Genomic DNA, 283,689 nt, shown 5'->3' with positions numbered 1-283,689 from the left:
GTTAAGTCTTTGTAGCCCTACAACAAGGTATGATGTGCATAGAAACACAGGAGTGGATGTGACTAAGAATGTCACATGTACAAAATTGGAATAACCCTAGGAATAGCTGTTACTCTGTTATGGTTGAAAATCAAATACAGATAAAGTAAGTCTTTAGCACCTCAACTATTATTGGCATTCATTGTTATGTTGGAGGTCATACAACAGGTCTGAAAAAGGACTAGACTGTTCAAGACTCCCTAAGCAAGAGACTAATAAGTATATTAGTATTTTTTAGAATGACCTTCTATGATTTGGGACACTTTACAAACCCTACCATTCTAAGCACTAAACTCATTGAATCAAAACTCTGACTGCTGTCTATGTCAGGTGGAGAGGGCAACTGTGGGGAAATTAAACTGAGTCATAAATAACTTGACCAAAGTGTGGCTTAGCTGAAAAAAATTGGAGTACCACTACATATGTGTTCTCAGTGGGCATCAAACGAAATGGATAATTCTTTTTTTTTCATATTTGGTCCCTGTAAGTCTCAAAAGATTTATACAGATGATGAAATTTACTGGGGGGAACACAAAGGGGGTAGAATGAATAAAATGTACAAGTAACTCAAAACGTAGTATTACTAGAACATCTTTGTTTTCCAAATATTTTGCCAGAGTTCCTGATACAATTTCTCAAAATTTGAGAGTTGGAGTGCCTCATCTGTTGCTCTGTTGTAACATTCCATAAGATTTTCCTTGCCTTGGTTTTGGCTCATTAAACTCTATAAAAACAAAATGTTTATAAACTTGCCTCTCTCTCTGGTCTTTCTCAAACCTTAGTGGGCTAGATTTTTATTTTTATTTCATAGTTAGAAAGTAGAGGGTAAAAAGAACCATTTGCCATCTTCATGTCAAGATTATGTGAGAATTGAACCACCATTTTAAAATGTTAGGACATGGAAATAGTTTAAGGGGCAGCTACAAATGGATCAAGAGATGTTGAAGGCAGAGGTTGAGGAAAGTACTAAGAAGTAAGAATATGAAAGAGGGAAGAACAGAAAAGGTGGTTTCTACCATTGCTAGCCACATGACCTTGGCCAACTGTAAAACCTTGTTTTTTGTTAGTAAAGTAGGGGCAAAATGCCTTTCCTGCTGATAGTTCAAGGAATTGGGGGGATCCCCTGATATAACAATACAACAGATGATGTACAGAGGTATTTCTATTTCTTTTAGCTTCAGGTTTTGACATTGTTGGCAAGGAGACAGCTTTGTACATATTTATTTAGCACATGTATACTTATATATGTATCTAGCTCATAATTCAAATTATTTGGGAAAGCTTTTTAAACGTTTAACCTATGGAAGGTCTGTTTTTTAGTCAATTACTTTGTAGAAGCTTTGAATCAAACTTTCAGTCAAACTGAGTAGTCACTCAGTTTCTTCAGAAGAGGGCACCATTCCCCAAGAAATGGAATAGCTACTGCTAACCCACTGCAATGCCAGAGGCCACGGTTCAATTCCTGGGTCGGGAAGATTGGCTGGCGAAGGGATAGACTACCCACTCCAGTATTCTTGGGCTTCCCTACTGGCTCAGCTGGTAAAGAATCCATCTGCAAAGCGGGGAGACCTGGGTTCAACCCCTGGGTTGGGAAGATCCCCTGGAGAAGGGAAAGGTTACCCACTCCAGTATCCTGGCCTGGAGAATCCCGTGGACTGGATAGGCCATGCGGTCACAAAGCACAGCTGTGACTTTCCCCTTCACCACTGAAAAGGGAACACATTTCTAAGATTTCAAGTGAGACAAGGATCTGTAGAGGTCAGCAAGATAGTCATGAGTTTCTTTTTGATGTATCCTTGGGCCATTCTTGTTTCATGACTCTCATGTCTCATCCACACTCCTTTTAGGCATTAGTCTGTCTTCCCCCTTCCTTAAAAGCTTTCTCAGGTTAACTGTAGGATGGATTCTCAAAATGCAGTTGATCCCGTTTTTTCCCCTGCTACTGCTCTTTCTACTCTTCCTCATGGAGCTGACACTGTGAAATATTCTGTCTGCTAAGCTGCATTTAGTAATAATTGATTCATGATTATTCTAATATAAGAATAAGATACAAATGAAGCTTAACAATGTCACACCAGCATGTGATAGGGTTGCATTACTGAGCAGGTATAATTTTAGCCACTGGCAAAGAAACTGATATTTCAGTTAGCAAGGAGTTAGGCAAAGGGTATGTATGGTTCCTGTTAGGATTATTTAAATATTGAAAATTGTTTACAGAAGCCAGCTACTCTGGGGATCCCAAGGGATCTGAGATCCCAGATGAAAGAGGAGGAAGAACATGATCTCACATTATATGACAAGCCACAATAAGCCCATGCTTTGCATGTTTTATTCCTATGTATAGCATAAGGAACTAACTGAAAACTTGCTAGCCAGAAGCATAATACCATATTCCCCCAGGAATATCTGGATTTTGCTTAATGATACTTTTCTATAATCTTAAAGGACTGAATCTCTAAATGGAGGATTTCCAGACAGCCTTACAAAAACAAGAGACCTCCACAGTAGGCCATGTATAGATGAGTTTTGTGAATAAATACACAAAAATGCACACATATATTTGTAACAATATTAGGTGCCTCCTGCTTTGGGCACTTTAAATAGATTCTTCTCAAAACTTACAATTCTTATAAGGTATATATCATTACTATCTTCCTTTACAGATGAGAAAAAATGAATTAGAGAAGCTTGGTAGCTTCCTCCATCAGACAGTTATGAAGGATTGGAATTACAATTTAAACTTACCTGACTCCTAAACTCAGGTCACCGACGTTGTTTCAAGAGAACAGTTTTCTCTCAGCAAACAGAAGTGGGAAAGAAAATCATTAAGCAAAATTTCCACACACAAAAATTAATAGTAGAAAAAGAATTCAAGTCACCCATTGTAGAGAATAATCTCCCAAACAAGAATTTAAGAACATATACACTCGTCTTTAGTATCTGTGGTCATATGTTGTGTTTTACAGAAGGGAGGTTTATTGGTTTCATAATAGGCTTCATTTAATACATTTAGAGAGTATCAAATGTATTTGACAAAACTAGATAGATTTCATTGGTCCCTAGATGTGGCCAGAGTCACAAAAGACTTTGGATCCCCGACTGTATTAAGAAAATTGTCCAGGTCCAAGATCACAGAAGATAGTTGGTACTCCTTTTACCAAGGATTGGTAGGGAAAGTGCAGACATGGAGACCTGGATGCAGTACTTGGGAATTTTGAGTGAGTTCAATATTTCACAAGATCTTCAGTGAATCTTTTTTCCCCTTTTTTAAAAAACTGGATATATTTTTATATAATCCGCACTACTGTTGGAAAGAATCTTCAAAATCGTCTAGTTCTATCATACTTTTAAGAAAAGTACTGGAAATACCTCTACAACATACCCATCAAGGGATCATGAAGCCTCTACTTGAATGTCCTAAAGGGTGGGAAGTCCATTTGTTTACAGAGTTGCCTACTTCATCTTCAGATAGTTTTATCTAATAAGTTCTTCATAATAAGCTGAGTTTTTTTTTCTCTTAACTTCCATTCACTGGTGCTGACTCCAAGCTGGAGTAAGACCCCCTAAAATCTTTGCCTCCCCCACAGGGCTTTTCTATCCAAATAACCTTTGGTACTTTGCCCAGGGTTTTTTAATATCCCAGTGACCACAGTTAATCTTGGAATGCCATGGTAGATTGGTCAGAGCCACGAAAACCAACTGTCAGGAGTGATGAGTGGTCCAACCACAGTGAAACAGGGGCGCATCTGATCTCAGGTCTTCTGCACTCTCACAGGGCCTTGGAGGCAGCTCGCCATAGTGCTGAGCTTCACCATTCTGGCCTTCACTGTTACCTGGATGGTGAGAGCTGGAAAGTATTCTCTATTCAATCATCCTTGAGCTCTAAGGCTTTTGATAATCTTTAGAAACCTCTTAGAAAAAACATCCCCTCACCTGTAAGTCAGTATTACTACCTACCAAACATGCTGAAACCAGTCTTGACTGCTCCATGTGTTTCCTAAACCCAAAAGAACTGACCATTCTACTACTTGGTCTGAAAAGACCTGACAGAAAAAATTCTGGCGAGGCTATGTAGTAGGTCTTATATGATGAACAAAAAGGATCAAATGTAGAAAATTATCTATCAGCCACCTTCCATCTTTTCTCTAAATCTCTTAAATCAGAACCTTCCTTTTACTCACAAGCCATCCTGCTTCCCTTCTATCTCCACCACTGAGAACATCCTGACTTCTCAAAGCCATTTTATGGAGAGCCTCAAACATGGGGAGAAGCCAGAGAAACAGTTGAGCCATATGCCTGCTGCCACAGGTATTTTGGATATTGTCATTCAATTACAGTGTAGAGCCATTTCCTCATGTTAAAGCTGGTCACAAAAAATATCCTTGGCAGCAATGATTGGATAGAAGGAATTCTTGTTGCAAAGTACCAGTATCCAGTACATCTATATAAATTCTTTCTGATGATAAAAGACTTTAATTGCAAACAAAGTATCTATGCACCGAAAACACTATTTTCTAGAGTTAAGTGTTGAAATCTGGTGAGATCTGCTTACTGTAAATACTCAGCATTGATATGAGTACAGAAATTCACTACTGGGTAGTAAATTATCATCTTATGTATTTGAAAAACTAATAAATGTCTGTCTGATAGTCAAGTTAATTACATTTAATTAGGAGAGCAATTATTCCATGTTTTTTATTATAAACTATGTCCCCAATAAATTTATAATAAGCTTCAAAAAAATCAATGTTAAAAAAGGAAAAAAGCCAGCTAACTACAACAAAATATGTAATGAGATTAATAACATATATGTTTGGCTTTAGAGAATTCTTATAAACTCAGTTGATTAAAACACTATATATTAATGCTGTACATTTTTATGAGTTTCAAAAACAATAAGAATTAAACATTTATCACTGGAGTTAGTTGTAGTAAGGAACTGGATGTAAGTGTTTGACTGCTCTTTGTGCCTTCAAAGTTCTGCAGTAAATTTTGTCTTCTTTTTAGTCCATCCAAAATGACTGAATTATTAGATGCCAGACTCTGTGTCCTAGAGATATTAAAAATAACAGAATTATTGCCTTTAAAAGGATTTCTAACCAAGGCATTATATCTTCATTTATTACTCTTTGAAGCAGTACATTTACTAACAGGAACTAACTTATCAAGTAAGTTAACCTTTAAAACTCTTCACATTTTAAAGGATTTCCAAAAGCAATTCAATTATTTGACAGCTGCTTTCTAAGAAGTTCACATTTTCTAAACATCTGTTCTTAAAAGATGCTCAACATCACTCATTATCAGAGAAATGCAAATCAAAACCACAACGAGGTACCATTACACGCCAGTCAGGATGGCTGCTATCTGAAAGTCTACAAGCAATAAATGCTGGAGAGGGTGTGGAGAAAAGGGAACCCTCTTACACTGTTGGTGGGAATGCAAACTAGTACAGCCACTATGGAAAACAGTGTGGAGATTTCTTAAAAAACTGGAAATAGAACTGCCATATGACCCAGCAATCCCACTCTTGGGCATACACACTGAGGAAACCAGATCTGAAAGAGACACGTGCACCCCAATGTTCATCACAGCACTGTTTATAATAGCCAGGACATGGAAGCAACCTAGATGCCCATCAACAGATGAATGGATAAGGAAGCTGTGGTACATATACACAATGGAATATTACTCAGCCATTAAAAAGAATTCATTTGAATCAGTTCTAATGAGATGGGTGAAACTGGAGCCCATTATACAGAGTGAAGTAAGCCAGAAAGATAAAGATCATTACAGTATACTAACACATATATATGGAATTTAGAAAGATGGTAATGATAGCCCTATATACAAAACAGAAAAAGAGACACAGATGTATAGAACAGACTTTTGGACTCTGTGGGAGAAGGTGAGGGTGGGATGTTTCGAGAGAACAGCATGTGTATTATCTATGGTGAAACAGACCACCGGCCCAGGTGGGATGCATGAGACAGGTGCTCGGGCCTGGTGCACTGGGAGGACCCAGGGGAATCGGATGGGGGGGGGGGAGGTGGGAGGGGGGATCGGGATGGGGAATACATGTAACTCCATGGCTGATTCATGTCAATGTATGAAAAAACCCACTGCAATGTTGCAAAGTAATTAGCCTCCAACTAATAAAAATAATTGGAAACAAAAAACAAAAAACCATCTGTTCTTAGACCTAGTATCAAGTATATTCTAGTCAGAAATAGTAAGTTCCCTGAAAAACTCTTCTATATAACTGCAGTGACCAATATCTTCTTTTGTAATTTGTTTCTTTTTTGAAAAGTCACATGGTAGAGAAAAACCAACTATAATATTTTTCATATTGACAATGATTGTCTCCTAAGAGCTGTATGCTATGCTAGTCCCTTATTCAACATACCTGCCTTGCTTTAGCCAACTCACATTATTGTTTTGGCATTTTGCGTTTTTTTTTTTTTTTTGGCATTTTGCTTTTGACAGTCCCTTCTCCCACCTTGCCTCTTCTCCCTCTCTTGTCTATTACATCGAGATGTCTCAAAAATGTGTCTTTCCCACACATCACTCTTAATTCCACATCTCTTTGGCAGTCATGAAGAGTTTGCACTTTGGTGTTTGTTCATTTGTTGGCCTTTTCGACTAAGTTGTAAGCTTCCTACAGGCAGCAACAACATCTTGTTCATTTTTGTCTCCCTAATCCTCATAACAATTATAGCACACAGTTGATGTCCAAATGTTATTTCCCCTCTCTTTTTCTATAAGTGTCTTTAATGATTATAGTTTTAATAAGTCTTTCCAGAAAACCACATTATAAGCAGATCAATACGTTCAGACAGAAGTGTTATAAATACACCAAATATAAAAAAGATCTTTAAAATATCTAGATGTTAGAGTGATTACGGGTGTCTTTTAAAAATAATTTCAGGGACTTCCCTGGAGGTCTATTCCTAGTTCAATGCTGGTTCAATTTCTGGTCAGAGAGCTTAGATCCCACATTCTCCATGACAAGGCCATAAAGAAAGAAAAAAAAAATAATTTTCAGTATTTCTCAAATATTCTATTATGACCGAATTATATTTATACTCTGAGCAATGTTATTTAAACAAATTAGTTTGGAAAAGATTAGTGGAAAATAGCTACATCTCTATCTCATATTGTATAGAACCAGGAATGTAAGTGAAAATTTCCAACCAAGTACTTCAGGAAGTGCTTGGTTTATGGTAGTTCCTTCCTATCTTTAGAAATAACTCAAGATTTTAGTAGTGGAACAGTGGACCAGTCAATTCTTGGTTCAGATTAAAAATGAACTCGATCCTATTGTGTAAGAGTTTCATTATAACTTCATATAACTGATTCAGTAAAGGCTGGCAGAACTGCATTATTATAAAAAGTTTATGCAGGAGTGTCCCACTAGATAACTCAATATGCCCTTGATTTTAATAATTCCTGTGGTTTAGTGGCTAGTCACTTATATGTGCACTTACCGTGGAGAATCTATTCCACTATCTCCTGTCAGGCTCTGATTTTCTGTTCCTTCCAAGTGACTGTGTTCAGGTTGGACATCCTGAGCCAACGCTGGCATATGTGAAGTGTTGAAGAGTTCCAACTTGTGTGTGAACTGTTTTCTCATTTCCTGACTCTGAGCACTTTGACTCCAGCTAACTGGTTTCTTTCCTGTGTCATCAACGAAGCCTTGTAGGGCTTTGGCCTCAGAAGTGGCTTTCCCTGTGCTGTAGTAATCAAATATACTTTCATCGTCAGGTGCTGAGGCCTCTACACATTCAGCTACACTGGGTTCCTCCTCATAGTTAAAACCAGACTGGATTCCTAAATTGAGGACACAGTTTTCAGCAGAAAGGTTGGGTTTTTGGCTTTCACCTGGGTTAGTGAGCGTGTAATGTTCATTTCCTTTAAGCACCTGAGGCTCAAACCTCTGTATGTTGCTGTCATACTCAGTCAGAGACCTTCCAGTCACCTTCTGTTTTCCTAAGTGGTTCCACTTGTTTCCCTCTGGAAAGGAAAACTGAATGTGGTCAGGCAGCATTTGAATTAAGTCATCATTCTCAGAAAAGTCATCCTCATCCAGGTAGAGTGAACTGCAGGCCCCATCTTCATCTTCCACTTCATTCTGATACAAGGCCTGGTCATCATCAGAAAGCCCTTCATTTTCTAGACACACAGTCTGTGCTTCTTGAACACATGCCTTTCCCATCAGCGTTTCTTTAGAGTCTCGGTCTTGTCTCTCAGTTTGTCTCAAATGTTTTGCACCAATTGGGTAATCCAAAAGACCAAGATTTTGGAACTGGTATATTGTATTGTCAACTAATCTACAAGCAGAGGACGCTTGGTCTAAAGAGGAGGATCTTCCAGATGGCAGGACATGCTGTGTTTCTTCTGTCTCTTCTAATGTGTCAAAATGAGAATAACTCTTCCTTGAGACTTCAGGGATTGCCTCATTTTCTCCGCCATACACATCGCATCTCAACATGCTTTCCCTGAGGAAACAGCATTTCCTACCATTTTGTAAAACATTACATTGAGAGTAATTTAAGAGGTGGTCTCTAAAATCATCGCTGATAGATTTGACAGTAGAGTGATTCACATAAGTGGATTCTTCTCTCAGTATATCATTACACTGTTCACCATATAGCTGTTTGGCTTCAGTCTCAAAGATTCTTGAGGAAACCAAAGACCTTGACCTTTCGAAAGGCTTTCCCTTTGGTCCAGTCTGAGTGGGTTCCAAGTCACTGGTCTTCTGGATGCTGTGCGCTTTGGTTATTGGGCTCCCTCGGGGAGCCAAACCCTGGAAAGGATTACTGATTCGCTTTTTGTAAATCAAATGGGGACCCAGTGCTGATGGATTCTCACCAAGTGGTTTCTGAAGTACTGCTTCACTTGGGCTTTTAATACTGGAGGGAGGCTGTGTAGCAGGGAGCTTGGGGTGTTTCTCCAGTCTAACATTTCCCGGCTGAGGCCCACTTCCCTGACCCCTGGCTTTGTGTCTGTCCCTATGCGAATGGCCCTGCCTTCGAGGTTTTACAGACCAGCCCTGTCTTTTCTTAACTCCCACTTTTGAAGAATACTTATGTTTCAGTGTCAGCATATCAGTGGATGTACCCTGACTATTATTTTTTTGTTGTTCTTCATACTTTTGCATTAGGACAGTATGTCTGATTAAGTTGTCGACAGTTAGAATGGGATTAATTCGTTTGATTATCTCATGTTCAATGTCCCGAGGGATATTGTCCATGTTATCTTCATCTCGGACGGGCCATTCTTCTGGTGGGAACTGGGCAGAGAAACTGCTGTGTTCTATTCTGGACTTCTCCTTTCTGGATGTACTGCGCCAGAAGAGGTTAAAGCCAAACTTCTTGGCTTTTTCTCTGTCTTTTGTGTGTGGTAAAGGTTTGATACTCTCACAGACGTGACTCTCCTCAGACACTGAAACTGCTTGATTGTGCGCCAAAGATTTGGATTCCACAAGACCTTTCTGCCCTTGGCTAGTTGCTTCTGCAGCAGCTGGTGACTCCTGTACATCCTGAGTGCATACATCATGGAAACACCGGCAAGAGTGACAGTGGGAAGTGAGGGCTGCATTTTCTTTGGCTAACTCTGCACAGCTCTCCACATTCACCAGATATGTAATGGAAGTTGGCACCTGGGAATTTTCATCTGACAGAACTCTCTTGTTTTCTTGGGGGGTTGTATTTGTGATGAAGTAAGTCTGAGGAGTAACTATGAAGTATCCTTCTCCAGTATGATAAATCTTCCTTTCTTTAATGAGAGCTCCCAGAGTGGTATAAAGAACATCTCGAGATGGAATGGCAATGCCTAAAACAAACAAGAATTTTTACCCTGGCAGATTCTGAATAAGAAATATTTTTAATGAGTGAACCAATTAATATATGTAATTAAAATGTCAAAAAAGCATTAAAAATAATGATAGTTCAACTGAATAATAGGAATATAATTTGGTCTACACTAAGATATATGGGTAGGTTACCAGTTAAGTAGAGGAAAAAAAGTGAGTTCACTCAAACACAAACCCCAAGTTAAACAATCTCATTACAAATTTAAATTTTGATTAAGGAAAGCCTTCTTGAGAGCAAACATAGAAGTTTTTTGAAAACTACAGTCTCTAGCTCAAATCTGAGTAAGACTCCAAAGAAAAAATGAAAATCGGTCTGTGCTTGGGTAAGGGCAAACCATCTAACACCTGGATTATGGTAGCTTTTCAAACAAGGAAGGTAACAATTTTAAAGAAATTCTCTTTCCAAATAGCAGGCTTCAAAATTACATTTAGATTGTGAAAACAATGTTTAAAAGTGTAACAGTGGAAGAAAATACATCAGTATGTTAATATTGGTTTCCTTCAAGTGTGTGCTCAGTCCCTTCAGTCGTGTCCGACTCCTTATGACACTATGGACTATGGCCTGGCAGACCGCTCTGTATATGGGACTATCCAGGCAAGAATACTGGAATGGACCCCCATGCCCTCTTTCTCCAGGTGGTCTTCCCAATCCAGGGGCCAAACCCACATCTCTTATGTCTCCTGTATTGGCAGGAGAATTCTTTACTACTAGCACCACCTGGGAAGCCCTTTGTTTGAGCAGTGATACTATAAGTGATTACCTTTCTATATTTTCTGGACTTTTCTACAATATGCATATTTTATAATGGAAAAATAAAAAATACTCTTGTGTAACCATGCATTTGGGATATCATGAAGCTGTGTAAAGAATGAGATTGATACATGCTTCAACAGAAAGACATCAAAAATCTGTCTTTAACTTTAAAAAGGAAAGATGTACAAAGAATGTGTATATGTGCATGCTCAGTGGCTCAGTGGTGTCCAATTCTTGGTGAACCCATGGACTGTAGCCCACCAGGTTCCTCTGTCCATGGGATTTTCCAGGCAAGAATACTGGAGTGGGTTGCCATTTCCTACTCCAGGGGATCTTCCCAGCCTCAGGGATTGAATCCCGAATCTTGCATCTCCTGGGTTGGCCGGCAGATTCTTTACCACTGTGCTACCTGGGAAGCCCAGAAAGAAAGTATACAATGATCCAATTTGTTGCTTTAAAAGGATACATATATTCAAATACAATGTATGAATAGCCCATGATAAACTATAAACAATAGAAGTTGTCACCAATGGGAAGTGGCAATTTAAGAATAGGCAGGGACCTCTGTGGTAGATATTAAGACTACAATTCCACTGCAAGGGGCATAGGTTCGATCCCTGGTTGAGGAACTAAAATCCCATATACTGCAGAGCACAGTAAAAAAAAAAAAAAAAAAAAAAGGCATGGGGAGAAGATGAATATTTCTTTTTTTTTGCTTTGCCCTCCTTTCTACAGAGTCTGACTTAATTAAATTACTACCATAAACATTATTTTTGAAAAAGTTCATCCAGAAGATAAAAAAATACTCATAGATTTGCTGATGCAGATCTTTTTCTGACAGGGCTCTAATATAAGTTTCTATAATAGAAAAGAAAATGGGAATTCCCTGCTGGTACAGTGGATGAGAATCCGTATTCTGATGAAGGGGACACAGGTTCAATCCCTGGCCCAGGAAGAGTCCACATGCCTTGGAGCAACTAAGCCTGTGAATGGCAACTACTTGAGCCCATGCGCTGCAACTACTGAAGCCGGAGCACCTGGAGTCTGTGCTGTGAAACAAGAAAGGCATCAAAATTAGAAGCCCACACACCATAACGAAGAGTAGAAGCCTCTGCTTTCTGCAACTAGAGAAAGCCCAAGCATAGCAACAAAGACTCAGCACAGCCAAAAATTAATTAAAAAAAAAATCCTTAAAAGAAAAAAATTGTATATTGCCCAGTTTATGTGTTTAAGATGATTTATAAACAGAAAACAAACACACGCAATGAACTAATAGAGAAAAACTTCTTACTCTACCTGGGTAATGTTTCATCAAATGTTCCAACAGTGATTCTTGTGTTACTACAATCTGATTAGCATTCATATCAGATATAGCACAGCAGAGAACTTCAGCCAAAGGTATAAACTGAGATTGAGCTATTGGATTCATTTGCACTGGAAAGACATCACCTAAATTGGAGATTGGGAAAAAAAATGATAAATTTGATACAGCATATAAAATATTTGAAATTAGTTAATCAAGAATAAAGACTGAATATCAGGTGGAACTGCTATTCTTTCATCAGTCTTTACTCAGTCTGTTAACATTATATACACAATGATAAAAAACACAGAAAAAAATGACTTACTTTAAGATCTCTACTTTTAAGAAGTCTGTGATATTTGTCACTACTTTATAAGCAAGAGATAAGTTTCCATAAGAAAGCTCAAAGTGCTACTGGAGTCCAGGTCAGACAATGCTTATATGGCAATTCACATCTTTCAAAGCATTTTTTCATATTAGCTACCAGAGATAAGCACAGATGGAAGTATTTTTTCATTTAATATATATATAGCCATAAAAAGCTCAGTAATTGTGCCAATCGTTGTTGTTGTTCAGTCACCAAGTTGTGTCTGACTCTTTGGGACCCCATGAACTGCAGCATACCAGGCTTCCCTGTCCTGCACTACCAGAGTTTGCTCAAACTCATGTCCATTGAGTAAGTGGACATGACATCCAACCATCTCATCCTCTGTTAACTCTTTCTCCTTCTGCACTCAATCTTTCCCAGCAATCAGGGTTTTTCCAGTGAGGCAACTCTTTGCATCAAGTGACCAAAGTATTGGAGCTTCAGCTTCAGCATCAGTCCTTCCAATGAATATTCAGGGTTGATTTCCTTTAAGGTTGACAGATTTGATCTCCTTGCTGTCCAAAGAACACTCAAGAGTCTTCTCTAGTATCACAGTTTGAAAGCATCAAATTATTCAGTGTTCACTCAGCCTTCTTTATGATCCAACTCTCATATCCGTAAATGTCTCCTGGAAAAATCATAGCTTTGACTAAATGGACCTTTGTCAGCAAAGTGATGTCTCTGTTTTCTAATACACTGTCTAGGTTTGTCATAGCTTTCCTTCCAAAGAGCAAGTATCTTTTAATTTCATGGCTGCAGTCACCATCTGCAGCCCAAGAAAATAGTCTTTCACTGTTTCCATTGTTTCCCCCATCTATTTGCCATGAAGTGATGGGACCGGATGCCATGATCTTAGTTTTTTGAATGTTGAGTTTTAAACCAGCTTTTTCACCCTCCTCTTTCACCTTCATCAAGAGGCTCTTTAGTTCCTCTTCACTTTCTGCAATTTAGGGTGGTCATCTGCATATCTGAGGTTGTTATTTCTCCTAGCAATCTTTATTCCAGCTGTGATTCATCCAGCCCAGTATTTTGCATGATGTATTCTGTATAAAGGTTAAATAAGCAGGGTGACAATATACAGCCTTGACATACTCAATTCCCAGTTTCGAACCAGTCTGTTGTTCCATGTCTGGTTCTAACTGTTGCTGCTTGACCTGCATATAGGTTTCTCAAGAGGCAGGTAAGATGGTCTGGTATTCCCATCTTTTAAGAATTTTTCACAGTTTTTTGTGATGCACCCAAAGGCTTTAGCATAGTCAATGAAGCAGTAGATGTTTTTCTGGCATTCCCTTGCTTTTTCTGTGATCCAACGAATGTTGGCAATTTGATCTCTGATTCCTCTGCCTTTTCTAAAAGCAAGTAAAGGGACAGAAATCAGTCTTCTGACTCTCAATCCAATATTTTGGTCATTCCACCATTTCCTAATTGAAATAATTAGTATGAGGAATTCTCTAGTGGTATCCAGTGGTTAAGACTTCCTTAACCTTGCACTGCAGGGGGCTCAGGTTCAATCCCTGGTCCCACATGGCATGTGGTGCAGGCAAATAAATGCAGCCATTGCCACATTAAAAAAAAAAAAAAGTCAGATTGGGGTATTTATTCCCTGGTGGTCCAGTAACTAGGATTCACTGCTGAGGGTGTGGATCAGCAAACTAAGAACCTGAAAGCACAAGCCACATAACACGCAGCCAAAACAAACAAACAATGTCAGATTGAAGGAAGGGAGTTGGTGAGGAAAAAATGAAGTGAGTGAGTCTTCCTTCTGAGGCAGGGTTTCTCATCTTTGGCACTTTTAACAAATGATGACAGATGTCAAATGGGGCCAGATGACAAGGGTGACAAGGACTGAGGGGTTTCCTGGGACTCAGGATTTTCAGTGCTATAACCAGAAAGTTGAAAGCAAACTGGGATGGCTGGTCACCATGGACAGAGAATTATTTGTTGTGGAGAGCTCTCTTGGTCATGGTAGGTTGTTTATTAGCATCCTTGGCCTCTCAGTGCCAGGAGCATCTCCCACAGTTGCAGCATCCAAAAATGTCTCCAGATTCTGCCAAGTGTCCCTGAGAGGAAGAGGCTGGGGGTCAAAAATATCTCAGCTGTAAACCACTGCTCTAGACCATTTGTTGGAAAAATCCGATTGTGAAAGAGTAGAAATAGAACACAAACCAGGAAAAATTAGGATCAAATGAATGTGACTGTGTAGGTTGCGATTTTCTTAAAAGAAAATCTTTGCACATTTGGATGCCAAAAAGGACTTAGTGGCAATGATGAAAATTATTCCATGAGAGAGAAGAGCAGTAAGACAACAAGATCCCAAAGGAGGGGAAAAGGAAAGCACCCAAAAGGCACAGGTAAAAGAAGAACTATCTTAGAAGTGAGAAAGATTGTATTTCATCTGAAACTTGAGAAAATATTAGATGGCACATGACCAGAAATACTCTGAGGCATGGAAGGAAAAAAAATATTAGTAGAGCAAAGTCATCTGATCTCTGTAAAGTGAGAAGGGGAGAAAGAAAACAGAGATGGGAGGAGAGAAAATGGGACTGAGGAGGTGAAGAGTAGAAAGGAGGGAGTTTGGGGAGTTATTCTCAGGGTACATTAGGAAATTTAAAAATGAACACAAAGATTATGAAGGAGCTCTGAGTCTCCTAAGTGTGGTTTCTGGCAGATGAAGCAATCTGAAATCAAAAAGGATGGGAGTCAGGGAGGCTATTAGTTTCTAAAACTTCAATGTGCATGTGAGAATCACCGGGCGATTGTGCTAGGGTACAGATTCTGTGTGATTCAGAAGATCTGAAACTGAGCCTATGATTCTGCATTTCTAACAACCTCCCAGGTGATGTTTCATGTTGCAGTTCTGAGGACCGCTCTTTAGAGTGGTAGAGGGATAGGGTGTTAAAGTAGTTAATCTGTCAACAAATAAACATGGCCCTAGGGCAGCATGGGAGTCCACTCTAGCCAAAGAGAAGCCAAAGAATTTAGAAAACCTGGCTATAACCCTGCATTTGACTCTCCTAGTATCAGTGAGGAAGACAATATATTGCATTGTTTGTTGAGGAAAGAAAGTGATGAGGACTGGCCAGGACAAAGGGTTGTAGCCAAAGCTGGTAAATGGTTCATAGTACTTACTGTATCTGCATGAAAGATAAAAGGACCTCTTCCATCAGGAAACTGATACGTCATTTGCTGTTAAAGATCACATTGGTCTGTTTTCTTGTTTATTTAAACTTTTCTATTTGGCAGGCTGGGGCATCTTTGACTTTGGAAGGTCACAACACAGGGCAGAACTGCCATCTGCTTTGGCAGCAGAGGGAAGGATCTCCTCTTGGCCTGCTAGGTGTTGTTGCATTGGATGATGCTAAGATACCTATAGCATTCTGAGAAGCTAGGGTGAATGGCTGGTCAGTTAGCATTTCAAAGGGTGGTGATAAGAGATGATGCTATGAAACTGACTGTCCAAGTGGAAGGTTAACTGACCTAAAACTCAAAATTCTCCTAGAAACTCTACCTCTGAGCTAAGGGTAATAAGCCTTTCTCCCTATCTTCATTCCCTCTTTGCTTTGTTTTTTTCTCTCCGCACGTGAGACTTACTTTCTTCTCTTTCATCTCCCTCCTCAACCAGACAAAATATTGAATTTATATTTTGATGCTTCTTAAACATAACTTTGTGTTTAATTTAAAACAAACTTACGTAACTCTCTTCCCCATCTTCCAAGTCACTCGTAGTGACTTTTTTTCTTGTATGTGATCTTACATTGATTACCTGCCCCACTTCATGAGGAACTTAGAAGCCCTAATCCAAAAAGGATGGACGAGTTTTTCTCTGCTAGAAAGACATGGGCTTAGAGTGTTGGAGAAGTAGAGGGCAAAACCTAAAAAGGCTTTGCTCAACCACACAACACACATTCAAACCTCACCTCACTCCTGGCCTAATAAACCCAGTCACTCTGCACCCTGAGACGGGGCGGGCAGGGAAGGGAAGGCTAGAGACGAGTGGCTAGAAAGTCATTTATGTTTGATGCCCCTGCTGTGCCCCCTGCCAGTGACTGCCCATTTCTGTCCACATGAAACAAGGAGGCTGTGCTAGGGTCCAGGAACAGGGTTAGACCTGAAGCAGCCCATTTTCTAGTTCAACCCTTCAGCTTGTCTCCTCTTTTCATAGGAAAATGAAGAGTCGAAATGGGTTTTTTTTACGGGCCTGGGGGCAGGTGTGCATGGGATGTTCCTGTACATTTCTCTGCAATCTCCTGTATATAACTACTTCCAAACAAAAGTTTAAAAAAAAGATTTTTCAGAAAGTACTATTTTTCGTTAACAAGAAGCGTATGAGAAATGTTTCTCATACATTTTAAAAATCCCAAGCAATTTTTTCTTAATCTCAACACTGCTTGCCAAATCCAAAGATACTTTTGGAAATTTATACGTAATTCCTACCATAGTGTGGGGATGTATATTTTAAAAGAGTAAAACAAATCCACTACCCACTAGAAAGACAAATGCCTTTTTTTTTTTTTAATTACTACAGTTATATGTCAACTGTCTTTTAGAAAACACGTTGAATCGCATGTATCCTCTGCCTTGGAACTCCCTCTAAGAGACAAACCCTAGAGAAAGTTTCTCAGTACATTCCTTTCACAGCTGTTGCTAAGATACGTCTTCAAGTGCATAAATCATCAAGAGTTTTTTGTGCAGGAAAGCAGGGTGAACCCTGACACAGGAACATTTGTGATAGACGTAGGAATCATTTTCCAGCTGTAGCCATAGTTTGTTTCAGTTACTTTTGCACTTGGATTTTTGGAATGCAATGACCCTTAAGAGTTTTGCGCCAAAACTTAATGCTCTGTGCAGAGATCCTGTTTTAGATGTAATTAGATTTCACAGTAAAAGAAGGCCAGCCCTTTGTCTTTATCCTCAACTGGGGTAACTGAAGAGCACCTTTAGTCCAGGCCTGCTATGGACCTCTGACCCTTGAGCTGAAGCAGGGATCAGAAAGCTAGGAGAGCTTGTGGACCAGAGTAAACAGTTCACAACAATGTTCTCTCTGTTTACATAGTCTTGTACTCTTGGGTGCCACGGAAATGGGAGAAGTATTTATGCCAAAAGGCTGATTTCACAAAAACTACCAAAAAAGTAGAACCATACAGATTAGCGCCTACTACATTTAATGCCACCTTTTCTGCACAGGACATTTTTCTTTTTACCTTGCTGTATTCGCAAAGGATTTAGTGTGTATATAAATTAACAGCAACAAAAAAAATTCCAAGTTATAACAATGAGGCAAATTATATGAGTTTTAAAAAGATTATTCTTTCAAAGTCTAACTTCTTAGGGAGCAAAGGAACAATGCAAGGCAAATTAAATGTATGTAGCATGTAGATAAAATGAAAATTGAAGCCCTAAACTATCAAAAGCAGATAGACATCCAGTAAAGTCCAGAGCCAGGCTCTTTGGGGCTTGCAGTCCTAAAACTGTGACTAGAAGCAGCTTCCTGTGTGATGGACATGAATTCATATAGATTCAGACAATTCCTGCTCCCTGGTGCCTAATGATAGTGGTCTAGGAAGCCCCTGGCCAATAGGAGCAGAGCCCTGGAAGTGTGGCTTGTTCCTGGAGTTGGTGATTATCACTCAACAATAATCTGCTGCAATCAAAGACCTCATCAAAATCCTGAGGAAAAAGGAGGTGGTATCTTTATGTTGGGACACAAAGGTCTCCTCCATATGCCTCAGTTGGAAGTCCTCTAGGAGAAGACCCTCTTCTGGCTGTTTTCTAACAGTAAAGAAAAGTGGCTGAGAGAACTACTTCCTGAACAATTCATAAGGCGTGAATATTCATGCCCCAGTGAAAAATAGCAAGAGGCACATTCATGACAAATATGTACACAGCAAGATTGCCTTTCACCAGACCCACAGAAGGCAGCTGGAGCAGACCAAGCTGACCTCCCCACCCTGCCATCTCCTCGGAGCTGGGGTACTGGAGAAAGGGTCAACCCAGGAACACAGGACTCCCAAATCTGCCAGTATAGACAATCAGTTGGAAGTTTTAGTAAAATTAAAACCAGCCTAAACTTTGTACTCTCCAAGTGAGAAGGGCAGAACCAAAATCAAGTTACAAACTGCCTATCCCAAACTTGAATTTGCTTTGTCCACTGGAAGTAAAAGCATCTTTATCAAAATTGAATGTGTTTATTTTGATATCTGAATGCTCTAGTTAGATTTCAGGCACAAAATTAGTTTTCCATAAAAACATTCCCTTTAGGGGAAGAAAATTACTATACAATATTTACATTTATCTTGTGCTTTTAATTAAGGCACCTAAACAAATTCCAAGAGGGCCTCCTTGTGGAATCTAAGCTCTGACATTGGGCATTAAAAAGATGTTGCTACAAAACATGCAAAAGAGAGGAAATATGTCTTTGGAAATTTGGAAAGCATTTCCCATTAGAAATTTTCTGGGTAACACTAAAACATGAATTGGCCACAAAATTAAATTCTAGGCAAAACTAATCCTAACATTATTTCATATTTAAAACACAAAGTTTTCTCTACTATAAACATGCTTAGTCCCTATACAAGTGTGTTTATGGACTCCATACTAGGCAGTCTGCCAGAAATTCATGCATTATTGACCTTCAAACGGTTTAACTGAGCCACTCAAACTCAGCTAATTACCTGGACACATGAAATCTGAGAGCATCTTTTTGGGAGCTTGTATTGAATGGCACTGTGGGAAAATTATATCTTCTATGTGCATTAGAGATAACAATAGAGCATGAAAAAAACAGCCTGCAGATACTCTCAGGTTTAACAAAAAAGGATGTTTTGTCCTAAGTAATCCAAGAAGCTTCTCTGATTTTAAACTCTGCTTTTATCCAGTACAGAATTTCCAAATTTCTTTAATAAAATTAATCCTGAACTTTAAAAAAATGAAAGTAATCTGTAACAAAGTGCCTCAGCCGAGATTAGATGCTGTGCAAAAATTTCCATGACTTTCAGTAATTAGATTACTGAGTTAAAACACTTAAATGGGTTCAGAAAATCAAACAAAATGGGAACAAAAAGAAGAAAGCTTTCAAGCCAGCAAAGCCAAGCCCCTCTCCATGTCTCCCTTTTATTTTACAAAAGTGAAAGAAAGCACACACTTTCCTCCACAGTTAGAAACAAAAGAGGACCATGACTCAGAAACTGGCTAAGAGTAGTCAAGTTATCTACCATGGAAGCTGAAATTCCTTCTCCAGCTCAGTGATGTTTGTTTTGGAGTCCCAGACAAATGGTTCCCCTTCTGGGAAATGCCCTCTGTTGAAAAGCTACAGGCTTCCCTGAGAAGAAGGCTGGGCTGTTCACCAGCAGGAATCCTTAGTGCTATCTTTACTAATGGCCCTTCAACCTGTCAGGATTAGTAAATGAGAAGGCACTTTCTTTTCAAGTGACATATCCACTGATACTAACCAGCAGTGGAGTTGCAAAGGTCTTGGGCCACTTATGATGGAGACCTCAGAATCTGGTTGTCACAGCACATGTATATGCTTGAAAAGACACATAGTTGGCCCTATCAGAGAGCCCTTTGAGCCTCCAGCAGCCTTCCTCTATAGAGATACAGGCATGCCTGGCTGGGAGGGAAGGATGTGAATTACTGAAATCAGCTGATGCTAAAAGTGATTCACACTCAGCCCCAAAGCCCTCAGGCATGGTGGTACCCTTCCCTAACCTCTATTCCCTTCCCAGGTTTCACCTGGGGTATGTTAATGACTTTACCCAGGTGAGTTAGTTTTCTAAATAAATGAGTGGCTTAAAACACGGCAAATTTATTATCTCACAGTCTATAGATCAGAAGTCTGGTGGATGCCACTGGTTCCTCTGCTCTAGGACTCATGGCCTGGGCTCTAACTGGAGGCTCTGGGGGAGAATCTGCTTCCACACTCACCCATGTTTTTGGCAGAGTTCAGTTCCTTGTGGTTGTAGGACTGAGGTCCCATTCCCTCAATGGCTGTCAGATGGGACAGTTGCCCCTTTAAGTTGCCCTTCTCAGCAACTTAAAGCCACTTGGACTTCTTGTTATGTTGCCCGCTTCAGCTTCAAAGACCACATGGGGTCTTCTCTACTCTTCCATTATCTCTCATGTGCCCTTCTGTTGCTTTGCTTCGGCTTCCAGCCAGAGAAATTTCCCTGCTTTTAAGGGCTCATGTGATTAGATTGGGCCTACCCATATAATCAAGGATAATCTCCCTAAAGTCCATAACCTAATTACATCTGCAAAGTCCCTTATGCCATGTTAGGCAACATATTCACAGGTTCCAGGGATTCAGATGTGGACATCTTTGGGGGGGCCCGTTCTGCCCACCACAGCAGGTATAAGGGTTGGGGGCAACAACAAGCTGAGTAGAGCACAGCTTGTAAACTTCCACAGTCCCTGTATCTTCTTAAAAATGGGTGTGCAGAAAAACATCCTTTCTTTGCCTTCCAGGTAAACCTGGGGCTGATTTAAGACGAACCTTCTTCCCAAGAGTCTAGAAGCTGCATAGGCAATGATAGCAATTCTCATCTTTGCTCAGCATCATGGTGACGGATATAAAATACCACTGTGCAAAACTGGGGGAAAGTTTAGCACCAAGGTTGCTGTTTGAATAACAGATAAATAAAAGTTACCTCTAATGAAGAAGCAGCCTTTTAATATTGCACATAGTCTTCATGTTACAAATGAGCATTACACTTGAGGCAAGCCATCCGATGTGGGTTCTAACCCAGGTTTGCTATGTGGCTCTGAATAAACCACCTCTCTTCTCTGTGCCTCAGTTTCTTTGTCTATAAGTGTGGAGCTGAACTAGATCAGCATTTCCCAAAATGTGTTCTATGGAAAATTCATTCCATGAAATTCTCTGCAGGTAAAGGGTCCTAAAGGCCAATGTTTGAGAAACCCCAGAGTCCCAGGGACATTGTTAACGGTTCTGAGAACAGTAACAAAAAAACCTAGCTTGTTTAACTCATTGTTTTCCAATCATATTTGGCAAGAGTTTTTACTCCAGTGCTTATTACCCTTCAGCTGTGACTTCTCTCCATTCCAATTGGCCTCTCTCTGAATAGTCTGTATTTTCTCATCTCCATGACTTTGTCCCCATTTCCTCCACCTAAAGCACTCTTTCCCCACACCTCAGTGCTTCAAAATCCTGCCACAAAGACTGGCTCAAACACTTGACTAACTCTCCGATGAACTAACTGTTCTCTAATTCCATCAGTTGGAGCTACAGTCTCCTTCCTACATGGACCACTTAAGAAATATCTAACCAGGAGCTACCATGGCATGGTATTCAGCACGCCGAACACACTGATGTTATGACAGCACAGTCCTTCAATCATTCCTTGCCCAGCAAATATTTATTGAGTATCTACCATATGCCAGTTAATGGGGATACGACAGTGAACATAACACAGTCCTCACCCTCAGAGGGCTCCCATTCTAGTGGAAGAGCAGTGGTTGGAGGCAATCATAACTCAACATGAGGGCTATAATTGGTAGGACTGGGACTCAGTATTCCTGGGTTCTACTCCTGAATGCCATTCTCAGAAGTCTGTGGAGCCTGGGCATGACCATCCTAAGGAAGATGAGTCAGACCTGTCCCTATGTCGCCTTGGGTTACCTAAGACACCTTGGGGTAAGAAAGAGAGTCCTAGAACTGGTCGAGCAGACCTGGGCTCAGATTCTCCACTTCCACTTACTGAGTGCCCTCTTCAAAAAATCATTACTGTTCAACAGTATTTGGTTCAGATGTTATTGTGGAAAAACACCCAAAAGTACCTGGAATAAGATTTGACACACATCAGTTCTACCAATATTAGCACTCTTTAACTTCTCTTTGCAAATTAGGGATATTAAATTGATCATCCCTTATTCCATGTTATTATTATTACTTTGAAAGCTTCTTGGAGGGCACTGGTTATACACATGGATAAATTACTTAGCCAATCCTGACTTTTCTTTTCCTAACTTCCAAAGCCAATTTGATCAGACACCAGTCTTGACTATGACCTTCTCCCTACTTGAAAGTGAAAAGTGAAAGCGAAGTCACTAAGTCGTGTCCAACTCTTTGGGACCCCATGGACTGTAGCCTACCAGGCTCCTCCATCCATGGAATTTTCCAGGCAAGAGTACTAGAGTGGGTTGCCATTTCCTTCTCCAGGGGATCTTCCTGACCCAGGGATCAAACCCAGGTCTCCCACATTGCAGGCAGATGCTTTACTGTCTGAACCACTAGGGAAGCCCCACCTAGGAGAAAACAGTTTATGTAGGTAAAGTCGACTGCTAGCCCTGCTCTCTTCTACTCACTAGCACTCTGTCTGTGACCCCCTGTGGCAGACATTGGAGGCTGGCTCATTCAACCCACATTCCGAACCACCTTTCTCTACTATGGAGGCAGGAAAAGCATATTACATACCCAGTTTCCCAGCCTCACTTAAAACTAGTGGACATGTGACATCACGGTGGACAACAAGATACAGGCAGCCAGCTACCAGTGCCAGGAGAAGAGCTCTCATAGAGAAAAGGTCTTTCTTTCATCTTATACCTTTGCATTCCTGACTCTTTCTTCCAGCCTGCATCCTGAAGAGATTGCAGCCACCTTGTGACCATGAGGTGACAAGCATGATGTCAAAAACCCTCACCCACTAAGGAAGACAAAGCAGAAAGAGTGAGCCCTGGTGTCTGGCAGCCTTGCTGAGCCACTGTGCTGGCCCAGGGGGCTACCTTCCTCCGAACTTCTTGTGATGAGACAAATCTACTCCTTATTTGTTCATGCCATTCTTAGAAGATTTTCTATAATCTACAACAAAACACATCTCTAACCAATACTTGGTCAAGGGCATCTGACATTTACCTCCTCATATTTTCTACAAAATGGGCAAAATGTTTGTCTTGTTGTGGGCTTGAGTAAGCTTCTGGGTTTTATACCAGTCAGATGTTTTTACCTCAACACCTTAACTGCTGTGAAGCTAGAAGGCCACACTGGTGGGTATTTACAGAAAAGATGTCAGGGCTCCTGCTGCTTTCCCCCTATCATGTCAAGTCAAACATGCCATGAGAAGAGACACAGAAGCTTTAGTGAGTTTCACTCATTTTTAACTGTATTTAAAAAGGTTACAATGGGCTCTCTACTCTAGATGAAAAAGGCTATCCTTATTACATGGAGAAATCACAGAGGGGAAGATAAGAAATGTCACAGTTGATACACCTTGATCTCAAAATATGGGTATCTACAGTTACAGCCCTAAGAATGGAGTGCCTTTTAATCTCTCCTGAAAGGAAGTCTTGTGAAATAACCAGTAAGTCAATATCACCATTAACATCAATGTAAGATTAACTCAGGACTTAAAGAGGCAAATAATGAATAACCTCACTTAGACTTGCAGGGTGAGTGATCTCTGTCTTCGCTGAAGAAATCTGTCTCTGATCGTAGATCCACACAGGCCCTGGGTCTGCGAGGTGGTGGACTAACCCCAGCAGAGGCCTCCTGCTCAAGAGATGGCGGGGTTCTGTGGTGTGAAGGGAGCTGGGAGGGGGTTCTACTCTGTAACACACACAGTGCTGCCTTTTACCACCACCCCCACTCCACGCACACACACTTTACCAAAAAACATCACAAACATTGCAACCTTGCCTGCTCTTCTACTGAAGTGGTGGGGGTTGGGTGACTCAGAATAATGAACAGGATCTGCCCAGAATCTAAGGGGGTTTATCAGTGTCCACAGGTGTTTCCCCAGGCCCCCCAGCAGGCTGCTCTCCCACCAAATCTGGAAAGCACCCTGAGTTTCTGCATCAACAGTCTCACTTCTCCGAGACTGTCTGCTCTGCTCCAGCTGCTTTCAAGTTGATTACAGACTCTCTTTTGGCCTCCTGAAATACTAGCTTTTTAAAAGATTAAATCCATTCCGGGGATGCAATTCGCATAAATGTATTTTTACTAAGAAGCACTTCTCAGCTGTTAGAAACTTTAAAAGGCATAAATGTTTTGATTTTAAGATTGTGATTTTCCTTTTCTTCAGCACAGAAGGCTTCATCTTACACCTGGGCAAATGTGACTGCACATCCAAAGGGACTTCAATGTATTTCTACAAGGTTATTGCCTTAGGAATGAAAATGTAAAGTTCACCACCCTGAGAAATCTTAAAAAGAGGCTGAAGGTCTTGCTCACTACCAGTGACTCTGATATTTACATGGGAGGGTCATCTGGTCACTGCTTCTAAGAGCCAACCACCTACTTCACACTAAACCAACAATTACTGCACCTTTGACCCAAGGAAGCCAGATGGTTTTTCTCAGGTTACATTCTGGGAGAAAGAACATGGGTTTGTGCACATTGTGTGGTGAGGCTGTCCAGGCAGAACTAGGGTCCATCTGCAGAGGTTATCTGACCCCACCTTTGCCTTCCACACAGACAGGGCCCCCCGCCCCACACAGAACAAATGCCCATGCTTTCTCTTCCTCTGTCTGTTGGGTTTCAACCAGAAAAGGGGTTCCAACACACCTCTTAAATACACTTGCTTCCTAGCTTGCCACGTCCCTAGGCCCCCTCCTCTTCCTTTCTAGGAGTCTAAGACTAACATTGTCCCTTTACTCATGAAATATTCCTCCCCCGAGCGCTGCACACAAAGCATTCCCACTACCCACACGCAAAAGGTTTTCTCAACTCCTACTCACTCACCGACCCTCTTGCCAAAGCCAACTCCGCCCTTTCTCGCTGCCACCTCCCGCCTTAGCCTGGCAGCCCAAAGAATGGTGCCAAAGCTTAGATGCAAGAGAGCCAAGCCAATCCTTGTGGGGTTGCCTGTGGCAGCAGCCCAGACTGCTGGGGCTCGGGAGTCATGCATCCATCCTGCCCAGCTTGGCCCAATGGAGCAAACTGTTAGCAAGAGAGGCTTGCTCTCTGACTCTCAAGAGCTGGGGCTTTCTGGATAAATGATGCTGAAAGCTTGGAATTCTCAGCGAGGTTAACTGACAACTTGCTAGCTAGTGAGAGGACGCTAGAGAGCTTTAACTAACTCTGAAGGTGTGTTTAGATTTCAAGGGGAAAATGAGGCCCAAGACTTAGAGCTCCAAGTCATAAAAACTTGAGTCACCAGGGTTGATCTGGGCTGCTTCAGAGATGTATTTATATTCCAAAAGTTTAGAGGGAGAACCCAGGATCCTTCCATCCTGTCTCCATGCAACAAAGGTGTTCTTTCCCCCTCTTTCTGGGAGAGAAGGAAGCTATTGTCTCTTTCTCCTGTACATAGGCAAAGAAAATTCACTTTTCTCCACCCCTCACCTATGGAGTGTCTGACCACCCCTGTTGGAGATTTTTCCATTTGGCTTTCATCGTATTGCCCCAGTGGTAAGCATTGAGGCAAGGGATCTTGATGCAGGTATAATTACTTACATAATAATATTACTTTTAAGTTGCTGCATAATAACTAACCTGTTTCTGATCAAAATACCTATGTGCATTAAAAATAAAATGAATAGAGATGAATATTAAAAGCCTGACCGCTCTGGTGGCAAGAATGATGGGATCCTGCGTGTCCCGTGGCATGCTGGGAGAGATGAGTGAGAGTCCTGAGGCTGGTTGGTGGGAGTTGGAGATCCTGATAGCCCAGCTATCAGCAGTCTGGCTTGGAAAATGGTGGCCTAATAGCACTTTTGGATTTAGCTCTCTCCTTCGGCTGGACCCTGAAATTCTTAAAGGTGGCCTTCAAGTGGGAAAGGGGAGTTAATTAGCTCTACAGCCAGAGCAAGTCTAGGAGAACTGCAGAGCTACTCTGCCCAGAACTGCAGGGATGGAGTCTGCATCACAGTCCTGAAGACACTTCCTCTGCTCCCCTCTGATCCTTTCCTACCCCAGAAATGATCGTCCAAGATTGGAATGCTGGGAGCGCTATTGGACGCCAGCAACATGTAGCCATGTGGAGAAGGGGACACAGGACAGAGGGTAAATGAAGATACTGAGGAAGACTGAGCAAAACGTCAGTGAGTGAGCAGAGTGAGCAGAACCAGAGTCTCCTCACGTAGGCCAGAGGGTGAAACCTGGGCTGTTCTACATGCCTGCAGTTTGCCTCCCTTCTGCGTTCCCCACTGGCAGTGAGGAAAACGGGTTCTCCTTGCAGCTGTGACTTTTATCCTTGTAAATGCTGACTTTAACTGCTAGGAGTTTGTGCAAAAGTTTGCAGTGTGAAAAAAGAGGAGTTTTAAAAAGGCTTTGCATGGTTTTCTGGGCTACTGCATCTGAATGTATGGCAGAAATTGATTTGGATGTTATATGCTTGTCATAAGTGCTTGAGAGGGATCATCTCTCGATCAGAGAAAGATGCAAAAAGAAGTGTTCGTGGGATTCCCTTGCTTTTTGTCACCTGTAGCTGAAATGGATGCCTTAACCCTGAGGTTCTGGCCGCGAGGAGAAAGCTGCTGGCTTCTTACTATCAAATTGGAGGCCTGCAGTCTTCATGGACTCTAGGTGTAGGAGACAGAACAAGTCCCCGTACTGGATTTTGGCTAGAGGGTTGCCTCAGGAAAGGTGTAGTAGTAAGCCAAGAGAGCGGGAGAAGGAAGGCTGTTTCCAGATTAAGGTACACTTTAGAAGTTTCTGACATGGTTACTAGACACATGCCCTTTTGAAAAGCAGCTTTTAAGCTTGCTGAGGAGCTCTTGCACAAATCAGATCGCCATTTGTATATCATGAAGTTGTGAGTCAATTCATATGACAGACAGGTGAAAGGAGCTTTAGGAAAAAATCCTTGCAAGAAAAGTCCTGCTAGCCAGGTGGTGTTTCAGCTTTGCCCAAGAAATGGCAGCTATCCCCTCTACTGCCCCAAGCAAGGAAAAGCTGTTGATTTGTTGACTGGCTAGTCAGAGGGAATCACAGATTCACAAGGTTTCCCTCAATTGCCTGGGTCAGGCTCACCTGATGCCTGTTGTGGCTTCAAGCTTTGCTAAACTAAAATAAGTGTGGTCTCCCAGCTCCCTGAGCAGAACTGGGACTCTGAAACTGTTGAAAGACACCCTTTTGTGGGGCCGTGAGCTGTGGAAGACAGATCATGAATGCTGGAGGGACTTGTCAGCATTAGCACAGAAGCCTGCGGAAAGGCCAGTTTTCTGAAGAGGTCACTGCCCATCAAGAAAGCCTGTCTTGCCCGGCAGTGTTCCTAGTGAAGCTGCGAGTTGAGGAAGGTCCAATCAAGAGAAGCACGGCCCACCCACCCACTAGGGAAGGTGCTACTGATGTTGGCTTCTTGGGTTCGGCCTTTCTGAAAATTGCTGTCAGCGCAACGTGTGCCTTTTCTGGTTCAGGCTGAGGTCACTCCCAACCAGCTGCTGGTCTGACTCCCCTTTCACCTTACACCTCCTAAGGCAGCTTGATCACTCAATGCAGCCTTCGCCAAGAGGGCTGATCTGTACTAGGAGGGAAGGGGGCAGGGCACGGCACAACTTTGGAAAGAATGACATAGCCCAAGGACACAACATAAACCGATTGGAATCAAATGGGACCAAGATGGCAGACAAGGCTAGACCTTAATCCTCAGTCCACAAGTGAAATGACACCCAGAGGTGCCATGACAGTTCCAGGGCACTGTTAAAAGACCAAGGAGTGGGTGGTGGCCCAAATCCTGGAAATCTCCACCCCTTCCCCAAAACAGTTGGCATAATCCTCCCACAGCATATGAAACTACCCAGCCTATAAAAACTAGCCACACCAAATTTCGTGGCCGTGTTCACCCTCTGCGATGGTCCACACACTGTCTGTGGAGGGTGCTTCTCTCTGTATCTAAATAAACCCACTTCTTAGCTATCACTTTGTCTCTCGCTGAATTCTTTCTGTGATGAGATATCAAGAACCTGAGCTTCATTAGGTCCTGAAACCAGGTACTGTGGGTTTTGGCTGGGTTCAAGTCCCAGACACATGGGTTCAAGTTTCAAGCAGGGTTTTGGCTAGGTTTGAGTCCCAGCCATATGGGTTTAAGTCTCAAACTGGGTTTTGGCTGGGTTCGAATCCCAATACGAGGTAAATGGTTTCAGATCCACTTTTTGCACTGGATCACATTAGGATGACAAGGGTAAGGGTCATACAGATCTATTTCCAAAAAAATTTTAATTCAAATTCTGCATTGACCATTGTCCTGGACATAAAGTTGCTTCATTCCTGTTCCCTAACAACAATCCCAGATTGGTGTGCCTGAAAAGGGTCCTAGGAGATTTAGATTTAATAGTTAAGTCTGTTTGAACTGTATGAAGATGTTCTGTGAGGAGGTTTTCTGCCTCTCTTGCACACAGCCTCCTGGAGGAAAGGTCTGGGTGAGACAGGAGCACGGGGGAAGAAACCTGTGAAGTTGCAGTGATGAGAAACACTGGTTTTATAACAACGGAGGGAAAGCAAAAAGCACGGCTCCAGGCAAGGGAAACCTTGAGGCTTGGGAAGCTAGGGGGGTGGGGGCAGAGATTAATGATCTGTTTTTCAGAATCTGCTCCTGAAGCCCCCCCTTCCATGGCAAAGTCACGCCTCTAGGTTCTCCTGACTAGCAGCCCCGTGACCCCTTTCCTCCCTGCCCTCTGTGCTAGTGTGAACATCCCCAAATTCAAACTGACCACTGCCTGACCCTGACCAGACAGGCGTTTCCATGCAGAATACCTCCAAATAGCCTCCACATTGCAGGGCCAGATGAACTGATGGGATGAGCAAGCAGGACTGCTTGAAACTACAATGAAAACAAGAACTGAACTGACCTGAATTATCTGGGTTGAAGTGCAGAGTCCCCAGATGTATCCACTGGTGGGAGGTCAGAGGGCCCAGTAGGGATCCTGCCCACTTGTGCTGCCTAAATGATGGACAGCTCAGTTGGGGAGCCCTCATAAATGGAAACTCCTTGTTCTCAGGAGTACCCTGTGTGCCCTCTGCAGCTGGATGTATGAAAGGCAGGCATTAATTTATCTCTGGTAAAAACACTTACACCTTCAGATGGTTATCAGAAATTTCAAGGGTTTTAAGGAAATACCCAGTTAGACAGGTACTCTGTGGGAAGCTTACCTACGATGGGAGCTCTTCCATTAGAAAAATGGTATAAAAAAATAGGAAAATGGTATGAAATTTATCCTGACTTTAACTGATATAATTCATAACCCTGCCTTATCCTCAAAGGCATTCATGGCAGCTTCCACTCACTGAGGCCAGTTGTATGTGTGATAGAATTTGCCATAGATTTCCTTCTTGAAGGTCATGGCAAAGTCTGGGCAAAGTAATAATATATCCAGCTTTACCTGGGTGCGTACCTTGGTCCCAGGTATGCAAGATTAGTGCAGAAACCTGAGGAAGCCACCAGGCAGTCTAAGTCGCTTCAGGTACGCCAGACTCTGTGCCCCCATGGACTGCAGCCCGCTAGGCTCTTCTGTCCATGGGATTCTCCAGGCAAGAATACTGGAGTGGGTTGCCATGCCCTCCTCCAGGGAATGTTCCCAACCCAGGGATCGAACCTGCGACTCTTACGTCTCCTGCATTGGCAGGAGGGTTCTTTACCACTAGCACCACCTGGGAGACTTTGTGTGTGTGTGTGTGTGTGTGTGTGTTAGCCGCTCAGTCGTGTCCAACTCTTTGTGACCCCATGGACTGTAGCTCGCCCGGCTCCTCTGTCCAAGGGATTCTCCAGGCAAGAATACTGGAGTGGGATCTTTTTCCAGAGGATCTTCCTGGTCCAGGGATTGAACCCGAGTCTCCTGTGAGGCAGGCAGATTCTTTACCGTCTGAGCTACCAGGGAAGCCCAATAGACATCATAGTAAATGAGATTAGTTCAACTGACTAAAACCCAGGAGGAGTCTTGGAGGCAGGGACTAAAACCAATACAGTGGGACTGATCTCACCCTGCCCTTGGGAGTCCTATTGGGTGAGTGCTGTTTAAGATAAACCCAGTGGGTTTGGTCCTAGCTCCCACTGGTCTGACTGAAACAAAATGACCAATAGAGAGGCAGATTATGGGAAAATTTACCAGGTGCCAATCATGGAAAAACATAAGAGGTGGAAATGTGGGATAGAGAGAAAATAGTTTTGTGTTTCTGCAGAGCTGGGGCTTTTGTTCATTTTAAAAAAAATCTCCTGAAAACTTGGGATCCTGGGCTAAAAGCAAGTCTTAGGAAATTAACTTGAAACTATATAGACAGTGAACTCCAGATTCACCCAACCCTGGAGGTATGTGTTTATATTTCAAGGGAAAATGAGATCCAGGACCTTGGAGACATTTCTAGGTCAAAAAGCTGGAGCTTACCTGACCCCTAGAGAGATGTGTTTGCACTGCAAAAAGTTAGAGAACCAGAGTGCTTCTCATCCTGTCTCCAAATAACAAAAGCAAATGAAGGAAATGAAGGAAGGGCAATTGGGTTTCTCCTGTGTAAAAGCAGAGAAAAATCAGTGTTTCTCTCCTACACCAGTGGAATGTCCACCCACTCGTGTGGGAGGTTTCTCTAACCAATTCTCATGGAGTCACTCCAGGACTGATGTTGTTTGGTAAGGAATTATCAATCTGGTTCCACTTGAGGATGTCAGTTTGAAGAACTCTGTGAACCACTTCCTAGCAAAACAAAGCTGGTTGAAACTATAAGAACAACTATTCCAAGTCTTTGAAAATTTTTCTAACAGTATACACCAAACAAGGAAACATTTATTCAAGAAAATCTTGTACAACTTGTTAACAGCCATGAGATTTTGTGGGAATGGAACCAACGCCTTCTCCCTCCCCAACGTGTCCCTCCACTTCAGCTCAGTTCGATGAAAGTCCCACTTCAGGCAAATATGGCCAAGAAGTCAGGGCTCCCTCTCCTCAGCTCAATCAGGTTTACTATATCTCTCTGGGAGGGGCAAGCTGCCAGAATTTTCCATCCCCTCCAACTCCAAGCCAAAGAGGCTAAATTTAAATTCTTGGTGAGTGTGGCTGGGAGATTTGATGTTTCCTTCCTCTCCACAGCCTCTACCCACCCACTCCTGGTTCTATCCCAGGAGCCACAGTCCAAGAATACTGAGACTCCAACCACCTTTACCTCATCTTACTCATAAGTTCCGACCTGGGAAAGCAAGCTGGTCGTCAACTTGGGTCTGGCAGCCAAAGCAGTGGCTCATTTTGCCCAGAGTGCAGAGGGGGTCCATAAGAAAAATTTCCACCTCCAACTAATAAAAAAAAATTAAAAAAAAAAAAAAAGAATAAGCCTAAAAAAAAAGAAAAGAAAAGAAAAAGAAAAATTTCCAAAGCACTCCCCAAAGGAATGGGCTTTATTTGAAAAGTGTTTAGGAAAGTTCAAGCCTAAAGGTGCTCATGAAGACAGCTCAGCTAAGAAGAGTCCCCCTGGGGTCAGAAAAAAACCTCAAAGATTGACCTCAAAAAACAATCCCTGCCAGAATTTAATTGGACCAGACTGGTGAGCATGTTTGCTCTCTAGTATTGTTGAAATCAAGACAACAATCAGCTGGTTGTTGTTGTTCAGTCCCTAAGTGGTGTCTGACTCTTTGCAACCCCATGAAGTGCAGCACGCCAGGCTTCCCTGTACTTCACTATCTCCCTGAGTTGGCTCAAACCCATGTCCATTGAGTTAGTGATGCCATCCAACCATCTCATCCTCTGTCACCTCCTTCTCCTCTTGGCCCTCAATCTTTCCCAGCATCAGGGTCTTTTCCAATGAGTCAGCTCTTCGAATCAGGTGGCCCAAGTATTGGAGTTTTAGCCTCAGCATCAATCCTTCCAATGAATATTCAGGGTTGATTTCCTTTAGGATTGACAGGTTTCCTTGCTGTCCAAGGGGGGACTCTCAGGAGTCTTCTCTGTGAGCATCATAGCTTGAAAGTATCAATTCTTCCATGCTCAGCCTTCTTAATGGTCCAAATCTCACATCCATAAATGACTACTAGAAAAGTCAGCTGGTAATTAGAGCCTAATAAGAATGGTGTAAGGGAATTCCCTGGTGGGATGTCCAGTGGTTCAGACTCCACACTTCCAACTGCAGGGGGCGCAGGTTCTCCTTATTGGGGAGCCAAAGAATGCTCAAACTACTGCACATTTGTATTCATCTCACACGCTAGCAAAGTAATGCTCAAAATTCTCCAAGCCAGGCTTCAACAGTACATGAACCATGAACTTCCAGATGTTCAAGCTGGATTTAGAAAAGGCAGAGGAACCAGAGATCAAATTGCCAACATCTGCTGGATCATCAAAAAAGCAAGAGAGTTCCAAAAAAAATCTACTTCTGCTTTATTGACTACGCCAAAGTCTTTGTGTGGATCACGACAAACTGTGAGAAATTCTTAGAGATGGAAATACCAGACGACCTTACCTGCCTCTTGAGAAATCTGTATACAGCTCAAGAAGCAACAGTTAGAACCGGACATGAAACCACAGACTGGTTCCAAACTGGGAAAGGAGTACATCAAGGCTGTGTATTGTCACCCTGCTTATTTAACTCATATGCAGAGTAGAAAAGTGAAAGTGAAGTCGCTCAGTCATGTCCGACTCTTTGTGACCCCAAGGACTGTAGCCTACCATGCTCCTCCATCTATGGGGTTTTCCAGGCAAGAGTACCGGAGTGGGTTGCCATTTCCTTCTGCAGAGGATCTTCCCAACCCAGGTATCGAACTTGGGTCCCCTGCATTGTAGACAGACACTTTATCATCTGAGCCACCAAGGAAGTCCATATGCAGAGTATATCATGCAAAATGCAGGGCTGGATGAAGCACAAGCTGGAATCAAGATTGCCTGGAGAAATATCAATAACCTCAGATACTCAGATGATATCACCCTTATGACAGAAAACGAAGAAGAACTAAAGAGCCTCTTGATGAAAGTGAAAGATGAGAGGTGAAAAGGTTGGCTTAAAACTCAACATTCAAAAACTAAGATCATGGCATCCCATCACTTCATGGCAAATAGATGGGGAAACAGTGGAAACAGTGAGAGACTATTTTCTTGGGCTCCAAAATCACTGCAGATGGTGACTGCAGTCATGAAATTAAAAGACACTTGCTCCTTGGAAGGAAAGCTATGACCAACCTAGACAGAATATTAAAAAGCAGAGACATTACTTTGCCAACAAAGGTCCATCTAGTCAAAGCTATGGTTTTTCCAGTAGTCATATATGGATGTGAGAGTTGGACCATAAAGAAGGCTGAGCAACAAAAAAACGGGTGCTTTCAAACTGTGGTGTTGGAGAAGACTCTTGAGAGTCCCTTGGACTACAAGGAGTTCCAACCAGTCAATCCTAAAGGACACCAACCCCCCTATCCATTAGAAGGACTGATGCTGAAGTTCCAATACTTGGGCCACCTGATGCGAAAAGCAACTCTTTGGAAAAGAGCCTGATTCTAGGAAAGATTGAGGGCAAGAGAAGGGGGTGACAGAGGATGAGATGGCTGGATGGCATCATCAACTCAATGGACATGAGTTTGAGCAAACACAGGGAGAGAGTGAAGGACAGGGAAGCCTGGAGTGCTGCAGTCCAGGGGATTGCAAAAAGTTGGACATGACTGAGGAACTGAACAACAACCAGTGATGAGCCTTGCACTGAATGTTTTGTGTGCATTGATTTTTAACTCAAAATCATTCCAAGACAATGCTACTTCTACAGTTTCTATCCTATAGATGAGGAACCTGAGCTCCACAGAGACTAAGTAACTGGCTCAAAACTAGTGGCAGACTTGGCATTCCAATCCTGGCCATCTGACTTCAGACCCAGGAACTTCTCTCTCCTTGATACTGATATCTGTGGTGGTGGTGGTTTAGTCGCTAAGTCATGTCCGACTGTTACAACCCCATGGACTGTAACCTGCCAGGATCCTGTGTCCATGGAATTCTCCAGGCAACAATACTAGAGTGGGTTGCCATTTCTTTCTCCAGGGGATCTTCCTGACCTAGGGATCAAATCTGGGTCTCCTGCATTGCAGCAGAATTCTTTATCCACTGAGCCACCAGGGAAGCCCCATCTGTTCTGTAATTTTTCACTATTACCTGTCAGAACCTAATAGAAGCAGAAGATATTAAGTAGAGGTGGCAAGACTACACAGAATAACTGTACAATAAAGATCTTCATAACCCAGTTAATCATGATGGTGTGATCACTCACCTAGAGCCACAGCATACTGGAATGTGAAGTCAGGTGGGTCTTAGGAAGCATCACTACCAACAAAGCTACTGGAGGTGATGGAATTCCAGTTGAGCTATTTCAAATCCTAAAAGATGATGCTGTGAAAGTGCTGCACTCAATATGTCAGCGAATTTGGAAAACTCATCAGTGGCCACAGGACTGGAAAAGGTCAGTTTTCAATCCAATCCCTAAGAAAGGCAATGCCAAAGAATGCTCAAACTACTGCATAATTGCACTCAACTCAGACAACAGTAAAGTAATGCTCAAAATTCTCCAAGCCAGGCTTCAACAGTATGTGAACCGTGAACTTCCAGATGTTCAAGCTGGTTTTAGAAAAGGCAGAGGAACCAGAGATCAAATTGCCAACATCCACTGGATCATCGAAAAAGCAAGAATGTTCCAGAAAAACATCTATATCTGCTTTATTGACAATGCCAAAGCCTTTGACTGTGTGAATCACAGTAAACTGTGGAAAATTCTGAAAGAGATGGGGATACCAGACCACCTGACCTGTCTCTTGAAAAAACCTGTATGCAGGTCAGGAAGCAACAGTCAGAACTGGACATGGAACAACAGAATGGTTCCAGGTAGGAAAAGGAGTACAAGAAAGCTGTATATTGTCACCCTGCTTATTTAACTTGTATGCAGAGTACATCAGGAGAAATATGAGCTGGAAGAAACACAAACTGGGGTCAAGATTGCTGGGAGAAATATCAATCACCTCAGATATGCAGATGACACCACCCTTATGGCAGAAAGTGAAGAGGAACTAAGAAGCCTCTTGATGAAAGTGAAAGAGGAGAGTGAAAAAGTTGGTTTAAAGCTCAACACTCAGAAAACTAAGATCATGGCATCTGGTCCCATCGCTTCATGGTAAATAGATGGGGAAACAGTGGAAACAGTGAGAGATTTTATTTTTGGGGGCTCCAAAATCACTGCAGATGGTGATTGCAGCCATGAAATGAAAAGACGCTTACTCCTTGGAAGAAAAGTTAGGCAGCATGTTAAAAAGCAGAGACATTACTTTGTCAATAAAGGTCCATCTAGTCAAGGCTATGGTTTTTCCAGTGGTCATGTATGGATGTGAGAGTTGGACTATAAAGAAAGCTGAGAGCCGAAGAATTGATGCTTTTGAACTAAGGTGTTGGAGAAAGACTCTTGAGAGTCCCTTGGACTGCAAGGAGATCCAACCAGTCCATCCTAAAGGAGATCAGTCCTGGGTGTTCATTGGACGGACTGATGTTGAAACTGAAACTCCAACACTTTGGCCACCTGATGTGAAGAGCTGACTCATTATAAAAGACCCTGATGCTGGGAAAGATTGAGGACAGGAGGAGAAGGAGATGACAAAGGATGAGATGGTTGGATGGCATCACTGACTCCATGGACATGAGTTTGCGTGGACTCCAGGAGTTGGTGTTGGACAGGAAGACCTGGCATGCTGCAGCTCATGGGGTCGCAAAGAGTCGGACACGACTGAGTGACTGAACTGAATTGAACACAGAATTGAACTCCAAGGGAGCTTTTGCAACACAAAAGCCACCCAGGGTTTCCTGGCAGTTTAGTGAAGTTGAAAAGTTAATGTCTTAGAAACCCTAGTCCACTGTTTCCTAAACATCAATCATTTGGGCCATATTTGAGATTTGGGACCTATCCATATATGTAATATTTATCTCCAAATCTACATTATTAAAAAATTACTAAAAAAAAATTACTGAGAAAACTTGATGTCCCTACTATTAGCAGAAAATCAGTGCCATTTGTTAAAAAGAATGTACCTTAGTTCAGTAAGAGAATGTTTAAATGTATGTCTAAATCAAGTTGTGTTACCACTACCAATGCTGTCCACGCCACACTTTGGGAAATAATGCCCTAAAATTATGCCATAATCCACTGTGCAGGATGAAGGAGTAAGACCAAAAACAGAAGGCACTGTCCTTGTGAAGTGCCCTGAGCTGGAGAACCAGGCTTCCTCTTGAGAAGACTGTTTTCAGCTCTATGAAGTGCACAAGTAGCCACTAACCTCTATAGCACCTTGATCCAGTTAGAATACTATACTAAAAAAATGCTTTTTATTACCAGGACTCTCAACCAGCAAATATAACTACGGGCCACTACAGGGCTAGACAATTAAGTTAGGTTTAAAGACAAAACATGGCCCCTGGGGTTTCTAAAGGCACCATCACCAAATGCTATACTGCTCTCCAGAAATGGACCACTTCATTCGATCCACAGTTACCACTGAAAGGGCCCACCATTTCTTTATTCTCTTCTCTTAGGATTGTGAAGAGTCAGCTGATAGAAAGTTTAAGAGAAACAGATTCAGGCTATAACAAAAAAACAAACATACAAAATAAAGCAAACACCGAAGCTGCTCCATGCAAGCTGTATTCCAACAGGAACCAAAATCTGGAGAACAAGGATGAAAGAACAATCATGAAGATTCTAGGCACAAACACACATACCTCATCCTGCGAAGCTTCCACCCTGACTAGCTTTCCCTTTCCGTTTTAGACCCACCTCACATGGGAGAGGACTCGCCCATCCAATGACAATGCAGGGACACACCTTGAATGCCCTGGTTCTCTACAGTCTGATCGTTTCACTTGGACTTAGGTGAAAGTCAGCAGTGAAGCTGGGTGGTACCTGACCTGGCTGAAGTCTGGCTGGAACTAGCACCTTTCAATTATGGATAATTAGCAGGGGCTAGGGGCAGGTTCCTTGCCTCTGCCCTAAAGAAGATATAAACATGACAGACATGTTCTCCAGTGCAGGAAATGCTGCTCAGCCTATGCACAGGGCAAGGAGACTCATCGCCCCTCACTCAGCCCTGCCTGGCACCAACGTTGAAGCTGGCCTAGCATGGCTCTTGATCAACAACTAAAGGAAAAGCCTCAATTGATTCCAGGGAGGATGTAGGCAGAAGAGAAGACTTGAAAATTTGTCTGCCCTCCAATGCCCAGACCCACCCCAGACCTGGACACAACGCACTCCCTAACAACCCAAGCCACCCCAACCAACATGTATCTGCTAATGCTCTTAAACCTTAAACAAGGGTCATCTTTTGTCACCTTTCAAAATATTTTTCCTCTCAGTTGGTATGAACTTGCTAATTCTTCCCAAGGTATTTGTCTCTCCTTGCTCCTCAGTGCCTTTGTGCCTCTTGAGAATTTAAATGGGTCTTCTGGGGTTCTCATTTTCTACCTACCTCAATATTCTTGTCTGGAGAATCCCAGGGACAGAGGAACCTGGCAGGCTACAGTTCATAGGGTTTCAAAGAGTCAGACACAGCTGAAGCAACTTAGCACACACACAAGCGTGCACCTGCATTGCTTACTCTTTGGCATCTGGAAGGTATTTGGTTTCACAGAAGGCTTTCAAAGACGCCAGAAGTAAAAGGTCAAAATTTATATTTGTAACACACAGTCAGAAACAGAGAAGATTGAACAGAGGACATACTGTGTCCATACATCAGAAGATTCAATTTGTTAAGATGTGAATTCTCCTCAAACTGATCCATAGAGCTAACACAATCCTAAAAAGTTCAAGTAGAATTTTTCTGTAAAAATTGACAAGTTGATTCTAAAGTTTATATAGAAAAGCAAAGGACCTAAAACAGCAAAAACAAAAAGAAACAAAGTTGGAAGTCTCAACAACTTTGATTTCAAGGTTTACTATATAACTACAGTAATCAAGACAGTATAGGACTGGTGACAGAATAGGCATCTAGATCAAAAGAACAGTATACAGTCCAGAAATAGACCAACACACGTGGCCAACTAATGTGTGACAAAGAGCCAAGATTTTTCAGTGGAGAAAGGATAGTCTTTTCAGTAAATGATTCTTGAAAAATGGGACATAGCAATGAAAAAAGAAAAAAAATGAGCTCTGACTAATAACTCACACCAATATACAAACATTTTATGAAACACGTCATAAATCTAAACATAAACCTAAAAGTATAAAATTTCTAAAAGGATAAAAATCTTCATGATTTCAGTTCAGCAGAAGGTTTCTTAGGTCACAATAAATACAATTTTTTAAAACTGATACATTGTATTTCATTTAAATTAAACACTTCTGCTCTTCCCAAGATTCTGGTAAAAAAAACAATAATAATAAAAAGACAAGCTACAGACTGGGAGAAAACACGTATCTCATAAAAGACATATCAAAATGTATTAAGAACTGCTATAATGGAAAAATAAAACAATTTAAATTGGCAAAAGACTTGAACAGTTACTTCCTCAAGGAAGATATAAATGGCAAATAAGCTATTAAAAAGATGCATTAGCAAAATACAAAGTAAAACCAGAAAGAAATACCACTACCTAATATCTAATTTTTAGAATAGCCAAAAATAATCAAATCAAATACAATATCAAATAGAATACACATACACTGCTGTTGTGAAAACAAAAATGGTACACTTTGGTTTCAAAATAGCTCTCTAATCCCATGCCAAGGTATTTACCTAAGAAAAATGAAAACATACATCCACACCAAGACCTGTTAGCAAATGTTTGTTGCAGTTTTATTCATAATCACTAAAATCTGAAAGTGAACCTAAATGTTCATCAGCTAGGTGAACGGATGAACATGTTGTGGAATATCTATGTGATGGAATACTACTTAGCAACAAAAAGGGATGAATTAATGCTATACACATTGATGAATCTCAAAAGCATTATCCAAAAGTGCAAGAAGCCAGACACAAAAAACTATACACTGTATGATGTCCTTATGACATTCCACAAAAGGAAAAAACTATAGAAACAGAAATCAGATCAGTAATTGCCAGGGGTCAGGGATAGAAGGATGAGAATGATTACAAAGGGTGCTAGGGAATTTTGGAGACGATGTAAATATTCTATATCTTAATTGTGGTGGTGGTTACAAACTTTTTTTGTTTGTTCAAACTCAGACCTGTTTATCTAAAAAGGATCAGTTTTCCTTTTTCTTTTTTTTTTAATTTATTTTTGGCTGTGCTAGGTCTTTATTGCTGCACACAGGCTTTCTCTAGCTGTGGCAAGGGGAGGCTACACTCCAATTGTGGTGCACAGGCTTCTCATCGCAGTGGCTTCTCTTGTGGAGCTTGGACTCCAGGGTGCTGGGGCCTCAGTAGTTGGTGGCACACATGCAATCTTCCAAGGGATTGGAACTTGTGTTCCCTGCAATGGCAGGCAGATTCCTAACCACTGAACCATTAGCAAAGTCCAAGGATCAGTTTTTCTGTACATAAATTATACTTCAGTAAACCCCCAGAAAAGAAGGCAAATATTTCACTAGTAAAACACAATTTATAAGTAATTGCACTTATGCAAGACTAATCAAATCCCTTACGTTTATACAGTGCAAGTGACAAATAGATTCAAGGGATTAGCTCTGATAGAGTGCCTGAAGAACTATGGACGGAGGTTCGTGACATTGTACAGGAGGCAGTGATCAAGACCATCCCCAAGAAAAAGAAATGCAAAAGGGCAAAATGGTTGTCTGAGAAGGCCTTACAAATAGCTATCAAAAGAAGAGAAGTGAAAGGTAAAGGAGAAAAGGAAAGATATACCCATCTGAATGCAGAGTTCCAAAGAATAGCAAGGAGAGATAAGAAAGCCTTCCTCAGTGATCAGTGCAAAGAAATAGAGGAAAACAATAGAATGGGAAAGACTAGAGAACTCTTCAAGAAAATTAGAGATACCAAGGGAACATTTCATGAAAAGATGGGCTCAATAAAGAACAGAAATGGTATGGACCTAACAGAAGCAGAAGATATTAAGAAGAGGTTGCAAGAATACACAGAACTGTACAAGTGGCAGAATACACAAAGAACTGTACAGAAAAGATCTTCACGACCCAGATAATCACGATGGTGTGATCACTCACCTAGAGCCAGACATCCTGGAATGTGAAGTCAAGGGGGCCTTAGGAATCATCACTACAAACAAAGCTAGTAGAGGCGATGGAATTCCAGTTGAGCTATTTCAAATCCTAAAAGATGATGCTGTGAAAGTGCTGCACTCAATATGCCAGCAAATTTGGAAAATTCTGCAGTGGCCACAGGACTGGTAAAGGTAAAGGTCAGTTTTCATTACAATCCCTAAGAAAGGCAACGCCAAAGAATGCTCAAACTACTGCACAATTGCACTCATCTCACACGTTAGCAAAATAATGCTCAAAATTCTCCAAGCCAGGCTTCAGCAACACGTGAACCATGAACTTCCAGATACTCAAGCTGGTTTTAGAAAAGGCAGAGGAACCAGAGATCAAATTGCCAACATCCACTGGATCATCGAAAAAGCAAGAGAGTTCCAGAAAAACATCTATTTCTGCTTTATTGACTATACCAAAGCCTTTGACTGTGTGAATCACAACAAAATGTGGAAAATTCTTAAAGAGATGGGAATACCAGACCACCTGACCTGCCTCTTGAGAAATCTGTATGCAGGTCAGGAAACAACAGTTATAACCAGACATGGAACAACAGACTGGTTCCAAATCGGGAAAGGAGTACATCAAGTATATTGTCACCCTGCTTATTTAACTTAAATGCACAGTACATCATGAGAAATGTTGGGCTGGACGAAGTATAAGCTGGAATCAAGATTACTGGGAGAAATATCAATAACCTCAGATATGCAGATGACATATCTGCATCACCCTTATGGCAGAAAATGAAGAATAACTAAAGAGCCTCTTGATGAAAGTGAAAGAGGGGAAAAAAAAAAAAAAGAAAGTGAAAGAGGAAAGTCAAAAAGCTGGCTTAAAGCTCAACATTCGGAAAACTAATATCATGGCATCCAGTCCCATCACTTCATGGCAAATAGATGGGGAAATAGTTGAAACAGTTGCTGACTTTATTTTTGGGGGGCTCCAAACACTGCAGATGATGACTGCAGCCATGAAATTAAAAGATGCTTACTCCATGGAAGCAAAGTTATGACCAACCTAGACGGCATGTTAAAAAGCAGAGACATTACTTTGCCAACAAAGGTCTGTCTAATCAAGGCTATGGTTTTTCCAGTAGTCATGTATGGATGGGAGAGTTGGACTGTAAAGAAAGACGAGCACCAAAGAATTGATGCTTCTGAAGTGAGGTGTTGGAGAAGACTCTTGAGAGTCCTTTGGACTGCAAGGAGATCCAACCAGTCCAAGTAAAGGAATCAGTCCTGAGTGTTCATTGGAAGGACTGATGCTGAAGCTGAAATTCTAATATTTTGGCCACCTGATGCGAAGAGCAGACTCATTTGAAAAGTCCCTGATGCTGGAAAAGATTGAGGGCAAGAGGATAAGGAGAAGACAGAGGATGGGATGGTTGGATGGCATCACCGACTCAATGCACATGAGTTTGGGTAAACTCCGGAAGTTGGTGATAGACGGGGAGGCCTGGCATGGTGCAGTCCATGGGGTCGCAAAGAGTCGGACACGACTGATCAACTGAACTGAACTGAACTGAATATTCCATTGTGTATAAGTGTGTGTGTACACTTATATTCCATATGTGTGTGTACACATACCACATCTTCTTTATTCATTCATTTATTCATTTATTGATGGACACTTAGTTTGCTTCCATATCTTGGCTATTGCAAATAATGCTACAATGAACATTAGGGTGTTTTTTTTTTTTTTTTTAATTAGTGCCTTTCTTTGGATGACTACCCAGAAGTGGAGTTTCTGGAGGGCACAGTAGTTCTATTTCTAATTATTTGAGGAACATCCTACTGTTATTCATAGTGGCTGTATCAACTTACATTCTCACCAACAATGCACAAGGGTTCCCTTTTCTCTATATCCTCACCAACACTTCTTGTTATTGCTGTTGTTTTAAAATCTGTCCATATCACGTGGCATTCAGGAACTGAGTTCTCCAACCAGGGACCGAACCCAGGCCTGAACAGTGAAAGTGCTGAGTCCTAACCAGTGGACTGCCAAGGAATTCCCATTGTTGACTTTTGGATAATAGCCATTCTGACAGCTGTAAGGTTATGTCCCACTATGGTTTTGGATTGTATTTCCCTGATGATTAGTAATATTGAGCATCTTTTCACAAGTCTATTGGGAATCTTTATGTCTTCTTTGGAAAAATGTCTATTCAGGTCCTCTGTCCATTTTTTAACCAAGTTGGATGAGTTCTTTGTATATTTTGGATATTAGCTCACATCAGATATATCATTGGCAAAAATCCCATTGAGTAGGTTGCTTTTCATTTTGTTGATAGTTTCCTTCACTGTGCAAAAGCTCTGTAGTTTGATGTAGTCCCATTTGTTTATTTTTGATTTTTATTTCCCTTGCCTGAAGAGACATATTCAAAAAAATATTGCTCTTTGATATCAGAGTGTACTGCTTATGTTTTCCTCTAGGAGTTTTACGGTTTCAGGTCTTACATTTTTGTCTTTAATCCATTTTGAGGTTTGGGGTTTTTTTTTTTTTTGGTCATATATACACAATTATATATACATATATACACATAAAGTTCCTTGACCAGGGACTGAACCCATATTGCCTGCAGCAGAAGCATGGACTCTTAACCACTGGACCTCCAGGGAAGTCCCTTTTGTTTATTTTTGTAAATGGTATGAGAAAGTAGCCTAGTTTGATTCTTGTTCATATAGCTGTCCAATTTTCTCAATATCATTTACTGAAGAGACTGTCTTTTCCCCATTGTATATTCTTGCCTCCTTTGCTATAGAATAATTGACCATATAAGCATAAGTTTATTTCTGGGCTTTCTTTTCTGCTCCATTAATCTATGTTGTTTTTGTGCCAGTACTATACCATTTGAATTATTATAGCTTTGTAATATAGTTTGAAATTGGAGTGTGTGATACCTTCAGCTTCGGTCTTCTTTCTCAAGACTTTTGGCTATTCAGAGTTGCCACTGAGATCTTAGGGAATTCACTGAACCCGTAGATCACTTCGGGTAGAATAGACAAGATGGACATGTACATACTGCTATATTTAAAATGGATAACCAACAAGGACCTACAGTATAGCACATGGAACTCTGTTATGTGACAGCCTGGATGGGAGGTGAGTTTGGGAGAGGATAAATACATGTGTGTATATATGACTGAATCCCTCTGCTGCTCACCTGAAACTATGATACACTGCTGATTTGCTATATCCCAATACAAAATAAAATGCTCAAAATATTAAGCCCTCCAATCCATGAACATTACCTTAAATTGCTACTAAATCACTTCAGTCGTGTCCGACTCTTAGTGACCCTATGGACTGTATCCCACCAGCTTCCTCTGTCCATGGGATTCTCCAGGCAAGAATACTGGAGTGGTTGCAAATTAACCTTAGTTAAATTAATATAATAAAGGCTATATGTGAAATGCCCACAGTTCATATCATAATCAATGGGGAAAAACTGAAAACTTTTCCTGTAAGATAGGAAACAAGATAAGGATGCCTACTCTCACCACTTCTATTCAACACAGTCCTGGTACTCCCAGCAAGAGCAATTAAGCAAGAGAAGCAAAAGTCACCCACAGATGACATGATAAAATATGCAGAAAACCCTAAAGACTCCATAAAAGCTGTTAAAATGAATCAACAAATTGAGTAAAGTTGCAGGATATAAAAATTGACATACAAAAATCAATTTTAAAAAATCAGTTGCATTTCTGTTTACCAACAAGGAACTATTTAAGAAGGAAACTAAGATGATAACTCCATTTTGCAATAGTATCAAAAGAATAAAATCCTCAGGAATAAATTTAACTAAGGATGTGAGAGCCTGAAAACATTGATGAAAGATAATAAATGAAAAGATATCTTGGTGCTTGTGCTTTGTATTTTACAAAATGTTTTCACAGATAGTATCTCATTTGAGCCTGATGCCAATGCTGTGAAGTATAAAGGGCAGGGAGAAGACTTGCCAACAGACAAGACAACCAAGGCTCCAAGAGGACCAGATGAAAAGCTGGTCACTCCTCTGGTTAGTGACAGAGAATTAGATCTTGGGTCTCCTGCATGACCTGTGGGCTCTTTTTATGACCTTACTCAGATGACAGAGTAACCACTTAACGAGCACCAATGGCATAAACTGCAGTAGACCCACAGAGGTCAAAGGCACCCCGAGTGCGGGCAACCATCTCTATGGAAGATAATACACACATGAGGCTGGGAAACATCTATGATGTATCGTGTTGAATAGGAGTATGAAAGTAATCACATACATGTACATGTACTCGACTCCTTGATACTCTTCAGTGGCCTCAGGCTCAAATCCATATTCCCCAGTATAGCAGTCAAGGCCTGTCACAGGCCAGCCCCTCTCCAGGCCCTTCATGCCCCTGCCCACCTCCTACTCCATGCTCTGGCTGTGGTTCTCCCATGTGGGCCATGCCCAGGGACACATGCCCTCCCCTGATCTCTGCTTAAAGTGTGCTTCTCATCAAGCTAACATATTATTCTTCCTATCTTGGTTCAGGTATCACTTTCTCCTGGAATCCTGTGTACATACTTATGGGGCTCTTGGTGAGCTCTTGCTCGATATGATTTTTTTTTTTTTAATTTGTTCGTATGATTCTGTATCCCTTACTTGTTCATCTGACCCTAGTCAACGAGCTCCCTAAGGTCAGGATATGAGCCTCTCTCATGTGTGCACAGGGCCAGACACATAATAAAGGCTCAGCGCATACCTAATAAATGATTGTGTGAGCAAGGGAGGCCCAGCACGGAGTGCTCCAACAGCCTCGAGACTTCAGACACGTTGCGAAGAAGGATACTCTTAGAGAATCAAGATATGTGGGAAGGAATAGGGGGGAAGGTTCAACATCCCTGATTGTGGAAAATAACTTAAGCAAGTTTAATGTGAGCTTTCATCTGTTCTTCCCTGCACCTCCTGACATAGATGACTGGCAGGCTGATTCAGACAGGCTAGTGCCAAGCCAGGATCTGGGAAGCCTGAGCCAGTCAACAAAGCCAAAGTGAGCAGTGAGCTATTCACAGCTGCACACCCAGAGGCCCAGAGAGTGAGGAGACTGACCTAAAGATTCCCTGCAACTTAGCAGGAGAGTTAGTTTCAAAGTCAGGTATTGAAATCCCAGTTCAGGGTTCTTTCTTTTTTTTTTTTTAAATTAAAATAGAGTTTATTAGCTTTTCTTTTAATATAAACATGAGGAAGAAAAACCACACAAGTTGTAGCATTCTTTTCAAGACAAAACTGCAATCAATACTTGAATCTTCAAGCTCCATGAACAATATTTTTTGAGGTGGTAGACTGTAATATTTTATATCCATTATTTATCATTTATGTCTCTGTCCTTTAAAAATGATGGAACTTGTGGCACTCAATATAATGTGAAGCCTTGCTATAAAGAAAGCATTTCTGGCCCAGAAATGCTTTGTTTACAGGCAAAATTCCTAGGACTATGTTTGAGAAGGCAGGAGAAAGATTTTACATAGTTGAGAACACTTTTTTTTTTTAATGTTTCAAGTTTAGGTGACATCATTACCAATTTCCTAAACGACCAATTACTGGACCTCCCTGTCTTTTAATGGGCTTCCTGGTGGCTAAGGGGTACCCTGTGTTTTAAAAAGCCTGAGGTAAGGGTTCCTAAGATTTATCTTTCCTCAAGTAACAACTTGAAGTGACACACTTACAGCCAGGTTAACACGCAGAACAGAAAAGCTGTTTCATGTCGCTTACTTTCCTGTCACTACTACTAGGGTCCAGTTCCTTTCAGTTTACTACTGAGAACTAATGCTATTGTTCCTAATTCCTTTAACAAACCTAGAAAAAAGAAACTTCCGTGCTCAAGCACATCAACAGCCCAGCCAGGCAAAGGACTATTTTAAAAAGAGGAGGCCAGGTCTATAAAGATCCAAGATATCCTCCTGAAGTCTTTGTGCAATTTGAAGTTTGATCCTTGCAGAAATATAAATGCTACAAACTTACAAAACATCACCCAAGAGTTCACTTGAATTTCTTCCAAACTCATTTAGCCTTGCAAATTTTAAACATTAAGCTCTTAATTTTAATCCCTTGCCTCAGCCTATTGTTTGCCATCTTCAAGAGGGACTGAAACAAAAAATTCAAATTAAAAGCTCAACATTCAAGACCTACAAAACTGAGTTTAGAAGAAATCCAAGCAAACTTTCAAGTGATATTCTGCGTCTGTAGCATTTATACTTCTGCGGCAGTGTCCTGGAGTGTCCAAGCACACTGTATTAAAACTTAAAAGTGCACCAAGACTTTTGGGACACCTTCTATTTCACTATCTGCTTATTCCTGGACTAACAGGTTGGCTGGAATTATGAAAATAGCCTTTAATACAAGTATTTAACAAAGAGGAAAAATCATCAGAAAATGAGAAACATCATTAGAGTTAACAAGAAACGCAGCACGGACCCAACAGAAGTAGATAACAACATACTTTCTCTGCTTATGATCCCAAACATGCTAACATGCTAATAGGTAGTGCTTGCAAAAAGACTGAATGACAGGTGTTATTCAGCAGCTTTTTGGTTTAAACTGATTGCCAAAAATGACTAGCAGCTTCAATGAAATAGGGAGGAAGAATCCTTCAAAACCTAACAATGCTACAACAGGCTGTTCCTAAGTGGCTTTATGAGTTGTTAGGAGTCCCATGTTTGAATGGTAATATTGCACTGATTCTAAAGGATTATGCAGCAATATGGGTGAGAAAAATAGGAAAAAGTAAAAGTTATATAGTGTCTTTAAATTTGAACTATTAAAAAAAACCTCACATAGTTCACAGTTATCGGCCTACACAGTAAGCAAATATCTGTGGGTGGGTTGGGAGCTTTTAGCTTTGGAGTGGTTTTTGTAACTCTGTTTACATTAAAAAGGACAGAAGAGTGCGTTGCCTTGACAAGGTCCAGTTTTTCCTATGACCATAACCTTTGCTGTCTGCAAGTCTCTTGAATTTAGTGTCTTTCTTCTAGTTGAAAATACTAACTTTGCTGGTTTCTGAGCAGGAGAGGTGGTATTTCTCCAGTCCTTGTTACGAGGGGTTCATGATGTTACAACCCCTCACCTCTCTCTGTTCATGAGAGGATGGCATTGGAGCGCTGAATACCAATGAAATTATCAGCGCTGAAAGACCTTCTCACAGCAACTCTGCCCAAGTCTTTGTATTCGTCTTCACACAGTCTGGAGATGGCCTCTAGGCTCTGTGCTCTTTCTTTGCTAAGAGGAGCAATTAGAAACCTCAGGTTGTTGTCATCTGCTAAGAAGCAAAGGTCAAAGTAGTATTTGGCATAAACACTGGCGGGAACATGAATATTAAACTGAAGGAGCTCCAGAAAGTGCCTTTGCATCTCATTCATGTCCTCAACTCTAATGTCCTTTAAGATCTGGCAGTAGTCCACATTCCAGACGAGATCGGGCGTGTTCAGGGTGGTATGGCCGTAGACAGTAGTCCACATTCCAAACAGCCTGATCGTCCCAAACCTTGGAGGCAAGAAGAATGGCTCCCAAAAAAATTCTTTTCCAGTTAGTGGGGCAAATGTCGATCTCAGCATAAGTTAAAAGCCTTTCTAAGTAAACCAAAGTCACTATTGCACATTCAGCAGTCAGCTGGGCGGCACTGAAAAGAGTATGAACAAATCTGTAAATGAATTTGTGTTCAGGATCATGCTTAAAGTACTCCTCCGGAACCCTTTCTCGTGTGAGTGGATGTGATCTCTCATCAAAAATGTCCAAGGACCTGTTGGTGTGAGGCTGCCAGGGTTAATACCATGACAGGCAGCCTGGATTAAGTTTTAGCTTCCCCCGAAATGGTAAGATTCCCTACCCCCATCAGGTAACCTGGAGCCAGCCAATCAATACGCGCCCAGTAAGAAACAAAGGGAGAGCTGAAAAGCCCGTGAACGCCCAGGTTTGAAAAAGCCCGCGAAAGTCTGTACCAATAGAATTGCTTTGCAAACATGTAACCAATCCGCTTAAGCCAGCTACTAATTGCTTATGCATATCTTATAAATTTGCTAACAGCTTGGGCTCGGGGCTTTTCTGACCCTGCACCACTGTGATGGGTGAGGCAGAAGGCCCTGGCTCGAGTCAGTAATAAACTTCCCTTTTTTTGCGAGTTGCATTGTCTTGGAAGCCTTCTCTCTTCCCGCTCGGGGATTCGGACATCGGGCATAATATTTGGGGGCTCGTCCGGGATCCCTAGACCGGGAGAAGAGAACGCTTGCAGGACAAAGGGGAAGGATAAATAATAACACCGGTGCTCAGGAAAGACCAGAGTAAATTCAAGGCCCTGCTGGGGAGCAGGAGGGTACGTATCTGGCGCAGAAGGAAGGCTTTCTATAAAGGGGGACTAGCCGGCGTAAGGCCGAGGCCAGCGGACGCGCTGGGAGGCAGCCGACTCTGCAGGAAGGCTTTCTATAAAGGGGGGGGGGGCCAGCCGGCATAAGGCCGAGGCCAGCGGACGCGCTGGGAGGCAGCCGACTCCGCGGGGAAGAAAGTTCCTCTCCCGACCCCGAGTCTGGTGAACAGCGGACGCCATTCAGTAAGGTGAATCTGCTACTGGGAGGCAAGACAATTCAGGGGGCCCGAAAATCCAGCGCTGTGTCGTCGGCCAACGTTTGTCTGTCTGTGTGTTTGTCTTCGGCTCTCCGTGTTTGTATGTGTGCCGGCATTGTCTCTGGTCTCCCTTTTCTGGAAGCCCAGGGAAAATTCCTGTAACGCCTGGGTGTCTTCAGGTGGCAGGAGACGTCTGTAAGTCCACCCCTTTTGCCCCCTCTCCCGCCTCCTCCTCCTTCTTCTTTCAACCTGGCTTCCTTTCCTCCTTTTGAAATCTTTGAAGACATCTGAAGTTTTGTGTCTCTATAGAAGGTTTTCTGAGAGACTGTATTCTTGTATTTAAGGGAGTGTCTGATGAGGACTGCCAGGTTTATATGTGTGTGTGTCTAAATATGTTTTGGTATGTCTTTGTCTCTGGAAAATATTTTTTAGGTTAATTTGTAAATGAGCTCGATTTAATTGGCTTAAAAAAAGGGGTAAGCGCTTACAAATCAAATAATTCTAAAATAAACAATAAATTCCAGGTTTAGGTGAACTGGGAAATATTCAGTACTAAATACCTGATATTAATGTTTGTTTGTTGACCTATCTAATATAGACATGTCTTAGAGTAATTAACATCAAATAGAATATTTTCATTGTACCTAGGTTTAATATAAGTTAAATATTATACCTATTACAAGTTTGTCAAAAAGGAAATTACCTCGAGTGAAAAAAACTTCTAAAAAATGTAAATGAGGTATGAGTTTGTATATAAACTCTATTAAGAATAATTATTCTTTAAGAATATCTGTCTACAATGGTCTCCCCAGATTGGCATAACTTGAATTTCTAAGGGTTGTGCTAAACTAAGTATTAGAAGTCTATTAAATAATTAGGTCATTTCCAAATGAAATAAGATTTTGAAACATTTACTACTAAACACTAATTTCCTTTTACAGAAAAACTAAAGAGATTTGGGACTATAAATGAATAATGTTCCATGCCATCCTAAAATGTTTTATGAAAGCAAGAGTTTTAGAAATTATCACTGGTATTTATGCTCACCAATCTAAAAATGCTAATATAAAAGTTAGCTCTTGATTGCTAAAGGAAAGCAGGAAGTGTGCTTTCAGTAAAGTATGAAAAAATAGTAAAAAGAGTTATGCATGATCAAGATTTTCTAAAATTGAATTACAATTAGTTAGATAAGTGGATTTTGTTAGGAATGACCTGGTTGTAAGAAAACTGCTTAGAACCAATTAGGTCCAAGTGGCTGAGCTGACTTTCACTAGACCTTGAGCCTTGGTATTTACACCCACTGTGACATATCAACAAGCTAAATGATACACCCATCAACATTGACTAAATCTGACCAAATGTTCTAAAGCTTTTAATTGATCTTTTCGATAAAACTTCCTAAATTGAATTCTTTTGAAGTTCCTTTGACATCTAGCTAACTTTGGGGTGCTTCAGAGGGCCCCTGAAACATCCCAAAGAGGGATATTAAACTGTTTATTTGGTTGGTTAAATTACATGAAAAAGATTATCAAGTGAGTAATAAATCTGCTCATGTTATAATGTATGAAAAATTACTAATACAGATATCCTAAAAGGTATATGGAGTTCTTAACATTCTGATACGTCTTGGTATTCTAATGAAAAACCTGATGACTTCACAAAAGTTAACAAAGGACTGAATGAACCAGCGAATATGCTTATAACTTTTATGGTTTCTATCTGAGAAATTACAGGTTTAAATCGTGTGTTTTCCGGGAATAGGAAAAACCTTCCTCTCAAACTAGTTATAAAAATAATTTGGTCTCTTAGGTTTCCAGTAAGTTTAACAAATGAGCTAAGGTTATCTCACTAACAGGTACAAAAATCTCAAGGAATTTTTGAGACCTTAAAGAAGAGTTCACCTAGATTTGTTAGGCAAAATCTGTGATAAGCCTTTGGTGTGAGTTTCCCAGCCCCGTTTTATATTAAAAGTTCAGTCTGAGATCCAATAAGTGTTTCAGCAAAATAAAAAGTCTATGATCAACTATAGTTATATAAATTATCAGACCAAAATTAGTAAAAACAGACCTACTTTGCAAGCAAACTAGCCTTTATTTGGTTGTACTTGATAAAAATGAGGGTAACTTTAGAGAAAAAAAAAAGATATTTCAAAAAAAATGTTAAATCCCAGTTTGTTAATGGAGGTCTGCATGTAATAAGACTCATTTCTCAGATAGTTCTTTGCTGTTATGTGATATTAATGTGAAAGTTTGTTTCTGAAGCTTATCTCAGTAATCTATCTTTGGATGAAGATCAGATGCCTCATGATCTGCAACCAGGACTGGAAAAAGACATAATTTAAGAGACTGTCTCCAACCTGGATGGAAGGACTTTTTATCAGGTACTCTTAACTAGCTCATGCACAATGAAACTGAAGAGAAATTAACTCTTAGATTAATTCCCACTTTCAAAGGCTCCTACACTGGATTAGTCTATAGAGAAGACAGCTGACCTGATCTCACCTTAAAATGATGCTCAAACAAAAGAAACTACACCAGGATGAGAAGACAGCAACATCAGAGGTAGACAGCTTGCCCAAGATGCTGGATCTGCTTTGTATGATCATTTATAATGTTTTCTTGACTTGTTAGACCTTTGCATATAAATCAAATGCTTTTCTAGCAGAGGCCTGATTCTATGCCAGTTTTAGAAACCAATCCAATTGTTGGGTTTGTGGCCAATTACCTGTATCTAGTTCTGGGTTACCTTGGTAAATTTCTCCACTACAAGACTCTAACTGGTTGGCCCTGAGAAAATTTAGATCCCCTCACTGGGCCAATTAATAATGCCTACTCTGACTCTGGCCATAAATTTGAGCCTTTTTCTATTCCTCAAGCTCAATCAGAACAACAAAAAGTTTCAACAAAGGAAAAAAAAAGTCTCCCACAATTATAAGAGGTTTAAAGTCTCCTCTGTGTTGAAAACAATTATATCATGCTAAAGATAATCAGTCTAGTAACAGTAGAAAACTGGGCTATGTGCCTTATAGATGGTGGTGCCAATGTATAATTTCCCTGAAAGATAAAGATTCGTACAGAATAGACTAAGTCAGACGACCTGGGATATATACCTGGCTACATCTAATGAAAGCTCTTAAGTCTTACTTGTGACTTTACTAGTACTGCTGGCTATGTTCTTTGTATTTCACCTGTTTTACAAAATTGCTATTTCTTACAGTGCCAAATGTGTGACTGAGGCCTCTGATAAAATAATATATAGTTCCCTATGAGATCAATGATGATGGCAGTGTAACTCTAGATATGAGAAAAAGCAACAAGAGGGAATGTTTTCCTGGACCAAGAGGCTAGTAAGACAGGTGGTCCAGAGAATTTTGGATACTGTTTTATGGCCTAGTCCAGTAACAGCACGTTGAGTGGCCTGTCAACAAAATCTTTGCCAAACCTGAGAATGGACATTCTCAGCACCGTGAGATAAAATGGTCTTGAAATGCCCCCCTCAAAATCATGGTCAAGTTTATGAACAAAAAGGGGCTCTGCCAACTGAAGATTGACACTTGCCATCTACATCTACAGAGATTAAATCATGGCCACTGCAACTGTTGACTTTTAACGGCCCTGAAAGGAGTTCAGGGTGAAGATCAGGAATGAGGCGCTCCGTGCTCTGGGAAAAACTGGCAGAACAGGCCTTCAGATAGTTAGATCTTTTCAGGAGATTTTATGAGTCCCAATTCTTGCATCTTATCATACCTAGAGGAACACTGACATCATTAATGGTGCCATCTGCTTTGGTTATTAAGGAAAAATTTTACAATTAAAAGTCAAAATAGAGTACTCAGCTATGGTTCAGACATCCTGAGAAATAACCAGGTGTTACTATGGGTATAATTTCAGATTAGACATTGTATTGCTAAACACTTGAGTTTTCTGAGTCGTGTCAGGCTTAGATGCCACCATTCTCAAAACAATGTCTGCTGGAAGCTAGTAACTTCTACCTTACTTCTCATAAAACTAGGCAACTGGCCACCTGGCTACAAGTCTCCCTGAAGTGCCAGGTCCAGACTGGGTTTCAGGCCTATTCTCCTAAAAGAAAGAGATTTATTTTGTCTATTAAAACTCCAGTTATCCCTCCTCTAGCTACTACTAACTGGGTATGTTACAACAAAATGGCAGACCAAGGGATTGAGATTTTAATCATACAAGGCTCAAATCTAAGACTTGGCACTCAGGAATACTTCCAATTCAGTGTCTCTTCTCCAGGCTGAGGCAGTCCTATGCCCCATTTTGACAAGAGATTATCACAGTCATAGTTGCCCTGTTCCCTAAATTAAAGCTGAGCAGGACTCTGTGGGGTGGTGACTCTGGAGTACAGACCTGCTGTACTGTAAAATATAGGCTTTATTCAGCCTCCTTGACCTTCCCTGAGTTCCAAAGCATAGATTCAAACAATTGCTGATCAGGAAAGAAAAAAAATACAGAAACAGAGGGAAAACAATCAAATGGTGGTACAGCCTTGAGACGGGTCCTGGTTCCGACTCAAAAAAAAAAAAAACATGCATAACAATGTCTTTTGAGTCCTTCTTCAGAACTGGAGCCCCTACCCAGGTAAAAGATGGTAACTTCAGACTAAACACAAGATTCCTAGAACAGAGCTCTGTTGCTTGACCACAAGCAAATCACCCCAAATGTTGCCTCCTGTTTCTGGAGACCAGTGATGACCATCCTGTTAGGTCTCCTGTTTGGTCCCTGTCTATTTTATCTCTGAGAGGCGCCAACAGTTTCAAACTAAGTTGCTGTTATTACAAGAATAAAAGTTGGTTTCAGATATAAGACACCCCAACTTAGGTCAGGTATAGAGAGACTTCTGCTCTGCTAGGCAGGCCTACGCCCAGGCACAGCAGGAAGAAGTTACAGAAGAAAGAGACCTCCGCCCCAATTCCCAAAAATCATCTCGAGTATGAAGTCTCTCTGAAGGGAGAGTTGTTAGGGAAAACACACTGCCTGTATGTCCACCTAATGTTACTCAGATCTCAACATTCAACTGCCCCCACAGAAAAATGACCCATGATTGGGCCTTCCACAGAAACAAGAAGACAGTGGGGAATGTGAGGCTGCCAGGGTTAATACCATGACAGGCAGCCTGGATTAAGTTTTAGCTTCCCCCGAAATGGTAAGATTCCCTACCCCTATCAGGTAACCTGGAGCCAGCCAATCAATACGCGCCCAGTAAGAAACAAAGGGAGAGCTGAAAAGCCCGCGAACGCCCAGGTTTGAAAAAGCCCGCGAAAGTCTGTACCAATAGAATTGCTTTGCAAACATGTAACCAATCCGCTTAAGCCAGCTACTAATTGCTTATGCATATCTTATAAATTTGCTAACAGCTTGGGCTCGGGGCTTTTCTGACCCTGCACCACTGTGATGGGTGAGGCAGAAGGCCCTGGCTCAAGTCAGTAATAAACTTCCCCTTTTTTGCGAGTTGCATTGTCTTGGAAGCCTTCTCTCTTCCCGCTCGGGGATTCGGACATCGGGCATAACAGTTGGCATCTCATTTTATTGTGGTTCTAAGATTAGGCTGGCTGACTGTGCTGTCATCTAGAAATATGTTTGGGCATGAGCTATACTTTTTAGTAAGCTGCCCTGGAGATACCGTCCGTTTGAGATTTGCTCAGGAAAATTGTGCTTGCCCTTGGGTGGTCAGAAGTGTTTGATTCCAAAGCTAAGTCTTCGGGCATCTCTCGGTCGCTGATGTGCTGCAGGTGGTGGCCTTCACCCGCTCGGAAATCCAGGTGGGTTCCACGGTAGCCGGCGCGTCTCCGGCCGCCGCCTCGTAGACCTCAAACGCCTAGTCTGGCTCCGCTGGCCCCGCGCGCCGGCCCAACTTGGGGCTGGCATTGGGGCACACGCAACAGGTCAGCGTGTTCCCCATGGGGCGCCTCCATTCCTCGGTGCAGTCGCCTCCGCTCGGCCCCGGACTCCGCCAAGCTCAGAGGCCGCCCCCTCTCCCAACAATGGCGCGGCGGGCACCGGCAGACCCGGGCTATGCCGGGGCTGCGCCGCACATGTAGACGCGGCCCCGCCCGGCCGCACCCCCGCTGTCTCGCCGCCGCCGCCGCCGCCTTCCCGGAGTCAACTAGTCTGTCCAGGGTTCTTTCTATAGCACCAGGCACCCTCTGGATCTGAGATGAGGTTCAAAGGGTTTTGGATACCAAGGGCCTGGTGTAAAACAGGAAGCAAGGACAAAAGGAGAGAGATCTTGAACATGGTCATGTGCCAGACCAGCAATATTTAGCACAGGCCCTAGTGGAGACAGACTAGCGAGAGGCTTCTCCCTCCATGCTAAAGATTCCATGTCTTTGTTTCCTGACTCTGACTCTGGACTAGCCATAGGCTGAGTATTCTCAGGTACCTCTTCAAAACAACCTGCAAAGAAGTTACTATAACCTCCTTTGTACCTATGAAGACAATAGAGCTGAGAGGGCTAAGTAATGAGCTCCAGGTCACAGAGCTAGTAAGCGGCAGGGCAGCAATTTGAAACTGATTTTTCTCCACTAACCAAAGTGGTTCTAAGTGGTCAGGAAACTTGCAGTTTTCAGTGACTCTTCAAGTTTCAGTTTTGCTGAGACTGAAGATAATTCAGCAACTGAAGATAATTTTATGCTAGTGTTCAGTAGTATCGTGTGCGAAATTCACAGAGGTACTTAAGAGGCTTAACACGTGGTACAATAAAAGAAGGAAAATGATCACGTTTTAAAACAAATAGTCTGGAGATGACCACAGAATTTTCTGGGACATTCATCCCTCAGCCAGCACCAGAGGTAAGAATGAAGTATCTGAAACTCAAAGATGACTCAAGACTGTTTTTCCCTTGGAGAACAGCAGACCTGTAAGTACATACAGTGATGGTGACTCCAGCCATGGCAGATATGGGGGAAACAAAAGAGCACCCACGGGCACTGGCAGCAACAGTTCTGGGAGTCGCATGTTGACCTAAGTCCTCTTGGGTGTCGCCAATAGCCATAGAGCCTGTAGATTTCTGGACTGGGTCACCTCAGGACAAACAACTAACAGGGAGGGACCAGAGCCCCACCCATCAGCAGACAATTCGATTAGCCTCCAACTAATAAAAATAAATGGAAAAAAAAAAAGATTTACTGAGCATGGTTCTTTTGTTGAGTATGAGGACTACTTCATTTCTTCTAAGGGATTCTTGCCCACAGTAGTAGATACAATGGTCATCTGAATTAAATTTGCCCGTTCCTGTCCATTTTACTTCACTGATTTCTAAAATGTCGATGTTCACTCTTGCCATCTCCTGTTTGACCACTTCCAATTCACCTTGATTCATGGACCTAACATTTCAGGTTCCTGTGCAATATTGCTCTTTACAGCATTGGACTTTACTTTCATCACCAGTCATATTCACAACTGGGTGTTGTTTTCGCTTTGGCTCTATCTCTTCATTCTTTCTGGAGAAATTTCTCCACTCTTCGCTAGTAGCATATTGGCCATCTACCAACCTGGGAAGTTCAACTTTCAGTGTCATATCTTTTTGCTTTTTCATACTGTTCATGGGGTTCTCAAGGCAATGAGAGAGCTAATTCTTAGGTAGGTTGATAAGTCTGGGGCCCTCAAGGAGGAAGGAGTCCAGGGCTCTGGAGGAGGAGAAAGGGGTCTAGGGCTCTCAAGGAGGAGAAAAGGACAAGGTTTTTTTCCTACACTGTTTTGTCTTAGTCACAAAAGATGTTATTTTCTTTAAGTCCAGATCTAATGCTTACACAACAAAACAACTCATCTTGCTCAAGGGTATGTATTCCCTTAAGCTCTCTACTAATGATTATGTAACAACAATGTTATCTTGCTCAAGGACATGTTTCTCCTTCTTAACAAGAACCTTCTGACTAATCTTATTATCTTCAGGCTTATGTTGTAGGAGTGGATCTGGTAAAAGTATATAAGGCCTGATAAGACCAGTGAGGGGGGCACTGTCTGTCCCACTTCTGATGTCTGTCAGAAGTTTTCTCTGTCCATTTTCACTTTAGTAAAACCTTGCTACACAAAAGCTCTTGAGTGATCAAGACTGGTCCCAGGTCCCGAAGCTAAACTTCAGAGATTACGAATCCAATGTTGTTCACCATAACCTATTGGCAAGAATACTGAAGTGGTTTGCCATTCGCTTCTCCAGCGGACCACGTAGTGTCAGAACTCTCCACCAGGACCCGTTCATCTCGGGTGGCCCTACATGGCATGGCTCAACTGATTGGTGCAAAGAAATACAGTGGGAAACACTAGAGAGCTCTTTAAGAAAATTAGATACCAAGGGAATATTTCAGGCAAAGATGGACACAATAAAGGAAAGAAAAAGTATGGATCCAAAAGAAGCAGATTTAAGAAAAGGTGGCAAGAATATACAGAGTTCAGTTCAGTCTCTCAGTCATGTCCGACTCTTTGCAACCCCATAGACTGCAGCACGCCAGGCCTCCCTGTCCATCGCCAACTCCCAGAATTTGCTCAAACTCATGTGCATTGACTTGGTGATGCCATCCAACCATCCCATCCTCTGTCGTCCCCTTCCCCTCCTGCCTTTAATCTTTCCTAGCATCAGGGTCTTTTCCAATGAGTCAGAACCTTGCATCAGGTGGCCAAAGTACTGGAATTTCAGCTTCAGCATCAGTCCTTCCAATGAACACGCAGGACTGACTCCTTTAGGATGAACTGGTTGGATCCCCTTGCAGTCCAAAGGACTCTCAAGAGTCTTCTCCAACACCATATTTTAGAAGCATCAATTCTTTGGTGCTCATCTTTCCTTATAGTCCAAATCTCACATTCATACATGACTACTGGAAAAACCATAGCCTTGACTAGATGGACCTTTGTTGGCAAAGTAATCTCTCTGCTTTTTAATATGCTGTCTAGATTGGTCATAACTTTTCTTCCAAGGAGTAAACAACATTTTATTTCATGGCTGCAGTCACCATCTGCAGTGATTTTGGAGCCCCCAAAAATAAAGTCTGCCACTGTTACCACTGTTTCTCCATCTATTTGCCATGAAGTGATGGGACCAGATGCCATGATCTTAGTTTTCTGAATGTTGAGCTTTAAGCCAACTTTTTCACTCTCCTCTTTTACTTTCATCAAGAGGCTCTTTAGTTCTTCTTCACTTTCTGCCATAAGGGTGGTGTCATCTGCATATCTGAGGTTATTGATATTTCTCCCAGCAATCTTGATTCCAGCTTGTACTTCATCCAGCCCAGCGTTTCTCATGATATACTCTGCATGTAAGTTAAATGAGCAGGGTGACAATATACAGCCTTGACGTACTCCTTTTCCTATTTGAACCAGTCTGTTGTTCCATGTGCAGTTCTAACTGTTGCTTCCTGACCTGCATACAGATTTCTCAGGACGCGGGTCATGTGACCCGGTATTCCCATCTCTTTCAGAATTTTCCACAGTTTATTGTGTGTGTGATCTGGTATTCCCATCTCTTTCAGAATTTTCCACAGTTTATTGTGATCCACACGGTCAAAGGCTTTGGTATAGTCAATAAAGCAGAAACAGATGTTTTCCTGGAATTCTCTCGCTTTTTTGATGATCTTGCAATTTAATCTCTGGTTCCTCTGCCTTTTCTAAACCCAACTTGAATATCTGGAAGTTCACAGTTCACGTATTGCTAAAGCCTGGCTTGGAGAATTTTGAGCATTACTAGTGTGTGAGATGAGTGCAATTGTGCAGTAGTTTGAGCATTCTTTGGCATTGCCTTCTTAGGGATTGGAATGAAAACTGACCTTTTCCAGTCCTGTGGCCACTGCTGAATTTTCCAAATTTGCTGGCATATTGAGTGCAGCACTTTCACAGCATCATCTTTTAGGATTTGAAATAGCTCAACTGGAATTCCATCACCTCCAGTAGCTTTGTTCGTAGTGATGCTTCCTAAGGCCCACTTGACTTCACATTCCAGGATGTCTGGCTCTAGGTGAGTGGTCACACCATCATGATTATCTGGGTCATGAAGATCTTTATTGTACAGTTCTTCTGTGTATTCTTGCCACCTCTTCTTAATATCTTCTGCTTCTGTTAGGTCCATAACATTTCTGTTCTTTATTATGCCCATTTTGCATGAAACGTTCCCTTGGTATCTCCAGTTTTCTTGAAGAGCTCTCTAGTCTTTCCCATCCTATTTTTCCCCTCTATTTCTTTGCACTGATCACTGAGGAAGGCTTTCTTATCTCTCCTTGCTCTTCTTTGGAACTCTGCATTCAAATGGGTATATTTTTCCTTTTCTCCTTTGCTTTTGGCTTCTCTTCTCACAGTTATTTGTAAGGCCTCCTCAGAGAGTCATTTTGCTTTTTTGCATTTCTTTTTCTTGGGTTGATCTTGCTCCCTGTCTCCTGGACAATGTCACAAATCTCCATTGATAGTTCTTCAGGCACTCTGTCTATCAGATCTAGGAATCAGCGAGTTAAGATGTACTGGAATGGGTGAATTTAACTCAGATGACCATTATATCTACTACTGTGGGCAAGAATCCCTTAGAAGAAATGGAGTAGCATCATAGTCAACAAACGAGTACGAAATGCAGTACTTGGATGCAGTCTCAAAAATGACAGAATGATCTCTGTTCATTTCCAAGGCAAACCATTCAATATCAAGTCTATGCCCCGACCAGTAATGGTGAAGAAGCTGAAGTTGAACGGTTCTATGAAGACATACAAGACCTTCTAGAATTAACACCAAAAAAAGATGTCCTTTTCCTTTATCAGTTCAGTTCAATTCAGTCGCGTCCAACTCTTTGTGACCCTATGAGTCACAGCACGCCAGGCCTCCCTGTCCATCACAAACTCCCGGAGTCTACTCAAACTCATGCCCATCAAGTCAGTGATGCCATCCAGCCATCTCATCCTCTGTCGGCCCCTTCTCCTCCTGCCCCCAATACCTCCCAACATCAGGGTCTTTTCCAATGAGTCAACTCTTCGCATGAGGTGGCCAAAGTATTGGAGTTTCAGTTTCAGCATCAGTCCGTCCAATGAACACCCAGGACTGATCTCCTTTAGGATGCACTGGTTGGATCTCCTTGCAGTCCAAGGGACTCTCAAGAGTCTTCTCCAACAACACAGTTCAAAAGCATCAATTAAAAAAAAAAAAAAAAAAACCATCAATTTTTTGGCACTCAGCTTTCTTCACAGTCCAACTCTCACATCCATACATGACCACTGGAAAAACCATAGCCTTGACCAGACGGACCTTTGTTGGCAAAGTAATGTCTCTGCTTTTTAATATGCTATCTAGGTTGGTCATAACTTTCCTTCCAAGGAGTAAGCGTCTTTTCATTTCATGGCTGCAATCACCATCCGCAGTGATTTTGGAGCCCAAAAAAATGAAGTCTGACACTGTTTCCACTGTCTCCCCATCTATTTCCCATGAGGTGATGGGACCAGATGCCATGATCTTAGTTTTCTGAATGTTGAGCTTTAAGCCAACTTTTTCACTCTCCTCTTTCACTTTCATCAAGAGGTTTTTCAGTTCCTCTTCACTCTCTGCCATAAGGGTGGTGTCATCTGCATATCTGAGGTTATTGATATTTCTCCCAGCAATCTTGATTCCAGCTTGTGCTTCTTCCAGTGTTTCTCATGATGTACTCTGCATATAAGTTAAATAAGCAGGGTGACAACATACAGCCTTGACGTACCCCTTTTCCTATTTGGAACCAGTCTGTTGTTCCATGTCCAGTTATATCTGTTGCTTCCTGACCTGCATACAGGTTTCTCAAGAGGTAGGTCAGTTGGTCTGGTATTCCCATCTCCTTCAGAATTTTCCACAGTTTATTGTATTTCCTTTATAGAGGACTGGAATTCAAAAGTAGGAAGTCAAGAAACACCTAGAGTAACAGGCAAATTTGACCTTGTAGTATAGAATGTAGCAGGGCAAAGGCTAGTAGGGTTTTGCCAAGAGAATGCACTAGTTAGAGCAAACACCCTCTTCCAACAACACAAGAGAAGACTCTACACATGGACATCACCAGATGGTCAACACCAAAATCAGACTGATTATATTCTTTGCAGCCAAAGATGGAGAAGCTCTATACATTCAGCAAAAACAAGACCAGGAGTTGACTGTGGCTCAGATCATGAAATCTTTATTGCCAAATTTAGACTTAAATTAAAGAAAGTAGGGAAAACCAATAGACCATTTAGGTATGACCTAAATCAAATCCCTAACTATTATACAGTGGAAGTGAGAAGTAGATTTAAGAATACACAGGAAAAAAAAAAAGAATATACAGAAGAACTATACAGAAAAGATCTTAATGACCCAGATAATCACGATGGTGTGATCACCCACCTAGAGCCAGACATCCTGGAATGTGAAGTCAAGTGGGCCTTAGGAAGCATCACTATGAACAAAGCTACTGGAGGTGATGGAATTCCAGTTGAGCTATTTCAAATCCTAAAAGATGATGATGTGAAAGTGCTACACTCAATATGCCAGCAAATTTGGAAAACTCAGCAGTGGCCACAGGACTGGAAAAGGTCAGTTTTCATTCCAATCCCTAAGAAAGGCAACACCAAAGAATGCTCAAACTACTGCACAATTGCAATGATGTCACACGCTAGCAAAGTAATGCTCAAAATTCTCCAAGCCAGGCTTCAACAGTACATGAACCGAGAACTCCAGAAGTTCAATCTAGATTTTAAAAAGGCAGAGCAACGAGAGATCACATTGCCAACATCCATTGGATCATCAAAAAAGCAAGAGAGTTCCAGAAAAATATTTATTTCTGCTTTATTGACTATGCCAAAGTCTTTGACTGTGCGGATTACAACAAACTGTGGAAAATTCTTAAAGAGATGGGAATACCAGATCATGTGACCTGCCTCCTGAGAAACCTGTATGCAGGTCAAGAAGCAACAGTTAGAACTGAACATAGACTAACAACAGACTAGTTCAAAATCAGGAAAGGAGTACGACAAGGCTGTATGCATTCACCCTGCTTATTTAACTTCTATGCAGAATACATCAAGAGACACACTGGGCTGGATGAATCATGAGCTGCAATCAAGACTGCTGGGAGAAATATCAATAATCTCAGACATGCAGATGATACCACCTGTATGGCAGAAAGCAAAGAGGAACTAAAGAGCCTCTTGAAAGTGAAAGAAGAGAGTGAAAAAGCTGGCTTAAAACTCAACATTCAATAAACAAAAATCAGAGCATCAGGCCCTATCACTTCATGGCAAATAAATGGGGAAACAATGGAAAGAGTGACAGACTTTATTTTCCTGGGCCCCAAAATCACTGCAAATGGTGACTGCAGCCATGAAATTAAAAGATGCTTGCTTCTTGGAAGAAAAGCTGTGACCAACTTAGCAGATTAAAAAGCAGGGACATTACTTTGCAGACAAAGGTCTATCTAGTCAAAGTTATGGTTTTCCCAGTAGTCATGTATGGTTGTGAGAGTTGGACCATAAAGAAAGCTGAGCACCGAAGAATTGATGGTTTTGAACTGTGGGGTTGGAGAAGACTCTTAAGAGTACCTTGGACGGTAAGGTGATCAAGACAGTCAATCCTAAAGGAAATTAGTCCTGAATATTCATTGGAAGGACTGATGCTGAAGCTCCAATACTTTGGCCACCTGATGCCAGGTGTTGAAGAGTTGATTCATTGGAAAAGACCCTGATGCTGGGAAAGATTGAAGGAAGGAGGAGAAGGGAACCACAAAGGATGAGATGGATATTGGCATCACCAAATCGATGGACATGAGTTTGAGCAGGGTCTGGGAGTTAGTGATGGACAGGGAAGTCTGGCATGCTGCAGTCCATGGGGTTGCAAAGAGTCAGACACGACTGAGCAACTGAACTGAGCTTGATTCTGCCTATCAGAACAAGACCTAGTTTTCCCCACAGCCAGTCCCTCCCATCAGGAGACCTGCATAAGCCCCTTATCCTCATCCATCATAGGGCAAACAGAAACAAGAACTACAGTCCCACAGACTCCAGAATGAAAACCACAATCACAGAAAGTTAACCAAAATGATCACTGGATCACAGCTTTGTCAGTGAAAGGGCTTGCATGACTCAGTGAAGCGATGACAAAACATGGTCCACTAGAGAAGGGAATGGGAAACCACTCTAGTATTCTTGCCTCAAGAAGCCCATGAGCAAAAAAAAAAAGAAAAAAGAAGCCCATGAGCAGTGTTAAAAGGCAAAAATATATGATACTGGAAGATGAGCCCCCTAGATCAGTGGGTGTTCAACATGCTTACTGGGGAAGCACGGAGAAATAGCTCCAGAAAGAGAGCTGCGCCAAAGTGCAAACGACGCCCAGTTTTGGATGTACCTGGTGGTGAAAATAAAGTTCAGTGCTGTAAAGAACAATACTACATAAAAACCTGGAATGTTAGGTCCATGAATCAAGGTAAATTGGAAGTGGTCAAGCAGGAGATGGCAAGAAGGAACATCGACATTTTAGGAATCAGTGAACTAAAATGGACCGGAACTGGCAAATTTAATTCAGATGGCCACTATGTCTAATTCTGTAGGCAAGAATCACTTAGAAGAAATGGAGTAGCCCTCATAGCCAACAAGAGAGTCTGAAATGCAGTATTTGTATATAATCCCCAAAACAACAAAATGATCTCAGTTCATTTCCAAGGCAAACTATTCAATATCATAGTAATCCAAGTCTATGACAAACCACTAATGCTGAAGAAGCTGAAGTTGAATGGTCCTATGAAGACCTACAAGACCTTCTAGAACTAACACACACAAAAGATGTTCTTTTCATCACAGGGGATTGGAATGCAAAAGTAGGAAGTCAAGAGATACCTTCATTAACAGGTAAGTTTGGCCTTTGAGTACAAAATGAAGCAGGGAAAAGGCTAACAGAGTTTTGCCAAGAGAACACACTGGTCATAGCAAACACCCTCTTCCAATAACACAGGAGACAACTCTACGCATGAACGTCACCAGATGGTCAAAACTGAAATCAGATTGATTATATTTCTTTGCAGCCAAAGATGGTGATGCTGTATACAGTCAACAAAAACAAGAATTGGAGCTGACTATGGCTCAGATCATCAGTTCCTTATTGCAAAATTCAGGCTTAAATTGAAGAAAGCAGGGAAAACCACTAGACCATGTAGGTATGACCTAAATCTAATCTCTTAGGATTATACAGGGTGGAGGTGGCAAATAGATTCAAGGGAGATTAGATCTGGTAGAGTGCCTGGAGAACTATAGAAGGAGGTTTGTAACATTGTATTGGAAGTGGTGACCAAAATCATCCCAAAGAAAAAGAAATGCAAGAAGGCAAAGTGGTTGTCTGAGGAGAACTTACAAATAACTGAGAAGAGAAAAGAAGCAAAAGTCAAAGGAGAAAGGAAAAGAAATACCCAACTGAATGCAGAGTTTCAGAGAATAGCAAGGAGTGATAAGAAAGCCTTCTTATGTGAATAATGCAAAGAAATAGAGGAAAACAATAGGATTGGAAAGACTAGAGAGCTCTTCAAGAAAACTGGAGATATCAAGGAAATATTTCATTCAAGGATGGGCACAATAAAAGAGGGAAATGGCAAGGACCTAATAGAACCAGAAGACATTAGAAGAGGTGGCAAAAATACACAGAAGAGCTATAGAAAACATGTCTTGTTGACCTGAATAATGACAACAGTGTGGTTACTCACCTAGAGCTAGATAATCTGGAGTCTGAAGTGAAGTGAGCCTTAGGAAGCATTTCTACAAACAAAACTAGTGAAGGTGATGGCATTCCAGCTGCGCTATTTAAAATCCTAAAAGATGATACTGTTAAGGTGCTGTACTCAATATGCCAGCAAATTTGGAAAACAGCAGTGGCCAGAGGCCTGGAAAAGGTCAGTTTTCACTCTAATCCCAAAGAAGAGCAATGTCAAAGAATGCTCAAACTATCATACAATTGAGCTCATTTCACATGCTAGCAAGGTAATGTTCAAAACCCTTCAAGCTAGGCTTCAGGAGTACATGAACTGAGAACTTCCAGATGTACATGCTGGCATTAGAAAGGGCAGAAGAACCAGAGATTATATTTCCAACATTCATTGGATCATACAGAAAGTAAGGGATTTCCAGAAAAACATCTACTTCTGTTTCATTGACTATGCTAAAGCCTTTGACTTTGTAGATCACAACAAACTATGGAAAATTCTTTTTTTTTTTTAAGTGTGTCAATTGGTCTTTATTAGACAGTGAACTTATTTTTGTGTACATTTTTTCAGTTGCTGAAAAAGCTCTGATTCTAAACTAGTTGGAAGATGATATCATTGTTATTAGCTAACTCCAAGCATTTCCTTTTTACTCCATCTTCAAACGATCTCTGTCTCTGTCTCTCTGTCTCTTGCTGACTTTGAGGACATATTTTTAATAACTATTTTCTCCATGGGTTGCAATCTTTTGACACCAAAGCTGAGTTCTAATTCTTTCAGAAGAGATACACACGTCTCTCTTGGCTTCTTTAGCTTCACGGGGAGCTTCCACGCAGAGTTTCTTCATTAGTTTCAGCGCCGGCATTTTCATATTCTATTTGTTCAGAAGTGCCTGGAACTCAGATATTATTCTTCCAGGAGAAGCTTCTCCTTTCAATTCTCATTAATTCTTCCTCTTAAGAATTCTGGAGACAGAGAAGAAGTTCATCTCCCAGGCTTTTCTTGGCTCAATTCCTGATTTACACGTTCCTCCTTTAGAGATGTTATTTCTTCCAATGAAGACTGTTTCTGGCCAGAGAGGCTTCTTTCCGGTTTGATCCATTCTGCATTGATCTATAATAGAAATCTCCGCTCGGGGCCTCCGCCCTCTCCAGAGCTCGGCTCCAAGCCTCGACCGCAGGTCAGCGCGTTGAGAAAGCGCCAACTGGGCGAAGATCCCGTCCCAGTTTTTATTTCAACACGGACAACGCCCACTCCCGTAAGCAATGAAACAGAAGAGACGAGCAAAAGAAAGGAAAAGGTGAGACAAGGCCGACTGAGGAAAACGGCATTTCCTCTGAAATCAGGAACAAGACAAGGATGCCCACTCTCACCACTACTATTCAACATAGTGTTGGAAGTTTTGGCCACAGCAATCAGAGCAGAAAAAGACATAAAAGGAATCCAGATAGGAAAAGAAGAAGTGAAACTCTCGCTGTTTGCAGATGACATGATCCTCTACATAGAAAACCCTAAAGACTCTACCAGAAAATTACTAGAGCTAATTAATGAATATAGTAAAGTTGCAGGATATAAAATTAACACACAGAAATCCCTTGCATTCCTATACACTAACAATGAAAAAACAGAAAGAGAAATTAAGGAAACAATACCATTCACCATTGCAACAAAAAGAATAAAATACTTAGGAGTATATCTACCTAAAGAAACAAAAGACCTATACATAGAAAACTATAAAACACTGATGAAAGAAATCAAAGAGGACACAAACAGATGGAGAAACATACCGTGTTCATGGATTGGAAGAATCAATATTGTCAAAATGGCTATTCTACCCAAAGCAATCTATAGATTCAATGCAATCCCTATCAAGCTACCAACGGTATTTTTCACAGAATTAGAACAAATAATTTCACAATTTGTATGGAAATACAAAAAACCTCGAATAGCCAAAGTAATCTTGAGAAAGAAGAATGGAACTGGAGGAATCAACCTGCCTGACTTCAGACTCTACTACAAAGCCACAGTCATCAAGACAGTATGGTACTGGCACAAAGACAGAAAAATAGATCAATGGAACAGAATAGAAAGCCCAGAGATAAATCCACGAACCTATGGACAGCTTATCTTTGACAAAGGAGGCAAGGATATACAATGGAAAAAAGACAATCTCTTTAACAAGTGGTGCTGGGAAAACTGGTTAACCACTTGTAAAAGAATGAAACTAGAACACTTCCTAACACCATACACAAAAATAAACTCAAAATGGATTAAAGATCTAAATGTAAGACCAGAAACTATAAAACTCCTAGAGGAGAACATAGGCAAAACACTCTCCGACATAAATCACAGCAAGATCTTCTATGACCCACCTCCCAGAATATTGGAAATAAAAGCAAAAATAAACAAATGGGACTTAATGAAAATTAAAAGCTTTTGCACAACAAAGGAAACTATAAGTAAGGTGAAAAGACAGCCCTCAGATTGGGAGAAAATAATAACAAATGAGGAAACAGACAAAGGATTAATCTCAAAAATATACAAGCAACTCCTGAAGCTCAATTCCAGAAAAATAAACGACCCAATCAAAAAATGGGCCAAAGAACTAAACAGACATTTCTCCAAAGAAGACATACAGATGGCTAACAAACACATGAAAAGATGCTCAACATCACTCATCATCAGAGAAATGCAAATCAAAACCACAATGAGGTACCATTACACGCCAGTCAGGATGGCTGCTATCCAAAAGTCTACAAGCAATAAATGCTGGAGAGGGTGTGGAGAAAAGGGAACCCTCTTACACTGTTGGTGGGAATGCAAACTAGTACAGCCACTATGGAAAACAGTGTGGAGATTTCTTAAAAAACTGGAAATAGAACTGCCATATGACCCAGCAATACCACTTCTGGGCATACACACTGAGGAATCCAGATCTGAAAGAGACACGTGCACCCCAATGTTCATCGCAGCACTGTTTATAATAGCCAGGACATGGAAGCAACCTAGATGCCCATCAGCAGATGAATGGATAAGGAAGCTGTGGTACATATACACCATGGAATATTACTCAGCCGTTAAAAAGAATTCATTTGAATCAGTTCTAATGAGATGGATGAAACTGGAGCCCATTATACAGAGTGAAGTAAGTCAGAAAGATAAAGAACATTACAGTATACTAACACATATATACGGAATTTAGATAGATGGTGGCGATAACCCTATATGCAAAACAGAAAAAGAGACACAGAAATACAGAACAGACTTTTGAACTCTGGGGGAGAACGTGAGGGTGGGATGTTTTGAAAGAACAGCATGTATATTATCTATGGTGAAACGGACCACCAGCCCAGGTGGGATACATGAGTCAGGTGCTCGGGCCTGGTGCACTGGGAGGACCCTGAGGAGTCGGGTGGGGAGGGAGGTGGGAGGGGGGATCGGGATGGGGAATACATGTAACTATATGGCTGATTCATGTCAATGTATGACAAAACCCACTGAAATGTTGTAAAGTGATTGGCCTCCAACTAATAAAATAATATTAAAAAAAAAAAAAAAAGAAAAAAAAAAAAAAAAAAAAAAACAGAACACTGGTGACATACAGTTGCATTGTTCGGTACTGGAAACTCATTTCGGCAGCCTCAGCCTCTCCAGGAAATCAGGCCCCAGTTCTGAGGTGTAGACCACAAAAACTGCCGAGATCAGAGGGTTAGGACCGGGCCCAATCCTTCAGCCGCCCGGGCCTCGGATCCACAAGGCCGCCCCGCTCCGCCGCCCGACTCCACCGCGAGCAAGCGCGCTTCTCCACCTCCAAGCAGGCGGTGAAGCCCTGAAACCCGGCCGACCCTCCGCGGCATCTCCAGAGAGCCTCGCTACCGCAACTCTCCCCTCAAAAAAAGATTCGGAAAATTCTTAAAGTGACAGGAATACTAGACCACCTTACCTACCTCCTTGGAAACTTCTATGTGGGTCAAGAAGCAACAGTTAGAACCAGACATGGAACAATGGACTGGTTCAAAATTGGGAAAGGAGTACGTCAAGGCTGTACATTGTCAGCCTTCTTATTTAACTTCTTTGTAGAGTACATCAAGAGAAATGCTGGGCTGGATGAAGCACAAGCTGGAATCAAGACTGCCTGGAGAAATACCAACCATCTCATATATGCAGATTATACCACTCTAATGGCACAAAGGGAAGAGGAACTAAAGAGTCTCTTAATGAGAGTGAAACAGAGTGAAAAAGCTGGCTTAAATCTAACATTCGAAAAACTAAGATCATGGCATCCATTCCCATCACTTCATGTCAAATAGATGGGGAAACAATGGAAACAGTGAGAGACTTTATTTTCTTGGGCTCCAAAATCACTGCAGATGGTGAGTGCAGCCATGAAATTAAGACATCTGCTCCTTGGAAGAAAAGTTATGACAAACTTAGACAGCATATTAAAAGAGCAGAGGCATCACTTTGCCCACAAAGGTCCATATAGTCAAAGCTATGGTTTTTCTAGTAGTCATGTATGAATGTGAGAGTTGAACCACAAAGAACGGTGAGCACCAAAGAACTGATGCTTTCAAATTGTGATGCCAAGAAGACTCTTGTGCATCCCTTGGACAGCTAGGATATCAAACCAGTCAATCCTAAAGGAAATCAACCCTGAGTTGGAAGTCCTTCCAACCCATTGGAAGGACTGATTTTGAAGCTGAAGCTCCAAAACTTTGGCCACCTGATGCAAAGAGCCGACTCATTGGAAAAGACCCTGATGCTGGGAAAGATTAAGGGCAAGAGGAGAAGGGGGCAACAGAGGATGAAATGGTTGGATGGCATCACTGACTCAATGGACATGAGTTTGAGCAAACTCTGGGAGATCATGAAGGACAGAGAAGCCTGGCGTGTTGCTGCCCATGGGGTTGCAAGGAGTCGGACACAACTTAGTGACTGAACAACAACAAAGAGCACTCACCTCAGGCACCCCAGGGGGAACAGCACGCAAACACAGCCTATGTGAGAGTCCAGTGTGTTCAGAACACAGTACCCAGGCCTGGCTGAAGGGAAGTGATGGTTAGCCTTATATGTCAGCTGGCTAGACTATAGACACTGTTATTCAATCAAATGCTAATCTAGGCTTCACTTTGAAACTATAGATGTGATTAAAGTCAATAAAACTTAAATAAGAGAGCTGATCCTTGACAATTTAGGCTTCTCTCAGTTGAAAAGGCTTACGTGCAGAACTGAGGCTCCTCAAAAGAAGAAACTCCACTTATGCAGAACAGTCTGGGCGTGTGCCTGAGGTCCAGCCTGCCTTTCATGATGGCCAGACCGACGGATTTTAGACTTGCCTTGCCAGCCCTCACAATCATGCAAAGCCAATTCCTTGTAATAGATCTCTTAATATATATTTCACAGTGGTTCTGTTTCTCTGACTGATCCCTGACTGATAAAGAAAGGCAGGCACCTCTCAGAAGATGGGGAGATGGGGTGGAGGGGGAGTTCAGGCTAGACTTGGATTAGAGAGCCTTGCAGCACATGCTAAAGGCTCTGGACTTTTCCTGAAAAGAAAAGGAGAAAAGCAGAAGGGACTCTAGCAGATAAAGAGCAGAATCATATCTGCAGTTTAGATGCTGAGAGTCTGCCCACCTGGAGGATGGGGAATGAACTGGAGTGTCCAGGGCCAGCCAGGAGACAGCACCACAAAAAGGGAGGAAGCCAGAGCCATAATGCAAGTAGGAGATGGTGGATCTTGGTTGGATAAAGTCATAGCAGTGGAAATGGTGAGAAAGGAGTGGGTTTGAGAGACACTAAGGAGTAAGCCTCATGGAACTTGGTGACATACTGGCTGGGGATGAGACAGAAGGAAGAGGAATCCAAGTTGATTTTCAGTTTGACGGCGCTTTTCATCCCACTGGACCTCAACATACACGGTGGCAACCAGAAGTGCCGCCTCTCATCCACCAGTTGCCAAATCAAAACATGAAGCCAAGGACACTCATTAACTACCCAGATGCAGCATTCAGATCATCCAGCTTGATAACAGCAATATGTCTACAAGACATCCTGTTGTGAGCCCTTTGGCTCTTTCAAACTAAACCCTTCAGCTGCCCCTGCCCAGAATAAGGAAAAAGGCAACATCTGGCAGAACAAAGCCAGAAAAACATGGCTGGAAAGATCCCGGGTAGTAAGGAGGGAGGTGAGAGCAGGGTCAGAGCAGCTGTTTCTGCCATTTCCCAAACCTTGGAATGAACCAAAGGCCTGGCAGATCTCACGGGGAGAGTGAGTGAAAGGGCACTGGCTGGTGAAAATTACCAGAGTCTTTACAGGAACCCTGGAAGAACTGGTGATGAATAGAGAGGAAGGTAAGAAACTCAAGGTAAGAAACCCAAACAATACCAGCCACATCAGAGGCTTGATTCATTCCATTTCCTGTCTGCAAAATGAGCAGAGTTATTTCAGGTTACTACTAAACAGAAAAAAAAGGATAATCAAGCTATAAAAGACTGGATACCAAGGTCTGTTTGGGAGAAAGAAGAGATGGAACAGAGCCATTTGTTTTGATGACTGGCTAAATAATCTGTCTGCAACACAGGAAACCATGTTTCGATTCCTGGGTTGGAAAGATCCCCTGAAGAAGGGAATACTCCAGTATTCTGATCTGGTGAGTTCCATGGATAGAGCCTGGCCACAGGTCCCAAAGAGCTGGACACAACTGAGCGACGAACACTTAATGATCTTGTCATAGCCATTAATTTCTCTGTGGTCATGATGTTCTAAAAGAGAAAAAGGCAGGACTTAAAAACACCCATTAATGAGGTTTCATTTCTAATAATGATGGACAAGATACTATTAGACCAACCCTCTTGCAAAAAACCACCATAAACTTTGGACAAAATATAAAAACTTTAACCTGAAAGTACTGAAAAGCAACCAAAATCAGTAGAAACTGGAAGGGCAGTCCTCTCAGAAGGAAATGGCAATACATAAGTTTCTCATTTTTTATGGCCCTTCACCTAAAGGCAAGCTACATTAGGAGCCAGGCCAGGAGACTGAAACTATGGTAGAAACCCAAAAGCCGATCTTACTGGATTAAAGAATCTAAGGGCACTTTGGAGCAGCTGCAACAGCAAGAAAGTGATGCCGAAAAGGATTGAGCCATGGAGGTGGAACCCCAAATTCTAAATATAAACTCATGACTGAACTATGAACTATGCATGCAGAGGGCACAAGCAGCCTATCTTAAGAGATTTCAACCTGCCACTTACTGCAGGGGAGACAGAGTTCAGAGATTTGAGCACAGCCAAATTAATTGCTTGATAAACAAACAAACTCTACTGAGGAAAATAATAATCCAGAGTCTCTACAACATATGACTCATAATGTCAGAGATATAATCCATAATGTCAGAGATACAATCTATGTCTAGACAATACAAACATAATGAGCCATTCCAAAGAAAAGGCAACCAATGAGACTGATCCTGAGACGACTGAGATGGCAGAATTACGAGGAATTTTTTTTTTTTTTTTTTGGTGGCCCATATGAAGATACAAGGATTTTTAAAGAAGCTTGTATATCTATTCTGAAAGATTTTTAAAAAAGAAAGAAAACATACTTGTAATGAATAGGTTAGAAATCTCATCAGAGAAACAAATTATTTAAAAAAAAAAAATAATCAAATGAGGAATTCCCTGGTGGTCCAGTGGTTAAAGACCTGGCTCTCTCACTGCCAAGGACATATGTTCACTCCCTGGACTGGTGATCTGAGATCCCACAAGTCTCACAATGCAACCAAAAAATAAATAATCAAATAATAAAACAATTTCCCATCCATTATTTAAAAAAAAATAACCAAATGGGATCTACCCAAAAATAAAAATACGTCTACACATAAACTTGCATAGAAATGTTGATAGCATTCTTCACAGTGGCCAAAAAAAAAAAAAAAAAAAAGTGGAACCAACTCAAATAACCATCCACTGATGAGTAGATAAGCAAAATGTGGTATATCCATACAGTGGAATATTATTCAGCCATAAAAATGAAGTGCATAAGATATAACACGAAGGAACCTTGAAAACATTATGCTAAGTAAAATGTACTAGACACAAAAGACCATATATTGTGTGGATTCCATTTATATGAAATGTCCAGAATAGGCAAATTCATAAAGGTAGAAGGTAGATTACTGGTTGGCAGAGGCTTGGGCAAGGGAAGAATGGGGAGAAATTGCTAGTGGGTACAGAGTTTCTTTGGAGGTGATGAAAATGTTCTAGAATTAGATAATGGAAATGATTGTACAATTGTAAATATACTAAAACCTACTGAATTGTACACCTTAAAATGGTTAATTTTATGTTAGGGGAATTATATCTCAACTTCTTTTAAAGTAAGGTAAAACATTATGTGAAATGGGTAATGAATATGAAACTCTGTAGTACCTCTGCAACTTTTCTGTAAATCAAAAATTTTTCCAAAATAAAAAGTTTATTTTAAAGTAATTCTATTTACAATAGAATCCAAAATTGTTTTCAGGGACATAAATTAACAAAAGATATTTAGAACTTAAACACTTAGAAGTACAAATCACTGCCAAGACAAATTAAGACCACTCAGAGATATACCATGTTCATAAATTGTTAAGATGTCAATTCTCCCCAAATAAGGGTGACCAAGCATCCCAGTCTGCCTGGGATAGAGGGGGTTCCCAAGATGCAGACTATCATTTCTAAAACCAGAGCAGTTTGAGGAAAGCCAGGATTAATTTCTCATCTAACTTCAAATTAATCTATTGTTTCAATACAATCCCAATTAAAATTCCAGGTGTATTTTTTTTTAAAGACATTGACAAACTGATTCTAAAATTTATGTGTAAGAACAAAGAACCTAGAGTAGTCAAAACAATTTTGAGGAAGAACAAAGTTGGAGGACTCACAACATCTGATTTCAAGTCTTACTATAAAGTACAATAAACATAGTATTGGTGAAAGGACAGACTCTAGATGAATGGAAATAGCCCCTTACATATATACTCAATTTTGATTTTCCAGAAAGTTGCAAATGGAATTCAATGAGAAAGGCTAGTCTTTTCAACAAATTGTCATGAACAACTGGACTCCCATATGCAAAAAGAAAAAAAAAAAAACCTTCAAACTACACCTCATACCGTTCGGGTGCTGTGCTGTGCTTAGTCGCTCAGTTGTGTCTGACTCTTTGTGACCCCAAGGACTGCAGCCCTCTAGGTTCCTCTGTCCACGGGGATTTTCCAGGCAAGGCTACTGGAAGGGGTTGCCATGGCCTCCTCCAGGGGATCTTCCCAACCCAGGGATCAAACCCAAGTCTCCTGCATCGCAGGTGGATTCTTTACCAACTGAGCCACTAAGGAACTCACATAAATAAAATGGCTCACAGACCTGAATGTAAAACCATAAAACTATAAAACTTCTAGTAGAAAACACTGGAGAAAATCTTTGGGGAATATAAAATGAGTGTAAAATGGTACAACCACTTTGGGAAAAGGTGCCATAAAACTAAACATAACCTACTTAAGGAGTCAGCAATTCCTCTCCTAAGTAAGGACCCAGAAGAAATAAAAGCATTAAAAAAGTGTACAGAAATATTCATAAAAGCTTTTCATATTAGCCATAAACTGGAAACATCCCATAAGTCCATCTAAGGATAAATGAATAAACCGTGATATATTGACATTAGTAAAATGGATTTCTACTGAGCAATAAAAAGGAACAAATTAATAATGCAACAGAGATAAATCTCAGAAACATTGGGCTGAATGAAGAATTCTCACACAAAAGAGTACATAGTCTATGATTTCACTTATGTGAAGTGCTTGAACCAGCAAACTTAATTTATGGTTTACACAGAAAAGTGTATTTCTGAGGGTGGGGGCAGAGCTGACTGGGAAGGGGCAGAGGGAACTTTCTAGGGTAATGGTAATTTTTCAAGCTCTGTTGGAAATTTGGGTCACACTCATGTATATTATATGAAAAGTGCAAATAAATAAATAAATAAAAATAATAAAAAATAAAAAGAAAGAAAAAAAAATAAAAAGAAAAAAAGTGCATGAAATGCTACGTTTATGATTTGGGGATTTCACTAAGTGTTAATTTCATCTAAAAATTCCATTAGCTACTGAACCACAAGAGGCCCTACTGCCAGTTCACGACAGGACTCCAGAAACAAGGAAGAAGAGGAGTTGGATCATCCCCTTTCCTCACCATCTCTCCCAACCTGCCCCCCCACCATCCCCAAAATCAGATAAAGTAAGTCAGAACATTTCTGATGTTTGCCCAACTCTTGTACCATCAGGGCCTACGTGTCCTTGAACTATCCCCCCAAATAAGATCCCAGAGCAGAGTTTGAAATTTACACCCAGCATAAATTACTGGCTGGACTCTACTCAGAAGGAGCACTTGTCATTTTACCTTGAGAACTCTGTGCTCAGAGATGTGTCAAGGAGCAGGTAAGAGAGACAGGAGGAGAGGTGGGAAAATCCTGCCATCACCTCCCCTTCACCACCCTGACAGCCTGGTCTTTAGTACCCTTCAAAGCACACACCAGGGTACTCTTGTCCAGCTGAATCAGAGACTTGCAAGAATCAGGTCTTGCAGTGCCCACATCTGTCACTGTGGGATGCAGAAGACTGTGTGTGAACCAGCCAGCTTCCAGAACACAGGCTCCCACTCAGCTCTCCCCTCTTGAACTAAATATGAAGTACACAGGCTGACTTCATTCTCTCCTTGAACAACAACAACAACAAAAAACTAGAACAGTACCTAGCATAAGAATACATTAATGAAGCAAGTATTTTGAAAAAGTCACAGCTTAAAGGATCTCAGTTTCTGGGATTGAACCCTGGCCACAGCAGTGAAAGCCCAGAATCCTAACCACTGTGGATCACCAAGGAGCTCCGCACAGGCATTCTTATTATCATTCTCATTCAATGAAAAAGATGAAAGGCCACACTGGGTGTGAAAGACTTGGGATACCTCAACTATAAATTTCGGAAAGCAAACTGGTTTGGCCAAGTGGCCTCCGCTCCCTTACCCCAGGAGGCCATCATTAACCTTTCAACTCCCCAGTGGGTGTGGTCCTCGAGTAAGAACTGATTCATCCAAACAAACACAGGTGTCCCCCAACCTCTACCACCTGCAGTTTTGGGAAGCTTCCAGAGCTCAACCCATCAGTTGTTAAGGTCATTTGCTAATTTTTTTAAAAAAGAACAAAAAACACTTGAGGACTAGAGCACAAAAGAAGAGTTAGAGCCTGGTTACCCTGCTAAAGACCCTTCAGCCTCTTAGGGAAATACTGTCAGCCTGGAAACTATTTTTCTCACCAGAGTAAAGCTGGGGTAGAGAAAGTGAATAGGGAAAGAAGATGCACAAAACAAGGAAGAAACAAACTCCTACAGGCCTTAAATTCAAATCTGTCCCTGGGGTTCAGGCCACTCCTGTCTGCTTGGCCACAGCAATCCTTCCTCAGATCTTACAAGGCCACCATGACCCCAGGTTTGGAAGCCTAGGAGAAGGACCCATGGAGCACAGTGGGTTTATAAAACTGAGGGCCATTCCTCCTTTCCTCCCTGCATTTTGTCTGAGCTGGTCAGCACCACTTCCTAAGCCCAAATGCTATTACATAGGAGTTGTTGTTTAGTTGCTAACTCATGTCCAATTCTTTGTGACCTCATGGACAGTAGCCCGCCAGGCTCCTGTGTCCATGGGACTCCTGCTCCCATGGACCCAGGGATTAAACCCATGTCGCCTGCATTGGTAGGCAGATTCTTTACCGCTAAGCCACCAGGGAACCCCTTATCTAGGAATACATGAGCCTCAAAAAACAAAACAACAATGAAAAATCTATACCAAAAAGACCAAACTGATCTGACCAAATTGATTCTTTGTGTCTTTTTCTAACATTTTGCTCTTTCCCACAAGGTACTGAGAGTGGAGTGAAAACCTGCATCAGTTCTCAGCTGCTCTTCCTTGCCTTCCTGGAAGCTCATTTTAGCTTCTGGAAGCCAGACCCACCAGACTTGTGAAAGCAAGTGGACTGAAATTTCCAGTGTCTTTGAGAGAAATCCACTCCCCCTCCTCTCACCACCTTCTGGGACTCTTGAGGTAGCCCAAGAGCTGCCCTGATGCCTCCTCTCCTGCAATCTGACCCAAGCACCTCCAAATTAGACTAGTAATTAGCGAATACATTTAAAACAAACCTCTCTCCCCATGTGTATCCACTGACCAGCATCAAATAAGATCTTCCCTATTTTGTTCCTCAAAATATCCCAGTAGGTGGTTTTGTACAAATTATGTTCAAATTCTTATCAATATTCTGTTAAAAAACCTCAAAACTATTCCTTCCGAGCCCCCCATTAGGGGAGATGACCCAGAGTAAAGACCACTGTGCTGCACACTCCATAGAATACAGTGTCCATCATATCCTGAACTGTGCAATGAGGCAGCACTGTCTAGTGGGTGGAGAATTAAGAGTACCTGGTGATATGTTCACTTTGTCCAATGCATCTTTCAGATGGCAGCAAACAGGTCAATCCAGGAACTGGCATTCACCGCAGCTGGCTACACCTCAGGTAGCAGCATCACAGCTGCCTCTGGCTTAGCACAAGCCCTCTCTATTTCACCCTCAGGTCCAGACCCCAACTCCATCCATTCCCTCTCTCAATATGCTGTGCGATCACCCTTTGAAAGGGGGAAGGGGGAACCAGAGAATGCAGCCACTAATTCAAACCAGAAAAACCGAGGTCACAGGACTGAAAAGAGCTTTTCATCCAGCCTGTCTGAAAGACCCCTTCCCTTCTGAGAATTTCAGGTTGGCTACTTGGTTCACCGCTATCAAAGTCAGAAACGTATTTTCTTCACTCATTCCTGCAAGTAAAAGGAGATGAAATGTGTGTATGTGGCTTTGCAAATAAGTTCTTTAGGGAAGAAAAGTGGGGGTGGGTAGAGGTACCACACAGAATTGGATGCATGGAGGTGAGAAGCCAAAGTTCAACCTCACTGGCCTAGGATGTAGAGACATCACCTCTGAGCAGATGATACACAACATCAAGTACCTCATGCTATCCTGCTCCCTTACACCTGGGGACTAAAACAAATATATTTTATTTGCTGCTCCTTGTTCTCCTCCTCCTCAGAGGATGATTTATGGGCTGAAACAGAGAGGGGTTCTTTGGTAGGAGTCAAAATTGAGGGCTGGAACAACTGGTGACTTGTCAGTAGCACACCATCAAATGGTACTCACAGCCCCATATAAATGCAGACAGAACCAGGCTGTTTACAGGGAGCTGACACCCACATGAGTTTAGTGGGTAACAGAGACCACTCAGTGATACGGTAGCTTATGTTCTTAATGAGAAGCTATTTTACACAAGCAAAAAGCTGCTGTCTCCTAACAAATGGACTCTGAAAAGACTGGAAAGGAGGAATTCTCCCTATCTAGCTAATGGGGTGGGATGTATCCAGAATGCCATTTGTCATTTCTTTTTCCCTAGTAGTTAACGACCCCAAACCCTCCACTAGGCTCTGTTCCAAGACCACCACACCACCCAGTAGAGCAGGGCATGAAAACCACAGCCTGTTGTCCGCTCCAAGCGTGTAATTTGAAACAAATCAAACAAAACATCAGCCAGTTGACAATCGGTAGATTCTGGCCAGCTCCTGGTGCACATTTCCTAAGCACTCCCACCCACGAAGCCGGGGCTGAGGCCGCGGTCTCCTGACCGCACAGCTCTGGCTCCCCCGGCCCTAAACCTCTCTCCCTAAAACATCACTTTTCCAGCCTGAAAGTTCCGTCGATCAGGAACCTGTGCACTTCACTGCCTCAAAGAGTTGAGGAATGGAGACACCCTAAAGGCGGCCCAGGGCAGCGTCCAGTCATGTCTTGTTGAAGGTGGAAGCTCTCGTGTCCCAGCAAGAAGGAACGTCTCAGGACAGTCCTTCCCCAGCCACTCTGTCTGCGCTCCCAAACCCGCACCCTCCACCGCCAGTTCCCGCCCCAAAGGCCCGGGCTCGGTCCCGCAGGTCGCGCCGGACGCTCTCCCCTCCGGGCCCCGCACTCACCCACCGCCAGGATGCGAAAGCCCCGCGGCGGGCGCAGGGCCCGGCGACACCAGGCGTCGCGCAGCACCTGCAGGCTGGCGGGCGGCGCGTGCACCAGCAGCACCCCGCGCCGCAGCCAGCCCTGGAAGGCCAGCCGCGAGGCGGCGCGCGCCAGCCGCGAGTTCCAGAAGCAGCGCGCGTTGGCTCTTCGGAAGGCGCGGAACACGGCGCGCCCGCCAGGCTCCTCCGCACCCTCCGCCTCCTCCTGCGCCTCCAGCCTGCACAGCACCAACGCCAAGGAACCTGGCGCCAGTTGCACGGGCCGGGCCATGCTGCCTCGGCGGCCGGGGCCCGCAGCTTCGGTGCGCTGGTGCCCGCGGTCTGCGGGAGGGATCAGCTTACTGAGCGCGGCGCCGGCTGCCTGGGGAACCGGCCTCCAGGGGGCGGGGTCGACTTGCGCGCCGGGCAGGGGGTGGGGCGGGACGTGCAGCCTGGGGACCGCCACTGCTCTCTCCCGAGAGGCGGCCAGTAGGGGCTTCCAAGTGCTGAATTCCCAGGTCGTTCTCCACACCCCAACCCAATCCCCCAACTCCCACCCCGGGGGACTCCCCACTTCCCTGCTTTCCGGCAACCCGGAGCTCCTCTTCCTCCACGGGCCGTCACTGGGACTTTACCCGACCGCTGGGCGGGGGGCGGCCGCAGCTCCCGAGGAACCGCGCTGCCTCCAACTGCGGCGCGAGCGGCAGGCCACTGTTCTGCAGAGCCCGGAGGACTAGGACGGCCGGCCGCCTTGGCCCTGGCTTTGGGATCGCCCCCAAGAAGACGCCACGAGGCGTGGACTCCCTCGGGTCAGGAGTTAGGTCTCCATCTGCTTCTAATCAGTTTGCGTAAGTTACTCTGCCTCTGCGACCTCCGTTTACTCTGTAGTAAAATGAGGAGTTGGGACTCGAGTCTACGAACCTTGTGCGTGACTTTCTGAGGTTCTAGTGTCTGGTCCCGCTCCTGGGTTATCCCATTCACGTGAAGTGTTAAGGGACATGCAATGATCCAGAGGCTGCATCTCGATCGGCTGGCGAGGCGCTGTGGTGAAATCCGTGGGATTCAGGCCTCGGTTGGGATGGGGATTCAGACAGGAATCCCCAAGAGTGTTCGGAAAGAAACTTGTGATCGATCTGTCACAGCAGACTCGCAGCATGGGGGACGGTTCAGATGCTGAGGGGAGAAAAGGCTGGAATCCTGACTGTTGCAGTAGGTGAGAGCTCCTGGGGGTAAGAAGAGAAAGGAATGGAAGGGCAGTATATGACCAGCACTTTAAGAGGGAGCAGAGGGGCTTGAGGAGACTTGGGAGTCAGCCCAGATTCCCACTCCCTCAGCTTATCAGTTATCAGTAACAACCACAATAATTTGGGATAATCTTCACCTTGCTCCTACTGAGTCGTTATCACAGTAAATGATAGGGGATGTTGTTAATAGCTAGAGCTAGCATATATTGAACACTGTATGCTGGAGGCCTTAATTTCACAACTCCATGTTAACTTCTCTTAGTATCTGTCCCTCTCTCTGTTTTTAACAGATAAGGTAACTGAAGCTAGGTTGGATTCAGAAGCACTTCCTGGTCATACAGACAGTAAGAAATGGAGTCAGACAACTTCCAAGTCAGGGCTCCCTATGACAAATTAAGTCTGACGCAATTTTCAGTTTAAATAAGCGGGCAAACCTGAGACAACCATCTCATATTTCATTTCTGACTGAGATGGATAGATGGATAAATACAGCAGAGAGCCCAAATGAACTAAATGTCTGTCTGTATAGCCAAGCTCCTCCTCTCTGTCGTGAGAGATGACATTACTGTGTTCCCCAACCTGGGGAACTATGACTTTGATCTTTATATCTAGCATCTATGACAGTGTCTATGATATCTCTCTATTTCTAGTATCTGTGACATGATAATGATAATTTCCGTTTACACTCAGCTCACTCTACCTAGAACTGTATTGAGAATGTGACATGTGTAATTTTATTCTCAGAATTAACCATCTGAAAGGGGGTAATATTATTGAGGCCCTTCTTCCCTCCAGAACAAATAACTGCCAACAATGTATTTCACTTTTCCCCTCTCCTGTTTCCAGATGATCTCTCTCTTGCCCACCTTATCAGGCCTGAAATTCCTGCTGGTACAATCCCACCTTAGAAAGACTATGTCTCCAGAGTCTCAAAGCACATTCATTGTGTCTCCCATTTTTACTTTTCGTGAAGATTTAGATCATCCAATTTGTTAATGTCTGCAAAAATACAGAGGCATTTCATGGGACAGGACCTTAGGATCAGTAAAGAGTTTTGGGGCTTCAGGACCATTTGAAAGCTTGAGATGGCTTATCCTAGAGAGAAGGGAACAGGAAGCTAGTGCCTTTGACTGAACTGAGGGAGTGGCGCTATGGGGGCACCCTACATGGAGGGACGCTTGCGGATACTTGTAGACACGACACTCTAAGGCATCAGCCTTGAGAACCACAGTGACAGGCTGTCTGAGGCAATGCGGTCAAGACCATTGCTGGGGCCTCTCTGAACAAACTTGGTGGTGAGTGCAAGTGGCACTGACATCAGTACTGTGTGTCACGGGTGCTGAGGTAACTGAATGAGCACCCCAGGAGAAATATCAAGCCCTGTTTTCCTCGTTTTCTGGGTATCACGTAAACCCCCAGGGTTTTTAGTGTGTGACAGTTTCAAGGAGTAGACTTCCCGAAACTTGGCCAAGACATGGCCAACTCTGGCAAATGGAACTTGTGAGCTTATTTGGTTTAGAAAACTGAAGGGTAACAGATTCATTCTTGCTACACTGTAATTGCTAGAAAAGATGAACTGGGTCATTTGATGCTCATACCTGCCTGGTGTCTGTCCTGTCTTAGGACAGATGATCCAGTTCAATAATCCTGATTCAGTGCTCTTCACACCCTGATTCCAGCCTGTCCTCCATTTCCATCCTTGCCTTCTTCCTCCAATTCACACCAAGGATCTTATGCTGCAGCTACTCAAAATAACACACCTTCCCAAATAAGCTTCCACATCTTTGCTCACCCTATTTCCTCTGCCTAGAAGGCCTCTCCCCTTTCCATCAGGTGGTATACTACAAAGGCCAGCTCATAAAACCTGTGACACATCCAGGAAAATTAAATCTGTACTTAGAGCTTTGTTAACCCTCTTATAATACCTATGTGTTAAAAGTTGTAATATTTACTTACCTGTCTCGTTAGGCAACTTGAGATTCTTGGAGGGCCAGACTTCTGCCTGATTCATCTCTGTGACCCATCATATAGCCCAGTACCTGGGCCATAGATTTGTTCCATCTGAATCAAATCTAATTTAACTAGTGCTTGATCCAGGATAACCCTGTTTTTCTTGCTTTCTTGCTAGCCTGGTGTCACCACCATACACAGAAGCATTCTGTTTTGAGGGTGAATCACAGGAAGACCTTGGTGTCCAACAATCAATGCCGAGGTCAAAGCCTCAAGGAACATGCACCCAGGTCCCACACATCCAGGCATCTGCAGTTCAGTTGTTTCTCTGGAGTCATTTTATGACACACGTTATACTCAGTATTAACTACCTCAAAATTTTTTGCACACTAAAATTCATCAAGTTGAAGTTCCTTCCCCTTAACTCAGAAAATCAAGCCTTGACACTTTAGGCTGATTTAGAGAGCATTTGATATCTGGGTTCAATTTATTATGACCATTTCTGCTTCTACAGCACATTTCTTTCCTTTATCAGAGGAAAAAATAAAAGCCATAGACACTTTTGTTTCTATTTCCCAAACGGAAATGTGAGGTTTTCCCAAGCAACTGTGATGACTCAAGGACAGAAGAAAGGAAGTGGGAGCAGGGGAAGGACATTTAATGCCATTTCTTTTTAAAGAAAAAACATTACCTTTATTCTAGCTGTTTTATTTAGGCAAGACTCTGGGCCACAGTAGCTTTTGTCTGTAAACTGAGAGTAAGAACACTTGACTGACCTGAGAGATTTCTTGGAGTCCCTTGCAGCTTCACAATTCTACAGCTCCACCTTCATTCCCAACAGTAGAAACCCTAATGCATTTTTCAGTAATCATTGAGCCTAATGAGGTTCCAAGAGATGAAAAAGAGCCTGAGGGTCAGATATCCCCAAGTTGATTCATATTTGCCTTTAAACATTTATTTTTAAAATTGTTTTTATTTATGTGCTTTTGGCTGCTTTGGGTCTTTGTTCCTGCGCAGGCTTTTCTGTGGTTGTGGAGAGCAGGATCTATTCTCTGGTTGTGGTGGCTTCTCTTGTGGAGCATGGGCTCCAGGGTGTGTAGGCTCAGCGGTTGTGGCTCCCAGACTCTAGAGCAGAGGATAAAGTGTTGTGGTGCTCAGGTGTGGGGTATTCCTGGATCAGGGATCAAACCCATGTCTCTTGCATTGGCAGGTGGATTCTTTATCACTTAGCCACCAGGGAAGCCTGCCTTTAAACATTTCACTTCTTTATCTTCTCAATGGCAAGAGGTCAAAAAAAGAAATAAACATGGGAGAAAAAAGATCCTTAGCTTGGAACACTAAGAGGCTAAGAATACCAGAAACTCCATAATTCTGATGTGAGAAATGATTTAAAAAAACAGCAACAACTACTATTAAAAACTATTTAACCTTATTAAAATGGTAAGGAAAATTTTGCCCAAGTCTATCGCCAAATCTAGACAGCAAAGATAGTTATGGAGCAAAGAAGCTTGGGATTTTTGCCGAGGAGCAGAGTAAGGAAGTCAGTGGATAGAAAAGCACTGATAGGAGACATCAAGGATGGGGAATCCTTGCTAAACCTCGCGGATTTATACACTGGGGTGGGGGATGCAGAACTTGATCAGTTAAAGGATTTGTGCTAACCTGATTTAGCAATATTCTTGGGCAGAGCAGGCAGAAGATTAAGATGAGGCCCAATTTGGGGCCTAGTCAAAAAGAGGACTCAGAAAAGAAACAACAAAAACCTACTGTATAGCACAGAGAACTTATTCAGTATCTTGTAGTACCTATAATGGGAAAGAATCTGGAGAAAAATATATTTATGGATGTACAACTGAATTACTCTGCTATATACCTGAAACTAACCCAACATTATCAGTCAACTATACTTCAATAAAAATTAAAAAAAATACTATAAATAAATAAAAATTTAACAACAGGGCTTATAAAGAACTGACTGTGTACTTTGGTCAAGAAACATCTTTGTCGGAAGCCAGTACAAAACTTTCCATCACTCTGCCCCTCCCTACTTCATTAAAGGAATTAATATCCATAAAGCATTTAAAACACCCCATAATCCTACTTTTGTTTGGGGAGGGGACAACTGAAATAATTATCATTATGTTAACAAAAATTGTTTGTAGACAGATCACAATTTTTCTTTCTATGAGCTTCTCTATACTTTCAAAAAATTCTACAATTAAAAAGAGGCCCCAGTAATTTTTGAGTTAAAGGAAGTAAAGGCAGCCGGCTCCCCTGCACTGGGTCCATTAAAACCAGTAAGTTTTCTAACCAAAACGAGCCGACTCCATCACTCCATGTCCCCATTAAACTTGGGGTCAGAGGACAGGTTTCAGACCTGGAAAATATTACTTCTGGAAAGAAAGCTGGAACAGCAATCTGTCAAAAAGGCATAGCAACTAAGTGCCCCGCAGCCAAAGCCAGTCAGCAAAATTCCTATTACTTGAAACACGGAAAATCAGATTAACTATTTCCCTGACACCAAAAAATAAAGTATGGAGGCCTAAGGCAAGATGCCAAATTCAGTTTCAGGCATTTAATTTATTTTTTAATTTTTTTTAGTTTCAGGCATTTTAAAGGAGCCTACCTGTGTGTGCACTCAGTCATATCTGACTCTCTGTGGCCCCATGGATTGTAGCCCGCCAGGCTCCTCTGTCCATGAAAATTTCCAGGTAAGAATACTGGAACAGGTTGCCATTTCCTTCTCCAGGGGAATCTTCCCAACCCTGGGATCAAACCAATGTCTCCTGCTTGGCAGGTAGATTCTTTACCACTGTGCCACCTGGGTATCCCACTATTTACAGGCAGATCTGATAAAAAATGAGTTGTCCTCACTCCAGGTGCCCAGATTTCAAACGAACTGTTTCCAGTGAGGCCCCTGCCTTCCAGCTACAAGTCTCTCTTCTCTGCTTTCTTATGGGGAAGAAGGATGCTAACTTCCCTCACACTGAAATCTCATGGATTGTGAAACAAAGTGTTGCTTTCCCTGTTCTGACAGTCTGTCTACCTGTTACCAGTTGTTTAGGCAGGAGTCCAGGATTATCTTTTATTCATCTATGTATCCTCTAGAATGCCCCCACATCCCTGCTCAAAAGCAAGGAAACAGATCCCTGAACAAGATGATAAAGAACAAAAGTGTGGTACCAGAGAACTAGTTCAAGTTGGTACCAAACAACCCTGCTTTAGGCCTAGATGTAACTCACTGACCACTCTATTCTACAGAGGAACTGAAACATGCAGCTTTATAGAAGAATCTATAATAAAAGAACAAATGCTTACTGAGCCTGCTGAATTCCAGGCACTGCCTTGGGTAATAAATAGGATACAATCATAAAGGATGCATTTCCCTTATTTCAAGTAGTTTACAATCTAATGTTTTCATTTTCATGACAAGAAAAACAAAGCAGGGGAGGACTTCCCTGGCAGTCCAATGGTTCAGACTCTATGCTCCCAGTGCAGAGGGCAGGGATTCGATCCCATCCCACACACCACGTGGCAAGCCCTCCCCCGCTAAAATAAAAAAAAAAGACTTAAGACACATGCCAACCAAAGCAAGAAAGTGTGGGCCTTATTTGGGTTACTGAACACTTTGAACAAATTGAATGTGAAACATGAGATACAAACACTGTCTGGATATTTGATATGAAGAACAAAGGGACAAATGAAGGGACACGTGGATTTATGAAGAAACAAATATGCTCTTAAAATATCTTCACCTTTAAATATGTATGTCAATTTGTTGAATAAGTTGGTGATTGTCTTTTCTGCTCTTCAGTAAAAATTACTACTAACCCTCAGTCATCACCTCTAACAACAAAGTACATATAGGTAGCTGAGTGCTTGTAAAATATAGTTGCCAGTAAGACCAAAAAAAATTAATATTTTAAAGTAGATTTGTTTCCCTTAAGTAAACTAATTTCCATTCCACATACATAAAATAACATTGCTTGACTTGACTTCTTCTCCTGTGATGGAATCAGGAAATCTAACAGTATAGCTAAAAGGAATTTTTTTCATCTGTTCTGTCAAAATACTTCATAATCTGAGGGAGGACCACAGAAGTTAAAGAGTTGCACAGGGTCCATAGCTAGTTAGTGTTTGAGCCAAGAGAGAAAGTGAGAGAGATATTCGACACTCAAGTCTGGAGCAGAGATGGGCAAACTATGGATGGTGGGTCATATTTAGCCTACTGCTTGTTTTAGTATGGCCTGCAAGCTAAGACTGATACTTACATTTTTAAATAGTTGAAGGAAAAAAAAAAAAGAATAATATTTCTTGATGGGAAAATTAAATGAAATTCAAATTTATGGCCATTACGTTTTTTTAAACTAAATTTTACTGGAGCATAGTTGACTTACAATGTTGGGTTGTCCATTATGTTTTACTGGAACACCAGCACACTCTTTCATTTATGCATTCTCTATGGCTGCTTTTGTCAGCAGAGTTAAGTGGTTGCAACAAACTATATGGTCTGCAAGACCTAAAATATTTCCTCTCCGGCCCTTTACAGAAGACTGCAGAATCCTGGTTTAGAGCTCTATTCATGTCAAGATTGCTTCACAGAACAGGGCCAGATATATGGAAAGTATTCTTACTGCACAAATGGTAGGCCTCCTGGTTCAACCCAGTTGCTCTGCATGTTGGATGCTGCTGGAAGAGGGGAGAATTGGTAGCTGCCCCTGCTTGTCCTCCGGCTGACATGCTGAGCTGAGGTGGGGGGTTTAGTTTCTGTTCTCACTGCCCATTTAATCAGGAGCCTCTCAGCTAACCCTGTCAACAGGGAGACCAATTAGTGCCAATTTCTATGTGAAAGGCATTTCCTTAAGGCAGAACTGAGATCTCCACCTCATTTCACACAAACAATTCAAGGTCACAGGGTTAACCTGGTTAGAGTCAAACCAAAGCTTAAAAAGTGAAAGGCAGCCTTTCTTACAAAGCCCTAGAGCTCTCTAGACTTCTTAGGGAAAAGTGTCCAAGAATTTACCTCATTTACCACAAGGGGACCTAACACTACAGGGGTAAACAGCCAAAAGGCCCTGCAAATTTAATATCCCTCCACAAGATTACTCTCAGATTTCCCACAGATGTTTATGGCAAAACTTTATTAGAGCCATGTGTAGTGATCAGCTTCCTTGGAATTCAAGAGCATTAGGTTTTCCACTTGACCAACCTCCAAGGGCCAGTGAGTTTTCAAAATGCATTTCTTACAAGTGAAAATATATTTATAGGCAACTTTGTTTTGTACTAGATTGCCTAAAACTCTACTGTAAATAAATTTTTATGTGCACATTGTAATATTTTAATAAGATGAGCAGAGCTTACTTCTTAAAACCTTTTGATGGATCACTTCAATAAAAAAAACCTTGTTTCTGGAGACTGCATAGTTATTCGAAAGAATTCCTAATTTTCAAAAAGTGATGTGCTATTCACATAATATAAATTGTTCTAAATAAATCAAGATTGTTTGTTTTAAAATGAACAATTCAGTGGCAATCACTGCATTTACAATGTCATGGTTTCTTATGTCAATGCTGCCTTTTATATTTATAGTATTTACAATACTATTATATTAATATTTTGACTGTTAAGAGGGCACAAACACCCATACTGTCCATGTTCCTCAAATGAATTTGACACCAAGAACTGCTTTTCAAACTGTCCCTCTTGGACATTCAAATTGCCAGATGGTGAAGAGAGGTAAATCACACTAGAGGATGAGAAAAAGAAAAGTTCTTTTAAACTGATTACAACCACTCAGAAAGATTTACTGTTTTCTAGGATTTGATCCCTGGGTCGGGAAGATCCCCTGGAGAAGGGAATGGCAACCGACCCCAGTATTCTCGCCTGGAGAATTCCATGGACAGAGGAGCCTGGTGAGCTACAGTCCATGGGGTCGCAAAGAGTAGGACACGACTGAGCGACTAACATACACACACACGCTAGGTTGCAGGTATTTCTTTGGGGACATTAATATCTCCCAATAGTCCTCCAAACCACATACTTTTTTTTTTTTTAAAGAATGCCTCTATTATTTCTGAAAAATGACATACCTCATAATTAAAATTTTAAAGTACAAAAAGAAAAACATTAACTTGAAATTTTAGCATCCAGAAATGATCATCTTTAACAACAGGGCGAACACTGTTTTAGGTAAATATAGACAGAAACAAGTTTAGAAAAATGGAATCATACTATATATCACATTTTAAATTAAAAATATTAGTATCAAGAAGATGGAATAGACAAACTTTTCTGTCTTCTTCTCATTTCATAATAACTATTAGACCTTGGGGGATATCTTCAACCCCCACGTTAATCACATTATCTATATTAGTTATAACAGTAGGAAAGTTGTTAAAAAGATTAAATCCTATGAGTTCTCATCACAAGGAAAAAATCTTTTTCTTTTTGTATCTATGAGATGAAGACTGTTAACTGAAATTATTGAGATGGGACTTCCCTGGCGAGCCAGTAGTTGAGACTGCTTCCACTGCAGAGGACATGGGTTCAGTCAGGAGACTAAGATCCTACAAGCCACACAGTACAGTCAACAATTTTAAATTAATAAAAATAATTTTGGTAATCATTGCACAATACATGTAAGTCATTATGCAGTACACCTTAAACACAGTGGTGTATGCCATGTTAATAGAACTGGGGGCAAATTTTTAAATATATATATTAACAGGAAAAAAACTCAATGGATGACCCAGCAATTCTACTCCCAGGTATATACCCAAGATAAATAAAAAACTTTTTACATCAATGTTCATGGTAGCATTATTCATAATAGCCAGACTAACTGGTTCTATTTTGAAAGCATTAGCTGAAAGGTTAAAAACTCACTTCCTAGAAACATTTCCAACAGCCAGGTGAATGCCTCCTGAACTTGCAAAGCTGGTAAAAACCATGTGATTAAATAACAGATGGATTTGGGAAACGGCAGAAGTGCAGCCCAAGGCTAGTGTACTTGATTTATACCTAAGGAAGAATGGTCCAAAATGGGTTTTAATTAAATATTTATGTTATAGCCAGAAACAGCAAGTGGTCTTTGTGTAGTTAGGGACTGGCTTTCAGAAGGTCTAAGAAAGAAAATGAATGAACATTAAATATTTATATGTTGGAAGTAGATTCTGTTCTTTCCCTGCCTGAAGATAAAAAGGCTAAAGATAACCAGTGAGCTGCATTTGGAAATACTAAGAGGCTAGGTTCAATTTAAGTGAATATGAGGGTTTTACTGAGGCCAGATAATGTGAAATACTAAACCTTTTATTTATCTGGGGACCACAAAGGAATAACTTTCCATTGTTTTTGGTTGAATTTTTTTAACTTTTAGAATGGGAAAAATAACAATTTCTTTGTAGAAGCATAGACTACTAACTGGGACTTCCCTGGTGGCTCAGACAGTGAAGAATCTGCATGCAATGCAGGAAACCGGAGTTTGATCCCTGGGTGAGGAAGATTCCCTGGAGAAGAGAATGGCTTACCCATTTCAGTATTCTTGCCTGGAGAATTCCATGGACAGAGGAACCTGGCGGGCTACAGTCCATAGGGTCACAAAGAGTTGTACACGACTGAACGACTAACACTTTCACAGGCTAATAACTGCTGTATCAATTTTTCAAACCCTTATATGACCCTTGCAAAGGAGAAATCTATCCTAGCAAACTAAACCCAAGCCAAGTTTGTTTTTGGTTTATCTTGAATCTGAAAGTTTAGAATGATCATGAACCACACAGCATGCAAATTCCTCATATTTTGTCTCTTTAGATGTGATGAAGTTTTGATCAATGTTGTAATAACCTCTATATAATGGCTTCCTAAAGTGTTATTTAAAATTGTGATCTGCTCTGTATGCTTCATTTGCCTGAATTGCTACAGCAACAGCCAAGTATCAACTGTTGTTGGATCAAAGGTAAAAACTTGCACCTGATAAATAGCCCCAGAGAATTTTTAGAGCAAAGGCTATGAACACAAATAAATGCTAATTTTAAAAGAAATGTTTGAAAAACTTCAATTCTGAAGTTAAATTAATCCAAATCTGAGAATCTAAAACAAACTTCATATAAAGATGTACCATCTTAATCACATGTTAACAATAATGAAACTGCAGTATTGCACTAAAGGAGAAAAATTAAAGTGATTACATGGCATTCTTTGATGTTAGGTCCAGGGCACATGGGTTCTAAAACTGGTGAACTGGAATGCCATCTACACTCAAGACACTGTAAAACAATGCCAAGATCCAAATATTTAAAAGGTGATTGAAATACCTAGACTACAAAATATTTTAAAGTTTAAATAACTTAGTAAAACATAGATGTTTTTAAATTACTTAAGTTCTCCTGATTTATACACTTTACATGCACAAAATCTCTTCATACATCATTTCACAACAACTTAGCATCTCTTTAAAATCATTGGTTTTGCTTCTGATCTTGAGTTTACTTTTAAAGCAAGAGTACTGCTGGAGCAATGCTGAAAGCCTGGCATAGCAAAAAATATGTGGATCACAGTTTTTACCTCCAGAGGCTTGTTTCCTAAGGTGACCTTTATCTGCAGACTACTAGGGGTCCCAGGCAACAAAGAGCTAAACATGATCAAGTTCTGAAACACAAAAATTAACTGTGGAGCTGAAGGCTGAGCTTTAGAAGGGTTTTTTTCATTTCAAATCCAGCTTTACCTTGGATTTAATTCCACTCAATTTGAAATTAGGATGGTTCACACTAACAAAATAAATACATGAAAATGCTTAAATATTTTTTATTAATAAAACCATTAGGTAGGTTGTCCGTAAATACAGAGTGAATGCAAATGCCACCACCCTCACAAAACTCATCTTCAATTGAAATCTGTGTAGATGTTTCCTGGCTTCCACTTCGTTTCCTGAACCTGGGGCCCCCGCTCTGAATCCTGCCCCTGTGGTTGGTTGGGATCCTGACAGTCTGTAAAATCTCTTCAGGGCTGGATGAACAAGCTCTGTCTTCATGAGCTTGACACTGGTTGAGGTCTAATTCTAACTCATCAGTTTCCCCTGGAACTAAGATTATAATCTGCCTGATTTTCAGTAACACTAACACAGCCTAAAAGATTATCATCTTTTCACCCTCTTTATTCTTTCTACCTACCAGACAGACCTTTGGACAATTAAGTCAGTCATTCCACATTAGTTAGATTACGTTCAGTATTTGATAGCTCTAAAAGGAATTACAGTCACGTCAGCTTGAGGATGAGAAGTGGAAAAGAAAAAAGTAAATTGATGAAGACTAATGTAAAGACTAATGTAATGATAAAGACTAAAAGTAAAATGATAAAGATTAAAAAAAAAAAAATTCAGTTGTGTAAGCAACTGTGACCATTCCCATAAACTGTTTTTCAAAGTAGCTTCTCAAAGTGATTACCCTGCAGGTTACCAGACCTGTATCCACTCATTCAACAAATATTTCATCAAGCTTCACTGCTAGGGGAGTTCAAAAGAACTGATAGGCAAGTTCAGAAACTGCTGAACTCTTCACTCACCCCAGCAAAATCCCAGTGCTTTCCCTGATCATCTCACCATCCGCCCAAAATGGTGTATTTCCCTGATCTCAAGTCAGATGACACATCAACTGTCAGCCCAGCTGGAATCCCATGCACACAGGCTGCTTGAAAAAAGCAGCCTCATATGGACAGAGTCTGGTGGGCTAAGGTCCATAGGGTCGAAGAGTCAGACACAACTGAGCGATTTAGCACCCATGCACATAGCTCATACACCCATGGCGGATTCATGTCAATGTATGGCAAAACCGATACAATATTGTAAAGTAAATAAATAAATCAATCTGAAAAAAAAACAAAAAAAACCAAACATTTCAGTATCTACTATATCCAATGTAGATAATTTACCTCTACAAAAAGACCAAAATGCTTGGAGATAACTCCACAACAACTGCTGCTTTTCTTGGAGTTTTAAAAATCATGTATCGGTAGAAAAAACTGCTGTGTATACTTTGGGTTAGAGGTTTTCCAAGCATGCTAACCTAGAAAAGCAGCAGCACTAACCCAGGGAACTTGTTAGAAATGCAAATTCTTGAGCCCTACCCAACTGTCTCCATCAGAAATTCTGGGGATGGGACCCAGCCATCTATTTTTAACAAGAATCCCAGGTGATTCTGATACCAGTTTTAGAACTACTGCCTTAGTTTAGGCTCAGTGATCACATTCAGATTCCATCCTTAATAGGACTAAACAAAGAGGTGACTCAATGACTTAAGTAGTACCTTATTCCTAGTACCCAACATAATATGTCCTCTCTACAACAGGAAAACCCAAGTGTATTAATTTATGGTCAAAAGTATTTTCAGACTTAACCTTCATTTATGTACAAGCCTGAGGCTTGTTGTAAAACTAGTGAGCACCGGGGAATTTCCTGGCAGGCTGGTGGTTAGGACTCGGTGTTCCCACTACAGGGGAAGCCCGGGCTCAATGTCCGGCTGGGGAAGTAAGATCCCACAAGCTGTGGCCAAAACAAAACAAAACCAAAAAACCCAGAACTAGTGAACACTGAAAGCAGGCCAATTTTACCCATAAGGTGAAATAAGTAAGTTAACAGTGTGTCTTAGACTGCTTTACACTTTGTCTTGATACATTAATAATTATTCTTGGCACTCTGCTGTTCTCTCAAAAGGTTCCCAGTTTAGGGTCTAAGTCTCACCTATTCTTAGTGATAGAAGGTTAATAAAACATAAAGGCAGTAAAATGTGTTAATGATACCTAAAAAGTTCTCATCATTCCAGTAAGCTTCAGTAGACAAAAACAATTTATAAAGATATTCTTAGATATTAGTTTTTATTAACTTCCAAAAGTCCAAATACAAAACTACAGTGGAACAAATTTCTTTCCTAGAACCCACAGACACAGCAACTGCAGTGCAAGTTACACTGGGAAGTTTGCTGCCCACTACATGTCCTAGGGAGGGGCCTTTTTGGTGCCTCTAGTTACTATGCTCACTTCAATCTTTTGCCTAAAATCAAGACTTACTTTTTGTACTTACTCTGACTTCACATCACTGGGAACAAACCTACATGGCTTCTACCAATGAAAACAACTTCAGGCTATCTCAGACCCACAAAAAGATTCATTCAATGCCATCCCAGCGTTAACTTGTGGATTTGCAAAGGTCTGATGTGGTAAGAGTATGCAGGGCTAGAAGGGCCATATAGGAGGAAGCAGGAACCAGTGCCCCTTCTACACTATTAATATGACTAGCAGAATGTTCTGAAAGCCCTTCAGTATTATGTCAAACCCTATAGTTTCCACAGTAATATTTCTGACGAATTCTAGTCACCACTTACAGATCTAAACAGCTAAGAAAATTCAGGCTCTTACCCTCTCAAGGGTCAATTATCGAGAGAGAACTCACTAAGATTAGCCTGGTCTCTTCCAACCACTGAAGATATAGCTTTTCTGTTGGAATTGTCAGCTATTCTATTTAGGTACCTAAACAAAATGTCTTTATTATTTGCTATGTACAATTAACATCATGTTTCCAAAATTCTTTAATGCCTTGTGAGAACAGATATCCACAGGTAAATTCCCTAATACAGTTAAAATAAATTTCACCCATATTTTAATAAGCAAACTCATCCGTGTTTTAATGTATTTCAAATGTCTTCCTTTAGCAGAAAATTAGAAATTTCCAAACTTTTTATTTTGTTCCCTAAACCAATGCTGCTTTTCTGACCAGAAAGAAGTGACTGCTTCTGCATTACAGCACACCACAACTGTCCTGTGGCAGAAATCCGCTTCTCCTCCTTTTCCCAGCTGAGACTGTGGCTCCTAACACAAAGGCACCTGATATTCTCCTCTCACCTGAGGCACAGGCAAGGTACCCAAGAGCTAAGCCTCTTCGGGTTGTCGTGTTCTTTGCTCCTGTGTAAAAGTTCATGTCTTCACTGGTGCTGAAAACAGATCCTAAGATTTACCAGAAATGTAAAAGCATCTTCGTGTGTCTTTCCTCCTGAGTCTACTTTTGACCAAAGTCCCCAAAGCTTGGTCCGTTAACAAAGGTACAACTCCATATCCTGGCCACTCTTGGGGTTTTACGAGAGGATGAATTGCCCAGGGGTACAAAATTGATGAACTGTTCTCTGCAAGTCACATACTTGTACAAGGGGTGAGGTGCAGATGTATGGTAACGGGTGAAATGCTACAGAGAAGCCCTCAGGGTGCACAGCATGGGCACATGAAAAGGGCATCAGTTACTCTGTCCCACCTACTCCAGCCTACCCAGGTCAGGGTCTTTACATGTTTCTTTTTTTTTTTTTTTTCATGTTTCTTTTTTTTGAGAGTGAGAAGTGTATACATATAAAGTCTAGCTATTGCTATAATTATCTTTAAAAAGGATTTTTTGTGCTGTTACATTTTGAGGGGTAATTTCTAGGACTTAGGGAAAATTTTCAGAAAAAATATTAACATCTTAAAATCTCAGTGTCTTAAAATGACTGAACCAAACATTACAAATGCAAAAACAGGTATCTAGAACATAAAAAAGATGGGAAAACAAAATTAAATGTCATTATAGACTTGTTACCTTATTAATTTAAGATTAGACTGCATGTTTCCTTCTGAATAAAAACCCAAAAGAGTTTAGACACAAACAAGTTTCCTTTACCTCATTTTCACTAAAGACAATTTCTCACTTTCCACTTCCAATTTACCTTTAAGCAATATAATGGAACCATTTATATTTTTTTCTCCATTCTCCCATTATTATTCTCATTTAACTATCTCTGAAAAAAAGAAGTCTGATAAGTAGACTTTATCATTTTTCTTTCAAAATCATACTGTATGAAAGAACTGTATTCTTCACTGTCTTTTAGTTAAAAATTATCTCAAAAAAAGTTATCTCCAAGATTTCCACCTGAGAAAAACTTTCTAACTATTCTATAATGATTTATCTTACCATAAAGAAACAGAAACACTTATAGAATAACTGTACAGTTACAGATCAATCAGTGGTTCAACTTCGTAAGTTCAACAAACCATTAAGAGCAAAAAGAATAATTTATGGTTAAAAAAAATTGGTTTGAAAGAATTTCAGGTATTTTAATCTATTTCTTAGTAAGAGCTATGTGGATTACATTTAGCTTAATATGTGTGTAACAAGGCACTTACATTCTCATATTAAACTGTAGGAACACCAAATCATTATTCTAGCAAAAAAAACATAAAAACTCTAGTATAGTATATATTTCTGTGCCAGTGAAACATTCCAGGAACAGTTATTCATATACAAATAAACTGATTAAATAATCAGTTACTATGATTATTTGAATTGCTAAAGCTGCAATTCAGCTTTTAGTGTTACTGCAAAGAGATGTCATTCTGGGGACTTTCCTGGCAGTTCAGTGGTTAAGACTCTGCACTCCCAATGCAGGGGCAAAGGGTTTGATCCCTGTTCAGGGAATTAAGATCCCACACGCTGTATGGCATGCCGTCTCTCCCAAGCAAAAGACCAGAATTTATCCCTACATTCCTTTAGACCAGAGTTTTTTCAACTATTGACATTTTGGGCTGGATAGTCTTTGCTGTGGGGTGGGGCTGGGGGCGAGCAGCAGCAGCAGGCAGGATATGCAAAGTAGGATATTCATCAAAGTTCTAGGCCTCTAACAAGTACATGCCAGTAGCACTCACCCAGCTGGGCCAGGTACAGATGTCTCCTGTTATAGCTAAATGTCTTTTGGGGGCGAATTAACCCCCTGTTGAATACCACTGCTTTAGAGTGTATCACCACATTTCCTACCTTTTCACTAAATTAATAAACTCTATGTATCTAAAACTCTGAAGAAGGTACACAGACTAATAAAAATAGTATTTTTAATTAAATAAGACTTAAGGTATCATACTGGCTTGGTACTAAACTGTACATGTGACACATACTGCATTTAAAAAAAGACCCTCAAAATTGAAAGTAATATACATGCTATTCTGGGAAACTAAAACAGTTAACATTAACATCAAAACTAAGTTTTATGTAAAGCCTAACATATATAACAACACTGATAATTACCTATTATTTTCTTAGTTTTCGATGTACTGTCTTTTGGATGAATTAAATTTTTAATAAATGTTTTTAGAGACTAGTTAGGATTTTAAAACAAGTAAAAAAAAAAAAGCGTGTTCCAAAAAACTTGCAGAATTTAAGCAGCATGCTATTTTATGATTTATACTGAGGTTTTAAAAGGCTAGTATCTTTCTTAAAAACTAGTGATGACAATCCTATAAATAAAATCACAACTTTCCAAGTTTTTAATAAATGACATCTGTAATTAAATACTATTTGTCAATTAAACTGATGAACTTTATTGGGGTTAAAACTATAACAAAGTTCATCCTAAAACATTTTGCAATGCAAAATTATCTCACTCAAGGAGTGTTCAATAATGTGGATGCCAGGAATTACAAGCAATTTTCAAAAGCAAAGACTCACATTCATAAAACTTTATACATCATTTGAACTAACAGATATTTATACTACTAGGATCAAACGTGCATCACTTTCATTCTTGTATCATGATTTTATATATTACATTATTTATCACCATTCTTTGTCACTACACATATTTTATCATACACTTGCACCATTCTCCTTAGATTTCTGATCTTTATCTTCATTCTTCCCATTATCCTATAAAATACACAAAGAAAAAGTATATTTTATTAGATTCCCTTAGATGTAACTTTAATACCATCAATAAACAGAGATATTCCAGATAGCCCATTTCACCATCTATGGATAAGTGAACCCTTGGGGAACTATTTGAAAGAAATCTCTCAGTTCTGTGCAGAATGACTTTTAGTATTTGAGAAAGCCATATAAGTCCTAAGAAATCAGAGGTTCTTAAGAATACATTACTAACAATAATATAGTCCTTGAAGTGGAGATTTTTTTTCCTTGTTCTCTGAATGAGACCCAGGCCAAAGAAGGTCTCTCAATTACTGAAGTTAGTTTACAATGGCACCAAGCTACTAGATGAGTAAATCTTGTTTATAAAGAAGTCTGTGAACATAAATCATGTTGACATCTGAGGTAAGCTCTAGAAAAATACTTGGAGAAAAGGACAGAATGCTACCACTAGTTTCTGTTAGAAAAGTCACTAAGAGCTTAATAATAGTAAATTTTCCAGAGATAGGCTTTTCTGAAAAAGAATAAACTATGAAAATGTTGCAGGTAAAAAACAGCAAACCTTCTTAAGAACAGTGTGGATTTCATCCATTACTGTGGATAAGTTTCTGATTGTCTTATTCAGTTGGTTTTCAAATTGCAAATTCATGTTTTCTGAAATCTTTAAGTTCTCTTGTAACTGACTAAGGTCCTTTTTAACTTCTCTAAGTTCACCAGAGAGGTTTTTGTTAGAAATCTCCAAATTTAATATGGTTTTTTCATCTTTATCTGTCAAAAGGAAAAAGAAAGAAATCAAATTAAAAATTCACCATTTACCACTTAATATTTCCAATTTAACCTTGAGGTTAAAATATTTAAGTTAGGAGACTTAAATAATAATAAGTGTATTATTAGACTTAGTAAGTGTATGTAGACTTATTATTAGACTTAATAAGTGTATATAATTCCTTAAACTGGCCACAGTGTCAATTTCAATAGTTAAAAAGCACAATGTAATGCTTCTTTGTAAAGAGTCCAGCTGCAATGTAGGAGACCTGGGTTTGATCCCTGGGTTGGGAAGATCCCCTGGTGAAAGGAATGGCTACCACTCCAGTACTCTTGCCTGGAGAATTCCATGGACTGTATAATCCATGGGGTCACAAAGAGTGAGACAGGACTGAGCGACTCTCACTTTCACTCACAACACTCAGTTAATTTAAGCTTTACCTAAGTTTTACTTCTAAAACCAAATTCCATTTTTTAGATGATTGCATAGACTAGAGAAAGTAGCAAGAACTGGTGAAAACAAAGCAGAACTATGGGAGAAATTAAAGGATACAACAGAACAATCAAACTTGAGAATACACATGAAGATCTAAGATTAATTCTCATTATTAAGCTAAGCAATTTTACAATCTTTAACACAAATAGTCAAATGTAAAGTTACACTATGTATCTACACTATAAAGTATGGACATGCATGTGTATAGGTATGTATATATGTGTGCACACATATACACACCAGTAGAATGTTAAAAGTACCAACATACCAATGCTTTTCCTTACCTGTCTTTTCTTCTAGTAACTGCAGCTTCTGTTCCACTTCGGCTCGTACTTTTTCACTCTTTTCCAATTTTTGCAAGAGGCTTCCTACATCAACCATTGCACCATTGTACACAATAAGGCCAACATTTTCTTCTACGTCCTTTGACTCCTGTTTCACTATTGGTGTTGGAAGTAACAATCTGTTTCCTGTAATATAAAAGATACTTTTATTTTACAGCATGTGGGGTCACAGTTCTCTGACCAAGGATTGAAACCATAACCCCTGCAGTGGAAGCATGAAGTGCCAACCACTGGACCTCTAAGAAATCCCTAAAAGATACCATACTTAAAAAAAAAAAAAAATACCATAGTTTATTATGTTCTTTTTAAATTAATAATGCAGTTATAAAATGGCATGACCTTAAAATAATATACTCAAACCTAGCATATCTTCCTGCAATGCTTCAGATTCTTCATGGTTTTCTTCATCTTTTGAGGTGTCTGTTAATTTCCGGTAAAAGCAAGATTCACGGAGTACTACTTTATTAAGAAGCTTCTTTACCTGTTATGTAATAAAGTAAACAAATTAAAAAGATGAAAATAAGTTTTTGATTCTCCTTAACATCTGTGTTCTAATTTTCACATATAATGAACATCAATAGCATCTGTCAGGTATCCAGTACCATTCAATTAGAGCACTAACGTTTTTAAATGTCTTCTCTAGAAACCTAAATTTCAAATTATCATTTGAAAAAAATTTCTAAGAATAAAAAAAGCAACACTGAAAGAAATGCTAACACACGCATTAAAGTTTATGTACAAACACACATATTACAGCATAGTTTGTGGTTCTAAAAAATGAGAACCATTCAGCAACTGGGGCCTAGTTAAGGCAATAAAGGCACACCTGTACCATGGAATACTATGCAGTAATAGAAAGAACAAAATGGGTCTCTGTTTTCATGGCAGAATGCTGATGATACATTATTAAATGAAAAAATATCTCAGATATCACCAGAATGATTTCATGTATTGTTTATAAAACTGGAACTATCATATATAAACACATATGAGTTGCTTACAAAAAGATCTAGAAGTTTATATACTAGGCCAAAGGAGTAGAATTAGATAGAGGAGAGGAGACTTAACTTCTTACACTTTACTTCAATATTGTTTAACTGTATTACTATGAGCCTGTATTTGCTTTTAATAATCAAAAAGTCAAAGATATAAAAAGAGTTATTTAAAAATGCTTTTCATTTCAAATATTTGTAAGATAGATTACTTGAGCCCGAGAAAGGTGTAGTCCAAGAGTATAAAATATTTCTTCCAAATCCTTTTCAAGAAGGTAACCACAGTGGCTTTGATCAAAGTAAACAAATGCCATTAATAGATCTCTGTTAATCGTGATCATCTGAGTCTTCTCTTTTTCCTAAAGAAAATGCAGAAGATATAGTACACAATTTTAACCCCTGAAAAGTGACAAAATTAGACCGTGTCCATAATATACCAAAAATATGAAAAGACCTTTGTCTCATCTTAGCTAAATTGAGCTGATCTAGTTACATGTATAAAGAAATAAATAAAACACACTGATTATGTGTTGTGTTGTTGCCATTTACTCGCTAAGTTGTGTCTGACTTTTCTGCAATCCCAAGGACTATAACCCACCAGTCTCCTCTGTCCATGGGATTTCCCAGGCAAGAATACTGGAATGAGCTGCCATTTCCTTCTCCAGGGAATCTTCCCAACCTAGGGATCAAACCCACATCTCCTGCATTGGCAGGAAGATTCTTTACCACTGAGCCACCTAGGAAGCCCACTGATTATCTGACATAACCACTAATATAAAAACACAACTGACTGAATTCTATTGAGTGGTACTATATAGATATACAAGGATCAGTAAAGTTCATCACCGTGTTACGTTTAACAATAAGTATGTTTTATGTAAGAAATGGAAATTATTGTGCTGTACATAAGAAACTAATAATGCATGTCAATAATGTATGTGTATTCAGTATTTAATACACACCTTATCTTTAGAGGGCCTCTCCTTGCAGTACCTATTAATATCTCTTTTGTCATCTCGTTTGTTTTCTTCCTCATCTCGATCTACATAGTAAATACAACAGGAGCAAAAGACTCATTTAATAGATAAATTTCCAACTATCACAGAGATTGAAAATACTTTTCTATTACTGATCACTTTTCATAAGATACAACAGCAAAGAAATATATAAATAAAAAGTTTGGATTTTATAAGAAACAATTATAAAATAGCCTTGAACAGGAAGAAACTTTTAAGGAGACCAGAGGGAAGAAGAAAGTGAACTTTAATGATTTGAATACAAGGACTTAATTCAATAAGTATTTGGGGGAATTCATTTCCAAAAATGAATGGATTTAATACAAAAAGATTGAAACTTAAAAATCTTTTAAAACAGAGCAAGTATATTTTCTTAAAGGCGAAACAGTCAATATAGCAACTCTAACTGCAGATGCATTATTGCAAAATAAAAGTGTATGTGAGAATTGAAATATTTTTTCATAACTAAGAAGACCTAACAATGTTAATATCCAGATTTGCATGATAAAAGATAGGAAATCAGATGAAAGTTAAAGCTCGGTTGTGCCCAACTCTTTGTGACCCCATGGATGTAGCCCACCAGGCTCCTCTGTCCATGGAATTCTCCAGGCAAAAACACTGGAGAGGGTTGCAATTCCCTTCCTTCTTCAGGGGATCTTCCTCACCCAGGGATCAAACCTGGTCTCCACATTGCAGGCAGATTCTTTACCATCTGAGCTATCACAGAAGCCCAGGAAATTGGATAAATTATTCTTAATAAATAAATAAACAGAAAACTGACAAAAAAGTAAACTCCTTTCTCTTACCTATCATAGGCTACCCAGTTTTTGAAGACCTTAGCCACCACCCTCAGGTAAATACCATTACCAGCTTGATATTCAGCTAATATTAAAGAATAAACTTCAACAATCGCATGTGATGCCTCTTCTTAAACTGATGACATCTAACAACCTTAAGATGGACTGATGTAACTATGGACATAATGTGACTTTTCATTTTGATTTTAACTTGGTTTAATGACTATTTTGCCTTACATCTGTAACTGTATAATGGGGTTTTCTAACCGTCTAAAAGCTTTTAATTTACAAATAGTTGTCCGAGCTCCTATGAGTGCCACAGCCTCCTCCAACTATTACTTGGAGCCCCTGGATCAGACATCCTCACTATGAAGATTAGGAGAATATGTTGCTTCACCAATTTAGGGACAACGCCCCTTGTCAGTTCGGAAGCAGTTATGGAATGAGAACGATGCCCCTTTTCCCTAGGCAACATAATTCTCCTAAAAGAAAAGGGGGGAATGAGAGAGTCATTTCCTAGGCAGGTTGATAAGAGGTCTAGGGGTCCCCAAGGAGAAAGAGGTCTGGGATATTCAAGGAGGAAGAAAGGACAAACTTTTTTACTTTTTTTCCTCTACATTCCTTAGGATTATATAACAATAATGTATCCTGCCTGAGGACAGTCTTTGGATTAAACCTTCTAGCCAACTCTGTTATCTTAAAATGTAAATTATGGCAGTGGGTCTGGTGAGGTCTTTGCAACCTCCAGACATTCTTTGGATTCATTGGAGAGTATATAACTCCATTGCTAACACTAGCAAAGGGGGTACTCTTTTGCCCCCTTCTGATGCCTATGTCAGAAGCTTTCTCTATCTCCTTTATACTTTAATAAAACTTTATTACACACACACACACAAAAAAGAATAAACTTCCTTATGGATTCAGTTCTTACAAGTCCTAAGCCCCTAATACTTCAGAATGTTGCCTTATTTGGAAAAATGGTCTATGCAGAGATAATCAAGTTAAAATGAGATTATCAGAGAGGGCTCTAATTCAATGACTGGTGTCCTTACAGAAAGGAGAAATTTGTATGCAGACACATGCAGACAGAAGACAATACTAGAATATGGGGGAAAGATAGCCATCTACAAGCTGATCAGATTTACCTGGAATAGAACCTTTCCTCACAGCCCTCCAAAGAAACCAACCCGGCCAAATCTTTCATCTTAGATTTAGCCTTCAAAATTAAAGGGTTTTTTTTGCAGACATTTAATGATCAACAATTTTAAAAGAGAAATTTTAGTTCTAGAGGTTTCTGGATCTTTCAAATGGATCTCCATCAGAAAGCCCAGAGTAACAAAGGGTTTGTTGGTACAATACAAGAGACAGTAAACACAAGGAGTTGATTAGTCTTTGAGATATTACAGAGCATATATCCCATAAATAATTCACACTATATTCCTTTCTTGAACATACACAATATAAATAAGCAGCTAAGAAATTCTGTAGTAAAACATGTAAACCTTTGCTTTTAGCCCAAGTTTCCCAAATTTATTCGACCCTAGAAAATTTTACTAACCTCAATACCAGTTAATATTTTGGAACACTCTGAGAAGGACTGTCTTAAGTGAGCAGTTGCATGCAAACAGTAACCAAGTAGAGAAAACTTTGTATTAAATAGAATATACACGCTAAAACACACATGAACTTTGATAACATTACGGTAAGTGAAAAGAAGCCAGTCACCAAAAAAAAAAAAAAAAAAAAAAATCACATATTGCATGATTCTATTTATACAAAACATTGTCTAAAATTGTGGATATATCAAAAACCAGTGAGTTGCATGTTTGTAAGTGGGTGAAACGACTGATACATGAATTACATCTCAAATTGTTATAAAAAAAAAAGAAAACACTGGGCTTCTCTGGTGGTCTAGCAGTTAAGAATTCGCCTTGCAATACAGGAACACCGGTTCAATCCCTGGTCCAGGGAAGATCTCATGTTCTGTGGAGCAATGAGGCCTGTGAGCCACAACTACTAACCCGACACACTGCAACTACCAAAGCCTGTGTGCAAAGGCCCTGTGCTCCACGACGAGAGGCCATGCGATAAGACCGCACCCTGCTCACCACGAGACAAAGCCCATGCGTAGCAATAAAAACCCACCACAGCCAACAAATAAAAAAAAATAAATGAATAAATCTTAAAAAAATAAATAAAGGGAAACAGACAAATGTTCTAAAACTACTGGATTGTGGTGATGGTTTCACAATTCTATAAAGTTACTAGGAATTATTATATTGTTAAATTATTAAACTAAATTACATACATTTAAAATGCATGAGTTTGTGATATACATTAGAACAGCAATAAGCAGTATTAGAAAAAGAGAAAGACTATGTGTTTTGAACCTAATTATTTCATATAAAGTAGAGTGGTTCAATTGCTTGTTTTATTACCATGGATAAATTAATTTACAGCTAAGAGCTGCAGTTTCCTCAATTATGAAATGGTTAAGTATTCTCTTTCATTTATTTACATTTTATAGACATGACGCATTTTGAGTGTTTAACTTGAAAGGTATCAGTTTCAAAACCATCTCTCTAGAAACATAATTTTAAAACACTTTTTAAAATTCCAAGTAATCACTGCTCAAATCTTAGAACATGCTGTGTATAAAAACTATTTTGTAATCTTTTCCACATCACTATCCCCTACCTACTTTTTCAATGACTGCACAGAATTTAACTACATGTCTATGTCAAAATGAATTTAAATAACTCCCTATTGTTTTACACAAAGGCTATTCTAGCAACTGTACTGAAAAGAGACTGTAGAGGAAGGGTATAGGGAGGGAAAGCAGGTAGGGGCTATTAAAATAATCCAGGTATGGGCTTCCTTAGGGCTACACCAGTGAAAGAAACACAAGTCAAAGTGACAATGTTAGTCGCTCAGTCATGTACGACTCTGTGACCCCAGTGACTGTAGCCCGCTAGGCTCCTCTGTCCATGGAATTCTCCAGGCAAGAATACTGGACCGGGTAGCCATTCCTTTCTCCAAGGGATCGTCCCAATTCAGGGATCAAACCCAGGCCTCCTGCACTGCAGATGGGATTCTTTACCACTAATTCAGATGGTAAAGCCTATAAAGTTGGTGACAAATGGTCTGATTCTGGGTATATTTTGAAGACAGAGGCAATATGACCTCCTGATAGAATGGAAATGGAATATGACAAAAACAAACAAGGATGACTCCTAGATTTTAGCTTAAGCATCTGTAAGGATGAGACAGCCATCAAGAGTCAGAGGTCAGAGGATTTGTATGTTTTCTTTATGGCGAAGAGGAAAAGCAGAAGTTCAGTATTAGACATGTTTATTTTGAAATGTCAGGTGAGTGGAGATGACATACAGGCAGTTGATATGGAAGAATAAGAGAAGCCTGATTTGAGATACAAATTTGAGAACTGTCAATACAGGTAAGATAGTATTTAAAGTCAGAAGAATGGACAAGAACATCACTACGGGAGTTACACAGTAGAAAAGGAATAAAGAAAACAAAAAAATGAGAGCCAGGACATTCTGACGTAAAAGAAAAGGAGAACAACGTTCAGTGATTTAAGTAAAGCAGTGATTAAAACATTACTGGGAGAATGGGGGAGAAAAAAATGGAATTGTAAAAAGGGTTCAACTTCATTGAGCAAAACAGGTAATGAAGATAAAAGAAACAGTGATACATGTTGTATTATATCACTGCTACTGAGCTGAATGTCTTTTCTTAGACAATGTGAAGAGTTTCTACCTTCAAATGGATCAGAAACACATACAAAGATAACATAAATAAGATAAAATATTAACTAATGAATCAACTGTTGGGTATAAAGTGTTCAACTTCTTTCGTGTTCCATTCTTTCAGCTTCTTGTATGTTTGAATATTTTCATCAATTAGAAGAAAATTAAAATGCTAGGATAAAAAGAAAAAAATGGAGAGGCAAAGCAAAAATACCTTAAGTAGTAATAATTCTCAAAGATAGGTATTACAAAGAAAACTTATGATTTTCTCATCTGAGAGAAAAAAAAAATTTTTTTTTTTTACAAGTCCCAAATCTACATGGAAACCAATATTCAGTGGTACTCCATATGTACTATAGAGCTGGCATATACGATTAGTCAAAACATCTACTATAAAGCTCAATTTTGAGTATCATTACTACTGGTAAAAGTTTTAAATAATAATTTAAAACTTGGGTAATAGATATGAAAGTGTTTATTATTAGTCTTTAATCTCAATCTGAATGTTAGATATACTCTTTTGCTTAGATGATAGCCTTCATAATTTAAAAAAATACTAGAGTTAGTTTTCTAAGGAAGATTATAATCTTTTCATGACACACTTTAACAACTGTTTTTAGGGAAAGTTTTACTCAAGTTGAATAAGCATTAATTATATGTGGAACATATGACAGTTAAAACTATTTATTTCTTAAAACAATGCTCTCACCTAAAAATTAGTAAAACAGTACTTAATATATCAACAGTACTTAATATAACATACTTTCACCAGAGAATATTTTACCTTTCCTATTATAAAAATTACTGTAATTATACATTTCAGTGACATGAAGTCACCAAAAAGAAATTGTAGTTTTCATCCTATGGGGAATAAATAAATCCTACCATCTTCTTCATCCTCAGCTTCTTCTGCTTCCATTGGATCATATTCATCTTGATTATTATCTTCTTCAGTTTCATCATCATCTTTAGAATCATCTTTTCTTTTATCTTCTTTCTGTAATTTAAAATGTCTTAAAATTAAGCAAGATTTCAAAAATATTAAATTCACCAAATTTACTTGAAATAGCATCCCATTATAAATATCTTATAATAATATACCTTTATCATTAATACATACATAAATAAGCCATCATGCTATATACCTCAAACTTAAAAGTAAACTAACAAAACTAGTTATACATGCTTATATAGGCTTAATTTAAAAGACTTAAATTTCTAATAATACACTAAAACTTTCTAGTTTGACTTTTGTATTTCACTATTCCGTTGAAATTTATTGTTCTATATTACACTACAGAAGACTAATTAGAAAAGTAACTCAAGTTGCTGGTCACAGAAATAATTACAGACCTTCCTTTCATCCCTATCTTCTTTTTTATCTTTATCATCGCCTGATTTTCTCCGTTTGGGTTTTGGCTCATCAGTTTCATCATCTCTTTCTTCCTTTTTATCTTTTCTCTCATCTTTTTTGCTTTTCTTTTCCTTTTCTTTTTTATCCTCTTTCTCAGGAAGAGACAATAATGATTTGTATATTCTGACACCAAAATCTCTTTGAAGCATTTCATTGAAAAGTTCTGCAAATAATGAAACCTATAAAAAGACAAACAGTAACCCAGCCAACTTAGATAGAAACACTGAACAAATCCAGCAATTCAGTAATTTATCACACGATGACTTGTCACATCCAACAATTAATGTGCACTAACAATAAATTATAATAATTGATGTCGATGATGCCAAAAAGCCTCAAAATCCTCAAAAACTCTTCTGAAGATATATTGTGTTTAGTATACTTTTGACCAAATAGTATAAAAAATAACTGCATGTGTATCAATAAGACGTACTCTACAAGTTTTTATGAAATGCCTACGTGTATCAGGACTGTTCTTAGCAATGTGGATACAGAAGTGAAGAAAGCAGATAAAAATCCCAACTCTCATACAATAACTAATCTAGGGGGACAAAGTATGGAATAACAAAATCAGTATCAAATTATAATAAAAACAAGCACGGTAAAAGCATAGGTAGTAATGAGTACAGCCAGAGATGGCTTTTCTGATCAAGTGACATTTGAAAAGTGATGTTAAATTCACATACAAAAATGACTTACATTCTAATGATAGATTAAAAGGAAATTAACTAGGGGGATATGTTAGATGGAGAAGAAAAAAATAAAGCATTTTGCTAGCAGATGTCTGTTTCTCAAATCACTGTTTTCCACTGTATGGCCTTAATTTGAGATCCTCTTACAGCATTCATTAGATATACAGTATATACATTATAAGTAGAGCTATCAAAGACTATTATTTTCATTAATTTATTTTTAAAATGACTACTGCATGAGAGGCACTATTAAGAGTTAAATTTATAGCAACTGGTAATAAAAATAAAATCATATAGCGTATGATGTTTAAGGACACTGAGTTACTGGAATTTTCAAAAACTGTAAACATTTTAATATTTGTAACATACTTTGCATCAAGATGAATAAGCTTGCACTTCATGTTTAATAAGCTCAGTAGCCCTCTATATTGTGTGCAAACATCATTTTTATCTTACCATCTGGTGGACAATGAATGACCTTCTGGGTCAAGTAGGTAAGACTGCTTTTTACAATTATCAAATGAAACAATGTGAAATATGTTGATAAGATACAATAATTGCACACAATTATAACTTCGCATAGGCTATTAACAAAACTCATATTTTACACCGGTTTGTTTAAAGAATGAACCAATCACTAACATAGAAAGAGAAGTACATTTCAACTATTTTGAAAAATGACAAATTATGTTGTAAAGCTGCTCCAGAGTAATGATACAGAGAAACAGATTCACAATGAAAAGATAAACATCAATTATTTTACCTTACACCTAAATCAGTCAGATGTAAAAGTTTCAATCCCACTAAATGGTATTTTAATTCTACAGTAAATAATAAAGTGCTGCTACATTCCCAAGAGCGGCAGTTAGACATTACTGTATTATGACTCCTGATATCCTGATAAAAAACAAAAAACACACCACTACTTGTGAAGTAGTCGAAGAAAAACAATGATTGAACCTGAACTGGACTGAGACTTTAGATCCAAGTATCAATTTATGGGAAATAGAGAAGCTAAACATTTAAACCATACCACAGGAATGCAATCAGCAAAAAAAGTTTGTAGGAAACGTCACCTGGTTGTTTTTCCCATAAAAAAATACACTATAAGGACAATTTTAAAAACAGAAACAATGAAGGAGGTACTCAAAAGAGATTTGAGATATACTGACCAATCAAAATATACGAGCCTTATCTGGACCCAAATTCAAACATAAAACATTACCTCAAATGAATGTTCTTTATTATCCTCTAATCTGTAGTCCAAGAGTACACTCAAAGACATGATGCTACAATCAAACTTGCCACTTTTTGCAGCCCAGTTTGGATGTACAACGATAGCCGGCTCATCAGGCAGAATGTATCTTCTTTCCCGACGCTGGCGTTCCAGTTCCTCTTGACGTTTTCTTTCTTCTTCCTACATATTTGAAATTTTAAATAATGGTTAAACTTCCACATACATTATGTATCATACCAAAAGAAAAAGGGTGAATTTCTAACAATGATAATACCAACTTTAAGGGCTAAGAAGACAGTGAAGTTCAAATTTACTAAAGAAGATAGCCACTTTTATGGCTCCTAATTCTTTCTTTTTAATTTTCCAGGGTATGCTGCTGCCTTCTAAAGAGGGAAAAGACCCCACAAACCTCTATTACCATCATGTAAATCAGGATATTCTGGGGAAATGGTGGCAATTCCCACATTTAAAAAAGAGACAGTATAATCTAGACAGTGAAACCAAAATCCATGTATATTCACAACAAAATGAAATGGCAAGGTATCTCCACAAACCCCAATATACAAGTAAGAGGGGAAAAGTCACAAGATCTAAAACATCTATGTGTTACTGACATCTGTGTACAGGGGAAGCAGAAGCAAGCAATGAGGTTACCTGCCGAATCTAAGAATAGGAAAACCTAAAACAGGCAATGGAAAGTACAGTAGCTAAATTTAAATATAGTAGCTGAAACTAGGAAAAAGTGAGTTGAGTACAAGGGGTCAGTGTTAAGATCTAAAATGGCTAAGGCGTTCTAGGCCTACCTATGAACTTGCAAAGCTGATTTATCAGGGCATCCTTTCAGCACAGGCCAAACTGAGGAGAAACTTCTGGGAGCAGAATTAATAGTGAACAGGGCAAGAATAACAGAGAGAACAGAAATGTGGGAGAAGGTCCAGATAAAAAGTGACAGGCAGCAGTAAAGACAGAAATCTCAGCAAGCCACCATATTTTTTGGCAGAACAAGAAAATAACAGAACATAGAGCTCTATAAAGTCAGCAAAGCAATCTGAAGCAACTTCCTTCTAACAAACTTTAGAAAAATTACATTCACATAAAAATGAGCAACAGAAAGGTACTTTGGTCAAATTCCATGCAAAGTTATTATTGGTGAAAAAAAGGGGGGGGGAGAATAAGGAGCAGAATCACGTCTCTGACAGACAATGAAAGTGGACCAGAAGACATGGCCAAAAGACAGATAAAAAAACCTTAACTTACTATTTTAAAGTGTGCTAAAAGACATAAAGAAAATGTTACAAGATATGAAAGAACAACATGAGTAAATATTTTAAAAAGTAGAAAACGAGGTGACAGAATTTAGGGAACAATCAAAAAACTTAGTCCTAGAAATTTAAGAAAAAGTAAAGGAATAAAAAAGCAAATGAACTCAACAGATGATGCTTTATTCCCTCTAAAATCAGGAACAAGACAAGGGTGCCCACTTTCACCAGTACTATTCAACATAGTTTTGTAAGTCCTAGCCACAGCAATCAGAGAAGAAATAATAGGAATCTATATTGAAAAAGACGTAAAACTCCCTTTGAAGATGACATGATCTTCTACATAGAAAACCCCATAGACAAAAAAAAAAAAAAAAAAAGAAAACCCCAAAGACACTGCCAGAAAATTACTAGAGCTAATCAATGAATATAGTAAAGTTGCAGGATATAAAATCAATACACAGAAATCCCTGGAGAAAGAAATGGTAACCCACTCCAGTAATCCTGCCTGGAAAATCCCATAGACAGAGGAGCCTGGCAGGCTACAGTCCGTGGGATCACAAGAGTCAGACACGACTTAGTGACTAAACCATCAACTACTACAAAGGGAATATATGCCTAAAGATAATGTGTGAAAAGGATATTTGCCATATACTAGTTTTTTGTTTTTTTTTTTTTTTTACTAGCTAGTTTTTTGGTGGGAGGGTGGGAGTTAAAGACGACTTGGAAAAAAAAAAAAAAAAGACGACTTGGGGTTATTTTTTCATCAACTTCCATTTTATACTTATTTACAATGGCCATTATTTTTACTAATACTGTAGAACTATGAAAATGAATAAAATACTAAAAGTTTCATATAAAAAAAACACACAGAAATCCCTTGCATTCCGATACACTAACAATGAGAAAACAAAAAGAAATTAAGGAAACTATCCCATTTCAACGGAAAGAACAAAATACTTAGGAATAAACTTACCTAAAGAAACAAAAGACCTATATGTAGAAAACTATAAAACACTGATGAAAGAAATCAAAATGACACAAACAGATGGAGAAATATACCATGTTCCGGGATTGGAAGAATCAATATAGTGAAAATGAGTATACTGCCCAAAGCAAACTTCAGATTCAACGCAATCCCTATCAAGCTACCAATGGTATTTTTCCACAGAACTACAACAAATAATTTCACAATTTGTATAGGGAAAAAAAAAAAAACCTTGAATATACAATGGAGAAAAGACAATCTCTTTAAGAAGTAGTGCTGGGAAAACTGGCCAACCACCTGTAAAAGGATGAAACTAGAACACTTTCTAACACCATACACAAAAATAAACTCAAAATGGATTAAAGATCTAAATTTAAGACAATAAACTATAAAACACTTAATGGGACCTAATTAAACTTAAAAGCTTTTGCACAACAAAGGAAACGATAAACAAGGTGAAAATATAGCCTTCAAAATGGGAGAAGATAATAGCAAACAAAGCAACTGACAAAGAATTAATCTCCAAAATATACAAGCAGCTCATGCAGCTCAATACCAGAAAAATAAATGACCCAATCAAAAAGTGGGCTGAAGATCTAAACAGACATTTCTCCAGAGAAGACATACAAATGGTTAACAAATACATGAAAAGATGCTCAGTATCACTCATTAGCAGAAAATGCACATCAAAACCACAATGAGGTACCATCTCACACTGGTCAGAATGGCGACCACCAAAAAGTCTATGAACAATAAATGCTGGAGAGGGTGTAGAGAAAAGGGAACCAACCCTCTTACACTGTTGGTGGGAATGCAAATTAGCACAGCCACTGTGGAGAACAGCGTGGAGATTCGGTAAAAAACAGGAAATAGAACTGCCATATGATCTAGCAATCCCACTGCAGGGCAAACATACAGAGGAAACCAGAACTGAAAGAAATACGTGTACCTCAATGTTCATTGCAGCACTGTTTACAATAGCTAGGACTTGGAAGCAACCTAGATGTCCATCAGCAAATGAATGGATAAGAAGTTGTGGTACACATACACAAAGGAATATTACTCAGCTATATATAAAAAAAAAAAACTCATTTGAGTCAGTTCTAATGAGGGGGATGAAACTGGAGCATATTATACAGAGTGAAGTAAGTCAGAAAGAGAAATATCAATACAGTATATTAATACATATATATGGAATTTAGAAAGACAGTAATGATGACCCTATATGCAAGACAGCAAAACAGACAGATGTAAAGAACAGACTTTTAGTCTGTTTGAGAGAAAGCACGGGTGGGATGATTTGAGGGAATAGCACTGAAACACATATATTACCACATGCAAAATAGATGACCAGTGCAAGTGTGACGCATGAAGCAGGGCACTTAAAGTCGGTGCTCTGCGACAACCCAGAGAGATGGGGTGGGGAGGGAGGTGTGAGGGGGGCTCAAGATGGGGGGACACATGTACACCGTGGCTGATTCATGTCAATATATAGCAAAAACCACCACAATATTATAAAGTAATTAGCCTCCAATTAAAATAAATTAGTTAAAAAAACAAAAAAAATAATGTCTTAAAGAGAAAGGGAGGTAATATGGAAATATTAAATATCAAAAGAAATGAAAAAGTGACCAACATTGAGGAAGCAAAAAAGGTAAACACAAGACATCAGTATTCCTTAAAGAAAACAAAAGTGGACAGCACAAATAAAAAATTATTACTTGACACAACTTGTTTGTTCATAGCACTATTATTCACAATAGTCAAGAGGCAAAAACAAGTATTTTTGCTACCATGAGCCCTGAGGTATCTACTAGAGATGAGCTACAGGTACAATGACAAAAGGATTAATTGTAAGCATTAGGTATATAGTAGTAAAACCAAAATTAAGTGAGCATTAAAAGAGTACAGTATGTACACTACATGCTAGGACAATGTATTTCTAGGACATTTTAAAAACGGGGAGAAAGCAGGTATAGGAACAGGAAATTAAAAAATATACTTAGAGTAAGCAAGACGTTAATACTGGTGGTAGGACTACTAGTATTATATTTGTATTGTGTATCTGTATATATACTCACAAGCACTGGCAAAAAAAAAAAGTTGATAATTTGAGCTTTAATAAGGAGAAGAATCACAAGGAATTGAAACCCATTAAAAATGTTCAAATCCATGTATTCATAATGTTTAGAAACAAACAGGTAACCATCTGAAGATGCAGGAAACCAATTCACTATTGTGAAAATTGGATAAACAACAACAAATAGTGCTTGATGGAGCACCATATATACTACATTAGTATGGCAGAGGAATGATGCAAACTCCTGAAGCCTTTTTTTATGCCTTAGTTCCCCAACTAGGGATTGAACCCGTGCCCTGTGCAGTGGAAGGGCAGGATCTTAAACCTTTGAACCACCAGAGAAATCCCAACAGTCTATATTTTCAAAAGAAAGAAAACAATCAAGTATTGATCCTGTTTTCCACATGAACTTACCAAAAGGCAAACCTGTACCACTGCGTAACCAAAACAGCAGATGAGAGGAATATGTGAAAACAAAATAAGAATTATAATACCACCATTTTTAACCTTAATAAATCAATGGATTTAGGATTTGAGCACCACTGCCCACTAACATCAAAAAGTGAAAATCTGCTTTCTTCCGTTGCTGTTCTGAATTCAATTCTAAAGCAATTCCTACAAGCAAAGTAGGTGTCTACACAGGATTGAGGTTGGTGAGAAAAGTTTAGAGCTACAATGGCCCAGAGTAGAAGAGCTGCCCAGTTATTAGGCACTGATATCCAAATGAAACAAGGAGGGCATCCATACAGAGAAAGTGTAGGACAGGAAATAAGACTAAAGTGGAATAAGGAGGATATACAGATTGGAGAGGGACTGTGATATATAACTGAGGAAGTAAGCAAATCCATTAAGTATAATAGAAGATATGTTTCTCATTATTGGGGAAAGGAGTTAAGATACATGGAAAGAGAAAACCAGAATGAAGTCTGTGATGTGGAGTAGAATTGGAGTTACTAGTGTAAGCTCTTCACTTTCCATGTACATACCACAGTAAATACAATGTACCGTTCTTCACTAAAAGGTATCAAGGCTTCCTGGAGAAATGGTTGACTTCAGAAACAGGGCAGGGATAGTAATCAATGAGACTAACACTTTATATCACAATGCAAAATAAGCAAAGTCTTCAAAAGATGACACAGGGCTATTCCAAAGAACAAAGAAGTCAACTTGAAATGCCTCCCGCTGGCCAACTCTGAGATAATTTCACTATCAAATATACTATTACATCCATAATCAAATTTCTCCAATTATCTCAAAACTACTGTTAATGGCTACCCCCCCCACCCTGATCCAGGGTTCAGTCAAGTTTTACTCAATGCATTCAGTTGCCATTATTAGCCTTCTTTAAACCATTTTTCTACTTTCATCACGTGAACATTTATGAAAAGTTCAGATAAGATGCTTTGTAAAATTTCATACATTCTAAATCTTACAATTAGATTAAGGTAAAACATTTTTGGTAGGAAGGCTTAATAAATAATGATGTGTACTTTCACAATACATTCCATTAGTACAGACATAATGCTGGTTTATCCAATTACTGTTGGTGTAACACACTTCTGATATCCCCATGTTTCAAATTCATAAAACACCCAGGTGTTATTCTTCTGGGCATATAAGACGGAGGCACAAACAAGAGTGAATAAACAGCCTCTGAGTCTTAAGAGCTGAGATGTAATCAAGTACACAGCTTTAAAGCAGCAAAATTCTCAGACAAGCACTTTACTAGAACTCAATCTCTGAACTTAATAGCTCTGTCAAGCAAACTTTCCTTGATTTTTTAATATCTAAAACATTATTATTCATTTTTAAGAGGAAGGATTGAAAACACCTGACTTATAGAAATCATTCAAATGTCTCTCAAGTGAAGAATGAATAAACACTGATACACTGATGCTGTGGAATATTATTTAGCAACTAAAAAGAACTACAGAAACACACGACAAAAATGGATGAATCTCTAATGCATTATGTTAAATTAAAGAGGTCAGACTCAAAAGGTTATATAATTCCATGACATACTTGAAAAGGCAAAACTTCAGGAAAACAAATCAGTGGCTTCCAGAGGCTGACCAGGTAGGAGAAGAAAATGCTTACAGAGATATTACTATAAGCTATTTTTTGGGCATGACAGACCTTTTTTATATATATGATGACTGTGGTGGTGGTGGTTAAATGGCCACATGTATGTGTCAAAACCAGCACAACTGTTCACTAAAAGGATGAATTTTAGTATTATATAAATTATATCTTTTTTTTCATTTATTTTTATTAGTTGGAGGCTAATTACTTTACAATATTGTAGTGGTTTTTGCCATACATTGACATGAATCAGCCATGGATTTACATGTGATCCCCATCCCGATCCCCCCTCCTGCCTCCCTCTCCATCCCATCCCTCTGGGTCTTCCCAGTTCACCAGCCCTGAGCACTTGTCTCATGTATCCAACCTGGACTGATGATCCAACAAGCTATACTTGTTTCAATGCTGTTCTCTCAGAACATCCCACCCTCGCCTTCTCCCACAGAGTCTAAAAGTCTGTTCTGTACATCTGTGTCCCTTTTTCTGTTCTGTATATAGGGTTATCGTTACCATCTTTTTAAATTTCATATATATGCGTTAGTATGCTGTATTGGTCTTTATCTTTCTGGTGTAAATTATACCTTAATAGACGTATATACACATACATATTCGAAGAACCCTATAAACCAATATTAAATTTAATAGTATTGAAATGATTTAGTATATACCTCTTTATCATCTTCAGATTTCCTATCATCCTCCTCTTCCTCTTCTTTCTCAGATTTCTCTAATTCCTTTTGCTCTTCTTTTTGCTCTTCTACTTTAAGCTGTTTTGTCAGTCGGGCTATTAACTGGGATTTTAAGCCTTTAGAACTAAGAGCTCGACTTTCTAATTCTTTGCGGAGATCATTTACCTAAATATACACAGCATAAAAACACAGAAAATGGAAACAGGATCATGAAATAAGGAATCATGCAATTATCTTCTGTATGATTTTTTGAATTTTTTCTTTACTATTTTTTTTAAGTTCTACCACTTTATTGCTACCAACCCATCTCCCTCCACCCTCGTGCACATATGCTCAGTCATGTAATCCCATGGACTGCAGCCCGCCAGGCTCCTCTATCCGTGGACTTTTCCAGGCAAGAATACTAGAGTGGTTGCCATTTCCTTCTCCATGTATGATTTTTTTTAAAGTTTTGGTGAAAGGTACCCTTGTACAGCTCATAAAATATTTGTAAAAATGCAAACTGACAGAATTTTTTTTTTAAGTAACTTGCAACACGTTTTAAGATGCTTTAAAAGAAGTTAATGCTCTTTGACCTAGAAATTCTAGTCTCTGGGAAATTACCCTAAGGAAATAACTTATACACAAGAAAAAAAACTTTTTATACATTCTTTGTCATAATCCCTCCATCCAAAAATGTGAAAAATCAAAATATCCAATAGAAGAGTAATATTAATACCTAAGGAAAAAACAGTAAACCATTTGAATGGAACAATATAAAACATTTAAAAATAAATTACATGGGAAACACTATATTAATTGAAAAGGATGAGATGGCAACTTTTTTTATACAACATGATTAGAACCAACCAAGCAAACACTTTATACCCAGAAAAAATAACAGAAGATAACACATCTAATTTTTAAGAAAGGTTGCTGTGTTTGAGTGACAGACGAGTCATTTTTTCTTCAATATTTTATGTATACACTAATTTTTAAAATAAGCATGCATAATATTTATAGTCAAAGAAATACAAGTTTGTTTTTTTTTTTTTTTTTTTTTTTAAGAAATACAAGTTTTAAACTAAGAAACAATAGAGAAGCCATCAGTTAGACAAAAATTTCTTGGGGCTCCAGGCTTAATCTAATCTTTTGAATCTATAGGATTCTATATTAAACCTGATGTTGAGGAAAACTGATGTTGAGGAGTAATACAAGAGTGTCAAAATTATGATATATATTCTCTACTTACTAAAAACCAATGTTGGCTTAAAAACTATAGTTTCATAAAAAAAACTCTGATTTTGCTGAGGACAGAAGTTAATCAAAAGGTCAACTTCTATGTGTTAATAAACAGAAAGCTGCAAAAGCAAGCAAGTTTCTGATCTACGTAGAATTTATGTATGTGACTCTCTAGATCTACATTCACAGTATAGACCCGGAGATGCAAAACTCAAAAGGTAACAGGTTCAAAGACCCTGGGAAGCAAAGAAAAACTAGTAAAATCAGCCAAAGATTTTCAAACAGAGTCTTATATTACGTTCCTCCTGGTTCAGATGTATTATGAATCCACATTTTAAATTCATTTAAAAACTGGATAATCTTTTTCTATGTTTCATTCCTTCTAGTGGAATTTACATTAATTTGCAGAAATTCCAACTCTTGGTCAGTTCCCAAATCAGAAAACAATATTGCTCAAACTATGCACATATGCATATTACATTCACCAGTTATTGGCTGAACTACTTAATTTTTGCACACACAAACACAACACAGAATTTTATATATAACCAGCAGACTTCATTTTTAATGATTTATATCTGAAAAACTATTGTCTACAATATCCTCTACTCCTGTTCATAGATTTCTAATTAAATATCATTACTTTCAAAGTTACCTTCATTGTCTTTGGGTCAAGTTTAGACCAATGGGTAGGAGTGGAAATTTCTTTAGCTTCACCATCATCCTTCTCTTCTTCATCCTGATATACAAAGTTAAGAACAGAATTACTATTCTGAAACCTTAAAATAAAGATTAATTTATTTTTAAAAGTCTGTTGCTGATCTGTGCAAGGTCACAAATGTTTCAGATTGTCTTCTCCTAAAGTTATTATTTAGGCAAGTCCACGTACATACATTCTACCACTTTTAACTGATCACAAAGACACTCATCAGCCAATCAAAGCCAGATCTGTGAAACACAAAAGGGTGATAAATTACAACACAAAGGATATCAGGGATGCACAAACACTGCCGGTTCTCCACTAACCACACAGTGTGTGATCTTGCCCCAATTTTCAAACCACCCAAAGTTAAGACTGATTTAGTCAGACCTTTCAAATGTACCAAAGATGCCGCCACATAGCCTGAAATTTCAAATCTCTCAGACTTGTGGTTGTCCAATTTCAAATATCCATGACTAGAAATGATGACCGTGAAAGAGAAAATTTTTTAAATTTTAGAAAATGGCAAAATGTTTAAAATGGCTTAATACTGAATCTTGCTCAACAACTGGTCCCAGATTCCAGCAACTAGACCTATGATAAAAACAAAATTCTGTGCAATTTAAGCACAACTTATTTTCCTTTGAGGTCTCAGCACTCTTAAAGTTAGCATAGTAGACAAATTTTTTTTTTTTTACAAGAAAAGAACATACAACTATACTGCTGAAAGCTGGATTACCAGTCGCTGTTACCAGTTATGTTCCTCCATGTGTGTTTGTTATGTAGTGTGTGGTGTGCATTTGTGCCTGTGTTCCTGTGCCTGTGAGAAGCGGAAATAGAAAAAGGGATTAGCGTTCAGTGCCTGTTCTCCATCAGCCTCCTTGCGTTCACCCTGAAGCTTCTCGACCAGCTGCTGCTTGTATCCTCGGGAGAGGGTTTCCCACTCTGAGCGGGTGGGAAGGCAATGCCAAACATCCGGGAAAAATAAAACCACTGTCTCCACATGAGCTGGAACTGTACGCCCCTTGTGGGTCTCCTCAGGGCGATGGTAGCGAATCTCTGCAAAACGGTACCTGTTGCAAGGGAAGAAGCATGTTGGAAAAAAAATTCTAAAATACATTTTAAAGACCCTAGTTCACTTGTAGCACATCAAGTAAAGAAATTTTGCTGCAAGAACTTGAGGTTGGTCTAAAGAAAAAAAAATTATAGAAGCCATAGTTCCTCTTTTGGTACATTTGTACAATATTTTATGGTTAAAGAAGAATATGTTCCCCAAGGCATTGTCAAGTTTGATTACAGAGCTACCCATACTTTAGAGAATACCTGAAGAAGCTGGATAGCTGTTCAGATTTCATGTGCTAAAAAAAGAATGTTCTTAATTAAATCACAAGAAATACACTAAAATACACAAGACAAATAAGCCTCAAGAGAAAATATGGCTGAACAAAAATAATCAGCAACTACATCATTTTATAACAAAAGAATTATAATGAAATGAAGTTCTCTCTTGACGATCTTCTCCAGCTATGCATGAAATGAAAAATATTTTCAACATACATCCAATTTCCAAAGTACAGCGTAACAAAACATTAATATTTTCAGTTTATTTTGATTAGTTCTTAATCCTTTTCCCCCAAACATTTTTGGCACCAAATAAACTTTTGCTACAAATGAGCATTTTCCTTTGAGATTATCTGCATGATCAAGATTGCTAAAATATGGGGGGTGGGGGTGGGAGAAGGCTGATGGACAAGAACATCTACATAAAACTATTAGAAAAACATTTCTAATCAAGAAATGAATTAGTACTTACCATTGTGTGCATACACTTAGATCAATGCCTGTCAGAGCCTTACAACAACGAATAGCAGTCTTAATCAACACAAAAGGGTCTTTTTCTGGGTCTGGTCCATCCAACGAAGGAGACCAATGGCCTCCAATGGCCATGGCTTCATCCTTGCCTTTCATGCCCACTAAAAACTAATTTAAAACAAAGAATCATTTACACGTATTATGTAACCTGTCAAATTACAAATTAAACACTTGAAAAGGAAAGGAACAAACCTTTCCAATACCATTTTTACTACCTCTGGTATCTGTCAGTCAAGGAAGAGTTCAGTTCATCGTGTTCCACACTGCATTTCAGCAATGGAATAGGATTTACACATCATAACTCATCCTTCTAAAATATTTCCTCAGATAAAAAGTTCTTTTAAAGAAACAAGCTATAATTCAAACTTTAAGAGCATTCAGATACACTAAATCCACTAAGATTTTATTATGCTTCAAATTTATAGTATCAAAACGACAGCTGAACTAGCCACATACAAGTAAGATACAGCCACAATCTGCAATGAGAAAAACACCTACATCATTGACTGCTGTAACAATATTAAAATAAGTTATAAAACAAATCAACAAAATTTAAAAGGCAGTATTTTTCAATTTTATATATAGACAGAACTAAGCAAAGTAAATATACAGCTAAAGTTAAAATAAATCTTTCAGTTTACCTTAACGAGTCTAGCAGGATGCTGAAATCCATCTCGAAGTTCTTGTGGGTCTTCAGCAAGAGCACATGACTTATGATACAAATCTTCCATACTAGGGCTAGCCATCAGCATTACCTATTATAGTCAAATAATTCAATCCTGTCAAAAGTCTAAAGTAATGTAAAAAAATGAGAACCACTACTAATTATCCTTCCATAACAGTTATCTGAAGTTTTTTTTTGTTGTTGTAAAAATGGAAAATGCTACAGCAGAAATGGTATTGGATACCTTATAATTATATAGTTTTAACTTTGGAAGAAAGAAATTTTGATCTATATTTATCAAATAGCAGAAAACTACTGACCATAAGCAATATACTCAATGTTATCCTGAAGACTAAAATATGGTGCATTTACCCAACAAAACATTTTATGTGGATCTACCAGAAGCCATAGAACATTTCAAAAAACTCAATAAAAAGAACTTCATCTTCACGTTTTATAAGGTTGAAAATGTTGGAGCAATATCACAGTTTTGCAGCTCAAGAGTTAAGGCAAAAAAGAGGTTAAATTACTTTAACAACCAAACAGAATCAGGCAGACAAGAAGAAAACACAGGCTTTCAGGTCTTGAACATAATAAATACTTCCTGAAGATTAACTTCACATACACTCTTAATACAAATAACTGCTCAGAAATTTTAGCTGTGTATCACAGAATACAAACCTTTGCACTGTATAAATGATCAGCATCTGGTGGATCAAGAATGGCCATATTTTTTTCTAAGGACTCTACTTCTCTGTGCATTACATAGAAATTGCAGTAATTTCCCAGCTGAAATGGTCTTGACAAAGGGAAAGCATCCACCCATGTAAACTGAGCATCAAAAAAGTCACTAGGTATATATAAATTCTGATAACGGCGCCTTAGTTCCATCATGTCACAACTAGGACTGAAAAACAGACATAAGTAGTGAATAAAGTGCCTTAACACCAAAGATTATGCAAAGATTCACTCAATTCTAAAGATATAAATATATAATTGGACACAGTTAAAAGCCAGTTGAAAATGAATAGTCAACTATTAACGAGCTTTACATTTACATAGAATCATATGAAAATGTTATTTTCAAATATGTTTATTTAGTTTTGAATAAATAGCACCTACATGTTACCTTATTATTTGTGTGTAGCTTAAAATTCACTTAGAGAAGACCCTCTGAAATAACTTCAAACCAAGTTCCAGAGAAGATCTGAACAAAATCAATTCTGCTTCAGTTAAAGCTGTATTTTTGAGAAAATTATGATTCATACAAAATGAATACAAAGAAGGGATAAGAATAGTACCAATGAGTATGACAGCTCCTCCATCAGGCTCAGATACAGTAGAGAAAAAAATAACACCTTTATTTCTTTGCATCTCTATACCTCTCTATTTAATGATTAAGATCCATAACTGATTTATTATGTAAAGAGAGGATAAGTTTTTTTTAAATGTGACATACTGAATTTATTTTTAAAGGATGATTTCCTTTTTCCTAAGAAACAGAACATTTAAAGGAGACAGACATTTAAAGGACACTCAAAAGTAAATCAATCCAGGAAAAATGCTGAGAGATATATTAAAAACATAATGAAAAGTGGAAAATACCAATAGTGTGTAAGATAAAAAGTTTAACTACACTGTCCTTTTAAAAAAACAAAAAGTACAAAATGTGAGCTCTATGTATCCACAGGGATGTCTTTTCATTTGAGACCTAAAATATAAGCTTGTCATTACAGTTGTTGACATATTTGGATAAAATTTTGCTGTCAAAATATCAAAAATGTGAAGTTATTTGTGTTGTTATTGTTTTTTAAAAGTGTTACAAACAAAAAATGTTTTAGTTTTCCATCACTAGAATTTTTGAAGTCATGTTTTATCCCATAGGAATAAAGGAACAAAATCTATAAATGAATGAAACATCACCATTTCTTGCCATATATTCCCTATTATAATCACACTACTACACGAAAATCTTGATTTCCACAACTACTGATGAGAAGAAATATGGAAACTTTAAAATAACTTTTATTTGTAATGTGTTCCTCTGATATCTGGGAATTTACTTCAAAGTGATGAAGTGATACTGTGAAGATTTAACTTGGAAGGATAAAGACAGTTGCTCAAATTACATCCTAAGTATCAATTCCTCCCAGAATAGCAATTGAGACTAGGAACAGATGAGTTTAAAAGCAGAGCTGCTCCAGTTAATATCTGGAGATGTGATTTTGTTTCAAATGAATTCCTCTGAAATATGCAGACATATTTTTTAAATATACAAGTAAACAGGAGTAACAAAAAAAAACTAATAAAAATTAAGAATCATTAGTGATTTTACCACATGCAAGAGTAAATGAACAACGACTACCTAACAACTAAGCAAAGTCATCAAGCAGGACTTTGGGGGCGTGGAGTAGCTTAGACACTACACTGGTTTACGCAATATAAAACTAAATAAAGAGAAATTTCAATTTTTGTAGGTCAGTATTATGAATACTTTTGTCAAATGGAGCAATACCCTCTCAAGACACTGAACTGCATAGTTATTTGTTCCTATATCAAACAGTTTTAAACACTTTCACTGATTCATTTTTCTTATTTTACTATAAATTTGCTTTTACCACATGTTAATTTATCTTTTACACAACTACCAGTTTCAAGGCTTTTAGAGGATTCTTCCTTTCCTTTAGAGTAAATCAGTCATTTATCAATTTGCCTCTCTATGAATTACAATTTTGCACCTATTACCTAGTTGGCCACCACATCCCAACCATCAGTATCTACAACGGCCATACACTGGATTAAGTGCTTTACTTACATGAAATCAACTCAACCTCACGATTAGTTCTGATAGTTAATATAATTTCCATTTCACAAGTGAAGCTCAAAAATTCTTGGTAACTTTCCAGTTACTTCTGATTTCAAAAGTTAAAATACATATATGTATACACACATTATGTTGTATGTCTATTAAGTACATACATAGAACTATGTTTCTATTATACTGCACAGCCACAGAGAACTTGAAGTAACTGGTCACTAATGTATCATTACGTCATCATACACAATGAACTATGCATGACCTTAATAAAGTCATTCATAAACTAGAATCTTAAATAATTTTACTTTTAAGGAAAAAGTTCATTACAGAGGGGCTGCCTTTTTCAATTGCTAGTACTTGTAATGAGTGTATAAAAATAATGCAATCTTGCAAAGAACATAAATGCTAATTCAAATTGCCTTTCTGCTCTTATATGACTAAGAACTAAATGTTATGAAATCAAAATTGTAAAAAAAAAAAAATTCTCTAAATGTAACACATTCCTCCAAATTACACAAAGTACAAAATTAGTAATTTAAGAAAACAATGGGGAAAAAAAGAACTTACCAATCTAAAGAAAACTTTGAAAATTGAACTGTGTAACGTGGGACAACACGTCGGACTCTCCGAGGTGACCGTTCTCTCTCTCTCCGAGGAGATCTCTCTCGGGAACGTTTTCTCTGAGGAGATCTTTCTCTGGATCTACGTCTTTCTCTCTCTCTTTCACGACTTAAAGCAAATTTTTCTAAAATTACTTTTTCTAGCATTATCAAAGAGTTCTTTAATGAAGTAAATTAATATGTATAAGCATATATATAAATATAAGCAACACTTCACGGTGCACATTTTTAAATAACTTCTTGAACACTGCGGTAAAATACACACAATATAATAATCTTACTGTTTTAACCATTTTGAGGTTTACAGTTCAGTGGCATTAAGTACATTCATTCACACTGTACAACCATCACCACCGTCAAAAGTACACTTCTAAAAACATACCTTCGGTCATCCTTTCTGTTGGGCACTTGATCCCCTCTGTCATTTCTTCCTGAAAATCTGGATGGTGGATCTAACCTTCGTGCTGGTTGTGGCTGTGAAACTATACGGACAGGAGGCTGCAATAAACCAGCTTTAAAAGATACAGAAAAATATATTTTAACTTATTTAAATGAAGTTTAAAAGCATCACTCAGTTAAATTTTATACAGAAAAATTTGGCTTTTAGGTTCTGTGACCCATAAATGGTAAATGTCAGGGATGATTTGCATATTTGTATATTTTTAAACCATTATTTAAAAGTGTAAAAACCATTTTTAGCTCAGGGACCACACAAAACCAGGCCACAGACCAAATCCTAGAGCTATGATCTGCCAATCTCTGACCTACAGATATTAAACCAAAAACATTAAAAAACAACAAACCGTTGTTGCTGGCTACACAACAAGATATTCTCACAGCACCAGAGTATCATCCAGACATTTTCTACACAGAGAAAAACCTTTATAAAAAGATATCTACGGCCATCACTTTGACCAAGTAATCTACCACCTGTAATACTGGAAGAATCTGACAACATGTGTCTCCTAGTATGATGCAGTACAAATTAGAAAACATCACCTAAAATGTACCAAAAGCCTTTAGACTTAACTTTTACTTTATAGTTTATATGGCAGAAAGAAAACAAGATAAAAATACCACAAGGAATCCACACAATCCAGAATATAACATTACAAAAGAATTTACAAGTCAACTAGACCAATATTTTAAAAAGTCAATGCTATAAAGGAAGAAAGAAAAAATGCAGAACTATTTTGGAATAAAAAGACTAAAGAAACACTGTTGTTGCTATTGTTTAGTTACTCTTTTGCAACCCCACGAATTATAGCCTGCCAGGCTCCTTTATCCATGGGATTTTCCAGGCAAGAATACTGGAGTGGGTTGCCATTTCCTTCTCTAGGGAATCTTTCCAATTCAGGGATCGAACCCGTTGTCTCCTGCATTGCAGGAGGATTCTTTTAATTACTGAGCCACCTGGGAAGCCCAAAGTAAAATAACCAGATACAACACATGAAATTTAACTATCTTTTCGTTCAGGAAACAAAAAACAACCATTTAAAAAGACATCTGGGAGACAACTGGTGGTGTCTAAATATAAATTAAGTATTTAAATGCTTTTTCTTAGAAGTGACAATAAATTGTGGTAATAATAGGAAAAGATTCTCTTTAAGGAAAGACACACTTACATTAATGGGTGAAATGTCAAAATGCCTACATCATGAACATTCACTGAAATGTTTTCAGAAAACAAAAACTAGAAACAGCACATTTACCAAAGAAAACTATAAACTGTACAATAGTTATACAAGGAAGACTATGCAAGAGTGAAAACAAAGAAATTAGAGTCACATGAAACAAGTATGAAAAACTTTGAAATATAATGAACAAAATTCTTATAAATAGTTCATTTATTTGATGCACTATGGTTCAATGAGTGAGATGCTGCCACCAGACTCTACATACATATACAATGTCATGTTCATAAGAAGTCTCAATACATGTTCCTCTATAAATAAAATGAAAACACTTCCTGATTGCTATACAAGTAGAAATTCTCTACAAAAGATATTTAACTTCCTTTTTAGGTATTCTGCAAGTCCCTGCCTTTTTTGTAACTAATAGCACACTCTCATTATTTTAACACCTGAACAGTTATGTTTTAGCCTGTAATACCTTTCTGCTGCGGCTGCTGTAGTAAGGGCTGCGGCTGAGTCTGCAGTAGTGGTGTAATAGAAGCCGCTGAAATCTGCGCCTGCAGCAGTGACTGGGGCTGGGGCTGAGCCTGAACACCAAACGTTGTCTGCGGTGCAATTGGCTGAAGTACGGCAGGAGGAGTCTTCAGTAAAGGTTGAGTTTGGGATTGATTCTTCACAAAAAGAAATAACATTTTAAAAAACAAAGAAAAATCTTTGTAAATTGGAAGACTCAATCACCAAGTTTTTATAATACCTAATACTATTTTATATACCTGATTTGGTAGTGTTTGAATTCTTTGTGCATTCCATTTAAAAGGCATATTGGGATTATATGTAGCTTCAACCAATACTCTGTCACCCACTTGGGGGGTTTTCCCTTTGACAGCACTGAAAAAAAAAATTAAGTTAAATACAGACACTATCAGAAGAAATTCTTCCAAAAAAGATTTATATGTTAATACTAAACACTGTAAAGTACACCAGAAATAGGAAGCCTGAAAATCTCTTTTAAAAAGTAGATACACCTCTGAGACTTAAGCAGAAAATATAGAAAACAGGAGACCCACTTAAACAGAAAAATCTTACATAGTAATTAAACTTAATATTTCAAAGTACTTCTTAGGAAGTTCATTAGAAATACATTTGAAATATCAAAAAAAAAAAAAAAAAAGAAATACATTTGAAATATCAAAGGAAATACATATTCCCTGCAACCACCACTACATGAACAAAAACACTACTTCAAATCCATTAGTATATCAATCATTTAATCCTATTATTTTTTTCAACTAAGTGAAGTGAAGTCACTCAGTCATGTCCGACTCTTTGCGACCCCATGGACTGTATGTAGTCCACCAGGCTCCTCCATACAATGGGATTTTCCAGGCAAGAATACTGGAGTGGGTTGCCATTTTCTTCTCCAGGAGATCTTCCCAACTCAGGGATCGAACCCAGGTCTCCTGCATTGCAGGCAGACACTTTACCGTCTGAACCACCAGGGAAGCTAAAACATTTTACATATATATTATCATGAGGTATGTCAAACAGAAGATTAGATTTTAAAAAGTATATGACTACTTTAATCTTAAATCTTACTGTAAGTCTGCTCATTAATAGCTAGAAATGTAAACTCTTCCCTATAAAACATTTATAAATAATTCACAATGACTAGAGTGTTCAATAATCTAAAGATATCTTCCATCACATTCTCCATCAAAAAATGTCACAGTACAGTTTGAATTATTAAAGCAGAAAATTATAGCTAAACCACAATTCCATGCCACAGTTAAGCAGGTGTCTTATCAAAATACTTAAGGCTAAATACAAGCAACCATCTGCCAACAACTAATTAAGTTTACCTAAGCTGAAAGAATACATCTTCATCCACAAATCCAAATGTATCGTGTAGTTTTGTGACCGCCCCTGTAAAAACACGCTGTTTCTGAGGTTGTGTTTGTTGCTGACTGGACCTTGGTGTTGGATATGATACAGTTATCTGAGCTGCAGGTTGAGGAGTTGACAAGCTAAGGCTTGTAGGCAGTCCAACAGCTGGCTATAAAACAAAATCAACATCAAATTAAGGTAAGGATTACAAGTAGGCTAGAAATAAAAACTGACTACTTAAAACTAACTCAAAATTCTAAAAACAATTTAATACATAGGTACACCTTGAAGACGCAACTCAAGTCTGAAAAAAAAATTTTTTTAAATCAATTTCATGATTAAGTTCCCTCAGAAGAATGCTTTTACATGGAAGTTTCAGGGGAAAAAAGCCACCATAGTGTAACGAGTTTTAAAAAGCACTGCATATTCTAGCCCCCTCTTAGAAATTCAAAATCCATAATAGCATAACAAAGACTCAGGAAAGTCCTAGATAACTGAAATGAGGCAGAGAGAGAAATACAATTATATATGATCTCACTTTTATGCATGGAATCTAGAAAAACCGAAGAACTCATAAGAACAGAAAACAGATTGGTAGCTGCCAGAGGTGAGTCTGCTGGGGGAAACGAGTGCTAGTGATCAATAAGTACAGCCTTCCAGTTAAACATAAGTTCTGGAGATGTATAGAATGGTAACTATGGTTAACAATACTGTATCATACATTTGAAACTTGTTAAGAGAGTAGATTTTGAAAGTTCTCATCACAAGAAAAAGAAAAATTCACTTATGTGAGGTGATACATGCTAACAGATTATGAAGATCATCTCACTATACGTACGTATGATATTAAATCATGCTGTACACCTTACACTAATACAATGTCATATGTCAATTATAACTCAATAAACTTGAGGGAAAAGGTAACAGATTCATTGGTCTTTTCTGGCATAATTAAGCATGAATAACAACACATTATTGACATTATATATGTCAATGTATATGACAACACATTATAAATATCATTCTGTATATAAACAGAAATAAAATCATTAAAAAGAAAGGAATAATCATGATTCAACTCAAATTCCATTAATTCGCTTTACACTTTCTCAATAAAGCAAGTCTCAACGTTCTACAACTAAAAAAATCAAAGGTGAGTCCAATCCTATAATTAGTAAAGAACTCAGCATCTCTTGAAACTACAGCCACAAAAACTTCTCATGATGTTTCTTTAACATCGTAAGACATTTTTTTCCCTTTCAAAACTGCGCTGTGCAGTTTGCGGTATTGTAGTTCCTCAAACAAGGATCGAAAGTTGAGCTCTCAACAGTGAAAGCACGGAGTCCTAACCACTGGACAAAGGGAATTCCTGGGTTTTACACTTTTAAAGAATTATATACAAGAAAAAAAAATATGGGTACACTTTGGGAAATGCTATTCTAAGAAAAGGCTTCCCTGGTGGCCCAGACGGTAAAGAATCCGCCTGCAATGCTGGAGACCTGGGTTCGATCCCTGGGTCGGGAAGATTCCCCGGAGAAGGGCATGGCAAGCTACCCCAGTATTCTGGCCTAGAGAATCCCCACGGACAGAGGAGACTGGTGGGCTACAGTCTCTGGGGTCGGACACAACTGAGCGAGTAAGCAGAGCATTCTAAGAAAAGGCTAACTTTTACACCTTTTCTATTTAGTCTGAAAATCCTACTATTGAAGACCGAAAATAGGACATACGTGTTAAACAATTTTAGGTGTTTTTTTCTTTTTTTGACTGCACCGCAGGGCATGTGGGATCTTAGTTCCCAGACCAGGGATCAAACTCGTGATCTCTGAAGTGGAAGCTCAGTTTAACCATTGGACCACCAGGGAAGTCCCAATTTTAGCTTCTTTATAAAAACAGAGTGAAGCTGATTTGTCAAAGGAAGTGTACTTTCTTAAAAGTAGCTAACAGATTCAACACATGAAAGGTACAAAGTTTACAGAGTAAAAAGTGTCTCTATTTCGGTTCCTTTGCCATCTAGTTCCCTATCCATGGGGCAATCACTGTCCTCAGTTATTACTACAGGTTCTGCTTTCTTAACAGCTGCATACACCAGGGGCCACTAAACTGCAATTCAAGGACCAAATCCAGCTCAAAGCTTATGATTCTTATACAACTTACTAGTCAAAGACGGTTTTTACATTTTTTATTTCTTTCAAAACTGCACTGTGCAGTTTGTGGGATTGTAGTTCCTCAAACAGGGATCAAAAGCTGAGCTCTCAAAAGTGAAAGCACGGAGTCCTAACCACTGGACAAAGTGAATTCCTGGTTTTTGTAGTTTTAAAGAATTTTATAAAAGGGAAAAAAATATGCAAAATAGACTGTAAGTGGTCCACAAAGCCTAAAGTAGCATTATGTATCAAAAGTTCACAAAATTTTTATTGTTGCTGAAAAATTAAGTTGATAATGCACTACAATAACTTTCCTATACTAAAGTCAAATGAAAAGATATAACATATACAAAAAAAAATCCCTAAAAATTTAAGCTACAAAGAAAATGTAAAAGTAAAAAAATCAGTATTAAATTTAAAATAAGGCCTCATATTTATTCAAACTAGATCACAGTAGGATCAGCAATCTAACAGCATAAAAGAAAAGGCAAAAACATGCTCTATTGAACATTATATTGCTAGACTGTTATGTGAATCCAACAAATGTTGATTTTTAAATGCTGAAAGAAAACCCAGAACAGGAATAAAACTTTAGTCTACTCTGCATTAAGATATTCAAAAGAAATAAAGTAATGGCCAAACTAACCTGTGTTAAAAGAGTCTGCTGAGGTTGCTGTAACTAAAAATAAAACAAAAAACCAAACAAAAACAGGAAAGAAAAAAAGATAAGGATCAATCGGAATTGCTGTTTCACAGATGCTTTACAAAAGGAAAAATTTCTATTAAATGATTACTTTATTTCTAACTAAGAAACAGATGAAAAGTAACAGAAGTCATTAGGGTAAGGTTTCCTACAAGTATTTGTAACAACTGCAGAAGACCTTAAATATAACTAAGTCATTCAATAAGGATTAAAGACATTATTTTTGCTATTTCATAGGAATAACACCCAGGAAAAAACCCACAAGTCCCTAGTGGGGAAAACTTCCGGTTCTGCCCCACATTAATTATCATGCTACAGAAATGATTCAATATCATCAGTATGCTATCTATATAAAAATATTACTGGCTAGATGTCTAATTTATTTATATATATATATATCCATAAAATGAGAAGCACCTCCTCACAGTCAGATTTGCCAAAGGCATGGGGACCATAAACAACCATACATTCTGACATAGTTTTGACGGCAATAACAAAGTATAACATTACCAGAAAGCAAAAGGAATTGGTGGGAAGGGAGAAATTCTAAATTTTTCTTCTGTGGAAGATAAGTAACTTTATGAAGTCTCAGCACTGTGGTTTTTTATTAACCATCAGGAGGCTCTCCAAAAACTACTTATCCTTGGTGCTCCTTCTCCCTGTCATTTGTCAACATTCTTAATCAGCTGCCCAGCCTGGAGCTGTCCTATCATGCACTAGTGCCCCAACAGTACTGAAGAGTATACAGCTAGAAGAGCAGGCATCTCCTGAAGATGCTCAACAGCTTGAGGGAAAGGTCTTTTTTCCTACTGGCTAGGTAAGCAGTTTGAGGAAGGCATGGGCATCATTTCTGAGTTGTGGATATCCTGGGCAGGGGGAAGATTTGGGTTTAAATAAGATTCAAATGTTTATTAGCTTCTAACTAGTGTTTTAAGCCCAATGGTAGAATCTGAAGATCTCAGTTCTTCTCTTCATGACTTTTTACTCACTGTGACTAATAAACTTCCCAATAAATTCTTATTAGACTTAAAAAGCTAGGATAAAACAATCTATATGAGATTTTAACTCAAAACAGTATAAATGTTAAATCTATCAAATTTCTTTATCTGAAAGTTAAGAATGGGTAAGTAAAGGCAGTTTTTAGGGCAAAAACTGAGTATTGCCATTTTGATGTGGTTCAAAACAACACATAAGCTTTGATAATGTATTTCTTAACAGTACTAAAATAAAATAAAAAGGCAGACTTTCTCCTTTGCTTGCTATGTTTCTCCTTGGGTTCTGTTTTTCTTACCATCACAGATATAATAACCCTTGAAGATGATGATTAGAGTAGGAGATTGGGGAAAGGAGCCAAAGAAACTTATTTTAGTCCAAGTAAGGAGCTTTCAAATTGTTCAACTCTGCCCGGGGAATAGGGGAACTACAAAGGGAGGCTTCCTCCCATTTTCAACACTATTTTTATATTTTATACACTGGATTTCAATATACCATTTGATTGAGGAGGGGGGGAAAGTAGGGCTCCGTTGCTTTAAATGAATAAAGGCTGAAAGTCAATGGTGTCTAGGGTTTAGGCTTCAAATGGGAAAAAGGAGCTTTTCATTTTGACATGTAGTCTAGTACAGGACAGAAGGCCTGAAGGTTTCAAACAGGAGTATTGGACCAAAGATTCATTTAGAGTGATTCTTTCCAGATTATCTTCTACATGCTTTCATAAACACATGTGACAAAGACTGGCTGCTGGTTGAGGATTTGAGTTTTCAGAACCTCTCTTCTATCTTCCTCTCCCTTGGAGACATTTCTTTATACCTACCACATTTCTTCCACTCCAGAAGAATTCAAATCACACATTAAGGTTACTGAGGGGAACTAAAATCTGTGTAAGTTTAGTTGGAACAAACGACTTTTTAAAAATCAGTTTTTAACATGGAAAATATAAACTAACCTGTTGCTGCACACTATACAAGGCCTGCTGAGGTTGTGAATATTGCTAGAAAAAAGATTTTTTAAAGAAAAAAATGGATATTAGTTTTAGTCATTCTCAAAAAGCAATATACACACATGTACATTCAAATACATAACCAGCATTACACTAAAAAGGAATTTTCTAAACAGCTACACTTCATCTAAAATAAACAAAATAGTGATTATTTATACTTTCAGATTCATCAAGAATGAAATTTTACTCAAATAACTAAGATATAAAGACTTTAGAATTTTGACCCTGCAGCTACACTTCTGTTACGTCCTGGGCATAAATAATTCATATCATCAGAAAAAAATAAGCATAATGCAACTCCACAATTACTCATTCCTTAAAATGTAGAGGTACCTACCCCTGGCTACTCAGATGTGGAAGTTTTCTATGTCACATGTTAAAACCTAAACATTCACCTGTTGCAACGCGGCTGCTGCAGCTGCGGCCTGTTGCTGTAACGCTGCAGTCTGAGTTAACTGATAGTTTGCTGGGGTTTGTGTAGTAAGGCCGGCTGCTGCCAAGGCAGTTTGCTGTGTATAAATGGTAGGAGATGCTCCAAGGAGAGATGGCTGCTGAACACCCAATGCAGCTAAAATGAGATTAAAAAGAGGGGGGAAGGGAAAAAAAAAAAAACACAAGATTATTTGAATCCTTTCCAGAAATTTTCAATGAGTGCTTAGTTATGCATTGCAGTCTGCCACTGCTTAGCGAAGGAAGAAAAAAAAAAAAAAAAAGAAAAATTTCAGTAATGCCTCACCTCAGATTCCAATGCCTTTAAATATTTGTTCAAGTCATGATAAATACAAGAAGACATTAATCTATAAAATTAAACTACAGAATGAACCCAACCAACCTCAGCCAGACCAAGAGGCTAAAGTACCCCCAAAAAATATTTTCAGGAAGAGCAGAAAATATATTATTTTATTTTACTCATCTAGAATGTACTGTTTTACCCTCAAGCAGATTAGAATCATACATTAAGGACAGTGTTGCTGGAAGTGATCCACCCTTCAAACAGCCTACTATCAAGGATGTTTTCATTTATTTCTTGTACTTCTACTCTGTATTAAAAAACTGTAAAACTAGCAAACAGACGACAGGAACAGTTAAATACAAAGCTAAACTGCAGTGTAGCACTGCACTTCCCAAAACTTTATCTCCTAGAATGACGACTAGCTCCCCAGGACATTCAAGTTGGAAATAAGCGGTCCACGGTTTTAAAAGTTAATGCAGCAGCAAATTAAGCATGTATTTTTACTGCAAGAATCCTCAGAACACTTAATTTGCCACTAAGCACTGTGAATCTCAAAAGAGGTCACCATAAAACAGTATTTGCTCATGTAACACTCCCTTTTCCAAATCCTCTTGCTTGTGTCTTAGAGTAACCTGAAAAAATCCTGCTCAACAGCTACTGGTTAATAACCATACAGAAAGAACAATACTGTGTCTTACAGGAACAGAACAGAGACCATTTATGAATTAATCAAATCACCTAGTCTAGAATCTACCAGAGAATCTGCAGAAGTGTGAAGTTCATCAACAATCTTGTTTAAGAGTCCAGATTAATTCTACTTAAAAATAAAGCAACCCAACAACAAAGTGAGGCAAAAACAAGCAAATCCCAGAAATCATGTCTGGAATTCATATAAATTACAAATTACTCCCTGATAAAACATGATTTTTAAAAATTAAAAATGAATGAAGGGGGTAAAAAAGAATCTAAGGTGGGGGGAAAAAACCTACTGGATGTCCTGAATACACAATCCTAAACCCTCACAACATTAATATTTTATTCTCTTTGTTTTTAAGGTAAGTCAGATGCCATAGATGGGTAAAAAGAAGAAACCAAGAATAACAAAATTAATTTAAATAGAAGTGGGGAATGTCTTAACACCAATGCAAATTCAAAATGAGGTTAATTGCACTGAGAATGGAAAAAAAAACGTACAAAACTACAGCACAGGTTCTAACCAGTAGATCCTGTTAACTTCTGAAACTGTACATAAAATTACAGATAAGAAAGTTTGAAGTTCTCATCAGATTTTCAAAAGGGTAAGAAACCCCAACAAGCTTAAGAACCACTTTTCTAGAATAACAGAAGCAAAATTCTCATGTAAACACAAGACAGGTAAAGAACCTAGGAAAAATTACTAGCAATTAAAATTCAATTGGATGTTCTGCATTTGACAAAAGTAACTTCTGGTGATTCAAATCATGCCTGCATCTCCTTCCCCTACAAGAGCTCTGACCTCTGATCTGCTGTTCCACTGTGCTGGTACCAATTTCCAGAACACTGCAAAGTACTGACAGCTGTCACAGTAGAAGGGCTCACAGCCAGGATCTCACAAACAGCTCTTTTCCCTACAACTTTTCTAAGTGTTCTAGACTCTGACAACATATAGCAGCCCAGTATTAAGTAGGTGGGATGATAGCTGATATCTGTAGTCTCTTTTTCATGTTGACAGTCAATGTGATGAATTAGAAACCGCATGCAGACTGACAGGTACTGGAAGGCTCAAATGCTAGGAGAAATGTATGGGAAGGAAATTTACATTCTAGTAGTTGCTGCACACTACTAGCTAGTTAATTCAAACTTTGTGAGATCATTGTGCGTAGGTTGTGGTTTTCATATGTCTATATAATATAGCTCTTTTTAAAATCGCTTGAGATTTTAAGCTCAATAAAGTACACTTCATTAAAATTTATTAATGCTCTTTTTTGTAGCTAGATCTAAGAAGCTATCCTTGAATATTTGTATATAGCATTCTCTACTCTTCTGAATTGAATAAAATTAATATTCTGCATGATAATTCTAGAACTTGCAAAGAACAAAGGTATGAATCTCTGACTTAATCTTTCTCCATAAGTGGCCTAACACTTATCAGTTGGAGATTTTTTCCAATTATCCACATTGCAACAGTCTGTTCATTTATCTGTACCTGATTCAACATGACTGTTGAAGGTCTCATGATACATCTGAAACAGATACACTTATAACCATGTATCAATACATCCACAGACCTATGAAATAAGCCCTAAATGACCAAAGGTTACCAGAGGTCAATAACAAGAACAAATGTAAAATATATTATTTTTTAAAATGTAGAATCAGTTTCATATGACTGAAGTATTCATTTTATGACATACCAGTAGTTATCATATATTGAATACCAGGGAACACACCATTACAACATGTAAGAGAAACCTGTCCTGTTTGCTGTTCCTTTATCTTATCAAAGTCACAAATTTAAAAATTCTTATTATCTTTATACCTATCTTTACTAAAATGAGTCACCCTTCCAAAATAATAAAGTTCAAAACTTCATATATAAGTATACACATAACGGAATCACTTTGCTATACATCTGAAACAAACATAACACTGTATATTACCTACACGTCAATTAAAAAAATAACTTAGAAGTAACCTTAGGGAGAAAAAAAACAAACACCCTTAACAAATTGCAATAAAGAAACAAACAAAAAACTTCAAACTGATCCAAGAAACTTCATTTTCTTTCACCTTCTACATTTAAGGCACTGGTGAAGCAATGCTTTATTCTTTGAAATTACCATTTATCAATATATGTTCAAAAGCAATCTTACATCTTATGGAGAGAAAAAGCAATGTGGGAAAAGACATGGAAGATTCTCCTTATAACTTGTGAATTTACTAAAACAATATAAACCCAAATTTTAAATCAAGTGAACAAGTCTGCTAAATGTCATCTTCAACTCAACATCCTTCCTAAGAAGTGATCCTCACAGAAATCAAAAACCTTTCTGATGCCTCCACGCATAGATATTTACTGGTCGATATACTGCTGTTGCTTTGGAGACTATATTCTGAGCCCATAACATATGCAAGTGATAGGAAATATTCATTACCTTTTTCTCCCTTCATTATCTTTTAAGAATTAGAAGGCATTAAGAATAAGAAATTAAAGACAGTGAAAGGTACAAACTTCCAGTTATAAATAAGCCATGAACATATTTTAAAAACTGAGGCATAAAATAGTATTTTAAATATAACATATTTTAAATGTTGTAATCTTCTATACTAATCACATTTTCAATACAGCAGCCACCAGCCATACATGTCTATTTCAATTTAAATTAATGAAAATTAAAACAAAATGAGAAATTCAGTTTTAGTCACTTTAACCACATTTCAAGCAGCAAGGGCTCAACAGCTACATGAGGCTAGTGGCCACCATATTAGATAACACAGACACAGAATATCTCCATCATCACAGAAAGTTATACTTAGTGAAAAAAGCTCTTCTACAAGGAGGGGGTAAAACCCTTAAATAAGTCAGAGTTACACAGGGTTCCTGGAGTCTGTATGAAGACTAATACTCTAGCAGACAACAGCTCTTCACTCTCTTGAAATCCCATGAAGTGATGCTTAATGATCCTGGCCACAGTCTCTTAGCTACTACTCAACTAATTGCTGGTCAACCCTCTCAGGAAGTTAAAGACACCACCTGTAATGTCACATTTCTTCCATCCTTGAATGACTCTGAAATTTAGTTTCCAACTCCATTTCTTACAATGACTTTTGTTATTACCCAAAGTTAGTACTCAAACTTTCAAAGTCACTTCCAAAACATTTTCAGCTATAACAGACCAAAATTATTTTCCAGATCATAAAACAAATAGTTCAAGGGAAGTCACGAATGCATAAACATGAGTTGCCCACTCAATCTAGGATAGAAGGATGGAGTACTCACTGGCGTGTAGCTTACAGGATGTTAATAACAACACTTACTGATGAGAGACCAAGTCATGCTCAGAGACGAAGGAAAACATACATACTGATGAGCGTACGATTTTATGTACACTTATTTTTACTTTTAGAACAACGTTTTGGAGACAATTTCCTATTACACAGCATTAGCAGTGTTTACAAAGGGCTAGCCCACACCAGCAGCAATCTTCGCTTTTTCCAGGGGCGGGGGGAAGGAATGCTGGCTTGTGGAATCTTAATTTCCCAGCCAGGGGTCAAACCAGGAAGCCGGGCAGAGAAATCACTGAGTTCTAACTACTGGACAGTCAGGGAATTCCTGCAATAGTCGATTTCTACCAAATGAGTTGGATATATCCAACTCTATCAAGAGATAACTAATCTAAGTATACATAGCACATCAGCCATTATTTGAAAAAGACCATGAATCTTGCAATTTAACAATGTGAGCTCCTGACTCAAGAGATGGGGATTTTAAGACAACCACTGGGCCAGATTAAAAAGGAAGAAAAAATGAGGTCATATTTATGAGAGCATCCTAAGTGTTTATTAACAGATGAATGGATAAAGATGTGTGGTACATATACACAATATATTACTTAGCCATTTAAAAAAAAAAAAAAAGAATCTTGCGATTTCAGCAATAGGGACAGCCTTGAAAGGTATTATGCTAAGTGGAAAAAAAAGCAGAAGAAAAAATACTGTATATCACATATATGTGGAATCTAAAAAATAAAACAAACCAGTGATTGTAACAAAAGAGCAGAGTCACAGAGAACTAGTACCTAGTTCTGAGGGGGCGGGGGGGGGGCAAGACAGGGTAGGGGAGTGGGAGACACAAACTGCTGGGTGTATGATAAGCTAACACACTATAGCACAAGAAATAAAGTCAGTGTTTTGAAGTAACTTTAAATGGAGTGCGATCTTAATAAAATTTGTATGGGGGGACTTCCTGGGGTCCAGTGGTTAAGACTCATGATTCCAATGCACGGGTTCAATCCCAGGTTGGGGAACTAAGATCCCACAAGCTGTGTGGCACAGCGTAAATAAATAGTTTGTATAGAAAAATGTGTTTAAATGAAGTCGCATTTAAAACAACTGTATTAGCTTCACTTGTTAGAGCATCACATAATCACTATGACTTTAACTACTGACCTAGTTCATTGTTTTGTCTATAGCCAAAATGTCATCACCTTATAAATGGTCAAAGAAATGGGTGAGAAAATATGTCCTAGAATTGGCTAAATCAACCCAAACATCTTAATACTGTTGCATTTATATACATATACACATGGAAATATCTTGAGTCAAATATACTGAAGATATTCCTATATCACTATAATTTATCTAAAGGATATTTAAAGATTCAATCAGTGATTTCCCAGCTATCCCCCTCAATGTCCCCTTATACGACAGAAATTGTTAAACTTTCAAAGCTAAAAGGTCTGGTCCCATTTATAACCGTCACTGAATATGTAACCCAGCACTTCAGCTAGGAAATGGAAAAATAGGGTAAATTTTAAAGACAAGGGTAAACATTAAAAGACAAGTATTCCAGTATAGGAAATGTAGAAACAAAGCTGGAAATACAGACCCTAAATACCATCTCACAAAGTTTGAACTGTATTCTGAAGTTCTTGAAGGCATTTTTGAGGATGAATCTGTCTAGTCAAGGCTATGGTTTTTCCAGTGGTCATGTAAGGATGTGAGAGTTGGACTGTGAAGAAAGCTGACCACCCAAGAATTGATGCTTTTGAACTGTGGTGTTGGAGAAGACTCTTGAGAGTCCCTTGGACTGCAAGGAGATCCAACCAGTCCATCCTAAAGGAGATCAGTCCTGGGTGTTCATTGGAAGGACTGATGTTGAAGCTAAAACTCCAATACTTTGGCCACCTGATGCAAACAGCTGACTCATTTGAAAAGACCCTGGTGCTGGGAAAGATTGAGGGCAGGAGGAGAAGGGGACGACAGAGGTTGAGATGGTTGAATGGCATCACCGACTCAATGGACATTCGTTTGGGTGGACTCCCGGAGTTGGTGATGGATAGGGAGGCCTGGTGTGCTGTAGTTCATGGGCTCGCAAAGAGTCGGACACAACTGAGCAACTGAACTGAACTGAAAAGAACAGAGTAATGGAAGAGGCAATGAACCATAATTCTGAGGCCCTAACAACAGATTCTTCTGTGACTTTCTCTTGATAAATTCCATCACTTTCCTGGGCCTCAAATTCTTCATCTGTTAGAGAAAGAAGCTGATCAGAATCTATCTATCTAGCTGATACAGAATCAGGGCCCATTCTGCTTTGGAAAATTCTGTAATTTAGATAGAAATCATGCTTTAGGAATAATTATCATACCTGACAGAGACACTGGAGGTAGGGGGGAAAGAGTAATTATCATATCTAGTAAAAGAGGAAAGCAAATTAAAGCAGTCAGAACTTAACGAAGAATAATAAATATAGAGTATGACCAAATGACGGATTGGGAAAAAGAGCACCCTGACTTAAGTGAATGTTATGGTAAATCATGTGCTTAATCACTCAGGCATATCTGACTCTTTGAGACCCTATGACAGGGGCCCTCCAGACTCTTCTGTCCATGAGATTCTCCAAGCAAGAATACTGGAGTGGATAGCCATTTCCTTCTTCAGGGGATCTTCCCAACCCGGGGATTGAACCTGCATCTCTTATGTCTCCTATATTGGCAGGCAGGTTCTTTGCCACTAGTGCCACCTGGGAAGTCCACATTACAATCAGGGTATGAAGTTTTGGGGAGGGTAGGGAAGAGCCTCAAAGTTAGGTGAGAGACTTTGGCATAGCTTATGTAAGCATGAGAAAGCTGCTATAGATGCAGTCATCCAAATGTGAAGCACAGAGGGCCTAAAAGTAAAACAAAGGAATACATTTGAGGCATTTTCAAAGAAGAAAGTCAAAGTTTGACGTATGTTTGAATATGGGGAATAAAGGTAAAGAAAATTAAAGATGACAAACTAGAAATTATTACCTTAACTGAACAGACTTAATTGAACTCCTTAACTGAACAGCTTCCCAGGTGGCTCAGATGGTAAAGAATCTGCCTGCAACGCAGGAGACCGGGGTTCAATCCCAGATTTAGGAAGATCCACGGGATAAGGGAATGGCAATCCACTCCAGTATTCTTGCCTAGGAAATCTCATGGACAGAGGAGTGGGCTACAGTCCATGGGGTTGCAAACAGTCATTCATGATTGAGCAAATAGCACAGACACAATTGGAAAACAGCATCAAAATTAATCAGAAATAATTCAAATACTGATCTTCAATTTTATGACAGATTTCAGCAATTAAGAGCTAGTGTATATACTTTTACTGAAGTTTTTAATCTTACACATGTCATTTGTGTGAATGCACTTAAATGTTCAAATCATTGTTAGCTGATTTCAGAGTTAAGTACACATGCAAGACAATCTTGCTAGAAAATGAAATAGCAAAGTCATTAACTGAACATAACCTTAAGTCATATACTAAAACGAAATAGCAGTAATTTTTTTTTATTGCTTTCAGGAGAAAATGAGTCAGATACACAGGCACAAAGATCAAAATATTTTCATTTGAACTGAATTTTCAGTTAAACTTTTTCTGCTGTGTGACCACCATTTGATTGACCTTGACCTCTGATACTAATATATCTGGCATATTTCAATGCATGCATTTTTATTTTTACTAGAATAAAATAGGCACTTACACTACTATCCTGATTAAGTTCTTTTGATGCCCTCTGCTTAAATATTTTTAAATCAAATTGCATTTGAAGCATACAGCAGAAAACGTAAAGCCTTACACACACACACACACAAGACTGAAATTCTCCATTGAAATGAGGTGTAAATAAACCATAACTGCCTTACAGTTGAAAAAAATTCAACTTTGACAGAAATTAGCTTGGCTCTGAGAATCAATTCTAATAAGATAATGATTAGCCACATACGGCTTGAAAATGAAGGCTAGAAAATATCAAGCTTTCAGGAACAGCTCAAAATATGAAAGTGAAAGTCACTCAGTCATGTCTGACTCTTTGCAACCTCATGGACTGTCCACGGAATTCTCCAGGCCAGAATACTGGAGTGGGTAGCTTTTCCCTTCTCCCGGGGATCTTCCCAACCCAGAGATCGAACCCAGGTCTCCCACATGGCAGGTGGATTCTTTACAACTGAGCCACAAGGGAAGGCCAACAACACTGGAGTGGGTAGCCTATCCCTTCTCCAGGGGATCTTTCCAACCCAGGAATCGAACCTAGGTCTCCCGCATTGCAGGGAGATTCTTTACCAACTATAGAACATAAAAATTTCAATAGTTTAATAAAAACACTCACTAGAGAACCTACTCCAGGATTTTTGTAGGAAAACTAAGCACAGATGCTAACAAAATACTTGCCTAGTTTCTAAAGTCATGATGAATCAATAACATATCAGACTTTGAAAAATTATGATTAATGACAGGTCCCAGAAAAATCCATAATTTCTTACAGCACAAACTGTTTACACAAATCCCATCATTTACATTTGGAATCTCCATTATCAAATATGGGAAAGGAGGTCTATATTTACTACTGACTCTGACAAGTTTTAAAACCTTTATAATGTCTCCTTTGCTCAGTCTCAAAATAAAAACTAAAGCACAGTACATATTTAAGTAATTACAATATAGATGTTAAGAACTATAGACAACAGAATTTCACCATAACAGTTATTCTATTGGAACAATACAGATAAGAAATTAAAGCAAACTGTACAAAGGAAATCAGGTAAACATGTTCTTTATCAAAATACCAGTACACATCACTTGTTTCTGGACACACAGTATTTGCTAATAACTCCTGTTTTATCAAAATTAAGTCATCATCAGGTTCCCCACTATTTAACACAGAGAAGAAATACCTGGATACGAATTATAACCATTATTTCATATTATATTCAGTTGTTCATTAATCCCTCAAATCAATCAACTATTGCTCATTTAATACCTCAAATCAAAAGTAACTAAAATAAAAACCCTAATATATTCATTTCCTTAAAGAGAAAGGTCACCTACATAACAAGATAATTGTGTCTATCAAATTCAGAACATCAGAGTTAGAAGATCACAGTGTCTCTGCAACTGACCTCAAATAACAAAAATTTAAGTAAAATGCAGCAAAAAACTAGTATCAAGTCTATCATAAATAAAATATATTCGAATTAACAGAATAAGCTGCAACTTTTCTGGGTACTCAGAGAAACTCAAAATTTCATTTTGTAAACTGAAGAGTCAAACCATAAGTCAAGAAATGGCAAAAAAATAAAAATCTTCCCAACAGCAATAGGATGAAACGCTGAAATAAACATTTTTAATGACATATTTTGTTACTTTATTTTGAAAATGACATTTTGTAGGTTTTAGTTTGAATATGTAAATATTTGCTCCTTTCCTTTACATCTATTTATTCTTTTCCTTTGCTTCATAAATTCTTTAGAGTTGGTTTTTCCACTTTAAATCCAAATACCTGAAAACCAGTCTTGTAATTTTTCATAAAGTATGAATACACTTAATTTTAAATATAACTTATGAATACTGACACCGTAACATGCCAAATGAGGTAAACTAGGATGAATGAGTGGCTGCTAACCTCTAACATAACTAAACCAATTTAACGTTTAAAAGACTACATATAATTGTCCAAACTGCTGGGTAAAGCAGGTATTTCGCTAGCTGGCCCATGAATTTTTAAAAGACGCTTCACAGATAATCTTAAAAGATACATCATTTTGCAAAGTTATATTCACAATATTATGCATAGATTAATGCACACAGTTAAAACATATGCCCAATCCGGCATCTATATAGCACATGTGTTCAGAGGAAGCCTGACCTGGCTGAGATACCGCAGTGGCTGTAAACTGAGTAGCCCAAGGCGGATTCTTCTGTCCTCCAAACTGAGCCATGACAAAAGGGGAGGGGGGGCCTTCGCCTGTTTGTCTTCTACAGCAGCGATCTATCAAGAAAGGATTCACAATTTAAAGTTCAACCAAACTACAACCATCACAAAAGTCTTATTTTAAAGAAATGTTTGATTTGTCAAGGACATCTTCGTAGACCAACTATAAATAACAAGGGGCACGTGAATGTCCAATATGCAGCAAAAACATTTTACGTCAAATAGTTCACAAAAGTAGCCAATTTCAATACATGACATTAGAGGTCGACTTACAAGAAACGCACTTCCTTCGACTACAAACTCACATTTAAACAGAAGACCGTCTGACGTTTTCTACCCAATTCTTTTTTTTTTTTTTTTACCCAATTCTTAACAATAAAAAATAGACAGCTTTACATTCAACAGAAAAACAGCCTGCTTGTTTCTTTTGGCAATGGGCTGGGGGCTAAAAGTGGAAAAATCAATAACGGAAATTGGGACGAGACACCGAAGAAAGGTATTCAAGAATATCATTTAAATAACGAACATCTCCTTACTTTCCAGACTAGGGAAGAAACTGGGGATTCCTTTTCTCTCCCCTTCCGCGAGGGAAAAGACAGTTGAAACAACGGATGCCCCTTAAGGAACCAACGCGAAGACCCCTCCCCCCAAAACCCAGCCAGAAGAGGCGAAGATCTCAGCCCGCGCACTCACTCCCTTCCCCCCACACCTCGGAGGAGCCAGGGCTGTGCCATCCATCTTCCTCCAGCCCCAGCTCCTCGCGGGCCGCAGACCAGGGGAGGGGGAATCCTCCGTCCCGGAGACTAGGCGAAATGCAAAGAATGGGATACCGAAAGCTCCGGTACCCTTAAGTCCCCAGCGGTGCGGAGAGGCCTCCATTCACCAAAACCCGTGCCACCATGCAAGGCTCCGACGTCCCGGACCGAAGCCAGGAGGCTAAAGCCTCACCGGCTGGAGAGCGAGGAACAGCAGCCCGCAGCCCCTTCGAGCCTGCCAGGCAGAGGCTGAAGCCAAGGGTTGCCGGGGACACCGGAGGGGCCGCCGAAAAAAAAAAACCCGAGGCGGTGGGGGAGGGGCCGGCCGCGCCGGGCCTGCTCCGACCCGCACAAAAGGGACTGTGTCCCTCCCGTCCCAGTCCCACGAGAGCCCCACCGTCGCCGGCCTACCGACGCCGTGCTACCAAAACGGCCGCTCCCGGCGCTTCGGCGGATCCGATAGGACGTCAGGAACCCCGGCTCGGCCGCTCGCCGCTCCAGCCGCGAGAACCAAACCTTCACCTGAATCCGGTCCCGGTTAACACCGAAGCCATTTCAAACCCATCAGGCGTAAGCGCATGCGTCAACCCCCCTCTTCCTCCGCGCCTCTGCCCCCTCCCCAATCTCTCCGAGGAACGGCGCATACGGCCTTACGTTCTACGTGCGCGCTCCCGAGGTAGCCGTCAATGCGCTCACCCCTTTCACTACGCAGCTGGAATGGGAGCTTGCCTCAGACGGGTTACCTTGCCCCTTGTATAACAATGAGCCAAGAGTCTGTATCTCTGCGCAAGCTCAAAGGAAAAGGCTTCGCTGAGTGTGGGAAGGAAAGTTTCGGGAGTCATGTGATCCGTGAGCCCGCCGCCATTTTGTGGGGGGGGTTCCTTTTTTTTTTTTGGTAGTTCAGGTACGTGGGAGAATGACTATATCCAGTGACATCTTCCTAACTTTTTGAAAAAATTGAGGTGAAATTCACTTAACACATAATTCCATCGTTTAAGTATTTTGTTGTACAATTCAGAGGCTTTTAGCAACTACATAAAGCTGTGCAACCACCATGCCTCCAACCCTTGAAAAGAACTCTTACCCGTTACGCAGCCCCTCCTTAATCCCCGCGCCCTCCATTCCAGGCAACTACTAATCAGCTTTCTTTCTATGGATTAGCATGTCCTAGACACTTTCTATTAATAGAATCATACTGGGACTTGACTGGTGGTTCTGTGGGTAACATTCTGAGCTACCCATGCTGGGGTCCCGGGGTTCGATCCCAGGTGAGAGAACTAAAGCGTACACGCCAGAAGTAAGACCCAGCACAATCAAATAAATATTAAAAAAAAAAAAAAAAGAATTATACAACATACAGGATTTTTGTGTGATTACTGTATGGTGTCCAAGGTTCCTCGTGTAGCGTGCCTTAGTACTTCATTTTATACCTAAAACGATTACTTTAAATGAATAATACCATATTTTGTTTATCCATTTGTCAGTTGATTTTTGGGGTTGCCTCCACTTTGGGGCTACTATGAATAATGCTGCTGTGAACATTCACATACGAGTGTTTGTTTAAACTCCTGTTTTCAATTCTCTTAGATTATACCTAATAGTGCGATTCTGGGTTATCTGGTAAATTCTATGCTTGTTGAGGAATTGCGAACTTGTTTTCACAGTGACTACACGAGTTTACAGTCCCACGATTAACAACATTAAGTATCCATTCTATGAACATGAAATATCTTTCCAATTATTTAGGTCTTCTTTCAGCATGTATTACAGATATCACAGTTCAATTTCTCACACTTTCCCCCCTCTTTTTTAACTGCACTCTACAGCTAGATGGAGCTTAGTCCCCCAACCAGAGATCAACCAGCGGTGGAGGCTTAAGAGTCCTAACCACTGGACCACCAAGAAATTCCCTTGCATCTCCTTGAGTAAATATAAAGATTCTTCACATTATTGTAAATGACCAAGTAAGGAGTGTGGTTTCATACTAAGTACAGGGGTAAGTCACTAGAATGTTTTAAGTTGGGGAAGGTCATGAACCAAGATCTGTGTTTTGTTGTTTGTTTTCTGTTTTCTGGCCGCGTTGTGCAGCTTATGGGATCTGTTCCCCCACCAGGGATCAAACCCATGAACCCTGATGTGGAAGTATGGAACCCTAAAACTGGACTGTCAAGGAATTACCCGCAAGATCTGTTATTATAAGACAACTGTTTTAAAGGATTATTCAGGTTGTTGTCTAAAAGAGCATCAATAAAGATGAAGGAGGGCATTCTCTGGCAGTCCAATGGTTAATAATTAGTGCTTCACTGCCCAGGTTTCAATCCCTGGTCACTGGTCAGGGAACTAAGATGAAAGATGTAGAAACCGTTTCACTAAAGGAACAGTGGAGGAAGTGTCTATTTGGCTTAGAGAAGACAAAAAACCTGGTAGTTGTCTTGTAGGGTACCTGTTAGGATATTAGCTGAGCTATTTATTCTCCCATCCCCTAGAGTGTTGCTCAGGTCTTTTTGTACCTTCAGCATCTCTAATATCTCCCTCTTAACCAGTCAGGAAGTAGGTAAAAAATGTAGTCTCTAGCTGCCCAGCTAAACCTGGAGAGGAGGTGGGGAAGAGGAGGTAGGGGCCAGTGGAGTAGTTTCTATCACTCGAAGGAAGACTACTGGGATGCTACAGAGATAGAGGTTTCAAACTAGATGAATTTAAAGTAACTTATTTTTCTATAATATTTGCTGGAATATCACTAAAAACCTATTTGTTTTTTGTTTTTGTTTTCATTTCCGATGGTAGAGAATCTGCCTGCAATGAGGGAGACCCGGGTTCCTTCCCTGGGTCAGTTAGATCGCCTGGAGAAGAGAATGGCTACCTACTCTAGTATTCTTGCTTGGAGAATTCCATGGATAGAGGAGCGGCAGGCTACAGTCCATGGGTTGCAGAGAGTCAGACATGACTGAGGCACTAACTTTTTACAATGTCAAATTTAAAATAATGTTAGCATTCTGTGTTCTGGATTAAGTTTTATTTAAATAATGATTAATCCAAAGGAGGGCATGAGTCAATATAGAACAAGGTTGATTAACAGCTTTGCTAATTACTAGGGGTGTGAGCTTAACCACTTTAAGTTCCTCAATTGATCTGTTAAGTGGGGTTGGTAAGAGCCCTTACTTAATAGCATCACTGTAGGGATTAAATAGTTTAAAACGCAAGGGTTCTGCTACAGCCATCTTGATTTGGTTTTGAACCCAATGCATATATTTGGTCATCTCCAAATAAATCGTGTAGTCATTTGTAGTTAAAAATGTGTGAATTTTATTGAATAGTAAATGTAAAAAATATGATTATGAAAAGGAAAGAAAAATTAGACCACCAGGTGCAAAATAGAAGTATAAAATTTATTTAAAACCACCCACAAAGTTCTGTGTAATCAGGAATGATACAATTTGCAATAGTTTTTTTTTTTTTAAAAACTCATGACAAAGATTTAAAATATAATTTCAATTACAGTATTCATTTAGCCTTATTCAGTTAGAACAACTAAAAAAACTTTATGCTCTAAATAAATGAGACACACAGGAAAATATAATAGACAATTTTCACAACTATCTTTACATGTATTTTTCAAAACTAATACATTTCAAAGCATTTTGCTACATAAACATGAAATCATGTACAACTGCTGTGCACCAAAATTTAGCTTAATTAGGTCTTTCAAGTAACATGCAATTCCAACTCACAAGTCTTCAAGTACTGCTAGTAAGTGTTCCCTTGTTTGCAGAGCCACTACCTATTGATCCTGAATTGAAATCATCGTAATTATCTTTCCCTTCTACATGTTGAAGTGCTTTTATAAAAACTGTTCCCCCCATGTGTTAAGAACCAAAAATGGATATTTGTGGGGTTTTAAAACCTTTACTAACCTATTTCATTGTATGGGATATTTAATACAGTAGGACGGCAATAGGTAAAATCTTCCAAAGAAAAAAATCAAAGATACAAATAAATAGTAAATACACCCCAAAGAGAGGAAGAAGTCAGCTGGAGACATAAATACTATTTTGTAAAATTGATAATTCTCTATTGGGAATTTAGTACTACTCTACTTCACCATGGTGAAGAATCTGAATATTTTGTTCCCACTAATGATAAGCATAATCGGTCTCCTTCAAACAGGTATTGATATGCCTGTGAATCTATTTGGTAGGTCACCACATAGAATAAGAGAAGATGAAGAAACCGGTATTCAGTACTTTTTTTTCTGCTGAGCAGATTTTTGAGCTTCTCTTTAGGGAACACTTCATGATTTCTTAGTAACCCAAAGATGACTATCCACTCAGACATCACAGTACAAAAGCTGCCCTTTATTTTTACTACAAAATCATTCTGGAAAAATATTTCTCTTAAAGCACCTATCACAATGTTAACTCATAAAAGGTAAAAAAAAAAAAGACCGTATATCTGTTTTTCTTAAAAAAGCTCTTTTTGTAAATAAAGTCTTACGTCATCAGGCATTTATTTTGCAATATCACAGAGAAGCATTAGGGTAGGCAGTTATTGAACTGAATCACCAAAAGTGTTACTTGATTATTTTTAGAGCAGTCTGGACTATGTTTTTTGTTAGTACCCATAATATACTGATGAAGTAGCCCAACTTTCCTCTTTATAAAGAGCTTACTAAAAACTAGTACACCTTTTTATTTTTCTTAACTCTCTGAACAAAGATATATTTAACCTTTGACACAGAGATTTTACATGGCTGGAAAAGTGAAACAAAAAACAAATTCAAATAAGTGGGAGACAGAGCTATCTCTTAGAGACGTCAACAATTTTACATGTTTACCATGAGTGCCTGGGAACTAAAATAATCAGTTTACCCAGCACATTCCCTTCAAGCATTTCAAATTACAAAACCATTAAATTTTGATTATGAGTTGTTGACCTTGTTTCCCTTTGTTTCAGTAGTATGGGGACATTCTTTAAACAAAAACAACAACAAAAAATTTTTTACAGGGGTAAATACAAAGCTTCGTTAATCTAAGCCCTAATACAGAAGTCCTATGAATCTGACCAGACGTTCCAATATATGCATAAGAAAATAACTGGCTAAAATAAATAGTGGAAACAAAATACTTCAGAAGCATATTTTCTGTACAATAAGTAGACTTTGTATTATTCTTAGGCTAGATCTGACAAAATATCCACTCAGTAACAGTCTCTAAGTCATAGTTTATGGCAAAGAAATCTGTTCAGCCGTCTGCAATTATTACCTTAGTCTCAAATGAGTTGACTTGCTTTGTGATTTGGAGAAAGTCATTTGCTTTTCTTGCCAATCTGCAGCTTTATCACCAGTAAGAAGGGAACATTGTTCTCTGTCCAACCATCAGCATTGTGGAGAAAGAAATGGCAGATAGGAAAGCGTTTGATAGCCTAAAACATTATAAAGTACAAGTATTACAATTCTTATTTCCATATTTTCTTTCAAAAGGGTTCCTCATTTTCAGTTGCTATTTTTTGGAAAGAAACTAGTATGGAGTGAGGAGTAGAAACATTATAACGTGGTTTTGAGCTGGTAGGTGAACCCACAGGCTGCTTATAGGAACACAGTTCTTCCTTTCTGCGCCTTTACTTCCTCCACCTGTGCTCAGAAGAAAGCACTTCTGATGATTGAATTAAGAACTCTTCGGATTACTTTCAGTCCATTTTTAAAAAAACTTTTCTCATCCAGGTTATAAAACAGTTCCTATTATTGCCAACAACCAAATTCCAAAGGAATAAATCTACCTTAGAAAACAGAAACCATCCACAAAATTGAGCTGGGAGGTAAGGAAGAAAACAGGCAAAAAAAGAGAGAAAATACTATCTAGTCTATAGATCACACCCACTAATTCAAAGTCACTGGTCAGAAAATTGATAATTAGTATGATGTGTTACACAGAAATAGCAAAGCCAGAGTGCTAGAACATATAACTTCTCATACAACTTTTTGTAAAACATTCAAACACTAACAAATGAATTGAGGGTCAAACATCACTGGGATAGGTAAAGAGCACTTGATCCTAACCGGGGGTTCCTAAAAACTGAATTTGCCTCTAACCAAAAGGGCTGACTAAAAGCTTTTAAATCTTTTTGGTATTATCCCAAAAAGGATTGATGAAGTGATTTTAAAAGACAGGAAAAGACAACTGATCAAGTTCACTGCTATTCTTAAAATGAACCATGTATATTTATGTAAGGGACATACATGGGGGATAGAACAGAGAGGGTGGGAGCAATAGAGTCTTAAAGAAAATCAGAGGAAAGGATTAAAAACTGTAAAAAGAATGAAAGTACACTGAGTGACAATGTAACTTCAGTAAAATGAGAAAAGAAAAATAATACCAGAGTTTCTGGTCAAAGATGTAAGTTTATACCTAGCCAGATGGAGAAGAAACCAAATTACTTTCCAATATTATTTCTCCAAAAATGAAAATGTTTCTGAGAGTTGAGGTTTTTTGTTTTCTTTTTTGGTGTTTTTTTTTTTTTTCCTGGTGATTGAGAGAATGCTTTTCGTGACAGCTACTAGGACTTTTTTTTTTTTTAGGAATACTAGGTTTATACTCTTAACCAAGGGTTTCCTAAGTTGCACTCGAACATAAAGGGGTTAAATCCGCTTATATATAACATTTACCTTAGACTAAGATTTATTTTGATTTATGGGACATCTATGGCTGAGGAAACTGGAAGAAAATTTATGACCCAAGGAAGATCATGAACATCACAGTAAGGATGGGAAAGGAGTACAACCAACAGAGAAAAGATTAATGTTAGACTTTTACAGCTAGAGATATTAAACAGTGCATACTAGCAAAAGAGAAACACAAAGTGAGACCCTCACCGAAGGGAAAATAAGCAGTGACAAATACACTTGGATTACCTGAAGGAACAGAACACATGCCCTTTGAAGCAAACAATGGTATTTAATTCAATACTTGAGAAGAAACAGGCATTGAAGGGAAGTCGTCCAGATACTGGAATGCAGATAATTAGTTTGTTGAGTTCATTGTGGACAAGAGTGATGTACTGCATTAAAACCAGCTCCACCATCTCCAAAATTAACATAAGAACTCACACTTTTATTTTATACACTAGAGAAAAGCGAAGATTCCAATGATTCTCAATATATTCCAAGAAAATACAGAAATTCCACTTCTGATAAAGAACATACTGATTCTTTCCAAACTGTATTTCAGAGCCATGGATGGCATCCTTTTTTCCGCTTGCCAAGTTGAGAATTCTGTTTTATTCAGCAAAATTTCTAAGAACTTCAAGCCCAGGAGGCAGTCTCTCAGATAGTTCTGAGGGACATCTCCTGGCATTATTTTGTAAACCATTAGAAGAAAGCTCAACATGGAGCCTAATTTGGTTTAAATAAATCCCGACTTCTTCAGAAAACAGGGCACTGAATTCTATTTTGGTTAAGTGTGCCATATCACTGACATCGAAGTTAACACAAGTTCAGTACATTTATGGGCAAGTTTAGGAGATATGCACAACAAAACAGTATTCTAACCCACATAGACAGTCCCATCAAAATAACTAGTCTAGGACTCAGTTGTGAGGCCAACTATATAGCAAGAATGTGAACAGACTGTACAACTATGGCCAGGGAATATATACAATGGAAATATACTTTCCCCAATTATTCCAACCATTCAGTCTTTTATAACTCCCTTTATATGCCAAACACTTGTTTCAGGGGAAATAAAAACCTGTACTCTATCAGTACTTGATTTTCATTTATTGAAATAGCAAATAGGACAATTGCCACATTTTGTGAGATGAATTAACAGGACAGCTTCATAGGTAAAAGTCAGCTAGATTTCCCACAAAAGGCCCAGAAAACTCTACAGGCAGGGAAATCTTGATTCAATTTCACTTCTTACCCTGAATTTCTCAGAAAAAGAACCCAAAAGCCATTTTATTTTGACTTATACCAAAAATAAGATTACTCTACAGTGATAAAGTCCCCTGTGGGTGAACGGATCAAGTTTTCCTACAGTCCTCCTAACCAAAAAGTGGCCTTCATTTGATTATTTAAATTTTATTTCCAAATGTAATTGAACACCGACCCTGACATTTGTCTGGGCCCCAGTGACTGGACTGTATGACTTCTAAGGTATCTTCCAGGACTGTGAGAGGCCACTATATTACCTTATTTCACAATTCTCATCATAAATTTCTACAAAAGATCAAAATTCCCAGTTGTACTAAATCTAGACAAAAAGGATTTCCATGCATCAGGAAGTTGTGAAATAGAAGGTAGCTATATATTAAAGGTGACATACAGCTACTGATTTACTGGGCACATTCAAAGGAAATGCTGTGCCCATTATTGGTGGAAGTTGTCATGCAATGTCAAAAGTTCGTCCGAGATAAAAGATATAATTTGTTTTAAGAATACTAAACTTAAATAGATTGGGGTTATTTTCATACATGCTTTCATGAAATAAATGATAATCAGTAGGAATCCACTGAAGTAGTAACATTAGAAAGTAGGTTACTTCATATGAATTCGGTACCTCATTTACACAGGGGTATGCATTCAATTAACTATGTACTGGGGTTATGTCTTAAGTAAATTGCTTATGAATCTCATCTAGTTGAAATTCTATATTTAACAAATGAAATTATTTCATCCACATGCAGATTGTATAAGAATGTGGAAGGATATTTAAGATGCAAACATTTTGCAAAACTTTACCTATAGCTATACATTTTCAGCTAGCCTCAATTTTCAATAAGAATATGTTTCAATCAGGTTTATGATATGATGTATTTGGTACTTTGTGGATGAATTGGAAAGATGAAGGTGAGGCTGACAGGCACAAGAGAAAACTTTTCATCAAAGGCCTGAGAGCCATTAAAGAGACACTGAAGGGCAGCATGACATTTCGTAGGATTCTACAACAAGTAGGAGTTATTCTCTCATTATAATTGGTAACTTTGCACCTATGATGAACAGGTTGGGCTAATTTAAGGGCCAAGTATAAATGAATTCAATTATCATACTACGAACAAAGGCAGAAGATTAAACATAAGGCTATAAAAGAGGTAAAACAAAAGGTTTTACAGTAAAACATAACAGAAGTGTAGAAATAATGTTAGATGACCAGTTTTCTGAGTGAAAATGTCATTTCAAACAAATTTATTTCCTTGCTTCATGATAAAGAGCATTCTAAAAACAGTAGAGCCAGCATACAATCACAATGCTGCAGGACATATAATAAGCATGAGCTTTGAAAAAAAAAAAAAATCACAGGGCACACAATGGGATGGTACACTGTGAAACTTGGGAAATAAAGAGTTCAACAAGGTAGGAATCATATGTGGTTCCCACCAAGGAGTTATCAGTTGAGGCGAGCCATTCATGGTGCTACTTACAATAAGAGAATGGAAATATTTTAGTTGAGATAGGGTATTTTCATGTATTCGTTTTGGTAAATTGCAAACTAACCTCACAGATCTGAATGTTCCCCTAAGTCAACAATGGTGTTTCAAGTTTAGATTTTAAGGAATTTATTCAAACTTAGTGACAAACTGATTTGAATAGCTGCAGATGTATTACAGTGGATTGTTTTGAAGGAAATTTGCTGTTTTTGAAAAAACAGTACCTTTTGGGATTTTAATTCTTCAAGTTTACTATGTCAGGGTGGTGACTTAAAGAAAAACAAAAGCTAATACTTAACTTTGGCAGACATTCAATGAGAACTGAATAGAGAATGGATAGATGGATGGATGGATAAAGGTTCTTACAACTTTATCCATTAAATCTGTTGAGGAAATAATTTCTAGTGGGAGCTAAGGCCTAAAGTCTAAAACAAAATATCACAATGGTGTATTCCTGATAGTCTAACACTAGTAATATCTTATTGAAGCAGCGGAAACAATAAACAATCACTTATTTATATACTTATATGTATAAGAAACCTTAGGCTCACAAAAATATACATGTTTTAAAACAAATCTAAGGCACACAAAATACTAAAACAAGTCAATGATTTACTCTATTTTACATATTCAAAAAGCAGAAATCTACTTGACAAGATGATGGTCAATCAATGGACTTTTGTTATTTACAATCCCTTCATATTCCTTTAGTCAAAATTAGTCAAAAGCTTGAAACTGATACTTTGCACCATATATTATTTTAAGTTACAATGAGTTTTCCTTTAGATAGCTTGTTGGAACTGTTTGCTTTTGCACCAGAAATGTGAGTGTTAGCGGTTGTGAGCTTCCTATGGCATTTCCAAGGGAGAAGCACCAGTAGGTTTTCCATACTCCCAAGGAATCTGACACTTTGAATGTTATAGCACCTCTGCATTTTAACAGAATCAAGTATTTCATTGAAATTTTTTCTTGTTCTAAACATTTTGATTGGGAAATCACTTTTGCTTTGCTATTAATTGAGTCAATAAAGCAATGGGAAAAATAACGGGAGGGCTAAAATAACTAGAATGCCTATTTTTCTGTTACCTAGAAAAAGATGAATTAACATTTCCCCAAAACAATATACTTAGATAACTACTTTGGATTAGCTGTTAACGGACAAACCATGTTTAGGATACCCATCCCTACTGTTTATTTAGAGTGTGTGTGTGTGTGGGGGGGGGGAGTGTGATGATGAGGATAGGAAATTTACTATCAAAAAAATTTCTACAGGAATTTTATTTGTCTTCTGATCCAGAATGACTTTCAGAATGAATAAGGGGTAGATAAGGTTCTTGCCACTTAATTTTTTAATTTTATCACCTTGAAACTTTAGAAGCATTTGACTCTTCAGAATCATCTTAAGTCTCATCTCCTTTTGGAAACATCTTTTATGGATTATATTGCAAAAGCTGGGGTGAAAACAAATCAGGGCCATTGTTGCTCAATCAGAAGAGACCACTCTTACTTAGTTCCCAAGAAAAGTTAATCAATATTGGTGATATGCTTCCTAATTTCAATTTTACAGAGAATTAACAATTTTTGCATGATCTAACTATTTTATATAAGTAGCTAACCTTTGAATGAGAAAGGACACATTTAAAAAAACACAAACCATATACATGATTAGGATACACATTGCAGTTAACAAGATGGAACTCTACACAGCAAGAATAAATGATTTCTCTTGTATGCAAGTATGCACAAACAATAGACAATAGGATTCTTATACTATACTATTTCAAGTTACTTTTAAAAATAGAAAGTGCTTTTAAAATATATATTTACAATTTATGAACAGCTTCCAACCATTACTAACAACGATGAATTATTTTATACAGGAGAAATATTTTATGAGAGAAAACACTGCATTGGTTTATTTCAAAGGAATATGCCGATTTCCTAGCAATGATTGGAAGATGTTGGAACAATGGCACCATGAAATAATAAATCAGCTTATTTTTGTGTCGATGTGGTTAAGCACCAGGAGCTGTGTAGAGTTAACACTGTGTGTCTTAATTTTACATCATAGCACATGAACCTGTTAAAATCCTCTAAAAATGACTCGTTTCATAGTAAACAATTTAAAGCACCAAACTGAGTGATTCTATCAAGGTTAACACCTAACCAAAACATTTCTTTATGTATTTAAAACTATAAAACTTTAATTTTTGCTTAAAATGTGCACCTTCTACCAATTGTCAAAATATAGTCACAGTTAAGAAATACCCACCCCCAATTTTTTTTTTTTAACCTCAGCCTTCAAATGGGTGAGATGAAGCTATAGTAAACGACAACATGACTTTCTTTTAAGAGCACCTTGAAAAAATACACTGCACTCGCAAAGGCATTAAGAAGGGGAGAAAAGCCTTCAGACCCAATGGTTATAGGGCCCCGCAACATGTGTGAGAGCGTAAGGGGACACAGTGACGACATTGTCATGGGTTAATGTTAGCGCTTTGTGAGAAGGAATCTGGCTAAATTCATTAACTTCTGTGGACAGTTCAATACCCTCGCTAGCTGCCTGGTCTTTCTGCTCGGAGGCTTTAGTTTTCTTATTCTTAGCTTCTTTTGCCTCAAACTTAATCTTGTTTAGTTCGAAACCGTGTTGGGGTTTATTCAGGTTTTTGTGCTGGTAGAAGACAAGAGAGAGGCGCGTAGGGTGATTTCGGTTGGGGTGTTCGACAGGAGTCGTGGCGTGAAGCTCTCGCCGGGCGCACTCGATCAGAACCGAGCCGTGGGAAGGCGCTATGGCCACGCCACCGACATTGGCATCCAGGAAGATGTGCTCACTGTCTGACCAATACTCAACAATGTGGGGCAGTTTCTCCTCAGCAGGTGACAAGGGGTCGTCCGAAAGGGGGTCGTCTGATGGAGGCTCATCTGCTTCAGAAGGCTGCTCATCTTCTTCCACCAGAGAGGAAGCAAGCTCATGAGGAGAAGTGATGAATGGAGGCTGCTGGTTTGGCTGATTGGAAGTTAGCTGCTCAGATGGGCCAATGGGAGGCTCAGAATAACCCAGGGAATTTGTCATAGGAGTAGACAAGGTGGGAAGAGGAACTATTTCACCAGGCTGTGCAATTTCAGCGCATTCCCCAGCAGCTACATTAGCACCACTGTGTCTTGCAGAAGGCATTGTGCAGTGGGGATTGCTACCTCTTTCTGGAAACCCGTACGAAAGTGATGCATCATTCTTAAAAGGAGCTGTTGTGACCAAAGCAGTCTTAGAGGACCAGGAGAAGGCTGGAGCTAAGTTTGCCTCTTTCACTGGGTGAGGAATGGACGGGGTTGGTGAGTAGCTTTTAGTGTTGTCTGAACCTTTGAAGATAAGATGGGGTTCAGTTTCACTTTTTATTTCAGGTTGCGCTGTCTCTGTCTTATTCCCTAAACAGAGAAAAGAACACCAAATGTAAAGATAAACATAATTTGGTAGTTGTTGTCTTTTAAAAAGAAGTACAAAGATGAATAGAATAAAACCAGATGATGGCAATGATGGCCAGTTTTGTTCTATTTACTTTAAGGCTGACATATGCACACATTAAAAATTGTAGGTGGTTTGGGTATGCTTTTTCATTCAATACAATTTTCCTTAGAATTGATTACTTTGGAAATAATAATTTAAAAAGTTCACAAATTTAGCAGGATGTTCATTGTCTAAAATGGTATGATACTAGAAATGACCCTAATTGGCTATGAAGTAAATATTAAAACCATACATCAGAATGCAGTGCAGATGACATATGGGGACAGCAGCATTTCACTACCCAAAGAACTGTTTAGATGCATTTTAGATATTGCATGGTCAAATTTTTTAAAAAGTTAAAGTAAGTAACAATTGATAAAGATTTCTAGATAGCAAAAGTATCATAACTGGCAAAGTTTATTATTAGGCAAAGGGAAGTAAATAAGCTATTTGTAACCTCAAAACAAGTGTATTTAAGCTGCATTTCTTTCACACAAAGTAGGTAGCAATATATTATTATGATGATATTGGCCAAAATGTGGGCCATCCACTCTGACATATCCATGCAAATCTCACATCAAATGGAAACATTTTTCTTGAGGACATTCTCCCTTTCAGAAGTTCTAGCAAAATGCTTGAAAGCTGGGGCTTTCCTGGTGGCTCAGTGGTAAAGAACCTGCCTGTTCCAATCAATGGGTCAGGAACATCCCCTGGAGAAAGAAATGGAAACCCACTCCAGTATTCTGGCCTGGGAAATCCCATTGACAGAGGAGCCTGGCTATAGTTCATGAGATCGCAAAAGGAAAAAAAATATGTTTGAAAGGCAAAAGCAGTAGATCTTAAGAATAAAAAAATAGCAAAAGTAAGATGGTGTTGTTTTAAAACAATAAAAAATAGAGAAGGAAATGGCAACTCACTCCAGTACTCCTGCCTAGAAAATTCCATGGATGGAGGAGCCTGGTGGGCTACAGTCCATGGGGTCGCAAGGAGTCAGACACGACTGAGCGACTTTTCACTTTCACTTCCTAAATACAATGGTGGTTCTGATTATTGCACTTAAAACTGGGATGTTGGACTATATTTTCAGTATTCTGTTACACAGTAAAATACTGTGTAGATAAAATGATATTTAAAAAATATTGTTACCAAGTGTCATCATGTAAAGAAATAAATAAATAAAATAAAACTATAAAAAAGGAAAAAACTCTCATGGGTAATATTACAAAAGAACAAGAAGTTATAGGGCAAATATTGTGCATTTGGCTACTAATAGAGTATATATTTTAAAAGAATAACATGTATAGATGCAATTGGGAAATGACACAAAGGTGAAAATGTTTTGATTGTCATAAACAAGCAACATAGAACCAGATATGTGAACCTTAAAAATAAACCTAGAAGTATCTGTAAAGTGGAGCTACAAGCATAAAGGAATGATAATTCTTCTTCACCTCTTCCCTAACTCTGTTGAATCTTTTCACTGAGAATGCAGTGTTGTATCAAGTCTGCACTATCAATTCTCTCATCTTAAGAAAAACAAACAACTTTTCTTAAAATTATAAAAATCAAAGAAGTTAAAGAATACCTTGTAGCTCCAACTGTATCAGTTTAAATTCATAGTATTTTTTTTTAGGCTCCCTAGAGGAATGGCTGATTTTAGATATGGGACAGGATTATATAAGAGGAGCCTGGAACATCTTGTCAGCACAGAAAATTAAGGAAGTTATCAAAGACAATCAGGGTCATGACAAAAGAATCATCTTCTCTGAATTACACTTTTATTCAACTGCTTTCCTAACACCTGAACTTGAATGTCCGCCAGGTATCTTGAACTTTTACCATGTCCAAAAGTGAGCTTCAGATTTCATCAGGGTAAACCTTTACACTTTTTTGGTCCATACTCATTTAAATCTATCAGAAATCCCATTGACTCTACCTCAAAACACCTAGAATCAGACATTTCTCATGTCCTCCTCATTAGGCCCTCTGATCCAAGCCTCATTGTCTCTTTCTTAAGTTGTTAGGATAACTTGTTTATCAACACCTTAATATTTCTCTGCCCCGTCTGACTCTAGCTACAATCCAGTAACTGGAATATTATTTTTTATTCAGATCATAGCCCCTCTCTATAATGAAATATCCAGAAGCCTTCCTCTTCTTCACAATACAGGCCAAAGTTTTACAGCAATCTACAGAGCCCAAGGTGAACTGCTCAGATGTCGCTCTTACCCCTCTGATCTCATATCCTACTCTTCTACCCATTTCACACCCTGCTCCAACCAGACATGTGCTCAGTCGTGTCTGACTCTTTGCAACCTCATGGACTGTATCCTGCCAGCCTCCTCTGCCCATGGAATTTTCCAAGAAAGAATACTGGAGCAGGTTGCCATTTCCTATTCCAGGGGATCTTCCTGCCCCAGGGACTGAACCACATCTGTTGAGTCTCCTGCATTGGCAGGGGGATTTCTTACCACTGCGCTACCTGGGAAGCCCTCTATGCTCCCATCATACTGGCTTTTTTAGCTTATATCAAGTAGTCAAGGTAAATTCCTCTCTCCTAAACTTTGCACTTGCCACTTCTGATACCTGGAATGCTATTTCTCCAAATAAAAACATTTGCTGATTCTCATAGACTTTAGGACTTAACACAAATTCCTCAGTCCATCCTTTTAATGCAACCCTATTCAAATGGCATTCTTTCAGAGCACTATCTCCCCTCTTATTCACTGCTACAGTACCTAGAACAGTCTGAAGTAGTGCTCAGTAATATTTATTGAATGAACGACTTAAACTGATGCTGAAGCTGACGAAGTAAGACTTCAAGGAAGTGATGTCATTTTATCTGTGTTGAGACAAGTGTATTGGTTCCCAATAGCTGGGGAACGAACAATAAGATCATGCTTTGGTTTTGTACTTTTTTTTTTTAAGTATGAATAGAGAGGAAAAAATACTAAGAAATACTGATAAGTCACTTTCTGGTTGACTTATAATTCTGGCAAGAATATGGAAATATACTGTGTCTTCTTTTGAATTCTAAATGAACTATATAAAAATAATTAGCTAATTGCATTGACTGGTATCTGATCTAAAGTTTTCTTTTCATAATGCCTCACTTTCAAAAGAGTAGCAAAGATGAAGATGCAAAGGCCAAGTGCACACCCAACTGCCAGTGAAAGCTGCGCACAGAAAATTATCAGAGTCCATAAATCTTACCTAAAAGGGGCAGTGATGAAGCCTTACTGTTGTTTGCCATTGAATTATTCTTCCGCTTGATTCGAGGAATAAATTTTTTTTCCACAGCCCTTATCTTATGCGCCAGAACCTCTGTCATCATCGCTGCTCTCTTCTTCCCAGAACGAGGAACGGGTTGAGTAAATCGCATTCTTTTTCTCTGGCGGGGTGCAAGGACCATGATGGCCCCAGATTTGATCTTGGCTTCCATTCCTTCCCTTGATCCAAATTCATCTGTGTCTGAAAGTTTATAAAGAGGAAGCACATGCAGCTGCTCATCTTGAGGAATAACACCAAATGAGCGGTTATCTTCTCGTGTTAAAGTGCAGACCTGATAGGAAGAAAACATGAAATGGGAACTAGAGATCCTGCACATTCATCACAGTTATTCCTACTTATTTATTGTTGCCATTGTGAAAGGGAACTATTTTAAATTGGTTACTGTGATATGTTAATTCATTTTGGAAAAATATTTTATATATCTAGTTACTCAACACTATTCAATATGAGTAACATCAATTGGTTTTAAGCAGACCAGTTTAATTTTGAGTTGATTTTCTAAGTACATATTATACATGTTTATGAATTTTATAATATTTTCAATATTAAGGCTTCTTTGTTATATTCCACCTTTTCCCACAGTTAACAGTTACTGAATTGTTCACTATCATCATATTAAATAGCAATGAATAAAAGATATTACTTCAGGCTACAAATCACACTATTTCTTACTATTTGAATAATGTCACATTCCTAGCTTAGAGTGGTTAGATCCTGAGGAATTTTCTAATTTGCTGTGATTTCCTCTATGATTTTTTCACTTCTGCTTGTAAGTGAAATTTATCTACACATATTTTTACCCTGCCCTGTTTGTCGAGGTGAGTTTTTTTTCTCTTCTTCATTAAAAAAAATGACAGATATTAATGAAGCAAAAGAAGCCCAGGAGATTTCATTTTCTAGCAGGACTTATATACCCCAATACTTTTAAAAATTAGCTGAAATATTTTATCTGGATAAAGAATTGTTCTGCCCCATTTTGCTTTTAGTTAGGAGTATAACAGTAAATCTGTCTTTTTCTTGGATGTAACATAGGACTTCTTAAGAACATTTTGTCTTGGACTTCCCCAGTGGTGCAGTGGATAAGAAGCCACCTGCCAATGCAGAGGACACCGCCTTCGATCCCAGGTCCAGGAAGAGTCCAGTTGTCAAGCAGAAACTAAGCCTGTGTGCTTAGAGCCTGTGATCCACAGCAAGAAAAGCCACTGCAATGGGAAGCCCACACTGCAGTCAAGAGTAGCCCCCAATCACCATAACTAGAGAAAGCCAGCGCAAAGCAATGAAGACCAGCACAGCCAAAAATCAGTAACTTTAAAAAATAAAAATTTTGTCTTGAATATAACCAATCTCAGCCTTCTCTTTACAAGTTATTTTTGAGGTGGGAAGGAGGTTCAACAGGAAAAAGACGTATGTTTTACTTATGGCTGATTCGTGTTGCTGTATGGCAGAAATCAACGCAATATTGTAAAGCAATTAATTATCCTCCAGTTGAAAATAAAGTTTTTTCTAAGTTATTTCTATTCATTGTAGAGAAATGAAAATACATGGAAATGTAGGAAATTCCTGACTTTGACACATAAAATTATATTTATCATAAATTAATATTTTAATGCTAATTAATTTTCAAATGTCTTTAAAGATCCATCAAAAAATATATCCAATGATCTCATTATTTTTCATTAAAACATTTCTTCCACAACTAAGATCTCTTTCTAAGACAGCAAGGTGTTGTAAGACTGCAAACTGCAAGATTTGATTTCTCCAAGTTGATAGAACTTAATGGATACAGGTGATAAAGTATGTTAAAGGTTTTTAAAGTCACATTCCTTTCTAAACATCTACAGTCACATTTACCATCAAGGCATGAAACACTGAACTCTTTTCGGTGTAATTTGTTAATAATTTTAAAATAATCATCTTTAAAATTAGAATATTTAACTTATAAATGTTTACTTCAATTTATTTGGTCACAGGGAGACTAAGAAGTGGACAAAGACAAGGCAGGAGCATAATTACAAAGACCAGGGAAACAAGGAGGAAGAAGAGTTGGCAGAAAACTTTCAGGAGTTCACATTTTCAGAGATGGGGAAATCTAGCATCATGCCAAGTTCTAGTTATGCGCCTCATTGCGTGAACAATAAGAGGAATGCAAAGAACAAGCATTGAACAGTACATAAGAAGAGAAGGAGAATCAAAACTTAGTTTGACTCTCAACCTAATCCAACCTGATCACTAATAATTATCTTTAATGAAGGAACTCATGGAAAATGTACTAGCCAAGCAAGATGTTGAATTACTCTTCAGCTAAGATTCATCTGGATGGATTCGTAAAATTTCAACATTTGAAAATAACATTAGTCTCAGAGACCAGAGTCAACATCAGTGAAAAGGCATGATAAGCAAAAAGTTATTTCTGCTCCTTAATCTGTTGCTGATAGACCGCGCAGACCAAATAAGGAAGGAAGACTGCATTTTGATGGATCAGACAGTACACATTCAAAGTGGAACAATCATAGCTCTGTCTTCAGAGGCCAAACTGGTATAGTTCAGAAATAGAGGTAATCACTCTCTGTTTTACTGGGTAAGAAGTTTATCTACTTGAAGCAAACTCATTTCCCTTATAAAAGGACTATATTGCATGATCTTTCCTGATGTCTTCTCCTTACTTTAAATATATTTTGATTGATTTCATGCTAGAAGCATGTGATTGTTTTCCATGGCTGTAAACATAGCAAGCACATATATGTGCAAATATTTCTTCTAAATATTCCTACAAACTAATATTAAGAACCAACATTAAAATTTTGGCACACAGTTCCCTCACAAAAACCCTGAAAATGGGAATTCCTTGGTGATCCAGTGGTTAAGACTCCACATTCCCAATACAAGGGAGATGGGGTCCTATCCCTGGTCAGTGAACTAAGATCCTGCAGCCCGTGATGTGGGGCCAAAACAAACAAAAAACCTATGAAGTACAGATGGCAAAAAAAGAAACATTAAATTGTTTAATTTCCTACCTACCAGTTTGATAGCAGAGAATGGTAGCTTTGAATAACCATATAGTCTTCCATCCCAAAAAACCTACCACAATATATAATTTGAGACATTCAACAAAATATTTCAGGCTGGTTCTATAACTTTTGGGTAGCACTGTTGATATCAGGACCTCAGCTTGAGAATATGTTGATGGAGTCTTTAGAATTAAAAGTGACCCAGGTACATACCACTGTGCTCCCATTATTCATGTTGTGAATGTCCCTGTGGGGATGGGCACAGAAGTCTAGGCAAGCAGTGACCCCAGAAAAAGGACGACCTTCTTTCTTCCCAAGCCGACATTCTCGGGCAATATGTTCAAGCGCCACCTGAAGAGTAATGAATTACCCACAGTTTTAAGAGACAAAAAGAATCACCTTCGATAAAGATAAAAATCACTTTATGTCAAGTTTATAACTTAATTATGCTTATTATTTCAGAGATTTAGATTATCATAGTGATTGTTAGTTTAGTAATTAATATTCAGGGTAAAGAATTTGAGACTACATGAATTAAAATGACAATCACTGAAGGCAACAGGAGGACATTAATACTTGGTAGAGGATAAATAAGAAGAGTAGCCTGAAATATTTCATTAGGAGAAAAGACTAACATAGTGCTTTGATCGTGCATCCAGTTTTCAAGGTCTATAAAACCAGTATAGAAAGTCAATTTGTAACTGTTTAAAATGAAAGGTTGGAGAAACACCCTGGTGGTCCAGTGGCTAAGACTCCAGGCTCCCAGTGCAGGGAGACCAGGTTTGACCCCTGGTCAAGGAACTATATCCTACATGCTGCAACTAAGATCAAAGATCCCATGTGCTGCAACCAGGACCCGGCCTAGCTAAATAAATAAAGAAGCAAATAAATAAATGAAAAATAAAATGGAATTTAACAGAGAACTTGTTATTCGTGATAATACAAATACATATTTTCATTTTTATCTCATATTTTAAAAATATGCACCCCTGGTTATATTTTTCATTTTCATTTGTTTTTTGTCCTAGTTGCTCTGGTTGCAGGATCTTATTTCCCTGACCAGACATAGAACCTTCGCCCTCAGCAGTGAAAGTGAGGAATCCTAACCACTGGACCACCAAGGAATTCCCTGGTTACATTTAAAAGGTATTTTACACTTATTTTCCAGTTTCTCTGCTATATGATTTATCATTATTTTCTCCCAATGTATGATTATCCTTTTCTTTTCTTTAAAAAAGTGTTTTCCCACCTCAGTTTTATGGAGATATTGTCGACATACATAATATATGTAAGATTAAGGTGTACAATGTGATCACTAGATACATGTATATGTTACAAAATGATTACCACAGTAAGGTTAGTTAAACATAATTACAATTTTTTGGTGTGTAGAGGTAACATTTAAGACATAATTAAAACTTTTAAGTATAACACAATATTATTAAATATAGCCAACAAGCTGTGTACCAGGTCTTATTTATCTCATTGCTGGGAGTTAGTACCCCTTGGCCGATATCTCCTGATCTCCCCCCACTTCCCAATTGAATAAAATCTCATTGTGGATATTTGATTAAATTGCCATGAAAAAAAAAAAAAAAAGTGAAGTCGCTCAGTACTTTCCTACTCTTTGCGACCCCAAGGACCGTAGCCTACCAGATTCTTTCGGCCATGGGATTTCCCAGGCAAGAGTACTGGAGTGGGTTGCCATTTCCTTCTCCAGGGGATCTTCTCAACCCATGGATCAAACCCGGATCTCTTTCTTTGCAGGTAGACACTTTACCATCTGAGACATCAGGAAAGTCCTCAATTGCCATAATGCTGTTTTTAAAAAAATACTAGATAATTTTTATAACTGTCAATAAAAGATCTACATTGGGGTAAAATTTGAAAAACAATTTCTGTTAACAAGGACATTATTTAGATGTAAATTTCAACCATGTTTAACAGTTCCATATAAGGTCCTAAAACATACCTGGTTTTGATAAGCAACTGGAGCATACTGCTTATAAATTGGAGCTAATTCTGTAGCCAAACTCTGTAAATTATCTTCAAGGTTTTTTTCCTATAGGAAAAGACAGTCCATAAAAGTTGTTTCATAATTACATATGAGTGATGAATTTATATAACATATGAAAACGAATTATACCTCATTGCTGATATGTTTGTTGTTGGTGCACAGTTCATACTTACCCTGATAAGCTACCATGGAAAATGACATGATTGCTACCATAAAATCTAAATTATTAGTCATTGTTATGCTTAGATTTAGTCTTTTAAAATTAGAAGTCTATGTTATGAGCTAATGAGAAATCTAACTGGTGTTACAGGTAAGTTACAAAGTTGCTCATGTCTAAACAAGAACCATATTTTATATTTATTCAATAGTAGAGGGCGCTTGAAGTAAATCAAGACAACTTTCCTGGTGGCAAGTGGAGATGTGGGAGAATTCTCACAGTGAAACAAGCCTCTATAACAGAGATGGGAGAGCAACACATATAAGGCACATACTGTGTATCAGATCCCCGTGCTAAGAGCTTCAAATATAATAAGTAGGCAATGGGCTGTCTAAATCCAGTGTTTTCTTTTCTACACAGTAATGTCTACAAACTGAGGAAGATTTGATAGAACTGTGGAGAAGCCTTAACACTTTATCAAGATTCTGGGGTCTAATGATAGTAGAAACATGTAAGACTTTTTCAAAGGAAAACTGTCATGACAAGAGTAAAAATGCCACTGATGCCAAGAGGTATGGAGGAGAGAAAGGAGCCTTTAGTAACAATAGTTTGGAAAAACATTGTGATACATTCAGAGATGACCGTATCCTAAATCAAATCAGAGAAGAGATGAAGAACTGAAGCAATGAAGGACTTCAGAGGTTTGAAGGTTTCTGTCTCATTTGTGATCCGGTAGATGAGGAAGGAAAACCTTCCTGTGGGTCAGTTCACCTCTGGTATGCAGCAAACTATTATAAAAACCAAAGCCACATAGCAATGTAGACATAGGAAGTTAATTCTTGAGTGCTTTATAAGAAGACTCAGTCTTGGCCACTGCAGAGCACCAGTGATAATCCTTTTACTTTCCTACTCATTTCAGTTGGTGTGTTCATTGAAAAGGAAATTCATATACATAGGGTCTACATCTAAACTGCTCTCTTCTATTCATCTGTCTACTTATATATCTGTTACTCAGTGTAGCTTAATAAATATAGTCAGGGAGGTCAGACCACTAACAGCAACAACAACAAAAACCATTCCTGGCTATACTGACACATAATTTGAAGAAAACTTCAGAATTACTATTTAAATGCCTAGTTAAAAGACTTTATTATATTTTATCACACTTGACATATTGGGTAGGGTAAATTGTGTTTTACTGCTAAAAGAATGTTATGAAACATTCAGTGTCACTAGTCAGACTAGGCAATTTTTAATTTTATTTATTTATTTATTTATTTTTTAATTTTTCAGTGGGTTTTGTCATACATTGATATGAATCAGCCAGAGTTACACAGACTTTTGAACTCTGCAATTTTTTATCTTGTGAAGTAACATGTCTTGCATACAAATGAAATAAAGCAGGTAAATAGAAAAAAAAAAAAACTTAAATAGATGATTATTATTGAATGCAGTTTCTTCATCCATATTATAAAAATCCTTACTTTCTAACTGTTTCATTAGAATGAGTGCGTGTATTGGAGATCTCTTATTAGATCTTTACATAATGGGGCTCACGCCCTATATCCCTCTGCCCTTCTCACCCTACACCTTATCTCTCAGGGCATCATCTCCACATCAATGCCTACAACTACCACCTGGATCACATATTAACCCTGAGGTTCTTATTAATGACCAGATAGCCTCATTTAGATTTCTCTTAAGAATCTCCAAGCCAATGCATCCAAACTGAATCGATACTCTGTCTTCATATAAACCTAGTCTTGTTTCACCACACCGTTTGTCAAGGAATAGCACCTAGTTTTAACAACCTGTCCAGAACTACTACTTATCATTTCTTCTCTCATAACCTTATTCTAAGTCACTACTATCCCTTCTTTGGACTATTCTCATAGCTAGCCTATCTTGCTAAATGAACTCTTGGCCAACTCCAGTCCACAGAGCAGCCAGAGACATCCCATTTAAAAAAAAAAAGGAAAAGAAAAAAGAAAAAAAAAAGGTGTCATTATTTTACTCTCTGCTTTAACATTCTTCAATGATCTTCCCATGTTCTTAAAGGGCACTATATGCACCTCACTTTCCCTAGCCTACTGAGCTTCACACTGGTCTTTTCTCAGTTCTTGAAAAGAGGAATGCTTCTTCCTGTATTACAAACACTACATAAACATTACTCATTGTTAATAATAACCATAAGCAAAAGTGGATCGTCCATTTATTATATGAGTGTTATAGAATATAGCAGCTTCATCAGATAATTATTTAGAAAAAAATTAACTTTTATTTTAAGGTTTATTTTAAGGAAGAATTCACATCTCATTATCCAATATTTTGACCTTTGAACATACTACCTTCTCATTATCAGGTATTTTATATGTCCTTTTAGTATAGTTTTCTGCCTTAAAGTTCTGATAAACTTCTTGTTAGATTTCTTCTAAGGTATTCTATCTGTAAAAGACAGTTGCTCTCTAGAGAGATTTCCCTCGTTTATTACAGTAGATGGGAACTCTAGAGAAAACAAATAATTTTGATTACTCTTTAAAGGGATTATTTACTTATTCTGAGCTTTCCTGAAAGATGTTACATTCCTTGTATTATAGATACAATTAGATTAACTCCTGCTGCTTTATTTTGTGTTTCCTATTTATCTTATATCCCAATTAGATATGATATCTCAGTTAGAGTTTTTAAACTAACCTTGCTGACTGATGGAGTTTTTTCCACAACTAGTTCAAAGGTTATAAATTATATTTGTATTCATCTAAAAATTTTTAAATATACACTTCTCAAATATGTTTTTCTGACAATATTTAGAGCAGTATTTTCCAAGCTGTGGGTCATGACTCTTTACTGGGTTAAGAATTCAGTTTGGTAGGTCAAAACTAGAACTTAAAGAAATGAAATTTTATTAAAAAATGTTTTGCTGCATCATAGTGATCCTCAGCAATAACTGTCAGATATTGATTTTAATATTTAAATATTATCTTTGTAATATGTAATAAGGCTGAATGTTATTTTGTGATAATTTTATCTATTCATTTGAAGATATATTTTTCCAAATACTTATAGTATAAAATGTCTTTATACTCTTGGTCACAGCACAAAGCTTGAAAAACACTGATCTTGGACTTAATCACTATCTAAATTCTCCCCATTCCAAACAATCATAAAACATTGCCACACTTAATTTATATAGGTGCCCCACCCCCTCCCATTGCCTACCCACCCCTGATTTGAGAAGAGTATTGAATTATAGGTTGTTATTTCAATTAAAAAATGTAAGTACTCAACTTATTTAATTTAAACTTAACAATAAGGTTGACTAATTTCTTTGCTCACCATGGCCTCGTGTTCCGGACAGATTGGTTCCGGTTTCATATATCTTCTTTCTGGATTACGTCCTTTAGTAATTCTTTCATAGTAGTGCTGTGGGTAGTAAACTTACTGAGTCTTTGAAATGTTGGCAAATAGCTTTATTCATTGTTCCTACTTTGGCTGGGTATAAAATTCTAGGTTTTTTTTAACAGTGATTCTCTTTAGGGTGAGGGAAGGAGGGAGTCGGGGACAATTGGAATTTGGGTTGATAATTAAAAATTTTACCTATATTATTTAGAATTTTAAACTATTTTCTTATATATATATATATACACACATATAGTTACTATTTTGTCACTATGTTCTAATATTAATTTTTTTATAATTTAAAAAAATTTTAAAGAAATGTACTTATATATTAATAAGTGTAATTCATAAGTAAAAAGAACACTTACGTGTAAGGGAGAACTTGGATCAATTCTAAATCTTCTAGGACTTGGGCTTCTACCAAATTTGCAGCCATTGAAATACATACTCCATGAACAGCCAAAAGAGAAGGAAGCTCCGCAAGTCTCTGGATCAATTCCTTGACATGTACAGGTACGACTGTAAGATGATAATTGCAAGGGAATGAACTGATAAAGTAGCATAATACCTCAAACAGAACATTTCAGGTTCATATATATATAGAAGCATGGATGGATAATGAAATTATTTTAACACACCTATATCATTACTTATTTTATCTAAGATAGTGTTAACAACACAAAGTTAATAATACTTGAATGTAACTAAAACTTTAATTAAAATGTTTGTTCAAGATTGTAAATCCAATAAAAGGCAAGAAACCATACAGATCTGAAATATATATAACCTTGTTTGACTTGGAGATATCCAAGGGAAGGAAATAAAGGGTCTAGATTTTAATCATAGATCAGTTTCCTATCAGAAGTTGACAATTATAGCACCTCATTGGATTTAAAAATACAAGCAATTAAAAAGTACATTTTTGAAAAAAAATAAATAAAAGAATATAGAAATTTGAAATCAGAACTATATTTAGTTGTGAAAGTCAGGAAAATGCCAAATATGAAGGAGGAATAGTTCAATTATTCTAACTTTCACTAAGATAAAACATATACTTGAAAGGGAGCAAAAGATTACAATTACTTAAAAAGAAAAAACATAAGATGCAAAGAGTATCAAAGAAGAGATACTTTAAATTGCAGAATTTCAAAGAAGTCAAAAAAGTGGAAAAATGTACTGTGTTTAGTCAGTCAGTTGTGCCCAACTCTTTGCGACCCCACGGACTGCAGGCCACCAGGCTCCCCTGCCCATGGGGATTCTCCAGGCAAGAACACTGGAGTGGGTTGCCATGCCCTCCTCCAGGGGATCTTCCCAACTCAGGTATCAAACGCAGGTCTCCTGCACTGCAGGTGAATTCTTTACGTCTGAACCACCAGGGAAGAACAAGAATACCGGCTTTCCTGGGGATCTTCTCCAGGGGATCTTCCTGAACTGAGAATGTAGTTTAGCTATTAACTATAAGACCTGAAATTTTCTCCTAAACGGTCAACGTCACCAATGATGAGACAAAAAGACTTTAAAATAGCTCCTAATATTATGAACTGAGTGTAGTATTCTTGCCAATAATTCCTGAATTGAATTGAATCAGGAAGACAATCAAAAATTGAGCAACAGTTTGCAAAATTAGCTGTCCCTTTCAAAAATACAGTGCTATGAAGCACAGAAAAAAGATAGATAAAAGTACTAAGGAACCCAAAAGACAAAATAACTTATTCCATCAAATCCTAGGTGGGAGAAAATTAGTATGCAGTACACTATAGGAAAGTAGATGACATTTAATTAGAGAATAGCATTTTATCCAAGTGAAATAGCCTGGTTTTGATAATTGTACTGGGAATGTTCTCATTCTCTGAAGTATTATTTAGAAGTAAAAGTTTGCAACTACTTCACAAATTATCCAGAAGAAAGTATAGAAAAAAGCAGTAATGATAATGACATGTAAGCTTAAGTGTATTGTGTGATTATTTGTGGAATCAGAAATAATGATTCCACAAATAGGTAAGGTAAGGGGTATATAAGAATTCATTGAAGTATTCTTGCATCATTTCTGTAAATATAAATTTTAAAAAATAGGTTGGATCTACATTGAGTGAAATAGCATAAGACTTATTTATGAGTTATTGGGAAAAATAAGCTTATATGTACACAATTTACAACAGTTTCTCTTTATTAGAGGTATTATTATTATGAAGCCACATAATAAAATAGATATTAAAATTATGTATACATATTTATTGGCATTAGAAAAATAATAAAAAGTATAATGAAATGATTTTAAGCATAAAAAAATACTCTGGAACATATACGAATGATCCTGTGAGGAGGTTAAAGTGAAGTCACTCAGTCATGTCTGACTCTTTGCGACCCCTACCTACCAGGCTCCTCTGTCCATGGTAAGGAGGTTAGAGAAGGGATATTTCATAATTTGTAAAATGACATTTTTTTTTTTTAAAAAGAGAACTTTTTGAGGAAAATCATACAAAACACTGTTGAAGAATACAAACACTTGAACAAATGAAAAGAAAAATCTTTTAATGGCATGTAAGATTCAATATCAGAATAATGTGTTTATTCAAAGCTAATGTAATCCCATTAAAAATACCACTGGATTTATCTTTAAACTAGACAAATTGATTATGAAGTTGATTTGAAAGAAACATTTTTTAAAAAGCCTTGAAAAAATAAAAATGGTGAGCTAGTCTTACTAAATATTAAAATGTATAATGCCTCTATAATTTACAGAATTCATAAGAGAGAGGACTTGATTTTTGTATAAAGTTAGTATTTCAAGTCAAGGGGGAAAGAAGAACTCTACCAAGTAGGGTTGTGGTAAATGGAAAAAAGAATAGAAATGGATCTCTTCTCGCTTCTGTCCAGCATAAATCTTAAATGATTTCTGTTTGAAAAATTTCTGATTTCAACAAGAAATAAAAGAAAACATGGGTAAATTATTCTAGAGCTCATGTGAAAGAAAAATGGTCTTAAATATCACTAAAAATTCAGACACAGTAAGGGAAAAGATATATAATAAGTGACATTAAAAAGAGACTGGGACTGGGACTGCAAAGAGATCCAACCTGTCAATCCTAAAGGAAATACGTCCTGAATATTCATTGGAAGGACAGATTCTGAAGCTGAAACTCCAATACTTTGGCCACCTGATGCAAAGAACTGACTCATTTGCAAAGACCCTGATGCTAGGAAAGATTAAAGGCGGGTGGAGAAGGGGACGACAGAGGATGAGATGGTTGGATGGCATCACTGACTCAATGGACATGAGTTTTGAGTCAACTCCAGGAGTTGGTGAAAGACAGGTGGGCCTGGCGTGCTGCAGTCCATGGTGTTACAGAGTCAGACATGACTGAGCGACTGAACTGAACTGAACATGTATAACTAAGTCAATTTGCTGTACAGTTGAAATTAACACATATTGTGAATCAACCATACTTCAATGAAATTAAAAAACTAAAAAACAAATGGCAGATGTTCTTAACTATATGAAAAAATATTCAGTCATAATATGAAAAATGCAAATCAAAAGAAATTGAAGACATTCATCCCCTATTAAATGGGCAAAATTCAAGTTTGACTACAATGAAAGCTACAGAAAAATGGATATTCTCTTACATTGCTAGAGAAAATGAAATATGGTACAATTCTATTGTAGGAGCTGATTCTTTATAGAAAAATTTCTCTCTTTCAGACTCCAGGGCTGAGAAAGTTCAGGTATCAAAAATGGAAACAAGCAAAGAATCAAAGAAAAGATCCTAAAATGGCCTTAACTCACTATGAAATAAAGTCTCTCTCTTAAGCAATGTTCATTCTTTTCAGTTGCATAATACCTAAAATTCTGTCCTCACCTATTATATATATATGTCTATTATTTGGTAGTCAATTTAACAAGATATAAAACTGATGTTAAAACAGGACAAAGCAGATTTGATTACTTTTCATTGAGCGTGCATCTTCGGTCTGTGGGATGACCATTGTATGACTTGAGACTCTCGGTGAGCTGCGAGTACAATTTGTCAGCCATCGGGAGAGGAATGCCGTCCCATACCATGATGAGCACCACCATCACAGCTGTTGGACAGTGGTGGCCTGTACGCTGTCGAACCAGACAAAGAACTTTCTCTTCGTCGCTGCTTCTTCTTAAAACCTGTCAAAACAGAATGTATACATTTATGGAAAACAAGAAACCTAATGTCAAATGCAGTGGATATGGCTTTTAAAAGTTCTTCATCACTACATTCTAGCTTTTTAAACTTACTATTTCTTAAAGATTTGATGCCTATAAGGCCTTTAGTTGTTAGATTAGCTGCCTCCACACAACTCATCACAGGGTATCCAAGGTTACTTGACTAACAAACAGGCTGAACAGAAATCTGTGGAAACAGTTTGTGTTTTATTTCACTGTTGACACAGTATTGCAAAACAGACAACAGAGAATCCCATGGAAAAGAGCCTAATTAACTCATCTGCTCTTCCATAATTGCCACAACAGGACAAATCTAGCTAAATGGAAATAACCTAGTACTCCCAACATTAAAAATAAGCTCTGAGCACTGATATCTAGCATCTGAGAAAAATTTTTGGATATTTTGGATATTTGCCTAGGGCAAATGGTTTTGCCATATAAAAAACAATTCATACATACATAAAGCAATATTCCTGCAATTTTTTTCCATGCTGCCACAGATAGTTATCATACCCATCTTAAGATTAAGATGTTCCAGCTGACAGAGAATGCAAATTATAAGCAATTTTGAATATTTAACCATTTATCTTACACTGCATCATACACATGGGTTGCTAAAAAAAGATTCCTAAGTATTTAAAATACTGTTCAGTGGTCCTACTGTTTATTTTTGTTAATTACATTTAATTACTATGCTTAAAACTCCTTCCACATATCGCAAGTTACAGAGACTAATTAGATCAATCAGTATGTAATCAGTAAATGATGAAACTGCCCAACCCTGTGAGGACAATGGAGCACCCAATAGCATAATTAATATTCCATTTTTGTTGCTACAATATTACAAAAACTTGAGATGAAACTTCTTAAGATGTTAGTTACCCAATATCACTTTCTTAAAAAACTTGAGATGAAACTTCTTAAGATGTTAGTTACCCAATATCACTTTCTTCTGTCACTCCAGATGGTTAACAATCATTGCTACCAAGGCATCCCTTGAGTAGAGTTGGCTTTAGGACCTTCCCCCTAAACACAATTATTTACATTAAAATTTTTTTCTATGTTTTTATGTCCTTTTACAGCCAAAAAATACATTTGCTTCCAAATAAGCTCAAATGCAAAATGATATTGTATCAAACAAAATCACACCAGATAATCTTCATGTTGTCAAACCAACAAAGTTATACTGATAGTCTTTGTGTAGAAAATGCTAAAATGCTATTTATTCATTGTATTTGTGCCTTTTCTAGATCTTCCATAGCTCTTTCAGTGAAATGAAAGAAAATTAAGCATACTGAGTCTCTAAAAGTTTCAGTAAGCTGCTTAAGTTATCACTGTTATGGATATTTATGTTCATCCAAAATTCATATAATGAATCCTAAATCCAAACAATGGTATTAATAGAGACTTTGGGAGATGGAGATGATTAGGTCATGAGGAGGAAGCCCTCACTAATAGCATCAGTGTTCTTATAAAAGAGACCCCTTTGTCTCTTTAGCTCCTTCTACCATGTGAAGACATGGAGAAAAAGGACCCACCAATCATGCTGGCACCCTGATCCTCAACTTAAAAACCAAAGAACTGTGAGAAATGAATTTGCTGTTTATAACCCATCCATTCTCGTATTTTCTCATAGTAGTCTAATCAGAGTAAGACAAATATTAAACTTGTATGAGACGTCTGAAAATTATAGAAATATTATTGAAAGAAATTAAAGATCTAAATAAATTGACATACTATTTTCATGGAATAGTAGTTATTATAATAATGTTAATTTCCCCAAAGTTTGTTGCTACATTTGATACAATTCCAATCAAAGCCCTATTAGAATTAGTTTTCTTTAGGCATGGAAATGGACAAAGGTTTTACAAAGTTTATATGGAAATGAAAAGGACAAAGTAGAAAAAAAGGAACAAAGACAGAAAAAATTATTAATCAGGTATCAAGACTGATTGCAAAGATATGATAATTAAGACAGTTTAGTATTGGTGCAGTGACAGATAAGGAGATCAATGGAATAAAACAGAACATATATATGTTTTATTTATATGTATGTAAAACAGTCATATATATGTGGTCACTTGACTATGACAAATGACACTGCGGTCCAATGCAAAGTAATCTTTCCCATAAATTGTAGTGGACAGACATCCATATGGGGGGAAAAAATGAATCTTGATGCCTAATTCACACTAGTAACAAATTATACTGTAGATCTAATTATAAAAGACAAAACATTAATTTTTAGAAGAAAATACCTTCATGACCTTGAAGTGGATATAATATTTTAAAACATCACCAAATTTAATAATTCTAAAGTAAAATGTCAAGAAATTGGAATATATTAAGAACTCCTGTTTATCATAAATATTAACTAATAAAAGATTAAGAAAGCATAAAAGCAAAACAGAAAATTGACCAGGAAAGTTAAACAAACACAAGACAGCATCCAAACAGATGATGAGCATATGAAAATATGCTCAACATTATTAGTCATCTAGCAAAATAAAAAAATTTGAAAGCACTACATATGTAAATGGGGTTTTATTATTTTTTTTCTATTTATTTTTATTAGTTGGAGGCTAATTACTTTACAATATTGTAGTGGTTTTTGCCATACATTAACATGAATCAGCCATGGATTTAAATGGGGTTTTAAAATGGTTTAACTGCCATGCAAAACAGTATGAAGTTCCTCAAAAAATTAAAAATAGAACCAGCAATCATATGACCCAGCAATCCCACTTCTGAATATATACCAGAAAGAAATGAAAATAAAGTCTGAAACAGATCTTTGCATTCCCATGTCCATTTCATCACTACTCACAAGAGCCCTGAGGTAAAATTGACCCAAATGGTCATCAATAGATGAAAGGATAAACAAAATATTGTATATGTATACAAAGGAATAGACACAAAAAGGAAGGAAATCCTGTCACACACTGCAAATGAATGAACTTTGAGGACATAATTCAAAATGAAATAAAACAGTCATGAAAAAACAAACATTTTATGAGTTACCTAAAGTAGTCAAATTCATAGAAACATAAACTAGAATGGTGTTAGGGGCAAGGGTGATAGAAAAATAGAGAATTGTTTAATGGGGATAGAATTTCTTATTCGCAAGAAAATATTTGGGAGAACTGTTTAAAACAATGTGAATATATAATCCTACTGAACTGTACACTCAAAAATGGTTAAGATAGTAAATTTTTTATTATTGCTATTTTACCACAATTTCTTTTTTTAAAGGAAGGAAAGAAATGAAAAAGAAAATGTGTTGAGAAAGATGTAGAGCAACTTGTAGATTATTCATGAGAATGCAAAAACAGACAACCATTTTGGAAAACCGTATTGACCCAAGCTGCACATATGCCCCACCCCCCACCATCTGCTAGCAATTCCACTTCTAGGTATAAAACAAATAGAAATATATTTTTCTATTTCCCAAAGACAGCACCACTATTCATCACTACCTGAAACTGCTAACAACCCAAACATTAATCACCAGAGAACAGCTCAATGAGATGAGAATGATCTACATTTACAAAAAACATTGCTTAGTCCCACAATTATAATGCTATGAGATAGCCGATGTATGCATGCATACATACAAGACTACATACTACAAGACTGCATTTACATAAGGTTCAAATTAGACAGGATTAATCAACAACAGTAGAGGGCAGGAGAGTGATTCAGAGGGCCAAGTAATAGTGACTGCTGGTTACACAAGTGTGTGCACTTTAGAAAACCCGTGATCGAAGAATTTGTGAAGTCTTCTGCATGTATGTTATACTAAAATAGTGTACCTTAATCTAAATTCATTATTATTTTTTTCTTAATCTAAATTTACAACAAAAACCAGGAACTGCTTAGTCACTTACTGGCTCATGACACTGTAGCAAGTTTTGTAACTTTTCTATAGTAGCACAAGACCTAGGATCTAATAAATATTAGCCACTAAGTTTCTTTGCTTTTTTAATGCATACTTGGCTCCTGAGAACAGAACTCAGCTCATGGAAGACTCTCATTAAATATTTGTTGAAGGAATGGTTAAAAACCACAAAAACCCAATGTGGTTGGATTTTATAAAAATTTCAAAAACAAGTTATGCTATTAATAAGACAGAAACTCTTATTTCAGAAACAGATTTTAAGTGATACAAACGGTCCAAATTTTAAAACATTTGGCAAAAATCACATTTTTTGGTAACTGGAACAAAATATTAATTGGTAAGTGGTTGAAGCCAGGGTCTCACAACAGATTCACTTTACTTTTTATTTTATTTATTTACTGTGGCCAAGCACCATGTGGGATCTTAGTTCCCCGTCTAGGGATGGAATCCTGTGCCACCTGCATTGGAAGCATGGAGTATTAATGACTGAACCTCCAGGGGAGTCCCCAGAATCACTTTAGATGGTAAATGATGTGTCCAAAATTTGAGTAATGTAATGTTCATGACTACTGCCCTATCATTTTTTAATATTCTTATATCATATGACATGCAATTGTTATATCTTATGAAACATCATACATTCTTTTAATACTTGTGCTAAAAATATATCCCATACTGAATACTGCAGTGGTAGCCATCTCCTACTCCAGGGGATCTTCCTGACCCAGGAATCGAACAAGCATCTCTTGAGTCTCCTGTATTGGCAGATGGATTCTTTACCACTGCGCCACCTGGAAAGTCCTCATGGATATTACTCTTCCTAAAAAACTGAAAAAATAGTTTGCCACCAGAAATAAGCTAGTATTGGATTGGCAAAAAAAAAAAAAAATCATTCAGCTTTATCTGTAAGATCACAAGGACAAACCTGAAAGAACTTTTTGGCCAAGCCAATACAATGGCAACTCTAAGATTTTTGGAAAACCAGTCTACAAAGTAAAGGTGTTATTTAAGGAAGAATTCTGCCACTTGTAGCCATATCAAATGGACCCTGTGATTATAAAACTCCCTTCATCAAGTTAATATGCATAATTGGTTCAATTTCTGAGAGAACTTCTTGTTCAGTTTTTAAGATGTAGCTCAAAGGTCAACAGCTCAATGAAGTCCTTCCTGTATCCACCAAAAGTTGCTCTTGGTTTCCTCCCTCTCTGCTCCCTCTAAAAGCCATTCTCAAGCAGGCGAGTGATAGGGATTAACTAGCACATAGATGATGCAATGTGTAGTCATGAACAAGATCACCTAAAAGGGTATATTATAGACATTCTGACTTGAGTTGGTGAAGACTGATGGGGGAAACCTGTTTTTCCCTAGAAACCAGGCAAAACTTCCCAGAAGAGGGAGTAGAACCAATAGTTTCAACTGCTTCACAAAGGTTTTGAGGATCTAGACTTTCTTTGGCAGTTAAAGTATCAGTGGTAATCACTGGGATAGTACTGAATATCTCCAGAAATGGCAATAAAAGATCAGTCTGATGATCATTATGAAAAAATTTCCTAGCATTTCTATGATGGAGTCCCCTTATTCTAGATGATCAATTTTTCTGCTTCAATAGCCTATGTATGTACAGCTCTGAAATGTACATTCTAAATTATTTCTGTTAACTTGGTCTGGATGGGATAACCTATTTAAATTCTAAACTGGGAGCTCTTGAGGCATGATAGACCATGATCAAGAATGATCATCTCAGATATTCTAAATAATCTCTGACCATCTAGTGGGTTTAAGGCCACTCTGGAAGAGAAGACTGTTCTGAGAAACAAAGTTGCTGTTGTAACTTATGAGGAAGCAGCTGTAGGTAACAATTTTTTTATATTCTTAAGACATAGAAGAAAAAAAATATATGGAAAGAATAATCTCAAAAAACGGAATACAGTTTCTATATAGCAGTCAAGCTTGACTTCAAGCCATAGCACATTTACATGGGTAATGCAATTACTTAAGTAGTTTTTTATTCGCCTGACTCCAAAATCCAGAGAATTCTAGATATACACACTCTTGCTTTGCACAAACAATAAAATAATCATAATGTTGATTAATAGTATGTTGGCATTTAATTATCTTCCATTATAATCATTAATTTACCTTACAGTATAGACTGTATAATTATATATAATTATATAACTGTTCTTTTGGAAACACAGCATTGTGTTTGTTGGGTCAGAATTACTACATTTACAGGTACCTGCAGATATCTGAACAAAGGCTAATCAAACTATTGTTTCTGAAAACTAGAATTAAAGATGATTTTTAAAACATACTTTAAAAACAAGTATTATTATAATTGGGAGACAATTATTTTTTATAGATTTGAGTCCTCGTAGGAAACTCAAGAGAAGCAAAACTTTACTGGATTTTTAAAGAGAATAACACAGGTGGCTACTTATAAATTTTGAAGGCTCAAAGATTTAATATATACCAGTAATAATCAAATAGAAATTTGGTTTACAGCTTAAACATTAAATTAAATATAGCTGTGAGGATTATCTTAAGGGAAATGTATGTAAGTAAATCTTTATTAAGTTGTTCCTAGATGGAAGGTCAGACATTGAAAGATTTTATTTTACTCATCAATTTATTCCCCATTCTACATATACTTAGTTTCTAAAAGTTCATATGAAAGAATAAATGAATATTAAGTCATGAAAAAGACTTTTTACACATGAAAGATAAATGTCCTTTTAAATTTAAAACTTTTCTGCAAAGCTATAGCAAAAAATGTACCAGCCTAGGAATGGTCTTCCCTAATGGGTCAATGACCAACAACAGAAAATTGGGGCAAATTCCCTGGTGGTCCAGTGGTTAGGACTTCAAGTTTCCACTGCAGAGGACACAAATTCAGTCCCTGGTCTGGGAACTAAGATTCTGCACACAATGAGGTACAACCAAATTAAAAAAAAAACAAAACTTTTTTAACCAAATACTAAATCAATACATAAAATTATAAGAATACGGGAGACATTATAAGAATATTATAAGAATAAAATTATAAGAATACTATTTTTATAGTATTAGGGTGGAAAAAGTTTCCACAGCAAGATGAAAAATCTCTAAGGCACGTATTAAGTGACGTAAGTTTGACCTGCTAAGCACTTCAAGCTCCTATAAAACAGGTCTTCCCTGGTGGGTCAGAGGGTAAAGAATCTGCCTGAAATGAAGGTGATCTGGGTTCGATCCCAGGGTTGGGAAAATTCCCCTGGAGAAGGGAATGGCTACCACTCCAGCATTCTTGCCTGAGAACTCCATGGCCAGAGTAGCTTGGGAGGCTACAGTCCAAAAGAATAGGACATAACTGAGCTGCTAACACTTTCACTTTCATACTAAGATAGCAGTCAGATCACTAAAGCTAAAAGAAAATCTAGTATGAGATAACAGCAAATATATGATAAAGTGATATTTACAAAAATACAAAAAATAACCTCAACAAAAAAAGGCTATGAATAGTGAATTCATCATTTGAATCAGTTCTAATGAGATGGATGAAACTGGAGTCCATTATACACAGTGAAGTAAGCCAGAAAGATAAAGACCAATACAGTATACTAACGCATGTATATGGAATTTAGAAAGGTGGTAACGATAACCCTATATGCAAAACAGAAAAAGAGACACAGAAGTACAGAACAGACTTTTGGACTCTGTGGGAGAAGGCGAGGGTGGGATGTTTCAAGAGAACAGCATCGAAACATATATATTATCAAGGGTGAAACAGATCACCAGCCCCGGTTGGATGCATGAGACAAGTGCTCAGGGCTGGTGCACTGGGATGACCCAAAGGGATGGGATGGGGAGGGAGGCAGGAGGGGGGATCGGGATGGGGAACACATGTAAATCCATGGCTGATTCATGTCAATGTATGGCAAAAAGCACTACAATATTGTAAAGTAATTAGCCTCCAACTAATAAAATGAATGAAAAAAAAATAGTGAATTCATAGAAGAAATAAAAATGGCTAATACATATATGAAGAAACCTAATTTTACTAGTTAAAATACAAATTTAATCAAGGTAGTTATTTTTAATTGCTAGTTAACAATGACAAAATAGATTTTCACCAGTAGATTAATATATTTTTTCTATTTAAATCTTTAAAAAATAAGAAAAAGATTTATTCTTTACCATGAATTAAGAATTTGGTGATGGTGGAAACCAACACAACCTTGTATAACAATTATCCTCCAATCAAAAAAAATTTAATGTAAATATAACACTTGAAATGTAAAGTATGGGAGTAGGTCTGGTGAGGTCTTTACGACCTCCAGACATTCTTTGGATTCATTGGAGAATATATAACTCCATTGCTAACACTAGCAAGGGGGTACTCTTTCTACCCCCTTCTGATGTCTATGTCAGAAGCTTTCTCTATCTCCTTTATACTTTAATAAAACTTTATTACACACACACAAAAAAAAAAAATTGGAAAAAATTTATCCATTTCCAGCAATTTTTTCTTACATTAAACTAGTTCTTTGATGCCTTTAAAAAAAAATAATTTCTAATAGTGCATTCAAACCACTCCTGAAGAATTGAGCTATATATTCAATTTCAGTATGCAGAGAAGCAAAATCTCATGAGCAGTTTCTGCTAAAGAAAAAAAAAAAAAACAACAACAACAAAAACACAACCCCATGTTCACTTAATCAAACATTCTTGAAATTTAGGAAGTTGTAGAATTATTAATATATTGGCTTCACTCTCTGCTTAACATGCTTCAGCAGGTACCCAATTTTTAACATGCTAACTCTTCATTTGGGTATACTCAAAACTGCTAAAAATCATTATCTGAGGGGGAAAAATAAGATGTGTTTTAAAATTTTAAATTGTTTTGAAATTTAATTTAATATGGAGTTTTAATTTTCTACATGGATACAAATTAACATTGAATTTAATTTTACTTTTATTTTATTGTTCTTTTTAAATTTTTTAAAAATTTTAATTGGAGGATAATTGCCTTACAATATTGTGTTGGCTTCCAGTGTACAATAATGTGAATCAGTGATAAGAATACATATGTCCCCTATTTTTATTTTAAAATTTAAAAAAAAGGAATTAAACAGTCCTTGTAATATTAACCTTAGCAATAAAGATGCAAAGGTAACTAGGTTCCTGCATTAGCTCCAGCAAAAATCCACGCTCTGCAGAAGAATAAACTATAGTTAAAGCTAGGAGCAACATTGATGTCAAGTGTGGCTTACATTACCCAAGAGAGATCAATCATTTTTTTAGTTTATCTGTAACCATGAGAGAAAATTAAATTTTTAATACAAAATGATGGAGGCCACCACTACCTCTCAAAACCCAAAATGTCCATGGATTAAGATCATTTAAATCTTTCTTCGCTTCCTTCCCTTTGCTGTTCACCTAAAACTACCACAACATTGTAAATTGGCTATGTGTTATGCTTAGTTGCTCAGCTGTGTTCTACTCTTTGCGACCCCATGGACTGCAGCCCACCAGGCTCCTCTGTCCATGGCATTCTCCAGACAAGAATACTGGAGTGGGTTGCCATTCCCTTCTCGCAGTAATCTTCCCAAACCAGGGATTGAAACCGGGTCTCTTGCACTGCAGGCAGATTCTTTTAGTTCTGAGCTACCAGGGAAGCCCCAACGCAAAATAAAAAAAAAATTAAAAAAAAAAAATTAAAGTGTGTCCTATATATTATAGCTAATGAACTTCAACCCCATTTTTGGAGGGGTGGTGGTGATTGGATGCATGAGGGGTGTTCTGGGGTTGGTGTGATGCTTTATTTCTTAATCTGGATGGTTTGACTTTGTAAAACTTCAATGGCCTGCACACTTATGATTTGTGTAGTTTTCTGTGTGTATTTTATAGTTCAATAAAAACTTTCCTTAAAAAATGAACACTATGAGAAGGTCAGTTCAGTTCAGTCACTCAGTTGTGTCCCACTCTTTGCGACCCCATGGACTGCAGCACGACAGCCTTCTCTGTCCATCACCAACTCCCAGAGCATGCTCAAACTCATGTCCATCAAGTCAGTGATGCCATCCAACCATCTGATCCTCTGTCGTCCCCTTCTCCTCCCTCCTTTAATCTTTCCCAGCATCAGGGTCTTTTTCCAATGAGTCAGTTCTTCGCATCAGGGGGCCAAAGTTTTGCAGTTTCAGCTTCAGCATCAGTCCTTCCAATGAATATTCAGGACTGATCTCCTTTAGGATTGACTGGTTTGGTCTCCTTGCAGTCCAAAGGACTCTCAAGAGCCTTCTCCAACACCACAGTTCAAAAGCATCAATTCTTCGGTGCTCAGCTTGCTTTACAGTCCAACTATCACATCCATACATGACTATTGGAAAAACCATAGCTTTGACTAGATGGACATTGTTGCCAAAGTAATGTCTCTGCTTTTTAATATGCTGTCTAGGTTGGTCATAGCTTTTCTTCCAAGGAGCAACCATCTTTTAATTTCATGGCTACATTCACCATCTGCAGTGATTTTGGAGCCCCCCAAAATAAAGTCAGTCACTGTTTCCATTGTTTCCCCATCTATTTGCCATGAAGTGACAGGACCAGATGACATGATTTTCGTTTTCTGAATGTTGAGTTTTAAGCCAACTTTTTCATTCTCCTCTTTCACTTTCATCAAGAGGCTCTTTACTTCTTTGCTTCTGCCATAAAGGAGGTGTCATCTGCATATCTGAGGTTATTGATATGTCTCCCAGCAATCTTGATTCTAGCTTGTGCTTCATTTAGCCAGGCATTTTGAATGATGTACTCTGCATATAAATTAAATAAGCAGGGTGACAATAAACAGCCTTGATGAACTCCTTCCCCAATTTTGAACCAGTCCGTTGCTTCAGGTCTGATTCTAACTGTTGCTTCTTGACCTGCATACAGATTTCTCAGCAGGCAGGTAAGGTGGTCTGATATTCCCATCTCTTTAAGAATTTTCCACAGTATGTTGTGATCCACATAGTCAAAGGCTTTGGCGTAGTCAATAAAGCAGAAGTAGATGTTTTTCTGGGACTCTCTTGCTTTTTCTTTGATCCAATGGACATTGGCAATTTGATCTTACTATAAGCAAGTAAGCAAACATAAAAGTAGTTCTAATGGTACACTGGTAAACATTAAGGAAGAAAAATGTTTTATAACAAAAAAAGAACAGTGAAAAGGTTAGTCAGTACCAACCTCTCTGGTTTTTGCCCAATTTTAATCACTGAAGTATTAAATGGTTTTTTCACATTAGCAAGATTTTGCAGACAATTAGCCAGCCCATTACTGCCCGTTTATTATTCTGACATGGTAATACACATAGAGTGCCCAATCTGGGCACTGTAGTACAGCTTGAAGACATTCAAGGCAGGTAAGAGTCAAAATCTTGGAAGAAAGGAATTCATAAAATGGCAAGTCTTTGAAGATATGTGTATAAATCAAGGCAAGATGGTTCTAAAACCTTTAGATACATCAGCTTTATTTACAAGACACCCTAAAAACTCTGGTCAGTTCACACTCAAGTAGGCAACAAAACATTCAGCTGTACACATTGTCACACCTGCTCTACTGACTAAGAACAATCCTAGGTAGGGTAACCCATGAACTTGGGCCTGGTGTGAATTTCTCAGCATTGGAGTCATCTATAGTAAAGGGAGTTAACAAATCTTAGTGTATTAAAGAAACTATATGGCCCTTTCCATCAAAATCTACTGAATAACAAGATATAACTACTCCCTGCCAAAACACAAAAGACAGGAAGAGTTAGAAATGTCTGTCAAAAATTAACAATTATGGGAAGTGTTAAAGACCACCTGGTAAAGAAGAAAGATTTTGAAGAAAAGATTAAAACTGTTTTAAGAACAAAGGCAGAACACAGTGAGACTGGCTTAGAAAGTTCTGCTGCCCAGTTAGAATATGTTGTTAGGCTTCCTGTGTATGACCTAACCCTAACAACTCCCTTCAAGAAAAGAAAGCAAGTGCAGCATGATAAAAGTCGGATAGAATTCAAGACCTCTAGGGTCTTCCCTGGTGGTTCAGTGGCTAAAACTCCATGCTCCCATTGCAGGGGGCCTGGGTTGGATACCTGGTCAGGGAACTAGATCCTACATGATGCAGCTAAGATCAGTGAAGCCAAATAAAAAATAAATAAATAAATATCTAAAAAAAAAAAATTAAACCACTATTACCACACATAAGTCTGAACACACACTTGAGAAAATATACATCAAATCACAAAATGCTTGATTTAGGTTAATGTTTTAATATCAAATACCAGACAAATGTAAACTATGCAAGATGAAAAGTAAGTTTAAAGCAATACTATATATATATATATAAATTCTGCAATGCAACTGAAAAATTCTATCAGTGTAATTACTGTTATGCTACAGAAAGGAGGAAAGAAAGGAAGAATCATCCAAAATCCTACCACTTAACCCAGCCACCTTGCTCTTGTGGATCATTTAGTCAAGGGGAAGTCAGCTGCCATGAGTATACATTCATGCCTTGCTGGTGGTGGTGGTTTAGTTGCTACGTCTTGTCTGACTCTTGAGATCCCATAGACTGTAGCCTACCAGGTTCCTCTGTCCATGGGATTTCCCAGGCAAAAATACTGGAGTTGGAGTGGATTACCATTTCCTTTTCCTCATGCTTTGTTACTCAAAGGCAAGTAGGAGTCGGAAATATCAAACAGATACAGATTAACAAACCTATGTAAATTATCAGTGTCAAATATTGGGAACCAATACCTACCACTTATTTCTACAAACGTGCAAGGTATTATGTAGGGGCAAAACACAAAAAAACAGTAACCATACCATAAGGAAATGCATAAGGTGGGGACGTGGTTCTTAGGGTCTCTGAGAACCGAGCAATGTTGTATTTTTCCCGTAGGTAGTCGCCTGTGGGCTCGGTTGCCCAGTTGTGTCCTCTTTGCGACCCTATGAACTCACCAGGCTCCCCTGCCATGGGATTTTTCAGACAAAATACTGGAAAATGGGCTGCCATTTCCTTCTCCAGGTAGTAGCTTGATGAGTATTCAATTTATAATTATAGGTAAACTCTAACTGTATGACCTTTTTTCTTGACATATTCCATAATGAAGAATGTTGATGTTTAACAGCATTATTTTGTGAATTAAGATCTACAAATTAATGTTTTTTTGCCTTTAGAGAAGCTGGAGCTAAGGAAGATAGTTACATTTTACAATGTCAATGTAGTATCTTTAACATACTGATACGGGTTTCCCTGATAGCTCAGAAGCTAAAGAATCTGCCTGCAATGAGGGAGACTTGGGTTCTATTCCTCGGTAGGGAAGATACCCTGGAGAAGGAAATGGTTACCCACTCCTTGCCTGAAGAATTCCATGAACAGAGGAGCCTGGCGGTCCATGGGGTTGCAAAGAGTCAGACACAGGTGAGTGACTAACACTTTCACTTGGCATATTGAAATTTTTAGTGAAGGAGAAATACTGAATTTTATGAATAGCCTGTCTCTAAGATGCCCCCAATCATCGCCACCACCTAATATTTTTGTCCCTGCATAGTCCCCTCCTATACTAAATAAGGGTCAGCTATGTAGCAACTTCCGAGGTTATTATCATAAATGACATTGTGGCTTCCTTGTTGTATTTTGATTGATTCACCCTGGGGAAAAATAAGCTGCTATGACTGAGAAAACAGTTAAGTCCTATGATAAGAAAGTGAGTCTTGAGACTTCCCTGGCTATCCTGTGGTTAAGAATCCTCCTAGCACCTATTGCATAACACATGGACCTCTGCTCAATGTCACGCGCCAGCCTGGAAGGGAGAGGGGCTTGGGGGAGAATGAATACACACATAGGTTGGCTGAGTCCCTTGGCTTTCACCTGAAACTAGCACAACATGGTGGATCAGCTATATGCCAATACAAAATAAAAAGTTCAAAGTTGGGGAAAAAAAAGAATCTGCCTTGCAGTATAGGAGTCCTGGGTTCTATCAAAGGTCAGGGAACTAAGATCCCACACGCTGTGGGACAACTAGGCCCTCGTGCCACAGCTAGAGAGTCTGAGTGCTGCAACGCAATGTTCCACATGAACGAGAATCCCACATGCCACAGCTAAGACCCGACATATCCAAATAGAAAAAGTAACTAAAGCCTCCTGCAAATGACATGGGAAGTAGACTCTCCAGCAACTCCCTCTCCAGTCAAGTTCTGAAAAGAAAGTTCTGAAAAGACCTCTTCCCAGAGCACCCTCCTAAGTTACCCACAGACAGATTTCTGACTCAAAATTGATGAGATGATAAATGTCTGTTGTTCAAAGCTACTAAATGTGAGTAATCTGTAAAGCACCAAAAATAGAGCTCATCAAGAATAATTCAATAAGCTTAAAAGTGAAAGTGAAGTCGTGTCTGGCTCTTTGCGACCTTGTGGACTATAGCCTACCAGGCTCCTCTGTACATGGGATTCTCCAGGCAAGAATACTGGAGTGGGTTGCCATTTCCTTCTCCTCAGATGGCTCTTTGTAAAACATAAACCAGGTAGATAACGTGTGTGTGTGTGTGTGTGTGTGTGTGTGTGTGTGTGTGTGCATGCTCAGTCCATTCAGTTGTGTCCCACTCTTTGAGACCCCATGGACTGTAGCCCACAGGCTCCTCTGGCCATGCGATTCTGCAGGCAAGAATACTGGAGTGGGAATTTCCCTGGTGGACCAGTGGCTAAGACTCTGTGCTCCCAAATCAGGGGGCCCGGGTTTGATATCTGATTAGAGAACTAAGACTTGGTACGGCCAAATAAATACATAAAGAGTCTTTAAAAAAAAAAAAAAAGAATACTGGATTGGGTTACCATGCTCTCCACCAGGGGATCTTCCTGACTCACGGATCAAACCCAGGTCTCCTGCAACTCCTGCATTGCAGGTAGATTCTTTACCACTGAAACACGAGGGAAGTCATAGGGATTTTAACATATCCCAAGTTAAAATACTTCAATGATTTCATATTCATGGACTAAAACTCATGATGGCCTAATAAAACCACTTAGGCTCTTGCTTCTGCCAACGTTTTACATTCACTTGTTTCCATTCTCTACCTCCTTTACTTCACTAGATTTCTGATTATTAAAGAATGTACTCTCTTCCTCGACCTTTGTACTTGCTTTTTTCTCTGCCTAGGAAGTTCTTCTTTGTGCTTTTAGGGGTATTCTTTGCATCCAAGGCACCTTCTTGTCACTCAGTTCTCAGCTTAAAAGTTCTCTCCCAAAGATGCCTTCCCTGATGGCCCTTAAGGAGAAAACTCTGGAAGGTCTTTACTAAAGATAGGAAAAAGATAAGTAGACCATGTTTAAAGAAATTTATAAATTTGGAATTACTTTATTAGAATAACTGTATTAAATGAAAAAAATAATTTACTAGTTTAAATTTTAAAGGGGAATATAAATCTGTCATGATATATAATTGTACACCTGAGATATACAAGAGAAATAAATTGAAAAACAGGAAGCATGTAAACTATGGGAAAAAAACAATACAGAAGGACAAAGAAAGGCATCAACAAACAGAAAAGGATAGCATGTAGGATAAGAAAACTAAACATCAAAAATGTAAATTCTCCAAATTCTCTAATGATTTCAATCAAAATATCAAAAGAAACGTATTCTTACAAAGACAGTGGTGATTATAAATTCATATGGAAAAATAATCAAATCAAGAAGAGTCAGGAAATTGCTGAAGGATTAGCTCTATCAGATATGAAATACATTTCTAAACCCAAATAATCAGAGTAAGTTGATTATGATGCAGGAGAAACATAACAATGTGGTAGAATACAAAATCTAAATATGAACAAATATATCAACAGGAAGAAGATGAATAATTATTTAGGTAAGTAGTGTTGTTTAACTGGGTAGTCAGTTGAAAAAATATAAGTTGTGACTAACATTTTATACAAGAGGAATAAAATAAGTAAGTGTAAGAAAATGAAATAAAAACAGAAAAGTGAAACCATTCAAATATTATAAAAAGAAAATTTGAAAAATATTTATAAGCTAGAAGTTGTCAAGATTTTTCTAATTAAGATACACTAAAGCCATAAAAGCAAAGTTTTTCATTAAAAATTTAACTTAAATTTTCATCTTATTTAAAAAATCAAATGCTAAAAACATGACAAAGAGGGACTTCCTTGGCTGTTCAGTAGTTAAGACTGTGCTTCCACTGAAAGGGGTGTGAGTTTCATCGCTCGTCAGAGAACTAAGATCTCCAAAATTAAAAAACAACAAAAAAAAGCAAACAAAAAACATATTTGCAACTTATTACTAATGGTTATTTTTCTAAAGGACCTTCTATAAAAATCAATAGAAGCCAAATAACCCAACAGAAAAAAATGGACAATGTGTATTATTTCTTACTTTAAAATGTTTTGAAACAACTCCTTCAAGAGTGAATAAAATATAAAATAAAGATCACTAAACAGTGTTTCGGTTTATCTTCACCAAAACTCTTACATGTGGTGATTGCCTTGTTTGGGTTTATGTTGTGGAAATTCAGAAACCAGGTGATGTTCACAGCTGAGTTGACAGGAGTGTACACAGCAGGACAAGAAGTTGATCCTGGGAAACAGTACTTCACAAGCATGGACACCACCGTGCTCCAAGTGTCACCTCAAACGCTAACATTAAGGAAACTTTAGGGAAAACTACACTTCTAGGGAAGCATACACTTCTAGGGAGCATTTCAGGAAATTTTCGTTCTTGAGAAGCAAGACAACTCTAGGAAACATTCACATTACTACAGAGTAAGCGAACTTTACTCCAAAATGTGTTTGTGATAGCTGATATGACTCAGGGCCAGTTTCTTCCCATTTACACAATGAAATGACTGATAAACTTTAATTCACACTCGTATCCCCAGTATCTAAGTCCAGAGCCTGCCAATGAAAAGTTCTCAATAAACACAAGTTCCTTCACTTAACTTTCTCATCCTAAAATTCTATTTATCTCCAAATTCACCCACACTGAACAAATTAAAGGCAGATATCTTATTTGGGACTCACTTTTATTGCATAAAACAGAAAACTTCCCAATAGGTTTTAAAGAAGTGGAAAAAAAAAATTCTCTTATATTAGAGAAATCCAAGTTTATGAAGCCTGAGAATGGGACTTCCCTGGTGGTCCAGAGGTTGAGTCCAAGCTCCCTAAACAGGGGGCCCAGGTTCAATCCCTGATAAAGAAACTAGATTATACAGCAGTTCTACTGGTACCAGAGATGCAGGCTCCCGTCTTCTCCCCATCCTAACACATATCTTCTACTATCAAGTCAATTCATAGTTTCACATGATTTCTGTATCTCCAACTATTGAACCCATGTTCTATAGATGCTGAGGGCAAGGAGACAGATACAAAACAGTACATTCTGTGTGGTTCTAATTATATAGAAATTATCTAAAAGATCTTTATAGACATGGAGGTTAAAATAGTGGTTATTATACATGGAGTTACCAATGGGAAGCAGGTAAAGGGAGACTTCAGGGGTGCTTCAAAGATTTACATCACTGTCTGGGGTAGTGTTATATGTATGGAGAATTACTTGATATTTTGACAAGACTATGCGCTCCAGATAGACTGAAGAAACTGAAAGCATTCTAACACATTTAGTATTCATGCCCATCACTGCTGTCACCTTCCAGAGGTCTGTTGAAAAATAACCAAGATAGGGATTTCCCTGGCAGTGCAGTGGTTAGGATTCCCTGTGCTCCCACTGTAGGGAGCATAAGTTCAATCCTTGGTCAGGGAACTAAGATCCCACATGCCAGATCAAAACCAAAACCAAAACAAACAAAGACATACAGTTTGCTAGAATAGATGAAGGTGTGCCAATCATCTTGCTTCAGGAACAGCCAGGTTCAAACTCTCTCTTTTTTTTAATGTTTTTTGTTCTTCTGAAATGGGCATAAAAATAATGACTTTTCCTTTAGAAAAATCTTAAGAGTCCCTCTGTGGGGATTAATGAGGCAATGTATGTCAAGTAGTTAACATGGTGCCTGATATTTAATGAAAGGTAGTGGTTACTGTTATTATTTATTATCATCGTGATAGTCATCATTATAAACAAATGATAGGACAGGATCTCAAATAATCCTTTAGTGCAAATTTCCAAAGAAACTGGTCAACATACTTGGGAATGTGAATATCCTCCTGAAAATATTGACACTGTTTCTCTGCTGAGAACTTCCAAAAGAAGCTAAATCCAGTTCTTACCTCTGATAGCACCACAATTTTAGAAAACTCAAGAGAAGTTATACAAATAATTTGGGGAATATGTTGTAAAATTTTTGATTTTGCCTTCAATATTGCATGACCTTCATTATGGTGGCTCCATGAAACAAATGGGCTTTCCCAGTAGCTCAGCTGGTAAAGAATCCGGCTGCAATGCAGGAGACCCTGGTTCGATTCCTGGGTTGGGAAGATGCCCTGGAGAAGGGATAGGCTACCCACTCCAGTGTTCTTGGGCTTCCCTGATGGCTCAGATAGTAAAGAATCCACCTGCAATGCAGGAGATCTGGGTTCAGTCCCTGGGTTGGGAAGATCCCCTGGCAAAGGGAATGGCAACCCATTCCAGAATTCTTGCCTGGAGATTTCCATGGACAGAGAAGCCTGGCAGGCTACAGTCCATGGGGTTGAAATGAGTCAGATAACTGAGCAAGTAAAACACACACATATATATTTATTTACTATTTATTTATGCTGTCTAATTATAAGCGCACTCTACATTCTCGAAAAAGTAACAACAATAACAAAAAAAACCTGATAAGAATGATGAGTCTAGATCACTATATACAGACTAGGAATGCCATACCCTTTTGTTCATTAACATAAAAAGCCCAGGCTAAGATAGCTTCCTTATTTCCCTGGGAATAAGGGAGGTGGGTATTTTCCTAGTCCATGTTTTCATGGAAAAAATTAACTGACTTAGTTTTTATGTAGAATAAACCCATTTTGGAAAGTGTATAAGTACAAAATACTTACCCACTTAGCAACTGGACACCCATTAGAGCTTTTTCCTTCTTTCCCTGTGTACACTACTATTTCTATCCTTATTGCATTTCCTTTTTGACCATACCTAAGTATGAAACACAGTGAAGGGAAAATCATTGAAATAAACTTTTAACATCTTTATGGGCATAAGATAAAGATTTACAGAAGCACAAAAATCAAACACTCCTCATAATAATAACTTTGTTAAAAATTTACTTGTGTGTGGCAGATATTTTTGTTGTCCAGTTCTATTTACTTGTCCTTAAGGATCACTCTTTTTTAAAAAATGGCCTGGCTCCAAGACAAGCAAAACCAATGTGAATGTAGTGTTGACAAAGATAATTTAACTATTTCTATGATTATACAATAATATAAAAATAAGTATGTCTGCATTTAACAAAGACAGCCTTGCTTTGCGAGGGTCTTTATTGAGTTTCCAATGGCTCGTGTGATGAATGGCTCAGCAGGGACACCAGGACACTGGGCTTTCCCTGGGCCCTAAGAAACATCCAACTCATATTCCTGAAGGTTTTCCATTCACCTCCTGTTTGTTCCCAGAGATCATATCTCTGCATTGAGCTAGGTCCCCAATAATGAATGGTTTTAACAGGGAAGCATATTTCCTCACCTATTCTCCATGATTTCCCTGACAGCAGCAACACTTGGTCCTGCCCCAAGGTGTGTATAATATGGGCCTTTGTCTTTTTGTATAACTCGATCTGTGGAAGGAACAAGATTATTAGACCCAAAGCTTTATAGAATTGCATAGGGGCGCGGAAGAGCTATTTTTACTTCTTCTTTTTTTTTTTAGAACAATGAATCTTGACAAGATTTTGGTAAGCTTTAGTAATTAAAAACTAGGACAATGGGCCCTGGAGTGTAACTTTATCCCTTTTTTCTGCTCCTAATTATTCCATTCTTTCTCTAAGAATCAGGAGGAAAAACATATTTTAAGTTGTGGTTAACCATTTATTCTCAGATCTTCTGCTTTTAGAAAAGATCTATAAAAATTGAGGTATGAAATTAAGTCATCCTAGAGCAATACATCTTAAAAGCTTTGCCTCAGAATCCTGTTAAAATTGAGCTCCCCCCCAAAATTGAGCCCAACAATTGCACTGCTAATTTATTTTAATACACACACACATAATTATTTATAATGCATGTGTACATAAGAATCTTCATTGTTACAATAATGTAATATCAAAAGAGAGAAACACTGAATCTTTCAATTAAGTAATAGTTTAAATTTGGGGTTATTTATACAGTGGAATATGATACAGATATTAAAACAAGAGCATTTACAGACATTGAAAAATCCAAGTGAAAAAGCAGGTTGCAAAAGTAGTATGTTTTAAAGCCTTAAATTTTGTAAAACTTGTAAAATTTTTTTACAAAAAAATTTTGTAAAAATTAAAATCACTAACTATTAATTCAATAGAAAAACTGTAACAGCCATTTTCCTCTAGAAAAAGATAATTGCACGATATTTCTGTACCATTTGAGTTTTTGTGAGTATGAATTAAGTACTTCTTAGAAAATGTCTTCAATTTGACCTCTGAGAATCATGTCTAACTAGAATCAATGGTGAATGCATGTCTATCTACACCAAAGGGTATTACTTACCATTTTAATTGGATATCCAATACAATATAGGATTATTTTTGTGGCCACTTAAGCAAGATAGCAGTGAATAATTTTTAATTTATTGGTGATCTAGAGCAGGACTTCCCAAGTGTCTCAGTGGTAAAGAATCTGCCTGCCTATACAGGAGACATGGGTTCGATGCCTGGGTCGGAAAGATCCCCTGGATAAGGAAGCAGCAACCCACTCGAGTATTCTTGCCTGGGAAATCCCATGGACAGAGGAGCCTGATAGGCTACAGTCCATGGGGTTGCAAAAGAATTGAACATGACTTAGCAACTAAACAACACAACAATCTAGAGCAATGGTTCTTAATCAGAGATGGTTTTGCCAAAGGGGATATTTAGCAATATTTGGGGTTATGACAACTGTATGCATGTGTGTGTGTGTGTGTTATTGCTAGCTAGTGAGAAGAGGCCAGGGATGCCACTAAACAGCCTACAACAGATAAAGCAACAGATAACAAACACACAGATAGCAAAGAATTACCCCAACTAAAATGCTAAAATGAGGAACACTAACTACTCTAGTTTTGCTAGGATGTAACACTTTCTTAGAAATTCTTTACCCTTGGAAATAGTTGGGATACTTTACCTGCACTTGGGATGATTTCTGAGTCTGCTCTTTTTTCTTTTTAAATTCCCATCTCTACACAATGAACACAATAATCTCAAATGGAACAATTATAAGAAAATATGTAACTGACAGTGTATCATTACACAGTTCCAGGTCCACGCAGATACTGAATAAACTTGAAAGCCTGGCTGTCTCAATTCTTACAATGTTACAAGATAATATGTAAAAGGAGTTTTCAAACTAGCTGATTGTCTTATCGAAAATACGTATAGGGTTAAATTAGACTATCTCAGGTCTACACAAATTTATGGCATTTTAAAGACTTCTTTTCCATGTTTAATGACTTATTTAAAAGAAAAAAAGGTCTCTTTTCCAGATTTTGATGCAACAGAGGATGGAAGTTACAAATAGAGACTCTGGAGTTAGGGCTGCCTGTTTTTGAATTCCAGTTTAATCACTTACTAGCTATGAACTTCTCTGATTCAATCTCTTCATTTGTAAAATGGGGATAATGAGCCTTCCCTTTGGTGGGTTTTTGTAATATAACAAGCCAAGGATGCAACAGTTATGAGACTTGCAGGAAAAGATCTGGAATTGGAGCCATTATCATTACTACACTCTTCTGTCCTTGGTCTGAGAATCTCTTTCCCAATTCAACCCCACTCAGACAGCACTGTCACCCCTCCAGACTGTCAGACCCTTCTAAAAGACTCTTCATTCTGAGAGGAGCCTATCTTTGGTGCCTAGCATGAGGTAGGCTGTCAAAACAGTGCTGAATGATGGGCAGAAAAATGGAAGGATTCATTTCAGAATATTAAATGCACTTTGAATAATCAGGGACTGAAAGTAATTGTTATACTTCACTATTTTTTCTATTGTGGTTAAAAAAGTATATCAGAATGATATACTTACTCCATCCTTCCAATCAATCCTTTAACTACCCATTCTGGAATGTACTAATGAATCATTTTCTTCTTGATTGGGTTAACAATTACGCAAATACTTTTCTTATGGTTATTTAAGTTATACATATATTTTATGTCCTCTGCATACATGTTTTAAAATGTACAATTTAAAAATACATGTTTTTAAACAAAAGGCCTAAGGGTTGAAATTTTTCTGAATATAGAAAGAATAAACTGTGATAAAATATTAAGGGAATTCATTCTTATGATGTGCACAATAAACAACTTGAGAGACATCTAGCTTGAGCAAAATAAAATTTTCCACTTAAGAAAGTTTCTGAATTACCAGTTGCATTTCCCATTCATCTGAGCCGCATCAATAAAGGTCCCACAGAAAAATGGGTATAGAATTACTTAGTCCATCCTAGCTAGAATATGAATGGGGCCAAAATGTCACATATAAAAATCTAAATCAAACTTTATTTGATCATGACTTGAGGCAATTAAGGCAAGAAAAAAATGAAACACACATGCCTGCACTTACCAAGACAGTTGCAAGTAGGCAATTCAGAATCTTTCGTTGTGGACACCAGGGTTTTCGTAGGATTGGTAAAGAAGTTCATCGCATAATCATTAAAACTTTTCTGTGCACTGTTTATTGGGGAACATTCTGATGCTCCAACACTAGATGAACAGACGTCCTCTTCACTTTTGGTAGAAACCACTGTAATTCCACCTGAACATACTACATTTAGGTTCCTGAGAATTTGTGCTGGGTCTGGCAAAGGGGTCTCATGAGAGATACCAGGAAATGTTGGCAGTCTCTGATGCATGAGTTGGTCTTTAACATCCTCTTGGAACTGTCTTTGGTCACTGCCATCCAGGACATTAGCACACTGGTTGGTTGGAGAGGCTGGCTGGAGTAAAGGATGAGCTTTCTGATTGACATTCACTGTTGGCTGTACCTGAGTATATGCATTTTCTGTAAACGCCTGCCCATTGGATTCTGTTTTTAACTGGATTATGGGGATAGAATCCAGGGGTTCAACCTTCATCTTTTCCTGTGCTAATTCAGGATAATATCTCTCAAATTTTATCTGAGTGAGTGGAGGAAATAATTTTTTGTGTTCTAATGCTGAACTTGTTTGAGTCAGTGGTTTCCATACTTTAGTTAGGGGAGGAATTTTTCCCAATAGAATGGGAAAATCATGTGGACCAAATTGACCAAATCTTTGAAATTTAGATGCTATCCAAATGTCATGTAATTTACTATACTCATATGACAACTGTTCCTGCTTTTTCTGGTCATTTTCTTGACAACTTATGACCATGTGCTTTTTTTTCCGTCTATCTCTTGATGGAGTAGATTTTGTCTTTTTCTGGATTGTGTTCTTTTGCTTTGTTACTGATGAGCCTTGATTATTTTGTATACTGGAAGGTGGTTTCTGTGGTGTTGTGCCCATCTCCTGGTTATACTTTTGCTGGACATTATATGCAACAAGGCTTGTTGGTGTACTTTCAACTTTTTTGTCCTCTGGTTTCACATAATTGAATTTAATCATTGATGCAAGTTGTGTTAACTGTGCGGCAACATCTTCTTCTATCTTACTATGAACTGAATCTTGACATGATGAATTATCCTTTGAATCCAACTTGATGCTGTTGTCCAGTGACTGGTTACAATACTCTGATTTGCTAGTTATTGTGGTCAACTGCTGCAAATTCCTAGAACTGTCAAGAGTAATCCTATCTTGAGCAATATTTTTATTGTTATCTGTTTTAGATGAATTTGAATTTGGTATAAAAAGTGATACTGAATTTGTGACCGCTGAATTTTCCTGTGCCTTTGTGGATGCTTGGTCACTAGGTGAGCTGTTGTGTGACTTAGAAATGATATTTTGGCCATTGAACACTACAGTGTTGCATGAGCTTTGCTTTTCCAAAGACGGACAGTGATGAAGGCTCTGTGGCTCCCCTTTTAAGCTTGGGTCTTGGAGGTCTTTTCTCACAGAATACAGAATAGCTTTACAGCTGTTAAGCAAACTAGCTGTTCTCTGTTCTGTTTCTTCATCCTTCTCTGACTTCGATGGAGAGGAATTTTCTGATGGGGCTTCTGAAAGTTGTGTGAGAGCTTCTATGGCCACTACTTGTTCTAGTGTTAATCTCCTATCTTTCATTAGGGATAGGAGACTTGGTTGAAGTGTTGACCCTTCTTTTAGTTCTCTATTTGCGATAATTTCTAGGGATTTTGGTTGATCACTTTCATTGTGTATACCAGTATGACTATTTAAGTTGCAGTTCACAGGATCTGGGAAAGACTTACAATTAAAGCCAGGCTTCTGAATAACCAAAACATTACTCTTCCCCTTGAGATGATCACAGCTCGCACTAGTAGCAATGGCGCTCATGACATTGTTATGGTTTGCGGTGTCTTTCAGGAATTTATAAGGATTGTTTTCAAATGCCTTGCCAAGTTCTTCAATGTTGATTTTTTTAAAAGACAAATTTGTTTCAGTTGGTAAATAGTGTACATTTTTAATGCCATTTCTTACAGTTTGTGCAAACAATTTTTGAGGTTCAAGGAGGTCAGTAAGTAGAATTTTTTTCCTGTCATCTTCAGAGTTTTTCAAATTTTCAACTTCTGTTTTAATTGAACTAAATTCTCCTTTGACATGATCAGTTAAGTGTGATTTCTTGTTTTGGGTCCAATTCTCCACTTCAATACCTGTCATACTTTCTTCATTTTTAGTTACATTTTCTAAGGGACATGAATTCAATTCCAATCTCTGTTCTTCCTCATGACCACAACTACTGTATTCCATGGATTCTGACTTGGGGCCATTTACCAGTTTGTTGTCAAAATCCGCCTATAAAACAAACACAGAAATTACTCATATAGTCTACTCCAATATCTGAGGAAGAGTCATAAGAACTTTACAATTTATTTATTTATTTCCATTTATTTGTATTAGTTGGAGGCTAATTACTTTACAATATTGTAGTGGTTTTTGCCATACATTGACATGAATCAGCCATGGATTTACATGTGTTCCCCATCCCGATCCCCCCTCCCACCTCCCTCCCCATCCCGTCCCTCTGGGGCTTCCCAGTGCACCAGCCCTGAGCACTTGTCTCATGCATCCATCCTGGGCTGGTGATCTGTTTCACCCTTGATAGTATACTTATTTCAGTGTTCAATGCTACTTTACAATTTAAAAGCAACTAAATGTGAAGTCCCTGAAAACATTTTATTTTCACTTTTTATATTTTCCAATAAGTTATAAAAAATCAATAAGGAGAAAAGAAAAAACAGAGGTAGAAACCGTCATAATCCCATGCCTGTTAATATTTTGGTATATTCATTTTTCCCAAAATAAAATTTTTTTACAATTGAAAAAATTGTAAAATATTTTCACAATTGGTGTCATTCAATGAGCAATACCTACTATTTCGATGCAAGCTGTAATGAGACACACACACATACAAAAAAATCATACCTCATCATAGGTAAATCTATGGCTGATTCATGTTGATGTTTGGTAGAAACAAACAATACTGTAAAGCAATTATCCTTCAATTAAAATAAATAAATGAAAAAATATATAAATCATAAATACTTATATAGCTTGCTGGATTTTCACAAAACTGCTATGTACCCAAATCCCACTAAGAAATTTACATCGAATAAACAAGGTCCTACGTTACTGCACATAGTATATTTAATATCCTATGATAAACCATAATGGAAAAGAATATAAAAAAGAATGTATATACATATAACAAACACTTTGCTGTACAACAGTAACACTGCAAATCAGGTATACTTTGATTAAAAATTTAAAAACTAATTTTAAAAAACATCATCATCACTCCAAAACCAAAGGGTAACCACTGATTTGACATCTTAGATTTCTTTTGCTTATTTCCATACTTTATACAACTGACTTTCTTTTACTCAAAATTATATTTGTGGTAGTCATCCATGTTGTAAAGTGTAATTGTAATCCATTGATTCCTCCTACTATACAGTAATTCATTGTTTGACTATACAATATATTTTTCTGTTCTATTGTAGATGGACATTTTTAGTTTTTGGTTACAACAAAGTATACTGTAACACATTACCTTTATCTTTTGGTGAACTTATATGTACATGGGATGGAGGGAAGTGCTGCATCATTCAGTGTGTGTATTAATATATGTGCATGCACCTTCAGCTTTAGGAAACAGGCCAAAGAATTTTCTACAGTGGTTATCGATATATACTCCCACAAGAAGTATTAATATGTTTCCATTTTTATTAACAATTAGTTCACATTCTTATCAAAACTTAGCATTTTCTGTCTTAACACATTAACCATTCTGGTGAGTGGGTAGTGACATCCCTTTTTAAAATTTTTTTGAGATGAACTTCCCATAAGATAAAATTCATCATTTTACCATTTAAAGTTGTATAATTCTGTGATTGCATTCACAGTATTGTGCAACAACCACCTTTAATTCCCAAACACTGTCATTGCTTCTGAGAGAAACACTGAACTCATTAAGGGATCAGTATTCCCCTCTCTAATCCCTATCTTTTGTAAACCTTGAAACAAGGATTTCCCTGGTAGTCCAGTGGTTAAGACGCTGCACTCTCAATGCAACGGGCTTGATCCCTGGTCAGAAAACTAAGATCTCGCCTGCCGCACAGTGCTCATCCAAAGTTACATCACAGGAAGACACCAGAGGGGACATTTCTGTCAGGAGCAAATAGAAAACAATCTCTATATTTAACATGGTGCTGGATGTTTTAGTCAATGCCTGAAAGACAGTAAAACCTAAATATAAAAATATTGAATAAATGATGATATAATTGACTCTAATAGAAAAATCAAGAGTATTGACTAAAAAGAAAAAAGATTCAGAGTTCAGAGGGGCCATATCTAATTTCCTGTCATTGTACAGGTACATAGGCTATGTTTAACATGTCAAAATTCATTAAAAAAATGCAATATCATATATACATATTACATACACATAACAACTTTGTAAAAATAAATAAGATAGCCAATTTTTTTAAAAAAGCAATATATAGAATTTTAATATTAAAGGAATAATAAGTTAAGCATTCCAGGTAAATGAGCAAATTAAGAGAATAAATTCAATAATATTTAATATTATTGTTAAAATGCTGGCATTTGTAAAGCAGCAGAGAAAATTATCAATTTCTTAATAATGACAAGAACGAAGTTTGATCTTTATAACATGCAACACAAATTCCAGATTTATTACTAATTTAAATAGAAGAAAATTTAGAAAGTAGGAAAAATCTTCCAAAGCAAGAGCAAAAAGTGGCAAGCCATAAAAAAGATAGAATCCTTTGACTACGCATAATATTAACACTCTTAAAGGCAAAGACATTTTAATATGCTTTTTAAATTGCTGATTGCAACCTGAGTCCCAAAACCAATTTCAGGCTTTGTAACAAATGCTTTTTAATAGAATATTAAAGAGAAATAAGTATACTATATTTAGTAAAGATAAGTATTATCATAGAAACCTTTTATGTATGGTTTTGTGTCCATGTACTGAATAAGGATGTAAACTGTATTTACTTCCTGATATGCCTAGCTACTTACAAAGGTAGGAGAAATATTGTCAAAATTCAAGTGAAAATTTTATTGAAAAAATTTTATATTGAAATTTTTTAAAAATCAAGTGACAGACTGGAAAAATACAAGATATATAGTTACTGTTCTTAATGAAAAAAAAATTTCTGAGAAATTAAAAAGGAAAATGATTCATTAGAACACTGAGGAAAGAACAGGCACACGTAATTCACTTAGGTGGAAATCAAAAGGATCAAAATCTATCCAACTTCTTACTAGAAGAAAATGAAAATGCAATCCAAATTGCAAAAATAAAAGGTAAGCAAATCATAATGCAATATATCATTTAGAGAAATTATGAAATGAACTCTCATATATTCACACTGTGAATTAATGTGCAGTCATTACCCTCTGTATCAATCTAGTGATTGCATGGCAAGATATTCATAATATGTCATTAACCCCAAATAATGTGTGATAACATGTAAGAAATTAAAACATCTCTTTTAATTTAAAATATACAAACAGTAGGAATTCCCTGGCAGCCCAGTGCTTACGACTCAGCACTTTCACTGCCTTGGCCTGGGTTCAAGCCCTGGTCAGGGAACTAACATCTCACAAGCTTTGCTGGCATGGTGAAACAAAAAGTACATCCAAATAATGTATCCATCACAAAGTGGATATAGATGGAACACACCTCAATATAATAAAGGCCATTATAATAAGCCATAAGCCCACAGCTAACATCTTATTCAACAGTGAAAAGCTGAAAGCATATCCTGTAAGATCAGGAACAAGACAAGGATACTCGGCTCTTGGTACTTTTATTCACCACAGTATTGGTAGTCCTAGACATGGCAATCAGACAGAAAGAAGAAATAAAAGATGGCTAAAAGCTATCACACTGAAAGATGTTCAGCATCACTAATCAGAGAAATGCAAATCAAAACCACGAGATATCACTTCACATCAGAATGGCTATCATCAAAAAGACCACAAATAGCACATGTTGGTGAAGACGTGGAGAAAAGGGAACTCTATACATTGTTGGTAGGAATATAAATTGGTGCAGCCACTATGGAGAGCATTATTGAGGTTCCTCAACAAAGTAAAAATAGAATTACCACATGATCCAGCAATTCCACTCCTAGTATTTATCTAAAGAAAATAAAGATAGTAATTCAAAAAGATACATACACCCCCAATGTTTATAGTGGAAGTATTTTTTTTTCAAATCAATTTAGTGTTATCCTGACAGCTGGCATCATTAATCCTTTGATAGAAACCACTTAAAATTAGCCAAATATCTAAGATAATTACATGCACAAAAGATATACAAAGTATAACCATTTAAAAAGTAATAGATACCATAATTTGTACTTTGCCATAACTTTTGTATTCAGAAATGACTGTAAAATTAAAATCTAAGATAAAATACCATATACTTTGAGTGCTTTACATCTTAGAAAACAAAGGTAGTCTTTCACTGTTACACGTTTAGTGTCCCTGGTGAGCTGAGGAGAGAAACACCAGGAAACTTAGAATTTTTGTACTTTCTCTTATTGATTGTTGAGCATGCTGTGGTGCTCTGAGGTGGGTCTGGTGAAGGTCCATGAGACAAGGCTTTAGAATTTCCAGTGGATATCCAGTGTTTTATACTAATGATTCAGGCCAGCTTTGTCTCAGGACTGTGTAGATTGCTACATGAAAGACCACGGCAGTGATAACCGATGGCAAATACTGTAGATATGAGTCAGCGTCTATCAAACTTCACTCTCGCAAAAGCACTGCTAAACTTCCAACTTTGCCTTTTGCAGGCTGCTGATGCAGAAAGTACTGGGTAAGAAACTGATTTACTGTTTGTAGAGCTAAGTCAAAAGCAAGGACTTTCAAGACTAGGTGCTGCATTCTCAGAACTTGTTTCTTGGTTTAAGTGTCATCTGTAATGTATACAAATTCTGCTGCTTCTGGGGGGTCTATTTCTTCAAACTTTGAGGCTAACAGCATAGCAGCAGTGCCCACAAGTTGAAGTTATCCTCTCAACACAGACATGGATGAAAGAAACCTATCAAGGTAGTTCACAGCCAAATGCAGGGTCTCATTTTGTAGTTTATATTCTTCTCCTACCTCAGCTAACCAGTTCTCGAGGATAGCCTTCATCCTGTTAGTAACAGTCTGGCTGTTTCTTGATGAAACCCATGTTAGGCTTACATTTAACCTCCATTTCCCTAAGGTATGTGTGAACGTCCTCATGGTAGTCTGGTACTTCATTAACACTCCCTGACTTTTCATCTTCCAATACAATTGATGTGTCCATAGTATGTGGTGACTCCAAACTACCATCCATTGGGTAATCAAGAGGTTCCAGTGGTTTTCTTGGTCCTGGTAAAGTAACAGCCGGGACATCTTCACTTTCTGCTTTTTTAGATTCAGTTGGCCTCTTTTGCATTCTTTGGCTTCATCCACGTGAATGGTAAAGGCAGGCTGTTTCCTGTTTACTTTCCAGGGAGGAACAGTGATATGCTAATCATTTATAGGAAGATCCTTAATAGGTGCAACTCGTCAGGAGTTAGGCCTCTGGGGTGCTGGACCCTGCCAGTTACCGGCCTTCAACCACCAGCCCACCCGGTCGGGGACTGCTGGGCGGGTGCCTCCTTCTCAGGGTTGATGTTCTCCTAGTCCTCCCGGAACGCTATCCGCTGCAGTGTTGGCGCCGAACCCGCCTAGCGGGCCAGCGGCCGGGGCGCGGAGCTGCCCACCATCGCTGCTCCCGGGGCGCGGTGGTTCAGCCCTGAGCCAAGCAGCTTGCACTGCATCCGGAGGAACTCTCCAAACGTACCCGCCCGTGGCAGCCTGAGCCAGCCTGCCCGCCCACCCAGGGGGACCGTGTCGGACCAACGAGGTTGCTAAAGGCGGAGACAAGCACGGCCAGGCCTGGAGGGACAAGGACGCCTCGGAAATGAAGCCAGCAGCCTGCTGAAGCAGCCTGTTCCTGCAGTTCAAATGTACAGCAGAAATTATTTAAGTAGCCAAGATATGGATACAACCTGCATGTCCATCATCAGATAAGTGGATAAAGATGTTGGTTTATTATATAAACTGGAATGTACTCAGCCATAAAAAGGGATGAATTTTTGCCCTTTGCAACAACATGGATGAACTTGGAAAATATTATGCTTAGTGAAATAAGTCAGACAAACAAATACTATATGATATCACTTATATCTGGAATCTAAAAGATAAAATGAATGAATTTAACAAAACAGAAACAAAATCATGGATATAGAGAACTAGTGGTTACTAGTGGGGAGAAGAATGGGGAGAGGGTCAAATTGGGGTAGGGAATTAAGAGGTATCAACTACTATGCGGAGGAGCCTGGTAGGCTGCAGTCCATGGGGTCCCTACAAGTCGGACAGGACTGAGCAACTTCGCTTTCACTTTTCACCCATGCTTTGGAGGAGGACATGGCAACACTCCAGTGTTCTTGCCTGGAGAATCCCAGGGACGGGGGGAGCTGGTGGGCTGCCGTCTATGGGGTCACACAGAGTCGGACACGACTGAAGCGACTTAGCAGCAGCAGCAACTACTATGTATAAAATAAATACGTTAAAAGGACCTAGCATACAGCAGAGGGAATGTAACCAATATTTTTTGTATTTTTTTTTGTAAACAATATTTTATAGTAACTTTAAATGAACTAAATATATAAAAATTTTGAATCCTATGTCATATACCTGAAATTATTATTTTAAATAAACTATTCCTCAATTTAAAAATACATAAAATCGACTTATTTAAATAGATAAAATCTAAATAAATTCTATATAGGTTTGTTTTTAAAAAGAAGTGTTGAAAAGAAATCAATTTATTTGCCATTACTATTTAATCTTGAATACTAACATGGAGAACGAAACAGAGCAATCCTTAGGAATTGTACAACCCAGGATATGCTACTTAACCTATAGTTTTCTCTTTTTAAGAGATCATATATGATTGTGATGGTAATTAAGTGAGATAACTATGTCAGATAATAACTGACTCATGTCAGATAATAACCGACTCAAGAGCACAGTGACAATAAGCTATCACTAAGAGAGAGTACAATTTCATCACAACAGTTATAATTCAAAAGCCATTAGCTGTATTCTAATATAGTCATTACTTGCAATAACTCATTTAATCTTCATACAACCCTGACATAGGCACTGTGGAAAGATGCTCGACATTAAAAGAAATGCAAATTAAAATGACATTTAAAAAATAAAATAAAATAAAATGACATTTTTCATTTATTAGAATAGCAGTCAAAAAATTTGACCACCTAGACCCTTTGGCAAGCTGTGAGGAAATAAACTCACATATTGATGGTGAAAGTACAAAGTGGTGCAATCCCTATGAAAGGCAATTTGGCAATAATTATCAAAATTAAGTGCAACTTTAATACGGCAGTTTGAAATTTATCCCAGTTATACCTGCATATAACTACATGTTTTGACAGCTTAGTATATTTAAACAAATAGCTGAAAAGATTCCAATGTTCATCTGTAGCAGGCTAATTCAATTGTGATATAGCTATATAATGCCTGCAACTATAAAAAAGGATAAAAAATTCCATAGCTAACAGGAAAAGATTATATGTGAAAAATGTAGAAAAAAATAATATACACATTCATATTTGCATAAAGTCACTCTGGAGGAATACAAAAGAAAGTAATGGTGAATAGAAAGAGTTTAGGAGCAATACTTCACAGTGAGGAAACAGCAAAGGTTTATATAGGCCAGATATGTTTAAAAGCTATTTTGACTTTTTAATATATTTCCCTTAAAAGTAAACCAAAATTGACAGAGCACTCTATGCAAAGACTTCAAAGAACAGAAAGTGAAAGAAATCTAAATGCAGAATAGTTTATGTACTATCGAATTACAAATTAGAGCATAAGGAAGAGTGCAGAGTACATATTTTCTGATAATACTTATTTAAGATATTTTAGGAAGGCTACATACAACAGTCAACATTTGTCTTTTATTTATTTATTTTTTAACATTTGTCTTTTAGAAACTCTACTCCGTGGTATTCTGATAAACGTTTAACAATCAGCTTGGGAGGTGGTGGGGAGGAAGCCCTGTTTTGTAGGGTTGGCCACTTTTTGTGGTGCCAATCCACTATCAAAGTGACCAACTAAGTAAGAGTTGGGGAGAAATGCACACACCTAACAAGCTGGAAGGAGCTGTTTCCATGACATCACTGAGAGCGTGAATCCAACTACTTGAAAGAGGCCCCAGTGGCTACAGCTTTTTACTGACAATTTTATTGGCATTTAATCTGCCTAGGTATAGTGTATTTCCTGATCACCCATCTTGAAGTGCAAATTATTGGGTTGGCCAAAAATTTCCTTTGGGTTTTTCTGAAGGCTGTCACAGCAAACCCACATAACTACCTACTTCTGTTTGTATCTCTTCTCCTCCTACTCCAGCCCCTCCCCCCCAGTTCCATTCTTGTCCTCTACTACTCCCAAAAGACCCAAGGGTACAGTTTAAAAGGCAGTAAATGATTTCAAAGTCCCCTAGTTGTCTGTCTTCCATTAAATACCCATCCCAAGATTACAGGTTGCATGCACTCTGAACTAACAGGAATGCTGAACTCCTTAGATGAGATCTGGATCCAATAGTTCCCAAGATACTGCCATATTCTCATTTTTCCACATTCCTATCCTCAGGACACTCTTACACCTACTCCTGCAGGAGCCAAATGGTACTGAGGAAAGAGGCCGTCTATTCTGAAAATTCTGACTCTGCCCTTTGAACAGGATCTGATTGTAGCCCCTCCCAACACATGCTCACATTCAATAAGTGCTGCATTTCCTACATCCAGAAACAGGTACCCAGACTACATGAAAAAATAAAAACTTTCAAAGCATTTTCAGAGCTTTCGTCCAACAAGACTATGACCTTTACTACACAGGTAGGTCAGTTTGTTTCTTAAACTACTTTTCATCTTTTTCCCACCCCTTATTGCAGAAGTCTTTTAAAACATTTTTTCCCTAATATTCCTCCCTAGAAGATCTTAATACCTCTCCAGAAGATTTTAATATCATAGATATAGTGTGTATCTGTTTATATATGGTGACCTCATTGTGATATCTTAAGTTTTTTCAACCCCTCCCCCACCAAGAACCAATTTTTTCCACCTCCTTGGAGGAAAAAGCAATCTTAAAAACTAACAAGTAGAGCAGCAGGAGCAGCCCATAGTGTATTAATCCCTAATCAGAAGTGATATCTTCCAAGTCTGCTTTCTCAACCTGAAAATTGAGCATCTGAAGAAAAATCCAAGGGAAAACCACTGAGGCCTCCATTAATTTTGACTTTAAGAAGACACAATCATTTCTGATACTGTATTTTCCCCTCTCACATTCTCTTTAAAATACAGCATGAAAAAGACACACAGAGGTCAGCCCTGCTCTCCAACCTACCACCAAACAATGCTCACCACAACTGCTTGCTAACAAAATCAAATTTAAGTCAAAAGTAAAGATGAACCAGTGACTCACCAAAGATCCACGTAAGGAAATTCTAAAATAAGCATTTGATACACACATACATTAAAAATATCCTCATTCAAAGGGGATCTACTTTATTTTACTAGAGCAGTGAAATTACCTACTCCAGAACCCCAGCCATTAATTTCCCCTTTTCCTTTTTTAGGCATAAAAAAGGAATACCTACCCTACCAAGATTTGTAACCCTAACATTCTTTTTTAGTTTTGCCTCTCCAGTTTGCCTACACAGCTACCCAGTGAGGGGTTTCAAAGGCCACAGACAGGCAGGGCTGGGTCAGCCAGAAGAGGGGGAGCATAGAGAATGGGTGAGTGTACACCCCAACCTGTCCTACCTTGGTGCCACAGGGCCTCATGGCTTTTCCAAGCTTGTGCCGAATAGGAGCCATGGAAGAAACTACAGATGTTTCTCAATTCTCTCCTTCAGATCCGGAAGCCAGATCCAAAAGCTTTCCTAAAGTTTTCATTCTTATCCCCCAGAACTCCACCCTCATTTGGCCACAGGGTTTTAGAATCCACAGTAAATCCTTTACTTGGGGGTGGGGCAAAGGAGGAGACTTTAACTAAAGGGAGGGACAACTTCTATTTAGTCAAAAATGAAGTTAATTGCAAATGAGTTCCAAAGTACAAAAACCACTACAATATTGTAAAGTAATTAGCCTCCAACTAATAAAAATAAATGGAAAAAATAAATAAATAAAACATAAAAAAAAAAAAAAACCTGACCTAAGAGCTAAACCTCTCTAGTCATAGATGACCTTGTCTTAGACCACCTCCTCAGAAGCTAAGAGCCAGTATAATTTATTCCTAGTGAAAAAGATAAAAATCCAGAACTTCCCTGGCAGTCCACAGGGCTCAAGTTCAACCCCTAGTCAGGAAACAAAGTTTCCACATGCCTCCAGGCATAGAAAAAAAAAAAAAAAAAAAAGTATGTAAGACATTTAAAAAAAAAAAAAAAAAAGATAAAAACCCCTTCTCTGGTGGCAAGGCTAAAAGCCCCAAGGCCAGCACTGTCCTTCAATAAAAGCCCATTATGGTACCTCCCTCAGGAAAATGATGAAGACAATTGAAATCAGCCAGCCCACCAAGTACACTTGATTCTCTCGTGGCAAAAACAAAATGAAGAGACAAGCTTTGAGGATCTGGTTCTGTGGTTCCCCAAAAGGTGGCAGGTAATTTCGAACCTACAGCACCACTTCTATCATACTATAGTTTGACTGAAGTAACTGAAGGTCCCTCATTTGTAACATTGCTAGCCTATAATAAATGTGTTAATTCATGTAAAAACAACAAAAGACAAAAAAAAAAAAAACCTCAGACTCCAAATCTGCCTCAAGCTATCAACACACTAAATTCCCTCCTCATTCAAGTATCTTCAGGTAACCCCTTCAGGTTACCTCTTAAGGTTATAAATTACTTCTGAACTGCCAAATCCAAACATTCCTTAAATATTACACACCTACTCTGCTCTTTTGTAGATGCCCAAGGGGATTCTCCAATGAAACTAAAATCTAGGTCTCCCTGGAGTCTCACTCTTGAATGTCTGTCCCTTGGCTATAGGTGTATCCCCCTAAGCCTGTTCCTTAGAAGATTCTAAACCCACTGCCTTTTTGTCCTTCATACTTTTCATGAACAACCGTATCCAAGCTTAAAATTAATAACCAACTCTGATGTTCAGTGTGTTATTCTTTACACTTTTTACATACTTTAACTGTTTCATGTATTTTTAATAATGTGAGCTTTCCCAGAATGAAACTGACAACTCCCCTTTCTATTGCTTACCAACCGCATGGCATAAAGTTCTATAGATCCCCTTTGCACCTCAATTTCCTTACAATAACTCAACTGACACACACTACTATATATAAAATAGATAACTAACAAGGACCTACTGTATAGCACAGGAAACGATACTCAATAATTTATAACAACCTATAAGGGAAAAGAATCTAAAAAAGAATTGCACTTAAATTAACATGATATTGTAAATCAACCATTGTTGTTGCTGTCCAGCTGTTTGCGACTCTATGGACTGCAGCACGCCAGGCTTCCCTGTCCTTCATCATATTCAGGAGCATGCTCAAACTCATGTTCATTGACTCAGTGATGCCATCCAACCATCTCATCCTCTGTCGTCCCCTTCTCCTCCTGCCTTCACTCTTTCTCAGAATCAGGGTCTTTTCAAATGAGTCAGCTCTTCGCATCAGGTGGCCAAAGTATTGAAGCTTCAGTTTCAGCATCAGTCCTTCCAATGAATATTCACTATTGATTTCCTTTAGGATTGACTGGTTTGATCTCCTTGCAGCCCAAGGGACTCTCAAGAGTATTCTCCAACTTCACAGTTCAAAACAACTATACTTAAATTAAAAAACAATAATTTCTCAGGATTTAAAAAATAATTTTGAAAAGATATATAACTACTATATAGCACAGTACATACTACATCTATTCAGCTGTCTGTGAGTTATAGCAGAACAGCATTGCTTTTTAAATAAAATATCATTACTTAATCTCCAAATTCAGTGTATGCACATAGGTTTCACACAGGGCTTCCCTGGTGTCTCAGATAGTAAAGAACCTGCCTGCTTTGCAGGAAACCCAGGTTCAGTGCCTGGGCCAGGAAGATCCCCTGGAGAAGGGAATAGCAATCCACTCCAGTATTCTTGCCTGGAGAATTCCATGGGCAGAGGAACCTGGAGGGCTACAGTCCATGGGGTCAAAGAGTCAAACAGGACTGACAGACTAGCACTTTCACTTTTCACACAGGGTTCCCACAAATTATTCAGGAAAGGAGTCAAACTGGGACCCAATTGAGAGGCTAGTTCTTAAGGAAGCAGTCAGAAGTCACCTTCTATTTCTCCCACAAATATTCCTTGGCCTATAAATCTTCTTCAGAATGACCATGGTATGTTTTACTTTCTAGTATAATTTTCCTTCAAATTTGTTAGTTTCATGTAATTAGGAGAAAAAGATACGGTGAAAACTTCTTGGTATTAAGTAATACCATACTATGAATTGCCATATTAATTTTAAAAACAAAAGAAAAACATACAAATTGCAGATTATTTAATCCAACCACACGAATTTTTCCAAATGCAATTTAGATGCACTTTTTTGGGCTTGTCTGTTAATGGCACTTAAACTCTCCTCAAGATTTCAGGAGATTAGTAATCTTGTTTTCCACTAGGGTTTAACCCCTGTCAAGTCAGTCTATCTGGAATGTTCCCTCATGATCAAAGATAATATTCAAAGACCTTGCCTCACCTAACTCCCTCCCGAAGGCCATCAGATAACTAGCTAATTCATGATCCTATGAAGAACCAAGAAAGATTTTAGTTTTTGATGCTTTCCACATCGCCCATGTGCATGCATGCACAGTGGTGGCACAGTGGGAAAGAACCCTCCTGCCAATGCAGGAGACACGGGTTCAACCGCTGGGTCAGGAAGATCCCCTGAAGAAGGAAATGGCAATCCACTCCAGTATTCTTGCCTGGAAAATGCCATGGACAGAGGAGCCTGGCAGGCTACTCTTTGAGGTCCCAGAGTCAGATACGACTAGCCATGCACACACATCCACGCTCATGGCCCACATGCCTTGGGTCTCTGCTCCCTTCCTCCAACATTTTCCTTTGAAGAAAATATGTCTATTTCAGTTTAGACTTTCTAATAACAATAACATAATCTCCAAGAAAACTGACTATTTATTCAGCATTTAGCTGGTGATGGTATGCACAGAGGTATTTATACATTACTAACAGAAAAATCAGAGAGCATTCTGGAGTCAAAGATCCATAAATCTCTCCCAGCAACCTTCTTCCCAACAGCCTAGGACAAACTGAAATCTTTTGTCTTGAGAAAACAAAAGCCTCCAGAAATATTTAGCTCCCACCCTACCTCACTGCCCTGTTCACAAAGAATGTCATCCAAACTGCAATCACCCTATCGTGTACTTTCAACCCATTATAATTGGGCTTCTGCTCCCCCTACCCCATTGAAACTATCCAAGATTCACCACTGTAGTCCAATTGCTCACTTAAGACCTTCCTTTCAGTTCTGAGTCCATCATTTCAGTCTCCTGGTTGGCTTCTTTGCCCACATATAAAGGATAGTGTTTCCCTTTGTCTCCTCTCCATTTGACTCATTTATTGGCACACTTGCCTTTCAGTTTATGATTGCCTGCTGTTGATTCTCGAATTAAGAAAAGATATTTCTCCTGAATATGAAATTCATTTATCCACTAACTGGACATCTTCACCTGGTAATTACAACTGAACCATGTCTAAAAGGGCTTCCCTGATGGCTCAGATGGTAAGGAATTTGCCTGCAATACAGGAGACCCAAACTCTAACCCTTGGTCAGGAAGATCCCCTGGAGAAGGGTGTGGCTGGCAACTCCAGTATTACTGCCTGGAGAATTCCATGGACAAAGGAGCTTGGTGGGCTACAGTCAATGGGGTCGCAGAGTGTTGCACAGGACTGAGTGATTAAAACTTTCCTGTCTAAAAGTTAATGAATTACCTCATTCTTTGGGCTTGCTTTAACCCCCAAATCCATCTAATGACCCATGAGTCTTCTGAGAAGCCATTAAGTTGAGTAGACCCTTCCATTGATCCCTGTGTTCCCCATTCCTACTTCTCTGCCTCAGTACATGCATTCAAAATGCTTATAGAGACCAGTAACAAGGCATGTATCCATCAAAAGTAGAGAAAAGGGACCAGTTCTTATGGAGCTCACATTTTAATGAGCGTTAGCTACCCTGAGTGGACTAATCTCAGAATTTGGATTGGTTTGCAGAATATAGCACTCCCAAACCTTCATGCTGTTCCAAGGAAGCATTGTTCAATGTAAATACAATGTGAACTACAGAAATCGTCTCAAAGCTTTCAGAAGGTACTTTCTTTAGGTAAAAAGAAGCAGGTAAAATAAAATTTAATATATTTCTATTTAAGTCAAGCATATTATTTTGGCATGGAATTAATATAAAAATTATCAGATAGTTTACATTTCTACATAAAACCTATGAAATTTAGTGTATGTTTTATACTTAAGTGTTAGTCGCTCAGTCATGCCTGACTCTTTGTGACCCCATGGACTGCAGCCTACCCACTAGGCTCCTCTGCCCATGAGATTTTCCAGGCAAGGATACTGGAGTGGGTTACTATTTCCTTCTCCAGGAGATCTTCCCAACTCAGGGATGGAACCTGGGTCTCCTGCACTGCAGGCAGATACCGACTGAGCTACAAGGGAAGCCCATACTTTATACTTAATGAATCACAATTCAATGCTAAATATTCAATGACTGAGGAAAATGTAGTGGTACCAAAATAAAGTTGTATTTTAAATTTTAAAATTAAAATAAAATAAAAATTGGTTTCTCAGTTGTCCCACCCAAATTTCAAATTATTAGACAATGCAGTTATTTGGAGAATTCATTTGAAATGCAAATCTCATTGCTTTAGGCTATATTCCACACTGCACCTGGCTAAACAACATCACCCAAGGGGGTTCTAGAAACCACACATTCTAAACTAACCCCTGCCCGGTTTCCTTAGATCTGAAGCTATAAAGCCCATAAAGACTCAAAGAACCTTTCCTGGTAAAGGAAAGAGGGAAACAAGATTCCCCAGAGCAAAATTCACATTTTTCAGTCCAGCAAGCAAGGCCTTCAAGTTCCTGGCTTTAGGCCATATTTTACAGAATGTCTCTTAAACCAACCATACTCCCCTAGCCAGCCCTACCCCCAGCCTTGCTTCCTCTAGGTTATTTTAAGCAGCCCTGTCTATCTTCAAGTAGAACTTAACATAGAAAGCTCTTTGGTCGTCCAATTTGCCTCTAATAAAGAACTAGAGGAAATGTGACACTGTGGAATCAAGTACTTCTTAATGCCTCAGCTTTTTATACGTTTTCTTGTTGCTGTTGGTGGTAGCGTTTTTATTTTTTTGGCCACATCACAAGTCATGAGGGATCTGATCTCTCAGACAAGGATGAAACACTTTCGCCCTGCAGTGGGAGCCCAGATTAAACACTGGACTGTCAAGGAAATCCCGGATCAAATATTTCTTTTTTTTTTTCCCTCCCAATCAATTATTTCTTATCCTCCTGCCTCACTCAGATAAAAGGGGCTTCCCTGGTGGCTCAGATGGTAAAGAATCTGTCTACAATGCAGGAGACCCAGGTTCAGCCCCTGGGTTGGGAAGATCCCCTGGAGAAGGAAATGGCAACCCACGCCAGTATTCTTGCCTGGAGAATCCCATGAACAGAGGAGCCTGACAGGGTACAGTCCATGGGGTTGCAAAGAGTCAGACATGACTGAGGGACTAATGCACTCAGATAAAACTGAACACTCCTTTCTTTACTATCTCTGCACACATATTGAACACATCAATTGATTGCACTTACTTGTTTTGTTGTTGTTCAGTCACTCCATCATGTCTGACTCTTTGAGACCCCATAGGCTGTAGCAAGCCAGGCTTCCCTGTCCTTCATTATCTCCTAGAGTTTGGTCAACCATGTCCACTGAGTCAGTGATGCCATCCAACCATCTTGTCCTCTGTTGTCCCCTTCTCCTCCTGCCTTCAATCTTTCTCATCATCAGAGTCTTTTCCAATGACTCTGCTCTTCGAATCAGGTGGCCAAAGTGTTAAGAGCTTCAGCTTCAGCAACAGTCCTTTCAGTGAATATTCAGGGTTGATTTGCTTTAGCATTGGCTCGTTTGATCTCCTTGCAATCCAAGGGACTCTCAAGAGTCTTCTCCAACACCACAGTTTGAAAGCATCAATTCTTTGGTCCTCGGTCATCTTTATGGTCCAACTCTCACATCCATACATAACTACTGGAGAAACCATAACTTTGACCATACAGAACTTTGTCAGCAAAGTAATGTGTCTGCTTTTTAATATGCTGTCTAGGTTGGTCATAGCTTTTCTTTTAAGTAGCAACCACCTTTTAATTTCATGGCAGTCACCATCTGCAGTGATTTTGGAGCCGCAAATTAAAGTCTGCCAGTGTTTCCATTATTTCCCCTTCTATTTGCCACAAAGTGATGGGATCGTATGCCATGATCTTAGTTTTCTGAATGTTGAGTTTTAAGCCAGCTTTTTCACTCCTCTTTCACTTTCATCAAGAGGATCTTTAATTCTTCTTTGCTTTCTGCCCTTATGGCAGAAAGTGGTGTCATCAGTATCTGAGGTTATTGATATTTCTCCCGGCAATCTTGATTCCAGCTTGTGCTTCATCCAGTCCAGCATTTCACATGATGTACTCTGCATATAAGTTAAATAAGCAGAGTGAAAATATACAGCCTTGATGTATCCTTTTCCAATTTGGAACCAGTCCATTGTTCCAGGTCTGGTTCTAACTGTTGCTTCTTGACCTGCATACAGGTTTTTCAGGAGGCAGGTAAGGTGGTCTGGTATTCCCACCTCTTGAAGAATTTTCCACAGTTAGTTGTGATCCACACAGTCAGAGGCTTTAGCATAGTCAAGGAAGCAAAAGGAGATGTTTTTGTGGAATTCTCTTGCTTTTTACTATGATCCAACAGATGTTGGCAATTTGATCTCTGATTCCTCTGCCTTTTCTAAATTGAGCTTGTACATCTGGAATTTCTCGGTTCAAATACTGTTGAAGCCTGGCTTGGAGGATTTTGAGCCTTACCTTGCTAGCATGTGAAATGAGCACAATTGTGCAGCAGTTTGAATAGTAGTTCTTTACTAATATGAGAATATTTCTGTGAGACTTTTCTAGTGGTCCAGTAGTTAAGACCCTGCACTTCCACTGCTTGGTGCATGGGCTCGAATTTAGGTGCGGAAATAAGATCTGACTGTGGTGTGCCCGAAAAAGGATTAAAAACAAAAAGTTTGGAGAATATTTATGTAAAGCTTGTTTGAGTTGCATCATAACAACAAATGTTTCAAAAGGATACAGGACTGGGTGAATAAAGTACAGTATGATATGTCTGTACAATACAACTCTAAGTATTCACTAAAACAGCGTCTATTGCAATGACAAAATTTCAAAACATAGCATTAAAAAGGGCAGGTGAAAAATTACATATTATACAGTCCTCTGTGTGTATATGTGGAAAGTGTTAGGGAGAAGTATCTATGTAAGTATAGATTTCAACCATCTGCTACTTTTATAATAAAGGTTGTAAAAATTCTAATTACATAAAAAATAGAAATAAAAATTCAGAAAACCACATCCAGGAAATTTCAGTATCAATAAAATTTCTATGAAAAACTGTTTCATCCAAATAATAATAAGTAAAGAAAAATTAAGGACGTAAATGGACATTTTTCCCAAGAAGACAAACAAGGTGGCCAGCAGGTACATGAAAAGAAACTAATCATTACTTGTTATTTAAAAAATATGAATCAAAACCACAATGAGATACTACCTCAAATAATGTAGTAGCACTATTCAAAATAGCCAAGGTAAGGAAACAATGCCATGAATCGCAGCACGCCAGACCTTCCTGTTCATCACCAACTCCCGGAGTGCACCCAAACCCATGTCCATTGAGTCAGTGATGCCATCTAACCATCTCATCCTCTGTTGTCCCCTTCTCCTCCCACCATCAATCTTTCCCAGCATCAGGGTCTTTTATAATGAGTCAGCTCTTCCCATCAGGTGGCCAAAGTATTAGAGTTTCAGCTTCAACATCAGTTCTTCCAATGAACACCCAGGACTGATCTCCTTTAGGATGGACTGGTTGGACCTCCTTGCAGTCCAAGGGACACTCAAGAGTCTTCTCCAACACCACAGTTCAAAAGCACCTATTCTTCAGCGCCCAGCTTTCTTTGTAGTCCAACTCTTGCATTCATACATGACCACTGGAAAAACCATAGCCTTGACTAGATGGACCTTTGTTGACAAAGTAATGTCTCTACCTTTTAGTATGCTATCTAGGTTGGTCATAATTTCCCTTCCAAGGAGTAAGTGGCTTCTAATTTCACGGCTGCAATCATCATCTGCAGTGATTTTGGAGCCCCCAAAAATAAAGTCTGCACTGTTTCCACTGTTTTCCCATTTTTCCCCATGAAGTGATGGGACCAGATGCCATGATCTTAGTTTTCTGAATGTTGAGCTTTAAGCCAACTTTTTCACTCTCCTCTTTCACTTTCATCAAGAGACTCATTAGTTCTTCTTCACTTTCTGCTATAAAAGTGGTGTCATCTGCATATCTGAGGTTACTGATATTGCCAGGAGAACCCAGCAATCTTGATTCCAGCTTGTGCTTCCTCCAGCCCAGCATTTTGCATGATGTACTCTACATATAAGTTAAATAAGCAGGGTGACAATATACAGCCTTGACGTACTCCTTTACCTGTTTGGAACCAGTCTGTTGTCCCATGTCCAGTTCTAACTGTTGTTTCCTGACCTGCATATAGTTTTTTCAAGAAGCAGGTCAGGTGGTCTGGTATTCCCATCTCTTTCAGAATTTTCCACAGTTTATTGTGATCCAAACAGTCAAAGGCTTTGGCATAATCAATAAAGCAGAAATAAATGTTTTCCTGGAACTCTCTTGCTTTTCCGATGATCGAGCAGATGTTGGTAATTTGATCTCTGCTTCCTCTGCCTTTTATAAAACCAGCGTGAACATCTGGAAGTTCACAGTTCACATATTGCCGAAGCCTGGCTTGGAGAATTTTGAGCATTACTTTACTACCGTGTGAGATGAGTGCAATTGTGCGATAGTTTGAGAATTCTTTGCCATTGCCTTTCTTAGGGATTGGAATGAAAACTGACCTTTTTCAGTCCTGTGGCCACTGCTGAGTTTTCCAAATTTGCTGACCTAATGAGTGCAGCACTTTCACAACATCATCTTTCAGGATTTGAAAGAGCTCAACTGGAATTCCATCACTTCCACTAGCTTTGTTCATAGTGATGCTTCCTAAGGCCCACTTGACTTCACATTCCAGGATGTCCAGCTCTAGGTGAGTGTGAATGATCACACCATCATGATTATCTGGGTCGTGAAAATCTTTTTTGTACAGTTCTTCTGTGTATTCTTACCACCTCTTCTTAATATCTTCTGCTTCTGTTAGATCCATACCATTTCTGTCCTTCATTGTGCCCATCTTTGCATGAAATGTTCCCTTGGTATCTCTAATTTTCTTGAAGAGATCTCTTGTCTTTCCCATTCTGTTGTTTTCCTCTATTTCTTTGCATTGATCACTGAGGAAGGCTTTCTTATCTCTCCTTGCTACTCTTTGGAACTCTGCATTCAAATGGTTATATCTTTCCTTTTCTCCTTTGCTTTTCACTTCTCTTCATTTCACAGCTATTGTAAGGCCTCCTCAGACAGCCATTTTGCTTTTTTGCATTTTTTTTTCCTTGGGGATGATCTTGCTCCCTGTCTCCTGGACAATGTCACAAACCTCTGTCCATAGTTCATCAGGCACTCTGTCTATTAGGTCTAGTCCCTTAAATCTATTTCTCACTTCCACTGTATAGTCATAAGGGATTTGCTTTAGATCATACCTGAATGGTCTAGTGGTTTTCCCCACTTTCTTCAATTTCAGTCTGAATTTGGCAATAAGGAGTTCACAATCTGAGCCATAGTCAGCTCCCAGTCTTGTTTTTGCTGACTGTATGGAGGTTCTCCATCTTTGGCTGCAAAGAATATAATCAATCTGATTTCGGTGTTGACCATCTGGTGATGTCCATGTGTAGAGTCTTCTCTTGTGTTGTTGGAAGAGGGTGTTTGCTATGACCAGTGTGTTCTCTTGGCAGAACTCTATTAGCCTTTGCCCTGCTTCATTCTGTACTCCAAGGTCAAATTTACCTATTACTCCAGGTGTTTGTTGACTTCCTACTTTTGCATTCCAGTCCCCTATAATGAAGAGGACATCTTTTTTTGGGTGTTAGTTCTAGAAGGTCTTGTAGGTCTTCATAGAACTGTTCAACTTCAGCTTCTTCAGCGTTACTAGTCAGAGCATAGACTTGGATTACCGTGATATTGAATGGTTTGTCTTGGAAACGAACAGAGATCATTCTGTTATTTTAGAGATTGTATCCAAGTACTGCATTTCGCACTCTTTTGTTGACTATGACAGCTACTCCATTTCTTCTAAGGGATTCCTGCCCACAGTAGTAGATATAGTGGTCATCTGATTAAATTCACCCATTCCAGTCCATCTTAGTTTACTGATTCCTAGAATGTCGACATTCACACATGCTATCTCTTATTTGACCACTTCCAATTTGCCTTGATTCATGGACCTACGATTCCAGGTTCCTATGCAATATTGCTCTTTACAACATGGAACCTTGATTCTATCACCAGTCCCATCCACAACTGGGTTTTGTTTTTGCTTTGGCTCCATCCTTCATTCTTTCTGGAGTTATTTCTCCACTGATCTCCGGTAGCATATTGGGCACCTACTGACCTGGGGAGTTTATCTTTCAGTGTCCTATCTTTTTACTTTTTCATACTGTTCATGGGGTTCCCAAGAGAAGAATACTGAAGTGGTATGCCGTTCCCTTCTCCAGTGGACCACATTCTGTCAGACCTCTCCACCATGACCCGTCCGTCTTAGGTGGCCCCACATATTGGGAAAAGGAAGGAAATCCTATCATTTGCAACAACATGGATGAACCTAATGGGCATTATGCTAAGAGAAACATGTTACACAGAGAAAGATAAATATTGCATGGTATCATATATATATATACACACATGCACACACACACACATATGGAATATGAAAAAAAAAATCAAACTCACAGAAATAGAGTAAAAATTGATTTCCAGGAGCTGGGGCATAAGAGAAACAGAGAGGTTGGTAAAAGGGTACAAGCTTTCAGTTATACAATGAATAAGGTCTGAGGTCCTAATGTATAATTTAGTAACTATAGTTGATAAGAATATACTGTGTAACTGAAATTTGCTAAAAGAATAGAAGGCTTTCCAGGGGCTCAGTGGTAAAGAATTTGCCCGCCAACGCAGGACACTTGGGTTCAATCCCTGGGTTGGGAAGATCCTGAGAAGGAAATGGCAACCCACTCCAGCCTAGGAAATCCCATGGACAAATGAGCCTGGTTGGCTATGGTCCATGGAGTCTCAGAATAACTAGAATGATTTGGTAATTAAAAGAACAACAAGAAAGTAGGATTTACATGTTTTCAGTAAGAAAAATGAAAAAGAAAGGGAAATATAAAGCCATGCTAATTAACTCAATAGAGGGAATACTCTTCACATTGTACACTTTAAATAGCTTGCAAATCTATTTGTCAATTTTTTTGTGGTGGTGGAGGGGGAAAGCTACACTAGGCAATCTGTGGGATCCTACCTAGTTTCCTGACCAGGGATTGAATCTACGCCCTCAGCAGTGAAAGCTCAGAGTCCTAACCGCTGGACTGCCAGGAAATTCCCTTTATTTGTCAATTATACCTCAATAAGGCTGGAAAAAACCTTAGTAATAATTTTAAAGATGAGAATAATATAATCACTTAAAAATGTCAGACTATAAAGAATAAGGATTGATACTATCTAGAGGTGATAAACTTGTTGCTCTAGGTTTAAGTTTAAATTTAGAGGAAAATAACTATCAAAAAATTTCAATTTATACCTGAAGTACATTATTTTTGTTTACACTTTTCTGGAAAATCTTTTGCCCATTCTTTGCATTTCAACCCTCATTGCTTTCAGGATTGTGTCTTGTGCACAATAGATCATTTAGATTTTGTTTTATTTATTCAGTCTGTGGCATTTCTTTTAGGTTGGGTCTATATTTGTTAAATGGGTTATTTTTCTTTTCTTTTACTCTATTAATTTAAAAGACATACTATTTTGATTTTATGATTGATTCCCTTTATGTCTTTAAATAGTACTCTTAAACCCATATTTCTCAATTTATTAAAATCATGATAGAAATCTACTTACTCTGACCCAACAAGAAGTACATAAATTTAATATTACAACAATGAAGCCACAAAGAAGTAATATAATACAATCTAATTCTTGTAATGAGAAAAAAATAATTTTATTTAAGAGAAAAAATTTTCTTTTAACTACACGCTCATCTCCCTCCTACGTATTTAACCTGTAGAAATTTACCCTTAAGAACTACAGTATTGAAGATGCATACAGGAATGACAAAACTTTATATAAATGAGTAAAGAAATGATTATCCTAAGGGCAGGAAAGAAACTTCCTTTGGAGGTTGGGAAGGTGATGAGATGGTAGAAGGATATGCACAGATGGTTGCAGTATTGGCGATATTCTATTTCTTAACCACGTGACTGGTGATTGACTGTTCTTGTAATAATTCTGAACTACACAAATGTCTTACATGAACTCTGCATGTATTATTTCAGAACTGAAATTTAAAAAGCATATGGCAAAATGTTAGAGTATGATACCACTCTCTGTATGTATGCTTTTATATGTAACAAAAGTGATTTGAAATAGTATGAGACAAATGTTAACACTGTCCATCTGGATGAGTTAGAGGAGGCTCTTAGTCCATACATACTCTATGTATACACACATATGGACATACTCCACGTATACATACTCTGTGCATACATACATATGTATGCTTTTATATGTAACAAAAGTGATTTGAAAGAGTATGAGACAAATGTTAATACTGTCCATCTAGGTAAGTTGGAGGAGGCTCATAGTCCACAACAAATAAATTTACAATTAAAGGAAAAGCTACTTCAGTATCTGCTTGGACACATAATATTTGAAATAAAACATTAGCACTGGCATTGCCATCTTTGTTTCAAGTACTTCATAGGGCAAACAAAATGTCATAGATGAAAATGAAGGCATTACAAGGAAATATAGACAGTACAAAAAATAATAATTTAGAAGTCATTTAATCATGTATAGGAAGGCACTGCATTTTTCCCTTTCAAGTATTTCTTTAACAATTATAAATAGGCAAATTCAAACCTACAACTCCATTACTTTTAAATCCTCATAAACATCTTAAACATAGAATATAAATCAAATAAAGGAAAAGGAACACAAGAATAAAGTCATAAATCAGAAAAAAGTTTCCAAATTTTACAGTTTCCTAAAGACTGGTGTTACACAATGAAATTAGAAATCCTTAAGTTTTAATATCATCCACTAAGTATGGTTGTAAAGATTGACAACCAAATATAAGGCTTTTAATAAAAGTAAACAAAAAGAGCACCAGAAAATGATTTCCTAATCTGTGAACACTGATTGTTTTTTGTTACTGCTGAATTTTTCTCATCTATCTTTTAAGGATTATAAAGTCACAACTTGACCCTAAATTTACATCTCTGGAAAGCTGCCAGCTAGCCTTCAGTGGTCTGTCCTTAAACCAGTTTGATGCTTGCTAACAAATGAGATGACATCCATGGAAACTAATGGGAGTTTTGAGAACACAAGGCTCCAGGCAGGAAGAAACCTCAGCAGATGTTATACATTTGAACATTGATAATGAAGCAATTCCAACAAGGTCTCTTGGTATTCTACTTGCAAAAGTGATTCAGACACATCAGCTTGGGGATGAGCAATCAGAAGGACTAAAGACTGGATTAAATATGGTAAACAAAGGACTTTTGCCAGGGACAAGCAATACTTGTCTAGTAGAGATTCAAATGATGTCTAAGACCTTTTAACTAACAGTTAATTTAAAAACACAGCAAAGAGCAAAATTTTAGCCAGTAATTAATGAGACTAATGCTACAAACTACTAAAAGAGAAGAAAATTTCACTGATTCCAAAAGAACATAAAAATGTGATAATCATTTCAAAACATACACATATACCAAATTATCACATTACACACCATAACTTTGTGTAGTGTTATATGTCAAGTATATCTCAATGCAGGGTAGAAAAAAATTTATTTAAAAAAAATAAAGTTTGATGCTTTTGTATAGTAAAATAAATAAATACAAAACAAGAAAAATAAGTTTGTTAAAACTATTATATTGCTTCATGGAATTATCATGGAAATAAACAGAAGTGTAGAATTCATCTTAAAAATATGGAAATGTCTGGTGGGAATAAATCCAAAGCTGGAATTCTGAAGAACTGATAAAAAAGTATTTGCATTGGCAGTAGGCAATAAATCATAAAACAATGTACTTGGTACTAGGAAACATAATGATGCCAGCAAATGCAATAATCTCCTTTGCACATCCCAAGAAAAATTCACTTTGAGCTCAACTTACACATCATTATATTTAGTTCTAAGAAGTGAGAACCCAGCTACATAAAAATAGTGGACTATTTCATGTCTGGCATTTTTAGGTTATTTACATTGAAGTTCTATACATCTTACCCTTTGCTTGCGGTGCCAGCTGGGTTTTACTAATTATGGGTCAGATACACCAGAGGCTAACCATGCTCTGATATAAAACCCTTACTACACAAGCTTAGTGGCTAAGTAAGTTATGAAGTGGCCATCTGTGTTTTCTGCTTAAGCTGCTGAGAGGATCTCAAGGTTAGAAGAGACTTTCAAGGGCACGGAGTCCATCTAGTGAGGCCAAGCACGAACTATCTGCAATACCTCTATCAAGCAACCCACCAACCCCTGCTTAAGTGCTCACAGTAACAAGAAACTGTCCAGTATGCTGTTTCGTCCCACCCTTCATCCATCAGTCCTACTTTATTCTGGGAACCTGATATGGCAAGTCTCCCTTAACCCTTCAGTTATAGATCAGTGATGGATTACACTCCATAGAATAAAACAAAGGGCTATGAGTCCTTTCTTTAGACTGAAGTAGCCATACACTTTCAAGACTATCCAAATTGCTCTCCGGAAAGATAGTGGTAGTGCTCAGTGGCTCAGTGGCTGACTCTGAGAACCCGTGACTGTAGCCTGCCAGGCTCCTCTATCCATGGAATTTTCCAAGCAAGGAGACTGAAGTGGCTTGCCATTTCCTACTCTAGGGGATCTTGCCGACCGAAGGATTGAACCCAGGTCTCCTGCGTTGGCCGGCGGATTCTTTACCATTTCAGCACCTGGGAAGATGGAAGATAGTACCAATGTCTTTTCTCACAGAATGCCTAGACTGTCCCATTTTAAGTCAAATTTTCCATATTTTCTAATCATGTTCTTTTAGCTTTCCAAATTCATATGGCAAGAAAAAAAGAGAATAATGTATGCTTTTCAACTTATTATGGAGGCTGACCATTTAAAAACTATTTCTTGAACATTTATATTTCTTCTTTTGTGAAGCTGACAACTTACTAAGCTTTTTTCTCCTTTATTTTAAACTTCCAGGCACCTCTTTTGCTCCCCATAACATCATAAATCTTACTGATGTTATTTGTAAGTGCTCCTATTTACAACTACTGTCAGTGCTTGGTTTTTTTTTTTTACTGTCAGTGTTATGTGATGTAATCTACTTTAATTAGAAATTTGGGCTCTTTTTAGACCAAGCATGAGGTTTTTATGCCATCAGGAAACATCTTGAACTTCAATTCCTCTTGTCTATATTCTATCTGTGTTTTAATCTAAAGATTAAAGGCCAATAAACAACAAAGCAACAGGATGAATTGTCTCCTCTTTACAGTTAACAAAACTAAACACAAACTCTTACAAAAAAAATTATGTCACCTTTAACTTTTTTTTTCATATTGTTATTATAGGTTTAATGTTATCTGAACTGTTCATACATAATATAATATCTTAAAAAATCTGTGTTCAATCAAGGATATTTACTTTAGCAATACTTATAATGATAAAAAAGCAGAAGCCAATTATTTCTCCTGAGCAATAATATTTTCCTGAAAATGCTATTGCAATTTGATAATGCTACTATTTTAGGTAATATATAGACTATTATTCAAAAATAAATTACAGCAAGACTTTCCTGGTGGTCCAGAGGCTAGGAATCTGCCTGCCAATGCAGGGGACACAGGATCAATCCCTGATCCAGGAAGATTCCACACGCCTCGTGGGGCAACTAAGCCTGCACACTGCAACTACCGAACTCGTGCACCTAGAGCCCATTCTCCCCAACAAAAGAAGCCACGAAAGGAGAAGCCCTTGAACCACAACTAGAAAATAGTCCAAATGCAGCAACAAAGACCCAGTGCACCAAAAATAAATAAATAATAAAATGTTTAAAATAAATACATTGTTATAATTAAAGCAGCTATTATAGAGCCATTTAGTGGATAACAATTGACAAGAACATAGCTATAACTAGAATGACTAAATAAAACTGACATGCCAAATGTTGGAGAAGATGCAGAGCAATTAATATTCTCATAATTTGTGGAAGAGTCTTAAAATATTAAACATACACCTATCCTATAAGCAATTCAAATTCTACTTGTGCAATATAAATGAAAATATTTGTTCACACCAAAAAAAGTCCTTGCATAAGAATGTATTGGCCTGAATGTAGAGAAATTGGGTCTCTCACACATGGGCAGTTCCACTAAGAGTTAAACATAGAATTAACATGACTGAGCAATTCCATTCCTAGGTATGTATCCATGAGAAATGAAAACATGTCTACACAAAAACCTGTAGTGAATGCACATATCAGCATTGTTCAGAAGAGCCAAAAAGTGGAAATAACTCAAATGGACATCAGCTGGTGACTGGGTAAGTAAAATGTGCTGCATACATACAATGGAATATTATGCAGGAAGGGAAGAAGGGTACATGCTACAACATGGATGAATCTTGAAAGCATTATGTTAAATGAAAGAAACCACTTATAAAATATGATTCTTTCTCTGTGAAATAGGTTATTCGGGGGGATAAGGAAAAAGTTCTAAAATTGACTGTGGTGATCCATGCACAACTGTGAGTACACTAAATACTCCCAGAAAAATATATTCTATAAAATTTCATATGTGAAAAAATTATAGAAAATGTAAAATCAACCTATGGCAATAGAAATAAATCCAGTAGTTGCTTGGAGGGGGAGCAGATTGACTAGCAAGAGGTGCTAGGATGACAGAAAAGATGGATGTCTTACTGCGCATTCATCAAAACTGGTTGAGTAATATTTTTAAGACCTGGCTATTTCACTGTATATAAAATACATTTCAAAAAATGAGGCTAGGGGGACTTCCCTGGTGGTCCAGTGACTAAGACTCCGTGCTCCCAATCCAGAGGGCCCAGGTTCGATGCCTGGTCAGGGAACAGAGATCCCACATGCTGCAAGGAAGATCAAAGATCCCCCACGCTGCAACTAAGACCTGGTGCAGCTAAATAAAGTAATAAAAAAAAAAAAAAAAATGAGGCTAGGGACTTTCCCAGTGAAAGTCAAAGTTTTATTCCTCACTCATGCAATCCCATGGATTGTAGCCTGCCAGGCTTCTCAGTCCATGGAGTTCTCCAGGGAAGAATACTGAAGTAGGTTGCCATTCCCTTCCTCAGGGGATCTCCCCAACGCAGGTATCGAACCTGGGTCTCCTATACTGCAGGCAGATTCTCTACCATCTGAGCTACGAGGGAAGCTAGTGATCCAGTGATTAAGGCTTCATGATCCCAATGCAGGAGGCGTGGGTTCGATCCCTGGTCAGGGAACTAGATCCCACATACCACAACTGAAGAATCTACATGCCGCAACTAAGATCTGGCACAGCCAAATAAATAAATAAGGCTGCTATTTAATACCCACAAAACTACTAAGAGGATCCACTCTTCAGATGTGAGAGTAAGGAGGGTTAAAGAAGGGAGAGACAATGAATATAAAGAATGTTTTTCATTTTATTCATACATTTCTTTTTTTTTTTTTCTGTTTCTCCAAATTTATTCCCGTGTGAAAACATGCTGGGGCTTTTTTTGTTAAGAGCTTATGTTGTATGTTCTCTTCCCCAGTTCACCCCTCTAGTGGCTGCAGCCTCTCCCAGTCACCTGACTCAGAACCCGCAGGATGTTTCACAGGATCCCAGCCACTCCTGGCATGGGAGATGAGTATGGCCCATGCTGGGCCTAGGGACTCAGAGGGCTGAGGCTTTGAACCTGCAGAGGCTGGGGGTTGCCGGCAGGCTTTAAGTCCCAGGGGGTGGCCAGGGGCCCAAAGACCTCCTCCAAATGGGGTCAGCTAGACACAGAGATGACAGCTGTAGTGTGGCTGGACTTCAGGGCATCTCTAGAATCTCAGAGTCCCAAAGCCAGGGGGATGGTTGAAAAGCATGTGACAGACCTTGTATGCCCACAACCACATCATAAGCAAGGTGTGGTCATTCAGCTGTAGGGGCAGTAGCTGAGCAACAGGGGAGGAATGGAGCCCCAGGCCTGCCATGCAGCCCCAGGACCCAGAGGCTTGTGCTCTGCTTGGGCCTCCTGCAGATTGAGAGGGGTCCTGTCCTCTGCTCGCGTCCCCCGCAGATTGAGGGGGGGGCCTGTCCTCTGCTCAAGTCCCCTGCAGATTGGGGGGCGCCTGTCCTCTGCTCGCATCCCCCAAAGATGGAAGGGGTCCTGTGCTTTGCTCATGTCTGCAGGGGGTCTGTCCTGTGCTTGGGTCCCCCGCAGATTGAGGGGGGCCTGACCTCTGCTTCTTCATACATTTCTGTTTGAATTTCCTTCAAGATTATTCTGTTTTTTGTAATTTAAAACGAGTTTAAATGAGTTCATTGGATTTCCTTTTAAATCATACTGATGTTTGTATTTTCTTCCTCAACAAAATTCTGACTACACTCTGATATTTGTCTCAAATCATTAATTGTACCTTGGGTGCGAGTATATTTTTGCTGCTATTCTGATAATCTATAAATGTCACCTGGAGTTAATTTTGTATGTTTTGTAATTTATACACATCCTGAAAGATGATTAATGTAATTTATTTCCTATCTAGCTCATAAACAAATCTTTTTTTTTTTGTCTTTAATGCTACTTTGTCCTAGATTGAGGGAGTAAGCTGTTACTGATTGACCGGTTATCTTCTACTTTACTTTGTCTCCACTGAATTCCTCTGAGTTAGCCTTCTTTCTTTTGTATTGAGCTTTTTGTAAGATAGGGTTGTGTGAAGATAAGAGTGGAAAGGGCAAGATAAAGAAGGAATGAAGTCTGAGTCACATTCTCTTCCAGTCCTAAGCCTACTTAGCCTCATCATCTTCTCACTTGCATTTTTCAACATCCCAGATACTTACCATACCCACATTTGATCATATAGTGACCTGAATCCAACTTTCTCAACCAAAATGAACCATTTGGTTACACTGTGCAGTAGGACATTAAAGAGTCATAGGCATTTTTCATTATTATTGAAAAGCTTCCTTCATTTACCCTCCAAAATTTAAAATATGTGCCATTTCTATGTCCAAAGGAAAGTTAAGATGACTTAAAGATAACAAAATATAAAATAAAATGTTCAGCTTAAAATGAAGTCCAACATAATTATATCAGACAAGAAACATGAATGGTTACTAAAAACCAAGAAGTAACAGAATGCTTACACACTCTTAAAGCATCTCTACAGGAGAAATTTATTACAAAAGGAAAAAGGGTAATTTAGGAGAAACTTGGCAGATGCCACATTAACCAAGAGATCAATGTTAAGAACATAGTAAGGGAAAAAACTGACATCACGTGCTTTCAGATATGACTCACTGAAAAAAACAAACAAAAAAAAAAACAGAACTTTGCTGGTGTTTCACAGGTTAAGACTCTGCCTTCCATGTTGATGAATGGCAAAATTCAACACAACGTTGTAAAGCAATTATCCTCCAATTAAAAATAAATAAATTAAAAAAAAAAAAAAAAAACGAATCTGCCTTCCAATGCAGGGAACAGAGGTTTGAGCCTGAGCCCATACGTGTACCACAATGAAGACCCAGCACAGGCAGAAACAAAAACAAAACCAACAACAACAATAAAAACCAAAACACCACTAATTCACTTCTGTGGCATTCTTGTTAAAAATGCCTAATCTGAATCTAATCATGAGCAAACATCAGTTCAGTGGCTCAGTCGTGTCCCACTCTTTCCAACCTCATGGACTGCAGTATGCCAGGCTTCCCTGTCTATCACCAGCTCCTGGAACTTACTTAAACTCACGTCCATTGAGTCGGTGATGCCATCCAACCATCTCATCCTCCGTCATCCACTTCTCCTCCCGCCTTCACTCTTTCCCAGCATCAGGATCTTTTCCAATGAGTAGTCTTTCCCATTCTATTGTTTTCCTTTATTTCTTTGTATTGATCACTGAGGAAGGCTTTCTTATCTCTCCTTGCTAGTCTTTGGAACTCTGCATTCTAATGGGTATATCTTTCCTTTTCTCCTTTGCTTTTCTCTTCTGTTCTTTTGACAGCTAATTGTAAGGCTTCCTCAAACGACCATTTTGCCTTTTTGCATTTCTTTTTCTTGGGGATGGTCTTGATCACTGCCTCCTGTACAATGTCATGAACCTCTGTCCATAGTTTTTCAGGCACTCTATCAGATGTAATCTCTTGAATCTCTTTGTCACTTCCACTGTACAGTCATAAGGGATTGATTTTGGTCATACCTAAATGGTTTAGAGGTTTTCCCTACTTTCTTCAATTTAAGTGAATTTGGCAATAAGGTGTTTGTGATCTGAGCCACAGTCAGCTCCCAGTCTGTATACAGCTTCTCCATCTTTGGCTGCAAAGAATATAATCAATCTGATTTTGGTATTGACCATCTGGTGAAGTCCATGTGTAGAGTCTTCTCTTGTGTTGTTGGAAGAGGGTGTTTGCTATGACCAATGCATTCTCTTGGCAAAACTCTATTAGCCTTTGCCCTGCTTCATTCTGTACTCCAAGTTCAAATTTGCTTGTTACTTCAGGTATTTCTTGACTTCCTACTTTCCATCCCCTATAATGAAAAGACATCTTTTTTGGGGTGTTATTTCTAGAAGGTCTTGTAGGTCTTCATAGAACTGTTCAACTTTAGCTTCTTCAGCATTACTGGTTGGGGCATAGACTTGGATTACCGTGATATTGAATGATTTGCCTTGGAAACGAATAGAGATCATTCTGTCGTTTTTGAGATTGCATCCAAGTACTGCATTTGAGCAAACATCAAATAAACCCAAATTAAGAGACATTTTAACTAAGGTATATATACTCTTTGAAAATGTCAGACTGACAAGATTAAAGAGATAGAACAACTGAATGCAATCCATAATCTAAGATTATGTACTGCATTAAGGACAGACAGTGAATTATGATCAGTAGATGGTAATAATATTGTATCAATGTTAATTTCCAATTTTGATCATGGTACTATAGCTATGCAAGAACAGGTCTTTGTTTATAGCAAATACACACTTTAGTATTTAGGGGTAAAGAGACCTCTGGTCTGAAATTACTCTCAAATAATTCATGGGGGGAAAATCTACATGAGAAGACATAAAGCAAATAAGATAAAATGTTAACATGAGTAAACTAGGTGAATGGTATATGAGAATACTTTGTACTATTCTTACAACTTTTCTGTTGTTTGAAATTATGTCAAGGTATTTTTTAAATTTTAATGAAGCTAACAAGAATGAAGTAGGAAGATGAGATGCTTTCTCATTTTGGAGTTGAGCATATTACATGGTTTGACCAACAAATACTACTGAATTTTCTTAGTTGAAAATAAAAATAGAAAATACATTGTTTAGATTGTCTTTTATTCTGGCCATGGGCAGCACATAAGTTAGTCTTGACAGACAATTTTTCAGTAGCGATTATACTGAGCAGAAGTTAGACTATCCCTTATATAAGTATGGTATGTCATGATGCACAGTATCTTAGAAAACGTGGCCCAGGTAACTCAGCTTTCTGATGGTTCCAACTTGTTTTAAGGAAGTGATCAAATATCAGAGGCTTTAAATAAACCCTGGATAGCTGGATTAAATTTCTGATGAAATGTTCTAACCTACAGTGCAGCTATTTTATACTATCCATTAAGTGAGACATAAACTAGATTTCAAGTGTGTAGAGTGACAAAAATCATTGTTTTGAAATAGCTTCCTTTTATTTTAATCTGCAAATAACATTCAGAGTTTTATAAGTTTCATCAATACCCTGACTTCAAGCCAATAATAGTACTTATACAAGTGCTTCCCCATGGCTCTATAAATACTGCTACCTCTTTTTTTCCCCTTCATTTCTTTATTTCAGTGAGCCAATAATTAAGGCACCCCTTTCTCTTCCACTCCCTGCTACCACTTGGTATAGACGTGGCAGGTCAATTTAATCTCTAAGTTTAGCCAACCACATTTAGTTTTCCAATCTGTTAATCTCCTCTAATTAAGAATTTAGGATCCAATCCAGGAAGCATTGGACAATCTCCAACAAAGGCCCCAATGGTTAATGTAGATTGGATAACTTATCTGAAACCTGAAATTTACTGTAATTTACCCAGATGACTTCGTTTTCAAATCAAAACATTTTACAAAAATGTAAAGAAAGAGAAGTAGTGTTCAAAATCACCAATGAAGAAACACACACCCACACAATGGTAGGAAGAGGGGATAAAGGAGTGCAAACAGGCAAGACAACCAAGTCCAAGATGTGATCTAAGATTACAGGCTGGATCAGGAGGAAACAGCTAAAAGGGATTTAGAAGGAGGGGAAGAACAATTGAGAAGATTTTTAAAGGGACAGTATCTTCAGAATCATTAAAAGTCTTCAGTATGATCGTTTTATTACAGGTAAGGAGAGTCAGGCTGCAATATTTATAGGTAAAATGTCACAGGACTCAGCAAAAGAAAAGAAAGAGTACTGATGCACAGTGTGTCATTCTTTCATCTTTTCTGTAGGTTTGATTTTTTTCATATAAAATTTGAAGAATTAACCAAATTTAATACATATATTATATTTATATAATTTATACAGTATATATTTATATAATATTATATATATATATCCTGATTTCCGTAGCAGTTCATTATCAATACTATCCAAGACAGACCTGATGATTTCAGAAAGTAGTCTCCCTAACATACCTAGATGCCACTATAATAATTTCAGCAGTTTAGACCTATCTGACTAAAGTTAGGCCATAAAATGCATTCATTCAATCATTCATTAAACCAACACTTATTGAGTTGGTAAGTAGAAGATATTGCTCTAAGACTGCAGAACACTAAGTTGAATGCTGCTCTAAACCTAAGAAGTTTACAATCTAGCTTAAAGGATAATAAAAGCAACTAAAAATCTAAACACATCAATATTCTATAAAGGATTTTATTTTATATTAAGTCATAACAAAAATAATCATGATGTTGAGAGCTATCATTTAACAAACATCCACTCTGTATGGGATAAATTTAGCAAAATTAAAATTATGTAATCTGCTAAACAACCCTTATGGCAGAAAGTGAAGAGGAACTAAAAAGCCTCTGGATGAACGTGAAGGAGGAGAGTGAAAAAGTTGGCTTAAAGCTCAACATTCAGAAAACTAAGATCATGGCATCTGGTCCCATCACTTCATGGGAAATAGATGGGGAAACAGAGGAAACAGTGTCAGACTTTATTTTGGGGGGCTCCAAAATCACTGCAGATGGTGACTGCAGCCATGAAATTAAAAGACACTTACTCCTTGGAAGGAAAGTGATGACCAACCTAGACAGCATATTAAAAAGCAGAGACATTACTTTGTTAACAAAGGTCCATCTAGTCAAGGCTATGGTTTTTCCAGTGGTCATGTATGCATGTGAGAGTTGGACTACAAAGAAAGCTGAGTGCTGAAAAATTGATGCTTTTGAACTATGGTGTTGGAGAAGACTCTTGAGAGTCTCTTGGACTGCAAGGAGATCCATCCAGTCCATCCTAAAGGAGATCAGTCCTGGGCATTCATTGGAAGGACTGATGCTGAATCTGAAACTCCAATACTTTGGCCACCTCATGCGAAGAGTTGACTCGGAAAAGACCCTGATGCTGGGTGGGATTGAGGGGAGGAGAAGGGAACGACAGAGGATGAGATGGCTGGATGGCATCACCGACTCGATGGACATGAGTTTGAGTAAACTCCAGGAGTTGGTGATGGACAGGGAGGCCTGGTGTGCTGTGATTCATGGGGTCACAAAGAGTTGGACACGACTGAGCAACTGAACTGAACTGAAACAACCCTGTGGATTAGTTATTGCTCCCCCTTTAAAGATAATGAAAACAGTTCTCAGAGAGTTCAATAAATTTTCCTTCAGTCAAGCACCTTCCTTTGGGTACTACTACAACCACAAAAAACCACACAGTTTAAATTTTAAAATGAAAAGTAGTCAAAAGCACTAAATACCTTACCATATCAAAATTTAAATACTCAGGGACCTCCCTGGAAGTCCAGTGGTTACATCTCCATGCTTCCAATGTAGGGAGCGCAGGTTCCATCCTTAGTAGTGGAACTACTACATCTAAGTAGGGGAATGAGATCCCAGAAGCCACGTGGCAAAAAATAAAAAAAAAGAAACTCAAGAAAATTTCAGATTTGTGTTTTCTATTATCAGAGGAGTTATATCTAAAACAACATTAGTTAAACTTATTTCAAGAAGTGGAATAAACAGTTATTAGATTTTCCCCCTTTCTAAAGTAGAATGAATACATAAGATAATAAGTATGAATAAAAATATTTTTCCAAGAAAAAAATATATTCAGATATTTAAGATATTTAAACTTTATGATAATTGAGTGAGAATGTTCTCATATGATTCTGATCCAGAAGAAATCATGCTTAAGGTACATGACTTGCAAACAACACTATAACTTATATCCTGTTTCAAGTGTTCATCCTAGTCCACATTTTTCTTTGCAGCTGAGTTTCTTTTTAATCTGCTTGTTTTTAAATGATGGATAATTGCTTTACAGTATTGTGTTGGCTTCTGCCAAACAGCAACATGAAGCAGTCATAAGTATATATATGTGCCCTCCCTTTTGAAGCTCTCACCACCTCCCTCCCCATCCCACCCCTCTAAGTTGTTACAGAACTTTCCCTGAGTCATAGGGCAAATTCCCATTGACTATATTACATATGATAATGTATGTTTCCATGTTACTCTCTCCACACATCCCACCCTCTCCTCCCCCCGACACCGTGTCTACAAGTCTATTCTGTGTTTATCTCCATTGTGCCGCTGAATTCTATAATAGAAACTAATCATCAACTGTGAGATTATTTTTCATACTGATGATATTCTAGTCTTTATTATAGAATTATTGATTCTATAAAATACATACATATAAAAAAGGGGAGTGGAGAGGGAGGTGGGAGGGGGGATCGGGATGGGGAATACGTGTAACTCTATGGCTGATTCATATCAATGTATGACAAAACCCACTGAAAAAATAAATAAATAAATAAATAAAATAAAAAAAATTTTAAAAAAGGGGGGGGGAAGAGAAATTTATTATTTTCAAGGTTTAAAGTCTTCTTTCTGATACTTCTCATTACAAAAAGCAGAAATGACATTTTTAAAAAGAAAGGCAAGGCTTGGGGGATAGAAAGAAAGTGAATATATTGGCAAAAAAGAAATACACATTTTCTTAAAGGTTCACTTAATATTTTTAGTAGGATAAATTATATTTTTAGATTTAATAATAATACCACTAATTGAGAAATTTCTATGTGTCCAGCTATCATAACCAATGTAACATGTACTAAATAATTTGCTTATGTCTATAATAATCTTATCATCCTATGTGTATTTCTGTGTATGAAATTTAAAATTAAGCAACAGACAATAATGTTTAAAATAAAGTTTTGTTACTTAAAAATAGCTAATTTCCTAAAATAAGTTTATTATTTAACATCTGGTTCTCTAAAACCATGAAAAGAACCTATGCTTTAATCAAAATCATATATCACTAAATTATAGATGTAATAGAACTATACCATCTCATCCCTTAAAATTTTTCAAGTTCAGAAAGTCCTGTTTTTAGTTCAAAAAGAAATAAAAGTTAGTGTTTAAAACTATGAAGCACAAGAACAGGTTAAAGAATGACACTATAATCTTCTTTCTCTTGAATAAGCCACTATGATGGGCAGATCTTGCCATCACATCTTTAAAAACATATTTTTATGGCACATTTTGAATACTGAAAGGCATTCCATTATTAAATTAATTACAACTGGAAGACGATTTCAGACACTAGTAAGGTTTTAACAAAAATTTAACTAACAGTTTCTATTTTGGCTCTTTTTACCTATCCGTTGAGTGATATTCTAGCCAATACATGGAGAGCTATACAGTAAAGAAGGCAGACATCAGAAAACAGTATGAATCTAGCACTATCAAAACACAAACACATTATCAGATGAGCATAAGGATTCAAGACACAAAGCATATGTTCTTTTCTGAGCTCAGAAGAATTCAACAGACTTTTTTTGTAGCCTGAATGAAATTTTCTTCAAGTCTATTTACCCTACTTGGCTTCTGTTCACTCTCATTCTGTTTGGGATCATTCCTAGAAATTACAAAATGGACATGAGTCTTGAATCACTGGGAATGTTCATGTTCCAGTGATAAATGAATGATTTGACTGTGTGTGAGCTGGCTTAGTGAGAATTCAGCCCTGAAATCAGTCTCATCATCCCTGGGCAAAATGCTATGTTACAATTTCTGGATATGCAAACCAGAAGCCCCATGTGTGCCTTTGAGCGTGTGAATAAACATTGATGAATGAGCACACATCTTTGATAGTTTTTGCCAGCACATGACATAAGGAGGAAAATAAGGACCATGTGTTGTTGAATCATAAAGCTACATTCTTAAGTTTTATATGATCACCTTATATGCTAAGATTATCTTCTTCCAATATATATATGTTTGTGGGGTTTTCTTTTGTTGTTGTTGTTTTTAAAGCTGGTATCCCTTTTGTGGATACTTTTACCACTCACTCTGAATTTTTTCCCCCGGATGGTCTGTTATATTCAGACGTCTGGGATTCCTTGCCCGGGACTATGTAAAACTATCAAAGGACGTCCCAGTGATCTAGTAGTTAGAATTCTGAGCTTCAACTGCACAGGTTAAAGGTTCAGTTCCCTTGTCAGAGAACTAAGATTTCAGATGCCATGTGGTGTGGTCAAAAAATTAAAAGCAAAAACAAAACACAAAAAAACTATCACTATGCCTCCCCCTACCCCTAATAACCATCAAGATCACTATAGGATGTCACTAAAATTTGCAGCATGTTGCTGCTATAAGTCACGGAAAGTTACTTTATAACTAGACTTAAGAAAAGTTTATCACTTTACCAATGATTTAACCAAGTGAAACAAAGTTGCAGATAATCTTGCAGAGACAAATCTTTAGTAACCCTGTTATCTTTCATTTCTAGTAGCTTAAGGAGTTTTTAAGATAAACAAGGTAACTCAATTGTATCTAATTCGGTACTTTTGAACCCTCACTAGTATATGTAACAATGTACAAATGAAAGAAATAGTTTTCAAAGGTACCAAGTAAATTTCCCTAGGGGGTGTTTTGCTCTATCTTGGAAATTTTTTTGGTTTGCTTTTTTCCCCCTCAAAGTATATACCACAATTCGTAATTTATTAATTTGTCTTTTGTTGGTTTTTTTTTTTTTTTTTTTTGCCCTCAATCTCCTTGAGGGCAAAGATCACTTTGGACTTATACACCATTGTAGCCAGCATTCAGTATGGGCTAAAAAAGTATTGACTGAATGTTAGTAATACTGTTTCTCAAGAAAGAAGACTCATTGAGCATTAACTGTGTGCCAGGCAATGATTGCACTAAATATTTCAAATATCACTGTCATGTAAATCAAGATCACATATCAAACGTGATTCATTTATGACTTGATTCTCCTTTTAAAACATGTTTCAAAAAGACTAATCAGTATAGCTACACGCCATTATCTTGTCCTTCTCTTAGTGAGACATGTCCTATTTCCCCTCATTCCATACCCCCTGCCCCCTCAACCACTTCTTCTTTTATCAGCATCATCAAGGAAGGAAGGAAACAGTGAAGAGCAGGGCTGCCAGCACGGAAGCTAGCAGGAAGATCAGTTCGTTTTCTTTTCTAAATCATTTGTAGACAATTTCCTGGTTTAATATCCCCTGATATTTCTTAGTATTTGTTCAAAATATAATACTTTGATATTTTATAACCAAATAGCTAGAAAATGCTTCTTACCAGTCAAGAAATTACAGAATGTATAAATGCAGTTCACTCTCAGGGATACCCACACTTTTTATGCTGACATGATTTTAGATTTTCAGATAAGTTGCAAAAATAATATAGAGTTCTTATATAAACTTTACCCAACCCTATCAGTGTTACTTTCTTACATAATCATGGTTCTGTTTCGACCCAATCATACTGTCCCTGTGGTCATTTAGTGATGCTGAATATGTTTTGTTTGTCCCCTCAGGTCCCCACTCCATTTTCTACACCCTCTTATAAGACACAGGAGGCTGACCAAGATATATCTCATTAGTAGGCTCCCTTTCTCCTTTTGGGTTCTGATTGGAATAAACCAATGAAAGCAGCAAGAAACTAGAGGGCAGAGTATTTATTTCCATACCCACCTCCCCATGACTTTCTTGCTGAAGAAAGATCCCATTACCATAGGCCACACAACAGAACAGTCCTGTTCTATTTAGCGACTGACTTTCTGCTCCCAAGCCCTTATTCCCTTAGGCCTAGGAGTGGCAATGTGTCTGCTGTCCTTAGCCCTAGGATGCTTTGTCATCCTTTGATTTTTCTTAATCCTGCCCTCACCCTTAAAAAAAACAAAAACCCTTTCTTAAATTCTCCCCAATATTTCCAACTAACTGTGCAATCTGATTTTCTCCAGAGATGATGACTGACAACCTAACCAAAGTGATGTTACCTTGAATTGACTTTCTCTAAGAGTATATATCCTTTTACTCCAAAACATAAAGTTATGATAATTTACATAAAGGTTTCTGCCAAGAAGTTTCAAACCATGCCACTCATAAGTACACATTCATGAAACACGGCCTGAAATCATCTCATACGTTTACCTTTCTCAAGACTCAAGCGAACAATTAAAGCGCAGCTAATAAGCTGTCATCTATAAAAATAACTCCAGTGAGTTAAGGCAGAAACGTTGCCTTCCAGTACCAGTAAGGAAGGAGTTTGTGCTGAGTACCCCAACCTCATCCCCCAGTCATCTGACACCCATTCTGGCCATGAGAGTACTTTGGACAGAAACTGTGCTTTCAGCTAGAAGAAAATGCTCTCTTTAGTCAGGAACGTGAGATCACTATTTATAATTCTAAATATTGAGTTATAACAGCATGAATACAGATTACCAATTCAAATAGACTGTTTAAAGATGAGAGGTGTGAGATGCAACAGGCAATTTTAACCCATAGATAGATTCAGGATTTAGTTAGCAGGTTCACAGTAGGATGAGACAAGCTTTCCAGTTTCCTTAGTCGGACTCTTCATTTATCCAACTACTTTCTAATAGATTATGAAGATGAAAATCAATCAGGATACTTATAGGTAGCAGCCACCCTGACCAAGAGCAAGGGACTGAAGAAATTTCAAGACTTTAGAGGCCAGAATCCAAGGAAGAAGAGTAGAACTCAGACATAAGTCCCAAAGCAAAACTGTAACCTGAATATTCCCATCACTGACCCTGGGTAGCAGCTGACTGTAAAGTCAAGTCCTTACCCATAAAACCCTAAATGGAAAGTTTTACTTATCCTCCACCCTCCCTCCCAAAATGCAGATTTAGTTTTCTTAACATCTCCTTTAGGGCTACATAATATTCTATGCTTGAACTGGTCCGGTCCGGGTGCTGCTTCCAGCTGTGCTAGGAGGTCGAGGCAAGTTGGAGGCCTCAGTTGGACAGGAGGGAGTGGCAGCATCCAGGGAACAACATGCCCACTGCCAAGCAACTAGCTGACATTGGCTGCAAGGCCTTCTTCACCTCCATGATGGTCCTCGTGTGTACGGGGGCTACTTTTGCAGTGTCTGAGCCTACCACTATTTCTAGCGGCACAGCTCCCAGCGCCAGGCTGCAGAAGAACAGAAGACCTGGGAGCCCTGTAGGATGGACGGGCTTTTTTCCTTGAGCAGAGAGGCCCAAGGCCTGCTGTGGAAAGACCTCACCTGCAATCATTTCTGAGTCCAGTGGACCAGGGCCTTAACAGCTTTTGAACTCTGCTGGGAAAAAGTGCCCATGTTTTCTCTGGTACAACCAGTTTGGAGAGACTATCGAATCAAAACAGGAATGGAAGGGTGAGGCACACTTAACAGACATTAAATAATTTGCCATTACAAAAAAAAAAATTCTATACTTGCTCAACTGTATTTTACACATATCAAGCTGAAATCTGAAAGTATCTTAGCATTTCTTCTGTGGTGCAGAGAAACAAAGCTTTCTTTGAAGAAGAACAAAAAAGTATGCCCAACAGAAAATTAAAGAAAACATTTTAAAATGTCAACATCAGAAAATCATTAGTTTTTTCTTTCTAGAGCATTTCCTTACTCTTGTACAACAACTGATAACTACAGAGGAAGTGAGCAACAATTTGGTTCTGCTTGTTGTGGCACATGAATATCAGCCACACACAGGCACTTATTTCTTTTTAAAAGTCAGAGTTCATTGCCACGATTCAAAAAAGCAATACACAGTATATTTACTTCTGAAATTTATTTCAGGTAACAGGACACCCACAGACTAACAAAATAAACAGAATTCAAGAGTATTCCCAAGGCCCAATTCTACCTCAAAGCAAAGGGAGGTAATGACTTAGGTACCAGGGTTAGACCATATTAGTTTGTCCAAGCAGTTTCCTTCCTTTATTTCAATGCCCCCATCCCACCCACCCTCAACCTGCCCCCCCCAACTGCCTCCCCACCTCACCCCCCCACACACACACACAAATCTGAGAGGCATTTATAACAGCAAGACTAAAACTATTTCTCACTTGAAGATTTTAAGACAAAATACCTGAGATGGATATACCCAATAGAGCAAGTGTGAAAAGAGAATAAGATATATATTTAGGGATTTTAATGACATTCTTCTATAATTTGGGGAGGAGAAAAAATTAAAAGGAGGCAGGTGGATCAATATGCAGAAGAAAAAGGGAGAAGGGTTTAATTTACCTTGAAAATAACCAGTATTCTATTTGTCTAAGCCCAGTGAGAATTTGTGCCAAGCAATTTCATTCATTTCACAGTGTCGAGCTCACAACTGACTGTGTGGTAAATATTCAATAAATACTTGTTGGTTGATGAAAAATGTACATGGCAATGCTGTGTAGACACAGGAAACAGAAACTTGAAGTGGTCAGACAAATTAGAAAGCAATGCAAGGTTTGGTTCTGCATGTCAATAGCATTTTCAAGGTACACAACTGAGGAAACAGATGAGGAAAAAAATGTGCCACATCCATAGTTCAAACATGTTCTTTCTCTTTGAGTGCCAACACTTTATTTGCAAAAGAAAAACTAAGATTAGTATAAGATATTTTTAATTATATATACACAATATAATTTTAAAGACTAGTCATTTTATTGCTTAATATGTCTTCTTGAATTAAACAGGTTGCCTGCTCAAGATTCTTACATTCAGAATAGCAACATACTAGCTGAAACCTTTAACACATAAGCACCTATTTACTAGACTAAAGCTAGCCTTGAACTTTTAGTAATGTATATGATTTTAAATTAACCCTGCTAAATACCAGACAAAGCTCATAACACAGACTGCTAGCTTATAACTGAATTAGGTAACTACTAAATACTCATTAGGCAAATTACTGGAAATAAAGGAAACATACTCATTCCTACAGCTTCATGAATGCCAAAATTAAAGATGATATAATGAGAATTTGGGATTAAGCAATTGTAATTTGGCTGTAAAATCTCAATGGCTTACACATTTTAAATTGAAATAAAACCTCTAAGAATCTTTTCCTTTAGAAAAATCACAGATTATAAAATAGTGTCTAATGGAAGGTCTATTAAAACTACAATGGATCATAGCTGTCAACTTTAAACAGTGTCTTTCTCCTTAAGAGCTTAAGTTTACACACTGGTGCAACACCACAAATGCAGATGCTACAAAGAGAGCTACAAAAAAGCCACAAATTTTATTCACAACACTTTGCATATAAAGTTTTCCTTCTGCAGACTTGTGTGGAGTTGAAAATAAAGGATGCTAATATGCATATTATGTAGCATATAAAAAGAGAGAAAGAAAGAGAGAGAGAAAACACTTTAGTTGAGGGAAAATTCATTTATCTACTGAAAATCTGGGAGAACTCACATCCACTGTACTCCAAATGTCCCCCTCAGTGACAGAAAAATACTATATGAAATGGAAAAAAATTAAATATGATTTAATCAATAGCTAATTACCTTTAAAACTTTGGGCTTCTTTTCCCTCTGGGGCCTCTTGTTTTCCTTTACAACCTAAAAAAAATCAAATTGCAAAATGAGCCTCCGTTTAAGAGAAAAAAAAAATTAGCTCCCACCACCCCCCCCAAATTTTTTTGGCTATTTCTCTATAAAACTACTTATCCCATCAAAAATCATCAACATGTTTGCTAGGCAGAACCTAAAGAGCTTATGTAAAATGTATACTTTAAAAGTCACTGAAAAAAAAGCCTTGCATAAAGATGAAGTAGGGAAATACCCTTTTTTCCCCTTAAAGTCTGTCTTAATTAGCCTCTGCATTCTTCACAGCGAAGCCCACGAGGTAGCCATCTTGCTTGCTTCTGCAGAGGAAGCCTCTACAGTGGAACAGTTCTGCAAACTGCTTTTTGGTATTATTATCATGGTGTTTAAAGGCAGCCCTGGCCTGCCAGCACTGTAGACGTGCTGGGCATGCCTTTTGCAAAAACAGCCCCACAAAGAGTGCAGCCAATGGCAATGCAGAGCTTAGCAACTCCAAAGTGATCTTCTCTGCCTAGCCTTCCTAGACAAAGGATCTCCTGTGCGGCTCCGCTCTCACCACAGGACACAGGCAGCCACAAGCTGCGACATGGAGTTCGCTGCAGAGGATCTGGTCGCGCCGAAATCACAGGAGGCTTCAGCAAAAACAATGCACACAAATCCCCCAGGTCTCCACCATCGGATCGATGGCGGAGTCTCCCTCATTAGTAACCTCTTGGCGGCTCCGAGGGCAGGTCTGCGCGGGGGGGCGGTTGGGGTGTGGAGGGGTGCATGGCCCTGCCTCCAACATACAGGAGATATAACTGAGCTGAGGGGGGCATTTGGGCTTGCTGAAACTCTGGAAGGTATTGTGCATTTTTACTTTATAAGGCAAGGCTAAATATTGGCGATATTTAAGGCAGGGAGGTTATGTGAGGACACTGTAGGCTCAGCTGTTGGGCTGCGTGTCTCATTCCTCGGGAACCACACCTCTCTGCAGCCGGCGCTTTGCCCAGAAACACAGCAATTTGATTTCTGTCAATAAATGTCCAATGACAAAGGCAGATTAAAAAATAATAATAAAGCCGCTTAAAAGGACAGGGACAGGATGAGGACAAGGAAAGGGGGAGGAGTTTTCAGAATACACTTGCCACTCTGAGTGGCTGGCGATTTCAAAAAGCTTTCTCTCTCTTGCTCTGGACGTTTCTGATGACCTTCATTTCCCCCAAGAAATTTGTCGCTTCCAGAAAGTGGAATCATACTTTTGGGACATAAGAAGCACCTTTGGCTCCTCTACCTTCCAAGATCTTCAACTGTCACCGAGCATCTCTCCGCAAAGCTGCCAAGCAGGTCCCCACGTGGAGCCTGTCTGTGCACGGGCTGATGATCAGACACGGCCACTTGGTTCCCAGGGACTGGGAGCTGAGCCAGAGGTGAACAAGCAGCCACCCACACTAGCACACCTGGACGCCCCCCACCTCCCATGCCCAGTGGGTGGCAGGCACTGGGAGAGCAAGACACCGCAGTTGGAACTTGCCAGACTCTGGGAATGACAGAGCCAGAGGAGGCTAGCCCCTCCCTTCAGCCCCCTGGACCAGTAATAACGGCAATAGACAAAGAACCAGGACAGCTGTTGGAGCTGGCAGGTCTCAAGGTCACTGCCAAAATTCGGTGCAGAGGCCACTCACAGGGCCATCACAGCCACCTTGACAGCTGCACAGATCTTGGGAAGACAGCGTCAGCTCCATCCTCACAGGGCCAAAGTCTCAGCAGCACATTTGGGGGATTGGCAGGAGGGCCTCTCTGGCTGCTCAGCCAAAGATGGGTTTTCCACTTGCAGTTGGATTCAGAACAGATTCCCACAACCAGAAATCAGGAACAGAGTGAGGGCCGGAAAGCCTGTATTTCATCACCCTTGATTCCTAGCCTTTCGGTTTGCCACAAAAGCACGCTTTTCTTGTTGGAATGGGAAATCCAACGTGCATTGTTTTCCCGCTCTCAACTACCTCTCCTCCACCCATCCACCCTCAAAAATTTTAACAAATGTAAGCAGCAAGCAAAGCCAGTGGATTGTAACCTAACCACGTTCACCACGGCAACTTCAAGCACACTGAGCCCACACTAAAAAGCTCTCAGTGGGGAATGAAGCAAACATGAAACGGGTCAAAAACAGGACCAAATACAACAGGATTTGAAAATGGGTGCAAAACCTTTTAGCCCTATGTTTCTTTCTCTTTGGAGGCTTGTGTGTGTGTGGTAAAATATAGAAAACAAAAAAATTTACATTTTTACCATTTTAAAGTGTATAATTTAGTATCATTAAGTATATTCACAATATTATGCAAGTATCACCACTTTCCATTTCCAGAACTGTTTCATCACCCCAAGCAGACACTCTGTACACTTGAAGTTACTCCCCACTCCCTAACTTCTGTTAACTTTCTGTTCTACTTTCTCTCTATACATTTGCCTGCTCTAGGTACCTCAAATAAGTAGTATCAAGCAATATTTGTTCTGTTGTGAATAACAATGGGTATGCAAGTGTCTGTCTGAGTCCCTGCTCTCAATTTTTTTGAGTATATACCTAGGAGTAGAAATAGTGAATCATATGAAAATTTTGATTAAGTTTTGGGTGAGGAAACACCAAACCATTTTCTGCAGCCAAGCCACTTTATTTTTCTTTGTTTGTTTTGCCATGTTACACTCCCATCAACAATACATGCAAGGATAGCCCTACATTTCTTAAAGTGTTTTCCATTTCAATTAAAGATTATGTCTCTCCCCATGAATACCTGGATAAAAAATTTTAAAAGCATGAACATTTTCCCAGGTTGATTGCTCACTGTTTAGTAAAGTGGCCATGATATATATATATATATATATATATATATATATTTTTTTTTTTTTTTCCCCTCACTATATGGCTTATGGGATCTTAGTTCCCTGACCAGGGATTGAACCTGGGCAGTGAAAACAGAGTCCTAACCACTATATTACCAGGAAATTCCCATAATTATATATTTTAAATAATTTCATTACCTGTGTGATCCATTATGTTTGCCTCAAAATAAAATAAAATCAGGATCATGGTGTTAGGTCTACTAAATATCCACACTGGTGAGAAGTTCATTTTTTTTTTAAAGCCCCATGGGCAGGCGTTTTCACTGTATGGGATACTCATGAAACTGCATAATATTGCACTTGGTAACTTAAGCAAAACAAACATCAAAAGTCTATGTGCAGTGTTCTGTAAAATGAATTAATAAATAAAGCCAAAGTTCGTCCCAGCTAATGAGAGTTAATGGAAGTGATCACAGCTAGCATTAACTCTAAATATCCAACCGATACTACACCATGAAAATCTGTACTTGCTTGAATACAGAATACATTGGTAGCCTCTATTGGTTGTGACCATCTGTTCTAAATCCTACACTTAGCAATTTATCTGTCTCAGCTCAAGGCTTAGGTGATAGTGAGCTTTGATGGAGAAAATAATCAGAAATTACTAGCAGAGAAAGTGGAGGTCAAGAGAGCCATTTCCACTCTCTTATTATTCAGAGCAAAATGCATACAACTAGATTTTATTGAATGATAAATTTAGAAACTAAGAAACATGATGTTGTAGTCCTCCTTACTCAGAACTTATTTTTGTTACTTAAGTCTATTTGTTTATTCCAACCTAATCCTAACCACAAGGAACTCATTGCATGAGTAGATATTTAATTTTGTAATTAACTCGAGTGTACTAGGTTCTTTCAAATATTACAAAAGAGTTCTATCTCTTTTCTCTTAAAAAAATCACATAATTGGGACTTCCCTTGTGGTCCAGTGGAAAAAACTCTGTGCTCTCAATGCCAGGTACCTGGATTCAATCTCTGGTCTGGGAACTAGATCCTGTATGCTGCAACTGAGACCCTGAGTAGCCAAATAATAAATATTTAAACCCCTGTCCCCCACCCCTCCAAAAATCACATGATCACAGAGATTAAAAAAAAGAATAACAGGGACTCTCACGGTGGTCCAGTGGTTAAGAATCTGCCTTGCAGGCTAACAAACACATGAAAAGATGCTCAACATCACTCATTATCAGAGAAATGCAAATCAAAACTTCAATGAGGTACCATTACACGCCAGTCAGAATGGCTGCTATCCAAAAGTCTACAAGCAATAAGTGCTGCAGAGGGTGTGGAGAAAAGGGAACTCTCTTACACTGTTGGTGGCAATGCAAACTAGTACAGCCACTATGGAGAACAGTGTGGAGATTCCTTAAAAAACCGGAAATAGAACTGCCATATGACCCAGCAATCCCACTCCTGGGCATACACACTGAGGAAACCAGATCTGAAAGAGACACGTGTACCCCAATGTTCATCACAGCCAGCACTGTTTATAATAGCCAGGACATGGAAGCAACCTAGATGTCCATCAGCAGATGAATGGATAAGGAAGCTGTGGTACATATACACCATGGAATATTACTCAGCTGTTAAAAATAATTCATTTGAATCAGTTCTAATGAGATGGATGAAACTGGAGCCCATTATACAGAGTGAAGTAAGCCAGAAAGATAAAGACCAATACAGTATACAAATGCATATATATGGAATTTAAAAAGATGGTAACAATAACTCTATATGCAAAACAGAAAAAGAGACACAGATGTACAGAATAGACTTTTAGACTCTGTGGGAGAAGGCGAGGGTGGGATGTTCTGAGAGAATAGTATTGAAACAAGTATACTATCAAGGGTGAAAGAGATCACCAGCCCAGGTTGGATGCATGAGACACGTGCTCAGGGCTGGTGCACTGGGAAGACCCAGAGGGAAGGGATGGGGAGGGAGGTGGGAGGGGGGATCGGGGTGGGGAACACATGTAAATCCATGGCTGATTCATGTCAATGTATGGCAAAAACCACTACAATATTGTAAAGTAATTAGCCTCCAACTAATAAAAATAAATGGAAAAAACAAAAAAAAAGAATCTGCCTTGCAATGCAGGGGACGCAGGTTCCCACATGCCAGGGGGGAACTAAGCCTGCACACCACAACTAAAGACTCCATACACGCCTCAGTGAAGACCACATGTACAGCAACTAGGACTCAGCACAGCCAAATAAATAAGTAAACAAAATCAGAGAAAATTTAGGTCATAGATAAATCTAAGAGGTGAGACACAGAAAAGTGAAATTACCTAACTCAGGTTACATAGCAGGTTAGAATTTGAGCCTGAATCTAACCATCTTACACACAGCTCTCTCTATAACTTCTCATTTTTAGTACTCAACAATAGACCTTTATAAATATCTCAAAATAACCTTAAAGGAACTGTCTTCAAAACCATACCCTTCAGGACAAGAATATTGAATCATTATGTTGTACACCTGAAACCAATACTCTAAATAAACTATCTTTTAAATAATAAATATTTAAATAAACTTTTTTTTTTTTTAAAGAACCCTCACATGCATCATTTCTAGCATAGAACAGCAGCTCAAGAAAGTATTTTAGGGGCTTCCCTGGTAGCCTCAGTGGTAAAGAATCCTCCCACCAATGCAGGAGACATGGGTTCAATCCCTAGTCCGGGAGGATCCCACATGCCACGGAGCACCTAAGCCCATGTGCCACAACTACTGAGCTTGTGCTCCAGAGCCCGGGTGCTCCAAGTACTGAAGCCCCTGTGCCCTACAGCCCCTGCTCCACAACAGAAGTCACTTCAATGAGAAGCCTGTGCATGGCAAGTAGAGAAAAGCCCACGCAGCAATGAAGACCCACCGTAGCCAAACAAATAAATTAAATACTTTAAAAAAATTTTAATTAGTATTTTAAATTAACATTACATCAGATGTACTTTTTAAAAATGTATTCTGTGCCCTCAGAGATAAATCTATGAATAATTTCAAAATCCTACTTCTATTTCTAAACATAAGCAATTCTGTACCCACAAGAAACTAGACATACGAATACTGCATAGGAGGAGTCTTCTAAATTAATCTCAAGAGTTATTCACTATTCCTCAACATTGACACCTCTGCAGCACAAAATCCTTCTAATATAAGCCATTGTCTCATCTCCCATGAAATCATCTTATATTTCTTTTCTTATGTACTGTTGGAGACTCATGGCTTTTCCAGCGAAACCTTGGTAAGATATTCCAAGTACCATCTTCTGTAAATTTTCAATCAACAAGAATAAAAAAAGAGCAGCTCATACTTTAACAATGCTAATGGAGATCTTAAAATCAGTTTGATTTTACTTCATGTGTGCTATAAGGACCTGAACAGCTAACACTGGAGATCTTCCTGGATTACTGAGTCAATCTCCTGGTGCAGTCTTCCTCCGTGCTTTCCTCCCCCAGTTCCTTCTCTGAGGCTTTATCGACAGTAGTCCTTTTCTTCTCTAAGGGGCCAGGTCTGCCTAATATCCAACCCCGTTCCCTCTAGCAGTCCTGCTTAGTGCTGGTAAAAATAACTGCTCTTCAATAGCTAGAACTAAGGAACAAGTGAACAAAAAATGATCTTCTGCAGTTGCCAAGCGAGGGCAGTTGACAATGAGGTGAACTATAACGCCCGAGATTAAATGGGGCTGAAATATCACCTCGCCCCAATTTCTTCTCAACAATTCTTCATACTAACTTAAAACTGACAATCCTACTCCCTCTATTACAGTGCAGATCCATAATTTGAACAGAGAAATCCAGTAACATCTTTTTTCTGTCATATTCTTTTTTTGTCAAAATCAAATCACAAAGGATGCTGTGATTTAGAAAAAAAAATTTCCCGCTTTGTGAATGATATGTTGAAGTTCCCTTCTTATTATTGCTAGTCTGTCCTATGTTTTATAATTAATATTATTTAATTGCTTGTTTTTTGCAGTGTATCTGTAGGCCAGGTGGTATATGAATAGAGTAATGCTTTCCATCCACTCATTCCTCTTAGCCTGTGTTTCAATGTCCCAAAGTTTCATTAACAGAACAGGGAAGCTGCCCTGAACTGAACTCAACACTCTGGAAATCTTTTTTGTTTCTTTGTTTTTAAAGGAAGTTCTGTACCTTTGGGCTCCTTCTCTACATCATGTAAGAAAGCTGAAAGTTGACTCTAGAGAGCATTGTACCCTCAGTTTTTGATCTAACAGCAAAATCTTAAAAATATTTTGTTTCACTGAGAAGCCCAAAGCATTTATGCACATACAACTTGTTTTTTAAAAAGTCAGACCTAGGTGTCTCCTAAATTTAGGAAAATCAAGATCATTTGGTAATTCATGTTTTTACAATGAAATTCCCCTATTTAGTAACCAAAAATCCTTAAAATAATAGTGTTGTTTTTAAAACAGCTGTTGGGCACTCTCAATATGTAGATATGTTCTGGGCTTGCCCTCCAACCCCTCAGAATGTACCATCTCAGGAGAGACCTAAACAGATAATTATAAAGTAGTAGAGTATGGAAATAGAAGTAATATAGAATGGAGATGAGGGCTTCCATGGTAGCTCAGATGGTAAAGCGTCTGCCTACAATGTGGGAGACCCAGGTTCGATCCCTGGGTCGGGAAGATCCCCTGGAGAAGGAAATGGCAATCCACTCCAGTACTCTTGCCTGGAAAATCCCATGGACTGAGGATCCTGATGGGCTACAGTCCATGGGGTTGCAAAAGAGACAGAGTCGGACACAACCAAGCTAATAGATGACAAGAGCAAAAACAACGAACTTTCACTTTCACAGAATGAATATAAGCCCAGAAAGCTATACAAGACTAGAGAAGTCTCCCCAGAGGAAGTGACATTTATTTCCACTGAGACCAAAGGATAGGTTAGAAGTTGGTTAAATATAGAAGGAGAGAAGAAAGGTGTGTGTCCCAGATGAAGGTAACATGTTCAAGGACACTGGGAGTACTGTGGCTATTGACAGTCACACTATGGTGAGAAATGTATGTAAATAGACACACTACTAGTTGGGCATTGATGTTGTTCAGTTGCTCAATCATGTCCGACTCTCCCGTACAATGATACGAACCTCCATCCAAAGTTCTTTAGGCACTCTGTTTATCAGATCTAAATCCCTTGAATCTATTTGTCACATCTGTATAATCGTTAAGGGATTTGATTTAGGTCATACCTGAATGGCCTAGTGGTTTCCCTATGTTCTTCAATTTAAGTCTGAATTTAGCAATAAGGAGTTCCTGATCTGAGCCTCCCAGTCTTGATTTTGCTGACTGTTTAGAGCTTCTACATCTTTGGCTGGTCATTAAGCATGCATATGAAGAGATATGATCAACCTTTAATTCTATACCATTCAGGTTTGAAATGTTTCTATTTCAACCTTCAACTTTCCATTATTGGTCCCTTCAAAAGCCAACAATGATACTCCTGTTAAGTCGTTCATCACAAATAGCTACCTTTTCAAGAGAACTAAGGGCTTCTCAGGTGGCTCAGTGATAAAAGAATACCCCTGTCAATTCAGGAGACATGGGTTCAAGCCCTAGGTTGGGAAGATCCCTGGAGGAGGAAGTGGCAACCCACTCCTGTATTTGCCTGGAAAATTCTGTGGATAGAGGACCCTGATGGGCTATAGTTCAAGGGGTTACAAAGAGGTGGACACAACTGAATGACTGAGCATGCGTAAGAAACGACTGGTTTACCCCAGACCTGAAACCCTTGTATTTTACCTGTTTAAAATTCCCACATATAACTAAGTCTCCTAATCAAAGAAAAGCAATATTTGAAAATAAATGTATGTAGGTTTTTGTTGAGATGAGGCCAGTTACTCCAGAAGAGTTAATGTCTTTAGTCTTTTAGCTAATTGACTAGAGTCCCACACAATATGTGGAGAAGAAAGATTTGTCTGCCTAGAAATGTCTCTCTTTAACCGGTTGTACTAGACAGATGCTTCTGATGGTTGGAGAAAGGGAAGTCCTTGCTTTGTTCATTCCAGAAATAGAAAAGAGAACACCAACTATATTAGAGGCACTGCTTAACACCTGTGGAATCTCTAATTCAATGAATAACTTTTCCATTGAACTTAACTCAGGTAGAGAGAAAACACAGAAAATTTTCCATGGAGCCCATAATATCTACAATTATAGAATGCCTAAAATTAATCTTTTTCTGAAGTTTGTTTGACTGATAGCCGAATACTTATTCATTGGGCACATCAGTTCTTGTTTAAAATAAATGATTCACAATATTCTTAATAGAGACATTTCTTCTAACTTGCGAGTACCATTTCACTATCTGAGGGGATACTTTTGAGCTTTTGCAATGTAAACCTTTAGGAATACCTTGTGGAATTAGAAGGAGACATATTTGTCATAACAGGAAAACAAAAAGGTTATTTTTCACTATAGTGCACCTTAGATAACAGATATGGAGCACAAACTTCTACCTGTGTTAACTGTGCAAGTTTAAATGAAAAACTTGCCTATGATTATCAGGAATGTTTTAACCTAACTGATTATAATGGCGTTTCCATAGATACTCTTAATGACCAGTTGAGAAAATGCAATTTCTCCCAAATCTGTTTAATTTACCTGATTTCAAAATACTTATTCAAAAGGCACAGTAGCTCTTGTTGTTTAAAATAAATGGTCCTTGATGTTTTTACTAGATATTTATAAGCTGTGAATTGATATTTTCCTTGCTGATAACAATTCTTTCATGCACATCACTTGAGAGTAAGTCAAATTACATTCACTGATGCTGTGATTGTTTCCAACTTTATGAAATATATACCCATATTTTTATAGGGCTACTTTTGCTAATAATCATAATGAAGCCTTAGTGACTTGGTGGGGGGGATGACCAGTATACCTAACAATTCCCTAATCATAACTATGCATGTGATGAAAGAAATTATTTAGATTTTTTTTTGAAACAAAAGTATTCTTTCCTCCAGGCCCCCTGTTCACCTTAAGATGCTATATTACACATAAAATATAATTTATTTTATATAATATAATAAAATACAATAATAAAACATTTTAAAAATATAATATATTTTACACATATTGTTAAAATATGATATTATACAAGATCAGTATGTCCCTGTTGTTGTTTGGTTGCTCAGCTGTGTCCAACTCTTTGTGACCCCAAGGACTGCCCTGTGCTTCACCACCTCCCAGAGTTTGCTCAAATGCATGTCATTGAGTCAGTGATGCTAACCATCTCATCCTCTGGTGGGATCCAGATCCCAATGATGCTTATTAACTGTGTGACCTTGAGCAAGTTAGCCTCCCACAGACTTTGTCCCCATGAGGGACAAAACTGACATTAGGGTTAAATGCTATAATGGCTTTGAAAATGCTTGTGGTATGGCAGCTGACTTCCAGGTGTTCCACTGCAGCAACAGAGAACAATGTCTGTCATTAATTAAGAAGACAAGTACAAATAAACAAGGTATTGAGCAATAAAAACTCATTTAATATAAAAATGGAGATATTCAAGCAAACAGTATTTCAGGACATTGGAACCTCTCCCAGATAAGCCTAATACTAACAAGATTTCTGATAGAGTTCGGGCATGCGGATATATAACCTAATCTTACATTTATTAGTTTAAAAGAAAATGAGGGAGTCAGTCCCCTGGTGTCAAGTGGTTGGGATTTGGCACATTTTCACTGCCGTGGCCTGGGACCAATCCCTACTCAGGACACTAAGATTCTGTGCTGGGGTGGTGGGGGGTGGGGAAGAGAATGTGAAACTGTCACTTCCAGTTGTAACAGAATTGGTAATTTGGAACAACTGCTTAAGACAAAGGAAGAATACACAAAATATAAAAATATTTGCACGGAGGCATAGAAGAGTGAAAAATTACCATGATAGTGTAGAATTAATTACCAGACTATGATTTAGAAAGGAATGAGGTCCAGGGAGTGGTAAAAGTTTCTTAAGTAGAAACTAAAAATGGAAAAAAAAAAAGAGCTAGAAAGATGGTTTAAAAGACTGTAACCTTGAAATTAAAATACAGAAGCAGTGGGACTGGCAAACTCAAAGAGTTTAAATATTTGATTCCTGTCAAAAAATTATATTTTTGTAAAATGAGCTTATAAAATTCTTTTGTTAAAATTTTTATTGAAGTATAGTCGACTTACAATGTTGTGCTTGTTTCTGGTAATATCAAAGTGATTCAGTTTTCTATATATATATTTTTTCTTTTCTATTATACGCTATTACATGATATTGAATATAATTCCCTGTGCTATACAGTAGCTCCTTGTTAAAATGATCCTATAAGATTCTTATACAACATCTCTTTCAAAGTTTCACAAGTCTAAGATAGCAGCAATAAACTTAGCATGGCTATCTTCAACCAGTCCACATTTTGGTTCCACTTCTCTGTATACCTCCAGGTTCTTCACATTTAGATTGTTGCTCTAGCTCAAGGACATGGTGATTAAAATGAGCCCTTAGCATATAAGCCAAGGGCTCTAATCCAAGATCAACTGTGTAGTCTTAGACAAGTTACTTGGCCTATCTAAGCCTCATCATCTTATTTTATACATTGGGGGCAGAATATACATTTCATAGGACTATTGTAAAGATGAAATGAGACAATGAGAATTTCAGTTCTTAATACAGCTCCTGGCACTTAACATGTATTCAATACATAATAGTTGTTATTAACCCCTTTGGAGGTCAATGTTTACCACACAACAGTTTCACAGCCATGACTGGTATCATTCAATTCAATCAACATTTGTTCAGTGCATATCAAATGACAAGCACCACAAAATTTTTGTGCCCCCCCCAAAGTTAATTTGTTTTAATCCTAATGCCTAATGTAATGAATTCAAAAGTTGGGCCTTTGGAAGATACTTAAGTCATACCAGTTGAATTGAATGAGATTAGCGCATTCTAAAAGAAGCTCAAGAGAGATCCCTAGCCTCTTCCACCACGTGAGGACACAGTGAAAAGGTACCAGCTATAAACCAGGAAACGGGCCTTCCCCAGAACTATGAGCAATAAATCTCTATTGTTATAAGCCACCCAGACTGCAGTATTTTGTCGTAGCAGCCCAAATGGACAGACTTGAAATAGATACTTCTCCAAAGATACACAAGTGGTCAATAAACACATGAAAGGATACTTGACATCATTAATGAGAGAAATGCAAACCAAAACCATCCTGGAGTATCACTTTAGACCCACTAGGAAGGCAATAACAGAAAAGTCAGATAATTAGCTTTGATGAGGATGTGGAGAAATTAGAACCCTCATACACTGCTAGTCAAATCTAAAACGATATGGTTGCTTTGGAAAACGGTTCGGCAACAAAAAGTTGCCATAGGACCCAGCAGTTACACTCCTCAGAATATACACAGCTCCAGAGAGATCCCTAGACTCTTCGGCTCAGAGATTTCCCTAGCCTTTCCACACATATTTTTGTGTGAAAAAATGTGTTCACACAAAAACCTGTACACATTTGTTCATAAATGCATTATTCATAACAGCTAAAAAGTAGAAACAACCCAGAAGTCCATCAGCTGATGAATGTTTATGCAAAATGTGGCTTATTCATGCAATGAAAAAATATTCAGCCATGAAAGTACTGAGAATTGCAATGGCAAGGACAAAACTTGAAAACATTAGGCTAAAGTGAAAGAAGCCAGATACAAAAGACAAAATATTGTATGATTCCATTTATATGAAATACCCAGAATAGACAAATTCATAAAGACAAAAGGCAGATTAGTGGTTGCCAGGAGCTGACAGAGGGAAGAATGCAGAGTTACTGCTTAATTATACTGGGTTTGTTTTTTGGGTGATGAACACATTCAAGAAATAGATTGTGGGGAAGGAGGTGGGAGGGGGGATCAGGATGCGGAACACATGTAAATCCATGGCTGATCCATGTCAATGTATGGCAAAAACCACTACAATATTGTAAAGCAATTAACCTCCAACTAATAAAAATAAATGGAAAAAAAAAAGAAATAGATTGTGGTAATGGTTGCACAATCTTGCAAACATACTAAAGACCAGGAATTCCTTAGTGGTCCAGTGGTTAGGACACCAAAGTTCATGGCAGAGGGCATGGGTTCAATCTCTGGTTGGGGAACTAAGATCTTGAAAGTCATGTGGCCAAAAATAGATAAAAAACACAAAATATTATATAAATATAATATATATTTAAATATATGTATAAAACACCAGAAATGTCCCTAGAAAATGAAATTAGGTGAATAAACAATGTAATTTAATTTTATGTTGCCTAGTAGACAAATCTCCCTGCAATTTTGTATCAACTCCTAAACAAGTTACTTATTCTGTCAAGAACAGAGGGAAACTAACACACACACAAACACACACACACTTTTCTCTCTAAACCTAAACTGGATGAGCTCCCTCCAAAAGTCATGGCTTGCACGGAAGCAACCTAACTGTCCATCAATATAAGGAAGGGGTAAACAAGATGTGGTACATATGTATAAGGGAATATTACTCAACTATAAAAAGGAACAAAATGGTGTCATGTGGGTGGACCCAGAGAGGGTCACACAGAATGCAGTAAGTCAGAAAGAGAAAAACAAATACATAGTCACATATATATGTGGAAACTAGAAAAATGGTATAGAAGATCTTATTCGCAAAACAGAAATAAAGACCCAGACATAGAGAAAAACATATAGACACCAAGTGGGGGAAAGGAGTTGGGGGGGCGGTGGTGAATTGAGAGATTCGGACTGATATATATGCACTACTGTGTATAAAACAGATAAGTAATGAGAACATACTGTGTGTCACAGGGAACTCTATTCAATGCTCTGTGGTGACCTATATGGGAAGGAAATTCCAAAAAGAGCAGATATATGTTTACATATGGCCGATTACTTTGCTACACAGCAGAAATTGACATAGCAATGTAAAGCAACTACAGTGAAAGTGAAGTCGCTCAGTCGTGTCTGACTCTTCGACCCTATGGACTGTAGCCTACCAGGCTCCTCCATACATGGGATTTTCCAGGCAAGAGTACTGGAGTGAGTTGCCATATCCTTCTCCCAAAGCAACTAAACTTCAATTTAAAAAAAAAAGTCCATGACATGGAGAAGGAAATGGCAACCCACTCCAGTATTCTTGCCTGGAAAAGTCCATGGACAGAGGAGTCTGGCGGGCTGAAGTTCATGGGATTACATGACTGAGCATGTGTGCACAAGGGTGGAGGGAGATGGGTTGGTAGCAATAAAGTGGTAGAACTAAAGAAAAAATAAAAAATAAAAAAAAGTCCATGACTTGAATCAACTGTGGGCTTCCACTGTCTTAACCTCCTACTTCCTCCTGCCTTGATCCTACTTTTGCACTTTAACAGAAAACTCACCACAAAATGGTGTTCCATATGAAATATGATATGAAAATAAGCTGTGTAGTGTGAATGTCTAGAATACAGCAGAAACACCAAAACCCTTTCATTATACAAGGACAAGAAAATAACCGTGGCATCACTGTCTCGCCGGAAACCACAACTATAATTCCATATCACATGGGAATGGTGAAATCAATTCATTCATAATGCATCTTAATCCTCTAGCAGGAAAAATGCATTTGCAGATCCTGTGAAATGGCATGTACTGGCTACTTCTGCAGACTTTAGCTACTTTCCTCTAAAAAACCTGAGTCAAATAGCAAGTGATAAATGGGTGAAAGTAATGAAATGAATAGGCAAATCTTCACAAGGATAAAACAATCACCACCACGTTTAAGCATACATATGTAGCAGGGACTCTTCTAGACCCTTTGTAGACCTCAGCTCTGCTCCTCAGGACATCCCTACTTCATGGATCTGACTATGACAATGTTACAAATAGATCCATTTTCACAATGGAGGAACATCAGAACTCTTAGTATAATTTAATCATAGTAACAGGGGTCAATTTTTTCTTTCCAAGCCTGAAAAGATTAGTGTGATTCTCTTACTTGTTTTTATTTTGGGGGATAGGAAACATGATTTACATTTCTGTGAAATCTAATGAAAGTTAAAGATCATCTTTCCAGGAAAATGCGTAGAAAGTGTACAATTTTGAGGGGATGGAATCACAGAACACTGAAGTCCATCCAGATTAAAAACCTCTGCTGTAGTTCTAACTTTATCATTTTTGAAACATTATATGAAAGACAAGTGTTGGGATCACTGAAATTAGGATCAAATTAGCCTTAGGAATTCTTGTCTAGCAACCAAAAACATGTGGAAAGTTTAGTAGGACTAAAGCACTAATATAATAATAAATGTTAAAATTCTGTTTTTTTCCATAGTAGCTAAAAATACACCAAGTCCCTAATCTGATCTGGCTAGTATCCAGTCATTAGTTAAGAGGTATGCTGAAATGCTGGCTCAAGCTCCATCTTTGAGAGGACATGAAGATGTGTTTACCAAAAAGAATGTAACAGAAACTTTACTTTCTCATTTTTTGAGAAGGAAATTGACCCGATTTTCCAAAAACAAACAAAAAACCTGTACTACAAATTTCAGGTTTCCAAAGATGATAAAGGTTTAAGAAACTGTTGTGTGTGTATGTTAGTCGCTGAGTTGTGTCAGACTCTTTGCCACCTCATGGACTTTAGCTTGCCAGGCTCCTCTGTCCTTGGGATTCATCAGACAAGATTATTGGAGTGGGTTGCCATTTCCTTCTCCAGGGGATCTTCCCAACTCAGGGATTAAACCCGGGTCTCCCACGTTGCAAGCAGATTCTCTACCATCTGAGCCACTGGGGAAGCCCCAGTAGGCTTCCCTATTTAGGCAATAATAAATCATAAATCATTAGCAAAATACCAAAATTTCAGTTATGCTAATACTTCTAGCTTGATGTAAAGGACTAGTAGATTCCAGTGTCAAGAACACAATTTGAAACAGGAACCAAGATTTATACAGAAAAAAAGTTCACTAAATATAAAGTAATTCATCCAGTAATGAAAAATGGTTTAACGGGTTATGTTCATTATCCCATTATACACATATTTTTAAAACCTTTACAGATTTTTACTTACAAGGGAAATGCTGATGATATGCCAAGTAAAAATAAAAAGGAGAAAAAAATTTGCCCCAATCAACTTTAACGATGTTATTTTTCTGTGTGTGTGTGCGTGCACGCGCGCGCGTGCACACACATTTAGCTTTATTGTAACAAAGCAATTTGTATACCTTCAACATTTCAAACTGTGCATCATCTTTCCTTTCTAGTGAAACAAAAAGAAAAAATTTTAAAACAATGGTATTTTTCAAATGTAGAAAAGATACTATATACTCATAGGGGTTGCCTCTAGATAATAGAATTAAAGTTTATCTTTTCACATTTGTTTCTTTTTTCTTTCTTTCTTGCTGCATGGTCTGCAGGATCTTAGTTCCCAGAACCAGGGATTGAAGTTGCACGCTCCACAGTGAAAGCATTAGTTCTAACCACTGGACTGCCTGTCTAAACTTTCTAAATGCAAATTACATCACTTTGATTTAGTATGTTTTATTACTTTTTAAATAAAACATAAGTTCTTTATGTAGCAACTCAAACCATTTTAGAAAAATTTAGTCAAAAATTTAAAGCCACATATTTTTTTAATACAGCCCTACTACATCCAAAAAATCCAGTCCTCAGAGGTAAATGGTTCCAACATTTGGTTTGGTAGGTGTATATCCTTCTAGAATTGTTTTCTGAAACTCCATTTACAATTAGAAAAGCATAATTTTGATTTTTCATGGTCTTTTTTCCTTTAGAATTCTGAGTTTTCTAAATTTAGCATCTTGATATAACTCAAACTGCAAATGGACATGGCTGTAATTTTAAACAAAACAAGCAGCTGCTTTTTTAAAACATATTTTTAAAGCACTGTTTACCTTCCTAAAAACATTTTTCTGAAGTTTTCTTCTTAAATTTCTATTATAGATATGCCATGATCCTAGTATCTTTGGTACTTGAAAATGACATATATAGGATAAACCCCAAAATATTTTGGAGTAGTAGTTGCTAAGATGATATATTAATCATTGCTTTCTCACGATCCCCTTCTTTTTAAAGCTTCCCTGGTAGCTAAGCTGGTAAAAAATCCTCCTGTAATGCAGGAGATCCCAGTTCGATTCCTGGGTCAGGAAGACCCCTTGGAGAAGGGATGGGCTACACACTCCAGTACTCTTGGGCTTCTCTGATGGCTCAGATGGTAAAGAAACCACCAGCAGTGTGGGAGATCTGGGTTCAATCAGTATTAATGGGACATAAATAAATCAGAAAAGAACAAGATTTCTCTTGTTGCTTACTCTTGTTGCAGACATGAGCTGATGCTAATCAGCATAGACTTTCTGGATAATCATGGCTTGAGCACCTAGTCTCATTATCAAGGTAATGATTTGAATTGCTTAGATTAATTTGATTCATTTGTTAGCTGTGTTTTATTTTAATATGAAATTAATGCAAAAATATTTGATTCCCAGGTGTCACTTAGTGGTAAAGAACCCATCTGCCAATACAGGAGATATAAGAGATGCTAGTTCAATCCCTGCGTTAAGAAGATCCCGTGGAGGAGCACAGTGCAATCCACTCCAGTATTCTTGCCTGGAGAATCCATGGACAGAGGAGCCTGGCAGGCTACAATTCATGGGGTTGTGAAGAGTTGGACACGACTGAAGCGACTTAGCACACATGCACACAATGCAAAAATATGTGATTCCTGTTTACTTGTGCCACATTCATTATACTATCACAATGACAGCCTACTTTATAAAGAGAATGATTTCTGAAGCTTTGAAACAATCAACCCTTGAAACACTACTCTGGAATTTAAAAAATAAATAAATCAAGAAGCTGACCAGAAAGAGCTGGGGAGACAGGCTCTATAGCAAAATAAACATACCAAACTACAATGCTCACTAGTAAGTGATAGTATAACTTGGATAATATGGATATTAGATGAAGGGATTCAGTCAGTTTCATATTTTTTTTTCTGGATAAGATGGTCTACACAAAATGGCAAGGTAAGTTTTGAACCGTATTGACAAGATTCCAGAAATTAGCATACACTGATCAGAATCAGTCAAGATCAGCATGGTTTTGTTGACATGCTTTATTTTTTAAATTGACATATACTTAACATACAATGTAGCGTTAGTTGCTGGTGTACAACAGAGTGATATAGTTTCTGTGTATATACACGTATTCTCAACATGCAAGGTTCCTAGACACCAAAGGCTCTTTTTCCTATGGTCAGCTCTGTGGTGAGGTATGCTACTGAAGACTCAGCAGTGATCCAAAGAGATTCCTTAAAGGCATATTTAAGGACATATAACATCTGCCCTCAATTGCAAAACTTGGTAGCAAAAATTTGTTCCATATGCCATATATAACACATGCCAAAATGAAATCCGGCTGTTTGAAAACAGTAAGAAAAGCAGTGGCCAGGAGAGGCCTGTCCCACTCCACTCCCACTAACATGGATAAAATAAAATTAAACAAGTATGTCAACCAATTCCGAAGAGACATCTCCAGAACCAGACTGTTAGCACACTATCCACTGGATAGTGAACAGTTACTTGTTCAATTTGTATCATATACTACTATTAACTTTTAGCTTTTCAAATACAACCTCTATAGGTATTGCTATTTTTCCAGGTGTACTTTCTATTAGCTAAGAAGGTAGCATGGTAACAAATAGCACATTTATGGTGTTATCTAGTAGCTATTAATCTAACCAAGCATATACTAACCCTTTAATATTTGGGGGGGAGAGAATCGATATTAACTGGAGTAGGGAATTTCCTGGCAGGGAATTTCCATAGAGCTTTCACCACGGTAGCCAGGGTTCAACCCCTGGTCTGGGAACTGAGATCCCACAAGCTGCCTGGTGTGGGGAAAAAAAAAAAGAAACAACCATGCACATACACAAACACACACACAAAACCACACCAAAAAAACTGGAATAAATATTGAGACTATTTCACCCTGGCAACCAATTCACAAAGTGCTTAGTCATTCAATTATTCAATTCATGAAATTAAAAGATCAGTTTTCAATCCAATCCCAAAGAAAGGCAATGCAAAAGAATATTTAAACTACCATACAAATGTGCTCTTTTCACATGCTAGGAAGGTAATGCTCAAAATCCTTCAAGCTAAGTTTCAGCAGTACATGAACTGAGAACTTCCAGATGTTCAAGCTGGATTTAGAAAAGGTAGAGAACCAGAGATTAAATTGCCAGCATCCACTGGATCAAAGAGAAAGCAAGTGAATTCCAGAAAAACATCTATCTCTGCTTCATTGACTACACTAAAGACTTTGACTGTGTGAATCACAACAAACTATTTAAAACTCTTAAAGAGATGGTAATAGAAGACCACCTTACCTATCTCCTGAGAAACCTGTATGCGGGTCAAGAAGCAACGGTTGGAACCAGACATGGAACCATGGACTGGTACAAAGTTGGGAAAGGAGTACGTCAAGGCTGTATGTTGTCACCCTGCTTACTTAACTTCTATGCAGAGTACATCATGTAAAATGCTGGCTGAATGAAGCACAAGCTGGAACCAAGATTGCCAGGAGAAATATCAATAACCTCAGGTACGCAGATGACACCATCCTTATGGCAGAAAGTGAAGAACTAAAGAGCCTCTTGATGAAAATGAAAGAGGAGAGTGAAAAAGCTGGCTTAAAACTCAACATTCAAAAAATGAAGATCACGGCATCCAGTCCCATCATGTCATGGCAAATAGATGGATTTAGCAAATAATGACAGATTTTCTTTTCTTGGGCTCCAAAATCACTGTGGATGGTAACTGCAGCCACAAAATTAAAAGTTGCTTGCTCCTTAGAAGAAAAGTGATGACCAACCTAGACAGCATATTAAAAAGCAGAGACATTACTTTGCCAACAAAGGTCCGTATAGTCAAAGCTATGGTTTTTCCAGTAGTCACATACGGATATGAGAGCTGGACCATAAAGAAGGCTGAGCGCAGAAGTATTAATGCTTTCAAATTGTGGTGCTGGAGGAGACTCTTGAGATTCCCTTGGACAGCAAGATCAAATCAGTCAACGCTAAAGGACATCAACCCTGAATAGTCACTGGAAGGACTGATGCTGAAGTTGAAGATTCAGTACTTTGGCAACCTGATGGGAAGAGCAGACGCATCGGAAAAGATCCTGATACTGGGAAAAACTGAGGATAGGAGGAGAAGAGGGCAACAAAAGTTGAGATAACATCACCAACTCAACAGACATGAATTTGAGCAAACTCCGGAAGACAGTTAAGGACAGAGAAGCCTGGCATGCTGCAGTCCATGGAGTCACAAAGATTCAGATACAACTTAGCAACTGAACAATAAAGGTTTGATACTAAAAAGCACTCCTGCTACTTGTAAACTTCTTTCACTATTCAATAAATAGAATAATGCATATGTGTCAATATGCTAAATCACAAATACATATAAGGAATACCTAGCCAAGGGCAAATTCCTAGCTAACTATGAGTTACAAAGTTAGTGGTTTTAATTATCTGTATTTCTTAACATGGAGAACAGTAAACTGAACAAAATTAGGTAGAAGAATTACACTTTATCTCTTGGCCAAAGATATCACTGGGAAGACTATCTAGTCATCTTGTTGTACAATTAAAATAAATCATTGTGAGGCAAAAATGCAATTTCTGATCAAAAAAAGTAAATCAAAATTGTTTTTATTTCTCCCAGACATTATTAGTTAATGTCTTGAGAACTGGCATATATCTTTGGGGGCTAAATATATTTTAGAAGAAAAAATAATTGTTTTTAAAATGCATATTAATTTCATATAAGCACTAATAAAGATATTAAGATTTAAAAACTAAAAATGTATTTTCTCTCTCACCCCAACCCTCAATAATAAGTAAAATAATTCTGATGTGAGGAACAAACATATGAAATATATTTGCTTAACAATATTCTTAGTTATCAAAGTAATTGGGCTTCAATCACTGATAAGTGTGTAAAGTATCAAAAGTCTGGTATTGAATGCTTAAAAATAAATTAAATAGCTCTATATTAGAAACTATAAAATATTGAAATAAAGTAAGACATAAGTATACATGGTCATGAACTGGAAGATTCAATATTGTAAAAAGTATCAGCCTCTCCAAACTGATAAATAGATTCAACACTAACACAATAAAAATTTCAGCATGGCTTTTGGTGGAAATTTACAAGTGGATTAAAAAATTTGGGTATTCCCGGGTGGTCCAGTGATTAGAACTCTGAACTCTCACTGCCAAGGGTGGGTTGGATTTCTGATCTGGGAATTAAGATCCGACAAGCCAAGCATGCCCAGTCCCCCCAAAAGAAAAAAGAGTCATAAAAGAACAACAACAAAATGGTCTAAATAAATATTGAAAAAAAAATACTAAAGGACTCATATTACCAGTCAACAAGACTAGCGGTAAAGCCTAATAATGATGCAAGTTTAGATACAAAGATAGGAAAAAAAGGCCAATGAAAAGAGTCTATAAACAGATTCAGAACTAATCAGTCACCTGATTTGTGACGAAGTTGATGCCGTAGTGGGGAAAGTACAGGCATTTCAGTAATGGTGCTGGTCTAGTAGACACCCAGATGAAGAAGAATGAATCTTGACTCCTATTTCTCACACAATATGCAAAAGTCAATTCCATATCTTCATACAGCTATGAATGAATGGTTTTTAAAAGTAGCTTTTAAAGAAGAAAACAAAAGAGAACAGCTTTATGTCCTTGGAATTTGCAGAAAATAGACAAAATTTTCTTTTCTTTTTTTTTTTTTTTTAGAGAATAGACAAAATTTTCTTAAACAAGAAATAAAAAGTTATTTAAAAGTTACCAAAAGAAAAAAAAAAGTTACCATAAAGAAGAGAGGTAAACTGGACTACATTAAAGACAAGAGTTTCTGTTCATTCGGGACTTCCCTGGTGGTCCAGTGGCTAAGACTCCAAGCTCTGAGTGCAGGGGGCCCAGGTTTGATCCCCGGTCAGGGAACTAGCAAGCAGATCAAACTAGTCAATCAGGGAACTAGCAAGCAGATCAAACTAGTCAATCCTAACGGATATCAATCCTAAATATTCATTGGAAGTCCTGATGCTGAAACGGAAGCTCCAATACTTTGGCCACTTGATGCAAAGAACCGACTATTAGAAAAAACCCTGATGCTGGGAAAGTTTGAAGGCAGGAGGAGAAGGAGAAGACAGAGGATGAGAATGGCGTCACCGACTCAATGGACACGAGTTTGAGCAAGCTCCAGGAGATGGTGAAAGACAGGGAAGCCTGGCATGCTGTAGTCCATGGGGTTGCAAAGAGTTGGACACGACTGAGTGACTGAACAACAGGGAGCTAGAACCCACATGCTGCAACTAAGACATGGTGCAACCAAATATATAAGTAGTTTTTAGAAAAAAAGAAAAGAATTTCTGTTCATTAAAATGCACAGGGACCTTGTGGTCCAAAGGTTAAGGTTAAGACTCTGGGCTTTGACTGCCAGGCCTGGGTTGGATCCCTGGTTGGGGAACTAAGATCCTGCAAGTCTTGAAGTGTGGCCAAAAACTAAGAAGCACAATTAAGTGAAACATTGTCATAAAATAGATCAAGATATCTGCAATTATTTATTCAACAAAGAATTTGTTTCAACAAAATATAATACACTAATGAATTAGTAGTAAAAAGCCAATTTAAAAGTGAATAAAAGTAGGACTTTCCTGATGTTCCAGTGGTTAAGACTCCATGTTTCCAACCACCAGCCCAGGTGGGATGCATGAGTCAAGTGCTCGGGCCTGGTGGGCTGGGAAGACCCAGAGGAATCGGGTGGAGAGGGAGGTGGGATGAGGGACCGGGATGGGGAATATGTGTAACTCTATGGCTGATTCATATCAATGTATGACAAAACTCACTGAAAAAAAAAAAAAAAAAAAAGACTCCATGTTTCCACTGCAGGGGTTAGGGTCAGGGAACTAAGGTCCTGCAAACTGCACAGCAAGGCAAAAAAAAAAAAAAAGAGCTCGATTTCATTAGTCATCAAGGAAATGCAGTGTAGTGATGTCACTATACAGCCAATGAAATTATTAAAACAAAATAAGACAGAAAATACCAACTGTTGGATAGGGAGCAAGTGGAACTCTTATACATTACTGTAAAGAGTCTTAACCACAGCAGTTTGGTAGTATCGGTGAAAGTTAAACATACGCATATTTTATGACAAAGCAATTCCACTCCTAGGAATATAGGCAATAGAATGCATGCATATATTCACCAAAAGACTTTCATAAAAAGGTCCATGGTAGCACTACAGTGCTTGTTCTCCTGTTAGGTTCTGTGCTGTAACATTCTACTGCCCATTAACAACAGAATGGGTAGGCAATATGACAGTGTGACAAAACAACAGAATAGATATTGTTAATTCATGATATTAACAATAGAATTTCTGTATTGTGATATATACATACAATGGAAGCAACACTACAATGGGGGTGAATAACTATAATCAAGACTATTGATGAGTCTCATAAACATAATATTAGGAAAAGGAGACCATAGACAAGAGTGTACAACTGTTCCCTGCTCTGTTAGAATGACCTTCCCTCAGAGAAGTGTTCTCTGTTTTCTTCTCTGCGTCTCCATGCACTGTTGGATGAGTAGGTCTATCAGGGTGTGAGTTCAGTATTAGGACAACACAATACATCTTCAGAATCAGCTTTGTCTGGAAAAAGGTGATATTTTGGGGAAAGGGGGAAGCAAGAGAGAGCAAGTGATGATATGTATGGTATGTGAAGCAAGAAATGATATGTGAATATCATCTAATATAGGGAAACTTTGAAGTAAGATATGAACAGAAATAAATTGATTAAAATTGTATCTTATATGAACAATATAACCACGTTGAAGGGTGAGGGTGGTGTGTGTGAGAGAAAGAAACATTAATTCCACAAAACTAATTCAACAAAGGCATTGTCTAAATTTTGAACACACCACTGACATTTCAGTAACAGAAATAATTTCTGTCACCAAGATCTTGGTTTCTAATTACCACTCTCTACCAAAAAGAACCAAGTTTTCCTGGCTACCTGTCATTTCATCAGGGGCAGGATGAGAAATAGAAAACCTTGGAACATTTGTGACAGAAAATAATTATTTAAACCATAGTTGAAGGTGCTCCCTGGCCAAATTTGGGGAAATTTGAGCATCAGAATAAGTAATGATAATAAAGAAGTATAATCTACTGAATATAACAAAAGTCTACAAGTTGACACTGAAATAAATATATAAATAAAGTAAGAAGAAAAATCTCTTCCTTGGAGTTTAAAGCTAATTAATAGATTTAGAAGAAATGATGAAAACAGAATCAGCTTTTGACAACTATCAGGCAAAAATCAGCAGTGAATACTAAAACTGAAGAGTGAAAATTTGAGGGATAGCTGCATTATATTTACAAGCCTCAATGTCCCTGCAAGATATTTATTAAGTATAAAGTGAAAAATACTGATTATACCATGGAGACACTACCTTTAACCAAGTGATAAAAATTAAGATCATAAATAGTGGGATAAAGGACATCATGCCCCTTTTATAAGAGGGTATTCAAACAAAAATGCATAATCCAGATGAAGTCATGAGGGAGCATTAGACAAACCCAAAGTGAGGGACAAAATAAGTAATCTGCACTTTGTAAAAGTAGCAATATCATAAAATATTGCAAGAAATATTCTAACTACCCCCAAAACCTTTGTATTACACTATTCCATTATATCAAACCCTGGAAAATACAAACAAATGTACAACGATGGAAAGATGTTTGCTTGAGGAAAAGGGGTACAGGTAGGGGTGTAGAGACTATGAAGGAATTTTGGGGAGGGATGGATTTTGACTGTGGTAATGGTCACACAGTGTATGTACATCATAACTATCAAATTGTATACTTTGAATATGTGTAGTTTATTATATGTCAATTATACCTCAGTAACATTGTTTTATAAGTCTAAGGAATTACTACAAATTAACAGAGGCCAAAAGGATATTTTCTTATAGGCCAAATAAAGTCTGTGGGTTAGATAATAACAATGGTTCATTGTTAATTTCATAATTTTGATAATAATATATGAGAACATACTTGTTTTCAGGAAATCTATTCTCTAGTATGTCAGGATAAAGGAATATCATGTCTATGAAAAATTTAGTCTCAATTAATTCAGAAAAACTATTTATATATATGGAGGAGACATATCTGGAAGAGACAGGGCTTCCCTCATAGCTCAGTTGGTAAATCATCTGTCTGCAGTGCAGGAGACCTGGGTTTGATTCCTGGGTCAGGAAGATCCCCTAGAGAACAAAGTGGCAACCCACTCCAGTATTCTTGCCTAGAGAATCGCATGGACAGAGGAGCCTGGCAGGCTACAGTTGATGGGGTCGCAGGAGTGGGACATGACTTAGCAACTAAACCACCACCATGGAGGAGACAAAAAGAAATAGCACAGGGAACTCTTTTCTGTACTCTCTAATGACCTAAATGGGAAAAGAATCTAAAAAAGAATGGAAGGACTTCCCTGGTGGTCCAGTGGTTAAGACCCTGTGCTTTCACTGCAAAACACATGAGTTGGATCCCTGTTTGGGGAAATGAGAACTCACATGCTGTGTGGGGCAAGCCAAAAAATTAATTAAATTTTTAAAAAGTTAAAAAAAAAAAAAAGAGTAGATAAATGTATACCTGATTCACTTTACTAGACACCAGAAACTAACACAACATATTAAATCAACTATACTCCAATAAAAATTATTTTTTAAAAATTAAAGTAATACAATCAAATGTGTCAAACAGATAGCTAGTGGGAAACTGCTATACAACATGGGGAACTCAGCTCAGGGCTCTCTGTGATGTCCTAGAGTGGTGTCATAGCAGGTGGGTGGTAGAGAGGCTCAAGAGGCAGGAAATGCATGTTTATTTATAGCTGATTCAGGTTGATGCACAGCAGAAACCACACAACACTGTAAAGCAATCATCCTCCAGTTTCAGAAAATGTTATCATTTGGCTGGAAGATGAACTAAATGCTCTGTACGGTAATATTTCTATATATCTGAATTATGCAAAGCAGAAGTTTTTTATGCAGGTCAAGAAGCAACCGAACCACACATGGAACAATGGATTGGTTCCAAATTTGGAAAGGAGTACATCAAGGCTGTATATTGTTACCCTGCTTATTTAACTTCTATGCAGAGTACATCATGCAAAATGCTAGCTGAATGAAGCACAAGCTGGAATCAAGATGGCCAGGGGAAATATCAATAACCTCAGATACGCAGATGACATCATCCTTATGGCAGAAAGTGAAGAACTGAAGAGCCTCTTGATGCAAGTAAAGAGGAGAGTGAAAAAGCTGGCTTAAAACTCAACATTCAAAAAAATGAAGATGATGGGTGGGCAGCCCTCAGCTGGACCAGCAGTTGGAGGGGTTGTGGTGCTGGGATCCCACCCAGAGTGTAGAGTTGGTGGTATCTAGGTAGTCGGGGGAGAAGGAGGAGGCAGGGGTGAATCAATTATAAATGACTCTGAAGCAAGACACGGAGCCTAAATTCCAAGGTGAGAGAGTGCTGTACTTTCATGGGTGGCTTCTTTACGAAGCAAAGGTACAAAATCTGTTTTGAGAAGTTAGCTGAAACTACTGGTCGGATAATATAATGAGATTTCAGTGACTGGCAGCTGTAGTGAGAGCTACCTTTTTCATAGATTTTCAGATTCATAGTTCCTATGGCAACCCACTCCAGTCCTCTTGCCTGGAAAATCCCATGGACAGAGGAGCCTTGTAGGCTGCAGTCCATGGGGTCGCTAAGAGTCCGACACGACTGAGCAACTTCACTGTCACTTTTCACTTTCATGCATTGGAGAAGGAAATGGCAACCCACTCCAGTGTTCTTGTCTGGAGAATCCCAGGGACGGGGGAGCCTGGTAGGCTGCCATCCGTGGGGTCATACAGAGTCAGACATGACTGAAGTGACTTAGCAGCAGCAGCAGCATCTTCTCTTTATTGGTGTCTTACTGCTTGCTGAGTGGGTCACATAAAGCATCCTGCCATTCATGTTACTGACCTGCTAAAGGTCAGTAGTTGTAAAGAGGATTTGAGTGGAAAGATGGAGGTTTGACTGTGGAAGCAAAATAGCATTGTTAGTGATTTGTGAGTAAATATTGCCAAAGTCAATTTTATTGGCAAATATTTGGCATAAAACTCAGCATTCAAAAAACTAAGATCATGGCATCTGGTCCCATCACTTCATGGCAAATAGATTGGGAAACAATGGAAATGGAAACAGTGACAGACTTTCTTTTCTTGGGCTCCAAAATCACTGCAGATGGCGTGTGCAACCATGAAATTAAAAGATGATTCCTCCAAAAGATGCTTTCTTCCAAGAAAAGCTATGACAAAGCTAGACAGCATATCACAAAGCAGAGATGTTACTTGCTGACAAAGGCCCATATAGTCAAATCTATGGGTTTTCCAGTGGACAAGTATGGATATGAAAGTTGGACTGTGAAGAAAGCTGAGTGCCAAAGAATTGATGCTTTTGAACTGTGGTATTGGAGAAGACTCTTGAGAATCCCTTGGATTGCAAGGAAATCAAACCAGTTATCCTAAAGGAAATCAGTCCTGAATATTCATCGGAAGGACTGATGCTGAAGCTGAAGCTACAATATTGGACCACCTGATGCAAAGAACTGACTCATTGGAAAAAACTGTGGGAAAGATTGAAGGCAGGAGGAGAAGGGGATGACAGAGGATGAGAGGGTTGGATGGCATCACTGACTCAATGGACATGAGTTTGAGCAAGCTCTAGGAATTTGTGATGGACAGGGAGGCCAGGACTTCATGCAGTCCATGGGGTTGCAAAGAGTCAGACATGACTGAGTGACTGAACTGAACTGAAAAGTTTTTTATGATTTTTAGAAATAAAGAATGTGATGCTTAGGAGAGTGTGAGCAATAGCCAATATATTCATTCATTCCTTAACAAACACTAGTATTCCCACCCTGACAGACCTTGACCACATGGCCACACTTGCTTGCCAGATCAAGTTTACAGAAATAAACCACACACCATCTAAATTTCCAAACCTAATTATTTGAGTTACAATATATTCTTTTCATTCAATTAACAAGTGTTTACTTAGCACCTATCACTGTAACAAGGTTAGAATGTGCAAAAAAAACAAAGTTCCCTGGAAGCAAACCTGAGGAACATGCACAGATACAGGTGTTGCACAGGAAAGGATGAGTGAAGGGGTGGGGTCTTGTTAGGCAGGGAAAAGGAAGAATATGTATCATGAGCATGAACAAGGAGACAGGACCATGCACAGTGAGCCTGGGGAAGCAGAAGCAGCTGGATACAGCTGAAAGTTCAAGTATAATGTAAGTAGTGACATCAAACAAGACAAAAGAGGTCAGTCTAATAAAAATAAATGAAAAAACAAACAAAAAAAGAGGTCAGTCATGTCAAGACCCTAAAGATCTCATATTCCATGCTAAGGAATCTAGGCTTCACCTATAATTGGAAGGCATTATTTTCCATTGTTTTGGGTGAGATGAATCCCATATACAGAAAAGCACTAATTGGATTAATCTAGGAAAAACAGGGTTATAGAAAGAAAACTTGAGTTGCACCTAAGGAGAGCTTGTTGTTCAACATCCTGATTTCCCAGTTGGTTGGTATGCTCATCCCAGAGTAGAAGTGCCATAAATACTTGCCAATAATAAAGAGAAAGTTGAAATTGTCCCAGTAAGAGATAAATGCCTCAACAGCTGGAGCAAAGAAAATGGAGAGAGAGGAGTGCTCATATCTTGTAGAAAAGAGATAACTAAAAGAATGAGAGAAAGGCCATTAAAGATGACTGAATTTTCCATTTGGGGTGACCATGTAGATGGTAAACCATTGAACCAAATGTGTAATGCCAGATGAGGAGTAAGTTTAGAAAAGAGCAAATGTGTTCACACCTATTAAAGATAGAGTACCTTTGGCAACAATGTCACTTGGCAATGTTGCAAATCAGGAGCTTACCAGTGAGATCTTTCTGTTACAAAAATATTGCTACTAAGTATTTTAGAGATAAGTTTGTAAGCTATTAAGTTACTGGCCACATTTTGATCTGCTCCCACATGTGTGAAGTGAGGAGTCAAGATTATTCATTGCAGTAAGGTTTGTAATACCAAAGTATTTTTTTAAAAACACCTTAAATGTGGGACTTCCCTGGTGGTCCAGTGGCTAAGACTCCTCACTCCCAATACAGGGGGTCCAGGTTCGATCCCTGGTCAGAGAACTAGATCTCACCAGACACAACTATGTTTGCATGCTGCAGCTAAAGATCCTGCTTGCCACAACTAAGACCCATCACAGCCAAATAAATAATAGATAAACAAATATTTAAAACAAAACACCTTAAATTTCACTGATACACAAGGGTTTAAATGTCTGATCTCTAGAATGAAAAGAAAAGGTTGACTGAATTTAAGTTCATAATATTTTAATCTATTCTACTATAGTCGTATTCATAGTAGACTCAAAAAATTTCAAGTGAGTAATCTAAAAATCATAAAACACCATAGTTGACAGGTATTTTAATTTAAGCAAGTTTGAGTATTAACCAAGTTCCATAAAATTCCTTTAAATGAAGTCTAAGTCAAAGAATACTTTGACTACCTTAGTTTTGTAACTGTAATAATAGGTATGAGTGTTTTTATGTATATATCATTTTGGACTTCACAAACCATTTTCAATTTTTGATTACCATTGAATCCCAACAATCCTGTGAAATATGTAGAGCAAGTGGAAATCACCTGCCAAAAGTTGAAGCGAAAACTCTATTATTGTTATACCTCTAAGGCAAAGTTTCAAGATAAAAGATAGAGACAGTTTTATTCTCTCAAAAGAAAAGTTTATTTCCTCTGGTTCCTCAGGATGCAAGGCATTTAGTGACTTTGTTCCACTCCTAGTTTTTAAAAATGTAGCTTTCAAAATAAGACACACTAAAATAAGGCACAGTGGAAATCTTTCCAAAACCACATTTCATACAATTTCCCTATTCTCCATCAAAACCTATGATGGAAAAATTTTATGTTCTAGCTTTCTGAGATAAATTCTAAAAATAAGCTAATGTATCACTCAGTGTGCAAGACATGCTTCAGGTTGGTCCTCAAATTCCTATAGATAAAGCAACATTTTACCAAAGCAAAAGAATGTAATACTAAAGCAAACTATCTCCACATGGATTTCCCTGGTGGTCCAGTTGTTGAGAATCCTCTTGCCAGTGGAGGTGACAAGGTTCAATCCCTGGTCCAGGAAGATTCTGCATGCCATTTCACATGCAGCAATTAAGGCTAAGCGCCACAACTACTGAAACTGATGCACTCTAGAGTCCCTGCTCACTGCAACTAGAAAAAGCCTGCATGCAGCAACGAATACCCAGCACACCAAAACAGAATAAATGTTTAAAATTTTATTTTAAAAAATAGTCTCCACAGATCACTCTACCAAGTTTCACAGGTGTCCCCAGCCCTTTAGGTATTCGCTTACCTCCAAAGACACAATGACGGATGGCTTCTTTTTCAGTTCCTCACATTTCCTCTTCTTACAGATCTGATGGCTGTTCTTTCTATTCTTGCAGTAAGTACATTCACCACAATTGGTCTTCTGCTGGCAGGGCTCGCAGACCCCACATCGCTTTCGTTTCTTCTTTTCCAAGGTAGGTAGCAGAGTTGTGTAGGAAGGAGAAGAGGTACTAGCAAGTGGCACTGGCCTAGACGCCACAGTGGGGTTGACATCAACCAAGCTGGTGGCACTGATCTGGGAGCTGCCTCCTTCCAATGTGCTGGGACTCACCAGGGAGAGGCGGGCGATGCCCTGTGGAGCCGGCTGGAGTCCTCTCTCAGGGGCTAAAGTGAACCCCTGAGTGTGAGCTGGCAGAAAGCTTATGTGAATCTTCTTCTCATTTTCTATATTGTTCATAGGTATTACAGGAGGTACCAAAATTATCTCTGAGTTTGATGATGGTTGAGGAGTGTGACCTGAGCCCGAAGGCAAAATCTGCATATTGCCCGGGACCTCAAGCCCAGATGAAACAGTGCCCTGGAGCTCGGGCCATGCTGGGAGAGCATTACAGGTAGCAACTGGGTTAAGAGGGGCAGGAAGAAAGACAGGCGGGTCTGAGGCAGTACCACTACCCATACCAAGGACTTGTTGATTTAAGATAGCACCAAAGACCTCTCCTTGGACTGGAATAGCACCAAGAATCTCTGGTGGGTCTGGGATCTCACCCAAAGGCTCTCCATGACCTGGGTTAGCACCAGGAACTTCCCATTGATGTGGGACAGCACTCAAGGCCTGTGCTAGCACAGGGGTGGTATCAGGAGCTTCCTGTTGATCTGGGGTAGCTTTGCGTACCTCTTGATGGTCTGGTTTAGCACCAAGGGTTTCTTGTTCTGAACCTGCCAAGAGGAGTTTTATTAATGAGGTAGGATATATCGACCCACCAATAGACAAACAGTTTCTAAGGTCCAATGCAGGTGCAACCTTATTAAAGCTGGAGGTGGGGCAGCAATCATGTTCACTTTTGATGGGATCCAGGTAAGAATCAGACAGCTTAAGAGATTCTACTCGTGAACCCAAATCTTCTAACTGAATGCTGGGGTTTCCTTCAGAGGTAACCTTGAGGGCTGCTCTTTGGAGCAAAGGAACACAGACAGTGTCCTGAGCAAACATTCTAGGGGAATCACTGATATCATTCAATGTCTCTCTAGAGAATAGTCCTTCTCCACCACATGTCCCTTCCAGTGACCCAGAAAGAATCTCTGCTGCAGGGTCACTAGGAGTAGAGCAAATTATTCTGGAATCCTCAACACCTTGGGACCAAGACTGGGTTGTCTTTTGGCTCTCGTCTTTAATGAAAGATGCATTTTGTATGCCAATTAGCTTCTCTATGTCAGGGGGGATTAGGGGGTCTTGCATTGGGACTGAATCATTTTCTGAGTGCTTTACTCCCATGTCTGTAAGTACCTTATAACCACACTCATGTTGCTTTCCTAGATTCTTAGGTGGTGGAACTTTCTTGGGTCTGGCTATGACCACTGGGGGTTGGGAGAGTCGTCTGCTAAGAGAGGTGCTTCGCAGAGCCATTGTAAACCCATTGCAAGTTAAGGACTCTGGGTTCTGAAAAAGAACCTCGGTCCTATCCAAATTCATTCGTGCTGCTCCAGCTCTTGTCAGAAGGCTTCTGACTGGCACAGTCAGTTTGGGTTCTGTTTTTTTCTTAACATCTCTTTCTTGCACGAATTGCTTCAGTTTTCCAGGGCTCACAGTCTTGACAGTCACCACATTTTTGTTGGCTGGCTTAGATCCCTTCTTCAGTTGATTGTTTTTCTTTTTGTTTAGATCTTCCCTCCTGACTAATTTGGAAGGTCTTGCGTGGCGAGATCGAGACATTGCTGTGAAGTAGGAAAATCTGAAAGGGCACGAGGGACAGAGTCATTGGTCCTTTGGAAAGTCTCACTTCAGAGGAGAATCTGCATGCACCATGTTTGTGCTCAGTTGCACGAGGTTTTGGTCTGAAATAAAAAAAAAACATTGGCAATGAGTCTTTTTCTATGCATTCTCTCATTTGAAACAGAATATTGGAATTTCCCTGGTGGCACAGTAGATAAGAATCTGCTTAGGGGACACAGGGTTGATCCCCAGTCTGGTAAGATTCCACATGCTTTGGAGCAACTAATCCCATGTACCACAACTACTGAGCCTGAATTCTAGAATCCATATGCTGCAACTATTGAGCCCGTGTGCCTAGAGCCCATGATCCAAAATAAAAGAAGTCACCACAATGAGAAGCCTGTGCACTTCAAGAAGAGTAGGCCCTGCTTGCTGAAACTAGAGAGAGCTTGTGAGTAGCAACAAAGACCCAGCACAACCAAAAAAATGTTTAAAAAAGAAATGGACTATTCACTAGCAATTATTAATTAAAATTAAGGAACTGAGAATATTTACTACAAAACAAAAGTATAATAGACACAAAACATACTAAAGTAGCCTTTAAACCTTGGATTCACAAAGAAAGCTCCTTTAATTTCTTTGACAATTGATTAAGTCAATGAAATTCTTTGAATAAGCTAAGCATGGGGGTTTCTTTAAATTAGAAGCCACAACTATTGTAGTTACAAGTAGTTTAAAGCTCAAACCTAATCTTTACAAATGTGAATACTTAAAAGTTACCTTCCTCCCTCTCAGTTCCCCAACCAGGTGGCCAGGGAAGGAGCCAGGACCACAGCAGTGAAAGCACGAAGCCCCAACTACTGGACCACCAGGGAATTCCCCAAAAGTTATCTCTTACACCCTTTTCTCAGCCCATCACTACCCAAGCAGGGTATTATCTGTTGGACAGTAAAGCTGCTAAAGCCATATTCTCCAAGAAACTCTACTCCTTGGAGAGCCAATAGTATTAATAACATATTTCAATTAACAACCTAAATTTTTCAGATATGTTTCTAATAAGCAGCCATGTTTAAAAAACAAATTGACTATATGAGGATCTTTTATCTAGTTTGTTTCACTTTTTCTATTTCATATTCAGTGCTCCAAAGGCAACCCACTCCAGTACTCTTACCTGGAAAATCCCATGGACAGAGGAGCCTGGTAGGCTGCAGTCCATGGGGTCACTAAGACTGAACGCCTTCATTTCACTTTTCATTTTCATGCACTGGAGTAAGCAATGGCAACCCACTCCAGTGTTCTTGCCTGGAGAATCCCAGGGATGGGGGAGCCTGGTGGGCTGCCATCTATGGGGTCGCACAGAGTTGGACACGACTGAAGAGACTTAGCAGCAGCAGCAGCAGCTCCCATTTCACTTGGTTTATGTTTTCTAATTTCCAATTCCATCTTTTCTTTTTTTTAATATTCTTTTTCAAGCCTTTATCAAGCATAGTAGAAAAGCTCTTGTATATATACATATATAAATCATACATATATATCTTTTCAAAAACTTATGAATTTTTGCCTAACTAAAAAATTTATAACATTTTGAGTCCAATTGTTTGACTTAGCATAAAAAGAATGCTAGATTTCTAATTTAAAAGAATACACATGAAAAACAAAACAAAAAATAAAAAAAAAAGAATACACATGCAGCAAGCAACAAAAGTTTACTCTATAGCACAGGGAACTATAGCCAATATCATATAACAATCTGTAATGAAAAATAGCTTCAAAAATAATATGTGTATACATATAACTGAACCATGAAAAAAGAATTCTACTTTTTTAAATTTAGTAATGTTTATATTTTTGCCAGTTTTTCTAAATGTTCTATGGACATCTAATAGCAACATATGAGATGCAAAATTTTAAATATATTTGTGTAGGATATAAGATTAATATTAATAGAAATCTATTATATTTAAATTATTAATGGCATCATTCAAGATGTTCCTCTTTTTTTTCTGCACTTGATAAAAATATTCTCAGAGAAATGTTAATAAGTCTCATTATGATTATATATATATATATTTATTTTCCCTTGTTTTTCTTCTGATTTTTGCTTTATTTATCTTTGTTTCTTGGTTGCTAGGGGTCTAGTGGTTTACAATGTTTATCTTCTTTGTGAATTGTACTTTTTATCATTAAAAATAAGTAAATTTAATTTAAAGAATCTACAAATTTTGAGTTTTATACATGCACACAGAAACAGCATAAAATCTGGGGAGTTAGTACCACCAGATTAGGTTACAAATAAAACTCATGGGTCCATAAATATCTGAGTACCTCCTCAGTATAAGGAAGGCATTGTCCTGGGGATTGTCACACCCAAAAATGATGTCCCTCTTTCCTCGTTCACCCAACTTAATCCAAAGACTGCTGATTCTAGGTTCTCCTTGGTGGTCCAGTAGCTAAGACTCTGCACTGTCAATGCAGGGGGCCCACATTTGATCCCTAGTCAGAGAGCTAAATCCCACATGCTGGAACTAAGAGTTCAAAAGCTACAACTAAAGATCCCACATGCTGCAACTAAGACCCGGTGCAGCCAAATAAGTAGATAAATATTAAAAATCCAAAGAAACAAAGACTGCTGGTTCCAAAGCCTTTCTACCAAGGGTCTCAAAATTTTCTTTCTTTTTTTCCCAAAATTTTCAATGTGAATATCTAAGCAAGGAAATCAGAAATAAGGAGAAAATGAGATAATACAAACAATAAAGAACAATAAATCAAGCAACTATTATTTGAAAGTTCAGAAAAAAGGAGAAAATGAAAGGGGATTGGCCAAGAGCCATCATCAAATTGCACTTTTGTCTCCTCAAATGGCCTGACCCTGACCCCAAAGAGAGGGGAATACCAGACCACCTGACCTGCCTCTTGAGAAATCTGTATGCAGGTCAGAAAGCAACAGTTAGAACTGGACATGGAACAACAGACTGGTTCCAAATAGGAAAAGGAGTACATCAAGGCTGTATTTGTCACCTTACTTATTTAACTTAGATGCAGAGTATATCATGAGAAATGCTGGGCTGCATGAAGCACAAGCTGGAATCAAGATTGCCAGGAGAAATATCAATAACCTCAGATATGCAGATGATACCACCCTTATGGAAGAAAGTGAAGAGACATTAAAGAGCCTCTTGATGAAAGTGAAAGAGAGTGAAAAAGTTGGCTTAAAGCTCAACATTCAGAAAGCTAAGATCATGGCATCTGGTCCCATCACTTCATGAGAAATAGATGGGGAAACAGTGGCTGACTTTATTTTTCTGGGCTTCAAAATCACTGCAGATGGTGACTGCAGCCATGAAATAAAAAGACCCTTACTCCTTGGAAGGAAAGTTATGATCAATGTAGACAGCATATTAAAAAGCAGAGACATTACTTTACCAACAAACGTCCGTCTAGTCAAGGCTATGGTTTTTCCAGTGGTCATGTATGGATGTGAGAGTTGGACTATAAAGAAAGCTGAGTGCAGAAGAATTGATGCTTTTGAACTGTGGTGTTGGAGAAGACTCTTGAGAGTCCCTTGGACTGCAAAGAGATCCAACCAGTCCATCCTAAAGGAGATCAATCCTGGCTGTTCATTGGCAGGACTGATGTTGAAACTGAAACTCCAACACTTTGGCCATCTGGTATGAAGAACTGACTCATTGGAAAAGACCGTGATGCTGGGAAAGATTGAGGGCAGGAGAAGGGGACAACAGAGGATGAGATGGTTGGATGGCATCACTGACTCAATGGACATGGATTTGGGTAAACTCTGGGAGTTGGTGATGGACAGGGAGGCCTGGCGTGCTGTGGTTCATGGAGTCGCAAAGAGTCGGACACGACTTAGCAACTGAACTGAACTGAACCAAGTGATCATCAGTCTGTGGCAAAATGAGAAAAAAAAAAAGAGGCTGAGTACACCTGAAACTAACACAACATTATAAATCAACCAGTGAAAAAGTGAAAGCGTTGTTCTCTTTGTCGTTCTCTGACTCTGCGACCCCATGGACTGTAGCCTGGCAGGCTCCTCTATCCATGGAATTCTCCAGGCAATGATACTTGAGTGAGTTGCCATTTCCATCTCCAGGGGATCTTCCCCCATCTAAGGACTGAACCCAGGTGTCCTGCATTGCAGGCAGATTCTTTCCTATCTAAGCCACCAGGGAAACCCAAATCAACTATACTTCAATTTTATTTTATTTTTTTATACTTCAATTTTAAAAATAAAGAAGTAAAAAAAGGCATGTAAAGCTTTTCATAAGCCTGAATTAATTTAATTAATGTCTTCCTTTTTCTCTCATTAAAATATAGAGTGCTTCTCTGGTATCTCAGCAGTGGAGAGCCTGCCTGCCAATGCAGGAGACAGGGGTTTGATCCCTGTTCTGGTAGGATCCCACATGCCTCACAGCAGCTGAGCCCGTGTGCCACAACTATTGAGCCTGTGATCTAGGGCCCAAGAACCACAACTACTGAACCCATGAACTGAAGCCTGTTCACCCTACAGCCTGGGCTCCCCGACAAGAGAAGCCACAACAAGGAGAATCCCCAGCACCACAGCTAGAGAGCAGCCCCCCTTCCTACAACTAGAGAAAAAGCCAAACAGCAATGAAGATCCATTCTTAAATTCTTAAATAAATAAATAAAATTTAAATTTTGTTCTTAAATAAATGCACATTCTTAAATAAATAAAATTTATTTAAAAAGTAGAGAATTCCCTGGTGGTCCAGTGGTTAGGACAATGTACTTCCATTGCCAAGAGAGGATGTTGTATCCTTAGTCTAGGAGGTAAGATTCTGCAAGTTGCATGGCCAAAATAAAATTTTTTTAAGTAATAAAAGTCCTTTTTTATGAAAAGGTGAAGATGGGTTTTTTCTTTTCTTTTAAAATTATTACCTGGAACAGTAAAAATTTGACAGTCCTCTACCATCCTCAAATTTTTGTTTTGTTTTGGTTGTACTTTTTTGATCCAGGTAATCCTGGGATACACTATTTGGTTTTGTGGCTAGAGATGGTGTTGCATTAGAAAATCCTCAGTTTCAAGCTGTGATCACCAGCTGTGTCCTTCAGCAAACTATTTAACAGGAGTCAAGTTTCCTGTGTTTGAAATGAGGTTGTTTGGGGGGACCAATGGGCTTCTCTGGGGAAAACCTAGTGGTAATGGTTTCATCCTTTTGATATGTGAGGTAAGAACAAAGACTTTGAAAATAAATGTGGGTTCAATTTCTAGATCAGAAACATTATTAGTCATGTGATTTTGACAAATTCCTTGGTCTCTCTATTCCTCAGTTTACTTATATATATTAGAATAAGAAGCATAATAAGAACTTTCCTAGTGGTCAAGTGGTTAAGACTGCACACTTTCAATGCTGGGGTCATGGATTTGATTCCTGGTCAGGGAAATAAGATTCCACATGCCTTGGGGTGTAGGAGGAAACAGAAATATAATAGTACTGACTTTACTGGGTTACTACAAGAATAAAATGAGATGATATATGTAAAGGCTTAGCACAGAGCTGGCATATAATGTTTTGTAAATGAGAGCTTAAAAAAAAGCCTGCCTATACTCCAATATATTAAAAAAAAGAGAGAGAAAATAAGTTTAATAGTAGTTATCATTATTATAAAACCAGTTTAATCCTCAGTCTGCCATATCCTGCAAAACAAGATCCAATTCTTTTATTCTGTCTTCACCTAACACAGTGTGGGCCACACCCTATAAAAAAAGATCTCAGAGCACAACATTTAGAGTCAAAGCATTAAGCCTTTAAGAAAGATTTTTAAAATAGACATTAGTGATAACATTAACCACAAGAAAAACAGCATTTTGATAAATCTGTGCTAAATACAAACACTAGGCTAAATACAAATCCACTTAAATTCTTGGCATTAAGCTTACTGCTTTTCCTCTTTTCTTAAAAAAAAAAAAGTTTGGCTACACTAGCTCTTTTGCTGTGAAAAGCTGTAGGATATTGTCTCCAAAGACCACTGGTTTTCACACCACCATTTTTAGAAAACAAAGACATTCCAATTCTAATCTCCAGAAAGTCCGCAATCTTTATAAGGATGTATTTTCAGATAACAAAAAGCAATCCATCCCATTCACAAGAAATTCAGAAATTCAACAATATCAGTATAAGCATACTTTATGTCTTATATCAGGATTACATGGCTAAAAATTATTAGGGACATATAATCTAAGTACTGCAATCAGTCATGAAAATTAAAATTTTTATATTGAGGCAAGTAATCTGGATATGCCAGAGGGTGTCATGGGATCTGCTTTTGAAAGTAGTTTATAACTTGATCTCTGTCTCATATATTCTTTTATATTTTTTAATGGAAGTGCTTTAGAAATCCAGACTTGTAATTAAGATAATGTTTACCATTCAAACCTTATCTCCTGAAAAAGAGCCTGTCAAGGAAATGGAAAAGGCATGAACAACACGGATTGGAAAGATGTGGCCTCTTTAAATGGTAACAGCCTTTTTATGAGATCCTGAAAGAGGCCAATGACCCCTAAAAACCCAACTGCAGGAAAGAAACCACTGGGTACCACTCAGCCAAAGAAACAATCAGAAACAAAATAAGGACTCCCACAAGATCTTAATTTTATCACCATTGGCTCCACTGATGAAATGTAACCCCTTTTGTGATAAACTAAGTTATCTCCAGGGCTGAACTCTGAGAGGAGAAGCAATAAGCTTTTCCTGAAATTTGGGGGTTGGGGGGAAGGGAGGGAATCCATTCTATTATATAGATTCATATTTAAATATGGAATTTTCTACACATCTTATTTTCCTTATTAATTTATAAACATTATTAAATGCTTTATCTGCTTTTTGGGATGCTTTATTTTTTATAGAGTATTTAAGTCATAGAAAAATACATTTACAGTTGAATACTAATTCCACTTCCGGTTTTCATTTCTGATGAAAACTGACATTTCAGTATTTCTCAAAAATCAGTTTTATTCTAAAGTACATTCAAGAATCTGAGTGCATGGAGGTAGCTACAGGATAATATGATTGGAACAGAAAATAAGAGAATAATGTCCTTGTTATCAAACATATATAGTAGGTCCCAGAGGGGGCCTACATGCAATTAATTGATACTATCTGGTGAGCTCTTATTTTCCTGGAGGAGAGAAAACAAAGCAAAGTGAAACAGACAAGCAAAACTTCCAACAACTGTGGGATGCAAAGCATCACTTGGTTAACTAGTGTTTTCGCCAGAGGGCAACAAGATCCCCAACCCATAATAATTTCCCCCCACTGAAGTGTCCTTGTGACATAAGGGACTGGAGTTGTAGTAATACATGAAATCTAAATATTACTGCCCAGGAGATAAGGGCCAACTTATAATTTGAAACATGAAAAGAGATTCTAACCCAAAATAGAAAATCAAAGGTTACAGAGAAAGTGGAGAAGAGGCTAGATCAGGTCCCAGGGCCTATGTATGTATCTGCTAATTATTCACACATAATTTAAACATAGCTAACCAAATTGATCAATAAACAGGATCAGACTTGTGCCTCAGTATTATTTGTGTTTACTAAGTAGTCTTCCCCTAAAGAGCCTTAAAAAGTGTGGGGCAGGGGAGGGGGGGAGCAAAAACAATTTCTGATGCAATCACCTTGCCTAGAAACTGAAAAGCTGTCTTCCTAAACTGTATCAGTTGCCTGTAAAGGACAATATTGACAGTACTGTGATAGAAAAAATCTTCTCCCTCCTACATCCCTCCTCCTTCTGGATCTCCCAGTCCCCTGGGCAGGAAGTGGCTGAACTGATGTAACCATCCAGCCCACATGTCAATTTAAAATTATACTGCAATCCTTCCCACCACCAGCAGTGGCCAAAAAAGTGGTGAGTATTTGCATACACAGAGCTAGTTTCGAAAGAAACTCTGATTTCATAGTCACTCCATTCAGCTTCTTAGAATTTAAAGGCTACTGCACTTGACTGAGAAATACAAGACTCAAAAAAAAGCATTTCTTTTTAAAGGACACCACTTCGCTTAGCTTCCTCCAGTAACTAAGTTCTGAAGGAAGAGGAGGTGGGCGGGCTGCTTATAGTTCCTAGATAGTTTTCTACCACAGGAAGTGTGAGAGCTCTCCGCACATGGAAAGACTGAAGGGAAACTGACTAGAATGCCAGCAGATTTAGTCAAAGGCTCCTTCCATATGTAAAACACCCTTGCTGCCCTGCAGAGAGCGAGGGGGGAAAAGCCAAAAAGGGCCACCGAAAGGGAAGGGATAAGTTGAAATGGAAAGAGAATGATCCCGCCAATAACAAGAAAAGCATTGGACATGTTGAGAAGAAGAGGAAAAGGCAGAAGGAAGAACATGTCTAAAGGGGAAAAAAAGAAGTAGAGGAAGGGGGAAGAAACATGTAGCAATAAAGCTAGAATATAAAAAGACAACTGGATCAAAGCACAAGGCTAGAGTTAGAAAGATGGAGGGGTGGGAAAAGAGAACATAAAGAGTAAAGGGAAGGAAAAATACAGAGGCAAAGAAGAAGGTGGGGGAGGGGAGGGACAAACCAGATAAAGAAGACTAGAGGAGGAAGAGAAACAAAGGGCGGGGACAGAGGTGATCCTAAACTCCAACCCATCAATTCTAGAAGATCAGAGCTGGGAGCCATAGTTAACCCTCGGTTAAATGGTAAGCGGTGATCCCGCAGTTCTTAAGATGAGCTATTAGTCTTTGCCAAGAGATAGGGGCAGAGGATACTAATAACTCTCATACTTGATTCTGAAGTTTAATTGAAATCGTAACATGGTTTTAAACACGGTCATACATTGACAACCAAACTAATTAAGATCTCTTAACTGGGGAGTGAAGGCACTTGGGTTTCAACCTATGTAACCAACGCAAACCAGTAAAATCAGGAAATTCACTCAAAATCAACGTTACCTGAGGCTTTTCGTTCTTAGAAGCAACGCTGACTAATCCCCAAACCTCTCCTTATCTGCATACCCGCCTTGTTTAATTGTACGCATAAATTCCTAATATGTCTTCAAAAGCTCTCGCCCTAACCGGTTCACAAGCACATTTTCCAAACTCATTTTGGCATCCTGAGTGAGGCCTAAGGAGGCCGACATTTTTATTTTACTTTATAACATTGAGGAGAGGGGGAGGTGGGAAGGATGGGCACTTTTCAGTTCAGAGCGGACCTGAGGTTGCTGCCCTGTAGCGCCGCCCTTAACCCGTCTGGGTGCAGCGCTCAGCGCACTCCGCCGACACTAGACTGTGCACCTAACCGACTCCTCGCTCAAAGTCTTGCAACACTTTTCAAACATGCATTTATAAACTGATCATTACTGTATTATGCGGCTCATTTTGTGCCCAAGAGTGGAGCCGGGGAGTACGGGAAGAAGCAATGGGCGAGTTGGGGCTGGGGAAAGACCCCCAGTTCAAGTAATATCTACTCTCTTGTTAATACATTAATTTTTATTGGGTCAGAAATGCCCAGTTTGTGTTCCCCATTACAGTGGGAGGTGTACTGTGACGGGCCAGCAACTTCCCGACCGCTTTTTGTAGTGACGGCGCACAGCCCCTAGTAGCCGAATCGCTTTGGGAGTGTGGGTGAGAGGGAGGGAAGGAAGAGGAGAGGGGTGAGGAGGAGAGGGAGAGAGACCTAGCCCAGTCTCCTCCCGACACGTGAAGTGGCGGCGGTCCCTGGCACCCCCGGACCCGGCCCCTCACGTCCCGGCCGAAGCGTCCCGGCACCCAGCTCCGCACACCTCGCACCCTAGCGCCCCACTCCAGGATTCCGTGCTACTGATGTGACGGCAAGCCGGGGCTTTCGGCGACCAAGCGGCGCCCATAAGGGTTTTTAGAAGGCCATTTTGACAGAACACGATTCTATTCCCTACTCCCTTCCTCCCCGATCCGCAGAACTCCGGGTCAACCTCTGGCAAGCCTCTCCTACAACCTCCACTCCAAAAGTTTCGTCCCCGAAGCCTCCTCCCCGAAAAGCTCAGGGAAGGCAAGTGCCAAATGTTCTCCCAACAAGCTGGTCGCCTGTATTAGCATGCGGGAGGAAGAGAACTTCTTTTGGGGGTACACTTGAGTGTGGGACAGCCCGGGTTCCACACCCTAAACTTGCCCTAACTCTTGGCTCTCCTCAGCCCGAGGCGCTCGAACCTCCGTTTCTCCTCTGAGGGGCATCAATCACGGGCACAGTCGGGGAATCGCCCCCTCCCAAAGCCACGCTTGCCCTCCCCCCAATCCTCCAGTTTCCAGCGGAGCCCGGGGTCCTAGCCCGAGGCGCTCGGCTCTCCCCACCCGGCGTCCCAGCCCGGCCTCGGGGCAGGCGGCCGCGTCCTCTGGCCCAGGGCATTGTTTACCACCCGCAACAAAAGCGCCCCAAGCGGCCTCGGGTGGGGGGTCGCCGCGGGGAGTGGGCCCATCGCTGCGACCCCCGCGGCCCCGCGGCCACGGAGCCCCGGCCCGCGTCCAGCCCCGGCCGTGCACTGCCCTTCGCAAGCCCTTCCGGCCTCCGCGTGGGGCTCCGCAGACCCCTGCCCCTTGCCCCTCTCCCAGCTCACCAGGCCCCCCCAGGCTCCGAGGACTGCGCGCGTCCCCCCGGCTCCAAGCCCGCACCAGCCCTCGGGGAAACTTTCCAACTTGCGATCGTCCCCACAACTTCGGAGTCAGGGGCCCCGGCGGGCGCGAGGGGCGCGGGAGGGCCCCGGGACACCTACCGGCTGCCTGGCAGGGTCAGGGCCCGAGCCCCCGGGGTGGGCGACTGCTTCCCGAAGGTCCACAGCGCAGAGGCAGGTAGAGTTGCATGACTGGGGCGGGGCAGGGGGCGTCCGGGGGGGCAGACCCGGGAGCAGAGGGCCCAGCGGCTGCGCGCACAAAGCGGCGCGGGAGCGGACTGCGCTGCCACTCCCCGCCAGGTCAGCCCCCCGGAGCAGCACTGTCTCCCCAGGACAGACCTCAGGGAGTGAAGCTGGGGCTCTGCCTTCCCTGGACCCTGCTCTGCTGAGCGAGAGGCAAAACGCGAGCTGGATTTCCCCAAACTGGAGCTGGACTCCCCTCTGGACCCTTACCCCTCCCCTTGGCCCTCTTCTCGCCCAACCTTTATTTATTTATTTATTTTTTTAAGGTCAAAGGAGAGTATTAAAGAGGGAAAACGTTATCAAGATCTTCTTGTCATGACTTTTTTTTTTTTTAACGAGGTACTCTCGGGCTGAAAGAAAAGTTTTGGGGTCTCTGAATTGAATGCTTATAGATACATTAACAGGGATGCGAGCTCAGAGATGCCACCGTTGAGCAATATTTGGGTCGCGAGCAATGGGAAACTGCTCTCAGCATCTTAGGGAGAAGTCAGAGAAGGATTGTGTTCCCTTGACTCAGAGTTTGATGTCTGCAAGGGTCATCATAACATTTTTGTTAGTTATTTGCTTTGTACTTTGGCGGTATTCACTTTACAGATGAAGGAGACACAGGAATAAATACGTTTTCATCATTAAGAGGAATAACCAGTGGCAATATACCAAAACTAAGACTGACTGGGGCGTTCAAATTTCTCCCTAAGTGTCTGATGGGCTGTTGCTTCTTCCAGCAGACAGTTATTAAACAGACATGGGAATCTAGATCTTTAATGGAGTCACAGTGGTAAGGAACATAGAAATCATTGCTCCCAGGTTAAATTTCAATGGAAGGGAAAAGACTACTTCTATTGCTTTCCACACCATTCTATCCTTATCCTGCACATAATTTTTACTCTGTTATACCTGCTTTAATAAACATAACCAAATGAATAAATAAACATAACCAGATTGTTCTTTGAGAAAGATTCCTAAACTATCAACCTTTCTCACTGATTGATTCATTCAAATTTATTCTTGAGCTAGGAACTGGGCATATAGAGATTAACGCAATCTGCTTCCTACCCAGGAGGAACACACATTCCAGGTTTGCAAGCAGAACAAACTAATGGCTCCA

General features: G+C 38.4%; 3 protein-coding genes, 2 non-coding genes and 2 pseudogenes across 12 annotated transcripts; all 7 read right to left on the bottom strand.

The window, feature by feature from the left end:
- Positions 1-3,030: 3,030 nt before the first annotated feature.
- STOX1 (storkhead box 1) lies at positions 3,031-79,047 on the bottom strand. Its single transcript, XM_065919871.1, has 4 exons — positions 78,705-79,047; positions 11,961-12,113; positions 7,524-9,870; positions 3,031-5,089 (listed from the first exon to the last, which is right to left on the bottom strand). Exons 1-4 carry the CDS (start codon positions 79,012-79,014, stop codon positions 4,942-4,944), a joined length of 2,958 nt encoding a protein of 985 aa, XP_065775943.1. The 5' UTR covers positions 79,015-79,047; the 3' UTR covers positions 3,031-4,941.
- Positions 47,180-54,938, bottom strand: LOC136159016 (cyclin-Y-like protein 1; annotated as a pseudogene).
- Positions 79,048-95,795: 16,748 nt separating the features above from the next.
- On the bottom strand, positions 95,796-143,598 carry CCAR1 (cell division cycle and apoptosis regulator 1). 6 transcript variants are annotated; one of them, XM_065922470.1, is made up of 25 exons: positions 143,580-143,598; positions 142,105-142,227; positions 131,890-132,062; positions 131,441-131,485; positions 129,442-129,474; positions 126,627-126,820; positions 125,541-125,655; positions 125,246-125,438; positions 123,516-123,645; positions 123,081-123,242; positions 120,377-120,602; positions 119,673-119,786; positions 118,973-119,139; positions 118,022-118,232; positions 117,115-117,198; positions 115,218-115,403; positions 108,129-108,320; positions 106,151-106,390; positions 105,683-105,794; positions 100,180-100,259; positions 99,430-99,576; positions 98,586-98,706; positions 98,166-98,351; positions 97,183-97,388; positions 95,796-96,623 (listed from the first exon to the last, which is right to left on the bottom strand). In XM_065922470.1, the coding sequence occupies exons 2-25, from the start codon at positions 142,175-142,177 to the stop codon at positions 96,564-96,566; spliced, it is 3,450 nt and encodes a 1,149-aa protein (XP_065778542.1). In that variant the 5' UTR covers positions 142,178-142,227; positions 143,580-143,598; the 3' UTR covers positions 95,796-96,563. The 6 variants fall into 6 exon arrangements, with proteins under 6 accessions (XP_065778542.1, XP_065778538.1, XP_065778539.1 ...); XM_065922466.1 differs by lacking the exon at positions 143,580-143,598 and adding an exon at positions 143,337-143,525; XM_065922467.1 differs by lacking the exon at positions 143,580-143,598 and adding an exon at positions 143,351-143,525.
- LOC136162336 (small nucleolar RNA SNORD98) lies at positions 119,271-119,335 on the bottom strand. Its single transcript, XR_010662136.1, has one exon. It is a non-coding gene; the product is annotated as a small nucleolar RNA SNORD98 (small nucleolar RNA).
- A 2,733-nt stretch (positions 143,599-146,331) lies between the features above and the next one.
- On the bottom strand, positions 146,332-282,580 carry TET1 (tet methylcytosine dioxygenase 1). Of its 3 annotated transcripts, XM_065922462.1 has the most exons (13): positions 282,441-282,580; positions 269,808-271,834; positions 239,299-239,352; positions 194,486-196,808; positions 191,448-191,538; positions 190,811-190,904; positions 171,664-171,875; positions 168,085-168,235; positions 167,654-167,740; positions 164,116-164,205; positions 162,357-162,494; positions 159,058-159,406; positions 146,332-155,765 (listed from the first exon to the last, which is right to left on the bottom strand). In XM_065922462.1, the coding sequence occupies exons 2-13, from the start codon at positions 271,710-271,712 to the stop codon at positions 154,753-154,755; spliced, it is 6,507 nt and encodes a 2,168-aa protein (XP_065778534.1). In that variant the 5' UTR covers positions 271,713-271,834; positions 282,441-282,580; the 3' UTR covers positions 146,332-154,752. The 3 variants fall into 3 exon arrangements, with proteins under 3 accessions (XP_065778534.1, XP_065778536.1, XP_065778535.1); XM_065922464.1 differs by lacking the exons at positions 269,808-271,834; positions 282,441-282,580 and adding an exon at positions 239,894-239,917; XM_065922463.1 differs by lacking the exons at positions 269,808-271,834; positions 282,441-282,580 and adding an exon at positions 239,576-239,645.
- LOC136158103 (cyclin-A2 pseudogene) lies at positions 201,022-202,294 on the bottom strand (annotated as a pseudogene).
- LOC136162251 (small nucleolar RNA SNORA36 family) lies at positions 246,188-246,321 on the bottom strand. The gene has a single exon (XR_010662060.1). It is a non-coding gene; the product is annotated as a small nucleolar RNA SNORA36 family (small nucleolar RNA).
- Positions 282,581-283,689: the final 1,109 nt, after the last annotated feature.

The sequence above is a fragment of the Muntiacus reevesi genome, chromosome 2, assembly GCF_963930625.1.
Source record: "Muntiacus reevesi chromosome 2, mMunRee1.1, whole genome shotgun sequence".
Classification (NCBI taxonomy): Eukaryota; Metazoa; Chordata; class Mammalia; order Artiodactyla; family Cervidae; genus Muntiacus; species Muntiacus reevesi.
The sequence above is the reverse complement of the archived record's forward strand: the minus strand, read 5'-3'. Positions and strand labels throughout refer to the sequence as shown.

Bases quoted from the DNA above. Each gene is read 5' to 3' on its own strand.
- STOX1 (XM_065919871.1), bottom strand. From the start codon at position 79,014: ATGGCCCGGCCCGTGCAACTGGCGCCAGGTTCCTTGGCGTTGGTGCTG. The intron at 12,114-78,704 runs GTGAGTGCGGGG...TCTCCAATTTAG, and splicing joins CTTTCGCATCCTGGCGGTGG to GTGATGTCTTTCCAGTGCAA. The intron at 5,090-7,523 runs GTAAGTGCACAT...TAATATCTCTAG, and splicing joins AGTGGAATAGATTCTCCACG to GACACAGAGTCTGGCATCTA.
- CCAR1 (XM_065922470.1), bottom strand. From the start codon at position 142,177: ATGGCTCAGTTTGGAGGACAGAAGAATCCGCCTTGGGCTACTCAGTTT. The intron at 125,656-126,626 runs GTAAACTTAATT...TTTTTTTTTCAG, and splicing joins GATGTATTCTTTCAGCTTAG to TGCTGTCAAAGGGAAAACCC. The intron at 115,404-117,114 runs GTAACTTTGAAA...GTGTATATTTAG, and splicing joins TTGACCCAAAGACAATGAAG to GTAAATGATCTCCGCAAAGA.
- TET1 (XM_065922462.1), bottom strand. From the start codon at position 271,712: ATGTCTCGATCTCGCCACGCAAGACCTTCCAAATTAGTCAGGAGGGAA. The intron at 162,495-164,115 runs GTATGTTTTAGG...ATTACTCTTCAG, and splicing joins CAGTTGCTTATCAAAACCAG to GTGGCGCTTGAACATATTGC. The intron at 159,407-162,356 runs GTATGTACCTGG...TCTTCCTATCAG, and splicing joins TGAATAATGGGAGCACAGTG to GTCTGCACTTTAACACGAGA.